This window comes from Protomyctophum bolini (assembly GCF_963924005.1).
Source record: "Protomyctophum bolini genome assembly, chromosome: 6".
In the NCBI taxonomy this organism is placed as follows: Eukaryota; Metazoa; Chordata; class Actinopteri; order Myctophiformes; family Myctophidae; genus Protomyctophum; species Protomyctophum bolini.
This window is the reverse complement of record NC_137867.1, coordinates 35,118,196-35,329,710: the sequence shown is the minus strand read 5'-3', so window position 1 is coordinate 35,329,710 and position 211,515 is coordinate 35,118,196. Positions and strand designations below refer to the sequence as shown.

The following is a 211,515-nucleotide window of genomic DNA, read 5'->3' as shown; positions in this document are numbered from 1 at the left end:
GAGAAACTTTGGTCTCTTGACACCCCGATTAGGTTCAGGGTTTTTTTTGGTGGAGACTTGCCTTTCATGACATCTTTGCTGCAGCAGTTGATCTCCTTATTGCCAGTGGTGGCACACTCTGGGTCTCTGGGGCATTGTATCTTGGTGGCCTCCTGCCAGTGTTTCTCCATCCTTCTCCTGAGCTCTGTGTTCTGGGGCTCTGTTATAGTCAACTTACATTGTCTTGGCTGGAGATTGCTTTCCTGCAGGGTCCAGCCCAGTCTTGTGCAGATGGCTGCTGGCCCACCTGGAGGCCCCAACCTCACTTGTTCGGTTGGTGTGATTAGGTGGGGTGGTCTTCCCCAATCAGGATGAGGGGTTTGACCCTTTCAAACGGCAGTCTGGCCAAGTGTCTGTATTTAGTTGTGAGTTTAGATACAGGATACGATTGCTCACCCAGCCCCAGGTGACATGAGGTGAAGGCTCCTTTGATTTGGTAACATTGCTTTGGTTGACATGCTGGGGACACAGAGAAAGACACTGATGCCTTCAGTGTCTGCACATCCTGCCTGATGGTCCTGAAGCCAAATCTTCTGTCTTCAGTCTTTCGCTCACTGTTCACTGCTCACTGTTCACCTCACCGAATTTAGCCCAAGGAGTTTGACCCCTAGTTTGGCCATAGACCCCCTAGTTTGGCCATAGCCACTTGCCCAAATGTGCCGACATGTGCTGACCTCATCACATCTGTGATGATGGCTATGGCCGTTTTTAGCCAACGTAGTGTTTTTTGTGCAAAACGAATGCTTGGAATGGATCCAGAATCATGAAAAGCCCCTAGTTTGACATGCTACTTAAAGCATAATGAAATTTAAAACATTTAGCCTTATATTGTTTGTTGATGGTACCCAACTTTCAGCAGCTGTCAAACATGCCCCTAGGGTGGTCAAATAGAAACCAATGTGGGATATGTTAGTAGACACCTTTACAAACATTGGTGAAGAAAATTCTTGGTAAGAAATGTATTCACAGATTTTATATTATTCTGATAATATTCCCTGAGTAAATTGGTAAAATAATAGCAGGTCCACCATTTTTTTAAATGTCTACCATCCATGGTCACAGGATAAATCTAAATAGTACAACTGTATTCCTCACCCTTGAAAATGTATGATTAGTCACCAGAATCAAGATCCTAGGTGGTGTAGAACTTGAGTTATTGGGAAATAACAGAAAGTTGGCGGCCATTTTGAAAAATGTCTACCATGGTCACAGGACAAATCTAAATAGTACCAATGTATCCCACATCCTTGAAAATGTATGATTAGTCACCAGAATCAAGATCCTAGGTGGTGTAGAACTTGAGTTATTGGGAAATAACAGAAAGTTGGCGGCCATTTTGAAAAATGGCTGCCATGTTCACAGGGCAAATCTAAATAGTACCACTGTATTCCTCATCCTTGAAAATGTGGGATTAGTCACCAGAATCAAGATCCTAGGTGGTCTAGAACCTAAATCAGTTAAACTTGTCAACTCCGTCAGATGTTCGTCAACTCCGTCAGACGTTCGTCCCGTGATGTTTTTGTTAATTTCCAAAGAAATAGAAAATTCGCTGTCAAATCTTTTGTGCTTATGTATTGAAACACCAACTGAAATGATACGTAATGATGATTTTTTTTTTTTTTTACATGGTTTTCATGTTATAATATTGAAAATAAAGGTTGAAATGACGGTTTTGAGAAATTGGATATTTCATAATAGTGTGATATTGGAACAAAATAATATTAAAAGATTTGTATTACTTAACTTGATTACTGAAAGCCATTATAAGATAACTGAGGACTTTATATTATTGTTGAAATGATAAAATTCAATTAAAAGGGATTTTAGTGTGTCTGACGGAGTTGACATGAATCAGGTATTAAGTGCATAAATGTCCCATTTTAGAAAGAAATGTTATGCGAAAAACCTGTTCCTTCTCAAGATTGGTAGTTGAGACCTGTGTCTACAAATACATCTATTTGATTTGAATGTATCTTAAAAAAAAAAAAAATCCAGTTTGAAAAAGGTTTTGTCCCTTATCTCAAGAATGGGTGATATGTTAAATATGCATATTCATGTTTAAACAATATTTACATATTTTGCTCAGTGGAATACATGGATGTGAGATTCCTACCAACAAAATTCCGCTTCAATAGTTATTTGGCAATTAATGAATGGCAATATACTGCATTACAGTATGATATCCTTCATACTGTTGAGATATAAGTACTTTGATGCACTGAAACAGTATTATGCATATTACAGTATCTACAGTACAGTTGGCTTACAGAGTAATCTAAAACTGTATATTCATTATTCATGCTCTGTTTTATTTGTGCTTCTTGGCTCCAAGAGTAAAGTTAAAAAAAAGTAAATAATAAATAAATATGTTTTAAGATAAATTGGTTATGTTCTTTGTTTGCAAACCTTCTTTAACTAATAATACTACACGTACCCCTGGGTCTCATTACTCCCTCTTGTTATTTACCCCTTATCTCTTCCTATCTCCAGCCACCTAACACATCCAGCGACCACCTATAAAAGCAGTGTTTTTTGTGCTAGCTCTGTAGCCCACCCTGTCACCATGAACATCACTTACCATCTGTCCCTGCTGCTTTTCACTGGTAAGACTGACATGAACAACTTGTACTTTAAAGAGTCCTTTTAACCACTTAAGTCCTATTTTATACTTTTCAAAATGAGCTAAAATAACAAATGTACAAGCTCATGATGTGTCTCAGGCATTATGTTATGTGTTAAAAACAAATTAACATTTGAATTTTATTTTTTACTTAAAATGTCTTTCACAACAATCAATTCTTCACCCCAAAAAACAAATACTGACTGTGGCAAATTAACTTCTCTATACTTCATGAGGTGGCTTGTTAAATTATGAGTAGGCCTATTCTTTTTTTGCTTCTTTTTACAACAGGCTATAATACATTTGATTAAAAAAATATATATCTTTAAAGTCAAACGATACATTGATTATTTGAAAAGTATTGAAAGTATTTGAGAAGACCTGCAGCTGTTGTATTGAACTATAAAGTCATAATATACTGATTGCCTCATGTCTCCTTGCTAGCCTGCATGGCCAGTGGCGCATTACTGCCAAAGGCCTTGTGGCAATTTGGAGGCATGATCCAGTGTGCCCAGCCAGGGGCCAACCCTTTGACTTACAATGACTATGGCTGCTGGTGTGGATTTGGTGGGAAAGGTGCCCCTCTTGATGAACTGGATGCGTAAGACATTTTATTTGTTAAATGCCACCGGTGCTTAGACTAGGTGATGTAGATCCTACACAGACTGGAGAGCTGACAGCATTGCATGTCTAAAATAGATGACATTTTAATTTACAGAATTAAAATATTCTCCAAAGTTTGACTTTTCACTCATACTTTCAGGTGCTGTAAAATCCATGATAATTGCTATTATGCTGCCAGAAGGGCTCCAGGTTGCACAGCCATTGCCGACCTTCCATATGTCCTGCTTTATGACTATACCTGCACCAACCAACAAGTCACGTGTACAGGTATAACACTAATTGAATGAATGGTGCTTTTTTTGTTTAAAATAAAACAAAATGTAATTTACAGCAGTGTGTTGGTGTAATGTTGAATTGAATAACATGGAATTATTCCAGACTATATTTCTGGCTCATGAAATGCCAGTAACAGCACAGAGTTAGAGGTTTGATTTCAAATGGGGAGAGCCGGGAGACCCATGCTAAAATCTTTGGGATATGTATTATGCATTAATAACTTGGTAAGAAGTATCCATCAAATGTACATTATATGGAATTAATTCACTCATGTACAGTCTGTTTCTATATTTAAGCTCAAGCTCAATATATTTTAAATAAACTGTGTATGATTGATATAACAATATCATGGCTGGCATATGATAATAAGTATAACCCTTAGTACTCCCTGACTAAATCTGTGTCCGCAGATACCAATGACAAGTGCCAGGCTGCTGTGTGTGAGTGTGATCGAGTGGCAGCCCACTGCTTTGCCCAGAATACATACAACCCAGAAAACAAGAACATAGACCAATCACTTCACTGTGTCGAATAAACATACAAAATCCAATTGCTCACATGGAAATTAAAGGTATTTAACATAATTTGTTGCCCTCATTAATTCTGTGACATCCTTGGTTATTTAGGGTACGCCATTGACAATGAAGGGAACATTTACGTCATCTTGTCCCTAACAAACATTAAATGCCATTAACAATAAAGAGAATTCAATGTTTGTGTTGGAACCGTTTGCCACCTAATTAACATGAGTTAGACTTTAATATAATTAGCGACCCTCACTTCACACTTTTCCCCCTCACTTTATATGTTTCTTTTCCCTTTTTACCTCCTTTATGATGAATTCCTGTTCTGTTTGTCTATATAGAAGTGTCTGTTTGTATGTCTCTAAATGTTTTGATGAATTGAACATGGTGGACCCTCTTGTAAACAATTGTAATGCTTAATTGGGTCGTCCACTCACAGTTAACAGTCTTTGTATTGATTTTGTGCTTGAAATGTACTGTAATTCTGCAAACTGTTAATAAATATTTAAATCAATCAATCAAACACGGGTGTGATTTTTGAGTGGTGCAACCACTCCTACAACTAGCAATGTCCGTGTACACCCATGTACGTGTATGTCATGAGCACCAGTATATGACTATTAGTACCAGTAGGGGGCGCCAGAAACATAAATATTCCAATTAACCATTCATAATAGCAACTGTGTTTGTCCCAAGATTAATGATCCAAATATTAATGTTTACAAATCAAGATAAAAAAGAAATACAGAATAGACATTAGACACGCAACTCTTTGTTGCCACTTTCACCCCATGGCATCCCAATTTGTCAGTTAAGCAGAAATGTTTAGAAATTTTATAAAATGTTCAGAATTATTCACAACTTTTCTAAAATGATCAACAAGTGAGCTAACTTTGAGTGAATGTGAATAATTCACATGTGCAAAAGGGGGAGCTGTATATGTTCCATCCATTCACATTCATAGTAAAGGTCCTTACAGACTGGACACGGAAAAACGCTGCTAAAAATTCGAAAAACGCAGCAGTGTGCAAGGACCTTAGTCTTGAATGGATTATCACACGAGTCCTGTAGACACAGAATTCGGTCGTCAGATTGTTCCAGTTAGTTTTACTGTGGACTCAAATTAATACAATCCTACAGGTTCTTAGCTGTTAGAGTTTCTTTGTCACCTTCCTTGACCTTAATGGCACTCTTGGGGAGAGTGAGCCGGGAATGTTATGTATTTATTTATGCCTGGACTGATGGAGAACTGATGCCTAATTCATGCTTCCGAAAGGAAACATAAATAAATACTACTAATAATCATAACAATAATAAATAAAAGTGTCACATTTTCAAATGGAATAAGGGAAATACGCCATTTTGTTATAAGCAACTAATCGCACAGCACCTTTAACCCCACAAGCATAACTTAGGTTCAAGATTCAAGAATGTATTTGTTACAACCCGTAAAATTACACAAAAATAAAATAATATAGTCCTCAGATTAAGCACTTAAACACTATATACTTGGTTGGCTCCATTTTTCTATGTACATTAAATCTCTTAACCAAAAACTGCCAATCTACAAGCTCACGATGTGGTCTTAAAAATCCCAAGAACTCTTCTTCTTAAATCTCTTTGGATCAGGTCACAATTCTAACGACCTCCTTTCAAAGTCATTATTCCCCACATGCGTGTTTAAAAGAGTATATTTCAAGAACATATCCAAAAAGTGCAAGTGAAATTGTGAATGTTTGTGTACTCCTGTACATTTATTCTTGTTTGTTAACATAAAACAGCCAGTGCACGTCACATCTGTGTGAAAATGTGTGGGAACCTGCACACATGTTATGACAGCAACCTGGTGAAACCTGAACTTTCATTTAAACAAAGAAAAGCAAGAAACGTGTGATATCAAGGGAATAAAAAGGAAAATATTAATATTAATAATATTAAAGGACAAGATTATTTTAGCAGATTTTGTGGCATTAGTATTCCAAAGGACAACAGTGGTAAGAAAACAACTATGTTGTAATGATTACATATCAATGGGCAAGGGAATACATATCCCACAATACTTTATGCAAGCGAGATTCCTACCTACAAATAAATTAAGGTATTTGATTTGAATTACTTTTAATGTCAATATAAATATTCAATTATAATTATAGTGTGGTATCCTTTATACTTTTGCGAGTATTTCTCATTTCAAGCATATAACCCACATACGACAGTATATACACATAGTCTAAAGCTGTCTTTGTCTCACTAATGCTTGTTTGCTCAATCCAAGAGTAAATAATTAATTTTAACATTATTAATAACTACACTATAGTAACTTATTGGACAAATACCGTGGAGTGAAAGCACAAAACGATCTAAAACAACAAAAGCTCAACTTCAAAGCTACGGTACTTGAGTTAAGTATTTTATTACCCAATACCCCGTGTGATATAATGCCAATTGCCAACCCTGTTATTTACCCCTTATCTCTCAATATTTCCACCTCCTAACGCATCATATAAAAGGTCTGGCCAATGTGTTTCTTTCTGCTGGCTCTATAGCTCACCCTGTCACCATGAACACCACCTACCATCTGTCTCTGCTGCTTTTCACTGGTAAGACTGATGTAAACAACTAGTACTTTAACAAATAACAAATAATGGTTTGTGAGCTTGTAGATCTGCTATTTATTTAGTTTTGATTGAAATATTTGTAAAACGCCTGTAATGACATGCTCAAAATAGGGACTCCGGGGTTTAGATGGTTAAACTCTCTGGATTTTAACAATCTATAATATCTTATATAATATTTCTACCCAAATAAGTTTGTAATAATAAAAAAAGGAAAAAAACGACTTAAGTAAATGTATATTTTAACTTACTACATTAATAATACATTTTATTAAAGTGCCTATCATTATCTTCATAAGATTCACATGCTCCCCCCCTTTTATAACTTTGTATGTCTTTAAATGTTCTGATCAATTGAAAACGGTGGACCCTTACGTAAACAAGTCTTAGTGCTTTTTCTGGTTTTATCCTCGTAGCAGTTTTTGTATTGACCTGTACTTTCGCTGAAATGTACCCATTCTACATAATGTGAATAGAATTTTCAATCAATACAAATTGATGCCTTGAGGAGACCTGCAACTGTTGTATTGAACTATATGTTATACTGATTGCTTCATGTCTCCTTGCTAGCCTGCATGGCCAGTGGTGCATTACTGCCAAAGGCCCTGTGGCAGTTTGGGCGTATGATCCAGTGTCTCCAGCCCGGGGCCAACCCTTTGGCTTACAACGACTATGGCTGCTGGTGTGGATATGGTGGGAAAGGTGCCCCTCTTGATGAGGTGGACAAGTAAGACATTACTTTTGATTTGTTAAATGCCACTGCTGTGCTATATTGTGCTTAGACGTGCACAGGCTGGAGCTGAAAAAGCATTCAGTCTAAAATAGAAAAAAATCATATTTTGAAGTTTAGTGCCATCCCATTCTTTGGAATAAACACATCCCATTTGGCCAGTTTGGGGGGTATGTGTGTGTGTGTGTGTGTGTGTGTGTAATCAGCCATAAAAATGCCATATCGGTATCGGATCAGTCCTAAAAAAAATGATAAAAAAAAGAAAATCCTAAAAATAAGTTGTGAAAACAGACACTTGGAAAAAAGGCTATTTATTGATTGATTGATTGAATACTTTATTAACAGACTTTGGGTCAAGCCCCTAGGCCTAGGGGCTTGTCTTGTTTCCATTGTGGTCCTCTATATCAGGGGTTCTCAACCCGTGGAATTAGTATCCATTTATGATATCTTTTCTCTAATATTAAGGTTGTATTGGGGGTGGGAAGGGGGGGGGGGGGGGGGTCGCGAGACATGGCCAAAGCATTCCCGGGGGTCCCCAGCCAAAAACGTTGAGAACCCCTCTATATAATATTGGAATCGGTAGATATGACCCTGCAAATAATCGGCGATTGGATATCGGTCATAATTTCATAATGGTGCAGACGTGCACACCTTATATATATATTATACAGAGGATATGGAGCATTAAAAAAAAATCCACCCAAGTTTGACTTCCCCCCCCCCCCCCCCCCCCCCACCCCATAACTTTCAGGTGCTGTAAAACCCATGATGACTGCTACTATGCAGCCAGAACTACACCTGGTTGCACAGCCATTATCAACCTTCCATATGTTCTGACTTATGACTATACCTGCACCAACCAACAAGTCAGCTGTACAGGTAACATTATATTGAGCGATTGGTACTTTGATATGATTTAAATAAAATGCAATTCACAATAGAGTTGGTGTAATGTTGAATTGAATATTCTTTTATTTATATTTAAGGTGAAGCTCATACTATTATATTATATAAACAGTGTATCGAATAACAATTTCATTACTGGCATATGCTAAACCTTACTACTCCCTGACCAAATCTGTGTCTGCAGATACCAATGAGAAGTGCCAGGCTGCGGTGTGCGAGTGTGATCGAGCAGCAACCAACTGCTTTGCCAAGGCTACATACAACCCCGAAAACAAGAACGTAGACCAATCACTTTGTGAAAATTGAGCAAAATCATGCCCAACAAAATCAAATTACTTATTAAAGGTATTTGACATAATCAGATAATAGAGAATTCTGTTTATTTTCTTTTGTCATTTGTCAAACAAAATATTAACCTTGGAAAAAAAAAAAAAAATGTAGCAGTCCAAATAAAAACACCCGTGACATGCAAGGTTTCAAGCTATCTGTGATACTAACTATTACAGCTTGAAATGTAATGTACTGTAAATGGGGCCACGTCACTTTAGTTGAGTTTATGAAACTTAACAGATTGACAACACTGTAACCCTTTGTAAACACTGTAAACCCTGTAAAAAAAGAAAAGATGAAGCGCTACGGTCCTTTATATGTAGAGAAAACTGTAGACAGGTGCTCTTTGGAGATGTTTAAAACAAGACAATTAAAGCCTTTTTTATTTTAAGGGTGCAGGCAAATAACATGACGTTTTGATATCAATACATCTTCATCATGTTGACCCTGTAAAGTCTTTAATTGTCTGAATTTGCTCCAGTGCCTCCCTTCTTCTTACACGTCACAATGCAACGTGTAAAAATGCAGATCTACAAGCTCACAACAAATTGGGGAGCAACTTGTTCCAGAGCTTGTAGATCTTTTTAAGGGCCCCATTGCCCCCACCGGCGGGGGCAGCGGCTGTCCACCTCTGAACAGCGCTCAGCAAGTCAATGGAGACCCAATTGGTCTATTCCGTTGCGGATTTACCCTGGGTGAATTGAGTGAGTGTGAATGAGTTTAAGAATGTATTGGAATAGAAAAGCCTTTTACTATTTATGTTTCCAATAACTTCATTAACAACAATAAAAAGTTTGGTTTCAAAATGACAGATTCACCTTTTGAAAGTGACACAGATTTATTGGCATCAAAGTAAAAGTCACGGAATGCATACTGTATAAAAGTGAATATTATTCAAGGTATTATCACACTTGAGTCCTTAGACACAGTATATGGTCATCTTGGATTTCACTATTTTCTATGTTGAATAATAAACACTAGGTTACAGTTATAACATGAATATACAGCATTTTGAAACAGAAAGCTTATATTTTTGTTTTGGTTTTCATTAAATCTTTCTGTACAATTTTAAATCATTCTTCCCTGTGAACACTCAGGATGAGTGAATTACATACAGTATGGAAAGACACTGGACTGGAAAATGATTTGTTCTAGCATTGGAAAACCAATATACTGCTAATAATCTTCCATTTTGCAAAAGCACACCATTTCCGTCTGTGATGTTGATAGAGTACAACTGCATCACTTAGTACACAGATGAACTATCGTGTTCTACTCTATAGAGTATTTAAAACAGAAATATACAGCATGTGGAATTTAATTATAGCTTTCAAAGAGGCACAGTCATTGACGGAGTACAACTCAATCACCAGGTACATATGAACTGTCGAGTTCTACTCCATAGGCATAGAGTATTTAAAACAAAAAAATATAGAAATGTATAAATTTGTAAAATATAACAATGTAAAAATGCAATGCAATGCATTTAATTTAAAATGTAATAATATATGGAATATTGGAATTCCTCATTATATTGGTTTGTACAAGAGTGTCGTAACATACTTCTTTTTGTAGCGGTGTGTTGCACTGAGAACCATCACCCCATCCTAAAATACAAACGAATGCAGTGTTTAGGTTGGTACAGCATACCATTTAAAAATAATTTTAGATATGAGCATCAGAAAAATGCTTCAGAATGCCATGCAGGCCAGGATAGCGTTCTTTAGATGCCCTGTATACAGGTTAACATTGCATGTTGTTTTAGCTTGTTTTGGTCAGTGACATTCTAGCGTCCTTCTCCAAGCTCCAAGATCTACAAGCTCACAGATTAGGGTTGTCCCGATCCGATCAAGTGATCGGAAATCAGGGTTGATCACGTCATTTTCAAATGATCGGAAGAATAAAATGTAATCCCTAGTTATATCCATATCATGATATTAGACTGGATATTGTCTGTGATTTTGGATATTGTACTGTGATATGGCATAAGTGATATTGCATGAAATTATATTATTGGCAGATACTCGAAATTAAATGATCGGAATCGGATCGGAAGCAAAAACACGTGATCGGGACATCCCTATCACAGATGCATGTCTACATTGTATGATTAAGTATAAATTAAGCTTGGTAGGCTTTGTACTACCACACATGACTTTTATGGTGTATGCTATGCAGTTGACTTCTGAAATCTGTAGCTTACCTTGATGGAAAGAGCATAAAGGTGATTGAGCATCACATGGTTGGGCTCTGGAAGCAGGGTGGGGTCACACTAGGATACAGGAAGGAGGAAGGGAAAGGAAGGAAGGATATGGAAGGGAAAATATGGCCAAATCATTAACCAATATGTTTGCAACTCAGGTGTTTGATCACTTAGTAGGGTGCATACCACATGGGCGTATTTTCTGAATGTTTAAAAAAAAAGAAAAGAAAAAAAGGATGCTCGAGAAGGATGCTTCTCAAAAAGAGAACTTAAAAAAAAAAAAAAAGATTAATCTTCAAAAACATAACTTTTTACTATTACTTTACAAACAAAGACCTTAAGCTTAGCTCCAGTGCCGCCGCCAGGCACAGTAGACACTGTGCACAAACATTACTCCCACTCCCGTTGACTTTTCATTCCCGTCCCAATCCCGGGTATAATACAAATTTGAATCCCATCCCGTGGGAATCGCACAGGACCCACAGGAATCTCGAATCCCCTGTTCTCTGTCCACATTTCCCCCATCTCTTTGTCTTTGCTGTATCCGTCTGGATAATGCATACAGTACTTTTTTTGTTTACTCCATATTCTGGCATTAGGATGACTTGTAACTTGCAATAGTAACCCTAAAAACTGTTACATTTCCAAAAGTATGGTAGTAATTTTTTTGTTGATGGATATTTCATTTTAGAGTGTGTTCCAGCAGAAAATGCACACTTACAGAAATGCCTGTGTCCTTGTTTAGCAGTACTTGGAGCAAGTGAGGTGGTAAGATAGGAGGACTCTTAACCTTGTCCTCTGTCTTCATTATATATGCATCCTGGTGGTAGGGGCCGGGAGGGGAACTGGACAGGTCTGGAAAAGTACAATCACTTCAACAACAATAGTATACAACACAGCACTTCAAATCATTGAACTTTAATAGGTTAGCAAAGTTCTTTGAATAAAGAAATAACAGTATTGATGGATTCTAATCTTCTTAGAGGGGGTCTTTCTTCGAAGACCCCCTCTAAAACGAGATGATGCATCTCAAGGGGCTATTCTTTAAATTAAATAAATGTAATATATTATGGATTGGCACTCCTTGTTGCCAATAAATTTACTATTGGATTCGCAATAATTACTATTACAATTATTATTGTTTGATGCTTTTGCATTCTCATAATATGTACATTAGATGCTATTATGTTACAATACATAATATGATTGTATTTTTAGATATTGATAACAAACACAGGAGACGAATGTCTAAAGAAGCAAAACAAAGAGTGTCCAAGTTGCTCCTTTACACCTGACAGGGGGGGGGGGGGGGGGAGACATAGCGCGTGAAAGGAACACGTTATTCCAACCAGTTCCTTTCCCCTCCATCAGGCCAGGGGGAGGCAGTTTAGAGACCAGGATTACTGCATGTTTTTTGTGAGGGTATACGGGGAGAACATGCAAACTCCACACAGAAAGGCCCTTTCGCCAACCCCGCCTCGGGTATGGGCACTGATGACGCGGAGGAGGAAACACGCCGCCAGCACCCACAGAGTCTGTAGGTGCCACCGTGCCCCCGGAATTAAACTTTTAAAGGCTGCATTACACTGAAGTGACACTCACCTTAACTGACTGTTCTACCCATTTTATTATATAGACATTACTGATGATTGATTATTCATGAAGTCTCATTTTGTAAATATTTTGTAGCGCCATTATTCAGTCCCACAATGATGTATTTGGTAAAAAAGAAAAGAAAAAAAGACTGATATTTGCAGCATACGCAAACACATATGTGATTGTGCCTGTACCTGAAATATCTGCAGTTTCCTGTGAGTCAAGCCTGAGGGCATCAAAAACTTCAAAGTCTGTTCTCTTCACCTGGATTGTATTATTGACTGTTCCAGTTTTGCTAGTCATAACAGCCTAGAATGGAGATCAAATGTTGATATTAAGTGACTAAAAATGCAAACTCAAGTTGGAGATCTAGCATGTGTAAAGGCATGAAACTTTCAACTACAATGTCAAAATCTTAAATTCTATTTATATATTCTATTGGTATGACTGTGACAGTTTTGTAGCAAGGAGTTGCGACTAGCATTGGTGTTTGTTCAGTGGTTTGGGCCAGAGACAAATGATAGTAGTAGTAGTGGCAGGCAGTCAGAAAACTTTCCACTCACCCCATTGGGATCCAAGGTCCACTGTCCATCCACACATAATTTATACTGGTGCTCCCCCTCTGGTAAGTCAACGATAGCCACAAAGTTGTTCTGACTGTAGACATCACATAAAAAAAATGGGGGGGGGGGGGGGGGGGGGGGTGTATCAAATGCCATAATTCAGATTATTCTTGACATATCATCGCTGTCAGTAATAAACCTTGTATCTCCATAATTTATCTTATTTTCCCCCCATAAATGAATGCCCAATTTTACACTTCATATGACAGTGTTGCTCAAAAGTAGCTAAAAAGTCTCCTTTACTTGGAAATCTGTTATTTTCGCTAGTGTTTAAATAACACATTACAATCTTAGCCTATAACTATAACTGCACTCTGCCGAGTGCATACTTGCTTGTGCACACTAGTAGGCCATAAAGTTATAATAAACATAAAGGCCAATTAGTGCGCAAGCAGAGCGCGCAAGTACTTTCGACCGCTGTAAACTGTCACACCTAGTATCTCTGTGAAGGAACGTTTGAAATGTATAATCATTAGGTGTAACTATTTGCTACTAGTGCGCAATTTGATGCGTATGCAAAAAAAACAGCAAATCTGTGTCTGGTTTGCTGGGACCAGATTACACAAATGACCATATTTCTTACGTCATCATTGAGAGCTAGTCATACATATACACACCACATACTCTGGTCCCAGCAGATCAGGCACAATTTGCTATTTTATTTTTACTGATTATGTGTATAGTATACGTATGACTAGCTCTAAATGATGACGTAAGACATATGGTCATTTGTGTAGTCTGGTCCCAGCAAACCAGGCACAGATTTGCTGTTTTCTTTGCATACCCATCAAATGGTTGACGGCTGTCACGTTGAAGAGACCGGGCGAAATTATTACTTGCACGCTCTGCTTGGACACAAAATTGAAAGTGATTCACTTAAGTATTAACAGATATTGTGTCTATAATAACTACATTGGATCACATTTTCTTAACAGTAATTGACAAGGTTTACGCTCGATAGCGACGATATATAGCATCTTGGCTAAATAATTCTGTTATCTCTCTACCCACTACCTTTTATTTAGTGGGATCTTGGTAGCCCAGTTGTTAAAAGAACCAGACACAAAGACTTCTTTGGCACCCCCTGTCCATCTGAAAACAGTGGGCCTAGCTTGTGTTGAACATTTAGTGTCACTCTCCAAGTCCTGTTGCCAGGCCAGAAACTCTTGGATTTCCTGTGGAGCCTGGACAAGATCAAAGCATATTTTTTGAGTTGGTAGAACCAATATGTGTGTAATATTGGAAATTAAAACAGATAGGTTCCAGGTCAGTTTGGAAATTCTCTCACTGTTCTCAGGATAAACACAGGACAAACACATACGATACAGTACAACCCAATATCCATATTAGTCCGGCAGTCGACAGGCTTCTTTTGTTTAAAGTGGGAAATTTGGTATAGTCTTTTTTATTGGCCTAAAATATTGTCTATATATAGACAATATTTTAGGCCAATAAAAAATACTATATACCAAATTTCCCACCCGTCAACCCCGGTGGGAAAGTCCCCAGGACGTCTTTGTGTTATCCTTTTAGCCTAAATGTCTGACTGTACCTCGTGCTGTTTACATTTTTCTGACTAATCAAGTATTCAAACAATGAATCATTATATTAATTAACAAAACGCACGTAAAATCAGACGTATTTCACAACATTACACCAAACATCAGCAAGGGCGAAGTGAACCAGTGGGATAAAATGTCTTTCATTATTACTCATAAATACTTTTGCATCTTCTCTTTGGAAAAGATCTGGATCGTCTGTGCTGTCTATCAGGATGTTGGAGCGTGGCTCTTTAGCACCATGCCCATCTCGATATGCCTTTTCTCCCTGGCCACCTCGGTCACTGCTGCTGTTCCCCATCGTCTCTCTGTGGCATCAACAGTCAACAACCACTGCAACACACACAACACATCAACCCTTCATTACAACACATAAACCCTTCATTAACACCAAACATCACCACATCATTCACAACAATCCTCCAATGACACAGTACTTACTTACAGTAGTTTACACCACAACCTAGCCCTAGCATGGTTGATATGATACATGCATTGGATTCTATACACAGACAAATAGAACACTCAATGCATTTTTCATGGCGGGTGTCACTATCATCTGATAGATGGCATTGTTGTTTTGGGGTGAGCCTTCCGCTTTTGATGTGCTCTGTGTATAGCCTACCGTACTCACTCACCCAGTAATTAATTGCTGTAATGGGGGTCATATTTTGTCAGATATAGTAGCCCAAACCAAAAGTAAACCCACATACTAAAGTTCTGATAGAACATGTGCGAGCAATGTACTAAAATATGTCCACGTTTCCACGATGAGATCAATCACACAGACTAGCCGCAATTTGCAACTCTAGATTTTTTTACAATGGGCTGAATCCAGAGTTGCAATACCCTCCATCAACTTCCTATGCATGTTTTTTGGTTTGTGATCTCCTGGTCTTAAATGACGTTAAACTCACCAACTTTGCAGCTGCAGTCCAAGCTTGAATTATCCTCTTTCAATCTGGTGTCGCTTGTTTATCATAAAAATCCCCCGTAGACATGTTATGAGCTACCACAACTATTATTCCGAGCCGCCATCTTGGGTTTGTTCAACGTGCCATAAAACAAGACGTGAGGGGGAGCGCTTGTTTAATAGCGTCCCTCCCTCCCTAGGGTGTCGACCTCTTCTTTGGGTGTCTTACCTCAGGTAAGATTCTATTAAACAAGCGCTCCCCCTCACGTCTTGTTTTATGGCACGTTGAAAAAATCCAAGATGGCGGCTCGGAATAATAGTTGTGGAATATCTTGGACAGAAAGTAGCTCATAACATGTCTACGGGGGATTTTTATGATAAACAAGCGACACCAGATTGAAAGAGGATAATTCAAGCTTGGACTGCAGCTGCAAAGTTGGTGAGTTTAACGTCATTTAAGACCAGGAGATCACAAACCAAAAAACATGCATAGGAAGTTGATGGAGGGTATTGCAACTCTGGATTCAGCCCATTGTAAAAAAATCTAGAGTTGCAAATTGCGGCTACACACAGACCACATTCTGTGTGACTGTCACTGACTGGGTGGCATTCACACCACAACAGCTGAAATGTTGAAATACACTTCAATTAGGCATACAGTTGGTGGCCAATTTGTGTGTCATACTCGTCGTCATCATACTGCAAATGTCACTGGGAATCTCGTGGGGTAGAGGTACATAGACTAGTCAGTCTTCTGTTATAGTCGCCACACAAGACTGGCACAGTGGCACATCAAGTTATATACCTTACGGCCGTGTCAACATTCACTACTATAACTCAACGTGACTCACAGTAATTTTCCTCCTGAAGCTGTGCACCACTTAGTAAGAAAATAACCACAAGTAAACAAAAAATAATTTAACATTTAAAACAAACCAGTTTTGCATTGTTTCCGTGTTATGTGTCTCGTCTCCGGATTCATAATTTACAAAACCAAACGTCATGGACGTGCGTATTAAAAGGTTTAAATGTCCCCAGATGAGAGGTCGTAGTTTTTACGTTTGTCTTACCTTTAATTTTAACGATTGCTTGGGGAAATGCTTCAAACCTCGTCGTGTAAAAAACGTACTGTCTTGTGTCTGTGCGCTGCTGACTGCTGTTTGTTGACGCAGTTTAAAGCACACCCCTTCCGCCTCCTGTTTCACGTGTAATTTATTCCGTAGTACGAGTCTGACAGTGACAGTGTCAACAACAACAACAAATCCGGTATTTAACTACAAACTTAAAAGTAAAAATGCCTGCTTCAATAAGGGGCACATTTTAAATGTAGGACATTAAAACGTGTTGCATCCGGTACTTTAACTACAATAAAACTTAAAACTGCCTGATATGTTCAATAATCCTAGCCTTTACTGCTTCTATGATTCTGCCCTGCAGTAAGGCTGATTGATTGATTGATTGAAATCTTTATTAACAGTTTGCAGAATTACAGTACATTTCAAGCACAAACTCAATACAAAGACTGTTAACTGTGAGTGGACGACCCAATTAAGCCTTACACTTGTTTACAACAGGGTCCACATTGTTCAATTCATCAAAACATTTAGAGACAAACAAATAGACACTTCTATGTAGTTAAGAACAGAACAGGAATTCATCATATAGGAAGCGAAAAGGGAAAAAAATATATATACAGTGAGGGGAACAGGGGGATAAAAGAAAACGAAAGACAGAGTGTAGGGCGCCTGCACATGGACCAGAGCTAATGTAGGCCTATGTAAAAAATATCAAGAAATGTTTTAACTGCCTACTATAACCTACTCCAAAACATCTATAGTTTTAGCACATGTTAAGATGTTACACAATTGATTGATTGATTGATTGATTGATTGATTGAAAATCGTATTAACATATTGCAGAATGGGTACAGTCCCAGGAAGGTACAGGTCAATACAAAAGCTGCTAAGAGGATAAAACCAGAAAAAGAACTAAGACGTGTTTACATCAGGGTCCTCCATTTTCAATTAATCAAAACATTTAAAGACAAGAATTACAAATTTACACATCTATGCAATTATTTTTTAAGAAATCATCAAATACACAGTTACAAAGGGGAATACATGAACAGTACCTAGAAAAGGGGCCAGCTTCGAATTGCAGCAGCCCTAACTTCTCTTTGAGAGTGGCTTTGAAGGAGGCTAGGGATTTACATTTCTTAATGGCTGTTGGTAGGGCACATTTTAGTGGCATAGGAGAGAAATGAATAAACCCCTTGTTTGAGCCGAATCTGGTTGAACGTGGTTTGTTGAACTCCCCCTGGTGTTGTGATCGTGGCCTACATAAGTAGACGGTTTAGACTAGAGGAGGGTATAGGGGTGGTAAATTAAAGGATAAAGGGTGGGGTGAGGTGGATCTTTGGAGAGTGTATGGGGGTGTATTCGGTTTCGGGGCCTACAGTAGGATACACCTATGTTTCCTCGACCTTAGCCCCAGCCAACCACCAACCAGCAGCATAAGGCTATTTCATCTTCTGGATGAACATCATAAGTCTTTACTCTTTAATTTCCTATGGCAGTAATTTTGGTCTGAATACACCACTCCGAATTCAATGAGTGGTGGATCAGAAATTGTATATACTCAAATGCATAGTGTGAAGGAAAACATATAGCACTTGAGGCAATCAGATGAAAAACACAATTATTTATGAATCAGGAAAGTTGTGAATCAGTTAGACTTGATCCAAAAACGGATGAGCTCTAGGGTTAAGACCATTAAAAGTCTGAATGACATGCATCTGTGCTTTCATTTTTCCATAACTGGCATTGAAAGCTCAGCAACAATGTATTGTGCTATCACTGTATCTGTATCACACCTACAGTATGTAACTTCCCAGGCTCAGGCTCTCACGGCTCTCCGGTTTCACTGTTAGAGGCATGTTCAGAGAAGTTAACTGTCTATTGCATTTCAACATCTAGGAACGCTGACTCCTTTCTCTGGTTTGGGACTAGATAAATAAATTACATTTATAAAGTTCCCACCCCTGCTCGTCTATAGAATGTAGCCTATCTATCATCAATGTGCTCACAAGCTGAATACGACACTTTTTACAAATCTTGGAATCCTGGATCCAATGACAAAGAATCAAGAATAAAGAAAGTTTTATTTGACACTCACATTCACTCACACTCATACATACAGGTTCAAGTATAGCAAAGTGTTGTTGCGGCATCAGCATTTCTGCATTACTGTGCAACAACAGCATAATATACAAAGTAGCCTATAGGTTTCAAAGAAACAAAAATAACAACAAAAACAAGACAAGATAAAAGATAGAAATAGACTAGTATAGGCAAGACCAAGACCACTCCAAACCTTCTTTTAAAAAGTAACTCTAGCAGCAAATTAACAATTAACATAATATTTAACACCGACTCACCCCAAATAGGCTATTTAACAGACAAGCCATGGCATTTTCGTGGACAAATAAAGGATCCATTTCAGCGTGGTGGTATACTATGCCCTATATCACCATGTGTCATCAACAATATGTCTTCTAATTTTAGCCTTTTAATGGTATTAATATTATAGACTCTTTCAGACTTATCAGATTACAGTGGGTGTGAAGTATAAGTGGGAACTGAGCCCAGGCAATATGAGGAGTCAGCTCCATAGGAGCCATAATATTTATTTGACCCAAACAGGGTTAACTGCATACATGCTTGTCCATGACCTTACAGGTGTAAGGCTCAACTTATGTAACTTAGATAGCATTTTATGTAGAGAGCACTAAATAATATAGGCCTATATGCATTATACATGGGACCCTCACCTACTGGAACAGAGTGCCTTGGATCCTCTTCTTTAATGTTACTAAATAATATATATGCATTATATTCATTTATTATATAGATATTCCACTGTTAGGTTCTTAGCATGTATGATCCATGATGACTAATTTATGTATTTGATGTATTACCATGTATTTTGTTCCTGCTTAACTGTAAATCTCTATGGATTAAGAGCGTACTGCTAAATACCTAAATTGTAAATTGTCTCTGTGTGAATTCGGTTTCATTAATTGCCTTCTTAATTAATTTCATCTTCCTTTTGAAGACATCACACCGTCTTCTGTGGAGTTGAGAGGAAAACATATTTAGCATTAGCTTTCTGCACAAATACAGCATTCATTCTCAATTCTCACTGCATGTCATTAGTGTGTATAGAGTATGTGATATGATTATACCGTATTAAAGTGCACAATGCAGAAGGTGGCAATGACGAGGAGGCCGGTGATAAAAGAGACAATCCCCAAATGGAGAGCTTTCAGACCTAATCGAACCAGAACTAAAGTACTGGTGGATAACAGTTACAGTTTGAGTATTGCATAACATAACATTACATAACAGTATTGTAAGCCAGGAAAGCACTGGCACTAGGAACATGAATTTGTCATTTAATACTATAAGTAAACTTGATCTGAGCACACATCCAGCATATATTTACGTGTGTGACACGATGGGGCGATACTGGTACTTTTTACACTTAAAGATCACAGAGCTGCTTCATACTCATCTCTTAGACAGTGATATATAAATTATAGCTAATGTTTTCTCTGAGAGATTTCTCACATATAACATCACAGTCAACATATTTGTCAACACAGATGTCATATTTTACTCAGAAATATATTTTGTGATTTATACCCGATGTGCATGCACATTTGTGAATGGTTTTAATGTATTCACTTGAAACATTTTAACACATTTTTAAAGTAGGCCTATATCTAGCATTATCATGTCAATTTTACTTTTAAGTTCAAACATGCATACAAATTCAGTAAAATCATCACTTACAAACACAGAGAGAACCAGAGCCACTATATTGATGGGCCACGCAGGGCAGAAACAGGTGAACATGGTGAACAAGAGGTAGTTCCGCAAAGGGGGAATGCCCTGAGAGGCCCAGGTGGTCCTTACTCCCAACCATGAAGCCTTTGGTGCTCAGGTCTGGCGGTGTACAGTCCAAATGGAGAAGGGACACAGGCAAAGTGTATGTCCTAATGAAAGTTAAACATCCGCTAGTTAGGATAGACAAGAGAGTGACTGAGACTGGCTGCTGTAAAGGCAGAGTAGCCAGGGACTAGAGTCACACAGATGGGAGTGAAATTTTAATTTCAGAAAGTGAACTCATCGACTGACATCTCAATGGCCTGAGGGTCAGAACAAGTTACGGTTATTCAGTCTTGAGTAGTGGAATGTGATGTACAGTAAGTAGTTAGTGTATGGGGGGGGTGGTAACTTATAGCCCATGTTTTTTGAAATTTTGGAAAAAAAAAGTTAGCCTCGTTTCTCATCATTTTGGACCGTGGGCTATAGCCCATATCGTACGGCATACTATGGCACGCCGTTTTTCATCATTTTTGAGGATTTGAAAAAAATGAAAAAAACGATGGGTTATAGCCCATGTTTTTTTTAATTTTGGAGAAAAAAAAATCCAGGCCCATGAATTAGAGGATAAAGCTCACATGTTACCCAAATAGTTGAATACACAAAAGCTAAGGCACTGGTGTCGTACTTCTGGTTTACCGGAACGGGGTTCAACTCCCTGCAGTGCCCTGCTCAATGTGTTGTATTTACCGGAAAAATTGAGTGTTGCGGAGGATGAGAAACAATTTCCGCAATTTCCAATTTCCGCAATTTCCAATTTCAGATTTCCGCAATTTCCGATTTCCGCAATTTCCAATTTCCGCAATTTCCACAATTTCCAATTTCCGCAATTTTCAATTTCCGCAATTTCATGGCACGCCATTTGAAAAAAAAATGAAAAAATGAAAAAAACGAGGTTTCAATAGGAAGGCAGCCAAAAGCACTGTTATGTGTGACTGAGTTCCATTCCTTCAACGAACATGGCTAGAACCGGTATTGGGGACATGGAAAAAAACACAAATGTTGAGACAGAAGTGGAATGTTTTAAAATAATTTATTAGGAATTTTAAAAAGTTTTTTTGTTTTTGTTCAAGGAAGAAATACAAAAAAAAAAAATCTGAATAGGTTACAGTGTTGACACGATTGTTATTTTTCAGTGAAAACAGCATTGAGTGTACTACCATGGTAGTCTGCAGCAGAGTGAGAAACTTATCAAAATCTAGAGTGCTTTGTTCTCAAACTAACATTAGAAGGAAACACATTTATCATGATCTGCCAGTGCAACATCCTAGTAACTCGTAACAAAATGACACTGTGACGTCGCTACAGTGGGTGTCATCCAGTGGATATGCAGCGTATCAGTCGTGTATTGTGTATGGGGGCTGGGATTACAGGTAAACAGAGGATAAAAGATGATGCTCCCTTATTGGAAAAGCCACATTTCGGAGAGACCGTTATCCACTCACACACAGACAAAGATGTTAATGTAACAAACAAAAAAAGACAAGGTTAAAATTTCACATTTGCAACTGAAATACCCATCCCCCAAAACAGTACATGGCACACATGGAAACCAATACATCATGTAATAACCACATAAAGCCCACACACAATCTGCAGAACAATCCAGTTGTAACCATACATCGGTAACTTTTCATTGGCCGCGATTGGTTCTGCACATTAGTCCTTCATGTTTTCTTTAACAATCACCATTATGTTAAAAATTACATTTAAAAAAAAACATTGACATGATAAAGTAAGAAAACAGCATGTATTTTTCCTCTCCCGGTGAATGAGCATTTTTATACTCATAGATCCCCATGGTGAAGTAGTGTCTCAAAAGCCAAACCCTGATATTGTCTTGGGTTCATTCACAGCTGAAGGATAAATCGTTTCACTTTAATGGGTCTGAGGCAGTTGAACTTAAAATTACATTTAGAAAAAGCATCAGTTAAAAAAAAACCCAAATGAAAAAAACATGACACTGTTAAAAGTAGAATATGGCTGGTCTAATTATAACGTACGGAGAAAAGGATGACAATCGTGATCGAATCTACGGTATAGTATGTAACAGTCGAAGATGTTTTGATGCCTTTCAGGATAAATGAAACAAAGTCTGTAGAATAAAATACAAATTATCTCACACATCTCCTACCTCCCAGACCCCAGCTTTAGTGAAACCCCTGTAACACAGAGTTGTATTTACAATATTTTACAAAATCGTACGGCTCATGATTTATGTGGCCGTAGCCGGGATTGTGATAATAACAATAACGATCGTTATCATTTGGTCATTATCAGCATAAGTTCTTGTTAAAAACCTACCAAGATATACATTTTGTGACACATTTTCCAAAAATAGTATTAATCAGAAATGTTCTGTTAAAATTCAGTACGAACTAGTGACAAATATACACATATTTGGAACAAATTAAAGTTCCTTCCACCAGTTCAGAATCAGGTTCAAACAGGAAGTCAAATAAACCAACCAAATAGTCAAAACATACACGGAACAACACAATAACCACAAAACAATAAGGTAACATAACAGGAGGGGAAAACACACAACTAAGAAATACAGCATCTGTATGAGTTTCAATTAGAAGTACATAGCCTTAAAATATTTTCAAATGTCTTGCTCCTGCAGGTCAACTAAAATCTCAGCTTTGTTTTCTGACAGGAGGTGGAGTTTAGTCAGGAGTTGGGCTTCCCCAGACATAAGCGGTCATCAGCAGGGTGCAGGTTGGTTTGGGGTCAGGGGTCATGCTACAGCTGCCACAGCCAGACAGGTGGACCAGACAGAGGCAGGCCAGATCAGCTCCAAGTAGCTTCAACTCTTCCCAGCTCTCAGTCAGTGGCATCTGCAATTACACGTCGTACTGGGATTAATCACGTGTCTTTCATAATGGAGCAATGGCATAATGCCATTGTTTAAAACTCTGATTTGAAAAACTGTTTTGACTTACTCTCTCAATGGTAGCCATTAGTGAAAGCTGTAGCAATCAAAGGCCCCTGTAGGAACAAACACATAGATTCAAGGTTACTGCCTCATAGGGCTGCAACTATGCATTGCTTCTTAGCCATTATTATACAACAGGTCGTTTGAGGGAGCAATCTGATTGGTTGAAACAGCTTTATAGCCGTGCTTAAACAACAGTATAGGAATGCCTAATCAAAACAAAGAAATCACCTGCTCTGTGTGCAGCAGACTGGGTTCCTAGGCTAGCTAGTTTCTTGGGACATTAAGTGGTCATAGTGGCTACATCAATTATCATTTTTCTGCGAGATTTAAGGGTGTTGTATAATTGCAATATTACACTCGAGGGTGTTCTTTATCGTCATTAATGCACTTCTGCGCTGCATTTCGGAGCATCGCAGGCGTGCATTAATGACGATAAAGAACACCCTCGAGTGTAATATTGCTTAATTGATTAGATCGATTACATTTTCGATTAATCGAAACACACACACACACACACACACACACAGTGATATTGTTTATTTATGTTGTTGGTGTCTTATAATCCCGTAAGGGATGGGTCTTAATGACAAGACACGAAAATAAAAATTCATTCATTCACACACACACACACACACACACACACACACACACACACACACACACACACACACACACACACACACACACACACACACACACACACACACACACACACACACACACACACACACACACACACACACACACACACACACACACACACACACACACACACACACACACACACACACACACACACACACACACACACAGGTCTCGTGAACTTATAGATTATCAGAAGTCCCAGTATCCCTTGGGTACCTCAAACACCATCATCATCAACAACAACAACACAGCCTACACCACTTTAGGAACAAATATGCTGCATGAATACATAAGCAACAAGGGATGTAAAGTGATCAGGGTCTTACCCCCAAACTATGACCGAATCCAGCGTTTGGGGAGGGGCTTGCAGCACTGAGGTAACTGCTCACAGCAGACTCCTGACTGGCGGCTCCATATAGGTCTGCCATTGTTGGCCCAGGGCTGCTAGTACCCAGGAACCCAGAACGGGAGGGGGCGTTGCCTTAAAAGTGAAGAAAGAAAGAAAGAAAATAAATTGGATTTGGATATTATATAATATACACAATAAAATCCAGTGTTCATTTAACTCTGAAGGAGTAAAGTCCGCGTCTTGTCAGTGAGAATGATTATGTGAGGGCATTTTCAAAACACAAAGACTGCTGGATGGAAAACATTACCAAACTATGTAATGCAAGGGAAAATAGAAACCACATAATATGACATACAGTAGAAAAATGATGGACTAACCATGGCAAACAGTATATAGACATAGGACTATTAAACCATGACATACATTATGATAGACATAGGACTAACCATAGGGCATACCTCTAGCTACTGCTGCTGCTGCTGCAGCGGCTGCCATTGGTCCGTAGGCTGTGAGAGGAATGGCTGAGGAGACGAGGAGGAGGCCCAGGTTAAACAGCTCATGTATTTTCAATCCAATTTGTATTGATACCTACATGCATCTGAGCAGACCACTTCATTTTTTCATTTATGCCAGACTATCTCTTCCACAATCTTAATACTACAAACAGTCATTCCATGATTCCAGCGGGTCACAGTTGAGAACAGAACTGCCATGCTCTTCAGACAGGACGGTTATTTGACCAATCACAACACATCGTTCATGATTTAGAAATTTCAAATATCTTAATAAGCATCTAGCTAGATAGGCTTCAACTAATTTGGTATGCAGATTTACACGACTGCACAGGCGAAATGGAAGTGGGGAAATGGCATGACATTGTTATTTTCTACTCTTGCTTAGAGCTTTCTAATTACAGTACGGGTGATAGCATTTGAAAATTGTTGGAGACAACACTTCTATCTTGAAAGACTACAGTACAGGAGGAGGGTACTGGTGCAAAGCAGTCAGGCTAACATGTGGGTCTGTATTTGCATCAAGGGGGCAAAGAGGACATTACAGGAGGAGGCCTTTAAACAAGAGTGAAATGATCGTGGATACTGTCAGTCATCATGTCATCAGATTCATGTATCCATCCAACACAAACATACAAACCAAGGCCTATGAAGTGAGTGCTGTGAGTGCGTATTGATGGACTGTATAGCCTGATTTATAGTGTGTTAATATGTGTGTGTGTGTGTGTGTGTGTGTGTGTGTGTGTGTGTGTGTGTGTGTGTGTGTGTGTGTGTGTGTGTGTGTGTGTGTGCTGAACATGGTGTGTGGCAGATGGAAAACGACGGACGGACGGACGGACTGACTGACCTGTGAGTTCAGGGGGGTGGGGTGATGTCAGAAGGGGAGTCCTCTCTAAGTGGAATTCTAGAACAGAAACATCAGAGTGCTGCATGGTCACCACCAACATGGATAAGGAGGAAGCAAGTAAGCAGGAGCGTGCATGCATGCACGCAGTTTATCATGTGCTGTACTTGACAAAAGACTTCACTTAACTCTCAACAACTCTCTCTCTCCCTCTATTTCCCACAGACTCACACGCATGTACATACGAAAAATGCTTTCTCTCTCATACATACATACATACATGCATGCACGCACGCACGCACGCACGCACGCACGCACGCACACACGCACGCACGCACTTTAACACAGGCATGCATTACACACACACATAGATTTGCCCAAAGATAATTAAGCAGATTCAATTCCACTGTTACAAGCAGCCAATGCCACTCAGACCAGAGTTATACTTGGTTGCATGCTGTGTCGCTCACCGAAACTCTACAAGCTCAGTCACAAGGCATGTTGTGAACTTATTTTCGGTGCACGACACCAGTGCGCAACCAAGTATAAATCACCCTTAAGGGGTCGTTCATGTGCTTCCATGGCAACATATTTGTATTGCGTGTAAGCAATTCCCAACCAGAATGGAGACTCACAGAGGAACAAAGGAGGGAATAGTTTTGTTCATTTTAGTATCACCTATTCCGTCCACCAAGGCTTGCTAACTCGGATGGCATGCTCTTCGACAGACACGAAAGACAACCAACCACTGCACACAACCAACACTTGCTGTGTTGATGTGCCTGCCTTGTTGTCAGGTGATTTGAAAAGTCATGCATTTAATGTAAAACATCATGACATGACATGACGATGAGAGGACCAAAACGAGCGCTCATGAACTCAACTGATGGCGTAAATTGCTTACAAGCGCATATGTTTGTGACAGAGGGGCTTTTAGCTGTCAGTTCAACATGCCACCTAAAACAGTACAGGGCTAACAGCTCAAAGGTCATCCATTGTATGGTAAAAGTCTAGACCCGTGATTAGTGTGATGTGAGAGAACCCCTTCCCTGCCATAATGGCTTTACACTCGCCTCTCGTCTCTTGCAAAACTTGTCAAGAAATGAGCACCTTATGAGAGTCCAGGCTATGGCCAACAATGATTGTCATTCCTGTTCACACGATTAAAGCAATACAGTGCATCAACTGCAAACTATTATGCCTTTCCAGAGTGATAAAACTTACCAGGGAAATTACCAGGGAACTGGTAGGTATATCCAGGGGTGAGGCCGGCGTAGCTTCGGCTAGTGTGGTAGGTGGTTGTCTGGAACCCTGGATAACCTGTGGGGACAAAGTCAGAATCAGAATCCCAGGAACAAGAATTTGAGAAAGAATTAGCTGAAAGGACATTTGGAACGTTTCACAGTGTGCTTACTGACACACACGTGATGAAAGGATAACAGGATACCCTTGTATTCAGTGCAATGGAGACACTTGACTAACTTGTGTAGCTTGTGGTTTGTACAGAACAATGCTGCCCCTATCTGTGAACAGTAGTACCGTCCACAAGATGCAGGTGAGCGATACTCTACACCTGGATGTATTCACAAAGACAGCACTGAGCTGTCTTTGTGTCCGAGAGTTTAGTCTCACTTTCCTGTCTCCAGGCTTATCTGTTGACTTTCCTTATTCCCTCCTTCACTCTCCGCCTTGGGAGGATACGTGTCAATGCAGATCATGCTACAAAGCTAATTGTTAACATGTCACGGAGCAACTGGCTTCCAGGAAAAACAAGCTTAGGTGACATTCTGAAGGATAACAACACTACGGTCCAGTGCCACCGCCTAGAGGTAAGAAAAAATGATTTTTTTTTTGCAGAAGGCTAGCCTTATATGCTGAACTCTTTTTGTGGCTTTTATTTTATTTTATATTTTTTATAGAGGGAAAGACAGTAGTCTGACAGGAAATGGGGAGCGAGATGGGGAAAGACATGCAGTAAAGGCTGTCGGGATCGGGAGTCGAACCCGCGGCACACTGCCAGACTGGATTACCAGCCAAGGTGCCTGGACCACTGAGCCATGGCCCAGGCCTGAACTTCAGTATTGACCCCTGTCCAACTTGCAGTTCTTAGATTGAACAGTAGGTGGTGGTACTGTCATGGTAATAATTGGTTCAGATCCAGACACAGATGCATATAGAACAAGCTTGTACTTTATACAGGGGGAAATTATTAATGAGAATGAATGAATGAATGACACACACACACACACACACACACACACACACACACACACACACACACACACACACACACACAAAAGAAGCTTGTTGGCAACTCAAATTATAAAAAACAAAATACGGTAGTCATGTTTCGACAGCATTGGGTCATCAGCTATGCATTTTAAAAGCTCATAGCCACATTGATGTCCCGGATTATGTCCCGGTGTATAACAATTGACAAATATGTTCACATTGCTCCAGTCCAAAGGACTCATTACTGTACGTTATTATTGTATTCGGTAGACCGTGCCAGTCCTGACCCTCCAGCGTTCTAACAATCAAGGTTCACATGAACGTTGGAGGGCTTCCAAAAGGTGGGAGGAGACTGACCCGTCCAGCGGCTAGTCAAGTGGTAAAGTGCTCTCCACATGAGCTAGTGGTACCACGTGACCTTTTAAGGTTGCCAGGATGGCTTGTCTGATTGCCACGGTATAAGGTGTCATTAAGAGGAGGAAAAGGTAACACAGGGTCACATCCTTGTTTGTCCCGATGATCAACGTAAACTTACCCAGCATGCCGATGCCAAGCATGAAGGCATCCATTCCATAAGGCATCACCCGGGAGCGCCCCCTAGCCGAACCCGTGGGCGACATGACTTCCTTGGGCTGAGCCTTCTTACACTCCACCTGTTACACCAGATGCAGACATTTGGAAGAGACAGGAATCAGATGCTGGTCGTTGTTCTCCGTGATCTTTACACAAATCAATTTGTAACTCTGATGCTATACTAAATGTGTGTTTGTAGTTGTACACCCTCAGGGTTAAGCTATTAAAACCTGAGGCCGATTTTTTTTTAAGTCAGTGGTTCTCAAACATCTTCATGTCAAGGAGCCCCACAATTATATATATTTGGCCGCCGACCTCCATCTCAGACTATTTTGTTCCAGGGACCCCCAGAGGCAAAGATTTTTCAAAAATAGCAGATCAAGCCTGTGTGTAGGGACTTTATTTTTTTATTTTTACGTTAACCACTTGAACCCTCGCATCCCTATGCTGGGGGGAACATTAGCAAAAAATAAACAGATCTGCGGCACACTGTGAGATCGACCATTTTCGGCGAAGAGGTATGGTGTGCAGGGAAAAAAGAGCAGACCAAAAGAGCAGGTCAAGTATTAGTGATTGAGATATAAGGGTTTAAGTCTGTCTGAAAATACACATTTAACATCAATCCGATATGTAGTGAGCGACGGGGGTTCCTGGCCCTGCTTCATCTCTCTCTCAGACTCGGACTTGGCATGAAAAACGTTGAAGACCTCTAGTGTAGGAAACAAGTGTAGAGAGAGCTCACCATCTTATTGTTGATCTCGTGGAAGTGAATCTCACAGACTTTCTCTACCACGTCCTCATTCTCAAACGTCACAAAGCCAAAGCCTGGAGAGAAGGAAGACACTTGATAAGACACTTGATGTAGCTGATATATAGTTAATTTGACCTGACCCGGTTTAGGGTTATGACCTTTTATTTAACCACTTGAACGCTAGCATCCCTATACTTGTCATAATAGGTGAACATTATTTGGTGAAAAGACGTAATGACGTAATCATGTATAGAAATGCTTTTGAAAGTCTGTATACAGTATATACTGTACATGTCCATTCATATATTCATTTGCAATAGATGCATAGTTTAATTGTACATGTATGCTATTTATTCATAGAATATACATATGTTAATTGTTAAATTAGTCTCTACTCTCTTAACTCTCTACTTTTGCCTGTACCTATCCTGTGCTTCACACATCACTTACTGCTGTTTCATGCTATATGACACTGGGATTTCCCCACAGGAATCAATGTTATCTAAAAGAAAATCACACTCGTGTGAAGTGAGAGGCGCTCTTATCATCATACAGTATTCCGTGCTCAGCCAATCAAATCATCACAAATATCATTCCGGCCAATCACTTTTGGCGTCTTCACTTTTCTGCCCTTACTTTTATCTTCAATATGTATTTTGCTTAGCCAATCTTGTAAACTGTAAACTAAACTTTCAACCACAAGTTTCCATTAATTTGTCAAATGAGTTCATACTAGTAATTCATAGTGAGTACACACATACGCATATATTATAAGAAACACTTTAAATTAGAGCTATAAGACACACAGCAGGCCTTATGTGTTGCAGCAATACTACAACCTCTAGTAAATGCTACATGAATAACCGCTTATCACATAATAACCACCCCTCCCGCCTCCATTCAACGCAACTATTATGCACTCATCCCTCCCTCCCTGCCTGCCAGAAGGCCAAGGCAAAGCCAGTAGGCTGTCATAATCGATCAGCCCTGTGGTGGAGGCACTTACAGAGGCTTTGCCCTTATCCCGATTAACGGACTGGCTAATTAGCCTAGCCTTGTTCTGTTCCTCTCCCTCCAGCTCAGCTCACAGGAAGGAGGAGGCCCAGGGGGTAGGGATCAATAGGGAGCCAGGCAGGACCCGGAGGTGAGGAAGAGGAGAGAGGAGAGGCAACGGGAGGAGAAGAGGCAGAGTACAGATGAAGAGGCACTGGGGCAGAAACGGGAGAGGGAGCGGTCAGTCGGTCTCACCTCGGTGTCTGTTGGTGGTCTTGTCGAACATGAGCATGGCGTCGTCGACCTGAGGGAGACAAACGAGACAGTTTTACCCAGTGTTTTCTCTCTCTCTCTCCCACTATGCGCCATATTGCCTGACCTCACCCCCTTCTCAAGTTCTGCAGGGAGGCTGAGCAACAGATGGACAGAAGGGGGTGTGTGGGGAGAATGGAGGTGGGGGGGTTACAGAAAGGGGAAGACAGTGAGTTGGATGGGCGTAAAGAGACAAAACCAATAATGCAGAAAGGCGAGAAGTTGTGGTATGTGTACAGGTTATAGTAACACACAAAATGGCCACAGAGTAGTCAAATTTGTGTTTGCTGCTAAGCTGCCTGGTTACAATCCCTCTCAGACAGAGCTCATAATCCCCCATGACCCCCCCCCCCTCAGTTTTCCAAAGTTTGACATTCCCATGGCAACTGTACAAAAAGTTGTTCAAAAAGAGAGATCGCTTGAGCCAACGTCAAATATCATTGATGAATAGTCGGAGAGCTCCAGTCTGGGACAAAGCGGCAAGTGAGAGCGAAAGAGAGATTGATAGAGACAGAGAGACAGAAAGAGAGATTGAGAGAGACAGAAAGAGAGAGAGAGAGAAATAAAGAGAAAATCACACGGTCACAAGCAAGAATCCTGTGTGGGCAGGTGTATGTATTCTGGATAAGAGGAGTGACAGGTGGCGAAGCGATATGGAGAGACAGAGCACAGTGGAACCACTGAGTACTGTAAAAAAAAAAAAAAAAAAAAAAAGAAGAAGGGGGGAGAGAGAGAGAGAGAGAGAGAGAGAGAGAGAGAGAGAGAGAGAGAGAGAAGGGGGGGGGTTGAATGGAGCTAAAGAGGTGTACACAAAAAGAGTGAGGCAAAGTGGGAAGGGAGGAGAACGAAGAGACAAAAGAAGAGAGAGGGAGAACAAAGAGACCTGGAGGCTTTTGTTTGCTGGCACAGTCAGCCATAATTCCTCCACCTCCTCCTCTCGCTGCGACCTCTGTCTCTGTCCCTTCCTCCATTTATAGAGCAAAGACACAGGTGTCTGTCCAACACTGTAAATCCTTGCTGTTATTTTAACTACAAATGTGACAAAATGGATCCAGAAAACTCGATTTGTAAACTCGAAGTTACAAATGAACACTGAGGATTTCACTGTGTAATACACAGACACCCGTAGTTACACATGTAAACATCAACCAACTCCTGTTCAGACAGACAGACAGACATCGCCACGTAGACAAGTAAGCGGTCCAAATAAACATTTGGTAAGTTCATCTTTGCTCTCAGTCTATAATAAGGTCATTGGCAACGAGAATAGACACCGCCGTCGTCAACAGCACTTTTCTTTGCCACTGTCACATACGCACATTTGATTCTGTCCTGTTATGTCACACCATATGCATGTTTTGTCTTTGACGTGTGTGTACGTATGCGTGTGTGTGTGTGTGTGTGTGTGTGTGTGTGTGTGTGTGTGTGTGTGTGTGTGTGGGTGTGTGTGTGTGTGTGTGTGTGTGTGTGTGTGTGTGTGTGTGTGTGTGTGTGTGTGTGACTGTGACTGTGTGTCTGTGTGTGTGTGTGTGTGTGTGTGTGTGTGTGTGTGTGTGTGTGTGTGTGTGTGTGTGTGTGTGTGCGCGCGCACACGCATAAGAGGTTGTGTGCGCTTGTAGACCCCCAAGGGCAGTTTGTCTACAGAAAGGTCAAGGGTGAGGCAGAAGGGCCTCCAGCCAGGGTGAAAGGGGACCTGGCTGTTGGTTGAAGGCCTCTCAAATCACCCACTTCCACCCTGACATTTACGTAGCTCCAAGCCCGTCCTCTAGTCATCAATCTCCCATTTTATAATTTAACACAGTGGTTCTCAATGTGGGGTCCAGGTGGGGTTCCAGGGTGTCCCCGGTTAAATGATTGATCAAGTTAATCATCACCATTATTCATGTACAGTAAATACAACAAGAGAACGTTCACGAATGTATCTCAGAGTTTCTCTGTTTTATCTCAACCATAAGTGCATAGATAGTAAAGGAATTCTGGACCAAATGACAGACCATCTTGGGCCAAATCATGTCCAATAATATCTTCAAATCAAATCAAATCAATGTCTGTGGCCGAATGCATATCAAATGAAGTGTATCAGCACATTAACATTTTAGGCATTGATTTACCAAATGTGGGTATGAGCTGACACAAAATTCTTAATGGCAGGTGTAACCAAAACAACAATAACAAAGGTTATGGACAGTTAATTGCATATTTAACGCTCGATATTTCAAACAGTCGTAATTTTAATGGCGTACAGCTGGACAATATTCCCTCTTCTCCCCTTTTCCCCTTCTCATCTTCTCTGTTATTCTCTCCCCAACACTCTCTCCATCCCTTTGTCCTCAACAGGACAAGGCACAAAAGGTCCACTGAGGCAATCTAATCAGGAACGTCCATGGATGGCTGGAGCCTGCATTTCAACGTCCATCCCTTTATATATAGTATCTCTCTCTCTCCAAAATTCATCCGCAACTTATGACTGGGAGAGGTATGCTATAGTGAGTTGCAGCAAAAATGTACATCGCTGCTAATACAGTTGGAAATATCTAACTGGGAACTTCACAGTAAATAGGAAAATGTTCCCCAAGTTCAACTTGTGCTTGCTACAGTATGTGGACCAGCCCACCTGTAACTTACTGCTTGCATTTCATGCTTTTGAATGTCATGCTCAGTATACTACACTACACTACACTACACTACACTACACTACACTACACTACACTACACTACACTACACTACACTACACTACACTACACTACACTACACTGTAACATTCTGAGTGCCTGCACACTCTCAAAGTTAAAATTTGATAAGTCAACACTGGGGCCCTTACAGTGTAACACATAAGGTCCAGTAAACAATATTGTTTTTGTCACGGGACGTTTTTTTCCACAGTGAAAGACATACTTAGGAGATGAGCAATCCTCAGAACTCCAGTATGCAAATAGCTGCTGTATAAACTAACAAAATATTTGTCTAGCTTTGTACAATGGCATAATAGCCCGAGTGAATCCCCCATCTTTGCCCCAGTTCCCTCTCTTACGCTTGCACTGCCCTGCTCTCTCTCTCTCTCTCTCTCTCTCGCTCTCTCTCTCTCTCTCTCTCTCCTCGCTCTCCCACTCTCCCCCATGCCTTTTGTCGGCCCATCATCTATTCTCTCCTCGTGCCTTTCAAAGTCCTTCAGTATCTTCGGCGGGGAGTCCAAACATTTGGGCATACAACATCTATTGATATAATTTCAGAACAAACTTCCTTTAGTTGAGAAAATGGCCAACTATTAGATATGCAGTATCTCTGCAGTGTCACGGCAGTATGAAACACAGGCCAGATACAGAAAAAAGGACATACAACTAAGAATAAAGCTGACTAGTATTACAGGACTATTGGTCAACTACTTTAGTTTACTTTTTATTTTACATTGTTACTCAACTTATGAGTTGACCATCTACCCCCCCCCCCCCCCACCCTACTGCCCCACACACCCCCTCACCCCCCACAGCCTTCCTTCTTCAACACAAAACCCCTTACCCGCTGAATTACTTAGGGACAATGGGCAGGCCAGGTCACCACGGTAACAGGCCAGAAGGGGGTTGGGGGTAGGAGCAGCTGTTACATCAGATTAATTCAAATTCTGATAATCCCCCCCCCCCCCCTTCCTCACCACCGCCATACACTCACTACAAAACTTTTCTCCCCTCCCCAAGGTCCCTAACGTCGCAGGCTGCTCCAGCGCCGCGGTCCGCACCTCTACGAACCTCTCAGTCTCATTATTTCTCCCCTTCATACGCTCTCTCTACCTCCTCTTCTCTCCCTCTTTTTCCCGGCTTTCTCCAAGTAACTACTTAGTTCCCAGGCCGCTCCCGAAGTTCTTCTTGAAAGGGATAATACGCCGTGAATCAACTACATTGGCATCTGAATGAGAATCATTTTGCTCACCAAGTAAAATAAAATGCATGGGAATTTTGTCTCGGTGCATAGCGGACAACATGGCGTCACTGTCAACCCAGCGTTTCACTGCACATACTGACTTGTGTGATAAAAGGGCAGTGAACACAATGTAATGTGACAGTTTAAGACAATACAATGCAACAGACGGTATGCAGTATGCATCACTACATACACTGCAACAACCATGCATGCACTGTACGTTCAAGCTACGAAACCACACAGTATGATCAGATACACTCCAAATACATATCACACGTTTCCTCTAGTCACCTTCGTTCAGAGACAAAAGCAAAAACAGCCCCAGGAAGCTACTTATGAATCCCCAGGCTGATTTTATAGTTCAGGTTAAAAACTGCAGAAGATTAACAGACATGCCGCAGGCTGGTACATAACACAGCTGTAGCTAATCAAATTAATAATGGGTTTGTTCGATTTGGGTGTGCCTTTGTGCAAGGATACAGTAGTCAACAGTATTGTCAGTGCACATTGACACACATTATTAATCTGATTAGGGCGATGGCCTTTGGAAATGCATGGCCCCCTGGTTATGCAATACCCATTGTACTCACTGTACCTGTTGTCAGAGTACTTAGTGCAGTACTCTTTATTAGTACTTAGAGGCCAGCCTATGACGTTATATTGGTGCATTTGGTGGCATCAGGGATCTCCATAGACCCCTCATCAGACAACGTCACACTGATAAGAGCCAGTATGTAGGCGCAGGCTGGATTCAAAAGAATGGTCACTGCACCCGTGTGTAAAAATGGCTTGCTATCAAACTTTCAGGTGGTGTTTTCCTCCCCAGTGTGGAGGGGGCAGCCTTAGGTTGTTTACTGTGATCACTCCCTCTTGAAATAATTTATATACTCCTTGGTTAATGGTTAAAACCCCGTCTCCAGTCGCTGTCATTACCCGTGAGATGCACAGAGGTAGCCCTCCTCATGACCAGGGAGCCTGCCAGCTTGCTCAGATGCAGGCAATAGAGCCAAATTTTACAGTATGCATTGTCATTGTCACACATTGAGAACGGCCGAGATTAGCAGTCGCATCCTCAACGCGCTGTGAGCTTGTACATCAGCAATTCTCGGCACGACAAAGTATATGTCCAAAATAGGGGCGGCCATGTTGAAAATGGTTAACACTTCTATAGTTAAATATAGTTTTACACTCACCTTTCCAAACTGGTCAAAGTACTGCTTGACATCCTCTATGGTTGTGGTCACTGACAGACCTCCCACAAAGATCTTCTTAGTTCGAGTCACTAACTGAAAAAAGATCAATTCACGTGTGAACTTCACCTCTTGTATTTATCATAAGGTAATAAAGTAACCACTTGAACCCTATTTACTTAGTTGATCGGAGTCCCCCAGTAGATCCTCTAATATTCCGCCCACCAAATCTCTTCTCCGAAAATAGACAATCTACAAGCTCACAAGGTGTCGCAACACGCAGTGTTGTGAGCTTGTACAGATCTGCTATTTTCACCAAATGTTCACCCCCAGAATATCAACGAAAGGATTCAAGCGGTTGGGCTGTTTATTTGTTAGGATCCCCATTAGCTGTGCCCTAAAAGCTGTGCCCACAGCTAGTTTTCCTGGGGTCCACATATAAAAACAATATACATTTAAAAACATACAAAACATGAGCAAATGTGTGTATGTTACGTTTCTAATTGTGCTCAAGTATTCACCCTGCATAATGTTATTAGCTTGTGCACCAGTTATTTTTGGCAAGTCACTGTCGTACTACATAGTATAAACTAGGCTTAACTCTGTGACTTGCAAACAAAAATACCAAATAAATCTTAAACTTAGTTTGCAGATTATCTATAAACAAAAGTGGAAACCAGAGTGGGAATCTACTGAGATTGCATGTGTTGTGCGTGTTTGTGAAACCCCACTCATTTCCAGTATTTCTTCTTCACATATCCTTGGCTTTATATCTATGTATCTATACAGTTGTGAAGGTTTATGTTATACACATAACAATGTAGTGATGTCAGGGGCAGTCACGTTCATCAGATTACAAGGTTTTAGCCCAGATAGAATGTGAGCTGTTGCACAGAAAGAGACTGACCTGCACCGCTGAGAAACCGACAGAACTTACATCAACCCTGTTTCACTCACCTTGGGCTGGGCTCTACGAGGGAACGCAACTTTTGGATCAATCTACAGGACAGAATACAAAGACAGGAAAAAGTCAGTTTAGTCACATGTCTTGGTACCAATGAATTATCAACATTGTGTCTTCCATCTGTGTCCTTTCCAGACCTGAGTAAAACTGTAAAAAAAAAAAGGAAAATGTTTTTCTTGTTTTAACCTGCATGGAGTCCTATGTGGGTGATATTTGTCACAGTAAATATTTTTAAATGAACAAATTCACTTGAATTTAGTAATAATGCATTTCTGTGATGATTTTAGACTTTTGAATTGTCCCGATGTAATGTGTAAATATCACTAGTCTGGCACTCCACACAGGCTAAAACAATTATTTACAAAAACACATTGACATACCGGTAGTTTACATATCATGTTTTTTCACAGCCCGTCTGTGAAGGCGTAAAATAATGACATAACACTGCACACTTGATCAACAGTAAATGTATAGTAAAGGTATATCACATATTATACTTGCTGGATAATTCACATCATAGCCTACCTTTACCACTTGACAGACATAACTTAATTGTCATTACAATATAAGTCAATTCATCATTATAAATCATAAATCATTTAGAAAATGACAATGGCCTGATGCCAGATCAGAAATGAAAACCTCATATCATGATCACCTGGTCCAAGTGCCAGGCTGAGACTCCTGACCACCAGACCCAGTCTACTCATCTGTTTTGGACAGTGTGTTTGTGTATATACTGTATGTCTGCATGTGGTCTCATGTGAGTTTGTTTGCTTGCATGCGCGTGTGTGTGCAAGTTTGCGTGTACCACCGCACTACATGTGCGGAGCACCATCTGTGTGCATGTATGTCCATATGGGCCGGCGTGCATGTGTGCCAGTGTGCAGGTGGAATGTCTGGGAATGTCTGCGGATCACCCCGCGACCTGCCCCTCGTCACTAAACCATGTGACATGTGATCTCCTGGAATCTCACACAGGCACTACAGTCACAAACGCATCTCACCTCCGCAACGAAAGACAGAGAGAGAGAGAGAGAGAGAGAGAGAGAGAGAGAGGACGAGTAGCGACAGAGAGGGACGGCACAGAGCGTAAAGGAGACAAGGACGCAGACAGAGGAGTGAGAGCTGTCAATCACACACACACACTGACGGCAGGTCAAGGTCGTTTTGTTTGTTTGTGTTTGTTTGTTTTTGCCCTCCTCTCCTCAGCGCTTGACGACATAAATGAAAATAAAGTTCAGGTGAAATATTGAGTGACTGATGATGCTTCATCACACTCGTGTTTTCAGCGGATCCTCTGCTCTGGAACATTTCCGTTTAGAACCGCAAAGAAACAAGGTTTAGTTCTAAAAATACGATTTGTAATTGCCACACTACTAGTGCTACTTCATTGTTCATACGGTAAATAATCTGTTATGCAGTTTGATACACAATGGCCTAAAGAACCATTGCATCCATATGCACTACTGAGCCCAGAAATTCAGATTGGACAGAGAATGACACCATGCCATGAAGATGCATACATAGACAGGCTAAAGAACTGGAATTCATAGACCTCTATATTAGTCTATGCTGTTCTAATAGAGCTAGAGAACATCTAGACTACTCCATACTGTACTGCTGTACATAATTATTATTACCACGCTAATAGATGGTGAGACAGTACAGTGCTAATATGATTAGTCCGTAACCGTAAAAGGGTAGAGTAGAACTAGAATAGAGAAGCTATAGAACCTCTATGGTAAAACGCATGCGTTTACCAGAGTAGGGTACAGTGTTCTACTTGAATAAAAGAGTTGACGTCACTGCAGGTTTTCTAGAGAGCAGAGTGAGAAGACTAGGCTAGACTGGAGTATCAGATGCAGTTCTACTTGTTTAGTTTCTATGTTTGGCTAGACTACTCTGATAGTCACCTCCATGTCACCAACCCTCTTGACGTCCAACACTCCTGTGCACATTCAAAAACAAACAAACAAGACACACAAACAAAATCAACATGCGGCAACACACATCCGTGGGGGGAGGAAATTGTGGACATTAAACACACAAAGTGGAGGTGGTGAATCAAAACGGTTTTGTGGAAAGACAAGTTTTATCAACCAAAATGGTGAATAGGCTGAGAGACTTCAACTCTATATAATGTAAAGGCAGATTGGTCAAAAGGCACACATTGTGTGACTTTACAGGTAAATATGCTACTAGCCTTTCTTTCATATTGAATTACACTTATTACAATGGAGAGAAACAACAAGTTTAACAACATTTAGAGAGGTCAGAGGTTCTGTTTTAGGGAGAGGCCGCGACTCAAGCCAAGGGCCAACTCCTCTGTGTTCAGAGGGAAGGTAACAGAGAGCCTGAACTTAATACCAAGAAGGGTTTATCAAATCAGGGCAATCCCCGTTGACCAATTACAGAGTAGCAACACAACAGTTGGTGAGGTGCACTGCCTGTCACCGCCCTGGCTAGGAACACACTTATTCCGACACTGATTGGTTGGGACTTAGGCTGGCACACACTCCAAGTAACATATCTGTGACTCAGAAGAACGACCCAAGCTCGTTTCCTCCAATCCTATTAGCTTTCAGATCCATACTAATCACAGATGGGGGGGGGTTATCTTTCCTGCTGTCCATCCCTCCTCCTCCTCCTCCTCAATGGCCCGCATGATGGCCCTGACAGCAGCAAAATGGTTAACGGAGGCAGGGACGACGCAGCCACAGGCTTCCCTGATGTTCCTCTGCATTATGCAACTCAGCGCAGAGGGAACAGAGATCTTTAGTGTGACTTCAAAAGGTTTGAATAGAAACATGATTCCACAAACCTGCACTTTGATTCAACCTCCTGTGCCCCCCCCCCCACCACAACCACCAATTTCAACAGGAAGCTAGGAGTTGTGAACAGAGAAAGACACCCTGTGGGGTAACTAAGAACAAGCACTTGCCTAAATCCCTGTAAAACTTGCCTTCCCATGCAAAGCCAAGGGACAGACAAACTCAGGACTTGTTTGTATTAACCTTTTACCTTAATGTTTGACTGTACCACATGCTGTTTACATTTTTGACTAATAAAGTATTAAAAAACTATCTTTATCTGCAGACACAGACACAATACATATCAATGTATTTATCTAGATTACTGTATTTTCCCTTCAGTCTCTCCATAGAGAAAAGCTCTCATAATTCTCTTGCCGGAGAAGTTCACTCAGTCGCAGCATGGCACATTCTTTCTGTTGCCACTGGAGAACTTTTCTCTCCCCACTAACAGGATAACCTGTCTGTGAGAGAGGGGGCAGGGAGTGCACTCTGTAAAAGGCCTACTCTAGTCTACTCACCACCCAACCCCTGTGGCTGATCACTGAGCTCTCTCCATGCCAAACACACACTTTCTAAGGCCACCACAGCCCCCGCCCGCACCACAGACACGCCCTAATGCCAGCCACAAGGGGCCCTGCCACGGCTGACAACCCAGCATTGGCCCACGGGCTGATAAAATGCGTAAGTGATCAAATAAAATAAAAATTAAGGTAGAGGAGCACTTATCTACTTTCTTAAAGAACCCTATCTTGTGATTTAGTTGTCTCTTTCATGACATCCACTTTTGGCAACAGTGATTGTTAATGCTAATATTTCGTTTATAAAATATTGTAAATGATGTGCATTGTTATCGTCTCTTTGCCTTTGTTTCAGAGCCATTCTCCAGGAATTGTGTGAGTATGTGTGTGTGTGTGTGTGTGTGTGCATGTATGTGTGTGTGTGGGAGGGGAGGGGGGGGTCACTATGGAAACAAACCCCATGGTGAGTTAGTGCCGCCAAACCATGATGGCCCTACTTGTCATGGCTGTTGTGCCTGCAAGTGACACTGGCAGTGGGTCGTTAGAGGAAGACAAATTTAGAATTTCAGATTTCTCTATCACTTCTACACCATTTATTTCTGACCTCCAAGTCAAGTTACAGCAATGTAACAAAACGAAAAAATATATATAAAAGATTCCTGGTTTTTCATTTTGTTATAATTTAACATAACTAATTTTCTTTTCTTCTACCGTTTCCTACGTCTTCTCCAGTACTTCCACATGGGCCTAGAAGTGACAAGGTGTGCTGTTAAAAAACATAAAAGGATGAAGAAAAGGCCTCTGCACATTTCAGTACAGTGAGTAACCCACAGCCATCACCACTCCCACCGAGAATTGGGGGGAACACAGTGGTCCCTATGGTGACCACGGGCCACATTGTTCCCAGACCAGCCCACATTCATTACTGACAAAAGACACATACACTCGCACTTTAAAATGCAGAGATTTTAAAGCACATACAACGAATACACTCTCAACACTCAAGTACAGTAGTTTCATGCAGGTAAAAGAGAAGCAAAATGTTTGCCGCTTTGAGGTTTGTTCGTTTGTCATGGGATAAATATACTGGGTGAAATCCAACATGACGATGACGGAGAATTGGTTTGTGACTCACTGCTTTTACATCTTGATGGTTTCAAGTTGCAAATGTCCTCATATTGTTCCATGAAAAACTAGTTTTTTTGGGGTCATAGACCTGGGACAAATAACTTTCCAGGAGGAAAGTTGGAATCCACTTCAATGAAACCAAATCAAAGATTGGTAGTGAGCACAACCCTGCACGGGTCCCCTTGTTTCTATGGAAATTGACACTGAGGCTCCAGCGAAACACTTTGTGGCCTGTTCGGCCACAGAGCGAAGTGAAGTGAAGTGAAGGAGAGCAGTCTCTGTTGTGTCTCACACTGTCGACTATTTTCAACTGTACTGATAAATGGCCAACAACACAAAACACACAGGATAAATAAACTATGATCACAATATGGTGTTTGTTTGGTCAAATAGAGACCCCCCCAAAACCAAATATATATAAATTTAAAATAAAATAGTGGGGGGGGCATAGTGGAAATGTTGCAATGTTTACACTTATGCAATGGATTATTCCATCAAATTGCTGTTCAACCAGATGCGTACAACATTGAGCTATAGGACTGGGTGGTGGAGGTGGGAAGTAAACACAGAGAACTCACTGTTTTTGAATCCAGCTCATGCCTGGTTTGGGCCAAAACTTTATCCACACCAGCCTGGTCAACAAAAGTGACAAATCCGAACCCCCTGTAAACATATAAGAGGAAGGAATCAATGACAGGAGGTGTTGGGGACGGGGTGGTGGTGATGACAACGACGAGTAATGATATCATATGAGCAGTGTGGAAACATGTTGGACAGATATACTTTCGGTTACGGATGGCTGAGAAGCCACCAGGCCTGATGGGCGCACAACTCCCTTACCTCGAGCGCTTAGTAACTGGATCCCGCATCACCATGCACTCCTTCACCTCACCATACTTGCAGAAATACTCTTTCAGGCCCTCTGGAAAAAACAAGGAGATAGGGTAAATATATTAACTACCATAAAATTAAAATAAATCATGGAGAACTTATCACTTCAGAATAATAATGACACTCTTTATCGCATGGGTTTCGTTTTTTGTCAGGGTATTGGTCAGATTTAGTTTAAATTGGCAGCTTAACACATTTTAAAAATGGCAGTGTTAAAGGACAAAAAGACCAGCTGTTAGGAAAAACACCTTGCAACTCTACAACTATATAACTGTCTTATTACATTGTTAATTTATCTGGGGTCCTTTTTATTTGAATTTAGCCTTCTAATACTGTTGTATTACATCCTGTTACATAAAATCAGGAGGAAGCACAGAAGCACTGAATGAGAACATTTCATTTTAAACTGGTTTAATATTGAAAAGTAATCGAAGGAGACAAAACAACTAAAATAGAGGCACACATATAGCCTACACAAGCAAATAAATAAGGAGTAGTCAAAAACTTTGCAAGGTGATGTGACTGTGAGTGAGTGACTATAAAAAAACACCAACCAAAGTTCGCATTTATTCATTTCAACGAGAGGATAAAAAGCCTTACCTTGTGTTGTTTGCCAGCTGAGTCCACCTATGAACATTTTGCTGTAAGTAAAGATTACAGGGAAAGAACATTAACATTTAGACTATTCATAGAGCCGCAGTTTGAATCACTTGTACAATTTTCAATCCGCTGATTACATTTAAACTTAACAACTTTTGGGCAGGCTAAAAACTCCCACGTTTTCGAACTGACTATTATTTGACAATCCACATGAGGCGATTAAAGAACGGTCTCTATCCGAAGGTGTGCACTGCAGTGCGTCCCTGACTCCGTATATGCAGCAACGTAGGCTACCCAAAAAAGTGTCAACCTGACTGCAGAATCACTACTGTCCCTGTCCTCGGCAACTGGGGACTTCTCGCGACTCCCAGGTTTGTTTCTGGGCTGTATCCGAAGTAGCCTACCTAGTTGGTATAGCCAGGGTAGATACGCAAGAAAGTTTTACCAGGGGTCGTGAGGGGAGTCCGCGGAGGACAGGCTACTCTGGCTCCCTTCCGTCTCCATTCCGTGCCCGAATGTCGTGTGTTCCGTTCGGCTTTTTTCCGTGCCGTGCGGGGAAAACAGCGGAGAGTAGTGAATGATGGGGCGAGGGGGGTGGGGGGGTGTTGGCCAAGGGTTAGATGCAGAGACTCCACCTCCTCCTCTCATCCTACTTCCACCTCCATCCTAAAGTCTAAAGAAGTTCACATTGTGGTGTACTCTCTTTTTTTTCTATGTATAAACCCTGTAGGTTTTAGGCATAGGTCTACTGTAGGCTACAATTAAATTAAGTACATTTAATTTATGATCAATTTCACAGAAATGAAAAAAGAAAACTAAAATAAAGCAAAGCATGTTAGGGAGAAGTCAATAAATACTGATTACATTAGGTTATCCATTCTTTATTTGTAACATATGCCGTTAGAGATTTTATTTTAATATAATTTCCTTAATGTACTGTCGACAATCCTATCACTGCCATCAATAAGTAGGCTAGCCTATACAGTGAGGAGGTGCATTTCTGTCTTAATTCAACTTCCATACTGCAAAACCAACTTATGCAATGTGAATGTGTGGCATTGCAGGAGGTTAGTGTACTGCACTCAGACATTGCTGGGTCTTAAGTATTCAATTAGTACCAAAGCCAGCTCTAGCTAATCTCCTTCTCAACACTGCAACCCAACATGTGACCTGTTAACCGATGTAAGGCCGATCAATGTGTAGCTCCAGTAATTTGAAGAAGACAATGACAATTTGGACTTAAAGTGGGTGTACAGTATATGCTCTCCCTAATAGGTCAGACCTTTGTCCAAAAATTTTAACCACAGTTTTTACATGTCACACTTTTTACATGTCACACTAGACCACCATGGGTTCACATTATGCAGTGGGTATTTTACAGTTTTATAAAAGTTATTTTCTGTTCACCATTAATTTAACAACAATCACAACAAGCATCAGAATCCTTAAGCATAAAACATTTGTTCTTTTGCCGATTTGAATCTGAATGAGACTCTTTGTACTTCAGGTTCACTGCTGGTGGTGTGATATTGATAACTTTTTAAATTCCAAATAAACAACAGCTTTTCTAAAAAAAAGTTTTTAATTCAAGCGGCATACAACGGGTGTAAAAACAGCATAATATTCCCAGATTGCCAACAATACAACCAGCCAACAGTGGAACAGTAGAAGGACCAAAGCCACATAGACACCTGCTGTGTTTTGCCTGCCACACTCTCTTCCCTCAGCAGATGAACAGATGAGGCTCCGAAAGTGGGACAGGGGCTATTTGGACAGGAATTAAGGGGTGTGTTAAATTTCTGCATGCATGATCAATGGGGTTGAATGGCGGGGTTGAGAGGGGTAGTGGGCGGTGGGGTGCACACTAGGCTGAGGCGAGGAGAGAGAGAGAGAGAGAGAGAGAGAGAGAGAGAGAGAGAGAGAGAGAGAGAGAGAGAGAGAGAGAGAGAGAACCTTCACTAATGAGACTGCTGGAGAGACAGCAGGCAGAGAACAATCTCTGTTCTGTCTAATTACCAATCAACATAGCTTTTGAATTCTTTCCTGAATTAAAAAAAAACAGTGAAAAAAAAGCAAGCAGCCTACTTTTGTATCCCACGTGTGGTCCTTTTCTAATGACAGACCCAGCTTGTACAGTTGTGCATTAGTCAGAACAGTGTGTGAACAGTTTAAAATCCATACACTGCCCCCTGGCCCTCTTGGTGAGGATTGTCTCCTGAATAGTACAATGGGACTTAATTACAGGTCAGTGGTATGTCTCAGGGAGATAGAGGGAGCACTGTTTCCCTTCCAAATACAGTACAATGCCATCTTCCCAAGGGTAGGGTGGGTAACAAGAGCTCCACACAAAAAGGTGGTGATAGGCTGAACCTGAGAATGCGACAAGGTGATCCATAGAGCGAGAGAGAGAGAGAGAGAGAGAGAGAGAGAGAGAGAGAGAGAGAGAGAGAGAGAGAATGAATGAGAGCAGATTCTAGAGTGGGAGATATAGACAGAGAGAGAGGAAGATAGAGAAAGAGACATGTGTTAAGTCTCAAAGGCTTTCCTCCATTCATGCTGCCCTCTTTCATTTCCACTCGTACAACTTATCGTCCCCACCAACTCTCTTTTGTCAGAGACAAGAAGAATAGACACAAAGCAAGTCTTTGGGAGATAATCTTGAAATTGCAGTGGGAAAATAATGCAATTTCAGCACAAAAAACAGGTACTGTAGGATTACAGTAACTACACTATAGCCATTACCCAGCCTAATGCTTTCTATAGGAAAAATCATAATGGGTTCCGTTCAAGCTGGTTCATAGTTATACAGTACCTGTGTTTACATAGACTAGTGTAAAAGGTCAGTGAGCCTCTAAATGACATATTGCTAGAAAGTAATTGGTCTTGTATTAAAAGTAGTATAATGTAGTTGAACATTAATAGCAGTAGTTTCCAGTTAGATGTTTGGTACCGCAGGGAAAGAATGTCAACAGGTGGACAGATGCACAGTAAAATCAACATACATTTTAAAGATGTGTGCGAAGATAGACATTTATAGGTCCTTTTTATACAGGTCCTTTTACATTAACAACTTAAACACTAGCATCCGTATTCTGGGGCAAACATTCACCGAAAACATTCGGCAAAGAGGTGTAAGGAAAAACCGAGCTAACCAAGTACAGAACCAAAGGTCAAGTTTACTATGGGTGTGTTCGGATATATAACGCACTGCGCTCCTGGTGTGCATATCCGAACACACCCTATAAGTATTGAGGGTATAAGTGGTTAAAAGGCAATGTGTAAACAAACAAAAAACATGAATTTACACAACACTGATGATAGTGCTGCCAACAAGTCTATAAAGCCATCTATGGAATGTATGAAAAGGTTTATTCTGCAACACAATTGTATACAATATGTAGTAGCTTTACAATAAATCTCTAAATGAGAATACCAGCACTCACAGAACAATTCTCAAAGGTAGCCCACCATTGCTTTACACACACCTGCACAGCACTCCACACTGTAAAATCAATGAATTTACCTAGAGTGCACAAATGTGACTACGGTAAATGAACACTTTTACTGTGAAATGCCACTTATATACAGCAATAAACAATAGAACTCAACAATGTGTACACAAAAGGCTTGCAGCAGTCTATAAGTTCAATCAAAAGATACACACATCCTAAAATCTATTTAGAAAACATGCTGCTCAACAAGTTTATACAACAGCACTCTCTAGTGGTAACTGGTAACACATTTGTTTTCTCTGAATCACTTTCCTGTATTCATAAGGCCTACTATACTTTGGCGGTTTGGCCTATATTTGATTCTTTCATGCATGGAGGCAGGCCTCCATGCTTGGATATGAATGTGATCAACTCAGTCAATGAATGTGCCTTTGGAGAAGTATTTTTTTAATCAGTATTCATGTTTACAGCTCTGCCAGTAGTATCAGTAACTATGTTTGCTTTAATTCAACTTCCATATTGCAAAGTAAAGTACTTGCATGCAATGGGGGTAAAGCTGGATGTTTGGGCACTCTGCTCATGTATTGTTGAGATTTGATTGGAATGTTCTGTATTCAAACAGAAATAATACAACATCCCTGATATATGCCAAACCTTGTGTCACTGTGAAACCACAGTACATAGACGCAATAAAATGAATTTCACAACAGATAGAGCAACAGACCTGTCCACCACCCCACCCTTTAAAACAAAAACAGCCTGGTTGGTACATATGTTTGTTTTCAGAGATAAACTGGTAGATATATGACTCTGCATGTTGTTTTAATTTCACTTGTTGTTTTTGATGCACTTTGTTCACTGTTAGGCACTGAGAAAGCGAGGACAAAGTTCACAGGACACATGTAAGGGGGGTGGGGGTGAAGAGAAAAAAATTGACCTTTGAAAGCAAAACAGCAGGTGGAGAGCTAAAACCAGGCGGCTCCGAACATATCGCAAGGAAAGTCAAACAGAGAAAATGAAAGCATACCATCTCTTACTCTTGAGCTGAAGAGGGATTACAAATAACAATAAAAAAGACCATATGCTGTGTATGGTAGGAGTTTATCTATGGTAGTGCACATGAAAGAGAGCAGTGTGTGTCTGTGTGTGTGCATGTGTGTGTTTTGTTTGTGCGGCAGTAAGCAGTAAGGAAGACATCAGTGTAATGGAGGGAGAGGAGAGGACCGGGGAAGGCTATAGGCCCAGCCGGCTGTCTGCTCTTCAAGAGCAGCTGGTCTGGGCCCTACTAGACTCCGGACTGTCCCGGGACGTCCTGGTCCAAGCCCTGGGTGAGCTGGAGGGAGAGCGGGTAGCCGGTGGAGCAGAGAAGCCAGAGAAGGGCGATGGAGAGAGTTCTGAGGAAGGAGAAATGGATTTTCCACCCCCAATATTCCGGGAATTGGAGCAGCTTCCGCCAGAGGAGGCAGCTAGACAGAGGGCTGAAGTGGACCAGCTACTGCAGTACGTAGATCACATTCCATACGGTCACTCGCTTCTGGAAACGCTTTTGTAGCAGTGCAATAATCGTGTCCGTATTCTTTTAAAGCGGTGTAATTTTGTGCTCGTAATAACAGGAGGACATCTTCAGGCAAGCATAATTTTTACGATTTATACAAAGGCTGAACAAGATAGTCATCACCCCTCTGACTTGATTCCCACACTTCTACCTGTAACTTACTCCTCACAGAATCAAACAGAGATTTGAAAACAACTGTTAATTTACCTGATGTCATAATTTTTTATGTTTTATTCCTCAAAATTGTCGCCCCCCCGGCCTCTCTCGTGCTCCTCCTCCCTCCTTCTCTCGCTCTCTGTCTCTCTTTCTGCGATCTCTCCTGGCCTCTGAGGTGAATTTAAAGGAGGGTACCTCCTTTCCTAGTTACTAATTACCCCACCCCATCATTATTCTCTGGCCATTTCTTAATAAAAAGCTACATGCTTGGGTTAAGATTAATGGAGCAGGGGTTGGACATTTGAGACAGTGTTTACTCAAAGTGGGTTTCTTTTTCGAACATAAAACTTTCTTATATTAGGAAGGTACTATGTATCCTTGTATTACAATAAAAGCTTTGTTGCATTTAAAGAGGATTGAATCATTAACAGGGAAATAAAAAGTAGAGAACAGGTGTTCTTTGACAAACAAAACTCCTACAATTCCTAGATTTTTGTTTGGTAATGTTAAACACACTCTGGATGTATAGATGCGCATTTAGTTTATACTTGCCTGAAAGTTTAAACATGTTTAAACTTAAAGTTTAAACATGTTTAAACTTAAAGTTTAAACATTAGACTTCATAAAGCTGACAGAAGGGTTGTATTTTACTCAGCCGAGATCTGAGTGTGTTGGACTTTGACCTGCTGTATTCACCCTTATCTCTCTGTCAATAAGCCTCTCTCTACTCAAAAAAATCCTCAGAGTTCATTTAACCGTGAGCGTAACAGTGGATCCTTATGGGTCAATTCTTACGCTCTCATAGTTAAACTAACACAAACATTTTACTGTGTACTTCCTCCACAGCAGCAATTAGTTTTGTCCGTACCACAAGCACTATGATTGATATAGTGATATTACAATGATAATAAGCACAGTTTTTACAATGATTTTCTGAGTTATACGTATACAATTGTAGCCTATTGTAGCCTATTATATCAAGATTTAATAAAGGTAAGGAATATTATATTATTGCTGCTACAATGGCTGAGGAAGTTTTACTCTTATGTACTCGTACACAAGATAACGATAAAGAAACCTTGAAATTGAAATCGACATCTGAGAAATCATTTAAAAAAGTAGTTTAGACACTTGTTTCTGTTACCACCACTTTCTGCCCACTCTTATATGTTATCCTAATAAACTGTTCAACAAATCATAAAGAGAAGGGTTGCACTAGGAAATAAAAGATTTTTCTTTTCTATAATAAAAGTATTTTACCCTTTTAAGTCCTATATATATATATACACTTTGTTGTACAACAAATAGCGTAAATAGTTGTTCTACAAGCTAAAATGCATCACAATGTGTTATAGATCAGCTATTTTCACTGTTTATCTGAAAAACCTTTTTTGTGTGTGTAGAAATTTGTGGAAATATCACCTATGATGACATGCCCAAAATAATGATAATAATATTATTATTATACAGAATAATAATAGTTAATATGGTTAAAAGTAGACACCTCAGTTGTGCATTATTTAGAATAGATTAAATACCAAGACAATTGTTTGACTGTCTATGTACGTATCTATAACAGGGAGGACCCATGGCGTGTTGCGAAGCTGGTCAAGAGTTACATGCAGCAACACAACCTCCCCCAGAGGGAGGTGGTAGAGTCCACAGGACTGAACCAGTCACACCTCTCCCAGCACCTGAACAAGGGCACGCCCATGAAGAACCAGAAAAGGGCTTCTCTGTACAGCTGGTACATCAAGAAGAAATGTGAGATTAGCCAGCGTGAGTATCCAGCCAGCCGTGGAGCTGCTAACCCTCGTAGAAACATGTATGCTCTCATTTCAGAATAACTAAAAGTTGCACACTTGCACAATATTATTTCCAGATTATTTCCAAATTTGTTCAGAGATTCCATGCCTCTGCTTTTGATATTACCCCTGGTCATTCATTTTTATGACCAGTAGGGATATGTTTCATCACTGTCAAACTTAAATAAAAATGCTATATGGATTTCCTTTAGGGAAATGTAGACAATCTGATATGTTTGATATTATTTTTGGTATCAAAACATTAACCTAACATCCTTATTTTGGATCAAAATGTGTCAAAATTAATTCAACCTGTTACTTTTATATTGAAAGACGATCTACGCATCATATCATGTCACATTGTAAGCGGTTGGATTGGCTTTTTGAGTGGTGCAACCACTCCTACAACCAGCAATGTCTGTGTACCTGTGTACCTGTTTACGTGTGGGAGCACGAGTATGTGACTTATTTATACCAGTAGGGGGCGCCAGAAACAGAGAGAGGGGTAGTGCTGTGTCTCTAATGAGAGAGAGAGAGAGAGAGGGGGGGGGGGGGGGGGGTATTGCACCACTCAGTTCACACGTGTGTGATTTTCTCCCCTCACCGAGCAAACAGGCGTGGTCTATTGAATCAGATATACATTTGAAAACTTTTAATCCCTGGTAGCAGATTAAAGTTAAAGATTTCAGCTTTAACATACTGTGTACTGTACAGTACATGTTTATGATAATAAAGAGAAGTCACTCAATAAAACCCCCATTATAGAGAATCAGCCTTATAAAGGTCAGTTCTTCAACCTTGTAAAAATCTTTGAAAAGATTTACTCACCGACTGTCCCATCCAGAATTCACCAATGCCAGACACGGCCTTACATCTGCGGAGGACCAAGTTGATGAGACCAAGAAAGGACGGCGAAACAGGTTCAAATGGGGACCCGCATCCCAGCAGATCCTCTTCCATGCCTACGAACGGCAGAAGAACCCCAGCAAAGAAGAGAGAGAGGGATTGGTGGACGAGTGCAACAGGTGAGATATACAATAGGAAATGGACCAAAGAGCAATATTGTCATTCATGTACTAGCGACAGTGAAATCTGCAAAATCCCCATCCAGAGCTTGGGGACAGCCAGACCAGTCTGCAGAAGACACATGCTAACCTTTTCCATCTCCTACAAAAACTTGTTTCCCATTACTTTGGTATTAAGCATCTTCTTATAACTTTCATTTCACTATAATCTTTTGAACGTGTTTTCGTCCAATAGAGCAGAGTGCATCCAGAGAGGTGTGTCTCCATCCCAGCTCGCTGGTCTGGGTTCTAACCTAGTCACAGAGGTCCGAGTGTATAACTGGTTCGCCAACCGTCGTAAGGAGGAGGCCTTCAGACACAAAATCGCTTGTGACACACCTTATACACCCATCCAATCAGCAATTATCTCTCACCACACCCTCCCACCAAGTCCTGTGCAAAGTAAGTAACTATGAACCTATGAACCTTTTATGTACGCAGTAAAATCCTCAGTATTCATTTATCAATTTGTGATTTGGAGAGTGCACAAATGTAACCAAATGGATCCATAAATAATAAATATAACCAAGTTGGTTGATTTGCTTAAATCTATACACTCTTTAGAGTTAAATTAATAATTATTCTTGTTTTTTTCTCAGGTATGAAATACAGTCATCAAATGTCATGTGACAATCTGTCTGGCACAGTCAGAGGTGTCAGTGAGGACAGAGGTTTAGGAGGACGCCTTCTGGCCAGTCCTGTCCACCTGGAGCCCAGTCACACACTTCTGGAGATACATCCTAAATCAGTGAGGACACATCATGGTCTCTCACAATAATTAAATCACGACCAATGCCAGATTTTTGGCTCCGATACCAACAACTCAACGGGTGGTCAGCTTGTAAATCTGCTTAAAGTCATCGGGATTCAGGACACACTGTTGCTCTCCTACAGACATGATTGTAATGGAAAACCAAAGGAAACTATTAAACATAGTTGTGCCTACTTCAGGAAATTAATGGTTATAGGACTTTTCATAGATTAGCAACATATAGACCAATCATTATTAATTATTTTCTTTGTCATTCCCAGGTATCCAGTGGAGGTCCCCTGCCTCCAGTCAGCACTCTGACATCACTGCGCAGTCTGTCTGCATCGCCTGCTCCTCCCCATGGCCTCATCATGGCCTCCCTACCCAGTATCATGAGTCTGGGAGAATCCTCCCTTCTTATAGGTAACGATACCGATGCGTATACCTGCTCAGGTCAGGCTTTCCTTGTAGTGTAATACTAATGACATGACATGTCAGACACAGACAGCAAGGGATGGTGTAGCCTACAGCATGCCTTGTTGTAGTATTTAGGAAGAAGAGCAAACGGCTGGAAGGCACTGAAGGCAGGGCTGTCAGATTTCCCATTACTATTATCATTTTTACACTGCCTGAAAGTAATTCTACAGAAGTGTCATCTAAATGCAAAACAATAATAATATTGACGCTATGAATTATGATGAAAATAACAATGTATTTGCCTATATATATATATATATACATAGCCTATATATTTATTTATATATTTATATTTTTGTTTTTAATCCACAGGTCTGACCTCTACTCAATCTCAGACAGTCATAAACAATGTGGGGGGCAGTTTTACCACTCTCCAGCCAATCTCATTCCAGCAGCAGCTTCACACCGCATCCCAGCCATCAATAACACAACAGCTCTCAGGTCACATGGGCCACAGTCCATTCATGGCAACTATGGCACAACTTCCATGTCACAGTAAGGCTGTAGGACTAGTAAAAAGAGAAATATTAATTTAAATCTGGTGCATTTCACAACATTATCATTTCAAGACTCTCCACTTTACACTCAAAGAAATACATGTATAGTACAAAATACTATTGTACGACAAAGTATGCATCAGGCTATAATGGTGACAAGTAATTCACACATCAATGGCATGAATTTGTTGAGATGACGTCATGTGTTTCTTATTGCAGTGTACAGCAACTTAAAGTCTGAAATACCACAATACGCTTCATCCAGCCTACTGTCTCAAGCCATGGTCATCGCTGATGGCAGCAGCATTGGAACATTGACCAGCCTGGCTGCAGTCAGACAGGTACTGGTGTGTTTTAGGAGGGGCTAGGAGAGGGGTCAAGGAACTACATAAAGATAGAAACATTTTACAAAATTCACTCATAGGCCAAATACCCTTTTATTGAGCAAAATGGCCAGCATGCATCTGATCAACTATAGTTGTTCAGATCTACCTTTTATAGTTGCTCGGTACATAATACTGTACCGGTACTTGATAACATTGCCATTATCTGTAGATTACTATCACAACTCACAAGACTAGGTAAATATGTTGACTGTATCACAGTATGTGCGATTATTCCATCACAACCTTTTGAAAATACATACATGTCTGTCTTATTTACCTTTGTCTGTAATAGATTCTAACATCAGATACAGAGGAACAGACAGACCCACCCCTCCAGGAAGACTCTCTTCATCTGCAGCCTACCACACCTGGACCAGGTAGAACACCTACAGAAGCACACCAGATCTGCATGGTACTACTGGATCACTAGTACAGCAATAGTGACAGATATGGTTAATGACTTGACCCGTTTTCTGATTTGCAGTGTCTTCTGGGAGCCTGGAGCTGTATCCAGCTCCTCAGTCCACTGACAGTCATCAATCTCACCTCCTCTCGCCTTCACCAACGGACATAAACTCCTACATTCCTACACAGATGGTCTCTACCGCACAGTAGTCATGCTCGTGTTCTTGTAAAGCGTACAAATCCTCTCAACATGGACAGCTACTGTACCTCTCCAAGACATGTCTAACAAAGACATGACCATCTACAGATTAAGACTTCTGGATTCTACCATGTCATTTTGAGTGATCCTGGACACTCTTTGGAGCTGAACAGTTAACCCTATATGAACATTGATAGGGATGATTGAATGAGGACTGATGCAATTATCTCTAAATCAATACAAAACTGTATCTTTATTATGAAAATAGCACATTTGTAAAGCATATTCATAAATTGTACAGCACAAACTTTGTGTAAATTGTTTCTATGCAATCTATGGACAGACTCAGGGTCAAACTACAACTTCTATAAAGAAATATAGTGGAGAAAGTCTTATAACTATTTCAACAATATTCTTACCAAATAATAATAAATCCTGTGATCATTTCAAGTTTTACAACAACATGGCATTAAGGCAATTTACTGCTCTCTACTGAGATACACAGCTCCACATCATCAACCCAAGAACGTTTTGTTCTGATTTGTTTTAAAATCTTTAACAAACAAAGACCAAATAGAGTGGAGTCAACTTAATTAACATTTTGTTAATACAACCATATGTTTCCCATCTTTTATCATTCCAACCTGAACATGTATGACAAGCAAGATGGCAATGCTGAACAATCCAATAACTTTACAAACAGACCAGTCCAGAACATGATGTTAGCGCAACGCCTCAACCTCTGTGTTTCCATGGGCGGCTTTTAGTTTCTTTCTATCTTTCCGTTTTACTTTGGGTGGTTCGTTGTCCTCAACTGGGTTACTTTGACAATTCTGAGAAGTACTCACAGTGTCTAGTTGCCTCAATACTTGTTCATTCTCTCCGTGATTTGCTTCCATTTTCTTCTTTTTCTTTCGAAAATGTGCCTCCTCTTCCTTTTTGTTTGCTTGACTTTCATTTGTTTTAGTCTCTACCACCTCCTCACTCTCTTCTCGATGCAATTTTTTTTTCTTCTTTTTCTTACGAACACGAGTCTCATCTCCTTCTTCTTCTGCCCTTCCATTTTCTTTCTTGTTTCTGACTTTCTCTGGATGCTGAACCTCTGTCACTGAAGATGTTGGCATGTTGTTTTGGGATGATGACATGGGTATGAGGTCTTTAATTGACACTGCTGCTTCCTTCAGCCTCCTCTCCATTTCACTGTCACTGTCGCTATAAGCATCGGCGAAATACAAGAGTTAGATTAATTGGAATAATTACATAAAGAAATATATAACCGCAAAGGCATCAAATGTTTAAAAGGCCATGTCATCAACTAAGAAGGCAGATAACCTTGAGCTGGGAACTGGTCGACGTCTCACAGGAGGTGGCGGTTCGGTGACAACCTGCCCAGGGACTGATGTCGTAAACAGACGAAATCCTGGCAGGAAAATAATTGAGACGAATCCAGAACTTGTAGTGGTTACACAAACAGTGTATTTGTACTATACTACTGTAAAAGGCATTACCCAAACACAGACCCCTAGTAGCCTACTGTACCTTCATCATCATCACATTTTGGTAATTCTGCACACAACGTTCCAGCTGGGATCTCTGAAATGCAACTAATGATCAAATTGCAGGTTATAAACATTGTTCACCTTAAATAGTAAGACATTTTCGTTGAAATGAATACTTAAATTTTTCACCCGTCAAGAAAATGTCCCAACTTCTTGGCAACATGTACACGGAACTCTGGGGTCACTTGGAGCTCGTTGCCATCGTGGTCATGGTCAGATACCGTTACGCTGTTTTGAGATGGACAGAACTGTATTTTGGCGTTATGCTTCCAAATTTTCTAACAATTAAATTAAGTGAGATAATTTTCATATGCTACTATAGTACGTTTTAAATGAAAATTGTGCATGATGAATGAACTTACCGTTGAGACTGTTTACCATTGATCTCCCCATCTATAAAAAAGAAAAGTGGAGACTGTGAAGTATCCTTGTGCTTTTTGCAGGTAGGCCTATCCCCCGAATCAAGACCACAGTCTATGATCAAGACCCAACTGAAGGTTTATAACTTTCTATTGACATTCTGATAGTGAGCGCCACCACCGCCTGTTATTTCAAAAGACAACACCCAATAATCCAATTGTACTTTCCCACTACCATACAGTGTTTCATTGCATCATTTGAACCAGAGCCTTAGATATAGACAGAGTTACGCAAACTGCGTTCACTTCATGTGGCCAGTCTCTCCTACATAGAATTGAGAATGGGGACAATTAACTGGGACAAGTCCTGGACCGGAGGCAACACAGCCACTCTCGGAACCCTCCGTAAAGCTTTTCTGAAATTTGGATGTTACTTTACGTAGGGTCCCTGTGCATTTCCTCCACGCACTATGGTAGGCAGATGTTCGGACCGTGCTGCGGCCTGGTGGTGGTCGTGGTATGTTTCAAAAGATGCATAAAACTGCTATGGAGACAACGGAAACGTGAGAGAATTTTCATTTGGCGTTTGTTTGACCGCTTTGGCTTCACCTGTGCCGCGTCGCTGCGCACCCGGTGTGTGATGGGCTTGAGACAGAGCAGATCAGAGGCAGGAACGCGCAGCTAGCCACTCTCTGTGCGGGAGGCGCTACAATGGGAAGTCAATAAGGAAGTCAAGGAAGGAAGAAAGAGCCAAAACGGGGGGGGAAAGCCAAATGAAAATTCTCTCATGTTTCTGTTGTCTCCTATAGGAGTTTTATGCATCTTTTGAAACATCTCACCACCACCACCAGGCCACAGCACGGCCGAACGGAGGGTCTTTATATCTGCCTACCATAGCGCATGAAAGAAATGCACAGGGACCCTACGTAAAGTGACATCCAAATTTCAGAAAAGCTTTACGGAGGCTTCCGAGAGGGGCTAGCAACAGCCCAGCTTTAATGATCTTAAATCCCTTTATTTTAGATTGTTTTGAAGTAATAGTACAACATAAACATTAAAAGGACTTTAGTTGTTACTGTACAATGCTTTAAAACAGTTGTCATGTTGCACACATGCTTAAAATAGCTCTCATTTGCGCCGCCCTCGTTGAAAACAATGTATTTCCAACTCCAGCTTGTCTCAGTTCAAGCTGCCCTCTAGCCCTTAAGCAGAACCCAATGGTACTGAAGTTTCTGACATTTCATAAAAGCTTTATGGAGGGTTCCGAGAGGGGCTAGCTGCCCTCGGTTTCTGCCCCCAACATAGCCTTAGAACCAGACTCGTAGATGTATACCACTGCCAACATCGATAAAAAAAAAATACATAGGCCTAGTCTTGATCTAAGGCTAATTAGTATGAACAGGTTAAGAGGCAGTAGGCTACATTGTTGTTAGCCTGTCGCTGTAGTTTAAACATTTTAATGTAAAACTTAGCTACCTTTCATTTTAGCAGCTTGTGTGTTCCAAACAGCTTCCTTAAATTTGTCAAGATCTTCATCTTCACTACTACTGGATTCCACTGAAACAGCAACAAATTTAGCAGCGGAGGCCGCCATGATGGATACATGTGCTGTGCTGTCTGCTGTTGTTGTTTCCTTTGTGAGTGAAGGATTGTGGGAAATGAAGTTAATGGAGCCCATTTGTCTGGTTCTGCACCTGGTGGCAGAACCCCATGGTTGGTGTAGGGTAGGTAGGTAGATAATAATAATAATAATAATAATAATAATAATAATAATAATAATAATAATAATAATAATAATAATAATAATAATAAAATATATATACAACTATATAGCACCAGTTTCTTGACATGAAATGCAGCTCAAAGTGCTTTAAAAGCTCAACTAAAAGCAAGATAGAAGTAAGGTGTGCTGAGCTGTGCTGAGCATTTGCACAGGTAGGTAGATAGGGGGGTGTGTGTGTGTGTGTGTGTGTGTGTGTGTGTGTGTGTGTGTGTGTGTGTGTGTGTGTTTAACAAAGAGGTCCTCCTCTTGATATATTTGAACAGCATATTATGTGCACTTTAGTCATTTGTACAGTATACTGTATTTGCACACAAATAAACAGCAGTCATTTATTGAAAGTGAGTTTGTTTCCTGGCCGGCCCATGGCCATGACTCAGCCTTGGACACTGGACAGTACCACCTGTCATGATGGGCAAGTACAATTATATTCAGTAGAATACACATAAGGGAGTGCAATATGTTTTACTAATGATGATATGATCATCACAATCAGACACACACACACACACACACACACACACACACACACACAATTATATATATATATATATATATATATATATATATATATATATATATATATATATATATATATATATATATATATATATACCTATATATATTACCTGTAGGCTGTTGCATGGTAGAGTCTCACACTGATTGACACAGGTGAGTATAAAAGACTGAAAGCCCAGAAACAAACAGCCTTAGTGATTCCTAGGACTTGGTGAGCTGCATGCTGCCACCACTATGCCAACTGCTGCTTATACCATTTTGCCATTCCTGTAAACCTTTGGTGAATAAACCTCTGAGTGCCGATTTCCAGCCACGACTTGAACATATGTGCATTTCGTGAACATTTATTTGTGCGTGAGCAGACGACCATGATGTGGAGAACATGGCATAGCTACAGTGCGTGGGCCTGACAGTGGGAGCTTCATTTGCTATTTCAGTGGTAGGACATTCTTTGTATTTGTAGTTGTACTAATAGTTCTAATTACTAGACTATTATTTGTTTTACAATAAAAGTTGTATAGTCATCTTCATGGCGTGCTGACATGTATTTTAATGTAACCTCTTCACTTACACTACATTTCTATATAATTCTTAATTGGTTTCTTTTTTAACAGCAACACACACACACACACACACACACACACACACACACACACACACACACACACACACACACACACACACACAGAGATGAAGAGAGGTACAGGTGTCATGCATAGACTGTGTCATGGTACATCTTCATTGTCCAAAAATGGTATGGAACGGAGACGGGGAGTAGAGTGCAAAGTGATTACACAACTTTTGCAGTGGGTTAAAGTGTAATAGTTTCTTTAACCATTAGTTATTGACCAGGTCCAGGTAGTATCCAAATCTGCGCCAGCATAGAGCCACAGAGAGACTGGATATCGCTGACAAGAAGTGATTCATAATGTCAGCATCAGAGTTTGAATGCTTGGAGAAGACTTTGGAGACACATATACCCAAGGATGAGCTGAGAGAGGTCAAACGGATCTTATTTGGAAAGGAACCTATGTAAGTTATGTTCAGCATTAGCTTGCATTCCTTACTTACTTGCCGTGTTATCATGGGAAAGCTTAGTCAAGTTACATACATTGTTTTAATCAAGTAAAATCAAGTAATTTAAGTCAAAATTGTTTAATCATATAGTGAACTCGGCCTATTTATCCCCTTGAAAATGTTTGAGTGAGTTATGCAGAAGTGGACAAAGTCCACTTCTGCACTGAGAGCACTCTGCACAGAGCTGTTAGCTCACAAGTAAAAACAAATAAAGCAAATTGGAAGAACACTAGTAGTAAATATCTTTGAAATGAGAATCTTACTTTGATTTCACCATTTGAAGTGGCCCCACATAAGTATACACAGTCTTGATTCTCGGACAGCAACAGTGAAGTGTATCATAGTCTAAATGTAGTTGGAATAAATTAAGCTAAAGTTCTGATTATCACTGCAGACAACTTCAGCTTCAACATGTGCATGCCTATAGATACATTTGGTCACATAGTCTGCTTCCAACAGAGATAGTTAGTCCTGTCCCCTATAGTCATACAATATGTAATGAGAGATCACTTTTTCTGTGATCTCTCATTGGTCTGTGATCTCTCATTGGTCTGATCTTTGTCTCACATCCGATGATGAGCTTGCCTACCAATGATATGAATAAATGGGATATGAATGAACTCATTGCACACAGTCGGCACTAAAGCAGCTTTTGAACTGTCTTTGCTCTCCTATAGGAAGTTGGATGTCCCACAATGTGCAGTGGAGGCAGCCTCAGAGCGGGAGTTTGAGCTGCAGGGTTACGTGTTTGAGGCTGCCCAGGAACAGCTCAGACCGTCCAGGAAGATCCGAATCGGGCTAATTCAGAACCACATAGTTCTGCCCACTGATGCTCCTGTGCTAGATCAGGTCAGAGAGGAAGTGGTGCCATATATTTTATTATACACTTTATTGCATAACACTGAAAAACGAGAAACTGTATTCACAAACTACTCATAATTGGGAAGGTAATGTTCTTAACTTCTTGTTGATCTTGGTGCAGAGCCCGAGACATAGCCTTCATGTACAAACAATTCACAGACCTCCACGGTACATATTGACACTCCTGTTGCCAGGACACCAAGCCATACAGTGGAGAGGGGAAGTGGAAGACGAAAAACACATCGATATCGATGTTACACAGGTGTGCAATAACTCTGTGTCTGCTGTGTCTCATTCTCACATACAGATCAATGCTATGCATAGCAGGATTGGTGAGCTGGTAGAGGTAGCAGCCATGTGTGGTGTCAACATTGTCTGCTTTCAGGAGACCTGGAGTGAGTAGTGGCATACAAATACAAGACTCACAACAAGGTCATCATACCAACCTATTGCCCTGCTTGAAGTTAAACAATAAATGCACTATCCAAGCTGAGTTATTGACAGTGATGTTGGCATCCACAGCCATGCCCTTTGCTTTCTGCACCCGTGAGAAAGAACCATGGACAGAGTTTGCGGAGTCTGCTGAGGAAGGAAACACCACACGCTTTTGCCAAAAGGTGGGAGTATAGAAATGACCTTTACCATACCATTATAGTCCTTCCAAGTTCCAACTCATTCAGCTTCCTATTAGTCCATTACCATAGACATAGACCTTCACCATAGAGTCATTTCCCATACTATTTTACCATAGACTATAACCATACACATCTTTACTATAGTTATTATAGTAATACCAGTGAAGAAAGTAAGTAACTCATGTGAAACATCCATTCATATCATTAGCTTGCCAAGAAATACAACATGGTGATCGTGTCCCCCATTTTGGAGCGTGACGAGTTGCACCACACTCTGTGGAACACTGCTGTAGTGATCTCCAACACAGGGAGTGTGCTTGGCAAAAGCAGGAAATACCATATTCCACGGATTGGAGATTTCAATGAGGTTAGTGTGTGTGGTATCCTGTAGTAACTGTGTACAGGTCGGGACGTATGTGCATATTATTAGTACTGTGATATAACTGCCTAACAACGTTGATTTGTGATCAGTGCTGAATGCTGATCAGCACATAATGTGAGTACACACAAACAGGTATATCTCCCTATATGGGATTGTGATGCAGCCATTGCTTCACTTCTTCACTGCAATCGACCGTGTTGGGATTAGTGTTGTCATTGGGCATGTACATACAGTATTTGGCTATTTGCCATGACAACAAAGTAACCGAAAGATAGCCCCTGATCTTTAACGTTCAAATAAGAAACAACTCTCAAGAAAACCCCCTTGATGGGAAAACTAGAGGAATAAACCTCATGAAGGATCTGACAATTGCTGTCACACTCGATAAAATGAATCTGATAGTTTTGATCCAAGGCAAATTGAGATTCCAAAAAACGCTACCAGAGCATCAAATCTCGTACCACTCGTCTCAGTAACAGTTTCTACCCCCAGGCAGTCAGGCTGCTGAACAGCTGACCTTGAACTGTATTGCACTGTTTTGTCACTTCACTTGCACTTTTCTTTTCCTGTTTGTCTTTTTCTTGCACTATAGATGTTGTTTACGTCCTGTGTATGTAAGACTGAGAGTACTCTGAGCAAAATAATTTTCATTGTATTTATACTCTGTATCAATTCACATGACAAATAAACCTGAACCTGAGATACAAGATCTCGTTTGCAATAGATCTTGTATCTTCCACTTGTAGTAATCTCTAAAAGAGCTGTAGCAATTTATTGCGAGGGTCGACTCTTATACTGTATAAATCATACATTTGTCATTTAATTTCTGTACATAACCCACATAAACTAAACAACATCAAAGTATTTAGCCTTTTCACTTTTGTTTAGTCTACATATTACATGGAAGGAGACACTGGCCATACAGTGTTCCAGACCCAGTTTGGAAAGATAGCTGTGAACATCTGTTATGGACGTCATCATCCTCTCAACTGGTTCATGTACAGTATGAATGGAGCAGAGATCATCTTCAACCCATCAGCTACTGTTGGAGCACTCAGGTGTGTCATTATGCACCCCTTCATTTTCCTATGACAGGCCATTGTTTTTAATATTACCCTGTGTCTTCTGCACCCTCTTTTTATTTTATGCCTTGTTTTGTTTGTCATGGTTTTGTGGTGGTGTTAATTTCTGTCAAGTGCAGTTAAAAAAGTGTATTTGTATTTTAATATAGTGAGCCAATGTGGCCTATTGAGGCCAGGAATGCAGCCATTGCAAACCATTGCTTCACTTGTGCAATCAACCGTGTTGGTACGGTAAGTACACTATATCAGAGATAATGCTTTGAACAAGTTTCAGGTAAATTAAATCGTTGAAGGGATTTAGCTATAACAGGCCATTGTCATTTATATGTTCTATTCTCAGAAACTCAGTTGTGTAGTTGTATGTAGATCTGATAAGCTTCATAAAACAGTGGTACAATTACTCAGTTTTAGCTTCACTTGTTTTGTTTTATGCAGGAACACTTCAAAAATGAGTTCACGTCTGGAGATGGAAAAAAAGGTAAGACAATTATTGTCTAAGTTTATAAGTTACTGTTGTGGGGGATGATATGCTTTAAATGTCCCACCACACTGCAACAGGGACCCCTCTTGAGCAGTCCATTACTAGCCTCGGTCCCAGCCTTACTCTGCGAAGAGAAAATATGTCCGATTGCATGATAAACATGGAGTCTTGGCTAAGGAATGATGCAAGAATGAGTATAGGTCTTTTGAAAGTGGTCAAAATTCATGGAATCATGGGTAACCTTTGGAGTGCAATATAATTTATATTGATTTCTGCATTTACAATAATGATATCATTATATATATATATATATTAAAGTATGTTATTGTTTCATCCAGCTCATCAAGATTTTGGACAATTCTATGGGTCAAGCTATGTGGCTGCTCCAGATGGCAGCCGCACACCTGGGCTCTCCAGAACACGGGATGGTCTCCTGGTAGCAGAACTGGACATCAACCTGAACAGACAAATTAGTGACAAGTGGAGTTTTAAGGTGCATTTAACATAGTTCCACATGCATGCACGCGCACACATTTTATCTGTAAATAGGAGATGCAATGTGTGTGTAATCTTTGGGTGAGGTTCACGCACACACACCAGAATGGTGTTGCGACTGAGGGTATGTTAATGATAGGGGAATGAAGGGATGATCATGTAAAGTTGATGTAAATAAACTATGCATCTGTATTGTTCATAAACTTTCAGGATGGACTGCATTAACAATCTACATCCTCTGTTGCATTTGCAGATGACTGGGAGATATACAGAGTATGCCGAGGAGCTCACAGAGGCTGTCAAACATGACTTCAGACCTAAAATAGTTAAGGAGTAGACAGTTGTTCTCTACACCAGGGGTGTAAAAAAGAAAATCACAAAGATTTGTAGTAACTGCGGACCCCATATTAAAGACCTCTGCTCTATTCACTTCTCAGTAAACACAGATGGAAAAACACATGGAGCATGCATTCAGAATGCTTTAATTACAGAACATAAATGCTATTGTACATTTCATGAAAAATAAAGTTTGCTGCTTCAAATGTTCCATTTGTTCATACCAAAAATGCACAACCAGGAATAAATCAGGCGTAGTTCTAGTTCTAGAGCCAGAAGTTATTCCATGGGCACCCCATTTCCACTTCTTGCAGCAGGCCCAGGCTTGAATCCAACATGGAACCCTTTGCTGTACATCATCCCGCCTTACCCATTTCTCTCACGGTCACCATAAAAAAGCAGAAATGCTTTAAAAGCCATTTCATGATCAAATCGATAATTTAAACACTAAATTATATCTGGTACGAAAACCATAGTGCAACTTCATCCATGATACCAATGTAAAAAATAAACTGAGTGAGTTAAGTATTCAAGCCACACTTTTCCACCCCCACACGAGACATCTGTCCAGTGGCTTAACCACTACATTTCACTATGTCAGACTCAAATTCATACAACCTCTTAAAGTCTGGTTAACTGCCAAGGTGGCAGGTAGAGTACACAAACTTATCAGCCAAAAACTCCCCATCAGGCTGACAGTCGCTTGGTGCCCTTACCACGTTTGTGCCTACAAGGCATCACTCTATGCACAACAGTGAGTCACTCACATGAGCTTTCTCCATCCAATGTTTAGCCTTAGTTTAGCTGATCCACCAATCGTGTGAATTAAAGGATGACGAACTAACATTTGCATGTTGTCCACTTGTCCTCGATCTGTCGAAAGATAGTTGATGGTACCACCCGCCAGGCAGAGGTGGTTCCATTGACAGGCCATGGTGTATTGCATTAGCATTTGACAAGCGTTTGTCAATTCATACAAACATCAAATTAGGCATATACATTCATACATAACATTATACTTCAAGGACAATTCATTTCCTGAGTCTTTTCAAAAATATTTTCTCCCTCTATTCCCTGTTGATATAATATGTAGGACATCTACAAAGTGTCAAAGTACTTTTACAGAAAATAAAAGGCAATTGAGGGTGCACGTTTGCAACTATAGATAAGCTTCTAAGACATGTGTAAAACAAAACTCTAGGTAAAGCACATAGCAAAATCCAGAATGTTTTGTTACGTTCACTGCCAGGTATTAATTCTCTAAGACCCTTATTATGAAGGCCGACCCGCGATGTGAAGCATCTTATTTCACCCAGAATAGATTTTTTAACCGCGATCAATGGTTCTTTAGTTATGGGTCGTTGAACAAAGCTAGTTTTGACCAAAAAACTATAATAATCAGAGATAAATGCATTCTTCTAAATCTGATAACATGGAAGCGGATGGCAGGCGAAATGTTCACTTCCGGTTAATTTCTAGTTGTATCTGTTGCTTACCTACGAACCTAGAACCAGTCATACGTAAGTGAAGAGCACGATCTATCATAAACCACTGAAAGAACACATGACAGGGATCTCCGTCATCGGTGGTGAAGCGAGGGAATGTGTCAAGACTCTGGATTTTACTGTGTAATAATACGCAGTTGCCATCAGCCCTTATTTGTGTGGTACATTTACTCCACTACATTGCATCCACAGCAAATGTCTGAAATGTCTGCTCACAATTTTTAAAGTTAAATCAACTCTACAAATAACTACGCTAAATTTGAGCAAAAGACAGCGTAGAATTCATCCAAAGTATCTGCTCACCTCTGTCAAAGGAAAAATAAAGTTTCCAGCCTTCACAGGTTGAGTGGAAATGGCTCTGTGTGAAGGGGAGCAAATTCATTCACAATTAATTGTGAATGGTGTAACTGTAGCGGTGTTACTTCTGTGAGCAGCCAGACATCTTAGCACCAAAGAGGACAGCCTGGGGAAATGATCGACAATGCTTGGCTAAAGCTGGGACCAATGATCCCAGACTGGGGCGGAGGGTCTGCAGCACTGCAATGTCACTACAACTTTGATAAGTATCCATATATGCATCAACAACATTGTCTTTCAGGGCTCCTTAAATATAAACAGGATGTCCTCGTCTGTTCCGTAGCTCCGCCGAGCCTCTTCAAAGTTACTGATGCTGGTACAACATACTCCTGAAATAATAAACACACACGTTGAGGTTCGTTGCCAAGGTGGATAGCATGTGCCAATCATGTGACAGTTATGTTGCATTATTTGCTAATTAAATGTGACTTTTCCAGTTGTCTGCATCTAATGAAAGTGTCACAGGTATATTTTAATAACAAACAAAAGGTATGTCTGTGCGCACTTCCAATACACTAGTCAAAATTTCCAGTAACTGCCTGTGTCTCGTTTGTCTAGATTAAAAATGAATACATTGATTTAAAAAGAAAAATGCAGCCACTGTTTGATTTTTTTGGGGGGCTTTTATGCCTTTATTTATAGTTAAGTACACACTGACAGGAAATGTGGAGAGAGATGTGGAGTGACACACAGCAAAGGTCGTCGGGATCGGGATACAAACCAGCGACACACATCCTAGGTGCCCGGACCACTCTATGCCAGCGGCCCTGGCTAGAAAATGTACCACATAGTCTCTGAACCCGGGTTTGACTCCCCGTTTCCTGTCTCTCTACACTGTGAAACTATCAATAAAGGCAAGAAAACCCTGAAAAATAACTTTTATAACAACAAAATGTAGAAACATTATGAACGAGTCAGAACGACCAATGTCTCTGTAACTATAAAAATACTAAAATTGCTAAAATGCTCAAAATTTATGGTCATAAATAAATAATTGATTTCATGAAAGGTTCTATTTTTAGATTTCTGTTGTTGCTGCTGTGTGTTAGCCTGGCTCCAGCCCTGAATCGCTACCATTAAAAAAATATTTCCTGAAACGAAATGAAAATTCAGACCGAGTGTCAGGCTAGCTGTGTGTGGTGGACACGCTAAACTGCGTATTTCTACATGTCATTGTATTTTCATTTACCGGTATGTATGTTTAAATGTACTGTGCACGTTTTTTATTGTCGTTTATCATCCTTTGTGTGAACATAGTTATCATGGAGGGATGAAGAAAGCCTGAAGCAATAAAATGCCTGTTTATAAAGAATATGTGAAGTTGCCATTTAATATGCTGGACAAATTTTACTTAGATTACCTGCTGATATGGCATTTTAGACCAGCGCCAGCACGACATCTGATACGGTAGGCCAGCAGCTTCTACTGTGTTCTTGTGTTTCTGAGGCTGAGCCTCTTATAATGTGATACTCACGGTCAGAATATGCAGGGTTGTTATAGAAGATGCAACCAGTACTCCTGTTGAAGCCACATATGACCACAAAGTGACCCTGGTATTCTGGCTTCCTGCAGAAACACTTCTGGCCCACAGGAAGGAAGCAGCAGTATTTGACAGGTGAAGAGCAGAGGTCACATGTCAAAACCACAGCATTGACCAACACTATGGCAACATGGCCCTGATCAAGATGGGCCTGGATCTCCTGAATCGTCACAGAGCTAAAGGATGACATTCAAGAAGACATTTACAGGTGTTAAGTCTTGCTACTGTGAATCAACAGATCTGTTGTTTACAGATTAATAAGATAACTCACCATTTTTTCACCACCACACCTTTGCTCTCTGCATTGAGGAAGAGCTCATTAACTCGGTCTTCCTCTGTATCGAAATGCTTTTTATAAAATGACTGCAATCCCGACAGAGAGAGAGATAAGAAAGTGCTTTAATACATTATTTTTAAGTCAATACCAAGTTTAGGGATGGGACGATATGAAAATTAAATGATTCATGAAAATTGAAATTACACTTTTGTTAACCACTTGAACCACCAGCATCGCTATTCTGGGAGGAACATTCGCCAAAAATAGTCGATCTACAAGCTCACATGTTCCAACGTGTTGTGAGCTTGTAGATCTGACATTTTTGGTGAATCGATTTGTTTTGTGTAGTGAAATGAGCACCCAAATGCACTCTTTACAAGTCTGTTCTATCAAGTATAGAGTATAAGTGGTACTGAATTTGCAGCTCAACAAAAGCAAAATTATCCTCAGAGATCAGATGGGGACACTAAAGGGGACCCATAAGAAGATGCCGGCCAAATGTTGAGGTTGCCTAATACAGTCATGAGGCTGATAGAGGCGGGCCACCCAGGATAAGTTAATTATGATTGGATTGCTGACTAGCCATGGTTCACATGACAGTCATGTTTCAGGGCTGCTGACATGCGTGTTCTTGTTATCAGGTACCTGGGCTGACCACCATTTTTACAGCAGCACCCGACTTTGAACTCTGACAGAATCAGTGACTCTAAAGGTTGAGGAAAATGTCACGATAAATAAAAATCTATGCAATACGATTATTGTGATAAGGATCATCATCCACTCCCATCCCTAATCAAGTCACACATAATTGAACTCAGCCCCGACAAAAATGACTGACTTGGTTGAGACAGTACCTGGTTCTTAAAACCCTTGTCGACACCCAGAGTCTGGGTGCAAAAGCGGTGTTTGATACCCAGCTGGCACATGAGGTAAGCCAAGTCAATCGTCCACACGCTTTCTGTCAACTTCAGCTCCCAACAAGCATTTTGAAACTCTTCATCACTGACAGGATGGAGGTATCTGTAAGTTCATAAAGCTCATTATAACTGCTTATTACGTTATTGTCCTCTGGATACTATACACGTCCAGGTACAATGGAGGACACAAGTGTATTATGTGTATAAGGCTTCAATGTTATGAATGATTAATGAGTGAACTTACTTCAAAACCATTCTTGAACAGGCTAACCCACAATCCCAGTGGTAAAGCTGCCGAATGACAGGGACATTCAATAGAACTACACCATCTGTGGGAGGACAAAAAAATAACCATTATAGCTAGATAACTCTAACAACATTGTTTTAACGTAACAAAAATACTAAACTTAAGCTAAGCTAGGTTGGCTAGCCTGTAACTAATAATACATTTATATGGCTTACCTGTCATTCTGGGGGTTGCGTCCAAGTTAGATAGGTAGCCAAGTACCTAACTAACTGGTAGAGACTGAATCCAACTTAGTTTACTGTAGATCCAGTAACCCAGGGTTGAACTGCCTCATTAATGCTACCTAAAAGAAACAAGATAAACTAGCCTGTTTGTTAGCTTAGCCTTCGCTTGGTTACTAGCCCCGCTGTACGTAGGGTTCCGAGCGGGGCTAGCTTGGTTACCAGAGTACTAGCTCAATGCTAGCTAGAGTAACGTTAATGTTGGCCCACCATTAACTGACACCATAGCGACAGCTATACTAAGTTAACTAACTTTATAATGAATGTTGGACAGCTAGAATGAAGCCAGGTCTCTAAAAACACTGCCCTGCTCCTCTTTTGTTTGCTACCTTGTTAGCTTACATGCTACTACGATGCTCAGCTCGCTTTACCATGACGTGCGCTGACTGCGCTCAGCTGAGAAGAGAAACTACTTAGACTGAAACGATGCTGCCCCCAGGTGGAGTATGGTGGAAGTGTAGCATCCACATTTTAGCCTATGTCTATGAGGCTTGAATTGTATTAAATTTAGGGTACTACTGATAGTGATGATAGCTAAGGAAAATATCGAGTCTGAAACACTTAATAAGTTGCCATGACAGGGCCAAATATGAGAAGAGAATATCTACAGAGTTCAACAAATTGGTTTATTCAGAGAATTCATTTTGAAACAGAGTAAAGCAACAGTTTGCATAGTCATTTTAAGTCACTCCCCTCAAGGGACAGACAACTCCCCAGACAACTGACCTATAAACTATATTTACCAAATAAATGAGGAATAATTACAAATTGGTTTGTATATAAAGCAAATGAATACAAATAAATGATGCATACTTAAATACATGCACATGCACTCATAATTGCATGGTTACACAAATGACTTATTCACATCAATGTAATTCAATTATTATTATTCAGCACAAAACACAACTAAACCCAACCAGATTAAAACAAAATTATAATTAATTTAAATTAATACATTTTCTACAACTCTGCCATTTTTAATAATGTTGATGGGCAGAAACCTCATATTTTACAAATGTTTGTTTATTTTGTCAATTAATGTAGTCTGGCAGCCAACAGGCTTCTTTTGTTTAAAGTGCAACATTTGGTATATAGTCTTTTTTTATTGGCCTAAAATATTGTCTATATACATACATTCACAAATCCACTTGCTGACCCTATACCATTAACATCCATTATAAGGAGAAAATTATGTCAAACTTTCCTTATGCTTTAAGTAGCATGTGACATGTCAAACTAGGGGGTTTTCATGATTCTGAATCCATTCCAAGCATTAGTTTTGCACAAAAAACACTCCTTGGACTAAAAAACGGCCATAGCCGTCATCACAAATGTGAAGAGGTCAGAACATTTTGGGTACATTTGGTCAAGTGGCTGTGGCCGTTTTTAGCCCAAGGAGTGTTTTTTGTGCAAAACTAATGCTTGGAATGGATTCAGAATCATGAAACCCCCCTAGTTTGACATTGATTGATTGATTGAAATATTTATTAACAGTTTGTAGAATTACAGTACATTTCAAGCACAAACTCAATACAGAGACTGTTAACTGTGAGTGGACGACCCAATTAAGCATTACACTTGTTTACAACAGGGTCCACATTGTTCAATTCATCAAAACATTTAGAGACATACAAATAGACACTTCTATGTAGAACAGAACAGGAATTCATCATATAGGAAGCAAAAAGGGAAAAGATACATATACAGTGAGGGAAAAGGGGGGTGGGGGGGGGATTCAGATTTTACAGAGGCCAGTTTCGAATTGCAGCCATCCGTAGGTGCCCTTTGAGAGCGGTTTTGAAGGAGTCAAGGGATTCACATGTCTTAATGACTGTTGGTAGGGCGTTCCACATTTTGGTGGCATAGGAGCGAAAATAATTTTGTCCCTTGTTTGAGCCGAATCTGGGTTGTACATTGCACTCCCTCTGGTGTTGTGGGTGTGGACTTCGTTTACATTAAGGAAGTATTTAGACATGGGTATCTTAGTGGTGTATCGAATCTTGTGGACCAGACCCATTGCAAGATGCTGTACTCTGTCGTCGACCCTAAGCCATCCCAGCCTGTCAAAGTGGGCAGGGGTGAGGTGGGTTCGGGGGGTGAGGCCAAGTAGGAGCCTGACCAGTTTGTTTTGGGAGGTCTGGAGCCTTGTTTTAAGGGCCTTTGAGGTGCTGTGGTACCAAGAGGTGGATGCATAGTCAAAGAAACCTTGTACGAGGGCTCCTGTTAAGGTCTTCAAGGTGTTTTTGTTGACCAGTGAAGAGATCCTGTAAAGGAATCTTGTTTTTTGATTGACTTTTTTGATTACATTGGTGGCCATTTTATCACCGGAAAGATTGGCCTCCAGGATGGAACCTAGGTAGGTAATTTCATCTTTTCGTGTGATAATGTTGTCACCCACATGCCAGTTAAAGCATAAGGAAAGTTTGACATTTTTGCCTGATGTTTTTTTTAATCAAAGTTTCTTTATTCATTTTTCAAGTCACATATGAGTCAAAAAGAGCATAAAGAAATTGTTGCGTTTTCTTTTACCCCTCCCTCCCCCCAGAGTTCCCACTCTGAAAGAGCCATAACCCCAGTATCTTGTACCATTAACAATGAAATAAAAGGCACATACAAATATACATATTATTGTGTCACACAAAATATAAAAAACATATAATAAAATAATAATAAAAAGGAAATATGAGGTTTCCACACGGCAGCAACAATAACAACATAATCATGTATTAATTAATTCAAAAAATAAAAGTGTTTTATGGCAGCTTTCTAGAATGGGATATCCAAAGAAATGCTCCCTGTTGCAGTGTCATTGTTATGAGGTTCCATAGTTGGTGCTCATGGTGGACACCTGCATCTTAAAGAATGTGTGGAGAAGCAGTCTTATCAAGTTATGAATGACCCAGGTAGAACAAAAATTACCCAACACATGTCTTAACAATGAACCTTCCAGAGCTAAAACGTATCAAAAAGTAAACATAGGCCTTTTTATACTTTAATATAATAATCAAAGGAAGTTAGGAACTTACTTGTTCACTATCAAGTTCATTGCTCAGGTGTGTGACTTTGTGTTTACTGTAAAGATCTTTTCTTTTTGTACAAGTCAACAGGAACCAGTCGGCAACTACAGGTATCTGAGGAAAATCATTGAAAGAGCATCTTTATCCATTCTTGTCAAGTAGCATGATGAATAGAGATGGGGAAAAGGGGCCAGACAGAGAGCAAAGAGAGGATCCATGTCATGAGCTGGATTAAAACTATTGATTAAAAAAGAAAAAAACATTTTCTCTCAATTCTGGACGTTAACACATTCTTTAAAGAAAATGCATTTTCATCATATTTTCTCTTTGCTTCAAGAGAGAAAGGCCTACTTACTAAACTGAGGAATGAAAGCGCAGCACCCAAGTTCACCAGTGTTGGTACAATGCTAAATTTACCTGCCTGAAAGTAAAAAAAAAAAAAGGATTTGTATCACTATGATTTATATTAAGACAGAAACAGGATATATATATTTTTACTCCACCCTTACCGTGCCAAACAGTAAACACAACAACTTCAAACCGAATTCCATATGCTTTGATTAGTGTTCTTGTCTCACCATCAGGGGTTTTGTAGTATTCTGCAAACCTGTATATGCAAACATTTTGTAAAGAGTTTAATTTTCCACCTTACCGTCCACTGTCCAAAGCAACACACACACACACACACACACACACACACACACACACACACACACACACACACACACACACACACACACACACACACACACACACACACACACACACACACACACACACAATACTGTATAATAATCTAACCTGAAGTTGAATCCAGGTGCCACATTATTGCCAGGATCTGTGCTGTCTAACCTTTGAAAGCTGTACTTTGGTTTACATTTGCTTGCCCACAAGTCCAAGTCACAGCTCCAGTCAATGAGGACACCGATGATGCCACCCTTAACAATCATAAACATTGCTCAATTAAAGATGATTCATTTGTACGTGTGTGACGTATTTACTACCTTGTGATAGGTAGGCCGAACCTGATTGCTAATTGCCAGGGGCGGAGAACCTAATCTTAAATCGGCAACATACAAAATTTGCTAATGTATTTTACCAGGAACTCATGGGCTTACCTTGACAGCCATGGTTTGAAAATCCTGCCCAGCTTCTGAAACTATGTATTTGAGACGGAATATTGGGCAGTCAGGGTCCATTATATGATGGAATTCACATTTCTTCAAGTACGACGAGTTAATGTGTGGCAGAATGTTTCTCCTGGAGGGGGAGAAGAGAAGTTACAGTACCGCCCTGTAGTATCTCTGATAAGTTATGTCTTTTATTACGAGAAAAGTCAACTCTAACCTGTGAAAGTTAAACTTGGGGTACGTTGCAGTGTTTTTAATCAATACTGTAAAGTCCACATATTTTACAATGAATATATATATATTTGCATAGGATGGCTAATAAAAGATTGTAAATATTCTTGGAGATGCATAGGCCATACTCTCCGAAAACCAGCCTCAAACACCACAAGGCAGTCCCTCAAGTGGAATCCCCAAGGGAAAAGAAAGAGAGGTCGGCCACGGAACACCTGGCGCAGAGACTTGGAGGCAGATGCAAAAGCTATGGGCCACACTTGGGGACAGCTGGAAGTGTTGGCTGAGGACCGGGATGCTTGGCGAACTCTTGTCGGCGGCCTAAACCCCAGAAGGGGTAATAGGCGTAAGTAAGTAAGTAAGTAAATATTCTTACTCGGGTAGAGTAGTATCTATTTCAAGGGGACACCAAGATAATACTTCACAGGTCTTGACTGTATCGGAATAGTTGACACACAGTCCTGTCTGGATACCTGAGTAAGAGTCAACTTTTAGTCACGATATCAGCTATTCCATTGCATTGATAAATTATATGGCAAGAGGAAACATAAACAATGAAAACCTTAGTGTTCGTTTATCCATTTCTAACTATAGAGTTGAATTAACTAATGATTTTACAGTGTACAGACCTTATGAGAAGTGTCCTATAGTAGAGGGTATGCACGTGACATCATCATCATACCCGGAAGTTATGAGGGAACGCCTACTGAGTGGCAAAAAACTACTTTCTGGCCTTGACAGTCCATCCATTCATTATGTTCTAGTGTGGTAGCCTTACCACTGCCTCGTGGATCATTCTTTCCCTCAGTGCAGTCGTAGTCATCAGTGCAAATGGTAGATGGATTTGGAAACTGGAAGAGAGAGATTATATATATGTCGGGTATAACTACATTTTTGAGTTTCTTTTTTTTTGTGCATACACCAGTGCTATTGAACTCTTAACTCCATTGGACCCTCAAACTGGTAAAGCAGCTAACTCCACCCCTCTCCCCCGCTCATGCAAGTAATTGATGAGGCAGTATTGCTTTGTTTTCAAAATAAGGTTTTCTTAATTTCCTGACAAATGTATATTTTTCGTTTCCTGAAAATTTTACATTTTGGAGTTAGTTGTTTTCTTATACAGCAGATATATATAGTAGGCCTATCCATAATTATGTAATTACATTTAAAGCAATGCATTACTAATGATAACTATTGTTACATCACCTTTTAACAAGTGAGTCAGGAAGAGAGATCAACAACAGACACTCACATCAGGGCAGGCTGCCTGGGTTTGATTGGCAGTGAAAATGGCATTTGTCAGCACAAAGAATGATTGATCGGCCTTTATACAAAACAAAAGAACATTGTTCATTCACGTCTTTTAGGTCAGGTTATTTAGCGAGCCATAGGAATAACCCGTGACAACACAGAAATGAAAATACCTTGCAGGCATAATCATAAATCATCATTCTGCAATATGATAGGTGTATGTTATGCTTTATATTGCTTGAAAAGCATGTATGGATTACCGCTGCAGCCTATTTCTGGAGGCTGGGGGTATACTCTATATTCATGTCTGTGTCTATATGTGCACTGTGCAGGAGTAGCTTTGTGAAAATATCAAGTTAAAATACCTGAGGAGGAATAATATAATCAGCCACATCCCAAAACCAGGGCCTCATGCCAGATGAATTGGACAGGGCATATCCTTTCACTTTAGTAGTGACAGTACTAATGACAGTGTCTGTGTCCTGGTAGGCCTTCTGAACTACACAGACGTACCTGTTGACAGCACATATAGTAAGTATAGTGGACAGATACATTTCACATGAAAAGCAAACATCACATGGCATGTGACATGATTTAGTTGTTGATTCAAATTGACTGTATTACAGGTCAAGATATACTTAGTTTGGACCTATTAAACCTATACATTGTTGGTGTTTTTTCTTTTTAATCGACATAGGTTTAAATGGGTTAATGGCAGCATAGTGTTCCTAGTCTACCAAAGTCACATCATCAACTCTTTGGATCACTCACAACCCAGTTTGAGAAAACAAGAGGAATAAAGCAGTAACTTTACTACAAGACAGAAAACATGTCAACACAACCTTTGTCTTATTCATCAGTATACTTGACCTATTTGAAAATTGAAACGATGCAAGCCAGGCACAATGCAAATTGGGAATGAATGCCCATTTATTGTAAGATAAAGCCTTACTTACCCGACCACATAAAGGGTAACCAACAGCTGCGTGAATCTGAAGACACATCCTACACTTTTGCTTTCAATAACCAATGTTTTGGGTGTTTCATAATCAAAGAAACAGTGCAGAAGGTCTTGGCAGCATCCTGTACCCTTACCCATGACTGTACTGAGTACAACAATGAGATGAGCTCTGCAATAATATGCAGCAAAGTAGGCTTATCTATTCAGGATATAATATCACCAGGGATGTACAGTACAGTCCAACACCTGCACATGTTTGGATGTGTACTGTACCTTGGTATATGCCTATACATTTCTTTGTATCATCTATTCTTTTCTCTAATCATGTAAATAACCAAAAATTCTAATCATGTTCTTGTTGTGTTTTTGTTTTATATACTGCAATCATGTCTGGATATTCTATTTCCCATGTACAATGTTTCATTATAATCTATAGGTAGAGGCCTCGTATAAGCCCCTTGGGCTTTTTTGCCTCAGCCTAGCACCCTACCCTTCTCATATTTATATGTTCAGTGTTGTTTTTATACTGTGCTAAATAAAATAATAATTAGTTATTTATGCTTATTTTGTAGTGCAGTGGTAGTGCTATAGCCCACCACCATGGAGGTTGTAAATTCTAATCCACTGTGGTGTAACCGGTTTCTAACCAGCCATTTAGATCCATATTAATTCCATGACAAGAAACAAATACTGTATGTATGCTATGGGTTAACATATATCTTATAAATCTCTTATGTGGGTCCTTGGCAATATATTTTCTAATGGGGGTCCGCAGGCTAATGAGTGTTAATTTTGAGGTCATTGACATGAAAAGGTTTGGGAACCAGTGCCTTATAGCTCCTACTCTATGCAACATAGTTCAAAGAGTTAATGTCTTTTCTCACACATACATTATTGGTTTATCCAAGTCCTTGCCATAGACGCTTAAGAACAGAAAGCCAAGGCCAATGTTACCAAAACCTCACCAGTCTTCCATTGTTTATTTTTCACCTTTTCAAAAACAAAAACACGAATTCAGCTCCGCATTGAAAGTCTTTCCTGTTTTGTAGAAAATGGAGAGAGACAAAGTTGCCTTGTACAAACATTTAAAAATGACGTAAATGACGAAAGAAAGGCGTGAAAGAAATAAAAGCTGTACAGAATTAGTAAAGAATACAAAGGGACATCCAATTTCTCTAGAGATAGACAGACAAACAAGTGGAGGAATGTCTCCAGACTCCTGTCTTTCTGTTCCATGATCTTGCCCGTAATTTTTGCATTTCTTGCTTATCTTATTGTACAGTACGATATATCAAACAATCCTTTACAGGTTACATTGTCCCTTTATCTGTACAGTGAGGGCCACGGGGGGAGGAGTGTGCACAGGTGGAGGGAGGGGAGAGACCATAATGCCAGTTAGGTAAAATGCACCCAACTGTAACGTGGAATCAATTTAGTTTTGAAAGTTTACATGATTAGTTAATATTTTCATGATTCGGTGTCTCCCCCCACAAAAAAACAAAGCAATCATCCCAGTTAAGTGATCAGAGGCAGTGGACGTGAACGGTTAGGAGGATCATAATCTCATCTTTACAGCCTTTACTCAGCTCTGACATGTCCTGGGGGTAGCACCAATTATTCTATGTACAAAATAAGTAAATAAGTTTTTACAAAATATGTAAAAAAAACAAAATAACAGGGGACTAGACAGAAAAAAACAACCTTGACCTAAAAAGGGAAGTGATTTTTCCAGGTTTCATTCAGGATTTTTGGACAATCTATAAGATTGTGATGGATTTACAGTTAATCAGTTCAAATAAATATATCTAGCCATCACCCACCCATGTTGGCAAAGTGTAGCACTATGTGATCAAGTCAACAGAGCAGGCTGAAGAGTGTGATGTGTGATGATGGATGTAAGAGAAAGAACTCTATTCCAAAATGTCATAACCATTTTTGAAAGGGCGATCATTAGCTGAAGGTACAAGAATCCCCCCCATCTCTGTCAACCAGGACAGTAGATTATCATCCAAGGAAATCATCATTGCCCGATGTTGGTCAAGTCTACGATGTTGTTTATCACATACCAATAGCCTTATTTAGTCACACAGACCAGGAGAAAATAGCATTTGATCAACCTTTTTCCCCCCTGGTGGCCTCCCTGCTCACTTTGTCAAAACATGCAAATAACATTGTGTTTTATCAGTATGTAAAGGAACCGAAATACTATCAGTATGTAAAGGAACCGAAATACTATATCATTGTATTCAAGTGGTAGGCAGTTCATTTTTTACCTTTACTAAGATTGTGTTTTATCCCTATGCAAAGGAACCAAAATACTTATTGCTGTATTCAAGTGGGAGGAAGTTAATGTTGTTGAATCATGGCCAGCGGGGACCAGGCAATCATATTTGGGAACAGTTTGAATCAAACAGACTCAGTGTGACTCTGCCCTATTTTATTGTATTTGTAAAATATAAATAAATCGGTTGGAGGGTTCAGGAAATGTTGAATGCTTGGGATGATAACCTAAATATTTTCTTTACTTTGTGCCATCAATCATTGTGTAAGAACAGGTGTCAACTTTTCAAATCGTGAACATCTCATTTTGGAACATACTACCTCAAATATGTATTTTCATACAGCTTTTAATATCTGCAGCCTGAGATCTGCTCGATTGAATTATTATACAGACTTTGTTCAGCCACAAAAAGGGTCAACAAAATCTATCTATTAAGAAAGGAAACAAGACAAGCGCTCTTCAAGTGTTTTTTCAATATTTGAGACAAGTTACTCTGATCTTAAAATGCTTTGAAGAGCAGTGTGAAAACTTCATGTAGATAAGTGATTATGACATAGAAAACGAAGGAGTGTAACCACTTTCTGATATTTCTCCAAAGATTTGTGCTTCGTATCGTCTCATCCACAAGCCAATCATAAAACAGCTAATGCAGACTCAAATCCTTGAAGACATTCTGAAATATTTGAGCTGCTTGAAGTGCACTTTTAACTCGTGCAATTTCTTTAAAGAGTAAAAGTCACCTGTAAATGTAACCAAAATCAAGCGCTTCATTGCCCCCTTCAAATATTTGAAATCTCTTGCAACATTAGTTTTCACAGGTCCCATCCCAGAGAATACACTTGTCAATTCTCATTTTTACATTTCAAGGCATCACTTTGGTTCAAACATATTGCTTCTATACATTAATATAAGTATGACAAATGCATGATTAAGGGGCAGTCCAGAAGTGCTTCGTTCAGTATACAGTAGCAGTATATTTGCAGGGAAATGAAAACTCCAGTTGGGACACAGTTCTGTTGTGTGACTCTTCATCCAAACTATGGATGAAAATAAAGATTGCCTTGTCCACTTTTCCCACTCGTGGCAAATGGCCCTTTGTGTCTGTTCTGTTCATTCAAATACAAGTGTACTGACCATGATTAACATTTTCAATTCATAATATATAATGGTGGCTTTGTGGCTGGCCAGACAAAAAAACCTTTCCGCATGTACCCAGTTAGACAGTTGGGACTGATTTCAGAGTTAAACCAGTCTGAACCAAGCCAGTCTGTGTGTGTGTGTGTGTGTGTGTGTGTGTGTGTGTGTGTGTGTGTGTGTGTGTGTGTGTCTCTACAGCTTTTATTTCTGGCGAAGGAGTTCCAGTTGGTCCTGGTATTCTGTGAACAGTCTCTGGAATCTAAGGTTCTGACCGATGACTGGCAGCACCTCCCGAAGCAGCTCACGCTTACGTAAACCCTACATGCACGCGCACACACACACACACACACACACACACACACACACACACACACACACACACACACACACACACACAAACAACAACATGCGCCTTTATTTTTCTATTTGCCGTTTGGTTTAGCAGGGGTGAAAACTTTTTCATTGAAGGAAACATTTATGAAAAAACACTCTCTCACCATGCCTTCGGCCTGTTGGAGACAATAAAGAGCTACTGTACAGAGGACAGATTTTCTGGTCTGATCATGGTATGAGTGTGATAATCAACTCTGTTCTTACCAGAGTGAGAGGTTCCCAGGAAGTAGCAACAGACTTATGAACCGGCCCCAGCAGGTCCTTACACAACTCTCTGAGACGATACTCTGAGCCTGAGGGAGAGAAATCATAATAAGCAAAACAAACAAAAGAAGATATGCTGCATTACTTTTCTCTCAATTGATTTAAAATAAATTAAAGTGTAAAACCTGATAAAATAAGTCAGGGATTTACTTTCTTGGCCTACTGGCACTGTGCACAAGGAATCTGGTGCTGATCAGTCCAGTGATTTGTAAGATTAGGTGCACACACACTCACCCCCACTGGAGCCACTACCTAAAAGAGAATGGTTTTCCGTACCTTCATTGACGAGGAAGCGAGCGTAGATGAGCAACCAGTAGCGGTACTCTTGGGCGGAGAGCAGAGTTAGAGCGGAGGCCAGCTGGTTCTCCAGGAAGGCCAAGGTCATGCTCTGCTGGAGCTGGTGGGGGGTGGAGGAGAGACGGGACGCCAGACGGCCAGCGCTGGGAGGACACAAGAGAGAAATATAGTTTTTAATTATTAATGAAATGATGACATAATTAGGGGTGCAACAGTTGATCAATTCCATTCAATAAGAAAATATATTTTATCGATAATCTAAGGATAATCTCACTACAACATTTTGAGCTTGTAGATCTGATGATTTCACTATTTTTGTATGACACTGTTGTGCAACACACACACACACACACACACACACACACACACACACACACATATGTGTGTATGTATATAAGGTCACACACACATAAAAGTACGCACTATGGGAAGAAGGAAATTGCGGGAGTTGACTCCACATGTAGTAACGGATGGGTTATTAGTTATTATTATAGCACAATGACAATGATAACGTGCTGTTGTAGATTGTGAGAAAGGGATGTCAGAAAGCCAAGCGTTGTCAGTTTACTCACAGCACAGCACCGTCACTCCTGTCAGTTATTTCGTCCTGTATTGGTAGCCTATATTAGCCCAATATTGGCGTTACGCATTTCACTTGAATAATGTTGTGTGCGCATGTGAGCGTGCGGAGAAAGACAGTTATTTAATGAAACTGAAAATTATAACGTGCTGTCTCGCCGCCGTATAGCCTGCATGCCTATTCCTGTGTGTGTGTGTGCAAGGCAGGCGTGCGTGTGTGTGCAGGCGTGTGTACTCGGCTGTCGGCTGGCAGGCGAAAATAGCCAATGTGATCGTTGTAATGGTAAGATTTAGGCAGGAACCAAGTTCGTGCAAAGAACAATGTTGATGTAACTAAGGGATTAGTTAAATACAGAGATTTAGAAGGAATAAGCGAAATCGCGAGCCTAGAATTCCTCTTCCTTGTTTTTGTCTTCTCCTGCGAGAGCCGAGAGAACAGTCAGATTCTGAATTTCTGAGAGCTGTGAGCCTATTAGAAGACAGGGCAGTGTTGCCAGGTTTGCGAATTGTAAGCGAGTTGTAGTGTATGTAAGTAGCGTGGTTAAAGGCCTTGTTTCTGGACCTGTTGGGGCAACAGCATAGGCAGCAGTGGTTAGTGTTCCGTGTAGGGAAGCCTCGGGGGTGTGGGTGATTGGGGCGATAATGTTTGTATTAAACAAATGCATTGCCGGCGTGAGTGTGGAAGGGAGGCAGTGTTAGTGCCAGTGCAAAGACTATTGTTTGACGGCTGGTGTTCAGCGTTGGCGAGGGCCGCCTTAGTAGGAGATAGGTCCCGAACACTGCGAAGGGTAAGTGTGTGACGTCACTGCCCGTGTGAGTGTGTGTGAGTGTAGTGTGTAAGATGGTGTTGTGGGCGTTGCAGTAGCGACGTAGCGTTCGTGGCTTTGGGTTTCTTTCAACTTTTGGGTACCACTTTACAAATATATAATAGATATATATACACACACACATATATATATATATATATATATATATAAAAACATTGCTTCTCAAATATTCTATTAATCGAAAAAGGTAATGGGTAGAATAATTGCTAGAAAACATTATCGATAGTTATCATAGTATCATCCTGGCGACATTACTACTCCTGAGTTGAGACTGGTCATTTATGCTGCTGGGGTTTGGGACATAAAGATCAAAAATCCTGATTTGTAATTAGTTGCGCACCGAAAATAGCCAACATCTCTACAAGCTCGCAACACATTGCAGCATGACATGTTGTGAGATTGTAGATCGGCAATTTTCGGTGCACAACACTGCATGAAACAGTGTTGAAAAGCATTTGTGTACACAGCACAGCAGTGCGCTGTATAAGTAGGTGTGTAAGTATAATAATAATAATGAATTGCATTTTTATAGCGCTTTTCCAAGTGCTCCAATGGTTCATTCATTGATTCATACATTAATATAACATATAGTACTTGAGGTTGCGTCCCTGCATGATGGCCAGTGGTCCTGATGACACAGGAGCATCTTGGGTAGGCAGACAGCTCCTGAAGTCTGCACACTGGACCAAAGAGTCTGCTTTATCTGCTATCAGAGTCCTGACAGAGAGAAAATAATGATGCTTTTAATGATTTATCACATAGCCAGCCTGAATTTGAGTCGTAAAATGATAGAGGGCGATAAACCATACCAGCCCTAGTGCTGATAATAATGATCAGTAACCAGAAGCAGAATCAAGCAACACAAGCCCAAAGTGCCATACACAGTCACTCCGAGTGAGAGTGGTAGAATTCATGAAAGGAGAGGAAGTACTGGATCTTATCCTGGATTCCCAGTCCAAACAAACTAAAAACAGAATGAAAAAGAGCAACCGCAGAACCTAGACATTTACAAAATGACTGCATACTGAAAAAGGGTTGATAATACAAAGGTCCGATAGGAGCACCTGCCATGTTCTTAGCCAACTGCCTCACTTGTTGGAAAATCCCTGCAGGACTATATTGTTTGCTGGTAAATGACATACATGTTATTCCATTTGTAAAGCTAAAGTGTTGATTAGATTACTATTTTCTAATCTTTGTGAATAATTATGGCTATGGATACAGTTAGTATGTGATGTGAACTTGAGTGAATGCTCACAATAATGATCCGTCTATACCGGTAGATCTTTATAAACAGGGCTGCACATAACTATTTTGGGCTAGTTCTCAAAGGAGCACCTGGAGATGTAGCTTGGGGGGTGTTATACTGTGTTCACACGGGCAGCTGCAAAAGATACAAAAATGCAAAGCTACAGTATATTTGTAGCTGTTGTATGTCAAGGAGCAGGAGGACGATTGTTGGCAGCTCAGCCACTGAAACATTCCAACACAGATACAATGAATTACTCACTTAACCCATTCTGACCCGATATCAGATTCATACGAGGTTTCCACTGGACACACACTGGTCTGATTAACCCATTCTGACCTGAGATCAGATTCTAAAAATGTCAGTCGTTCTTTGATTTTTCAAAAATAGCAGACCTACAAGCTCGTAGCGCGCCACTCGGTGGCGCGCTATGAGCTTGTAGATCTGCTATTTTTCAATAGCTAAAGCATGACATAGTGCTAACACCAAAATGGGTTCCCGCCCAGAATGGGTTAATGGTGCAGGTTCCATGTTTAAGTATTTCCAAAGTGTGCACATTGTTTAACACATATGTGCCCTTTCATTCTTTCAAAATGACGAAGTTCTGACAGACGTTCTGGGCACTACATGCGGTACATCCTAGGACGTCTGTGGACGTCTTGGGCACAAATTGTGTTTGACAACGCATGCGCACTGGCGCACGTGTTGTGTGGCGGCAACATGGGTGAAATTGATTGATAGGTGTGGTATAATATGAAATTGAATGACTTTGCACATAAGTTTCCCCAAGTTCAAACAAAATGGGCAGCCTTGCTGTGGCCTGACAGCCAAGGACAAACGCTTTCCTCAAAACAACATATTTAGAAGCAATACAAACTCTGGTATTACATTAGAGAAATAATGCAATGCAACAGCCTTGTGTGTCTAATAGAGAGTCAAAGGCAGTTTCATGATGTCACGTCTCAATTGGATTCAAGCTGTGACCATTTCATAGTCTTACCATATCTCCATGGAGGCGTTAAAGCTGTAGGACTTCCCGTTGGACAGGCCAATGACTGGGACACCCTGCTGAGTCAGCAGAGACTGAGACACTGAAATGTCTGAACCTACAGTAGGTACAAGGGACGGGAGGAGGAGAAAGAAGAAGAGTGATAAGATCACCAGGAAGCAGACAGGTGAGAGGGAGACAGGGACTATGGAATAGGGAACTCCCCGTTTCCCAGGTGTTTCACCTTGAGTGCGTCTAAACTAAACCCTATCATTTAACTTCATTAAAACTATGCCTAATCCTAACTTCACAAACACTATGTTTAACCATAACCTAACCTTTTTCTCCAACAAGGGGTTAAATTAATCTCTCTCATATACATATATACATATATATATATATATATATATATATATATTTGTACGTCTTTAAATGTTCTGATGAATTGAAAATGGAGGATCATCATGTAAACAAGTCTTAGTGCTTTTTCTAGTTTTATCCTCGTAGCAGTTTTTGTATTGTCCTGTACTTCCATTGAAATGTATCCATTTCTACATACTTTGATTTTTTTTTTTTTTTTAATCAATCAATCAAACAAACAAACCATAAACTCACAGAAATAGTGCCTTATACTAAACTCTGGGCAAACCACCTGGGAAAGGGTGAGTCCCTATGGAATAATAGAGCACTGGTCCTCAATCTCAACCTGTCGGCCATATTTGCAAAGGAATTGCAAGTAGGCCTCCAAATGATTGGCAAAACATGGGTGCTTTGCTTTCAAGATTTTCAAGTGGGCCCTGATCCAGAAAAGGTTGCGAACCACTGGAATAGAGTAGGACAGAATTATATTCCCAATTTTATTTTCTGATGGTTCATTATCAGCATTATAAGCATTCTATATACCAGTTAGAATGGTGTGTAGAGATTCATTCTTCACCAGCGCCGTCTGCTTCTGGATATCCCTAAAGAAGAGAAACAATTATTGGATAGAGTATAAAACACATACAAATGTATCTGAATACATGGTTATGCCTTATTGCACATCATTCTGGAGATCTAGACACTAAGCCGTTTTGTTGCCACAGTATTTGCGGCCCTTAACACACCTGCATTTACCCTTTTGATTCTACAAAGAATTCCACATTTTTGTGCATCTGTCTCTATGTGCATGTTTTTGTATGTGTTGTGTTGTCTAACCAGACAGATAGCGTAGCTCCAGCGGTTATGGCCATGACGTAGAAACCAGAACACTGCAGGGCAGACATGGGTGTGGCCATCTGGATGGCAGGAAGCAGCCGCCGTCCACAGGAAGAGAACACCGACAACAACCTGTCCTCGCACGCCACCGCGATGACGTCACTTGTGGAGAGCAGATGGGATGGTTCAATGAATATGTGAATAAAAAGTGATTGATGCATATTACAAAAGTACATAATGTTTTGGGACAATCTAGAAATTACACCCAAACTAAAGGAGGAGGAGGCCCTTAATGACTGATAGTTAGGAATCAAATGGACCCGTAACTAGGTCTGTAACTCAGAGTGTACAAATGGAAGCAATTCCATTTGAGTTATTCTGGGTCAGTGGCCTACTGTTTACCAAACCGGGGGTCCTTGAAATTCTAAAGTTTGAGGTCCACTGATATAAACAATGCTTTTGACACACAACCAAGCCATTCTGCAGTGTCCTACCTGCTCCCAGCAGCAGTAATGACAGAGCTGGGTAGGAGGGTGTCCCAATCGCGGCCGTCTCTGCTGCACCGCAGCTGGCTGAGTTTAGTGTGAGCCACCTGGGACACCTCGTTCTCCACCTCCAGGAAAACAGAAGGCTCCATGCTCACCTGTACACACACATAACATGGAAGGTACTGAGCTGACGCTCCTACACTGAGTAAAGTATTACTTACACACACACACACACACACACATTTTATGAATGCCATTTTTATATCGTTTTTGTGATTTTTAACTCTAGCTCTAAAGCCGAAAATATCAAAACTAGTAAAATCTTTGGCTTGTAGATTGGCTATTTTTGGTGCATGACACAGCCACGCAACCAAGTACTAATTGGGCATAACTCCTAATTGTAAGCCTAATTCTAAAAGAATAACAATATAAACAATTATATCTCCTCTTGTGAGGACCAGGAAAATGGTCCTCATAATGTCTACTACTCAAATTCTTCTATACAAGTATAATACTACACATGCACACACACTTTTTTTTACCTGCAAGCTGAAGGACTTCTTTGTGCTGGGTATGGGTAGTTTGAGAACTACATGAGCTACAGGAGGTGCTACTCTGACAGGCTCCCTGTCTGATGGAAAGGTCACCTGCTAAAGAGATGGAAACACGACACGTTATTTGCCCGTCCTTGTAGTGATCTCTCCTTCCATCCATCCTTCTATCCTTCACTGGTGAAATGAAGGTGTTTCCTACCTGAGGAAAGTGTTGTGTCATGGAATTGACCATCTTGTCTTTCCGTGGCCTGCCCTTCTTCCTCTTCTCCACCACCTCTGCACACTCCATCAGGTCTGCTTTCCTCTTGTTGAACGACAGGTTCTTGTTGATGGTTGCCATTTTGTCCTCACTGTCGCTGCTGGTGTCGTCTTTTAATCTGACGTCTTTTAGGACAGAAGTGGCATCTTTTGCCCTGGAATAATATATATATATATATATATATATATATGATGATTATTATAATTTTTTCATTGTATTTTCTTTTCTTTTTTTTTACACTAACGTAGCCTCCAAGATACCATTGCTCATAGATACATTTTACCCATAATACTTCAGCTCTTGAAAGACTGTAGAGAGCGATTAGATGTTTGTATTGGAATTCTAAAATTCAAAAGACAACTTCACCCATTTAATATAATTTCAGAGAATTGGTCCTCACTAATGCTCGTGATATAACGGTGCGATTTCTTTGTTCTGTGTCTCATAAGAGGGCTGTGGACACCTACAAGTAACATCATCGTTAGGCAGTTTTTTGCTTTGTTCTTTTCAAACAAATTTTCATTTTGATTTGTATTAACTGGAGAACAATGGCTTCCATGCCAACTTTACACAAATAGAAAGCCTGCCGTTTCTATTAGCCAAGATTTCCCATCGATGATGTGACTGGTAGATGGGTTTCTGAACTGTCCACAGCCCTCCTCTGAGATACAGACGGAGTAGACAAATATGGTACCATATTATAATGAGCATTAGTGAGGACCAATTAGATGAAGATAGGTTGAAAATGGGTGAAGTCGTCCTATAATGTGCATCTTTAGAAGGACATTTACACTGTGAATTTTAAGTGATCAGGGTCTAAGCGTCCTCCAAATGATAAAAGAAAATTCAGAATAAATTCGAGCTCACTTACTCAATGGAAGAATTCTTTAATATCTCTGAATCTGAATGCTGTTGCTAAGCAACTTAAGCAAATAAGTGTTTGTAGCTAAATACGTCATCCAACATTGTTAGCCCACCAGGAGAGGACTCTTACTCTACACTTACTGAGATCGTATACTCTCAGAGTTAAATTAACACTGAGGCTTTTATAACGCAGATATGGGTTCCAGAGTGAGAGATTAAAAAAACTATCAAATGGGGGTCTGTGGTGTAGTGCATATCTAACTGGGCAGTCTCTGAAATAGATAAAAAAATATTGAGAATCACAGTGTTAGCCAATCACCTGTCTAGTGGTGTGAGACCTGCAGCGGAGGAGATGGCAGCAGTGACCCCCGACGTGGCCTTTGACCTTTCCGTGAACCTCGAGTCAAGAGCTTTCATTGGCTCAATTTTAGAGGCAGAGGTCAACAACAGATTGGGCTTCACTCTGCAAGATGGAGAGAAATGTGTAAAGTAAACCATTAAAAAGCTAAACAAAAGGAGAAATCAGAGACCATAGATGCGTAGGACATGAATAGGCGGCAATGGTCTCTAGAGAAAACACAAAGTGCCGTTGCGTTCTCACTTTTTAGTCTGCGTTTAGACGGCGGCGCAACAGTAATTGAAAACGCTGTAGTGTGCATGCCAGGTGGCGCTGACGCACTGCCAGATGCATAGAACCACTCCCGTCCTACTTCCTATCACAGCCGTTTGTTTACATACACCCATAGATATAAAAAAAGATATATAGATGCCCGATTGGTCACTGCACTTCCGTTGGAGATAGGGAGGAGGAAGTCAAGCGGAACCTTGGAAGGCAAGTGCTGCTGGGAATGAGGGAGTGACGCCTCCGATTGGCCTACCGAACGTCCCCTTCCGTTCGTCCGTTTTGCTTTCGCTATGCTTCGCAAGGAATCTCAAAACAGCTTGCCAATGCAATCCAATCATGCATCGCCATTGCCTCCATGTTGCCTTCCGTTGAGATACAGTCGCCCCAGAGCCGGAAAAGGTGTCTACCTTTATATGTCTATGCATACACCAATGCAGCGTGGTTCTGTGGCTCGTGACATCACACGTTTTGTTGATTCCCCCGTGTTGCCTGTTTACATGGAGACGTGAGGCGGACCGTTTTAAAGGATTTCTACTCTGGAAGGTGGTTTCACTTTGGTGTGTTTTCAGCCCCATAACGCTGGTGCCATCTAAACAGACGGCACATCAGATTTTTCTCTAGAGACCGTTGTCTTCTAAACTTCTGGGCCTTAGTTAGACATTGAGAGAGAAAGAGAGGACAGTACTACTGACAGTAGTCGGAGAACAAACCAAAAACAGGATACAATACATAGTTAGCTGCTAGCTGTTATTTAGTTTGTAAACTAAAGATTTTTAATATATAAAACCTACCCATTATTGTTGTCTTCCAGGCCCTTGGCTGTGCTGTTAGGTGGAGGTGAAGTCAGGAGGGACTCATGACTGGGCCTCAAACCCAGAGAGCCACCTTGTCCTTGGCTAGAGTCAGAGCTGAGCTGTGGGGTCAGGTGGCTGGGCATTGAGGAACCAGGTAGGATGGGTACACTGTTGAACAGTGCTGGAGAGAAATCACTGGAAAGACAAGAGTAGTGTCAATACTGATTCCATCTGTATTCGTGATCATGTTTGTGGGTGTTTGTAGCCTCACTTGCCCCCCATCCCCCCTCTCCTTTCTTTCTCTTTCTGGAAACAATCAAAAACGATGGAGCTTGCACAAAAAACAAATATTCTTGCACAAAAAACAAATATTCATGTTGTATACATATAGGGCTTAAGCGGTCCATGTGTGAATTCTCAACAGAGGAATAAATAGAGTGTGTAATCTGTGTATTATACGTGTTCTATACCGACCCAGTATCTAGCTGAGCGATACAGAGTGGTGTGATTCGTCTCCGGCCGTCGGGCGTTCTCGTTTCAACTTGCTTCTTCAGAAGGTTCTGTGATAAACAGGATTTAACATCATAAAATGTAAAACCGTTAACATTCTATATTTATATACACAAAACGTCTCAGGAGTCCACAGGCATGTGGATCCTGAGTTCCACATTATGCCCAGCTTTGTGTCCGTGTGTACCATGGAATGTGATGATTTGATTGGCTGAGCGCGGAATGTGATGTATGATCTATGATGAGAAGAGCGCCCTTCACTTCACATGAGTGTGAATAGCTGGATGCCACGTAGCGATCAGAGCACCAAGTCACGCAAACTCGCAAAGCTTGACCAATCCAATCCGGAGGATTAGGTTTTGTGACATTTCATATAACGTCCCCGCACATGCCAATTTTAAACACCTTTTGTGCTAAGGACGTCTTTTCTAATCAAACCGCAGGGGGGACTATGACGTGTAGAGGCGTCTTTAGGTCCTTTTTAATGATATCAAACGGGATAGCGGAATATATATTTTTCCTTTTTGCCATGCCTTCTTAAGCGATCCTAGACGTGTTTCGCACTTGGGCACTGCCGTTCACTTCCTTGTTTACGGCCCGAAGTGTTAATATACGATTATAAGCTTTTTTTCTTTCTCCATTTATTCAGACAGGAGAAAGATATGACATGGGCTAGGGAGGGAAAGACATACAAGGTCCAGGTAATTTAACTCAACATCCCTTCGCCTACCTTTCTGATGTCTTCCAGGGACTCTCCATTCATCAGGGTGGTCAGTTTTGGTGATGCGTTCTCTGGGCCATTGCCACCCATCCCGGAATTGGCCTGTGCAGAGTTCTGACGCTCCTGCTGATATTTGAGCATCTCTGGGTTCTCTATGATGGTGGTGGACAACTGGACCTCTGTGTTGGTTATAGCTAGGCTCTTGCCATAGATGTTCTGGTGAATGGTGTTCTGCAGGACAGGACAGAGATGGAGAAGCAAGAGAGTTTAATTAACTGGGCGTTCTCAGTACAAGGAAAGAAAAGAAAGGAAGAACCAAATGAAGAAAAACTCCGGTTTTGATGATAGATGGCTATAAGAGGGTGGACCGAGGGGAAGAGTAACATAGTAACAAGAGGAGAGGGATGATAGATGGCAACTATAAAAGCCTGTGTGTGTGTGTGTGTGTGTGTGTGTGTGTGTGTGTGTGTGTGTGTGTGTGCGTGTGTGTGCGTGTGTATAGATGACCTAACCTTCTCCTCCTCATTGAGTGGGTCTCCCAGCTCATCCAATGAAAAGTCCAGGTAGGCTACTGTACCATCCATAGAGCACACCAAGATACCCAAGCCGTTTAGAGTCCTACCACACACACACACACACACACACACACACACACACACACACAGTTGACCTATTAGAATTTGTACACCTGTCCCTTAAGCCCGCTTTTATGTAAAGCCTTTATGAAGTTTCAACTGTATATGAAGCTCTCACCAGGAAATGTCCATGATGGACTTATCAAACAGATCATGGATCACCACCAACGGTCGTTTCAGAGAGGTCAGCTAGACAGCAGAGACAGACAGACAGACAGGTTCAACATTGTTCCCATGGGAATATAAGTATGTCTAGCTATAATGTTTGCAATGGAAAAAGTTGTGAACGAGTTACAACTTACCCAGACAGAGAGGGAGCGATCTTTGCTGCCTACAGCACAGCAGCAGTAGGGACAATTGGGCTTTGGAGAGCTCCCATTCTTCTGTTTCTTTTTAAAAATCTTTGGGTTAAATTTCTGGAGAGACAGGGAGAGATATTGTATTAGACACGTATCCGTGGCCATTACATTTAAAGAGCTACAAATTGACAGAAACATATTTCGATTATGTGCAATATTCAAATAATTCATGACAATAACATAGTTTTCATTGACTGATTTGAGTGATTCTTCCTTTTCTTTCTGCAAGTGAATCTGAGTATTATTATCATACCGGGCAATTACAAATGTACACAAAAACACACAGCTTTACCACTACAGTAACGGCTTTGCGATGTCCAACAAAATCCATGTTGGTCTTCCAGCCGTCTCTCTCTACGATCTGAGCTGTGGGACCAGAGTTGTTCATGGCGTGGGCCGAGACCAGGTACTGGCCATCTGGGGACCAAGACAGACGTAGGACATGGGTGGTCCCGCCACACTGACAGAGAAAGAGAAAGGCATGGGAGGGAAGGAGTAGGTAGGAAAAAGGAAGACAGTGACAAGAAAGAGACAAATAAAAATATATTTTTCCAAATCCGTCTAAGACCGAGTTTGTACATGACAGTTTACAGAAAATAAATCATGACATACTGTAGGTATAAAGCCCAAACCACACCAAACGGTCGAGACGGGACAAGATGGTTTTAGCGTTCGTCCCAGCAGTGTGATATGTCCTGTTGCACATCAACCCAAGTGATTCAACTGGTTCAATTCAATGGCCCCAACCACACCAATGGGTCGCCATGCAACTCCTTGCAACCAAGGTGTGGTTTGGGCTTTACATCTGCAACAGTTCAACAGTAATGGATTCTCTCATTTGAAATCAATCAACTTGTATCTAGAGGACAACACATGCTTTATGTCTGGTAAACTAGTTTATACCTCATTAAATGGTTTGGTAATGTTGGTTTCTAGCTGCCAGTCCATGGTTCTCCAGACTTTGAGGCTGTGGTCGTCTGCCTGTGAGGCGATGTATTTCCCCACTGGATCCCAGGTTAGGCCTTTAACGAGCCCTGTGTGACCCCTTAGGCAGGTTACCATCTCTGGAAGAGCAGAGCAAAGTTAAGAACAAAAAATTAGAGTTTGGATCGAGAGAGAAATAGTCTCAGACATTGTCTTTGTGGTGTGATTACAGTACAGTGAGTGACACCATCGGTCAGAACATAGTTTGTCTTTCGGGTTAGAGCACAAATTAAATTCTAGTTTGCCTGTAAACACTGTAACGGAAACTTTCTACTCATATTACAAAATTAAAGGAAGGCCATATGAATGAATAATAAAGTGTAAAACTAAGGCATACATGGTGCAATCTCAGTCAGCATTGGTAATGATACTAGCATCATTACCTAGAGGCAATAAACTTTCATGGTATAGTCAAAGACTCACTTCATGTATTTTCCATGGTAGACACAATAGCGTTGTCATCATCTGTCTAATGCTTAACTTAATGTACAAGTTGATTTGATGTGAGAATCTGTCTATGCTTATTAGTATGTAGTGGGGCTGAACTGGGGAATTTTTTTTTACTTTTTTCAAGTCAAGCTTCAACTGTGACGGTTTACTGTTAACAGTATAACTACCACAACAATGCTGAAATTAATGGAAACCAATGGCTTCCTGGCATATCAAGAAAACTGGAAATTGTGTATATGACTTAACATGACAAAACCTGATGGTCCTTTTAGTACACATTTGCGGGTGAAATTATTATTAGATTGGATTCATTGACCAAATATTACCTAAAACACAAAAACACAAAAAGTCAGTTTTGAACTCCCCTCTCTATTATTGCGGCATCTTCAATCTGGAAATTGCAGCAGTTCATAGTGTGATTTTTATACTTTTTCGACTAACTGTTCATACCTTGTGTCAAGGAGGTTAAGGTGTGTTGGTTTCATTGTCTGGTCAGTCTCCTACCTGGGAATTTACGTGCATTCCAGATGACAATGGTGTTGTCCACACTGCAGGAGGCTAGCCAAACATCATGAGGAGACCACGCTACATCCATTACATCTAAAACACAAAATACATGTACATTACTTGACAGAGTACGCCCACCATGTCAATAAAGCAACGAGCCATGGTGGTCCTCCTACCTCCACTATGGTTCCTCAGGATGGTGACACATCTCCACTGCTCCACATTAGCCATCTTACTGCTAGAGCCAAACACTGTGCTGGGTCCGATTAAGCTACATTAACAGGGAGTCAGGGACACACAATATAAAACCGAAGACATAAGCATGAAAATGTGTTTGTGTGCATGTTAATGCATGTTTGTGTGCGACAGTATGACAGTGGAAAAAAAGGGAAAGTAAAAGAGTGATTAATAAGAGTGAGTGTGTAGAGTGACCGACGTATGAATGTTTGTTTGATGGTGGTTATTGGTGCGTGTGTGTGTGCTACATACGCGGCTCTCTTCCACACCATGACCAGTTTATCGTCACCTCCTGAGGCCAGGTACAGGCCATTATTGGACCAGCGGACACAGTTGACACAAGCTGCAGACAATACCAACATTATTCATTCATAAATGTTTCTGCATTTTTAGCCATGTTTTTATAGGCAATTATCACTTAATTGCCAATGAGAAAAGTGATTGCTAACTGATAATTATTTATTTTTTGACGAGATACAGTGAGACACTTATGAAGCACCGACTGTAATGGACACTTTGTTTTTACTTCCACATACCGTTGCTCTGTATTGTCTTTTTGCCTTGTACTGCAACAGTACCTTTTTCTTTTCCTTGCTATGTTGATTAGCTAAAATGAACGCTAAAATCTAAAATGACACAGATGCTTTCTCGGTTTTAATGGGTTAACATTATCTTACTGTACTATGCAGATTGGTTTTATTCATTAAATAAGTTCTGGATTGCAGCTTTAACAAATTAATAAATACTATATTAAAAAAACATCCATCTATTCATCATAGTATGTTGAAAGGCATGAATGATAAGTACTGGCATCAATCACCTAGATGATTGTCTAACTGGCAAAGCATCTTGGGAATGTTCTCATTCTTCTCATCCACCTCTCGGAGGACTGGCGCCATGTTCCATATCATCACCTTCCCGGAATCCTCCCCTAAAAAAAACAAAAAAACAAAAAGACATGAAAAAGAAGAAAGAACAGTCAGTAATTTACTGGCTGTGCCGTTTGTCCACTCCTCATACTGAATACAGAATCATGCTGTATCACATGTACGGTAAAATCCTCTGTGTTAATTTGTAACTTTAACTACATTAATCCTGGCATCTCTATCAACAGGTCACGATGCAACACACTGAGCATGTAGATTGGCTGTTTTGTTCATTTGTACTACGACAAATTCTATAAAACAGGGCTTAATTGGTTTAACACTGAGGATTTTACAGTTGTATGGTATTGATTACAGTAGTACAATTGAGCAATTAAACTAATAAACCATCCGTGTGTCCAATTGTGTGTGGCTGTGTACGACACTCACCTTGTCCACCTGTAGCAAACTTTGTTCCATCAGGGTGAATGTCCACTGAAAATATTGGTTTACCTGCAAAAACACATTTAATTAAAACATGCATGTAAAGGGGAAAGAGACAACCAAAGAGAAATATATTGCTCATTAAAGGGACATTTCACCGCTAGAAGAAACTGCTGTCACTCAATGTTATTAATAGTATTTGTAGTAGAGAACAGTAGCACAATTTGAAATTTGCACCCTATGGCCAGAAAAAGAATGAAGTCTGTGTGTTTGACTATGACTATGACTATTATGCTTTGCTGCACTGCCCCTCTTTGTGGAGAGGGGGAGGCTGTGTGGAGGTGTGACTTGTAGTCCAGGAAGGAAGTGAGACCACATTTTCATGACAAATTGTGGTCATGAACATGGCATCATGACTAAAATATCTAAAAACACATTACACACATAAAACCCCAGGAAAGTGCATCTTGTGTCCTAAACATCATTAAAATAAGTTCTGGTTGCAAAAGGGGTGACATGGCCCTTTAAGCAACATATTACTTCTGAAGGGCAAACCAATTACTGTATATCCAATTTGTACTACTGAACGAAAATACATCGCATGGATGCAACTGGGACGTATCCTCAGTGATGTATCCCAAGGTCATTGGGGTTTCGGGTCTCGTGATCATCATAACCCTCACTCAGGTGACCCAGCCGGGGTGATCAAGTCCCGACTTACCTCCCAGTAGCTACCCTCGAATCAGACCGACTAGGGAAAGACCAGGGCCACACAATCCGTTGGAACCACTCCGGAACTACTATGCCAGGACTGAGAGGTACAATTCTGGCATGTGGAGGGACTAGGCTCTGTGGGTTGCCTCCTGTCCGGGCCCCTCCTACGTCTCACCAGGTCCACTCCTGCTCTCACCAGGAGTACAGCGAGGACCTGTGCGTTGCACCAGACTCCCAGCACCAGACACTTCATTCAGGAGTGATGGATTCTTGAGCCGAATGGTTCTGCAGGCCACACCTGGGCAACGGTAGCACTGCTACCATTGTGGCTCGAATGGCCCTCCTAAAGGCCTCATCGAAGGTTTTTGGGCTTCCTCCTCACGGAGGATGCAGGCTGGGGCACCAACCCATACTGCTCCCGGGGTGCAGTCTACATTCCGGCTGTCACCCGTCTCTCCGGTGGTCACCAGACTATACCTGGTTGTCACATACCGTAGTAGTCTATTCCCATCAGTCACTATAAATAGAATACCTCAGAACGATAATACATCGCATGGATGCAACCGGGACGTATCCTCACTCCTCAGTGATGTATCCAACTATATAATATGTACAATACCTTGTGCTATATTATTATTGCTATATTTATTGTCCAATAGATGATACAGCTTGTCTCATCATAGCATTAAGTCTAATTCTGCTCGCATAACCATTCTATTCCTAACGTTACTCTTATACTTACAGTATATTATTAACTTTTTTGTACATCACTATATATTTTATACTTAATTCTGTCATCTGCTGTATGTATTTTTTCTTCTGTGACTGAGAGCTATGCACCATGAGTCAGAATTCAATGCATGTCAACATAGTTGACAAGATTCTGAACAATAAATTGCAGGACCGAATTCGCCAACTGTATGTTATGATAGATGAAAATATAATTACAAGTGAGTTGATTATATTGTGTGGTTTAAGTATTAAACTAGAAACCATCATCACTTTGCTGAATTAAAGTAGCTATAGCTTATTTGGTAAAATTGTCAAAAAAAGACTAATATTTCAACCTTTGATATTAATTAGAAACCTTCAATGTATTTGAAGGTTTTACACTGACACTAAAGATTATGACCAATAATATAGTACATACAATCTGTTTTAATATATCCATTTTGTAACTCTAGAGTGTACAGTGAAGGTTCACTCTTACAGGGTTCATGTATTATGTGCTTTGTTATTTTACAATGTTGGCTAAAATGGATGCTGCACTGTCAAGAATCCAGATGCCACTTGCAACTTCAAAAGGATAATCCAATGAATGACAGCCACTTAACGCTTACTAACATTTCAATGTATCCATTACCAATGTATAAATGTGCAACTCTGAGAGTGTACAACAATGTAAGCAAAATGGAGCCGTACACATTCGGAGTTAAATTAAACACATAAAATGGATGTTGCACTGTCAAACATGCAGAGATGCCACTTGCAACTTCAAAATGGGTCACGTACTGTGACTGTAGGGCGGTTTGACAGTGAAAGCCAGCTGGAGCTAACTAGCTAACGTTAGCTCCAAAATGCAATCTGTGTATACAAATAATATGTTCCAAAACACAACCACATTGCACTGTTCTTTCAACTTTATGCAGTGTTCCCTGAAGCGAATAGTAAATATGCATTGACACAAAGATGCTGTCTTGTTGCACTAGTGGTCATTATGTGACAAACAAGTGGCGACCATCGCAGACCACCATCATGCCTTCCTTCCACTCATCTCACCCCCCATCAATAAAAGCCCAACTTGGTCCAAGACAGATTCCTGCACAACCCGCAGTTCAAATCCTTACCATTGTGGCTGACCCAACTCGGCTTCAGCAGCTTCATTTCTAATATTAACGTGTATTTAGTGTACGATGAAGGTCCCCCGGTGATCAGCTCCGGTGTGATCGGTCGAGAAGAGAACGACCCCCTCCCTTTGTCTCAAACTCCGTCCGTTACTTTGTTTTTTAATTCAACTCCATTTCTGCAGCCGCCGCTCTCATCCCCAAAAAGAAGCATCCAGGCCGGACGCCATCTGTGGTGACACAGGAAGTGCGCAGGATATTTGGGACCGACTAGCAGCAGCAGCGTGTGCAGTAGATCTGACTTGTGAGTTCCGCAGATAAAGGCTTTCACGTTCTTACCGACAGCGACAGAACGCTGGCGTATTTATTAGGGAACTTATTGTTTTCTGTTCCTAATATGCATAATGTTTATGATTATTGATTAAGTGGTTGGATTTAACGCGTAAATAACGCGGCGTGGCACCGTTTGTATTTGTATGTATCACCTCAGCGCTGCCTAACTAACTGGGTAACCTTTATTTTGAAATGTCATCATGATTAAATAATTCATTTAGCAGATGTACTTTAAATGTATATTATTACATTTCAAAATGAGCATATCCGTATAACCTATAAAAAGGTAATAAAAGGTCTTAGTTTTTGATGATGATGTGATGTATGTTGTCATGATAGCACAAACAAAGGAATCTCATACAGTAGGCAAATTAAATTACAAAGTGTCTGTGCTCAGAGTGACCTGCAACAAAGGAATAGCCTATGGCATGATGTTTTTTTTTCTCAAGGAACACCTATCCTGTATTTTACAAACACCCCTGTTCTTATATCCTCCTATGGCTCAATGCGGCTCAAAACCAGGAATTTAGACAGGATAGTACATCCCATTATACAAAATAAAGACACATAATTGAAGAACAAGCCACATTTATTCACTTATAATATAACTTATTCACATATATTCATTTTGTTTTATTAATTATACATTGACAAGGAAACAAAACAAAATATTAACAATTATGAGAGGTGGTTATGAACGTTGCCAGTGGCGGTAAAAAAGGACAACATCTCTTCAGCTGAATGGACTAGCAGCTTGTACAGTATTGGATTGGACAGACACACATCGTATATAAAAAAATGATATCAAACTGACCAAAGTAAAATCTGTGATGTTTATAATTAAATTAACCACTTTATTATGGAGTACAAAATTCTCCTTAAAAGCACAATTGGAGCTGAAGAGCATAAATAAAGCTCTTTTTATTCTTTTCAGAGAGGATACAATATCCACTGTCCTATTTTATATGACTCCCCAGAATTATGTTCTTCCATGTCTATAAAAAGTTATATTTTATAAAATTAGCATTTAATTGATTTGAACTATCTACTGAAATTCACCTGCTTTACATTCAGAATATTAAGATTCACAACACAATTATTTAAAGATTCATTTCAAACACCTGAATATGGTTGATTGTTCCAGGTATGCCCAAGTTTAAGGCAAAACCAATATAATTAAATTAATTTACACACTATTAAGGATTTTCTTTTCAGTGAAGACAATATGGCACTTTTACTAGATCCCAACAATCACAGAATGAATGATGTTTGATATCAATTTGTTTTACAATAAAATGTGTAAAACATAAATAAGCGTAGATTGTTATTATGCAGCTTATGTGAACGGTGTACCCCCAACTGGAAAAGGCCTGCATCTTAGAGATGGCACCATGACTAAACTGTGCGGTATATGAGAATGGCAGTGATAGATACCACTTATAGCCATGTAAAGTCCCTAAATCTGTAAAGTGAATCATAATTGATCTGTGAGCTCCCAAACTAATGAAACACAGAGAAACTGTGCATAGACAAAACATTTTCACAATGTTTAGAAAAGAAATTAAACATGCACATGGATTCATAAATACCATGTACAGTCCGAAATACTATAGTATAGAAAAACTTAGCTGCTTGTGTCAACAAAGAGAATCAAATAACTCTGTACAAATAACAGTTATCCCATTGCCACATACAGCAGTATGTGGGAGAAGTAAGCTTAATATCATAGGGCCACTAGTACAAATCCAGAGAGACGCTGGGATATACAGGAAGGGGTGTGGGGGTGAAGGAGACATGCTGTCGCATCCCTCAATAGTGTAAAGAGCAAATGCACCAGTTAAAATTACACAGTGGCAGTACAAAGGCTGTGGATTAAGGGGTGCATAGTGGTCAACTTGACATATTTAAGAAGTGTTCAAAATGCCCATACTGTAGCCCGCTACAACAGTCAGTCAATACATTTTATCTTAATTTGAGAACTTTCTATACTTCCTTTTTGTGCATGTGACTTTGACAGCCAAAATCACAGCCAAAGTTAGGCTTTGGTGAGTGGTTAAGCCTGATTTATACTTTGTCTTATGACGGTGTCCCGCACCACAAATAGCCCACAAGGCTCTACAATGCGGTTCAACGTCTTGTGAACTTGCAGATCAGCTATTTTCGGCACAGGACACTGTCGTACAACAGAGTATAAATTAGGCATTTGTTTATAGTGCTGGTGTCCCTCTAAAATTGGCTTCAATTTGCTCTAGTGTTTTGCCTTTGGTTTCTGGGACAAAGAAGATGGTAAAGACTACATTAAGAGCACACATCCCAGAAAACAGCCAGAAGGTCCCAGCGCTGGTTATGAGGTCCTAGAAGATATGAAGGTAGAAACATGGTTTGTGCATTTTGATTTATGACATTTGACCTTTCAAGGACTTTACAACAATGTTTCATGACACAAGATTCCATAGAAATAGGGCAAGGGCTGGATTTAAGTGCAATATATTGTGTGGTATCTCATATATGATTTCATTCTCTTAGATGTGTATCCAGATGTGCGAAGAAGAATATTTCAGGATATTGGCACAGAATATGGGGAATCATTTTGATTATCACGATTACACTTTTGAAAGAAATTACCGATATGATGATCGATATATTGTGCATCTCTAAAATGTGATGTTGAGTATTCACACTAATGACTAAGTGACTTCATGACATTCTTCTGCATATTGGAGAACGGCGGTTTAGGGCGTATATTTTATGAATTGTCACTGATATTTGTCACTGATATTTTCATTAATCTCTCCAGGACAGATTCAGAGCTGCGCTACTGAATATGTTGGCAGAGGCATACATTGTTGTTAGTGGGTATGAAAACATAGGCGCCCACTGGAAGAGGAGGCCTGAGGGCGGACCAAACAAGCCAACATCCTGTTATCCACATTCTATTGGGCAGCTCCCCCAGAGGCAAATTAAAATGGAAACATACGTGAAATTTGTCCTCTACATTTTATCAATCCTAGGAGCAGTGAGCAGTCATTGATGTGATTCGCTCAGGGAACAGTTAGGGCCCCCCCTCTCCAACTGCTCCGTGGGCGGTCTGCGCATTAGTCTGACATCCCGTTAGTCCGACATACGTGGCGGTTATGGTTATTAATGTCGGAATAACGAGCCGTCAGACTATGGGTTTCTTGTCTTGCTGAATTTGACAAATTGCATTCAGCTACACAATTCACAATTCCAAGAATATGACTGACACTTTGATAAGATGGCTCACAGTTTTTTTGGACAAGAATCAAATTTCATCTGTTAGTTTTGTTTCAAATGATCATCCTGCTGAGTACTACTTACCATCAGGTCTTTGAATGTTTTGGTGATGATGAAAGCAGTGCCCCAGTTGGAGAGGACACAGGCTGCACTGGCAAAGCCCCTCACTTTGGTGGGGAAAATCTCAGACATCACCAGCCATGGAATGGGACCCCAACCCAGGGCAAAAGCTAAAGAGTGAAGTGAATTTAAAAGGTGTCAATATTTTTGGGGCATTGTGATCGGAGGACATAATACATTCATTACTATTGCACAAACTTTCATTTTGGATCTGTCTGAGAATCATGACCTGAGTTGTACTTGTTTCCGGACCGGGAGCTGAAAATAGCCCATCTACTGTAAAAACACTTACAGACGTCATTTTAGTTACTCATTACACAAAGATCCATAAAATAACAAGATATACAGTCAAAAAGGGTATTTCCAAATTCCAATGTCAGCTCTGGTTCTTCAGGTTTGCTACCTGGAATAGTACTGAAAATGCCCATGTGACAACCACATGGGTGCTTGGCAAGACAGAGTTGTCATGTGCTGCAGGGATTGTATACGTTATAGGACACGACTAGGATGTTGTCCAAGTTTATATGAGGTCATTGAAAAACCTTTTACAGTACACAGCTGTTTTCCTACAAGATTTGTCACTCTTCACATTGGTGTACATATTGAGCAGGATAGGCTGTGAATACCCCCTGCCCCTGGTAGTCTAGGGTGTCCCGTTCACAGTGAGACAGTTCCACTTTTTGCTTGGGCAATGTATATTTTCTCATGCCAATGAAACCCTTTGAATTGAATTGAATTGAAATTGAGACACCAATCGATTGAAAAATAGGAATTTCACAACAATAATTCTGCAAATAAGAAATAATGAATGAATGAATGGTTTATGTTCGGTCTTTGTCTAAATAAAATCAAATAAATCAAAGAGATTAAGTATTTGTAAGTGAGAGACTGAGAGACCCCTGTTATTGAACAAACACTATAGCAAGGATTATAGAGCTTTAACTTTTTCATAAAGCTTTTATTTTAACCAAAAAATATAACTTTAACTTTAATAAATAGCTCACCTGTGATGAAGACACCCATACTAGCAAGGGCCAGCCAGGCAAAGTCAACCTGAGGGTTCAGGTCTGCCGACACTAGGGTGGGTAATGAGCCATTGCCCGGCTGACCACTTGTGAGGTGGAAATAAACTCCAAACACTGCTGTGCTGATGGTCATACCAACTCCTTGGTTAAGAGAGTGAACAAAAACCATACGTATTCATATTAATACAAGGTAAAAATACATCAACAAACAATGAGCTACAGTATAATAATGGAGATATTTGCAGTGTTGGCTCTATTAAGGTTTACAAGTTGTTATGCATGGTCTCAGCAAAATTCAGAAATCAGTGGGAAACTAAGACATAATGCGACTCCAATTCCCACGTTTCACATTTTCCTGACGAGTGCAGTCTCTATGTACAGTATGGTCATTGGTTAGTAGTCGTGTACTTTGTGGAAAAGATATCATTCTTAACACATTTCTCAACCCTACATTAATGTAGCAGTCACACATAAATACCTGATATGAGTAGAAGGACCTTCCTCCCAGCCTTGTCCATGATTACAGCTGCTACTGCTGTAAATATGACCTGTATCAACGCCACTATCACTGAAGCAAAGTCACTGTCCTGAAAAATAAACAATGGAAATGTACACATTTTTTGTTTTTCTGATCATATCCCGGACCCTACAATCAAACATGATATCTAATTGACTCAAGCTAGACACAACTGAAGCTTCCTTACCTTAAAATTAGCTTCTTCAAATATGGTTTCAGCATAGAACATGATAGCATTGATCCCAGTCCACTGCTGGAAGAGCATCATCATTACGCCAATAAATAAAGGCTTGTAGACGCCTGGGTCCTTCAGGTCAGCCAGCGAAAGACTAGAGCCCTGAGGTTGACAGAGGCGAGACAACAATCATCCAACTACTTTTCATTCAGAGGTTTGATGTAAGAACTAAATAATCTTTAGAGCAACTTAAAAATGTGTCAACTGATTAAAGATGCCCAGATAAGACTCATAATATAAGTGTTTGTACCCATGACACAATTATCCATACTCTCAATCATGGTATAACGTCTGTCTTTGTTTGGTCTTTGACCTGAATCACATTTGACCTCAAACATAATGTTGGTTTGAGCATACATAATTTAAGCTTTTGATTTGATAAAAAATAATAAATTGCAAAGATGTGACTCTACACAACAAGTTAAATCCCCAAAACAGCAATTGTTTTCACTGCTAATGTTATACTGTCGTCTCCCCTGTGCACTGATCCCTCCTGTGGGAAAATGATGTCCTCTGGGGGATACGCGAGGAAAGTTAGTTACAATGTGCATTGTACAGAAATGCAAGTGCTTTAATAATACATGTCTTTATCCATGTCTTCAGGAACTAAAGCAAAAACAAATATCATGAGAATTACAAATCATCTTTTGTCAGGCCAAGTCCCGATTTGTGATTCGTGAAAGGAGTCCTCCACATTACCATTGTGTTGTATGTTTAGGTATTATCATTCTGAACCTATATTCCTGCTGTACATACAGCAAAGCAGCTGAAGAAATTGCAGATTGAGGTTTGAACCTTTGCTTCCAAGAAATATCCGAGACCATTAGGGCTTTTATGAACGATGCTTCTGAACATGTATTCTATTTCTATTACTCTTTAATGTTATACAATTTACTAAAATCAGTTGTGACGACTGAGAACTTTAATGCATGTGTCTTACAAGCTGTAAGTAATTTACAAGCCAAATTACATCCAATCACCTGCTCATCGCAAGCATCCTCGATACGGGCGCACTCCCACTCAACGGGGGCGTCCGAGCCTCGCAGGAAGCGCAGTGCCTCCTCGGCCTCCCGCCTCTTACCCTGGGAAAGGAGGAACCTGGGTGTCTCAGGCATGAAACACATGAGGAACAGCATCAGTGTTGGTGGAATGGAGCTGCAGATAGCCAACCAGCGCCAGTCCAGGAATAACCCTGTAAAAGTGGTCAGACATGTGGGTTAGAAAAACCCCATCAGTAACCAGCTGTAGTACCCTGCAGCATGTGTGGACATTTAAAATGTACTTGCTATAATATGGTAATACAATGATTATTATGCATGTCATGTTGTTGTTGTCTGCTAAGTCATGCCTGAAAATTACACTTTTGTTTTCATTCAGCTTACTAAATCAAACTCTGGTTAAAAGATATTGCACAGAGAGGGCATCAGAAGGTCTGAGACAACAATCTAGTGTCTAGACCATATAATCTGGAAAGTATCAATTCTCCACACACCAAAGCATCTTCTAGAGCAAACAAGACAGCCCACCTAGCTTGACATAATAGACTCTATTGAGCCATTTAATGTACAAACATGTGTGGCATGCCGCTAACAAGATTAGGAATAGCCACTGAGAAACATATCGGTTAGGAGGGAGGAATTTTTAACGCGGCCTAAGATGATGATATCACATGATTGTCACTGTTCGGCTTTGTTTTACCTGGACGTTTGACTAACACCTTTTAACAAAGCCTCGAATCATACATTTGTAATACCTCCCAAGACAAATTTCCCCAAGCATTTTGTATCTATAACATAAAAAAAAGTGTGAAATATAGCTTAATGCTACACAGAATAAACACATTAAAGCTTTTAAATTGTGATGCTATGGTTTGTAGTCTGTAGCACATGATTGCTCTTGTAAGAGCTATATAGGTTATATAAAACAGCTTCCCAGATGATTTACAAGTTATAAAACTCCGGGTGAAATATAGTAATGTCAGTTTTGGTGCCATCTTTGAGGAACAAATGCCTCTATAGAATAACTTAGTTATTGTTAGTTATATGTTAGATGCAGAAATGTAGATATTATGACATTCATGAGTCAAGTATTTCTTCTGAACAGATGAATGAATCTGTAGCTTAATATCAGATTAAAATATAACATTGGGTGTCAAAACAAAACTCACAGCTAGTACATACCTACGAGATATGCTCCCATGATGCCTAACACCACCATGACCTGAACACAGGAGCCCATTGTACCACGAACTCGCTCATGTGCCATCTCCGAAATATACAGCTGCCCAAGGAGGAAATTAGATAACATCACCATTAGCTTAAAAAAATAAAAAGAATGCAATCATCTCACGTGCACAAATCTACTGTCATGACTTCTGAAACAGTATACCCATGTTCTTCAAGTTCCAAATAAGGGAATTTGTACCAAATACGCTATAGTCTACTGTAATAAGTAAATGCAAACATTTTAACATTATACCTAGCCTGAACAATAACATTATATGTAATGTGTCTGGAAGTACAATAGGGCCATAGGACAACAACATGTAGCCCTGTATTTCCTGTACTTCTGGTTAGACACTTTTCTGCAGTGGTTCTTCTCCAATATTTATCTCCTCCTGAGCTCACGATAAAACTGGGAACAATGTTACTTTATAAGCGAATTTAAGTAATCCCTGCTTGGACTCTGGTTGTTTGATTGATTGATTGATTGAATACCTAAAAAATTGCAACACAGTGGTATGATGATGCGGTATGATGCACATTGCACAATGCATTGTGGGCAATCTGGGTATCATGGTGCTGGTTCAGGAGCCACTACCAAAACATTATTATATTATTAATAAAAGGTTAATGACACTGTAGGTGGAGTGTAGATCAGCCACCATGACTGTCTTTGCATTTCCTGGACAAAAGTAAAAAATTGCAGTTTACTCACTGGAACCACAAGTGAGGTAACTCCACTTGCCAGGCCGGTGAGGGCCCTACCGAGGTACAGCATCCATACATTCTGTGCTGCAATAATGACAGTGAAACCAAACACAAACGGCAGAGAGCAGAACATGAGACTCAGCTTCCTGCCAATCTTATCCACCATCCAGCCTCCCAGAAGACCTCCGATAGCTGCACCTATAGTCACAATGGACTGAAAAGCACAAACAAAATCAGAACCGTCATGTACATGTACATATACTGGTCGAATGTCGAATGGCACTGGACGGAAGAAGTCTGAAGGTAACAGCTAATTAGTTGTTGAGATGTTAAAAAGTACATACTGTCACATGTGCTACTGTATTTCACTTCCTCTTCAAATATGACGAGTACAAAACAAAGACTGCAGACTACGTATACATTTACATCAACCTACACAAATCTGTCAATACAACCATTCTTTTAACATGTGACAAACTGAGGTATGATACCTCATCATAAAGCTAAATATAAGCTCTAAAATGCCAGCACAGTTTGTCATGAGTGTCTATGCTGTCATACCCCAAACCATGATGCCTGGTCAGCATCTAGCCGTAACCGTGGGTCTGTGTCCATGCTCTTTAGTTCAGGGATGGCAGGGGAGCTGTAGCCCAAAACGAAGCCAAAACTCATAGGACCAAGGACGGCTACAAATGTAGCCAGGTACATCTTTCCATTCTTCACCCTGCTGTTAAAAACAATAATATGGGAAAAATATAAACACAGGATAAAAGGTTAAATGTGTGTAAAGGTGTGTTAAACCTCAAACTTGTGGGTAGGCTACATAAGGAGTGCATGGGGTATTTTGGGTTGGCAAGAGAATTACTACCCACCTAAAAAAATTTTTTTTACCCTTTTCATGCATCAAAATTATATTTAGATTAGATGATAATACATTCACATATTCACCAAGTTCCTTATACCAAGGATCAAGCGTGAAAGGAGAACTACTAAAAACAACAATGTTGACTAAAAAAGCAGTTCAATCTTTAAATAAAGAATAGAGACAGAAATTATATATATATATATATATATATGGTTGTGTCAAAGTTCATTGTGCCAAACACCTGGAATACTTACAAATCATCAGTCTTTACTGATGATTTGTCTTTACTGTAGCCTAGCCCTAGTAGCCCCAGGTTAGGTCTACTTACTCAAGGTATGCATCCTGCTCCGACCTCACTCCAGTGGGCGACTCGTCATCTGCATCCTCTTCATCAAGCAGTCGTCTTCTTTCGTTTTGGATATCCATATTGAACCCCTTTGTTCACTGCCACTTGTCATAAATCATAAATAAATAGATAAAATAGATCATCGGTAACGAATGATGATCTGACTGGCTGGACTGGAGTGAACCAGCAGCAGCAGCTGAGCAGCAGCAGCTGCACAATCTCACTGACACGGTTATAGACGTGTTACAGCACGGTTATACCAAATAGACGTACAACTATGCAGTACATGCATTTTAACTAAAATCCCATAAATATTTAACGGCTATAATAATTGTCGGAATCATTTCCGTCTCGGACACTGCGCCTGTACTCCTCCAATCGACTGGGGTCACGAAACCTGCAGTAATAAACCCACAATAACATGCGTGGTCAACATTTAGGTCAGCTGATGATAAGGGGCATGCGTGCTATTTCCTGCCCCTGCCTACCTTAGTTTCAAAATAAAAGTATACGTTCAGTCACGGTTCAGAAAAATAAATGTATTGAAGACTCGTTTCCTTGGTTACGTCAAGATTTCTCAACACAGAAAGTTTCTTGTGAGCAGAACAGAGAGAAAGAATGCCAGTTAATGCATGTAAACAACCCACAATGCATTCTTCTCTAAAGAAGAAGGACCAGCAGGTAAAACTAGTTTGTTTGATAATGAGACTGAGAGTAGGCAGGCCTATGTATAAAACAAAAGGAAAAATAATAGTTAAATCAGGTAGGCCTATTATGTAGGCCTACCTCTACAAAAACAAAGCATTAAATATCATTACTCAGATATTGTATATTGTATTTGTCTCCATGACAATTTCGTATCTATTTGTAAGTAAACTAGGGCTAGGCCAGCTATTATATAACCTATAGCAGCCTAAAGTAGGCTTAATATGCATTTTAATGATGAATATCTACAAATCAGGTTGACGACAGCCTGTTCCCCACTGCTGTATTAGAGCAGGATTTGGAAGAGGCCATGTATAAAAGTGTTCAGCTAAAACAACTTTTTGGACCGAGCAAGCTGACCACACCTGGGCACAACTATTCTGACAGACCAGACCTACAGGCGGATTTCATTATAAGGAACAAGGCTTTTGAGCAGTGAGCTTCATTAATCATTTCCATTACTGTTGTTGTTGGTCACTCACAAACAAGGTAGTCTATCTGTAAAATAATAGGCCTATTCTTTTTAAGGAATTAATAACTTAAGGCATACATTTTCTGATTTTTCTCATTGACAATTTATTCTAAAGGGATTCAACAGGTTGGTTAAGGGAGCACTTCAATGCTTTTTAACCATATCTTCATATAATTGGTCCAATGATTACCATTTCTGTCTTTGTCTCACTCTCATCGGTGGGCTGTGGACAGTTCAGAAACCTGCCTATCAATGACATTATCTGGGGATTCCAATAATGGAAACTACATCCTTTCTCTTCCTGGAAACTTTGCATGGAAAAATATAATCCAGTGATGACCAAATGACCAAACTTGCTGTTTACAATTATGTAAAATGGTAGGCAAGTTTCTGAACTGACCACAGCCCTCCCCTACAGTAGACAGAAATTGTGCCATCTCATAATGAGCATTAGTGAGGACCACTTTTATATGAAGATAGGTTGAAAAGTTCAACCAAGAACTCATGTGAGGTTGTCGACTTTGCAGTTATTCAAAGGGAGAAGAGGCAATGAGACAATTCCAGTTTGAGAAGGCTGTAATCTGCTACTCCAAAGCCATGACTCTACAGCCAAATCAGGTATTGTTTGTACGGTTCTGTAACAGATACACCTGACTGTTTCCATTGACAATAGACATAACCAACTAACTCCAAGTTGAGCTTCATGCTTGGATGCTCATGACTCATACAGGAATAATGAAGAGGTTATTGGGTCCTAAATATTAGGTACAGCGATCTTTTTAATTTCTATTGCATAATCTACCCTCACCCCAACCTCAAAACATTGCTACCTTTTATAGTTCTGGTGCACATTGCAATGACAACATTAGTGGTTCTCAAAGAGGGGTCCAGGAACCTACAGCGTTCCTCGAGGGGTTCCAAATGTATGATTTCAAGTCTGTAACTCTGCAAGTGTACAAATGTAACCAAATTAACCCGTAAGGGTCCATTTGGTTCTACACTCTCAGAGTTACGGAGGTACTTGAAATAAAAAGGTTTGAGAACTGCTGTTGCTATTGTCCTGCATTGTAGAGCCAGTTCTATGTGCGACAGGCAGAGGCATATCTACAGCTGTGTGACTTCCAGTCGGCAGCAGCTGGTTACAAGCATGCCAGCGTCCTGGAGCCTGGGGATTTCCACATTCGCATGGCCTTTATCTATTACTTACAGGTCAGTCTGCTTGGATATTTCTTAACTCCTCTCCTTCAAACATCTAATTCTCTGTTGCAATTCTGAATTGTATTTTATGTGTATTCTATTATCCAGAGCCTCTTTCAATGACTGCAAGAACAGAATAAGATTAGATTAATAAGATTATAGATAAAACTGCTTAGCTTCAGTCAGCTAATCAGGCTAGGATAAGATTAGACCTTTATTTATCCCCAGGGATACATTCAGGTATCATAACAGTGGTTTCTGCAAGATTGAAAGACAGGAGTAAAGTTAATGTGAAGTAAAATAAACATGATAAATTTACACCCCTTGACCAGCAACATTATGAGAAACAAGAGCAAGGATTGAAGGGTGCATGGAAGCCACAGTGGCTAATGCTCTTCTATGGAGTTAATTTAGTGTCTTTACTTTTCTCCTGCATTGTTATATTGATTATTTAGAAATGTTGCAACCATTCAGTGCTACTAGACATAAGAAAATCATGCTATGCAGCTAAACTGCTAAAGAAAATGTAAAAAACAAACAAAAACAAAACAATAATATGATATAATGTTGATTTGATTATCTTCCAATTTGTCCTCAGGGTCAGTGTTTGTTCGACCGGGGTTTGTTCCTGCAGGCTTTAGAGTCTTTTTCCAAGGCTGCTGAGTTGAAGCCCCACTGCAGAGCCTATCAGATGAGACGGTGATGGTCTTCTGTGCCTTAATTGTCTGATTTGTCTCTCTTGCCAACAATTGTTCCAAGTACTCCTCCAGTACCTCCACATTAGGCCGTTGCATTGCGATCTTGTCTTGATCAATCTTCGTTAGCAACCTGGTCGTGGCACTTCGAACTGCTCCCCGTAATCTTTTGTTTCTTTGTATGTCCACCATGGCTGGTGTCTGTGTATTCGCTTCTTCATTCATAGATAGATCTTGTTTAGATCTCTCTCCCGGGTTTCGGCACCAAAACTTGTAGCGGTGCAAATACCATCAGACGGGACAACTTCTTGCTTGCAATTAAGATTTCATTTTATTTCCTATACGGTTTAACAATACTAAAAACAGGGGAAAGGGGAGGTGGAACAATGTTGGCATCAAGTTCAAGGTCAACAAATCTCAATCGAATCTGAAGGCAGAGTGTCACTTCCTGCCTATAAGCACTCACAGCATGGGCTCAATCCTACTGATTAGGGATGACACTAGGTGTGAATGGTCATTGTCCTATTGTCTTAATTCTTTAAAGTGCTGTAAACAGTGCAATTCAATTAAGCTATATCACAGACAATATTCAACACCGGTCAGCGCCATTTTCATATAGCAGAAACATGTCAAGGACTTATATGAAACTTATATGTTAGACATATATGTGGCATATGAAATTGGACCCCCTGAACATATATGTGCATATGCACTTATATTATGAACATATAGATAAGCTCCAGTGGGGGCTCCAGGTCACCAAGGCTTCTCTTGGGCACCACTCTGATGTCATCCCCGAATCTGATTTGATAAAAAAAAAGAGGCATCATTAGTTCAGATTTCAGAAGCAAGCTACAATGCACATCACAATTTGCGTCATGTAATCATGACGTAGCCTACAATACACTATAACGTATCATTCTCCATTCATTGTCAATCTGAATTTAATGTTTGTGTAGTGGACAGACATTAAAGCTGGATAGGAGGGGCTGTATCAACAGCTTTATTTCATTTAAATAATATCATTATTACTTTTTTGTCTACTTGTGGGACCGCCTCAGCTCCGTCAGCTTCCCATTCACTGCTGCTCCCAGCATGCCTTCATTCTGCCTTTGGTGGCTTGGGAAAACTTCTTTGATGTGGCTTCTACATATAATCAAGGAAAAGGCGATAATGAGAAGACAGTGGACCCGATCTATAATTTAGGCATTTAGCAATGTAAATCGCAATCGCTCTTAATCCAGAGCGATTTACATTTAAGCAAGAACAAAACATGGCAATACAAAAAAAATACATGCTCGAAGTCAACTAGAATTCAAGCAGTCCAATTATCTCAGTGGAAGCACACTAGCCCAGAATATAGAATATATTGGAAGTAGCTGCGATGAAGAAGTGAGCAAATTAAGTTAGGCTTTTATAATTACCAGGTGCTATACGCAGTGCAGATTTCTGCAATGGGTGTCATCACTTACCTGATGTTTTCTGAGGCTGATTTGAAAACTGTCAAGTGGCTTGGGAAGCCGTGCAACTAGTCCTTCATTCAGTCTCTCCATTTTTCCTGTGACCATTTTCCAATATTGGTCTCCGCCAATATACCCTCCATTCTTTTTAACTTATCCTCTCGCTTTTACTTTTCTTAATGCTCTTCTTGATTGTGTGCATATTTTCATATGATGCTATAGTATTGTGTTGTCTTGTTTCATGTTATCTACTAAACATAGACACAGACAAAGTTGTTTGTCTATTAAGCAATCATCCAGCAATCAATGGATGCTTTTAGTTTTGTCTTCAGCCAGCAGGTGGAGCTACAGACACACATATTCATAACAGCACCATGACAACATTTCAGTTAATGACATTAACTTACTTAACTACTTCAACTGAAATAATCCTTTCTCACACACGCACGCGCGCGCGCGCGCGCGCACACACACACACACACACACACACACACACACACACACACACACACACACACACACACACACACTCTCTCTCTCTCTCTCTCTCTCTCTCTCTCTCTTTCTTGTCATTTATGTTGCAGCCTTGCCTGTCTGACAGCGCTAGGCCGCTACAGTGACTGTCTGCAACTGGTGACTGATTGGATTGAGTCTGACTCCCAGACTGCAGACCTTTACATCTTCAGAGCCCGGCTGTACCTGAAACTCAACCAGGTCAGCCAACAGTCTCACCAAATAAACATCTTCAGTTTACATCTGATCATATCTTGCCTTTATTGATAGTCCACAGTGTAGAGAGACAGGGAATGAGAGTGAGGGGAGTCCACTGTGATAGCACATTTCTAGTTGTCTTACTGTAATGTGGCTGTTGAAATACAGGTCTGAGTCCATTACTACACCAATATTTCTGGATTGATTTATGATTAGTACTGATTAAAGACGAGCGCTGACTTTAAATATTTTTTCCTTAGCTGAACATCAGTATTTTCTACAAAATTCTGACACATGCAACCGTTGATTTGTTCAATGCACTTACCCCAGTACTTGTATTAGACTATAGCCTGGTGATAGGGTTATGCAAATCTGTTTGTCGTCTAGAGGCTACACATAATTGAACATTTAGTTTTTCATTATCTCTGCGACAATTTATCCTCTATCCAGGTAACCCAGTGCTACCATGATGCAAAATCAGCCCTGGCGTTGAACCCAACATGTCCAGAAACCATCGCTCTGCTGTCTCAGCTGGAGGAGAGCAGTGAAGAGGTCAGGCAGGAGGCAGTCAGCAAAGCCCTCTCTGGGAGGCTCCCAGAAGCTCTGTCCAAGATCAACACAGCCCTGCAACACCTGCCTGAGAATGAACGTTACTACCTCTTCAGGTGATCCTGTCCATGCATGCACTGCTAGCTATTGTATTGTCCACATACAATTCATGTCTTCAATGATTGCATTTTCCTATATAGAGGGATTCTTTATCGCCGTTTGAAAGACTTCACAGCGTCCATTGAGGATCTGGTCCTGGCCATAGAGTTGAGTGAGCAGAAGGTTGGACACAGCCTCCTGCAGGAAGAGCCAAGAGCCGTGCAGGAGGAGGCCCGGGCCCAGCTGGTGCTCACCTACAACGACTTTGCCGTGCAGTGTTCCTCCAGAGGGTTCCACCCCGAGGCGACACTGCTCCTCAACAAGGCCATCCAGGAGGAGAAGAGGGAGAGAGGCCTCTACATGAACCGAGGAGGTGAGAAGAAGGGTGGATGATGGAGGGTAGGGCATTTGGCAGTATAACAAGAGATGTTTATGATAGATTTATGATACATCGCATGATGTGTCCCATCAAATTGTGGTCGAAGAAGGTGACACAGACTACCTGCTGCTCACAAATTTTGTTTATCTGAGAGCATCTGCTAATATTAGTACTGTTGCTATTACTATTCTCAATTAATATGATCAAATTTTACCCTCAGTTATTTATTATTATTTTCGATTCTCATTTTCATGTGTGTGTGTGTGTGTGTGTGTGTGTGTGTGTGTGTGGTCTAGATTGTTTCTTTAAGCAGGAGGAGTGGAGCTTTGCGCTGGCTGACTACCAGCAGGCAGAGGAGATGAGTCCTAACGACCCGGCCATCTGGGCCAGACTTGCTGTTCTCCATAACACCATGGGCTCACACAGCTTCCAGGAGAGGTCAGACACGCACACACACTGACGCACGCACATGCATGTATATGCATAGACATCCACACATATAGCCTACAGACATGCAATATACGTGCTACATTATGCACGCACGCACGCACGCACGCACGCACGCACGCACGCACGCACGCACGCACGCACGCACGCACGCACGCACGCACGCACGCACGCACGCACGCACGCACGCACGCACACACACACACACACACACACACACACACACACACACGCACGCACGCACACACACACACACACACACACACACACACACACACACACAGAATAGTGCATTTAGGTAAAAGTCCAGCACGTTTCAACAGAAGGTGCAGTAGTGGAAGGGCTCGTTGGTGCTCAACAGGGACAACTTATATCAGATATAGAATAATACCTAGGCACTTCAGGAGAGACTACCCAAGTAAAACACCCGTTTGACTCTGAGGAAGATGCAAGTCGAAATGTCATTCATCATCCCCGTATAGTAAATACGTGCAGATCAGTTGAGTGTTCCTGTGTTTTATTTGGGTAGTGCCCAGGTATTAGTAATAAGTGCATTAGGAATATGTGCACACGGGGCATCCGGGTGGTAAAGTTACTGCCCACAACTGAGGTTCAATTACTCCACAGTGCCCGGGCGCTCCAACAAACACAATTAGCTGTGTTTGTGGGTGAGTAGCTGGTGATCATTGTCACATTCATTAGTGACTCCTACATATTGAAACTCCTACTCGTAGGGAGAGTAACTAGTAATTGCGTGTTTCCAGCTTATATGCGTTATCCCTTCAAACTCGTCACTGTCAGGTGAAGAGGAGGAGACATGTGCTTGTCCACACCCTCCCAAGACTGAGCAATTACTGAAATGGGAACAAAAAAGGAATTTCAAATACTGGAATTATGAAAATATGTAATTTCAAGCAGTACATCTTTCTCTTGCAACTCGCGTCTTGTATTCATATACATAGGCGGTTCCAGGAAGCAGCGGACAGGTTTTCGTTGGCCATCAAGTACAATCCATGTGTCTGTCGCTACTATGAGAACAGAGCCAAGGCCTTCCACAAAGTACTCAACCTGCAGGGGACAATGAAGGATACCATCAGCACACTAATATTGGATCCCGCCAATGATGAGGTACCGAGACCTTTCAAAAAGTTATGGTCAACCGTTATCCATAGTCGGATCGCGGGGGCAACCCTCCACCAGAGAGCTCCAGACTTCCCTCTCCACAGCAACATTAGTAACTTCGTTGATCCTAGTGATCCACATGATTTATTTGTGTCTACATGTGTGCATGTAGTTTGATTCTGTGAATTTGTATTCACACGTGTGCACAACTGCACATGTATGTATGTTTTTGTGTGTGTAGGCGCTCACTCTGCTCATGAGTCTGTCACCAGGATGCACTGTGTCAGACATACTGTCTAGTGAAACAGGACAGACAGTCAGACGTCAGTTAATGGAAAAAATCCAGCCCTGCCACTCTCCAGGTTTTACCACGTCAGGATCAGATGCTGGCAGGTAGGTTGTTAGGAATTAACTTTAAAAAATGAATTTAAAAATGGTATACATCTTTTCAAATAGTTCCTTGCGATTGTCTTCTAGGTTTATTATAGTGGCTAAAATCCAGAGCAATAACGCTCTTTTATTATTCACTCATTTGTCCATAGACTGTGCAGTGTTCTTGAAAGGATGGCAGTGGCCAATGAAGACACAGAGTCAGTCAGTCTGACTGCCAATCAGAAGGTCATCTGAGTCAGGGGAGGAGACCAAGCCATGTGTGAGACAACCTAGAGCCAACAGGAGTTGCACAGGCAGGTGAAGAGCATTTTTCCACAAGAGTAGAGGGACATTCTTATACAGTCCTAGAAGTGGACAAAGATGACCTATATTAAATAAAGTAATTTCTTCAGCTCAAGATGTTATTTATTAAATAGGTCTGTGTGTCTCTCTCTCTGTGTGTGTGTGTGTGTGTGTGTGTGTGTGTGTGTGTGTGTGTGTGTGTGTGTGTGTGTGTGTGTGTGTGTGTGTGTGTGTGTGTGTGTGTGCGCGTGTGTGTGCGTGTGTGTGTGTGCCTGTCTGTCGTTCGCTTATCTCAAGAAAAGGGGTGCAGTGTTGAGTGTAAAGCGCTTTTTCAAAAGCAATACATGCAAAGTCGATGAAAAGATACAAATCCATGCAAATAAAGTCATAAATGAGAGTGGGTTAACACAAAAACAAAAAAATAATTTCTAAAATACATCCGTAAGCCGCAATGTCCAAGCACAGAAGAAGATAAGATGATAATGATCTTCCGCTGAAAACCCACCTTTTCAGACTCCATCATGGCCCGTAGCACTTGCCCTAGCCCCTTAGATAGCACTTTATGTAGACTTAGATAGCATGTTATACAGACTTATAGCATGTTACGTAGACAGCACTAGAATTGCATTTTATGTAGTCATAGCACTTTATAGTACATGTATAGTATAATATAGTATAGTTTATATATAGTTTCATTATATAGATACTCCACTGTTACGTTCTTAGCTTACGCATGTTTCATGATAACTACTTTTTATGTTTGTGATGTATGCCGCATAATTCTTGTTATTGCTTAATGTAAATCGCTCTGGATTAAGAGCGTCTGCTAAATTTTAAATTGTAAATTGAAGATGAAGATGATGAAAAAGCATACAAAATCGACAATTTGGTTGCTCACAGTGAGATTTGCACTCCTTACAACACCTAGCATCGGCCATGTTATTTTGTGGCTGAATAGGCTCTCTATAGCTCTCTCTCCCCCTCTCTCCCTTGGACCCATAAAAAGAAGAATCTACATGTATTAATAATTCTTATTTTATTGTCCAGCAAGTGGCAGTAGAGACCCAAATTTACTATGTTGATACTTGGTAATAGAAAGTGAATGGTTTGTAAATGTGATATCCACCATGAAAAGAAAGTTGCACTACTAGAAGGTTAGGCGTGTAGAAATGTAAACTGTTATATGACCAGTGGGTTAACCAAGTCTGATTGTCTAAATGACAAAGATTGGTAGGACTAGGAATGGATGGATGACCAGGCAGTCATATTGTTAATTTGTTTTTTGGAACGCTGTAAATCAGGCTGGAACCCAGGCTACTCATTTCCCAAAACAGAGGTAAATTCTAAACCACATTTTAACCAGTTTCAACCTGGAGTCACTATTTCAAGTATATAGGTGAACATATTAAATGTAATGCATTTTGTTTCCCACAATCTTTTTTATGTGGTATGTTGTGAGCTTGTACTGTACATTTTCACTAAATATGCATGTACTTTGAGACTTGCCCATATGCATTGCCCAAAAGTTTGAAAATCACTACCATCCATAATCTAGTCCCCATAAACAGCTGTGTACGCCTTGCGGAGCCATGAGGCCCCTAGGGCAGGAGTCTCCTGTTCCTGTAGTGTGAGGCCCCTAAGGCAGGAGCCTATCTATGTATTTTAAGGCTCTATATTTTAATCAATGTGAAAACTGAAAAGAGGGTGGAGGGGACAAAGGAAGGCATCACAGTGTCAATTATAAATCAAATGAATTAATCAACCCATACAATATAATAAACCAGTAAATTACTACAGTGCATAATGCACTGCAATAAACCTCAGGAAATAAAATCAAACAATAAAAAATAACCAACCACGATCAGTACAAGTTTGACAATAAAACAACAGTCACCTTGTTCCCCTTCCAGCTTGGTGCTATAGGTTTGTGTGACCTAGCATGTCCATCAGTTAATTGAAAACAATACAAAACCATTAAAATAACATTCCACCAAAATGCATTGTAGAGTTGTGTTTTCTGGTGATCAATGGCAACTCACCTTGTCCTTCCAATCCTTGTCCTTACCAACTGAGGAAGTCAGGCAGAGATAAAACCACAGCTGAACTTGATTCCAATCAATCTGATGCTCAGCAGCTGGCACAATTCTGTCTCTGCATTGGTAACACTGTGAATATACATAAAAAAAATCACACCTGTGTGAAGTTAGTGGTGCAACTCCGTGTGGGGGTTCCTGGGGGGCACACAGGAACGCACCCAGGGTGCCGGCCCGGTTCCGGCGAGCTGCCCCGCGTCCGAAACGGTAGAGAAATGGCTACTCAATAAAAGCATTAACTGCGGGTCCATTACACTGAGTCTTTGCTATGACCCAGCCGGGGATCAAACCTCCCAGTCTCTCAGGGCGGACAATCTAACCACAAGTCCACCGAGCTGGTTTTTAACAGCTGTACTGTACTGTATATAAGCATACAATCTACCTTAGAAACAGTAATATGTTTGTAAAATGTAATAACTATTACATATTGTTTAAGTAATAACAATTTAAGTTCTACTTAAGGTTTAGTACTGGTTGTTGTTGTTATTGTCAATGAAAATTTGCTATCAGATCATCTCTACTTGGTGGTATATACTGTAGGAGAGTGTTTTCTAAAAGTCAGCTGACCCTTCTATGTATACTGACAACAACTGTGGCAACAGCTGATAGAGAGAAAGGAGTTGTACAGCACTCACAGATCTCTTGCCATAGAACGTACCCAAACTAAATACTGCAGCGCAAACATTCCCAGCATACCATGCATATATTTTTGTTGTAATTACTACCGTGTAATGGTTTCTTTCTGTTTAATTGAGTCTAATGAAAGCTGATCTTCTTAACTCGGTCTGCTGCTGTTTTCAGTAGCCTGTGAAAGGCATGCCAAATATGGAATACTGGAGCAAGTTCTCTTCCACTGGTAACGAAAGTCATTTTTTTTTATTTGTTCAGATGTATTTCTTTATTATATTTAGATACCCACCAAGATTCCATTCAGCCGTGGAATGTAGGTGCAGACGACCACGAGGAGACGACCACGCTCAGAATGTTGTCAATCACCTTGTGTTGACACTGCTGTTCTGCAGTGTGGCTGGGCCGGACTGGGCCGGGCCGGCCCCTGTTTCAGATCCCTCAAACTGTGTGTATCTGCTGTGCGTGCGTGCGTGCATGTGTGTGTGTGGGCCTCGGACCCTCAACAAAGTGGTGTGGGACAGACAGTGGTCGTAAAGGAGCTGAAAAGTGTTTCACACTTGTGCAATAAAAGGCTCGGGTTACCGTCCTGTCAGGGATGGAGAGGCGCAGCCAGCCAGGACGCCCAGTGGCCCGCCAGGTTTCTCAGCCCAGACAAAAACACCTTTCTCTGGGCACAGGAGCTGGTGGCTTGGCCTCGGCTCAAAACATTCCCGGTGGATGGGAGTTTCATTCACATATTGGCCTTAGACTGTTTTGTCTATAAGACGCGCAGAGCACGTTTGTAGTCTTTGGGTAGTGTTCGGGCAGGTGACGTGCGGCAAACGCACACCCTACGTCCTGCTGAGGTGAAAGTGGAATATGGGATACCCGGGATTGGAATTGGATTAGTGTTGCTAGACGGGGCCAAGCAGAGATTTTGTCAATGGCAAACTTCTGCTGAGTCCGTATCACTGGACTGTATTATTATAATGACTGTACAGTATGTAGTCATTTTAGCCCTATTTACTGTATGTAACCAATTTGAAGCATGAATAAGTTTACACCAACAATACAATTATTTTATTTTCAAACTGTGAACAAATGTTCACCAAACCAGCCCAGTTAAAAATAGCCCTCGCAATATATACCAATAAATAAGCAATATATACATAAAGATTTTAGCAAAAACAATATAGAATCTCAGTATTGGAAAGTATGTGGAAGGAGAACAGTGCTAAAGTTGCTTGGTCAGTGAACAGGTATTAATAGACAACTGTACACCTGTTGCCTCGGAAACATTGTCAAGGTGTAGGTCCGTTTACCGGCCAATATCTAGAGCAATTTCTACACGGGTCAAACACCTGATGCACCAGATGACATGTTTGGCACCTCAGGGATACATGAAGAGAGCGAAATGAGATTTTTACAGTCTCGTAATTCTCCCAACCGCATAGTTCCTCTCTCTGAGAGAGGGAGAGATTGAAAGAGGAAAAGCGGAGACGGGAACAGAGAGAGAAAAGGGAGCAGACGAAGGGTCTCTCTTGAGGAACATTTCAAAATACAATTTATATATTTTGGAGAGATAAACCATCTGTTGGTTTGTGCTACTCACAAATTTTCCAGTCAGTTTTACTGGCTTGACTCTAAAAGAAAAAGTCCTTCTCACTGTGTTCTTAGGTAGGTTCTTAGTGTCCTGATGTCTGCACAGGCAATTTAGATAGACATCTATGTCCTTATAGGGTCCTCTGATGGCACGGGAGTCTGATTTGACCCTTGTTCTTGCCTATAGGTTCTATAGCCAACGGCAGAAACCAAGTTTGTTTTCGCCCACTGGCCACAATAGCTGGCGGAGTCCAAAATTCACCAGCCACCGTCATTATCTTATACCAGCCAAATATGATTTTTGGAATATACATAAAGAAACCTCCAAATGACAGTAGATTGTCTGCCAAAGTGTAAAGTAGACTCACCAGCCACAGCAAAGATTTACCCACATTTGGCTGATGACTGTTAAATCCTCTTGTCTCTTTGCGTCTTTAGAATGACGTCTTTCTACGTTTGACCAGCCAATATGTGTGACCTTAAGTTTAGAAGTCCACTTGTGACCCTGAGGGGTCACTTCCAGCCATTCAACTCCTTGAGCTTTCTTATGGTGTTTCCTTTGATAGGTGTAGATGGAGGGTCGTATAGAGGTAGAGTCGGGGTGCTGCTGCAGGTTCGGAGCGTGGGAAATGTCCAAATGGTCCGGGTCTTTTTTGTCTTTTTCATCTGCTTGTTCTTCTCTTCCTTTGAAGAGCCGGGGGACATAGACTGGTAGTATGCAAAAGAAAATAAAGTAAGTCATATTTGATCATACTACAGTTATAAGTTAAGTTCAATCCTGAAAAGTCATAGTTTGGCGCACCCGACATAAACGTTATAATAACTGTGGTCCTGCTCTCTGTTGCACAGTGGGTAAAGCCTGCCAGTGTTAGCACTTCCGTTCCCCACATGGCACTAACATATACCAATGGTAAGGGTTTCTATTAACATTCGAGTGCTACATGTATAGGGCGGTGATGATGTCAATTTACATTTTACCACATTAACTCTGGCGTCCCCATTTTAATTTGAGGCATATGTCATAAAGAACATTTCAACATTTCTTGAAAATCTACAAGCTACAACATCTACAAGGTGATTTTCGAATAGCTAAGTATAAAATAAGTTGTTAAGTGGTACAATATTTTCCAGAGTAAAAATAAATAAAAGTGCAACTGGCACTATTGATCTCAGTGTTATTTTCTGCAGTTTAGCCCTGCTCTGAACTGCATGGATCACTGCTGATCCTACTAACACGTCGAGAGTGATCGAGAGATTAAAAAAGGCATCACATACACAGCAGCAGAGTGTGTAGCAGCTGAGCTTGGCTGCGTTTCGTTCCGTCCCAGCGTAACGATTCTTTTTGGGTAGCAGCAGCACGAAGGACACAGCCAGCGACAGATGATAGAAACTGTGGACATAGGCATAGTCCCATTCCTGTATTGAGGAGAGTGACAATTTGGCGAATCAGTGGACAATGCACTCCATAAAAAAGCATTTTAAGGCTTTCACAACTGGTGCCAGATCTTAAGATATCTATACACACTTAAATGGTCAACCTTCTCAGTAAGAAGTTTTAAATTCGATTTACTGGCAACGTTATATTGTAGCTGGTAAGCTCTTTGGAAATAATGTTCCTGTAAATCCTGTCCCTGATTTACTTGAATTCTATGTAAGGATTAGCTCTGATGTGAGGAATGGGTCGATAGATACAGACATGCAGTACACACTTACCTCAAAGTAGAAACGCAGCATTAGAGCCAGAGCTCCAAAACAGCATCCTGGCCCCACCTGCTGTGTGTACACACTCTTCTCTGGATACACAGCCTTAATCTCCTTCATCTTCTGGAGCTGCAATAACAGACAACAGTTGCTGTGTGGCCTGTTGTTCCTGTACAAATGCAACCAAATGATTCATTTGGTTACATCTGTACACTGAGTTATACATGTAAACGTTTAATTGAGGATTTCACTGGAAACCATGGAATAGATATTCCCAAATGGTCCTCCTCACCCATTTGATGGTTATGATGAAGACGGCTGAACCAATTGGTCCAGCATATATTCCATAGCCCCAGCGGTCCTGGTATATCCTCACAGCAATGGACAACACTCCAAACATGGTTATACTGGAACGCTTTGGCTCATCAAAGTCTCCGAGAGCTGGGACATGGGCCACAACAAAGGATAGATTAATACAATAGGATAGACACAGTGTATAAATGATGACATTAAAATGTCAGACCTTTCTTTTGAAAGGAAAATGTGGTCTCTGAGACCATGAGCATAAGATAAACACAAACAGTTCCTTTGAGACGTGAGGTGAAGTGTGTGTGTGTGTGTGTGTGTGTGTGTGTGTGTGTGTGTGTGTGTGTGTGTGTGTGTGTGTGTGTGTGTGTGTGTGTGTGCGTGCGCGTGCACGTGCGCACGCGGGTATGTGCGTGCATGCAGTGTGGGTGTGCTTATGTATGAAAGCCTGATTAAAAAGCACCTCTGAACATATGTGAGAGACTGTGCAGACACGACACATGCTAGTATCAACAACTGCTCAGTCACACTGCACACAGTTTAAAGAGAATGCAAGAACCACAGCAACAACTGTGCAATCCTCAGCCTTAATTTAACTCTTCAGAGTGAACAAATATGGTTCCATTTGTACACTAAATTAACTTTGAGATTTTACAGTAGGATTTTACTGTCTCACCGAAGAAGAGGTACTAGTATGACACATTGGATGAACACTGTTTGTTGAAAGGATCAGACCTGTTTCAGTTACTTAAGAGTCCCTTTTGACAACTTGCCCACTTACAACACAGCATACATAGTCATATTGTTGTTATGTGCCATTCTGTATGTTTCTACTCACCTATGAGAGTGACCCACATAGAGAGAGCAGTGCCATATACACTGAAGTATTCCATAATGTCATACTGCATGAAGCACAGGAGGGAGAGGCCTGGACTGTCACATGCATGGTAAATCTGTTGCACAACAGAAAGCTTCAGGAAAAAGTGGCATATACTGTAGGTAGAGCACTGCAGCAGCATAATAATATCAGGGTTTTATGTAATTGCAAAATGTGGGACAACACCTCAAAAACTCAATCATAAAGTTTGTAAAGTAGTTTTGACAAATTGCAAAAAACTAACAAATAAACAAACTATTATATATTGGCAAAAATAATAATAAAATGAGACATTAGCTTTGATACACTCTTACAACATTTTTGCCCTCAACTTCTTGTTTATAACCCAAAATGACTGGAGATACAGGTTTTGTAGCAATTGTAGAAATAATAGATCTTAATTGTCAAATGTTTAAGCGTGTTCTAATCATATTATATATAGTGCCTACTCTTCCTCATGCCCACCTATATCCTGTTACCATCTCATTGACACAGTGACAGTGTTCTCTCCCTTTCCATATGCTGGTGGGGCTTACCGCCGTGAAGAACATTGTGAAGAAGTAAACCATGGCCTCCATGTGGAACCCTCTCTTGGCTGCCACGCTGGCTGCAGGCAGAAACACCAGGCTACTGATGGTAGGAAGCAGCAACTTAGCGATAAACGCACCCATGCTGGACGGCTGGCAAATACAACAAGTCTTATTATTATGTGAATCTCTGCAGGTGGGAAGATATTAGTAACCAATAACCAATAAGTTATAGGACGATTATTAACAGCTGAAGATTTGTAGTACAGCAGATATCCTCAGGTTTTCAAGTCCTTGTGAATGTGAAGTGAGTTTAGAATGAGACTGCGTGGACGGCACATGTGCACTCTTGCATGTGATGAACACACGGTCAGCTGTCTTTGTAGGCCCCTTTAAAGTTTAAATGTCCCCCAGCTAATCACACAGGCATGGTCCAGTCCCAGTGAGGCCTGTGCATCATCGCTGGACAGCTGTCTGCATAACATGAGAGGGGAGAGAGAGACTGGGAGAGCTAGTGCTCACACATATTTGCAGTGGTGAAAGAAGTACTCAGATTTTTCACTCAAGTAAAAGTAAAAGTTAGTTACTTTCTACCACTGTATATTTGTGGAGTCTTACTCTCAAATGCCTAGGTCAAATTATGTAGTTCCCATAATTATACTTCTTAATGTGTTTTATCCTGTTTGTACCAAATGGGTGGTTTTCAGTGGCATCAAGACAAGACAAAACCGATAGTGTTAGATAGATTGTCACCCATAGAAATGTTATAATTCAATCCAATGTTTGCCACAACTCTTATTGCAAACACCAACAATCTAGTCCCTGAGAGGGTTGCATAAAATGTATTATTTTGCAAATGCTATTCATAGGGAAACAAGACCGCTATCCCTTTTAAACAAAGTGTTTGACTGTAATCTGTTGCTGTTTTACATTTCCTGCTAATAAACTATTCAATCAAACAATCAATCAGTAGGTTTACGGACACTTTGCAAGTCAATAGGACTCTTGCAGAGGTGGAATTATACACAGATTTCTGTTTCTTGTGGCAGTATAATGTCGTAGTCACATTAAAGTGAAGGAATTCTCCCAAAGATTAGTTTAATGATAGATGGTAAATATTTTTGGTGTGGAAATATGCCCTTCTCTAGCTCCATTGGAGCAGTAAGTGGTGTGAGTGGGTAAAATCATAGAGTTGAAACCACCAAAAAATGCCACTTCTTCCCATTCGATATTTTATCTCTCAATGAATCACCCAAACAAAATATTTCTGGTTTGTGGGCGATACAAACATCCGTACATGCAATTTAGCACTTAACTGATAGATTGATCATTTGTATTCTTGCCTCAGGAGTGCAATTATACTACAGCTTGATATGTTGCAAGTTATAATAAGGAGTACACAGCTATCTGTACTGTACAGTACTGTATAATTGTATATCATATATGAGTGCACTTTTTCCCAACTCCTTGTTATTCTTATGAAGAAGTCACAGAATAAAATCATTCCATGTTAGTACAGTTTTGACAGTGTAAAATGGACCCAATTGGACAAGGGTCATTTTTAGACTTTTAATTCAATTAAGGATGGGGATTTTTACTGTGTACTGTACATTGGCGTCTCGGGAGGGACAGCAGTTGGCCTCTATAGCCCTGCCCTCAGCTGTTTGTTGCACCTGCCCCGGCCTTGAGGCATGGGACAACACAAAGGCAACAGTGTCATGGAGGGAGGATGCCCCCACCACGCCTTGTTGAATGAGTGAATGTGTAACCTGAGCAGACCGTGGACATCACTCTCTCTCGGGCCCGGCCCAGGGGAAACCCTGCGGGCAAAACCTGCCCTCTGCCGGTGACGCTGCACCTTTATGCCATCTGTACTCCGTTGTTTTGCGGTGTCATGCCCCGAAAAGAGCAGATCCACAAACTCACAACACGTAACAGATGCGATAAGTTGTGAGCTTGTAGATCAGCTGTTTTCGGCAGGTGTCACTGGGTTGTACAGTTTTCTCAATTTTGAATACAGAGTCGTTTGTTTGTTTGCGCATGCAGCAGGGGAGGGAATGTGGTGATCCCCGCATCCATTCCAACACATTCTAAATGTGGGCCATACCAAATAGGAATGGGAAGCACTTACGGTATCCATCCATCCAAAATTAACTGTGTGTCTGTCAATGGAATAGCAAAACATGCTTGCTCATGCATGCAAGAGCGAATACTGGATTATTGCCATAGCCAAGGGTGGAAACCGATTGGAATGAATGGGGAGTGGGCTGACCCAACCCCTGCCACTGTCCCCCAACCACATCCGTTCCAATAACTGTTGGGCAACAAGGCATCAGGACTTGGGTTTTGGAGTGTACTAATTACCCCAAAAGTATTTAAACACATATTTATATTCCTGCTTATGAACCAAAATAGCTATCTTAACAAATTTGTATATTGTGTTTTTGTTTGTGTGTATTCTCCATGTGTGTGTGTGTGTGTGTGTGTGTGTGTGGCACGTGCATGTATATATGTGTATAGAGGAGGGTATGCACGTGACATCATCATCATACCCGGAAGTTATGAAGTTATGTGTGAATGCCTACTGAGTGGCAAAAAAAATAATACTTTCTGGCCTTCACAGCCCATACATCCAAACAGAAAAGTCCTATCTGATTGTATTAATCAATGTTAAACGACGTTAAACTCACTTTGCCACTCGATTTGCCATTGACTTTATGCATGCGGGAATCCTGATATCTGTTACACATACCCTTTATTATTTAGGGCCTGTTGTATATCTCTGTATTATGTATTGTACGGTATATGCCTAAGAACCTACGCCTGATTTACACTTAGTTGCGTCACGTTGTGAGCTTGTAGATCGGCTATTTTCGGTGTGTGACATCACATGCAACTAAATATAATGCAGGCTTAAATGACTTCCACAGGGAGTACAGCAACATCTTTCTACAGAGTGCAGAAAAATGTTCTGTAGTTCCTTTCACCTCAGGACCCTTCAGTGTAAACATGGGTGTGCTAGTGTGGGAATGCAGACCGGGCTTCCTGAATGCATCTGAATAAACACTGGGCTTCCTTTTGATTCAGTAATAAATAGCCATGTCCTCTGCCCCCTGGGCCTGCTTTTACAAATAATTCGAGGGCAGTGCTCAAGTTTCAGCCCAGCCAATCACTCAGGACAAGAGGTGGGATCGGAGAGGGGTGGGTGAGGCGTGGATGGTTGTATATAGTCTAAGATGAAGTTGAGATATATAATAATTGATTCCCTCTAAAGAGTCTTGTTTAGCTTTAAACCTTTACAGTCTGTATCACAATTTGTTCTTCAGTGTATATAGGCCTACATATGATATAACTTTTAGATAAACCGGAAATCACCAATTATGCAAAGTATTCTAGACATCTCAAGATGTGTAGCAGTGCACACACACACACACACACACACACACACACACACACACACACACACACACACACACACACACACACACACACACACACACACACACACACACACACACACACACACACACACACACACACACACACACACACACACACACACACACACACACAGAAAATACTTTTGCTAAGGAGGAAAACAGGTTGCATATCGGTGGATTTTTGTTTGTCTGGTCATCTGTCTGTTGATGTGTCTGCCAAACAGTCTACAGCCTCCCTCCCTCCCTCCAGAGAAGAGTACCAGCCTGGATGAAGCCGGGCAAAGAGCCAAGAGGATGTCAGTTTTATGATGCTATCTGCTCTCCCCAGCTGAAGACGACCGTCCGCTAGTCACTCGAGACACGTGATCCATCAACAGACAAAAATAATCTATCGCTACTGGGCTGCACTCAGCTGAACCTGAAGTTTTTATTTGTCAAATGTGATGTTTGTCAAACTTAACATTAATGTATTTGTATAGCCTATATCATAATGACCTATCAAGGACAGGCTTGATATTTACTGTATATTGGTAAAATCCTATTAACCAGACAAATGCAAGCCAAGTGATTTTAGTTTCACACGCTCTTTAGAGGGAGTGAAAATGGATAATGGTTTTCTTTAATTGCGGTTCTTGTCTGTGTGTACCAGCCCTGTGTTTCCAGACTTGTTTGGCACACCGCAATTGCGCACAGGCGCGCGGATCGACACTCAGTCACATACACACACACTTCTCTAGTATTGTTAAGACCTCTGCGACACATTTCCCTGGTATTTTGGGGGCCTTTTATTGGTGGCGCTGGAAGAGAGGGGAGCCCATACCTCTCGTCTGGCAGACTGTGTAGTTTTCCCCTCTGAACTATGTCTATCAGCATATAAATCTGGTGATGGCGCGGAGCGTGGGTCTGGAGCACGGCAGCGTAGCGGAGCTAATGCAGGGAGCAGACGCACAGGCAGCGGAGCGGAGAACATGTGGCTGGTGGGGGCAGAGCAAGCAAGCAGGAGGGAGGGAGGGGGGTGAAGCAAGGAGACAGAGAGAAGCAAAGGGGGAGAGGCAGACGACGTGGTGGGCAGGCACGGTGGTCTTCAGGCGTTCGTCTGTTCTCTGCTCTACTCTGCCCATAGGTTGCTCTGAGTCTGAAGATGGAAGATGCGACTCATACTCGAGCCAGAACCCTCAACCTCATCTCATGTATTATTCTCGTTCCTCTTTTAAAGTTGCTTATATCAATCAGACCCATAAAATTGTATGCCTGAGTTTTATTAGAGAACTAAAAGAAATAAAGAGTCCACCTGCGTCATGCAGTAATTCTTTATAGACTGCTGTAACCAAATTGTATTGCAGACCAAAAAGAAAACACGAAACTGTTGCCTTTGAAATTAAATTGCAATATCTTTATCTGACTTAAACTTGATCAAACAAAAAATATAATTCAATTAAATAATCAATACACTTCAAAATACAAATGTTACTGTTCAAACTCTGAGTTTTTCCTGCAACACAAAGTTCCTTTAAATGTCTCCAATGAGTCACGTATCAAAAAAGTAATCCAAAGTAAAATTGTAGATCTTCTATTTTCCCAAAAAATCTATTAATCCATAATTCATTAAATAAATTCCTCACCCAACCTTGAAGTCGCAGGTGGCCCCCTTTGTCCAAAAGCTCTGAACTGATTCAGAGCTAAACCCTCAGAAATGTTCCTTATAAGAAGCTTTTCTTCTTCCAGATCTCAACGTTTTGCGGCCCCAATACTCTGTGGCTTATTACTTTCTGATTATGGTTTAGTATTTGCCTTAAAGTCTCTTTTGCAAACCACCACCAAACACTCTTTTTGATAGCCTACCTAAAATGGATCCCCGGCCGCCTCACTTCCTGTATTTTAGCTGTTCCTGGTACCTCACTTCCTGGAACTATTGCTAACATTCCCGGCTGTCCTTTGGCCTATTGTCGTTTTGTGGGATACCTTGATTGTACTATACAACCGTTTTCACTCACCAAGTGTCCATTATATTTTATCATCATCAGCATGTTGACAATTAGGAAGAAAAAATAAAAGCACTTCTGTGATGCAGATATACAGTATACCACTACCAATATCAGTGGGTCCTGCATGCTGATGATGCAATGGATTCAATTACTGTACAGTGCGGGTCAGGACATGTAAAAGACAGTCGAGCATCCAAATCACTCTGCATATACAGATTTTACACTCGATACGATAGGATGTTTGTAGATGTATGTAGATGTCATCCATAATGTGCATGTATGTAGTTTATGGTGCATGCATTTGTATCAAAGCGCTTTACAATACGGGCAATATTCAGCCTGGCCATGGCACACACACGCACGTATGCACGCACACATACGCATGCACGCACGCGCACGCACACACATACACATTACACACAACAAGAAAGGCACTTCATGCAAGTTAGTGTCTTGTATATATAAGTACACTTCAGCACGAAGCCAGGAGGAGCAACCGGGAACCTTGCAATTCCAAGACACCTTCTGAGCTATGTGTCGCCCCTAAATAGTTTGATTGATTGATTGAAGAATGTATTAACAGTTTTGGAGAATTACAGTACATTTCAAGCTTAACTCAATACAAGACTGTTGTGGACAACACCATAAAGCATTACACTTGTTTACAATAGGGTCCACCATGTTCAATTCATCATAACATTTAGAGATGTACAAATATACACTACTATATAGCCAAAAACAGCAAATCAATAGAGGAGGTAAAAACATATACAGTGAGGTGTAAAAGGGGTGGCTGGGGGATTCTGATTTTATGGGGGCCAGTTTCGAATTGCAGACCTTGTAGGTGCCCTTTGAAAGCGGTTTTGAAGGAGTCAAGGGATTTGCATGTCTTAGGTGAGGTCACATTCCCACCTAATACTTCAGTAAACTCGATGTGAATGGGCGGAGAAGTTGGGATTCTTGCATATTTTTGATGGGGTGTACTCGCCTTGACTTCCTCAGGACCAGAGTGAACCCCAGCGCCTCCTCTCTGCCATTGATTGCAAGTCTCAGTGCATGATCCATCACTACAACGAACAGGAAGGGGGCAAGAGTGTCACCCTGTAGGACGCCTGCAAGAATCTCAAATTCTTTGGTGTCACCCTCGCAGGTTTGGACCTTGGCTCGAGTCTGGCTGTAGCTTGACTCTATCATCTGGACCAACTTTTATCAGTGCCAGTATCAGGAATCCCGAGTTGGTGTTGGCTAGACCTCACTGCAGCAACTAACTTGCATATTTAATTTGCTGCGGTTAAAGCGGTTTGCCTTCACACTGTCATCCGCAGCAATTGGAAACGCAGCAGGGGGGACCTTTATCAATGTGTTCCATTCATAAACTAGCCTACACAGTGAAATCTATGGTGATAAAATTATACTCATAACGTGCATGTGTCGTGCCGTCTGGGACTGGACCCCCCCCCACTCCCGGGTCCGCATCAATATTCCGACGGACACCGAACCTTCACAACAATGGACCGTCGGAACACCGACCCTTCGGAACAATGGACCGTCGGAACACCAACCCTTCGGAACAATGGACCGTCGGAATTATGGGTGGACCCCCCCACCCTCTCTCTCTCTCTCACTATACGCACGCAGCCACGCACTGTTCTTTTGGGCATGGAGGCACAGCGCTGAGCGCACTGATATACAGACAGCAGCGCAAAATGTTTACAAGTTTATCGAGATGAAAGTCCCTACTCCCCAGTCCCCACACAGTGACAGCACTCCATGTTTAGTTTGTTTACGGCACGCACAGACAGACAGACAGAATATTCTGTAGGCTATAATACACTCACACTGATTAATGTACTCGTCCTCATTTCGATCAGGGCTTCAGTCTCCTCATTCGACCACGATCCACGTCTATAGTATCCAGTATCCACGGTTGCGCTGCGTAAAATATGCCTTCTCCGTCTCCAACTGTGTTCAGCTCCTCACCCGCCACATTGTTTGCTTCATTTCCTTTATTTACTGCGGATTGCATTCACACCTGCACCGAATCGTAATCAAGTGCGATTGAAAGCGAAGCGTAACCCCCGCTTTTGCTCGGAGTAAAATGCAATGTCTTCAGTGACAATGCGCAGCAGGATTCGTTTTAATCGCAGCAAAGCTTTCTGGTGTGAATGTCACCTTAATGAGTGTTGGTAGGGCGTTCCACATTTTGGTGGCATAGGAGCTAAATGAATTTAGTCCCTTTGTTTGTGCCGAATCTGGGTTGCACATGCATGGTTTGTTGAACTCCCTCTGGTGTGGACTTCGTTGACATTAAGGAAGTATTTAGACAGGTACATGGGTATCTTGGTGGTGTATTGAATCTTGTGGACCGCAGACCAATTGCAAGATGCTGTACTCTGTCGTCTCTCTGTCCAAAGTGGGCAGGGGTGTGGTGGGTTCGGGGAGTGAGGCCAAGTAGTAGCCTGACCAGTTTGTTTTGGGAAGTCTGGAGCCTTGTTTTAAGGGCCTTTGAGGTGCTGTGGTACCAAGATGTGCATGCATAGTCGAAGAAACCTTGTATGAGGGCTCCTGTTAGGGTCTTCATTGTCTTGCGTAGCCAGACAACTATTCCACAATCTCTGAATGCTATATAGAGTATGGAACTACACCTCCCGAAATCCGAGTAAGGAAGCTACCATGCATTTCCGTTCACGAAAATATATTTTAATTTTAATCTTTACATTATATTATTGTATTTCCTTTCTGCTAAACAGAAGGCTATATATGCTTAAATAATTTCTATTTATATTAGGATAAATTTGCGGAATGGAATGGAAGCATTTGGAAACTGCATGCGAGAGGCAACTGTCTGGTAACATGAGACTATAGGGTCTTCAAGGTGTTTTTGTTGAGCAGTGAGGAGAGCTTGTATAGGAATCTTGGTCTTTGGTTGACTTTTTTGATTACGTTGGTGGCCATTTTATCACCGGAAAGATTTGCCTCCAGGATGGAACCATGTAGGTAATTTCATCTTTTCGTCACCTACTCTAACCAACAAGCCATCTGCCTTGCTGAGATTACTATTTGATCCAAATAGAATGGATTCAGTTTTTCCCAGGTGTGAAGATAGTTTGTTATCAGCAAGCCAAGTGCAGATTCTAACGAGTTCAGAGCGGAGGGCCTTTTAAACCTGCAGTTTGTTCCTGTCCGAGACCAGCAGTGCTGAGTCATCTGCGAACAGGAACAAGTTGCAGTCACAAGCTGATGTCATGTCGCATTAATTTTGTTGTGGCAAAATACTTTTCAACCTGTTCATAGACTATTTTATGACTATGTGATGTGATGTGCAGAGGCTGACAGACAGACAGACAGACAGACAGACAGACAGACAGACAGACAGACAGACAGACAGGGCTGAGACAGGGCCCGAGGTGGAGAAAAGAAGAAAGGAGGTTATTTGGGAAGACGAGGAGTGGGATGAAGGGGGGGGGGGGGGGGGGGGGGGGGGGCACTGTGGGAAACAGCGACTTCCTCCCAGTCTGCCTGGGAGGAGGGTGGGGGGTTGGTTGGTTGTTGTTGGTGGTGGTGTATGAAGACGTATAGGGACATGAGAAAGAAAGGGAAACATGGATGGACAAGATCCAGTCTGACTAGTTGCCCAAAGACTGAGAGACTGCAACACACATGACATGGCTCTGTAGCTGCAAGTGATAGACAGACAGACAGTATTATATAATACATTTCATTACAGGAATGGCAGTAAAACCTCTTTGAGTTTACACAAGGAGAAAGAGAGAGAGAGAGAGAGGGAGAGAGAGAGAGAGAGATGGTCAGAGACAAAAAGACAACAGAGAGTGAGTGAGTGAGTGAGTGAGACGGACGGACGGACGGAAAGACAGACAGACAAATAGTGTAGAGTAAAAGCAGCCCGCTAGGGAGCCTCCTGTATTTCTTTTTTCTCCTTTTAGTTCCTTCCCCCTCTCTATTGCTTCTCTTCCTGATCCCTCCACTCCTTCTGGGGAGGAGAGGAGAGGAGGAGGGAGGAGAAGGATGCAGGGCTCACACACCTTACCTCTCTCTCTCCTCTCTTCCTCTCTCTCTCTCTCTCCTCACTGTACGGAGATACATCTCTCTCCACGGCAACGGCAACAGCCTCCACCTCACTACACACACACACACACACACACACACACACACACAAGTGTACATGTGCACCCATACACGCACACAAGCACACACGCACACAAGCACGCACACGCGCGCGCTCGCGCGCACACACACACACACACACACACACACACACACACACACACACACACACACACACACACACACACACACACACACACACCCACCCACCCTCTGTCATACGTACTGTTCGGCATCCTCACACAGACTCAGACGCCCCTGGACTGCTGCAGGAGAGGTGAGTGGGTAAATATTTGCACATGTCTTTTGTGTCTCAGACAGTGTGTTGGACATGTTTGCTTGTTGCGTGTGCATGCCTGTTTGTGTGTAGTGGAGGTGAGGCAATGCACAGGGGTCAATGAGGCTTGTGTCTTGCACCAGACCAAAACAGATTCACACAACGATATTGACTGCCAAGCACCAGTGTGTGTGTGTGTGTTTGTATGGCTGCACACATGTTTGCTTGTGTGCATTTGTGTTTTGGTTGTATTTTGTGTAATTGTGAGTGTGTGCACGTGTATGTGTGTTTGTGTTTGTGCTGTCAAGGTACTGTGGATGGAATTAAGTTGTCAGCTGCTGCTTGTCAAACTGTGGAATTAAGGTTTCTGGCTCTATCCAATTGTTCCATTTCTGACCATCAGAAAGGGCTCTCAGTGTGTCTGTCTGTCATCTTCTTCGTTTGTGTTCTGTCGCTCTCAGCATCATATCCATCACATTTGTTATTTCTTGCTGCAGTGATGGGCAGTGCTGAAATGATTGATGACAAATGTAAATACCGGTAAAAATGTAGTTAATTTGCAGTATGAATAATTATGTCTAGCCTATATCTCATATTGTATGTGTGATTATGTAAACCTTTCTATACCTACATTAGTTTGACCTCTGCATGCTGGAGAACATTCAACAAATGATACGGCTGAATCTACACTTGCAATATCTACAATATAAATAGACCTATTTGGTTCTATTTAGGACTCAATTTCATTGATAAATGTCCGAATTGACTTGTCTTGACGCTTGGAAGTGGGCGAATGCAACTCTTTGATTAGGATACTCGGGTCATCTCCCATTACAGATGTTTTGTCATCCATATGGTATATTGTACTGTATAGTGTATAGGTATCCTGATCTGCCCTTCCATGGCACTGCACTGTACCTGTACTTATAAGACGTTGGATATATAACCTTTGTACTACGCCGGCTGCCTGGGGATGTACAGTAACACTAGTATGCTTATTACAATGATCTGTGTGGACTTTCAGAAGCTTGTCTGATCTGAGCTTAATTGATCAACTGTGGTAAATATAACTTTTTCAACTTACACACCTAGTATATTTATTTGAAAGCATTCCCAATAAGGACTCTATACCCTCCCCCCCCCCCCCCCCCCCCCCCCTGTGTCTTTTTTTCTTCTTCCAAAGTGCCTCAAATTACGCTATGTTTAATGGAGTTATTTTACTAGGATTTGAGCCTTATATGCTCTACCGACTGAACTACACATCAAGATCAAGATATAGGTCAATCCGTCTGAGCTCCAGTCCAGGTGAAATCCACTGACCTCTCAGATAGGTCTGCTGACTCACTGACTCTCTCCTTCAGCGCTCTCTGTCTGTCTGTCTGTCTGTCTGTCTGTCACCGGCTGACACCGAGAAGAAACAGGAGAAGAGGAGCAGCGAATAGGAGAGGAGAAAGGGGAGAGAGGAGAGGAGAGTCTAGCTCAGAGCAAGGACTCTGTCCAGAAAGGATGAGTCTGCCCACTGACAACCAGACATCCCCAGGCTCCCCCCTGCCCTCCCCAACCTCTAGCCCAGCCTCCCAGGGGACATAGTACCGCTGTCTGTCTGCGGAGCTGCCAGCGCAAGAAAAACACTGCGGCAGCACTGAGGGGCCCCCTGGGGGCCACATGGGTGGGGGTGGGGCAAGGGGGCGGGAAGAAGGGATTGAGGACGAGAAGGCCGTGTTTACTTTTGTCCTCCCCGGCCTCTGTGCCCGTCCGCACGCCCGCCTGGGAAGTGACAGAGTGGGAGGAATGGGAGAGGAAGGCCCTGTCTGGCCCTGCCAGGGACAGGCTGGGCTGGAGAGACAGACAGACAGACAGGCAGCGGCGAGAGTCTGCTGTGTGTGTGCGTGCATGTGCGCACGTGTGTGTTTTGTGTGTGCTCCCACTTTTTCTGCACGTGCATGTCTCTATAGGACGTGTGTACGAGAGGGCGTGTGCACCTATACTTGTATGCGTACGCGCAGGTCTGTCTGTGTAAGTGAGTTTCTGCACACTGTGTGTGTGTGCATGTGCGTGCGTGTGTGTGTTTGGCAGCTGGCTGTGCTCCAGCTGTGTCTGGAAGGATAATGAAGTCCAGGTGTTCCCGTGGCTAGTTTAAGACACCTGTCACCAATATTTAGTGCCAGAGAAAGCCAGACTGCAAACAGGGCTAGACGATCTGTTTGCTTATTTTAAGAGGGCTGCCTAACTGGACTCAGACAAGCTGATGGGGAGGAGAAACGCACGGGGACATGGGATGTACACTGGGGCCTTTCCTAGAAACTGGCCATACGTGTGCATGTAGTGCACTGTAGTGTATGTGCATGCATGTGTGTCCAGTCCACACAACTATGCTATGAGTGTGTGTGTGTGTGTGTGTGTGTGTATACATGTGTAAGCCTATGGTATACTGTATATGTATATGCATGTATGTGTGTGCACTGTAGGTGTATGCCCCTGCCTGTCCTGTGTCTGTCTGTCTGTCTGTCTGTCTGTCTGTCTGTCTGCCTGCCTGCCTGTCTGCGTGCGTGGCGTGCACGCGTGTGAATGCCTGTGTCTGGGCGTATATAGGTTTCTACATTACCTTAGCAGTCAGTGTTTGCGGGGCCAGCCGGTGCATTCACACAGCGCACGGCAAGGTAAAACAAAGGCCTACCTGTGTGCAGGCCGGTGAGGGTTTGGTGTGCTAGGAAACTTACCTTGGTCCTTCCAGGCATTTGAGGCTTGTTTAACTTTTACATGGGCCGCGCCGCTGTCCAAGTCGTGTCTCAAACACCTGTGCTCTCTCAACAGCCTGTCTGTGTCACCGGCCGCCTTTCCTGCGTCAGCGTGCGCTGCCAGGCCCGTGGTGGACCTCAGCGTTCTGCAGGCATTATAGGTTGAGGCCCGCGCCCGGGTGCGTCATTAATGCACCATGTGGCGTGGTTATACAGTAGGTTTGTAGCCGACGCTAATGATTGCCTTGTCGTCCTCGTGTCAGCATTGCTGCATGGCTCTGGCGGAGTACTGTCTGAAATATGACATCACCTCTGTGTTTACCTTCTGTGGTGCTGTTGGGGCACTCCACTCATTTCCTCTAAGTTGAGCCTATAATGAGATTCAGACCTAATGCACATACCAATGTTAGTCATAATGATGATGACACTTCACTGTCTTTCATCTTCTATGTTTGTCTGATGTGTCCTAACCTTGAATCAATCTCTCTCTCTCTCTCTCTCTCTCTCTCTCTCTCTCGCTCAGGATGAGAGTGTGGTCATGGGAGCAGTGTGGGGAGACCAGCTTGGTGCTGTTGGGGTTCCTGACCTTGGCCTTGTCTGTGGGTAACCTGTCTTCCAGGAGCCTGCAGGTAGGTTGTTGGGGTTCCTGACCTTGGCCTTGTCTGTGGGTAACCTGTCTTCCAGGAGCCTGCAGGTAGGTTGTTGGGGTTCCTGACCTTGGCCTTGTCTGTGGGTAACCTGTCTTCCAGGAGCCTGCAGGTAGGTTGTTGGGGTTCCTGACCTTGGCCTTGTCTGTGGGTAACCTGTCTTCCAGGAGCCTGCAGGTAGGTTGTTGGGGTTCCTGACCTTGGCCTTGTCTGTGGGTAACCTGTCTTCCAGGAGCCTGCAGGTAGGTTGTTGGGGTTCCTGACCTTGGCCTTGTCTGTGGGTAACCTGTCTTCCAGGAGCCTGCAGGTAGGTTGTTGGGGTTCCTGACCTTGGCCTTGTCTGTGGGTAACCTGTCTTCCAGGAGCCTGCAGGTAGGTTGTGCCGTTGGATGAATAATAACTCTCATCTGAGTCTCGTCTTATCAGTTTTTGCGTTTTATTTTCTTTCAGGCCAGCAGACAGTGCAGGTGAACAATCTCAATCTGTGAGGTCAAGTCTACTGCATAAGCAAGTTAGTTAGTCTAATATGCTCTATGCACACAGAGAAAAACTCGTCCCACTTCCGGGCCCCTTAATTCATGTCCTTGAGTGGGTTCCAAATGGCCCCGGGTGTGGCATACGGGTGTGTAACTCTGTGTACAAATGGATTTTTGTAAACTCTCAGTCAGATTTATATGGGGGTTCTTCAAATTAACAAGTTTGAGAACCACTGTACAGTAAATGGAACAGAGCCTTAATCGAGGGTATGCGCATGCATAAAGTGAATGGAAGATCGAGTGACAAAGTTAATTTAATGTCGTTTAACACAAATAGGACTTTTCTGTTTGGATTGTATGGGCTGTCAGAAAGTAGTTTTAGCCACTCAGTAGGCATTCCCTCATAACTTCCAGGTATGATGATGATGATACGCGCATACCCTCTATCATCGGTCGGTCAGTCAGTCAGTCAGTCCGTCAGTCAGCCTACCTACTCAGTCAGTCAGTCCGTCAGTCAGCCAGGTACTCAGTCAGTCAGTCCGTCCGTCAGTCAGCCAGGTACTCAGTCAGTCAGTCCGTCCGTCAGTCCATCAGTCAGCCAGGTACTCAGTCAGTCAGTCTGTCAGTCCATCAGTCAGCCAGGTACTCAGTCAGTCAGTCAGTCAGTCCGTCAGTCAGCCAGGTACTCAGTCAGTCAGTCCATCAGTCAGCCAGGTACTCAGTCAGTCAGTCAGTCTGTCAGTCAGCCAGGTACTCAGTCAGTCAGTCAGTCAGTCAGTCCGTCAGTCAGCCAGGTACTCAGTCAGTCAGTCAGTCAGTCAGTCAGTCCGTCAGTCAGCCAGGTACTCAGTCCGTCAGTCTGTCAGTCAGCCAGGTACTCAGTCAGTCAGTCAGTCCGTCAGTCAGCCAGGTACTCAGTCAGTCAGTCAGTCCGTCAGTCAGCCAGGTACTCAGTCAGTCAGTCAGTCAGTCCGTCAGTCAGCCAGGTACTCAGTCCGTCAGTCTGTCAGTCAGTCAGGTACTCAGTCCGTCAGTCCGTCAGCCAGCCAGGTACTCAGTCCGTCAGTCAGTCCGTCAGCCAGCCAGTCAGTCAGTCAGTCAGTCAGTCAGTCAATAAAGTAAATTACCGGTAATAATAAAGGAACATTACATAGTGAACAACTCAATTAAAACAGGTACAGTTGATATTTACCAACGTTGATATATCAAGTTGAAAGCGATATAGAGAAGGAAGAGAGCTGTACTTTAGTGAAGTATGTAAGGTGTTCCAAGTGTGTGGGGCAGAGACAGAGAGACTCTGTCTCTCCCAGTCTCACTTGTTGCACTCTTTCCACCATTCTCTTCCTCCATACCTATCTATCTGTCTTTATATCTCTCCCTCTCTATCTCTCCCTTGCTTACGCTCTCAGTCTGGTATTTCCAGATTCTCTCACACAGCTGCTCTGTCTCACACCTTCACAGGGAGCTCGCTGCACATACCAGTGGTCACTTTGATAAATCTGTGTCTGTGAATGAGACTATGTGATCTGGGAGAATTAGAGACAGTTTTTTTTAACGCATTTGGAATACATACAAGCTGATCCATTGGTGACTTCCAAGCACCGTGGTCGGTAACAAGATGACTCGCCCCGTTTCTGTTTTCCTCCCAGAATTTCCCCCAGTGAGGGGTGGGAGAGGCTGGACAGCAGACGGCTGGACTTTGAATTTCTCTAACTATAAACTTTCATGACAGCAGACAGCCTAAGTACAAATATAATTTATGAAAAGCCACTACATTGAAGTCTGTTCACAGAAGTTGTTGTAGGCTATGTGGGGATTATCTGACGAGGTACCATTTGAGTGTGCAAAACCTTACATATACTAAATAGTTTATAGGGTCAATATAAGTAAAATAATACAGCCTTTCTACAGGAGTATCTTTTTATATTTTTCCAAAAATAATACAAACAGCCAATAGCATATTACAAAGTTATCCCCCTCACTGGTGACAATTCCGGGAGGAAAAACGGGCAAGCACCGGGGCGAGTTATCCAGTATTCCCGTGGTCAGTGACAGTTATTTATTGTTCATTTGTTCTCTGTTTTGTCTGTCCATGCTGTGAACGGCCTCCCATGCTGCGCCTATTGTAGTGCTAAAATGACCACTGTGGCTTCAATGAGTTATTATTACTACCACTAATAGAAATAAAATAATTAATACAATTTAATTTATTTTTGCATTTGATCCTTGATTCCAGATAGGAATATATAGTGTGTAGAGAGACTGGAGAATCTTGCGAGACAAGACCGCAGTTCGATCCAAACTCAAGTACACATACTCACATGGAGCATGATCTGTGTGTGTGTGTGTGTGTGTGTGTGTGTGTGTCTGTGTGTGTGCAGGAGGAGGGGGGTGTAGCATCCAACAGTCTGGAGGATGAGCTGGAGGTGACAACCTACTGGTGGGGTGAGTGGGCCAAATGGACCGCCTGCACGCGCACCTGTGGAGGGGGAGTCATGAACCAGGAGAGACACTGCCTCAAACAGAGGTCAGCCTCCCACGCACTCACGCACACAGCATGTGTCTATATACTGCATATATATGGATATATATATATAAATTGTCCCTTAAAGTGATGTTGAAGCGACAGATAAAGATGATCGACAGTATTATTTTTGTATGTCTTTCATGTCCAAAGAAAGAAAGTAGCTGCAGGCGGGAAAGACAACATGACCTGTACAGGCTCTCCAAAAAAATATCACCTTTGCAATACCAAGGTGAGCTCAGATCACTTTTACATACAAGCTATTGATTCTGTCTGAGAGCAAAGACGCTATTATAAAAAACGGCGTAAAACATGACGTTGCCTCATATGTCAAATACAAATTGGTATTGTTCCTGTATTGCAGGAGTGTCCTACGTCTGGGAGGAGCTTCAGAGAGGAGCAGTGCTGGTCTTTCAACTCCCAGCTTTACAATGGCAGGAACTACCACTGGAAGCCCTTGTATCCGGGTAAAAGGCTAATAAAATGCCCTCTCACTTTCTCTCCTGTGGCCCTTTAAATTAAAGTTTAAACAAACTAGAGGTGATTGGGTCCTTTGCTGTTCAGACTCCTTGGCTCTGAAACGAGCATGCACCGTGTCGTGTCTTGTTTTGTCTTTTTTACTACCTGTGAAATTAATCCAATACAATTCAAAATGGTTTCAAATAGCAGATCTACAAGTTCACAACGTGGAACCTTTATAGATCTGCCTATGAGTTTTAATTGATTGATTGAATAGTTTATTAGACAGAAAAATAAATAGTGTACATGCAGTCAAACACTTAGTCGAAAGGGGATAGCACCAAAAAAAAGTCCATGTGGTCATGTTTCCATTTAGGCCCTATATCAATTCATGATATCTCCAAAACTTTATCTCCAAAACATCTGACATGTGCTGTCCCTCTGATGTACTCGTTCCTGATCCTATCCATCCTTGTTACTCCCAGTCCCAGAGAGAACATTTTAGTCTCCTCTACCTCCAGCTCTGCTTCCTGTCTTTTCCTCAGTGCGACTGTCTCTAAACCATACAACATAGAACCTGAACCTGAACCTGATTCTTGCTATCCTATCACACATCACACCTGATACTTTTCTCCACCCATTCCAACTTGCTTGCACTTGTTTCTTCACCTCTTTTCCACACTCTCCATTGCTCTGAAATGTTGACTTAAAGTCCTGCACCTTCTTCACGTCTACTCCCTGTAACCTCACTGTTCCACTTGGGTTCCTCTCTTTCACACACTCTATACTTCTACTTTAGTTAGCTCCATGTTGCCAGATGGTCAGAAATCTCCCCCTACAAATACATCTGGTGACAGCTACACCTACTGCTTTGATAACTAATCTTGATACTATCCCAATATGAAGGACCAGCCTAAAGTCTCCAAATATTTTTAATTCAGTTTCAGTGACAAGGGCTGTTTGAGTCTCACCAGCCTCTAGTTGAGTGAAGCATTTAGACAAGAGATCGGTTTGTGAGTCTACCCAATAGCAGTAGTGGTTTGACCTTTGCCCATATCCCCAGATGACTACGTGCACATCTCCAGTAACCCCTGCGACCTCCATTGCACCACGGCCGATGGACAGCGGCAGCTCATGGTGATGGCTCGGGATGGCACCTCCTGCAAGTATAGCAGCTACCGCGGTGTCTGTGTGGACGGTAAGTGTGAGGTGAGTCAAGTTGCTTCTTTTCTTTTTCTTTTAATCTGTCTTTGTCATCCTTTTTTGACAAAACTGGAAAATCACACAGAGATCAGCATATTTTGAGAAAGAGTCCTGACTCCTACTTGGGAAAGTACTGTATGGCATTCCAAAGATTCAAACCATGTAACATTGAACACAATTAACCCCTTAAGCTAAAATAAATTCTCCGTCGTATGATGGTGTCACACAGACCTACATGTACGTACAAGCTGACAACGCGTGGCATCATGACTCGTTGCCTTATAATGACACCAAAATAGGGATGCCTGGTTGAAAGTGGTTAAACATGACACAGCATTAACACAGAACTGTTATGTTGGCTTGCCACTCAGCCAATCGGATGTGACGGAGTGCTCTTCTCCTCCAACACTCTGGATAAGTGTGGCGTGTGCCAAGGGGATGGAAGCAGCTGTAGCAGAGTTACTGGAAACTTCCGCCGCGGTGCCACTACATTAGGTAAATGACTGGCTTCATAATATCTCCTCATTCAGTAGCACTGCTCTAGTTGCTTGAGGAGGTTACATTATCTGTGAAATATGCAGTACAATCACGTGGAAGCTTACCGTAACCACTTTTATACTTCATCGTGCAATGGTGATCTGCTATTTTGATGCCAGGTTGAATGTGTTTAAGGCTTGGAGAAGCAGGTTTCTGTCCAGATGTTTTTAGTTGGAAGGTCTAGGTAGGGGAAAGTGAGTGAGCTACAGTACACTCTTTTAACAAGGCACTCGACCACTGGCACTGGTGGTTGAGTGCCGTTGCACGATGTGCTGGCCAGCTGCCAGGTGTAAATGAATATGTGTAAGAATGTGAATTGCTGAAAAAAGAGCACTAGTTTTCAACAAAATCTTAGCAAAAAATTAAATAAATAGCGATGAAATATACTTGATTGATTAATTAAATGCATTTCTAGAAAATGTTGATCATTCCTAACAGTGGATGTAATGAAAGGGAGTAATGGTGTTGTATTTTTTTGTCAGCCAGCAATAACTAAAGGTCAAGGCAGAAACCGGGAGGTCAGTAATCACTGGTAACGTAAAAAGGTAATGTTTTCCTGTTTCCTGTCACCAAGGTTACTCCTTTATCACCCAAATCCCTGAAGGATCTTGGGATATCCAAATCATTGAGAGAAAGAAGTCAGCTGACGTTCTAGGTGCGTACTTCCTCCTTTCCTGCTCATCATGGCATGCACGTACTGTACACACGTGCACATATTGTATGCACGCGAGCATGTGCATCCAGTAGTCTACTACTGTACCTAAAGGAAGGTAGACTACTCAAGAAAGTTCTTTCCTGGTACATATTTCTTCTTTTCTCACTTAAGATTATTAGGGTCGGTCTGGTCCATGCTTCATGGTGAGTCCACTGATCCTTTCATTGACAGTGTTTATCAAAACTCATTATATAGCTAGCACTTGTTTGGGCAATGTATAAAAACTTATGCACATGAGACTTCAACCGAAATCCGAAGTTTTGATTAATTATGGACAGATTACTGAGTGGGTGGCGTCTGGCAGTTCTGAAGTAGTATAAAACACATTTGTCCTCTACAAACTTTCTTTATTTTGGGTAAACAGAGAAAAAAAGGATCTGGTTTGGTTGTGAAGAATGTATAGTAGCCATCTTTAGAGGCATAGCCTAGTCAGCGTCAGTCAATCTATAATTTGAAAACCTGTAAAGGGATTCTTGCTATACGTCAGTACACTGTAATTGACACAATACACACCACTGACTATCTCTCTTACAAATTGCCCACACATATACTGGATTTGTGTTTCTTGTTTTTACTTAAAGCAGTATATGAATTTTGTGTGTTTAAAAATAATCATAAAGAGTTGATTTGTAGAGATTAGATTGTCAAAACAAAACAATCTAATCTAACAAAACTCAGTTAAATCTACCTTTGGATTTGGAATTCTGAGTTAGGGCACGGTCACACTGCACTTTCATTATACCTATGCGGGTCGGATTCTGCCAAATCATTTCAATGGGAATGGAGCGTTTTGCTGCCATTTGCATATTTCTGTAAAAATGCATTGGCAAAATCCTAGAATAAAATAAAAGTGCAGTGTGAACGTGCCCTTAGGACACAAAAACATGTCAGTACAGTACAGTGACATTCTGTACCCACTAGTGTAGACCTACTGAGCCTACTCGTAAGGATAACTCAGGATCATTTGGTTTTACGCTGCAATATTGGATTTGGCTTTCATGTCCCAAATGCAATGACCACATTCCTGATGGAGGGGAAAGGAACTGGTTGGAATAACGTGTTCCTTCCACGCGCTACGTCCAACCAGGGAAACTCCCCCCTGTCAGGTGTAAAAGGAGCAACTTGGACACTCAGGCATGAAGGAAGCATGAGTTCAAGTCCGTTGCTCTCCCCTTGTCCCCCATATATGGGGACTAGGTTGGTGGAGGGTGTGTAGAGCCCAGGATCACATTAGATGATTGACACAGGGGTGAAAAATGGGTTACAAAATCGTGGGATAAAAAAAATATTAAAAACATTTAAAAGTGTGCCATTTGTTGTGTTTAGTTGTGCAATACCTGTAGAGAGCGAAACGGATATAGAGAGAGATAGTAAAAGAGAGACACACGCACACACACACACACACACACACACACACACACACACAAGCCCTTTCCACTAAGCTCAAAACGCCCCACAGCCGCAGACAGAAGAAGCTGTGTGCAGGTTTTTAGACAGCTGGTGGATGGAAATTAAGCTCCACCTCCGCGGACGACTGGCGCGGAGGAGAGCGTTTCCGGGAATCTGGCCGTCGCGCAAGTCGTCCGTGGAAGTGGAGCTTCTTTTCCATCCACCAGCTGTCTAAAAACCCGGAAAAAGAAGCTGTGCACAGCCAGAGAACGTGCGCGGCTCTTTAGATAGTGTGGCAGCACCTACACACACACACACACACACACACACACACACACACACACATTTACAGAGTTCACCCCTGAAGATCACTTTGTGAGGAAGTATTGAGTTTGGCCTGTGCAAACTTTAATACATTTATGCCTATAGATGTGCTGTGTTTCCCCGTTTGGTTTATTATACTTATCTCCTCCCTAGCTGTGACCGATCAGGCGGGTAATTTCTTCTTCAACGGGGCCTACAAGGTCGACACCCCCCAGAACTTTCACGCTGCAGGCACTGTATTCAAGTACCGACGGCCCATGGATGTGTACGAGACTGGAATTGAATACATCGTAGCCAAAGGCCCAATTGACCAGGCAATCAATATACTGGTATATAAATATATTATTTCTATATTTATATCTATATTTATTTTAATTGTACATATTTAATCGGGATGATGCAGTTTAACATATAGTTCCAATACAGAATATGTATAATACATAATATGTGAATATGTGTAGATGTGGTACACAGAGTTTGTACAGTAGGTACAAGGTTAAAATATACAGCTTTCAATATAAAAATATATAAAAGCCTAATTTATACTGTAGAAAAGTGCCTCGTTTTCTCTTTGAGCTTTCCGAAGTATTATGAGGGTTTAAGTGGTGAGAATTCCTAGAGTAAAACATGGCATGTTTCTGTTGGTTTGTTTGCCTATTGGCAAAATAACTTGAGGAAGGGAGTAGTAGGCTGCCCCGAAGAGATGATTAACTTTTCAGTTGAAAATGTCAAAGGTCAAATCAAATACCCTGAAGAAGGCAACCTGCTTGCCGAAACGTTGGTTTAAAAAGTTTATAGCATCGTGACTACGAGCTGTGCGGCCTCTTTTCTCATGTCAAAGTTTTATCTCCCGTGGTCAGCACCTCGCCACTACTGGTGTGCGCTCCTTTCCGTTTGTTCAAAAGGTCAAATTACAATCATGGTCAATATCCAGAGCAGATTTTCATGAAAGTTGGTGGGAGTGATCGGTAGGCTGCCATGAAAAGAAGATTTTCCACCCTTTTTTTCTACTACAGTATCTGCATAGTTCTTTTGACCCTAGTTGTCTTTATACTTTGACTTGCATAGACCTAATTATAACCTTATTGGTTGACCATTGCACTCATCGAACTTTGCAAGCGCTGACGCACTTTCAATGTAAATGTGGTGGGGGGAAGTTGCTGTGTTTGAATGAGTACAGAGTACAGACCTTGTACTCTGACAGTAGCCATATATTGAACACAGCACTAGGCATGAGTCAGCTGATAGATTTCTATACAGGAAAAAGGAATGAGACAATATGACTCTCTTGCTTGTTTCACATCTTGTCTCTACTCATACAAGGCTTTCATCATCTTACGAGTCTCCAAGAATCGATACTGTTCCCAAATACTTATCGTGAACTTTGCTGCACATCGAAACAATACAAAAATAAATACATCAGCAGAAATAGGAAAATATGGTATGTGAAAGACAATACAACGATAATTTGAATTCTGATCCTCTCTCATCAAAGCCGCATGGAGCTGCTTGAGCACACAGTCCCAAGACCAGCGCCAAATCTGGACTTCTATGGGCATGCTTCTATAGTCATAGACAACAGTCTGTTTAAACTCACATTGTCACAGCCTCAGCCACTGCTGTTGCTCTATACGTTTATTTGGGATGCACACGCAGATTAGACCAATGGACTGACATGTGGAAACAACGGTCTGACATGCGCTACTCCGTGCTTGCAGTTAGGGTTAGGTTAGGGTTTGAGGTAGGTTGTCGGTCTAATGACAGTCGGACCAATAGTATATCTAAACTAAAGCCTGTACCCGTTTATTCACACATTTACTGAAATGGAAAAAGCTTGACCATTATCTCCATCAATTATCCATGTATTATACTCAGTCAAATGAAGAACTATAAGCCTACACCTACAGTAATTGGAATGCAATAATGTGACATTTACATGTAGAGTAGCAGTAACTTAATACTTCCTTGTGCCCCCCCCCCCCCCAGGTTTGGAACCAGAATGGCCGGATCCCTTACATCACCTATGAGTACACGGTCCTCCGTGAGTCCCTACCGCCTGTCCCTCCTCCGCCTGTTTACACCGGCTCTGACAGCTCAGGTGGAGGACTCTCTGTTGAAGTGGGTGGTCTGCTGGCTGCTAACAGCAGCGTTTATGACAAGGGGCCTCCTGTGAGCCAACAGAACCAGGTGCTGATGGAACCAGGTGCCCCGAGTGGGGCCGAGGGCCAGAAGGGCCAAGAGACCAATGAGGTGTACGAGGAAACAGCGCCTATAGACTGTGACCAGGATACATCGGCATCACAGCAGCATACAGGTAGGCGCCCCTGTTTATGTGTATGTAAATGAAACTGGAATACTTGTAGATGGGAGAATATATATTACATGCAATACGCGATAACATCCCAGTAGGGGGCATGATAGTCTCGACTCTTGACGCACACAAGACCATCCTAAAAAAATAGCCTACATTTTTCATTCCTTATTGAACTCTCCCAGGATAACCACTTAAGCCCCTTATACGAATAGAGAAAAAAGCCCATCTACAAGCGCATGATTGTTTTGAGCATATAGGAATTTCACATTAACCTAAAAACAAGCAGATCTATAAGCTCACAACACATTGGCTATTTTTGCAATTCGTCATACGGCGAATTATATAGTGTTTAAGTGGTTAACTGGAGCCTCTCTGTGTGTCGGCCCTTTGGATGTGTATATTATTCATAAGAAAGATACATAAAGGCGAGCCAGAGAAGATAAAAAATGGAGTGGTTCATGGTGTATTCTCCTCCTTAAAAATGGCTGCATGAAATACATGAGTGGTAATGGTCTTTATCCATGCTCTTAGCTGGCTGTGTATGACTGTTGTGTTGAGGGCAGGCCATTATACCATCAATGTGGGTGCTGGGTGAGATGAAGGGAGGCCCCACTGGCCCCACAGTGGTTGAAATTCTTCCCGTTATGCTACGGTCTAGGCGAAACTTATGGCGCAACAAAAAAGTGGGATTCACCTCTTTCCAACTCCCAAGACCCACCAGCAACAAGGCTTGTTAAGCCTTTTTATGTGTTTTATTAAAAAGTCAGTGACTTCAGACTGGGCCTACAGTCAAAACAATAAACAAAAGGAACTAAACATAAACCTAAAAATAAACCACAAGACAAATCACTATCCTAACACCTATTACCAGTAAGACACCCGAGGACGAGAAGCGACCTGCACGCATCCGCCTGGGTGACAGCAGAATGCTGGGCAAGCGCTGGCCCTTTGTCATGGGGGGGATCAGATCTCCATCCCTGATGATGTCACGAGACTTGGGCACCATATGTATACTGTATGGGGGCTTTCCCATGTATGGGAATTTTGAGTGATACTGACTGACGGACAAAAATGTACGATTTCATAATAAATGCGATCTGCAGTCGCAATCAAACACAGGAGAAAATAAGGCCAACGAAAAGACTACCCAGCCACACCAACCCACCCAATCCTAAAGATTAACACTCACTGTATGCAGTGGAGTCAAAAGTACAAATAGCCAAATAAAGTACATTAGTACATTAGTACAAAAGTACTTTACTGGTTGTGTTGTCCTCCATCAGAGGGAAACAGCAGTCATACAGGCAGCCCCTCCCTCCCTGCTCCTGCCACTGGACCTCTGGAGGCTGGACCAGACTCCAACCCAAACCTCATCTGGAGGGTCCTGTTGGGCGACCGGATTGGACCGGATGAACTGCTCATCAACATCTCCACCAATCAGCTTCTGACCGAGGGGGAGGGGCTGTTCTCCTCCGAGGTTGGACCTGTAGATTTGGACATGAGCGGGCCGTTCCCTCTCAACAGGACCCTTGAGTTCACTTTGGGCCGCAAACGAAACGACAGTGGGGATGTTTTCTACAACAACAGAACCGTGGTGCCAGGCTCAAGGAATGCGAGCCGCGCCAACAGAACCAGGTAATGATTCAGTTCAGAGTAAAAAGTTACCATGTTTTGAATAACTAAGATAATATGCAGCAAACACAAGAACCGCCCCACCGAGTGGTCGGCGTGAGGTTGGCGGATTGGTGGATAAAAACGAGGGCGAGCCGCGAGCGTTTTATAACGAGCATTCCGGATACCACCCAGGCAGTCTACTTTGGCACCACAATCGGGGGCATCCACACATTTGCGTCAAGCGGCTTCAAGTCCCATCCAATTATACTTCAAAACCGGAAATAAAGTTGAAATCCCCGGAAGTGACGCCTGGGCTGGCGTTTTGCTCACACGAAAATAATCTTATGTGTGGTTGCATCCACACAAGATTCCTTAGGTGCGAGCAAAAAGCGAACCCAGTCGTCACTTTAAGCAGCTGGTTGCTGCATTTTCACACTAGTGAGCTGCTTCAACTTGTAGCTTGAGGACCGGTTTTCCCCTTATAATGGGAGTGGATGGGACTTGAAGCCGCTTGACGCAAATGTGTGGATGAACCCATTATGTGTTGAAGTGAGCACAACACACACACACTCGATAGATCACAGTAGGTAGACAGGAAACGGGGAGAGAGATGGGGGAAGACACACAGCAAAGTTCATCGGGAACGGGACTTGAACCCACGACACACCGTCATGCTGGATTACCAGCCATGGTGCCCATTTTGAATGTTATTTAAACATTTTAACACAAATCTTGTATGGGGTCCCTGGCACAAAATATTTTCAGATGGATGTCCGCGAACATCCATATGTGGGACAAACAGTTGAATAACTCTATGACAGTCACAGAAGGACAAACGGGTGAATAACTATGACAGTCACAGAGGGACAAACAGGTGAATAACTATGACAGCCACAGAGGGACAAACAGGTGAATAACTCTATGACAGCCACAGAGGGACAAACAGGTGAATAACTCTATGACAGTCACAGAGGGACAAACAGGTAAATAACTATGACAGACAGTCACAGAGGGACAAACTAGATCGTGTCCGTGGCTATATGGAAAGCCAAATAGGAAAGGCATGCAGTGATTGCATCCACACTGTTATGTTATGTAATGACGATACTGTTTTGATACGATCAACATCGGTTAATATTATATATATATTTTTTTTAAAGGGAAAAAATGGGTGGATACGCCCCTGGAGCTCATGCCCTACTCGCTCAGTGGTGAGGATCTGACCTTAGTGGTGAATCTGCCCGTAGACTCCTATAGAGCTCCGAAGTCCTGACGTAACTCGCTCATCCCGACGATTCCCCTGGTTCGCGGAAGTAATTTCTCTATGGAGAATAACATGGGGTGATCTTAATATCGTCTACTATAAGCGTTGTGGTCCAAAAATAAACAAGCTGTCTCGGCGTTATTGTTAGGGAGGTGTCTCTGTATCGTTTGCAACAGTCAGTCACTCATATGATACATTTTCGCTAGAAGCAGACTAACTAATTCAGCAGCAGTAACATTAGCGTTTTACTCTCAGTCAGTTGATTCTTCATATCCATATGAGTGAAGCGGCCGGGGTATTTTTCAAACACAGTTGTTATATGAGGCGATCTAAAATCACCTCAATGGGGATTTCAATGCAACTAAACAAATACATGAACCTGGGGACTGACGCCCTCTACTGAAAGTGACGTCAGACTTCGGTGCTCTATAGAAGACTCTGGTCAACTGAAGATTAATTGATTTTATTAGGATTCAGACGACCTCCCATTTCATGAGGCAATAAAGAAAAATGCTTATTTTTGATTGAAAACTTTATTTCAGACACAATGGGTCCATATACAAACAGGGAAAAACAAGACACCTTATAAAAGCATTGTTTAAAGCATTGTTTAAAATGTTTTAGTTATTAGGTAGTTCATAGTGGTTTGTGTAAAACTAACACAAAGTATAATTAAATCCCTCATTCCCTCTAATAATTATAAAAACCAATTTGCGTAAGAATATAATTAAATATAGAGTTTAAGTGGTTCCTTAATAGACAGCCTCGAGTCTAGACCTATAGGTTCACTACCTCTTGGACTCTTTTGTTGGTCTACAAGAGACATTGAAACTCCCTCCAAGCACAGACAGACACAACTGCCCAGCTAACATTTCCCCGCTAGCTACCGCCTCCCGCTGTCGCCTTCACAGCGTAGCACGCCCGGGCTGGCTTGGACTTCCCCCCGCTGTCCGCGCGTCAAACGAACGCGATCAGTTACTTTTTAATGCCTCGTGAATTTACAGCGATTTACAGTCCCTCCTCACGCTGACGTAAGGCTTGCCTCCCCCGCCCGTCTCTCTCTCTCTCTCAGACAAGGATGTGCATGTATAAAATACATCATTTTTTAACTATTGAATATAATTAAGTGGATTCTTCTTCTACTTCTTCTTCTTGCGGTTATATTTATTATTATTATTATTGTTGTTGTTATTAATAATAATAATATTAATATGTACCTGCAGACTAGTAATTGTAACTTTAGTTCAGGCTAGCCTACCTAGCCTGGAGCCGAGGCTTTACCCGGCATGCATTGCAGTGTTGTTGTTTTTGTTGAATCGACGTACGGGGGTGGAGGCAGTCGCAGAAGACAAGACTCTCCAACAAATGCTTATATTAGTTCTTACACAGTTTTTCTCCGGAGAAATTCAGTTGAAAGGTCAGTGTATTTTTATATCCGATATCTACCGTGTGTAGTGTAATTGCACGTGTTCGAATCGTTTCGATCTTTATCTGTGTATGTTTCCCTCTAGCTAGCTAGCCTAGCTACCTGGGCAATCTATTGTTTGGACGAGGGGATAAGGTTAGCATTAGCAAACGTATAACTCATGCTATTTTAACAGGTAACTTCTTATTGTGTTGATAAGTCCTTAAACACAATTATTCGAATTAGATAAGATTTGATACGTTGCTTGTGTAGACTACATAAACAGCATTTAGCTGTAAATCACATTTTTTGTCATTCTTTGTTTAAGAACTTCTCCTATGGTACCACATCAATACAGCATGGGGTCTGTGTGTATGTGGGGTCTGCAAGGCTAAATCTTCGTCAAATGTCTGTCTTGCAAATGTAAAAAATATCACATAGTAGGCTAATGTTTAAAACAGACTTTCTGTTGTCTCCTCTAAAGGAACTTTGCTAGGCCACAATTGCAAATAAAGATTTGTCTAATTACAACACATTTTGATTTAATTTTTGTCATTTTAGTCATTTTGTTGTTTTATTCTAAGCCTGATTTCTACACTTGGTTGCATGCTGAATATAGCTGGTCTACAAGCTCGCAGCACATTGTGTGCTTGTAGATCTTCTGTTTTCATCAAATTGATTTTTATGTACATACAATGTTTACCATTTTGTTGTTACTGTGATTTCAGACACAGGACTTGGATCTGTTGGGCGTACAAACGGTAAGAACATTTCTACCACTGAATTAAGGTTGCATGCTACAAGCTCTCTTGCCTCAAGTTTGCTGTTACATTTGAAAGAAATTTGACTTGAATTTGATTTCATTTTACAGACAAGGTGACATGCTGTACAGAGCTGAGACATCGTTCTTTAATTTAAGGTAATTGTTCATTTTACCAAGGACAGAAAATTGGCACCCAACAATGTGTAACTGTGTACCATTGTTACCATCATAACATTTTAAATGACTGAGGTGTATTATGATGAGTACTGTGGCACTCTGTGCCACACTATGAGCTTGTAGATCTGCTATTTTTCAACAGATAACCGCTTTTAAAATAATGTTTAAAACCTATGAGGCGACACAGATGCGTCCTCAGGTCTAAATGGGTTAAGGCAGTGGTTCTCACAGCCATCAAATGTTATCCCACATTTCACAGCAGTGATGGTAGGTAGGCCTATGATTAAGGTGAAAATAATTTATTTAATTAATTCTGTGATTTCAGACGAACTTTCGCTGGAGGAAGACCTATCGACTTCAAATGCAACCTCTGCTGGAAAGGCTACCACCAGTCGGGTTTCCCTGACCCTCTACTATACGCAACATCCAGACCTCAAGGAACGCACCCAGCTTTCCGTGCTCGGACATACAGACATGGGGACATACATACATTGCTACGCTCAGAAACTCCTGACTCCACTCAGAAGAGAATTGGTGTTTTAAAGACTTAAGCACTTACACTTGAGAACTGATGTCTTCTAAATCCTCACAGATTTTAGTTAAAACATTTGCTGCAAAATAATATATATTTACAGATTTGTGCCACATTTTCACGATGTTTCAAAATTAGCAAATCTACAAACTCGTTTTCAACAGCTTACAGCTTTTTAAATAATGGTTAAAGTGGCTAAAACCAGGGGATCTTGGACTTCAGTGACAGGGACCTGGGGTCTGAGAGCCGGAGACGTTGGACAGGGTGCATTTTGGAACTTCTGCTGGCGGCCACCACCAGTCAGGCTTCATAAAGGAAGGAAACGGACAGGCACGGCAGGCAGCTCATCAAATGGTGGTCCGTGGCTCAAATGCTGAATAACTTTGGCATGAAAAGGGTTCAAACCCACCGCTATAGGGGTTTCCAAATGGACTCTTGAATGTATGCTGCACGATTTCTTGCTCAAAAGGTGAATCTCGATTGTGTGTTCTGTTTATTGCTGTGTAACTGTTATTGCAACATTACTGGGCCTACATAACTAACTCCACACAGAATAGACTTGGTGTTTTATAGAAATTAAACTTGAACTGATTCCACAAAATGTCTTCTAAATCCTCGCAGATTTTAGTTAAAACGTTCACTGTGTTTGGGCCACATTTTAGTATTAGCAAATCTACAAGCTTGTGAGCTTGTAAATCTGCCAACAATCTAACAGCTTTTAAAATTATGGTTAAAGTGTTTGAATGGTATGACTGTTTTCTGAAAAGCCTAGATGTTTCTGTATCATTGGTGTTCAAACGATTTACTCCAATCTGAAAATATGTTGTTCCAGGGACCGCGCTACGAGCTTGTAGGTCTGCTATTTAGTTTTATCCTGAAAATGTGCAAATCTTTGAATATATATTGTTTCAGAGCAAACGTTTTTAAACTCATCTTTGCTTCTGGGTAGTCCCTGGAACAACATATTTTCAGATACTGTAGGTGTCTGCGGCCAATTTCATAATATTTCTGGGGTCCTTGACATAACATAATTTGAGAACCACTAATATAGAAACATAGGTTTTTCAGAAAACTGTGGAAATGTGGACACAATCTTATCCAACATGTTCTGGTGGTTTCAGGAAAGTTGGTGTTTTATAGATTTTAGAAGCCAGTGGTTCTCAGAGTGGTCTTAAAGTGCATTCTCAGCAAAATGACATAAAAATCAACCACTTGTATTCTAAACTTGGTTGTTTACATATTTTTTCTATGTGCCTAAATGATTTCATTGTAACCTTTTTTTTTCCTAATAAAGAAACAAAATTAAGTATACATTTGCTGCTTTATTATGTTTCTATAAATATGTGGGAGGGAGGTGAGCATGGGGGAGGATCGAGGGGTGCGGGGTCGCAAATCGCAATATATATGGGGGGGGGGGGGGGGGGGGGGGTGTCATAAAGCTCCGTTCACATTGAAGAAGCTGCTTTAAAAAGCAGAAGCAGAACTCAGAAAGACGCAGCTTTTTTTTGAGAAAGTGGGCGTGTACAAGGTACCTGTCACTCAAGCTGCCTGGACTGGCTGTCTGGCTTTGAGACGAGAGACGGGCAGTTTGAGCAGATGCGCATTTGAAAGTCTAAAACGTAAAATAGCGACTGTAGAGGAGAAATAATGATATATTTAGTTACATCATAACCTATGTATGGATGAATAAAGAATATAATCTTGGTAAACTTGTTTGTAAATAACCGAACGGACGGGATCTCAATCCTCCCCGTCTTCAGCGCTCATGTCTCCCCCCCCACTCCGCTCTCGTCTCCCCCAGGCCACGAGCGAAACCCTCCGGGCATTTTTTTAAATGGCGGCTCTGTATGTAATGTTAATGTTGATTTAGAAAGAGCATACCGTAGAAATACAATTGTATATATCCAGCACGTCGTAAAAGCAATTAAAACAGCTTATGTTTACGTGCGATTTCCGGACATTCAGTCCCAAGTCTCCCGTGGAAGGGAGCCCCCATCTCGGCGCTGTCTGTCTGTCACTGACCTCGGCTGGCTATATGTGGCAGTATAGAGTCAGACCGCTCCTCCACCACCCCCACGGCACGGACCCTCACCGTTTACACTACAGCATCATTACATTTAAAGTTTGCTTTTAATTAGCAGATGATGTGAAACATTGTGCCAACTAGTAGTAGGCTATGCATACTTTAATTACTTAATTAATAATCAATATCACGGTGATATTATCACCGGAACGGAGTCCAGTGCAACGGACCTGTGCACATGCATATCATACAACTGATATAAACTTTATATCAGTTGTATGATATGCATGTGCATAGAGAGATCAATAATTAATAGCCTTTATAATAAAGGCTATTAATTATTGATCTCTCTCGCGCACACACACACACGCGGTGCATACGACGCGCTGGGGACTCTGGACTTTAGTTCTTTGTCTATAGACTATATATATATATATATGCTCATTTATAAACCGTGTGTGTGTTTAGTCCACGGTCAGAGACAGCTACGGGGTTCAGTTGTTCACCTCGGTGGGAACCGGGAGGGGGTAATTACTGCAGGGGCACTGAGAGAGAACTGGCTCGCAAGTGAGCCCCGTGTCGGCTCCTCCACGGTGCTCAATATCACACACACACACACACACACACACACACACACACACACACACACACACACACACACACACACACACACGTGTTCTATCTATCTATAAATATAGGCTAGTATCTACTATCTTTCAACTTTTGGTTCATCGATAGGCCTACATGAACGCAATAGACCAATTGAAATGATTCCCTCAAATAAATCTTATATGCGATTGGTTTATCGATTCAGAACGCAGCAAACCAATCACAAAACATGGGCAACATATTGCATAAATAGAGGGGGTACATACAACTGATATAAAGGCTATTAATTATTTTTTAAAGGTATGATCAAGGCCCCACTCCTGTAGTACATTACTACAGGAGTATGTGGTACAGCGCCACGGTGATAGTGCCTCGGGTGACCTGCGGCCAGACCCCGTCGTCGAGGAGAAACCTCGAGCTTTCCCCTCGAGCGAAAGTGGACCGACTTCTGGACCCTGTGGCCCGGCCCGCGGAGGACCCCCTAAGTTGAGACTGGGTGTCGAGGAGCGTAAACCAGTGATCAACCCCCTGTGCTCAGGGCGAGGTCCCGCGACAAGGGCAATTAATTTTAGTGCGATGAAACGTCCCGCAAATCGTCTCCGAGCACACACGAGGACCGGCACAGAAACGCGCTGAGAGCGGGCTCTTCTCGGGGAAGGTTTTGGGGAAAACTCCGACACAACTACGGTATATTGTTTAGTTGTTTGTCTATCTATCTATATCTGCAAATTTATCAACCGTGTGTGTGTGCACTGTTTAGTCCACAATCAGCGTCAGCGACGGATAGCGTTCTGGAGAGTTCAGTTCCGTAGTCCATCCATAGCTTCGATGAGAACCGGAGGGGGGGGTGAATGCACGATGACTTGTCCCCAGAAACGTGACACTCGCGACGGCACACGGAACACAACCTGTTTTCACCGCTTCGACAACTTGTTTCTCATATAAACTTTAATTTCTATCACAAAATATGCTATGGTCTTGCCAAATATCCATTCATATTTCATATACAGCCCATATTCAAAAAGTTTATTTTTTAATGCGGACAATTGGGTCGGACAGCTTTCCAGAGGGTTTTCGGTTTTGTAAAATGAGCTCAACTCCGCCTCCTCAAACCACGCTGTGCTCTGATTGGCTACACGCAGATTTTTAAAGCTCCAGCTTTTAAAAGCTGCTTTAAAGTTAAGGTCCGGTGAGAAAAAAAAAACGCAAAAACAAAAAAAAGCTGTGTTTCCAGCTTTTAAACGCAGAAGCTGTTCTGCATAGAGATAACATGGGACGAAGAAGCAGAAGCTAGCTTCTGCTTCTTCAATGTGAACGGAGCAAGACAGCTCCACGCTGTCCTGCTGCTGCCTTCGGTAGCTGACGTTCGAGTCGCGGCAGAGAAGCGGGGCGCCGGCTACACGCGCGTCGGCGCGCACGGCACACGCTGATCAAGAACGACGCGGCCACATCGTGCGACGCGCCCGGCGGAGGACACGATCGGCGGCGCGCGGCGACCGCCTACCGCAGGCGGCGCGCCATAACTTGCTAGCTGGGTGGCTCTACTGATTTATTTGAAGGTGTCTTCAAATCCTCCAAACCCACCGTGAAAACTAAACATACGGTAAATAATAAAACAAGGATGTTACAATTAACACAAGATGTAGATGCAAACATTTCACATAAGTAAAATACAGACATAAAACAAACAACAAATACCTCTTTGGCTGCGTGCAAAACAAAGAGGGAATCTCTTCAGTCTTCAGGTCCTTATTATAACCTTTACATATAAACTTTAGAGTCTCTTGTAAGTTGTGATACTTCTTTGTGACCAGTGTACACAGAGCTGCTGCACCTTACTGCTTCTAGCTAGCCAGACTCAATGTTTTTCTTGCCAACGGCTGATTCGGTCTGGCTCATTAGCCAGGCTAGCTTAGCTGCTTGTGGCTTGATTGCTTATACAAAAGTCCCGTGTAACCAATTGACATGAGAGCAGACCAAACGAGACACAGAAAATGACTTTGACTCTTCAAAATAAAAGCATTACAACAACTTGACACAAAACATAAATGAAATAAACTATGAACTTCTTAATTACGCACTTCACTTGTACTTTTAGAAAATAATAAACAATCATGAACTTATTTTAGCCTTCTTATGAACTTTGTCTTAGAGAAATAAACAAATTATATTACTCTATAGTGGCAACAGTTACAGACATCCTTCATGAAAAAGGCACAAGGCAAGGCAGGTGGAAAGACAAGCAGGAAGGCAGCACAAGCAAGCTTCCAGGCAGCTGGACAGACAGGCAGCAGGGCAGACAGCCAGTAAATCAGACAACAATAACAACAAAAGGTATGGCAGCCATGGACAGACAGGCAGGTCCACCTGGCTAGGATTGCATTCTATCATATTTATAATTCATGGTGGCTTCCCTCTACTGTGTCCAACTCCAAAGTACAAACACGGCTTCAGCTCTCCTGCCAGCACCTATAAAACACATCACATGACACACCCTGTTCCCTGGTCCAGGAGAGGGGGGGGGAGACATACAGGGAGGTGGAGAGTGGAGAGATAGATAGAAGGAGAAGAATGAGATACAAAGAGCAAGCCAGAGGGAGAGGGAAAAAACAGTGGATTGGAAAGAGAGGGAGAAAAAGAGAAGTGGAGAAAGAGAAGGAGGGATATGTCCACACTTAAAAGCAAATAATTTAAGGTATTTACAGAAAAGGCCTTCATAAATAAGGAATACGACAAGAAGGAGGAAAAAGCTGCTGTCAGAGTCAGACTGTAGTCACCTCTGGGGAGAAATGTGAGGGAATTAGTCTCAGTTATTCAGAGAGACGTCGGCAAGGTTTAATGCCTGATTTCTACTTGGGTGTGCGCCGTGTCGCACACCGAGAATAGTATAAATCAGGCTTAAGTCAAAGTTCCTGTGATTTTCTAATAAATGTCTGGACTGGCCATGGCTCTGGCCGCCAATATGACAACCAGTGACTTTTATGCGATCTGATGAAAAAGTGCCTGTGTGTCTATTCTGATATCCAGGTTGAATGTCTTACATACGTAGGCCTGCAGTACCGGTATGTCTCACGTGTGTGTGTGTGTGTGTGTGTGTGTGTGTGTGTGTGTGTGTGTGTGTGTGTGTGTGTGTGTGTGTGTGTGTGTGTGCGTGCGTGCTTACGTGTGCGTGTGCGTGACCGTGCAACATGCATGTGTGACAGGGGAAACCAGAGGCTGCTTCAAAAGAACCTGAAGATGAGTGCTGCTGACATGTACCGCTGGAAACTCTCTTCTCAGGAACCCTGCAGCGTTACCTGTTCAATAGGTGGAGACACACGTGAATCACGCACGCACGCACACACGCACGCGCGCACAAACACACACACACACACACACACACACACACACACACACACACACACACACACACACACACACACACACACAAACACACACACACACACACACACACACACACACACACACCAGTCGTCAGACAGGTTCTCAAACATTTTAAATTATTTTGTGCCAGGGAAGAGTTTTGTAAAAAAATCTTTCAAAATTAGCTGATCTACAATCTGAATTTGTAGATTCGGAATAAGGGATTTAAGTGTTTGAAAAGTTTGAGTATGCTTCTGTAAGATCACAAGCCCTTTTCTTCTATGTCTCCTTGTGTGTTTGTGTCTATAAGGAGTGTCTAGGTCGTTTGCCATGTGTGTGCGTTATGACGGTGTGGAGGTTGATGACATATACTGTGATGCTCTGACCAGGCCTGAGCCAGTCCACGACTTCTGCATCGGCAGAGAATGTCCGCCCAGGTAGGAGGACATACTGTGCACTTGCAGCAGTGGTTCTCAAACCTCTTCATGTCGTCAAAATGAAGTTGTTACAGTTATTTAAATTTTCATGTCACATAGGCGATACCTTTCAAAAATGTTCAACAATGTTCAAAGATTTTGAGATCTGCAAGCTCATAACATGTCTCAGTGCGACATTTGGTTTGTAAATTGGTAGAAGTATAGGCTAAGTATTGGATAAGTTGTTAATGACGAATATCAGAAGTTAAGTTAATGAGTCCCTCGATGTTTTGAATGTTTGGCAAGTGCCAGCAAGGACCACAAACCAAAGCAAACAAAGATTGAGATGACACATTCAGAAATTACTGTAATTTATAACAGGCCTTGTAGAGGTACATTTTGTATTAACATATACTGTAGGTATCCCGCAACTACCATACATATCTGCCACTCAACCAAAGATGAATCCCCCTTGGCCTCCATTGCCAGTGTATAGTGTGTAGATAAACCAGATAGACTCCACCTCATGTCAAAAGGTCTTTGGACTTTTTCTGTGCATCATCAAAAGTGTCCCTTTTGGGTCAATAAAACCTCAAGCTTTGAGCATGCCATGTGAAAACAGCCTTTTCACTTAATTTCTTGTCTTCCATCCAGATGGGAGGCGAGCAGCTGGAGTGAGTGTTCCAGGACCTGTGGAGAGGGCTTCCAGTTCCGGCTGGTGCGCTGTTGGAAGATGCTGTCCCCTGGCCTGGACAGCTCTGTCTACAGTGACCTCTGCACCATGGCCGAGCTGGAGAGACCTCCGGAGAGACGGCCCTGCAAGAGCCCTACCTGTGGACCCCAGTGGGAGGTGGCCGAGTGGGCTGAGGTAGGGGAGAGGGGAAAGAGAGAGAGAGAGAGAGAGAGAGAGAGAGAGAGAGAGAGAGAGAGAGAGAGAAAGAAAAATAACGTTTCAGAAGGCTCTAAGATGAAGTGTCACCGGCAGGGATAGCTACCTTAAAAATGTGTTGTTATGGCCTTCGTTCAATAAAGTACTTCATGATCAGGTTTGTTAGAATCATCTTACATCATATTGTGAATGACTCTGCCGTCTTGCTTCTCCTCTGTACAGTGTTTAATGGTCATATTGTGAATGACTCTGCACTCTTGCTTCTCCTCTGTACAGTGTCCAGCCAAGTGCGGCCGAAAATCCCAGGTGATGCGTGAGGTCAGGTGTTCAGATGACACCAGATCATGTGATCTAGTGACTAAACCTCCTCACACCAAGAACTGTACTGGCCCTCCCTGTGAACGCCATTGGACTTTATCAGAGTGGGGGCCTGTGAGTGTATTATCTTACAATACATATACTTTATAAACACACCCCAGACTAATTATAATTGTGAAATATCAAACATATACATTGCATGACAAATGATCCTCAACATAAAATATATTGCACATAGCCAGCCCATAGTAGGGGATCAGTGAAATGTAGTCCAAATGTAATGTTGAGTGTTTCATTATAGTTCAGAGGTCTGGTGGCTTGGGGAAAGAAACCTTTACAAAATTCCTCTGTTTGGAACCGGATGTTTATTCATCACCATTGGACTTTTGTCTGTTTCGACCTCTGCCAGTGCTCAGGGTCGTGCGGCCATGGAAAGATGGTGCGTCATGTCTACTGTAAGACCCCAGAGGGACGCGTGGTTCCTGAGTCACAGTGCTCTGCAGAGAACAAGCCCCTGGCCATCCACCCCTGTGGGGAGAGAGACTGCAGTCCACACTGGATAAGTCAGGACTGGGAAAGGGTAAGGTCACTGGATGCTATCCTTTAATTAAATCATAGTGAGCACTGGGCAGTCAAGCATCTTTAGTGTTTCCTTAGTGGGACGGAACAGGGAAACTATGATGGAGACAGCATGAAGGAGGCTGCCAGCCTGGGATATAAGTGCATGGAATGTATTAACCACTAGACTTGGCAAGAGAAAACAAAAAGAATGGCTGGATAAATAAACAGAATAATAGCTGACTTAAATTCAGTAAAATACAAGTTTGATAATACACTAACCTTATTTGTCTGTCTCTAGTGTAACACAACATGTGGACGCGGTGTCAAGCGGAGGATCGTGCTCTGTGCCGGCATCACCGGTGGAAAATTCCAGACCTTTGATGATGAGGCCTGTGGTGGAGGCGAGAAACCTGAAGAGGAGAACACCTGCTTTGAGAGGCCGTGCTTCAAGTGGTACACTACACCATGGTCAGAGGTGAGCATAGTAGTGTCAAAGACCACACCCTTGTCTCAGTGACAGTGACACAATGGCACCTTTGGTCCTGTGGAACTCACCTACTATAGGACAGGAAGGACTAACATGGTAGAGTTTCGTATCCCTCTGTACAGTAGCTCAGTGGCTCCAACGTGGCATTGACTGGCCAGGGTTTTGAGTTCCCTTCCCTGCATAGACCAATAGAGCATAAGTTAGAAGCTTCATTCCCAATACTGAAAATGCCACCCGTACTAAAAATGCCACCAGTAATGTACAATGTTTTTGATGAGCTAGCCACACAATGGCAATGGCATCTTTGCTTTATGGTAGCATTTGGAAATATATCTGCCCAAACTAACCAAATTATTTCAGAGACATTTGCCTTTCCTATTGCAGGAATCTAAAGAATGAGACGAGGATTTGGTTTTAACTGCCTACTGTCACAATAACAGCAGACAAAGTTATATCAAAATGACATGGGTCATAAATTGAGATAATAAAATTTGCACATTTAGTGTATTTAGTACCGTTGCAGCTAACCACTCTAAGCTGAGCTGTACCCTACTGTGCTGGCTTAGTACCACATCCTGATTGCTGGAACTAGGCTTGGAAAGGGAAAAGGAACATCTTCGATTTGCCAGTGGCCTGAATTGGCCTACAGTGTAATGTGAACCTCTGTGTCTTGAGCTTAAGCCCTCAATGACAACAGTGTATACCAGTACGCAATATTAGACTAATTTGCACTCTCTAGGACAAACCTTATAGGATACCATATTATGCCTATGGCATAGTGTGTGACATTTTAAAGTAAAATAAATAAATAAATAGAACATTGTTGGAAAATGAGGGTATGTCCCCTTTAACACATTTGTTGCTATTGACAGATGTACTGTCCTATAAATCAATTACGTGAGGTGCTCATGACGAGTAGGCTCGTCTTAAGGCGTTTGATATCGCTATAAGAAAGCTTTGCTGTGTTTCATTTTTGGAATCGCTCCGGTGCCTAGACACGGCTGCTAGGAGGGCCCCGTCCGCACTGTTTCTGTTTATCCATAGCCATTAGCTTCTGTATTAGCCGCTGCCTTTGCATGCTCTTTTCTCGGAAACAACGCGCTGTCCGTAGTTTTGAACAGATCGGCGATGTTCAGAGGAGATTATCCAGTGATTGCGATTGGAACATTAGGGTTTTCTGGAGCAAGAATGGACGTTGTCTTAGCTCGCTAGCATTGGCGCTATTACTGTTCCAAGATGGCGACAAACAGGACGACTTCAGCAGAAAAATGCCCTTGATCACCCAAGCGCTACCTATTTTGTCCACCAGGTGGCACTCAAAGTAAGGAGTCTGCATGGGTGAATGGGATTTGGTTGGCCCAAAGAGGGATGCTGGGGAAGAGACGGGTGGAGTGTATATTGTATTATTTTGAGGAAGTGATGTGAACTTGAAATAAATGTGTCTGATGTTGCTGAAGAAGTTCTAATAAACTAACGGTGGCTGAGAAAAGAGACTGTTCATTCACCATTGTGCAATGGGAAAATAAAGTTAATAGGCAGTGACCGACGCAAGTATTAACTTCGGACGTGGAATTGAACTTGATTCAGTTCCTGTGTCTGCCGGTTTTGATAAATCCGGGGACGAAGACAGGAAAAGTGACAACATACACATCCATTCACTGGTGCAGGTGCAGATCGAACAGAACGCTAGTCCCTCACACTGCTATAATGCTCCCAGAGGTGTTCAACAAAATAAACTGTTTCCATCCACACAAGGTCTTCTTCAGGGTGATCCATGATGATCATGTTTCATGCAAGCCTATTCATTATATTCAATATAATTACAGTACCTCATAGACCAGTTGCTCTGCAGCCAGTATTGACTGTTGAATGTTGTTGTCGATTTGCAGTGCACCAATGCCACAAAGACAAATGTATGTTAATTTATTATGCTTAGCAACATAATTAATGGTCATTCTGATTATGATTCAAAAATAAAAACCTGTCAGTCAGTCAGTCATTCATTCATTCATTATGCTGACCTTTTCCACAGTGCACTAAGACATGTGGTGTTGGTGTGAGGATGAGAGATGTGAAGTGTTACCAGAACAGGGAGCTTGTCCGTGGCTGTGACCCCCTCACTAAGCCTGTAGCCAAACAGACCTGTGCTCTACAGCCCTGCCCCACTGAGCCACCAGGTAAGATGAACAACCAGTATAAATTAATTTAGAGATGACTGTCAGACTGGGAACTGTGTTTGTGGGACACTTTGAAGTATGGAGACATTATTTCTTCCTTGGCCTAGTGGGAATGTGCGATTGTGCGTGCAAACAAAGTTTCATGGCAATCAGACGATGCGTTGATGATTTGAGGCATTTTGTTAAAAACTGGCCACTCCTGCAAACTTTGGATGCCAATCTTAGACAATCAGGATGGAATATAAAAAATCTGCTCTGGCCTCCAGCCATGTATGACAAAATAAGTTACTACTTCATAGTAGAATTGTAGGACTATTGACCATTATTCATACTGACACTCCAGAGAGAGCACAACGTATAAAAAGCAAGAGTACTTGAATTTGCCTGACTTTGCTTAATTGTCCTTTCCCAGATGAGAGCTGCCAGGACCGCCCCACCACTAACTGTTCCTTAGCGCTGAAGGTTAACCTGTGCAGCCATTGGTACTACAGTAAGGCCTGCTGCCATTCCTGCCGGGTGATACGAGCCTCCTCATCCTAGTCTTAGGAGAGATTACACCTCGCCTCATTCATTCTCTCTAGTATGACGGCGTCACTTGAGCAGTTATTTTTGGGAAGTGACGCCCACGTGCTGGATTATGCTGTATCGATTACGCTTAACCCAACCAATCACTTTAAAGGAGAGCATGTCAGTTTGCTAATTGAAAAACAAAATGTAGAAAGTTGTAATTGAATTCATCTCCTTACGGATTCATTATTATAGCAATCAGTTTTGCTACTGTATGAGCTTGCCTCAATTCATTATTTTGGAGGCAAAAAAGGTTCCAAAAGGTTCAAAATACAGTCAGCCTTTAACAGAGCCAGTGAATGACAAATCCTCAGCAAATAAATACAAATGTAGAAAACAAACCATAGAATTATTGAACCATAAAAAGCATAATCACCTCTATGAGAACAGTTTCAGCTTGCCTCCTACTCAGTGGTGTTTTGTTTCATGTACACCCCTGTTGAATATTGTCATTTACAAGAATTAGATCAAACCCCTAATCCATTCTAACTGTCACACACCCACAAAGCTTGATCTTTGACCTCCGACAAGTCCAATTCTCTATGAACCATCTTCCTTCCTCCTCATTGTCATCGCAAAGTGTCTTTGACCTCAAGCACCCCCCCCCCCCCCCCCCCCCCCCCATCTCCCCGTCCACCGTCCACCGGGCCTAATGTTACCAAGACCCAGATTCTCCACAGAGGTCCAGTGTATAGTACAATGTTTGTGATGATCGCCTAAGGGTGGAGCTACAGAAAACAAGAGGAGATGAAGATGTGTCTGTGAAATAATGTCACTTGCTAGTTGCTACTAGGACAGAACGAGAATCACCTTATTCACCAAGTAGCAAGTACAATAAATGCACAGGAATGTGTCTTGGTGAAATTGGTGTACAGATGTCATGATGACAAGCATAATAAGCAGTGTTCACTGCTGTTATTAAATTATTTTTCAGCTGACCATACTGCATGTCTAGAATATTTAAATACAGATATTGTTTATGAATATTATTTAAGTCTATTTCAAATTAGTGTCTGGCACAGAAAATCATGGCTCATCATTAAGCTGACGATTCCAATCTTGGATTGTAAAGCCTGCCTTTTGGGGTGTCCATTGGCATCTATGTAAAGCTTGGCCAGCTGCTTGCAGGGCATATATTATATTTATTATTCATAACACATTTTCATTAATCATGACGTTCCTGATGCCAACCAATGCATATTAATCATGTTATTTAATGCCAGTTTTTGGTTTGTGGATGACCTTAGAGAAGTATTTAATCTAAACAAGCAGGAATGTATGGGATATAGACTGAAGTTATTCCATTCAGAGACAGAGAGATTCCTGAGACTTGAAATGGTTGAAATGTATTCAATAGTGTATGTGTCATTTTTGTCAATATAACTATCATGTACTGTGTTTCTATACCTGATACCTCTTTGTACAAAAGTATTGAAATTTTGTACTGTTGATGATAACTGAAATCCTCAATGTATTGACTTGTATTTCCATTAAAAAGGTTACAAATTCTGACAATTGTCTTTGTATTAATAAATTAAATCACCACTGGAACTCTAGCATCCCTATAATGGCACGACAATTTGTCAATAGCAGTCCCAATGCGATGTGTTGTAAGCTTGTAGATTGGCTATTTTTGGGGGAAAGAGATTTGGTATAGATACTATAGAGAGGGAAATATAATAGGATCTAATATAGACTATACTGCCCTGGGGGGTATCCCGGATGGTCAACCAGGTATTGCCAGTGTTTATCAACCTTTTTGGGTCAGTTCCCCCTATACAATATACAGGTCCCTTGTTGCCTTTGTGTGTATGAGCACGAAATGTGCTCAGCTGATTAGCTGAGCACAGAATGATGATGTATGACGATAAGAGCACCCCTCACTTCACACAAGTGTTTTTTTTAATTGTGTATTGTGATGTTTATATAATTTAGAAAACCCATCAAATTCCTTTGAGAAACACTAACACAGGATTTAAATCACTAGTCTAACTTAATAAGATAAGAAGATCAGTTTATTTCTACATTGCACTTTCTCTGCACCACTCTTACATGGTCAACCTTTTTTATAACTTTTTGGGGCATTTTGCCTTTTATTGATAGATTTTACAGTAGTTAGACAGGAAAGGGGAGAGAGATGGGGGGAAGACACGCAGCAAAGGTCATCGGGATCAGGACTCGAACCCGCAACACGCTGTCAGGCTGGATTACCAGCCTAGGTGCCTGGATCGCTCGGACGGCCTAGGACATGGTCAACCTTTTTAGAGAAGATGTTACACAAACACCAGCACGTTTCCCCATAACTTTATTGGTACAGTAAATTGAAAAATGTTAAATAGTAACTGGTAACACTAGGAACAGAAATGCAAATGCATTAAACAGGGTGTGATGCCATCTGCTGGCCCCTGTGACAACTACTGAAATAAAACCACCAAACCCTACCATAGGATATGTTATGTTATGTATGCTAGTTTCACCTTCAAAGAAACAGAATGCTTTTATGCTGGATATGTTATGTTATGTATGCTAGTTTCACCTTCAAAGAAACAGAATGCTTTTATGCTAACAGTAGTAGTAATAATAATAATAATAATAGCCTAATAATAATAATAAGCTGGGTTAACCACTTTAGCCCTATATACTTCATTGTAAGACGATTAGCAAAAATAGACAAGTTCACACAAATACTGTGATTCGACGGGTTGTGAGCTCGTCGATCAGCTACGTAAACTATGTTTAAACATTAGGGTGGGGCCAACATTGTTTTTATATTCACCTATAATGACAATGACATGGCCAAATAGGGATACCATGAGGGTAAAGTGGTAAAGTGTAATGCAAGCCAATTAAAAGCATGAAACCCACAGCACTGTACTCCAAAACGCCTTAGATTTTGTGATGCTCTATTGACCTAACTGCCCTTCATCTGGTCAGAGTGAGCCTGAGAGCAAAGCAAACACGCCCTTGAAAGAATTTGTGTTCTGCACATGTCTTAGGCACACTCACAGACATTATGAACTAAATGAACAAATCACAACTTCTCTCTGTCTTCCTCCTACACAGGAAACAAGAACACACTTTTACTACGGCTTTGTGGAACTGATAGAATTGGGTCTATTATTATTATTATATTATCCAAATAATATGTTTTCATATAGCTGTAGTGTAAATATCGTTTTACCCTGTACAACACAGCATTTGATCACAAACTTTTATATTTACTATTTGAAAAGATTGACACATCCTCTTAAAAAATTGTTAGTTAGGCCTACACAACACTGAAACAACTTATAGTACCTTTTAAAGGACAATATGTAATACTTTCACAGAATGGGTCCTCTATATTTTGGAGATATTAGATTGAGGTAAACAGACCTTGAATATCATATCTGTATACCCATAGCCTTATTCTTTCATGACAACAATGAGAAAATAGCATTTGATCAACACATGACTTTTTGGTGAACAAAATGGTAGTCTCCCTGGGATTCTTTTACAAGTGGAGGGAGGGAGTTGGTTGAAAACACAGGTGCTGCTGGCTGCCAGCCTCCAGGGTCTCCTCATCAACTGCAGATTTTACATCATCCGACCGCAGCAACCGTGTTGGGTGGACGAATGTAGTCCATGTACTGTACATGACACATTGAGTTCCTTAAGCAGTGAGGGTGCTTGTGGCTGGCAGCAAGGTGCCTTGTTCAGCAGGTGGTGCCACTTTGACTGCATTGATTGGTCAGCTGTCATACAGTATATTCTCAAGGAAAGATAATGCAGCTAACAATGCAGTTCACTGGCCTTGGAACGTCTCGGAATCCCCCAGGAGGAAGTCACTAATGTTGCTCTGGAGAGGGAAGTCTGGAGCACTCTGGTGGAGCTGTTGCCCCCGCGACCCGACTATGGATAAGCGGTTGAAGATGGATGGATGGACAATGCAATTCAAGCTCATCACCCTCTCAGTGTTTTTTATCACTCACCTCACATCAGTATATACAATAGGTCTATAGTGTGTGTGTGTGTGTGTGTGTGTGTGTGTGTGTGTGTGTGTGTGTGTGTGAGAATGTGTGTGTGTGTGTGTGTGTGTGTGTGTGTGTGTGTGTGTGTGTGTGTGTGTGTGTGTGTGTGTGTGTGTGCTCTTTTATAGGATATTAATGAAATCACAGTTGTTAATTGAAAGCCTTTTAAGAGCCCTTGGTTTTTATAATTCGTATTCTGTGCTACTGTGCACCACAGCATACCGTAACACAAACAGTCGTTCCCATGTTAAAGTGAGCACTCACATACTCACAGTACCCTTGCTTTGTTGGCACTGTGAATCATGTAATATTTCAGTGCGTTGTACTTCAAAGGAAACCAAGTGTTAACAAAGTTCACACAGTGGTAGGTGAATGAAAGACACAAAAGACAAAGACACAACAACGGTGAATTCATGAGTGGGTGGGTGTACTTATGCTGTACAGTGTCACACTACTCTCCAATAACCTCTCCTCCAGCTGAGGGTCTGTGTGTGCAATTCCATCCACTTTACAATTTTACTGCTGCATCAGTGCACCATGATTTACAGGGCCACTGAATGGTTTCTGGTACGGAAGGTCACCAATTAGATCCTCGGCACACCTAGTCAACATGTTGAAGTGTCCCTGAGCGAACCCATAAGTGAACACCACCCCCCCCCCCCCACACACACACACACACACACACACACACACACACACACACACACACTTCCTTTTCTCACAACCCAGTTCAGTACGGTATTATTTACCAAATACGTGTAATACTGGTCCACTTTCTGATGGGAATAAAATTATTACATGGGGCAGTACACATAACCAAAAGGTTCTCAATTCCCCATGTGCACCTTAGGCCCAATATGGAGGCAGCAAAGTCCAACGAAATACCTCTTACTTTGTGTGGTTGCATATAGAATCTACCTACACTCACTGTAATCTGGAAATTAACATTGCCTCTCCTCACCATTCAGTGTTCCACGTTAAGGCTTAATTTATACTTTGTCGCATGGCCATGCCATCCAAAATACCTAATTCTTGAGGGACGCCATCGTGCGACGAAATGCGACAGAGCCCTAACCTACAGCACCGGCCCTCTTGCCTCTAGACATCAGTGCTGACGCTGTGGGTGACCACCTCCCTCATGGTGACGGAGCGGATGAGGTTGAGCTTCTGGTAGAAGCTGGCCATGTCCGTCGGCAGGTCCAGCTCCTGCTGCTGAACAGTCCTGTAGCTGATCCTGCGGCCGCCATTGCACAGTCTCTCCGCCGGGTGCTGCAGGTAGTACGGCAGGGAGTGTCGGGCGCACGAGGGGCAGAAGGTGTGGGACCTCTGCATCCCGTGGTGGACCAGCGGAGGTGGGGGCGGAGGAGGGGAGTAGCCAGCAGGCCCGTTGGCCTCCGTGAGGAAAGTGGGTGGGTAGCTGTCGGATTCGTCGCTGTAGCGCTCAGGCAAGGGGGGCGACGGAGCCATGGGTGGTGGCATGGTGGGAGCCAGTGGCAGGGTGCAGCGGGACGGTGACATGGTGGGGAGTGCTGGTTCCGCCTCCTCCCCCTTCTCAGACTCCTCCCTCTTACAGCAGTAATACTGTTGGTAATGGAAAGGTGGGGGGGGGGGGCATATAGGAAATATGATACGAGCAAAACTGTGCATTGATTGTTTCAAGGTCAGTCATACTGAAGCTTGCTGATACAATATGAGGGGTATGTCTTTGTGTTTTAGAAGCCGACCTTGAAAGTTATCAGGCACATTATTTCATCATCATCAACATTGTCTGATTCCACAGTATTCCCAAATACTGTGTTTGTCTGGAAGAGGTGTAGCCAACAGGTATGACATACCTGCAATCTACATAAGCACAGCACAGCTACAATGGTCAGTAGGATGACTGTAGCCAGAATTCCACCTGCGATAACCACGGTACCGGCTGACATTCGAATGCCTCTCCATCAACAGTCTGCAGAGAGAGAGAGAGAGAGAGAGAGAGAGAGACCGGGGGGCAGGAGACATGAGGAGAGAAGGGATCCGAGAAAGAAGAATAAATCAGGGTGACTTTAAGGAGAGGAAAGATTTGAGGTATTGAGATATTGAGAGATATATTGAGACATATGATTCATGAATGTTATTGAAGTCTGGTGCCTCTTAAAGCACAAACCACATCAAAGGGTCGAGACGGGAAGAGACGGTTTTAGCGTTCGTCCCAGCGGTGTGATATGTCCTATATATAGATATGGTATCGACCCAAGTCGACCCAAGTGATTCAACTGGTTCAATTCAATGGCCCCAACCACACCAAATGGTCGCAAGGACTTGCATGGCCACACACACACACACACGCACGCACGCACACACACACACACACACACACACACACACACACACACACACACACACACACACACACACACACACACACACACACAGTGACACACACACACACACACACACACACACAGTGACACACACACACACACACACACACACACACACACACACACACACACACACACACACACACACAGCAGCAGAAACCATGCAAAGCACCAACATCCAGCCACTCTATCCCTGAGCCCCCGGTGGCATCCTACTGGACCTAAATATAATAGGCCTACAATACATTGTGTGAAAACGCTAACATCAGAATAGCTACATTGTTGTGATTTCAATGTGCTTAACATTACATTTTGAGAGGCATTAGCCGTCATGAATAGGTCAATATCTCAATAACTGAAGCAGGTTGAGGAATGAAATCCTATCAAGTCAGAGTAGTCCGGCAGCCGACAGGCTTCTTTTGTTTAAAGTGGGAAATTTGGTATATAGTCTTTTTTATTGGCCTAAAATAGTGTCTATATACACACATTCATGAATCCACTTGCTGACCGGCTGTCAGTATTGAGCAATTTTTATAGGGGTTTCTTGTGACCCTACCATTAACATCCTATGGCAGGCAAAATTGTCAAAAACTTTCCTTATGCTTTAAGTAGTATGTGACATGTCAAACTAGGGGGTTTTCATGATTCTGAATCCATTCCAAGCATTAGTTTTGCACAAAAAACACTCCTTGGGCTAAAAACGGCCATAGCCGTCATGACAAATGTGATGAGGTCAGCACATTTTGAGAACATTTGGGCAAGTGGCTATGGCTGCTTTTAGCCCAAGGAGTGTATTTTGTGCAAACCGAATGCTTCATTCATTGATTCATTCATTGAAATTTAAACAAGCAATGAGAGGGATTCTTAGTTGGAGAATGCAGACTAGAACAGTGGCTCTCGTCTGGTCAGCGGTCCAAATGGATGCTTACGAGACTAACTCAGAAGAGGGTAGAAAAGGAACCAAAAGGACCTTCATGGGTCCATTTGGTTCCATTTGCACACCCTCAGAGTTAAATAAGCAGTGAGGATTTTACAGTGTAGATTGGAGTTCCAGTATACGGTAGTTTAGTTCAGTTATTCTCAACCTATTTAATTACAAGGATACCCAGTTTGATATTGTTATGGTTCCCCAATGTTTAGACAGAGATGATAGACGGAGTCAATAGGTCTAAGTGAATAGGTTTATTGAATAGAAGAGTTATTACAAAGAGTGAAATATCATGCGTAGCAGAGATCGATCTCGAGAGCCAACCCATACAGCTATATACTCTCCCCCGATCGGGCGTTCACCAAGTCTGCCCTTCGGCAACCCCTCCTCGAGCCAGTCCCCACCCACACACCGGACTGGCCGATCGACGGGAGGGCCTAACCAGAGTTGGTGATCGCCACAAACAACACGTCCAGGAAACCAAGGGCCGTTGGCAACCTACTTGTTATTGACATTTCTGAGGGCCGTTGGCAACCTGCGGACTTTCCCAACTTGTTATTTGACCTTTCTGATCACATTTCTGATCATATCTCTACGCCAGAGTTCATAATAAGTCTCATCTCGGTGCCCGAGGCGTTTGCACAACATCCAGTTAAGGTCATCGTTGTTTGGTTACAGCAACCCCGGAACACGGGACAGAATCATGAGTCATGTATACATCACACAACTCTTACCAATATGAATAGTATGAATGGTTCATACACAGGAAAATATAATTGACACAAGTGAGTTTATTCATAACCAGTATAATATGAGCTAATATACTTTTCTTCCCCCAACAATATGCATTAGGCCACGGATACTAATATATTTTTCTCTGGGACCCCAATCTACACTGTAAAATGCTCAGTGATAATCTAGCCCTGAAAGTTTACTCACACACACCATCTTGGTCCCTGCATACTAATGTTGAGAAACAGTGGACTAAACCATATTAAAATTCCACGTCCATAATTATGCTGTCTCATTTAATCTACATGCTGTGTGTGCCTGATGAGGGGGCTCACATGGTAGAGAACAGAAGTGCATGTCACATTGCAGGACCATCACGCAATAATACATGCAAAGTTGTACAGCTGAGAAAGGCATTCTGACCAAAATAGCCAATGGCTGTGACAGGGAAAGGCTCTCTGTGAATTTCAACAATCCACCCCGTGAGATGTTATAGCACTATACCTGGATTCTCAGAACATGATCGTGTTTCTGAGAAAGGGTGAGACAAAGGCAGAAAGAGAACAAAGCGATAAAGTGACAAAGATGACAATGTGCACAAAGCACAAGATTAATTCATTTCTATCGTGATTCATGAGAAACTGTACATTAAAAATGTAATGATAGTATGAATTGTTACAGTAGACGTGTGCGTGCGTGCTTGCGTATATGTGTGTGTGTGTGTGTGTGTGTGTGTGTGTGTTAAAATGTGTGTGCATGGCGTGCGTGCGTGTGCTCGTGTGTGTGCACGTGTGTGCGTGTGTTTGGTGATGTGCTATAGGGTCACATGCCTCTTCACCTCCAATCCTGCAATGCTATCCATCATATCATATAAAGCCAAACTAAAGCAAACGCACAGGCAAGAATGAAATGTCACAGCCCTATAGGGAGAACCAAACCGTGCACATCACCTCAATGACAAAAACTTGGGGAGATGTTCTTCTTAATTTCATTTTAAATACGACAACATTGCTTGGGCAATAGAAGCATAGCATTGGCAATCTTTAAAAATTCTTACCAGGACATAACAGAAACATGTCTGTCTCTCAGATGTGAATCTATACTATCACAAGCTGATGCTCACTCAGAGGCCCTGTCGTAATCAGCACCTTAAGCATCCAACATATCACGATAGCGTTTTGTATTGTTTCCATGGTGACAATGACAGGGACATCACTATCCCGGGTCCATGGAGTCATTTACATGCTAGTATACACAGTCATCGTCTGCAGCCAGTCAGCATCATTTAGCCACACAAATCACCAGACAGACACACACTCAGAGGTCAATGTCCTCAGATGAGGGCATGTCGATTTTTAAAGAGAGAACGTTAACGCATGCATTCTTAACCACGTTCGGTGCCTCTAAGCAAAGTTGTATGAAATGTTATATATTTTTTAAATGTCCAGTTCAGTCTGTTCTGTAAATTATTGCCTATGGTGTACACACACACGCGCGCGCACGCACACACACACACACACACACACACACACACACACAGTCACACACACACACACACACACACACACACTGTAGTGATGAAGTACAACGGCATATTTGTGGATTCTTGAATGCTTTAAACTTGAAGTCCACATTGAAATACAATACAAGTCATTACAATGGGGCTACTAGGATAACACAATATGTCTCTAAGCTACAAGGCATTTTTGTTGTTCTTTTTAACTTCCTCATAAGCTACAAACAGACAAACACACGTGTACTCCTATAAGGTCCAGGGTCCAGGCTCAACAGAAAGGGAGGTAACAGGCTAACCTAACGGCTCACACTACTCAGATTTCAGGCGTGCATGCGGATGCTTTATAAATCAGCACCATGGACAGCTGTTCATTTCGCCGAGAATGCAATTTCAGCGAAGATATTGATAGACCCCATGCAGTGACAGAATTTAAAGACTATAAATTAGATCAGATTATTTATTTTTCCCACACAATTCCCCCTATACTATAACCATATTCTATACACGTTTGGCTATGCGCGTTGTTGGCAAGCAAGCACACGTGGAGGCAACTGTAACTTAAGACAGCAACAAAAGGCAATTTCTCACAAAATGACATGATCTTCTTACCTATAACAAGTATTTGAAGACTCCCATCACTACAGCTCCTGCGCATGGGGCACTCGTGTGGCAGCGTGCCTGCATGGGGAAGTGGGGATCAATCGGAAGGTAGAGTTTCATGTGGGGGAAGGCTAACGCGGGGAGAGGAACATCACATGTATCCTCCTGATTCCTGAATCAATAACAAAAAGATTATTCAAAGCTGCGGGTTGTCTTCATTCGCGCGTCAGCAAGAGACGTATAGCCTGATATTTGCAATCACATCTCGTTCCAAAGTTGCGCGCCGTTCCACAGCTGCAAGAAGTTTCAAAACGCCATTGATAGCCAAACGTTTGTGGAAAAGACAAAAGTTGGGGCGCCGACAGGAAACTCGGCAATTGTGCTTTATGTCAACTTGTCCGCGACTTTCGTTTTCCAGAGTAGGCCTATATATCCTGTACTAGCCTACTGTCTTTTTGATATATTACCGAGAGTCCGAGACAAAAGCGATGGCAGTTTCTAAATCCACGAAAATGTCGCCTACGTTCCGTCCAGGTTTCCCTTTCATTGCCTAACAAAAAAAACTTGAGGCCACTAGATCCAAACTGATAGCAAAACAAAGAGGACTGGCTGGCACTTTCGGTTGTAATTAATTGGTGGAATGTTCCGAGCACCGCATTCATCCGGTCCCATCATCAGCGACAGCGTTGCAGCGGAGCGCAGCCTGTGCCCACAGACAGCAGCATCGGCGCGCGCATTCATTTCCATTGATGTCAATGATGTGCATGTGGGCATGTGGCCATGCGTCAAAACAACGCGGTGTGCCTTGCTTGGTTAACCTTGATGCACTTTCAACCGGGGGCGCGGGCATGGTCGGGTGACCTAACCTCCATCACAGGGTGACTACTATGTGTCTGTAGCCTACTTGCCGCACACGGTGTCACGCCTGTCGTCCTGTAGGCCAAAGCAGTTCTGGAAATGAAATAAACCTTTTAATTGGGTTTTCTTGACTATAGCCTGTAATATGGGCCCCGCGGTTTGCCAGCCTCATTATTTGATATTGGAGCTGCAGCTCCAATTAAAATGTACACTATTTATTTTTAACCCCTGACCCATTTTACCCTGTTCTCTTCCTCATAATAATGACCAGTTGCACCAAGGCAATATAGTTTGATACAAAAAAGGAGACATTTTTTAAGGCATGCATTATTTAAAGGTTAAAGGAGGTTGAGATTCTACTGTATTGTAGAGACAAGGGTTTGTAATATTGATGAGAGGAGATGCAGAGGTTATTTCCTCCTGCTGTGTCTTCCATTCAAGGCCACTTCCACTATATTCAGTCAGTCCCTCAGGAACCTCTCAGTTTGAAGATGCAGCCCAAAGCTGGACTCATACTATGACACTGCATGCCTATACTGCAGAACCAGGAACTAAATGTTGCACAGCAGTGTTCTGCATGTCTCCTGCCTCTGACAACAGATTTATTTAACAATTGTATTATTAAGTGAGTGCTGACATAACGTTTGACGACTGCAACTCAAAAACATTTTGACAATTTGATCTGATGAGTTGTCAAGACTCTATTTTTCGACCAGCACACCAGTGCCACAAAAGCCTTATGGGTAGCCTATCACTTTCTCTTTGCCAGATAGTGTTGCAAGTTAAGGCTAGCGTCATGTCCAGGGGGTATACTTGTACATGATAAGCTGCCTCACTCTACAGAAACAGGAGATAGGCTCCATGGGCCTCATGGCTCGGCAAGGCTACTTACTTTTACTTAAGGCAATTAAGAATCAAACTGTGTAAATGGGTTCTGCTCCTGAACAGAATCAAACTGTCATTTTATTGATAGTCTATTCATCATTCATCATCCTCCAGTAGTCTATACTGAAGCCTTGTTCAAATAAAGTTGATTAATGGATGGGTTTTACATGAGACAATAGTTTAGTCACCGAATTGTCGAGGCCAGCTCCAGTGCCTAGATAGACCAAGGTAGAAGTACAGATTCATGACAGACTGGCAGGAAATAGGGCAGAGGATTCATTTCAGGATCATACACAATCAGAAGTGAAACATTTGACGAACACTGAAGGGACAGACAGCTATGTTATACACAGTATAGGCTACGTGTGAGAAACCAATACATGACATTTTGCAGAGTTTGGCCAATAATAAAGTTCAATGCCAGTCCAGGAGTGTGTGGTGGGAGTGGCTGGGAGAGAGAAACAGACAGACAGACACAGAGAAACAGTGAAAGACAAAGAGACAGAAACAGTTAAAGAAAAGGGAGAGAGATAGAGACAGACCACGTTTGAAAATAATTCGGTCTCGAGGAGTACTTTCCAAATTCCAAAAAGTATATTCTATGCCAGATCTTAACTGAGCAGTTCCCCCACATTTCTTTTCATGTCCATTCTCAACTGTCATTACACACCAATTAGCCTCACAGACCCTGGCGTTTTGTATTCACATTCCAATAGACCCTGACTTCACACTTTCACACAACCTTTTAGACCTCCCATTTGCCTACCCCCCCTCTTATTAGCCATTCTTTCTGCTCCTCGTATAATACATTTTTAATCAACTTTTTACCCCAAGAAGGGTATTATATTGTTCTTTAATTACTCTTTTATTTATTGGGCCTACATTTAAAATGGACCTTTTTACAATTTTTATGGAATTGTTTAAACCCTGTAGCACTTTGTGAATTGTAAATGTAAAGTGTGTATATTATTATAATTATCCTATGGTCAGTCCAATAACATTGGCACAGACTGTTCAATATTAGACTAACACGGTCCCAACATTGATTCCCACTCAAAGGAGTGTTGGTCTTGTACATCTGGCAAGGTCAGATACTGCAGTAGGTTAAGCATATTATCTGCTCCATTGAGGTACAATGTAGCAGATTAATCATTGAATTACTCATGGAATCAGACTCCATGAATGTATTTGAATGTCATTTCACAATATAGAAAAGCTGTACATGATATTTAGTTTTAGTGATTGTAACAGGATCCATCCATCCATCTGTCGGTCTCTATCTGCCTTCTGTCATTGCTTTCTTTGCTAATGAGTAAGTTTTTCCTTCTGTCAGAGGGCTTGATCCAGGCACATTCCTGTCGCTCCAGTAAAGTATGCATGACTGCGCTCACTGACTGGGAGCGAAAAGGCGAGACACCCAAGGCACAAAGAAGGTGCGGAATTCTTAATGTGACATGACACGATACCTATTTCCCCTCCTGCTTTGTATCTTTATACTGACAAATCCCCTTTTTTAAAATGCTGCGTTCACAAGAAGCCGTCGGAAACGTTGATGCTAGATGCTATGATTCATGTCACTATATGGTAGGTTTCTTGACAAATGTATACTGTTTACTTCTAACTCACTTTGAGCTTGGATTCACTGCAAACAGCTTCTGTCTTGAAAAGACAGAAGCTGTTATTCTTCTCAAAACAAGGAAAAAGGAAAAACAGGTTGATATAATTTTGACTCTTTCCAATCAAAATCTATATAAGAAGACTAAACCCCAATCAGACACAAGTAAGATGATCAATACATTTCTTCACATATTTTCAGAAATATATTTTTCAGTCGGTAAACGTTGTTTAAATGACGGTGGGTTTCTTTCCCATAATTATAGCAATAACCATTTATGCATGATCCATCATGAGAGATAGCTGTAGAAAAACAGGAGCTCAATATGCCTTGATAGACCACTGTGCTATCTGGCCAGGGTGACTATTGATTTGCTGTGCTGCAGTGCTGAGGCGGTGGACACTAGGGAGCTATAAAACTTCCCTTGGCCCTTCGGTATGGCCCATTTGATCACTCAGGCCAAATGAAGGGAGGCTCAACGTCTCCATATGGGCCAACTTGAATCTAAAAGTGATCAGCTCTGCTACCGATACTGACAGTCCTGTCAATCTTCCAGGCCTATTTAAAGTATCATTATAGTGAAAAAGAGCTAGATTTGAGAGGATGAAAAGTTTTTGTGCAAAAAGTGACTTTCCCACCATTAGGGAAATAGTGTTTCTGCTTTTATCAAAAGACACATTGTTTGAAATCAACTATGAAACGGATCTCTCCGGTACTGTAACTTCCACAGAACAACTCTGGGCCATTTCTATAGCCACCTGAAAATTATAAATAGGAATTATGAGAAATGTGGATTGTTAATTTTTCAAAAATAATAGACTGTGATGCAATGTACTGTAGCCTACTATTTGTTCTGTCATAGTCATCTTCTCAGCAAAGGTCTTTCTGCTCATTTATTGTATGTCAAAAGGCCAAGATGAGTCGTTTGGCTTTCAGCTTCATTTTGAGTCTGCTCTGACAAACTGGCCTGGATGCTAGTTTCCCTAGATCAGACCGCAGTTCATCTTGAACTGCCAAGTCATAGGAGCAAGTTTGTCCAATGTAATCCTTCTCTGCCCTCATACTGTCAGCGTTCCTTAAGCAATACCTTTGATGACGAGTGCAACTGTTGAGGAAATTCAGGAATGCCTTACAAAATCTGATATACACATGAACCACATCTTTCCCATTTGTGAATTAGGACCTCAACTTTGGCATGGCTGATATCCTCCAGGAATAAGACACAAGGTGTATTTTATTTAATCTTCTCTATAATGTTTGAGAGTGCCTGTGCTCTGCTCTGAGCAAAGTTCTAAGGGAGTGAGGTTTTGGCCCATGGCAGTCTTATTATGGTTTCAACTGAGTACCCAAATTGTCTGACAGTGAGAGGTCAAATAACTGGCTAGACATCCACACTGTGGTGTAAAGACCCTTCAGTGTTGTGCAGAGGGAACAAGGCTTAGCCTGAAATCCACTGAAAGTGCTGCGGGCGAGAGAAATGTGATTTTAGCCTGATCCAGCACATTAGCCCATTGAGTCTGTTCTCCACTGTGCCTCAGAACTGCCCTGCCCGATGAAAACCCCCAATGTTTATAAAATATATAGAGCTAGCCTCATGTTACGGCGAGTGATGTCAGTGGGCATGAGAGGCTGCCACTTAGCACCCTCTTCCTGCGTCATGGTTGAGTCTGGATATGAGAGGTCAGAGTCTGGATTCATTCAAACATCCCTCTGTTCACTAATGTTGGGGAAACCAGGACTCTCCTTCAGACAAAACAGAGGAAATGACCTGCCTTCCACTTGTCCTCAAAGACTGAGGTACGAGCTCCTGCTCTTGCTCTTTTTGTTTGTTTCCAGTAAGTATTTCACAGCAACATTCTGTTCATTTGAATCTAAAGGTGTAACATTTGACTCTTCTGCTAAACATTTACACTCTGAGTTAAATTAATTAACACTCATTTTGCAGTGCTCTAAAATATTGATACAATTCTGTCACTGGCCTTTCTCTGTTCTCCCCTTGGTAATTTAATATTTTAAAGTTTTTTGGTTACATTCAGTAACTTACAGTAGGCTATGTGCCCTCTGTCTTAACATTAGCATGTCTGAGAGGTCATTTTGCCGTTTTTTTTTTTTTTTTTTTTTTTAAGTTGATTATCTTTGCCCATGAAGCTTTCAGAACGTTCCCCTTCCATGACCATCATCATCCATGACCATTCTATCATCTCAGAAATTTGACATCTGAAAAAAATTATAAATGTGAATTTAACCCATTTTGGACGGGAACCCCTTTTGGTGTTTTAAACATTATGTTATAATTTAGCTATTGAAAAATAGCAGATCTACAAGCTCATAGCGCTCCACCGAGTGGCCACGAGCTTGTAGGTCTGCTATTTCTGAAAAATCGTGAAAATATTTATTTCAGAAAACTGGAGGATTTAGAATCTTTAAAAATTTCGAGGTCAGGCCTAAATGGGTTGTTAAGCACATGCTACTTGTGTCTGTCAAGTTGTATTAATTTAAAGTGCAAAATCACAATTAGGGATGTCCCGTTCGCTCCCGATCCCAATTTCTGTGTTAGCCGATAGATAGGCCTACCGAATACAAATACCATGTGTTGTGATCTTGTGTTGTGTTATAGCTATCTACCTATATATCTCATGCTGTGTTTACAGTGTTCATATTTGTGCCCTTGCAGTTTGGGCAACTCGAAAGCAAACTCCACTATATGAAAAATAAGGGCCAACATAAAAACAATAATAAAATCAAAATTTAAAAACGGAACAGTCAAATATTAAATCGTGGTCACAAACCGAGATTATGATTGGTCATAGTAAACAGAGATTTTTTTTTTAATAAAGTATATTTATTGGTTTTAACAAAATTAAGGACAATACACACAGACATTACACAACAAGAACATAATAACAAACAAGAAAAGAAAAGAAAGAAAAACAGCTAAGGCACAACACTATTGTAAATAAAAAGATGGAATATACAAAGACATGGCAAGAACAAGGAACCTTAATGGCAATAAGTGGCTATTGATAGACTCCCATTCAGGAAATGCATACATACTGTATATATATTAAACCGCCGCCCCAAGAAGCGACCCCGACGCAACACATCGGGACCCCTGCCCAAGCGACCCCCCCATACCCAAAGGGGGAACAAGCCCCCACCCCAAAGCAGAGCACCCACTAGGGAAGAATGCTGGCATATAAGAAATCTAAGGTTGGCACGGAAAACCTCCAAGTACTGTGACAGACAATGTAGGTCCAATATGATCTAAATAGGGATCCCAAATTTTGTAGAAAGTGTCCAATTTAGAATGCAACATATATGTAATGTATTCACAAGGCATACAGTCCATTATAATGTTATGCCAAGATTTCTTTGATGGAGCAACATCCTTGATCCAAAACAAAATAATATTATTCCTAGCAGCAAATGTTAAGTTGAATAACCTTATGTTTGACATCAATAACATGATCATCTCGGAGACCAAGTAAAAGACACAATGGGTTTAAATCGATTAGAACACCAAAAATAACAGAGTTCCGATACAATGTCATACCAATAGTTCTGAAGCTTCACACAGGACCAAAGACAGTGAACGTAATTACCAATCTCTGTCTTGCATTTAAAGCAAAATGGGGACGCACTGACATCCGTTTTATTCTTGAGAGCAAGAGTTATATATACAATGTAGTATTCTGAACTGGATGGATTTAGTTCGGTTACAAACTGAAATCTGTTTTGCATAGGCCCACATATCTGCCCAGTCCTCATCATGAATAGAGACGTCCAGGTCTTTTCCCCAGGAAAATATATGTTTTTACTAGTCAAATGAATGAATCTGGCATCTCTTACAGAGTTAGGTTCCAAAGATAAGGAGAATGATGAGCGAATTAAGGCAGATCTTTCAAGTCTGATCGGACTCTACAGATCAGCCGACGCAGGGAAGCTGAAGGTACATTCGCTAAAAAAAACTGGGACAATGCTCCACACGTCCCAAACTCTTCTCCCTTCTATCTCCAAAACTATGGAATGCACTTCCCATTGCATTAACTCTGAGAGTGTACAAATGGACACTGTTCCAAACTATCATTTAGGTGGGGACCCCCTGGAACTGCCTCAAGGACCCCTGGGGGTCCCCGGACCCCACTTTGGGAACCACTGAAGACCATCTTGGTCTACTTGACAATATTCAGAGGAAGGCCCTCAAAATAATTGGAGTTGACAAGGACACTGCCAAACTCTATATCACCAGCCTTAGCCACAGAAGACACGTTGCTGCCGCTACAGTATACAAAATGCACACCCCGAGTGTCCTAGGCCACTGTAGGCCAGGGACCCCTTTTAGAGGCTTGTATGCAAGCCATCAAAACACTATGTCACTTCAAAATAAAGGAACAAAACCAAAGTAAAACCATAACTAACGTAGTATACTTTAAGTTCCTGTGTGTGTGCGTGTGTGTGTGTGTGTTCATACTGTGTTAGGTAGGGATAGGTCGAGCCTGGCTCATGGACTATTCACATCACCATGGTGCATCGGCAAGAATGTGTAGACAAGGAGATTTCCATTTAACCCATTTAGGCCTGACGTCGAAAAAAAAAAAAACGTTCTGAAACGAAATATACCTATTCAAAGATTTGTGCCGCATTTTTACAATTTTTCAAAAATAGCAGACCTACAAGTTCTACAAGCTATGAGCTTGTAGATCTGCTATTTTTCAATAGCTAACGTATAACAAAATGGGTTAAAGTGTAATGTCACTTATTTTGCTTTAACACTGAAAAACAAATGAACTGAGAGAAAAATGAACATGTCTTATAAAATTAAACAAATTGCCTGTAAATGAGCTTATAATGGCAATATATACAAGTTAGAAAAAAATAAATCTTGATGAAAAACAAAAACAGGTATGTTTAAAGAACATTGGTAGTAAAAGTATATCCATAAAAAAGAGGGATGTCATTAAGGGAGTAAGGGAGGTGGTCAAATGGAGTTGTTTTGGAGTTGTAAAAACTGTTAAATGCCCGGATGCAAACTGTAACCCAGATGAAACCATAGAGAACCTGCTAGTGGACTGTCAGAGGTCAAGAGATGTATGGGGAATGCCACAGATCGGTTTTTAACATTAACGTTACTTATATAATGCAGTATTGTATGGAGTCTTTGATGAAAAACATGTCTGCTATGGAACAAGACTTTTATTGGGCTGTGGTTTGCACTGTGGTCAATAAGATCTGGAACACCAGGAGTGATCAGGAGGGCCATCTCTGGAGAGGTGGTCTTCATACAAATAGTAACTGAACTGAAAAGACAGAGAACCCTGGACTCAAGACAGAAAAACTGATACCAACACTCTGTGTGTGTATTGCAATTCCTTACTACTATACTGCCAAACTCAATGTAATATAGGAGTGCCATGAATAATTTAAATAAAGCATATTTAAAAAGGAAAGCAGGGTTTAAAATGTATTTCGAAACTTAATTGTTGTATTAAATATTGTAGGATGGCATTTTGTATTGCCGCTATTTTTTGTATGTTATTTTCTATTCCTCAGGTACCCACACTTTCTCTCCATAATAAGGACACACACTCTTACACCAAATGGTAGGGCTGCAACGATTACAAATATAAGTTTATGATTAATTGTCACACATAATTGGGTGCTTGGACATCACGCAGGCGTCACGCATCACTAACATGTCCTACACATACAAGACAAAGGAAGTGTCCCTCTCTCACACAGCAGTCATCAGTGCTGCTGTACGGTACCTTCTGTATGAGGCTGAGACATGGACACACAGGACAAGGGCCCTGGATGGAGTCAGTCTGCACAAGAATGTACTAGCTAGGTGTCACATGGACGGACCACACCAGAAATGTAAACCTCAGTCTACTCTACAGGGACCTACAGTATACCAGGGGTCGGGTCACAGACACAGACACAGACACAGACAGACAGAGAGAGAGAAGGATGAGGCTACATGCAGAGAGAGAGAGGCCTACATTGACAGATGTGTTGACACAAGCCAGTGTCATATGAACCAACCAGAGAGAGAGCGAGAGCAAGAAAAGAAAGAAAGAAAGAAAGAATTATGGCCACGGCGGGCCATGAGGAATTGACCAGTACATAGAGATAAGTTTTACCATCAAGCCAGTCATTAAACAATAGCCGTCACAACACACATTCTTCAACACACCCACAACACAGCAGCCGCACACTTAGTAACAATAACTAACTATCTACTAACTGAGTGTAGATGAATCGGTCTTAATTTTTAAATGATGGCTGTCGTCATGTGAAAGCCCAAAACCTCTAGCTTGAACTTAAAAGGCTAATTGAAGTGGCCAAGATCCACATGATAATACTATTCTCTGTTACAACAACTCAGTTTGTTCAGTGGCAAACACAACACAACACAGACTGCAGCATCCACCCAATCCCAGAGCAGACACAACACAGACTGCAGCATCCACCCAATCCCAGAGCAGACACAACACATACTGCAGCATCCACCCAATCCCAGAGCAGACACAACACAGACTGCAGCATCCACCCAATCCCAGAGCAGACACAACACAGACTGCAGCATCCACCCAATCCCAGAGCAGACACAACACAGACTGCAGCATCCACCCAATCCCAGAGCAGACACAACACATACTGCAGCATCCACCACCCTGGGCAAGACCTAAGCTGAAAAGACTATCAGCGGATGTTGCAGGATTTTAGCGGAAGTTAAATAGTTGATGCTTTACAAATCAGTTTACATTCTCTGCGAATGAAACAAGTGTTGTGATTGGTCGGGAAAATATCGTATCCGGGGGAAATACATTTGACGGCTGTTCCGTAGGATAGAACCGCCGATAGCTTCTCTGCCTTAGGTTGTGACCAGGCTTTTCTTTTCGCAGATAAGTAAGCCTGGGACCGAGGCTAAGCATCCACCCAATCCCAGAGCAGACACAACACAGACTGCAGCATCCACCCAACCCCAGAGCAGACACAACACAGACTGCAGCATCCACCCAATCCCAGAGCAGACACAACACAGACTGCAGCATCCACGAAATCCCAGAGCAGACACAACACAGACTGCAGCGTCCAATCCCAGAGCAGAAACACAACACAACACAGACTGCAGCATCCAATCCCAGAGACACAAACAGTCACTGACTGAACATGTTTCATTAATTGCCACCCAATCATTGCGTCCTAAAATCACAGCAACAGCTTGCAGTGTACACACAGCTTAATTTGCTTACAACACAAGCAGCAGCAGCAAAGATGGGGAAAAGGGTTCGTACCTTGAGCTGTCTTCTACTTCAGTTGTAGAAGAAGGGATGGCGGCCAGCAGGGTCAAAGTTTGGAACCCACCAATGGATAGAGAGAGATGGAGCAGTCCTCTTTTAGTTCGTCCTTAGATGAGCCCTCCAGCGGGGTCTCCAGTCCTCTCCATCCTCCATACATCCCGACTGTGGCGACTGTGGTTCAGGAGGTAGAGCAGGTCCTTGGGTAGCCCCGCAAGCAGAACCCGAATGTAGTAAAGTTTCTGATACTTTTATGACTTTACTGCATTGGGTCCTGCTTCACGCTGGGCTGTCGCCAGTTACGCACAAACAAATACAATGTAAACACGCCATGAGACGGACTTCTGCGCGCTTTTACCATGTTTATTCATGTATTGACTTACGAATGTGCGAACTATAAGTACCTTACATACCATACCGACACATCTCCTGTGTCGCGGAAGCCGTTAAGTATTTTTAATCCATGATTGATTAAAAATGTCGCTTCTTCCTACCTTGTTTATTGACACCTCATTGTACCGCCTATCTGGCTAGCTAGTGGTGCTACAGCTATGACGGAGCAGATCAAAGGCAGGGACGTAGCCCGCAAAGCCAACCGCACATCGGGAGGCGGTACAATAAACGGTAAATAAACAAGAAGAAATCAAAGCGACATTTTTAATCAAACATGGATTAAAAATACTTAACGGCTTCCGCGACACAGGAGATTTTATCAGAGGTATGTAAGGTACTTATAGTTCGCACATCCGTAATCAAACAATACAAAGCGCGGTAATAGCGAGCAGATCGAAGAAAGGTTGAGTTTTTTATATCCGCGTTCCAACAATCGCATTGGAAAATCTTAGCATGACCAGGGACCCTACGGGTCAGCCCGGTTCGGTTCGGATTGGGCTGACCCAGGGGGTTCCGAGAGGGGCTAGTCCTTGGGCAAAATTGCTCCCGATGTGCAGGTTGGTACCTTGCATGGCTTCCGCCGCAATCAGTGTATGAATGTGTGTGTGTGTGTGTGTGTGTGTGTATGTGTGTGAGAATGTAATGCATATGTAAAGCGCCTTGGATAAAGGCGCTATATAAATGGCACCGTTTACCATTTAATCCCAGTGTCAATGGCACCGACCAGCCTCATTCTCCTGGAGGCCATCTTCTCTCACCCACCCTCGGTATCACTCCATACAGATGCATGTTGGTAACGTGTTCAATTCATCCTGGTTGATGTTTAGCACTGCACGTAGCATTCTGGTGTAGCACAGTGGGGCCAGGGACGATAGAGCAGGCTTCAGGGTCCAGCATTCACAGCTATAGGAGAGCGGACATCATGAATGGTAAATGGTGCATTTATATAGCGCCTTTATCCAAGGCGCCTTACATAGATTGTGCATTACTGTACATTCACCCATTCACACATACATTCATACACAGATGGTGGCGGAAACCATGCAAGGCACCAACTTGAATAATAATTAATTAATTCCATTTTCTCCAGAAACTGGCTGTATCAAATATTAATGATCATCATTAACGACACACAGCCACACCCCCCCCCCCCCCCCCCCTCCTAACAGAAAGGCCGGGGTGGTCGGTTTATTTTTCAAACATAGTTTATTAGTTCTTATATGAAGCGATCTAAAATCCCCATATGGCGATTTCAATGCAACTAAAAAAATACATGAACCTGGGGACTGACGCCCTCTACTGAAAATGACGTCAGACTTCGGTGCTCTATAAGCTTCAAGGCAAGCAAGTAGCTGTAATAATCATTATCTCCATCACAAACTCAATAAAGTAGCCTACAACATATGCATTCATGAATTTAACTGAACTCACTTCAGTGACACATAACCGTGGCCTGCTGAGACTCCAGAGCAGAGGGCTCTCAGCTGGTTGCTGCTGCTGCTGCCAAACAGGGACTGAGGGAACAGGCAGCATTATATACCAGGCCACCAATGAGTTGAGTGAGGACAGCGGTTATTGGTGATTGGCGAGTACGAGCAGGTGAGGGGGGTGGATCCCATCCATGAGAAAAGGGGAAGGGTTGCTGACTAGGAATTTCCAGGTATTTCATTCAGTGGACATTACATAATTGTCAACAAAACAGATATTAGTAATTTTCTAATATAGTATATTAATTTTAGATACATTGTGGTGATCCGACTGAAAACCGCTACAACATTCAACACGTGATCTTAACACCAAATCTAGGGTTTAGACTTTTGAGTTTGTGTCCCTTAAAAACCCGCACTGACTCTGACTGGGTTTGTTTGATTAAATTCCTTCAACATCCCTCACCAAACAGAACAGAACAGACCACCCGTAGGATATGAATAATGAAACAAAATGATTTCTATTTGATGGTCTGGTCTTCTCTGTGTGACCCCACTTTTAGAAAAGCCTTTTTCAAAGAAGATTACAGCCTGTATCCATTGAAGCGAATGGGAAAGCATCTCTCTTGGATGTACGAGGATGCTATTATGGGATAGAGAGCCTATAAGAGCACCTACGTTTGTATGCTTTCCACTGCCTCCCTGTCAGTCTGGAATGAAGAGAATCAATAATCCAATGTCAAATTCAATAAGATTCTTTTTCATATTGGTACAGAGACATAAATGTCAAGCCTGATTTATGCCTATCAGTCTTAAAAAATAGCCGATCGACAAGTGTTGTGAGCTTCTACATGCTATTTTCGGCATGCAAGTAAAATGAACAGAAAGTGCAAGGGCACACTGCAAAGTATACATGTATCAATTTGAACATGTATGCTGATGTTGTATTGTGCAAGCAAGCTGAACTAAACTGTAAAGCTGATCCTACTTATCCTACTTTACCAATCGTCCCATTTGTCATGAATATCAGTGTTTTTATATTCTCCCTATTACCTGTATAACAATCACTGTTTTAATATCGTTTCTGCTCTGGTGCTTATTGTAGAGGCATTTGAGCTGCACTCTATATCGAATATGAAAGCTACAGGTGTAGTATACACATACTGGATACTACAGGTTTATTGTTCAACATTCAGTGACTTCAGGCACACAGTGTGGTGACTGCATACAGAATGCTTGCAGCTACAGAATAGGTTATGAGTTATTCAATTAAACTTGAAGAATTTTAGAAAACAATTATTGTTGACAGGCGGGTTGCATTCTGTCTTAATTTAAACCATTGTATCCCAATATGCCACCTAAGCAAAGCTATACACATAATCATTTTTACAAATGAATATCCTTTGTCTAGCATGAAGTTAATTTAACTTTGTTATAATTGCGGTTGAGCTGTTCTAAATCATTCATGCAGAGCCCTGACAGGCTGTTCTGGATGGGGAAAGTGAATTAATTATACTTTCCCGTGTCTGTTCTGAGGTGCCCCTAGAACAAGGCATCAAGCTGTTCCATTGGAGTTGCTTCTTTATGAAGAAAGACAGTGTTTGGTTATACTGAGCGTTCAAGCGTTATTACCGTATTTGAAAAGTTTAGCTGAAAACCTTTCTTCATTATTCAACTCGTCTCACATGTCCAAATTAAACTGGTATTCAATTATAAGTCACAATGCATGCAATTATAAGTCACAATGAGTTGTCTTGCCTTTGGACACTGCATATTTACTAAATAAATCAAAACAATTGTTCTAGGACGGTGGTTATCAAAGTGGGGTCCGGGGACCCCCCAGGGGTCTTGGCGGCTTCCAGGGGGTCCCCAGCAAAATGAGTTAATATAGCATAAAATCGGCAAATTGGCAAATAAAATAGCGGATTTATTTTTTTGTTTATAGACAAAAGGTATCTTTCCTCCAAGTTGTACTGCTTGTCAAAGGTGTATAGTTGCAGACTTGAAAAGAAAAAAGGAATCCAAGGCACTCTGTCTTTGGTGAAAAATAGTTCAAATAATGTATTGATGAGCAAGTCAAATAAATAACAGGACCTACCCATTTCGATTTTTTTGTTTGTTTTATGGTAGTGCCTTTAATTTATAGCTTTCAAAATGTTTGCAGATGGGCTGGCCTGGGCCGGCCTAGTGATCCAGGCACCTATGCTGGTAATGTGTCTTGCCCCCTATCTCTCTCCCGTTTCCTGTCAACTTACTGTGTCGATCAATAAAAAAGCAAAAAATAAAACATTTTCAGATGGGGGTCCGCTACACATCACATAGGATACTAAAAATTGTATTAACAGTTTGTAGAATGGGTACAGTTCAATGAAAGTACAGGTCAATACAAAATCTGAGGAGAGGATAAAACCAGAAAAACTTCTATGCAAAAAAAAGGGAAATCATCATATACACTGTTAGGGGGGGGGGGGGCATAAAGTTTGTCCGTTTCTAACACAGTCACCCAGACCAAAAGTTTAGATATAACCTTCCCCAATCATCCTCCAACTGTTCCAATAAACTGTATGAATATTCATTGATTTTCATTAGCATATCGTCCCAGCAGGTGGCATCATGCAGAGTTGTCAGGGAAACAGATGAATCAAAGGACATGGAGACACAGCATAGGCAGATCGGCCCTCAAGAGCACCACAGGTCAGCATTCATTACATGCTTCATCTGGACATGCCACAGAAAAAAAGAAGATGCTGGTGAACAGGGCAGGACGTTTACAGTTACTGTGACTTTTGTCCACGGACACACGCACGCACGCACGCACAGAGAGCACCAAATAGCCATGCAGAGGCATGAGTTCTGAAAAGACAGTGTGAGTGTGTGACAGTTAGCCTGGCCCGGCCACCGTGATTTCTGGTAAAGAGGGCCGGGTGCCACCGGGAGCAATGCGCTGGATCATATTGGTTCACCAGAATAAACACTGGGCTTTATACTGTTTGCAATGATACTTGCTGTGTTCTTCAAGGTTTTCTCTGAGTGGTGCTTAAATGTCTCTAGGCATTTAGCAGGAGCTCTTAATCGAGAGCGACTTACAGTAAGCAAGAACAACACATGGTGATACATCAAATACATGAAACAATTGTCTAACAGTGGAATATCTATATAATGAAACTATGCATAAAATGCTATCTAAATTACATAAGTTGAGCCTGTAAATGGTAAATGGTGCATTTATATAGCGCCTTTATCCAAGGCGCTTCACATAGATTGTGTGATTCACCCACACATTCATACACCGATGTCGGCGGAAACCATGCAAGGCACCAACCAGCACATCAGGAGAAATGAGGGGTTCAGTGTCTTGCTCAAGGACACTTCGACACCAACACTGGGGGAGCCCGGGTTCGAGCTGGCAACTCTACGCCTGAGCCACAGACACCCCTGGCTGAAGGTGGGTTTTCAAACTATGGTGGAAGATTGGGAGTGAGTCTGCAGTTCTGATTGCAATGTCAAGTGTGTTCCATAGTTTTGGAGCTAGAAGGGCGAAGAGTTTGGGACGTGTGGAGCATTGTCCCGGCGTTTTTAGTGAATGTTCTGCGGGAGGGTTTGTATAGGATCCAATCAGACTTTGAAGGTATGGGGGTGCCATACCTTTGGTTGCTTTGAAAACCAGCATCAGAATTTTGTAGTAGAAACCGGGAGCCAATGGAGGGAGCGGCGAAGGGGGGAGACATGTGTGAATTTTGACTGTTGAAGACCAAGTGAGCTGCGGCATTCTGGATCAATTGGAGAGTATTAAGTGCGCATGTATGCCAGTAGGCCAGTAGGAGAGAGTTACTATAGAGGGTATGCGTGCGACATCGTCATCAAACCAGGAAGTTATGCAGGAACGCCTACTGAGTGGCCAAAAACTACTTCCTGGCCTCGACAGCCCATACATCCACACAGAAAAGTCACATCTGATTGCATTAAACAACATTAAACAATGTTAAACTCACTTTGCCTGTTACTTTGCCACTCGATGTGCCATTCACTTTAAGCATGCGCATACCCTCTATAGTCATATTTTGATATGACTGATGTCTGGATAAGGAGCTGGGCTGACTCCTGGGTGAGGAAGGGTCTAATTCGTCTCACTCACACACACTCACACACACACACACACACACACACACACACACACACACACACACACACACACACACACACACACACACACACACACACACACACACACACACACACACACACACACACACACACACACACACACACACACACACACACACACACACACACACACACACACACGATGTCACTGGTATTTGGGTTTTTTTTTTGCTTATGCCTCTGTGACAAAAAGGTATAATTCACGTCAGTGCACAGATGCCCTACTACGTTCTCATCCGTGCACTACTGAAGTTACCACTACCATGGATGAATCATTCATAATCAATCAGTCAAAGAAACCTGAATCTTCTTACATTGTTTCTGTCACTGAAGAAACGGTTTTCTGGGAAAATGGGGAGCTATTGCTAGTCGTTAAAAAAATGATAGTTTGAGTCATAGTGAGCATTCCACTTGCTCCCGTCACGCTCAGTGTGCAGGCATCTGTCTAGTCACCCAAACAGAACAGCTCACTCACCCGCAATGCAGAGTTTTAGGATCAAGAGTGCATACTGTACCCAGTAAAATCCACAGTGTTAATGTCGCTCTGATAAATGTACAGATGCAGGACCTGTACAAGCCCATTGAAGAAATGTGAGCTCAGAGTTTATCATTTGTTACATTGATGACATTTTGTTAACCCGATTCTTATATGAGTCAGTTTCTTGTAGATACTTTACATACCAATTCCTAGCGCTGTTCAATATAGATATTTGGGATGATAGACTATTGATAATACAACCTAACACTACAGTAAGCCTAGGGGTATACTATGTATATGACATCATTTGTATCACTCTGTGGATGCTTTCAGAGCTCACATGGTGGGCAGCTGGGGAGAGGCTGCTGTGCTGGCCCCCAATGAGGAGAACGGTTGGAGAGTCATAGACCCAGAGCACACCTTGACCATTATTCCACATGACGGAGGAGTCACTGGAGCATCTCAACTCAACCGTGCTAGAAAGAGAAAGGGAGGCTGAATGAGGGAGAGCCGGAGAGAGGGGCAAGGAACGATGAGAGAGCGAGTAAAAAGGGGGTAGATAGACACTGTGTTGACGTGAACATAAAACTGTGCGCTAAAGGCAGAGAGATAGAGAAACAGAGAGAGAGAGAGAGAGATATTGGTACCCAGAGAGGGTACAATATTTTATTTATCTGTTGTAAGAGCAGAAACATGGGGCCACTATGCTGAGTGTAGTTTAACCAAAACAGAACTCCTACCATGCCTTGGGCCTAGTGGTTATACTGCAGCTATCCAGTAGGTCATGGATGTTCAATGAAGTGTATTTATTGCCTGTACATTTACACATACCCACAGTTGTCCCCCAGTGGGATTACAATCCAGGACGATGAGGCAACAGTGCTGTAACTGCTCCTAAACCATCTTCATCTGGTGCAGAAATAAGACAACGTCCCAACTGATATCACAAGGGCCTTTTATTTATCCCAAGCGACAACGTGAAAAACTGCAAAGAAATCACATATTTTTTAACCACAATGAATTATAAACACATGAAATATGAATGTCCTTTTTAAATGTCCATGAATTGTCCATATTCTCACAATGAAATGTCCACATGTCAAACAAACAAATACACGATAGAATGACACTAGAACTTTTACAGAAACAAAACAAAAGACTTTTAGGAGTTAAGTTCTTGTTCTATTTTATATTATTTTCTTTCTTATCTTTTGTGGAGACTCTCTGACATGAAAGAGCTACTCGCCCAAACCCAACAGGTGATTGAAATGAGGTGATTAGCTGCTTAGGTGAGCCTAATTCAACCTGCCAGTGCCCATGAAACAGATCACAAATGCAGAGCACAGTAGATGGCACTATCTCACCATACTGTACACCATACAAATACCAAAATATACAGTTTGTTGCCCAAAACAAAAATACAATTTACAATATGCATTTTCAGAAAAATAAGCAAAAGAAATATTAAAGCATACCCATAACTGGGACAGCTACAAGTGCTAAGTAACCACCCAATCCCTCCAACCCTCATCAGCCATGTCATCTATATCAAAGTGGCGTGGGTTTAATTATGTCAATAAAACACATGCAGGCATGTTATTCATTGTAAAACATAAATGTAAGGTAAATGTAATCTCCAAAACAGCCAATTAACAGCTATAGTCTATAAAACAAAAGATATGCTTGTCGAGGAAGAGGTAGGCCTATAGTTCCATTAATTATTTTGTTTTTACACACATATGTACACACAACAGTAAAAAACTGTTTCTGTGAGTACAGTAGGTTACTGTAACTGTAATTGATCTGATCACATCCTATCAGTTCTCTGCATCAATACATTGCTCAAGGTCAAGTTTTCTTTTTCTAAGAGTGTGTTGAACTTGATACAGCCCTGCAGGAGTAATTATTCATGGGCGGGATTCAATCTTACCCAAACCAGACAGTATAGGCTACAACTGTTGATGTCCCTGGTCAGCACTGGTTGGCTGCACCTGGTCGGCAGGACACTGCCTTCCCTGTTGGCTGGGTGTGGCTGTTGCTGTAGGCTAGTTGCACCTCGGTGATGGCTGTGCCCGGGGCGCCCCTCTGTGGATTCGTCTATAGCTGGAAGCCTGGATGAGAGGGGCAGTGCATGATTTGGCCAATCACTGCTGACCCACCAACTGGTAACTCGAGAGTGTAGTGATTGAGGGTTGAAATAGTACTCTAAGAAGGTTGGAGACCACCTGATGACCTCTCTTCCAGGTCAAGTGTTTATCCATTAGGAATGGATTATAATCGCATCTTTGATGTATTTACAAACTACTATGCTTCCCTTCACTCCACAACATCCTCAATACGCCCACAGGAAGAGAGACCAAAGCAGTCCAACTGCATTCTGATGATCCTGCTCGAGGTGATGGCATGTGGCAACATGCAGATGCTTGACAGGGTTGGATTCACTGATATAAGGCATGCCATTGCCAGGCACACAATTTTACAGTGACAAAATAAAGATGTACATTCCTGTATTGTATACATTGATTTAAAGTGCAAAGTGCAAAGTGTTTATGTATTTGTGTGTGGGAAAGGGAATGATATTTATGATGCTGATATATGACAGTGCTCGACTCTGCAGTTTCTATTGAACATCTTCATCATATTCCCAGCAAAGCAAAGGACAAAGCTGAATAGTGAATAAGTGATTTACCATGGTCTTCCCTCACTGAGCGTTTCAGTCAAGCAGTTGCTGCCCCCTTCTGTAATTTTATTGTAAATGCATGAACAATAAAGAAATGTTATGTTTTCTTCTTTTTTTTGCCATGGAGAACATGGGACGCTATTCTATTGGACATTGTACTTGGAGCAGGCTGGAACTTGGAACACATGGTGGTTAGTCCTCTGGGTCTTTAAGGACCACTTGCTCAACACTAATGCTCATAAAATGGCACCATTTCTGCCTATGATAATCCCCCCAATGAGATGCAGACTAGTGAGTAGATGGGATTGTGCCATAATATGATGGCATGTGTGAGATATATGGCTGATTATTATCATTTTGACCTAGCCCTGGTCCATAGCATTAGAAGAACTCTATGGAAGAACGCTATGGACCAGAGCAAATTTTGACCTTGATGGTGACCTTAATATTTCAACCAAAACGTTAAGCATCTCTCCGGGGCAGCATGGGATCATTCCCACAAAGGTTCATGCCAATACCCAATCGTTCTTGTCTTATTTTGTTCAAACACACTTTCAACACCCCCCCCCCCCCCCCCTCCCCACACACACACACGCAAAACGTATAACAATCAGAACCATAAAATTGTATGTCTGAGTGAGTTTAAAGAACTAAAAGTGCTGTCCGTGCATCAGTAATTGCGACTGTAGGTCGCAGATTACTAGGAAAACCTGCTAAACCTGTCCGTTGCTCTGTCACACCTCCATATATGGTTGTCAGTCCATCACGCCTCATAACATGTCACGCCACCATATATGGCCGTCAGTCCATCATGCCTCATGACATGCTCCATATATGGCAGTCTCCATACGTATATGATCACAACACTGACCTCATCAAACCCTGGAGAGCCATATATGGAGAGGACTGGATCATCACCTAGATCTGCATAGCCGGCCAGCAACTCTACATCTGACCTCAAACCTCAAACCCTTAGATCTCCATATGGAGTTGACCTGTTCTGACATGTTGATTCTTCCCCACCCGTCCTTCCTATTCGATGTCTTCCTTTTGACTTATCGCCCAGTATGTTATGATTCATTTTCTTTCAATACCAGGACAGGAAATACACATTTATGTAGTCTCGCGTAGCCAGACAACTATTCCACAATCTCCGAATGCTATATACTGTAGAAGCATTTGGAAATTGCGAGAGTCAACAGTCTGGTAACACGAGACTAACATTTATGTGTCAGACCAACACACACACACACGCACGCACGCACGCACGCACGCACGCACGCACGCACGCACGCGCACACACACACACACACACACACACACACACACACACACACACACACACACACACACACACACACACACACGTTTTAAGTTCCACCGTATTTCAAATGAATGGTTGGTAGTGGTACTGTAGCTGGGTCCTGCAGAATATGAATTGGTTCTTTATTGATAGTAGGCTACCATTGCTTATCACTCTTTTATTATCTTGTTTTCTTTACCCTGTTAATAATCCCAAATCTTATCTTTCATTTTGGCACTGGTTTATCACAGGTGGAGAAATTAGCACAAAGGCAATCTTCAGTCCTGGTCATTCTTATGGAATAAGGAGTTTGCAAATAGCCAAATATTGTTTATGAACTGTGGGAACTTGTTTATTCTTTCTTGTATTAAGGAAGAGGCCATAATATAGCATAGGGTTAGGATCACATAACAAAACCCTTTATTCTATGCAAATCATTTATTTTGATAGAGATACCATGTTTGTTGTTTTGAATTAGTGGAAACTATGTGAACAAGTAATCACTGATCCAATCCTGAGAGGCATCAACATGAACAATCTTTCATGACCATCATGATCTATACAAATGCACTGTAGCCTATGTTTATTGGTCCACCTCAGAACAGAGAGTGAGAGTTGTATGCTGTGATTTATGAGTTGGCCATAAAGCAACTATATAAACCTGCTGGTGACAAGAGTTAGACTCACTAGGGGACCGCTGTAACGGTGAGTGCACTGTCTGTACAATGTATTTTTAGCCAGGGTTGTGTGTATTAGGCCCATGAGAGAGACAGTGTATATGATAATGGAATTCTATAACTCTGTGATTAAAATGGTATGTGCTTGGTGTACTAGAGATAGGAACCGAGAAATATGACTTAAAAGTGTTCAATATTTATGGATGCCACAAGTCAATATTCAGTATGAGTCAATATTGTTACATTTCTCTGTAATAACTTATTTACGCAGTGTAACTGGGATAGACAGATCTTCCCTTACACTAGTAGTTTATGATAAAATATAAAGTAAGAATGTTCATAATATTGCAATACTAAATATCATTCTTAAAAATAACATCTATATGATGGCATCATAATGATGGCATCCTATAATGGCAAATTCAATATATAGTATTGCCAAGATGGATTTCTACCATTTGACATTTGACAAACAACTTCCTAACATTGGTATTCTGGTTAGCTTCCTTAATCTACGTGTGTGTATTGCAAGACTATGGAAAAATAATATAATCAAAACTGATTTTCTCACTCTGCCTGTCCATAGATGAAGCCTTCAGCATTGGTGCTCTTAGCCATGTTGGGGCTGGCCTCTGCCAGCCTGCAGGACATTGTGAGGCGGAGCTCACAGTACAGAAGAGGTAAATGACCCTCTAATGCAGGGACCCCTTAGCTGAGAGAGAGAGAGAGAGAGAGAGAGAGAGAGAGAGAGAGAGAGAGAGAGAGAGAGATGACCAGGGACAGGGCAGGGACCCCCATTACATATTGTATAGAATTGTGTGTGTGGGGGCTCGACTCTGTCCCCAGATGGCTAATGGCTAATGTTCCCCTCACTCCTCTCAGGATCCTATCACACTAAAGTTTGGAGGACCTCAGTAACTCTGAGGACCCCTTGGAGTCCTGGACCCCCTGTTCAAGACCCCTGCTAATGCATTATGATATTTGGTAATGATATTGCTAAATGATATTGCTAAATTGTCTTTTATTCCAACATTGAAACACCCTGCCATGTCGTCTCTGTCTAGTGTCCCTGCTGAACCCAGAATTGCAGGGGAGGGTTCCCCCAGTGGGTGGTAACACACTGGTTCCAGGCCCCCTGAATCCCACTGAGTTTGAGGATCAGCAGGATCAAGAGATGGAGCACACCTCCTTCATGTTTGCAGACAATGTAAATCTGGAGTGGCTGACTTGGACCGGCTCCCTCCCCAACGGTGCTGTTGCCATTTACAACGGCTACACTGAGCGCACTGACTACGTCTGTAAATACCGGTGTGAGGCTGGGTTCTACAGCCCAAGCCTTGGTCCTTACTGCCGCTACCCTTATGGAGACAGCGAGTACTATGCGCCCGAATTCGAGATCCTGACCAACAAGGACAACTTTGAGTTCCTGGAGTGGAAGGAAGATTCCCATGGTTCGGTGCCTACACACTCCGCCAAGACCTGCCCTGGAGGAGGCATCTATGTGGGGAAAAACAAATATGGACTTGGTAAGGTGGTACCTCAGTATGAGGCCTTTTTCCTCCCCTGGGAGGGTGATGAGTACTGGTATAAATCATATCAGGTACTGACCATTAACAGGGATGCCTATAGTCAGCATATCTCTGATGTCAAGTACTTCATTGATGAGGTTGAGATCTTTCAGTACCCACCGGAGACTATGCGCATTTCTGGGGTGACTAACAATGAGTGCCAGAATGTGGTGAAGACCGTGACCATCTCCAAGACAACTGAGGTGGAGACCACCTGGAACATCGGCCGCACCACCATGCTGGGTGTCACCGGTGGCATCACCGCCAAGATCCCCCTCATCGGCTCCGCGGGTATCGAGCTCACGGGGGAGAAGACCCTGCAGTTTAACAGAGGCACCACTATGGTGGAGGCCCTGAGCCACTCTGTGTCCGTGCAAATGACCGTCCCACCTAACCACTCCTGTACTGTCCGCATGGAGGGTCGCAAGATCACGGCTGACATCCCCTACACGGCCCGCCTCAGTCGGACCTACCGCAATGGGGAGACCCAGTGGACCTCCATTGCGGGCACGTACGATGGGGTGCAGATTGGAGAGGTTCGGGCAGTTATTGACCGCTGTGAGCCTGTGGCCGATGCCAAGCCATGCCCTCAAGACACTGATCTGTAAAAAGACTGTTGGGTAATGTACAGTACTCAGTATGAGTGAGTTGCAAAAGCAGATTTTGCTCGCCACCGTGATATATATTGCAATAAATGTATGGAATAATAAAATTATGTTTACTATTTCTTTATATTGCACATTTCACACAAAGCAATCTCAATGTGCTTCTCATTAAAAGACAACAACAAAAACCATGGTACATTCATGACTCATAGCCTATACGCCACCCTCACAACAACACATTATAAATGGTAGGTCATTGTAAAAGAAGATACAGATGTATCTGTATGAAATATGAATGGTTGGGAAAATACCCAGTCCCCTTTAGTTAACTCAGAGCAGAGAGAGTTGGAATTAGACCATTTAATACCTTGTATGCAATAATTACAATCTATAAATATATAAACATAACACAAGTAACATGGTCTCTTCTCTAAAAGGTCTAGCTGTTGTATATTGAACCAGCTATAGGCTACAGGTGGTTGCATTTTTTTCTTCCTTTTTTGGGGTGGAATATAAGTAGGCCTACTGTAATTATTGTAAGTAAGTTACAGTAATTATTTGAGACAAGTTGAAATACAGGCATGAACATATTTTTCTCTATGTCAAGGAGAAAATTACTTAATTTCTTAACTGTCAAAATAATTAACAAATAATTCCTTGTAGGCCTTTGACTGATTGATTGATTGAATCGTTTATCACACATAAATGTAAAAACAGCAATAGAGTACAGTCAAATACTTATTCCAAAAGGGATAGCACCAAAACAAAGTCCTTGCTGTCTTGATTCAGGTAATCCCTATGCCTAATTAGTATAGGTGCCAATATGGTGATTTTGGGGGCCCACATAAAAGCACTTTCATTGAGATGGAGAAATCTTTTTTTCTTCTTTTTTTCCAATGTATTGTTATTGAGGCTCTGAAATTTCACAGCTGAACAATCGCCATTCAATGTATATAGAACCACACATTTTTCTTTTATAAACACAACATATGAAAACAACCACAATACGGACATTACAATACACTACACAGACAAAAAACTAAATACAAAACAAGACAAGACAAAACGAGTACACCACAGTCTTGACATGATTGTACATTACAGGTCACCAGAGTCTTTGTTATTAACTACCGTTCAATAAGGTACATTGAAGCGCAGTCTAGAAGGGTCCACTGTATCTAAGACTGGTTCCCATACCTTCGTGACGTGAACCCTTCCATGTTATCACGGAGGAGATAAGTCTGTTTCTCCAGAGGAACCACAGTCATTACCTCCTTGTACCAATCATCCAGTGTAGGAACGTCTCTATGAATCCAAAGCTTGGGTCTTTCTCGCTATGTATAAGAGTACCGGTATTCCAACCAATTTGGCGTTTTGTCTGGTCCTTGCACTGGATACCTTATCTGCTAGTAGTACACACTGGAGAGCGGAGAGGTGACAAGTTCAAATTATATCCAAGCAAGGTGTCCAGCTCATTCTTCACCTCATTCCAAAACACATGTATCTTTGTACATTTCCAAAGCATATGTGTATAATGTATATGTACCAACTTCTGTGTCACATGTATTACAGTTAGGAGAGGAGAAAACTTTTTTTCAGCAAACTATTAATGCACCTCACCAGATCTTACTCTACGTACAGTTACTGTAAGGGACAAGTGTCCTATATCTGAGAAGTCAGATTTTTTTTTCTTTTGTTACAAATACTTTTTGTAACAAAAATAATTTTCAAACACTGGCATTGTGTTGTGTGAGACAACAGCACAGTTGACAAAATAGTTAATTTATAATTATTATACAATTATTATACTATGAATTATATTATAAATAAGTAGCTTCAGCAATGAAAGTCTAAAAAGGTTCATATACCGGTATGTGCTTTCCTACAAATAAAGTTGGAACTTACATTTTGTCTTCTACAATAAACAACCTCTGAGACAACAAATCTTTGAGCTTGCAGGATAGTGTGTATTTATAATGCTCTACTATAAGATGAAATTTCCTTCTATGTATAATGATTATATTCATCTATTCATTGTAAACAGCAGAGACCAGATGATGGCCACTGAATGGCCCTAAATCCCTGCTTGTTCACATTCAGCGCCTGCACTCAATGTACAGACAAATATCACACTGACATTGAATGGCTAAAAGCTATTCACAGTCAGCTGAATGTGAATGTGCAAGGGTGTAAGCGCTAATGACATAACTATGACAGAGATGAGAGAGACTATCAATGTAAAAGACCTCTATATAAATTCCAACACAGAGTTCACATTCATGCATCAACAAACTGATAATTCCTATCTGTCACAAAGACGTCCTCAGCTGGCCTTGACATCAGTGCTTATCTATGATAGGTCTGTCCATAGAGAACAATGGTAGTTTCAAAAGCGATCCCCACAATGAGACCTGGTATTATCAATGCAGTGGCAGTGGTTATGTAAGATCTCAGCTAATGACTAATAATGAATGACTCACTGATAAGAGCAGATGCAGTTAACCTCTCAGTCAGACCATTTTTTATCACTTTATTACTATTCATGTAATCGTCTATTTGTAACATTTGTTTTTTTGTGTTCTTGAATTTCTGTTGTTTATGTAAAGCACTTTGTAAGATAATAATAATAATAATAATACTGCGGGAAATGTGTTTAATTATATTTCTGAATATGAATATAATGATTATTATCTTAATTTTAATAATGCTATATAATAATTGCTATCTTGGATTTGTGTCCTAATATCGTATCGGTCTCACCCCCTCAACAACATAAAAATGGCAGAACTTTGGACATTAACGTGTCTTGTAATAGATTTGCCAATTTTTTAGATTTGCCAATTCGCATCCAGAAAATGCATCTAAAATGTTTTTTATTTTATTTACCAGTATTTGTATTTATGTATTTATTTACAAACTGATTTATTGGGTTCTGGGGATACACAGCTTACTTAGCATATACAATGTATATGTGTAATTCAATGTCTACTTGGAAAGTGTTTTTTATGCTGTTAATGATGTGAAATACTACAGAATACTACAGACAGCCCATTCAGAATTGCATTTCCTTTTTATGGTGGAAAAGGTATAACAATACCACAATAGTTAGATATAGCAATAATTGTGACAGGACTCTATTCATAACAAGCAGCAGGACAGTCCAAGAGGCACCTAGAGCTAGATGTTTATTGTGGGCAATAAACAGGTTTAAAACTCTGTGCACGTTGCAAGACATCTCACTGGAGGAGGAACCTATCAAGGTAAAGCACCTTCTTTACACTTGGATATTGAATGAAGTGGTGGCTATTACGATTCACTCTGCAGTATGATTCTATATATGTGGTTATGTCAAGTCTTGATTGATAATCTAAATTGGGCTGGATCTGAAAACATCACCATAAAACATTCTTAAAGCTTGACTTTGACTGAAAAACATAATGGCCTGTTTCTGGCTAGAACTGATACAAAATCAATAAAACTACTGACTTGATTATGTATAAAGCCATCTAATTTGGCACCATGCGTTGTAGGCAAGGTTAATGGTATTCTTGTGTCATTGTGTTTAGAGACTCTTACTGTGGAGGTTGAAAAATATGTTCCTGCATCAAAGCCACCAATATAAAATACCACTGTACATCTGTTGTACTTCACTTGTGTCAGTGGTGATGACCTAATATACTGTAGGACTCTTGTAATGGGAACATGCAGTATATAACTACTGTATGTAGAAAAACTCATTAACCAATTTCTTACATTTATTTTTTATTGTAATAGCCTATATTATATATACAAATTCCATTTTCTTCCCCTTCTCAGTTACAGATGTAGGCAAAAGGTCTCCAATCATGTAGACAAAGTACTCAACATCAAAGTATAGATCAAATATTATTCAAAGTTGCTCAGTCAAATTTCTACTTCAGTAAAAGTGGAATTATTCAAAGGTACAAATTACAAAGTACATTTATTTTAATATCTTGCTTTGTGAAAATCTATACATTTTTCAAAATGGTCTGTTGTGAGCTTGTATATCTGTTATTTTCACAATATTTCAAATAACAGAACTATAGTGGTATGTACCTTCTCCCTTCCTAGAAATGTAGTGGTAGTACATACATACATAAATGTAGTGTGAAAATAATAAATATACATACAAATACTAGCTAGTAGAATTAGATACATTTAAAATGTTAAAGTGTGGTACGCGAGTAAATGTACTTTGTTACAGTCCACCACGGCATGTAGGCCTATACAGTACTAGTATATAGATATTTATTTTGATGGAAATATGTTTGGCTTTACAGTAGTTGATTATTACAAGGTGACAAAGTATAAATGAGTGTGTTCCCCATCCATGTGTCCAGATGAGGTGGTGTGTCTCCGTCCTCTTGGCAGTCCTGCAGCTCTGCAGTCCAGCTTTGCTCTCTGACCCTCTGCTCTACATCTCACAGCTGGAGGGAGATGAGCAAACCCTCAACAGTAAGTCAAACAAAGGATATAGAAGTGTTGATATCTTAATTAACCACTTGTACACCAGAATCCATATTCTTGTGTGTGTGTGTGTGTGTGTGTGTGTGTGTGTGTGTGTGACTATACGTATGTCTTTGTCGTATATGTCTTTGTCTGCCCGTCCGTCTGTCCATCCTTTGTTATAAAATACCACTATTTAAAGTTAGATGTTTTCTCTCTTGTCATATAGAGCCCTGGCTTAACCCCCAGTTAGAAGATGTTGCTCCGTCTCTGGATAGAAGTAAACCAGCCAAATTGAGAGAGATGGACTCAGATTCCTTATCCTTCCCCATGTTTGGTGAGAACGAAAACCTTAAATGGGTCAAATGGGAAGGCTCTCTTCCAAAAGGCGCCGTTTCCATCTTCAATGGCTACACCGAGCGCACTGACTATGTGTGCAAAGTCAACTGTGAGGCTGGCTTCTACACTCCCAGGAACGGTGACTTCTGTCAGTACCCCTTCGCTGATCATGAATACAAGTCCTCCAAGTTTGAGGTGCTGGTCAATGTGGACCAGTTTGAGTTCCTTGAGTGGGTTGAAGATTCATATGGGTCTGTCCCCAGATTTGCAGTCAGAACGTGTCCTGATGTGGATATCTTCGTGGGCAAAAACAAGTACGGTCTTGGCAAAGTCGTGACCAAACATGAGGCCTTCTTCCTCCCCTGGGAGGGCGATGAGTACTGGTATAAAAGCTACCGGGTCCTGGCCATGAACAGGGACAGCTACAGCCAGCACATCTCTCACGTGGAGTACGGTATCGATCAGATGGAGGTCTTCCACCACCCTCCAGAGACCCTGCAGCTGGCCAGGGTCACCAACCTGGAGTGCATCAGCGTAGAGAAGAAGGTCAGTCTGGAGAAGACCAGCACCGTGGAGAAGACCTGGGACATCGGGAGGGCAACCCGAAACGGCTCCGTGAGCACCATGAATGCCAAGGTGCCCATCCTGGGACCAGGGGTTGTGGACTTCTCAAAGGAGCAGACCGTGACCTTCAAAGAGGGGACAACCATGGTGGAATCCATCAGCCACTCGCTCTCAGTGGAGCTTCTCGTTCCACCCAACCACTCCTGCGCCGTGAGGATGGATGGGAGGAAAATGATGGCGGACATCCCCTTCACTGGCAGGCTGAGCCGCACCAACCACAACAGTGACACCCGCTGGACCACTGTCACGGGAACGTACGATGGTGTGAGAGTCGGGGAGATCAACGCGGTGGTGGAGCGATGTCAGCCGGTCACTGATGCTGTTCCATGCTACCCCAGTGATGACTGAGGCAGAAATTCACTGAAAGAACCATGAACTTAAAATGTCCATTTTAGAGTAACACCAAGCATAAACCTCATAAATAAATGTGTCACAGCAGAATTGTTCATTCGTCGTTTTATTTTATTTTATCCAATCCAACTTATATAGCACATTTTACAAATGCTGATCAGATTGTTTTTTTAAGGCCAATTTAGAAAGAAACCACTGGTGCCAGTCACACTGAGTGAGCACTTTAACTATAAAGATTCCTATAACTATATCGTTCACCATTGTATTATTTTCGCTATACCTTTATAGGATCAATATAAATGAAATTTATGTCTGGTTACTACTGGATCTTGCCACAGTGGAACAGTAATTTCATGCTTGGTTAACATTTAGTTTCATCCACTCTACTCTACTACACTGAACAGAAATGGTGGGGTTAGTACTGACTGAGTCCAACTGCAGTTTTACACCTCCAAGCCAGATGTCGCTGTTATGTAAAAGTAGTGGGAGATCGGCCATATGTACTCTCTGCAATGTACTCGTTGACTTTTAATGGAAAGGTCGGTGTTGTTGGCTAGCTGGTATTTTGTTTTTTTACTAACTTGAAACCATTTATATCCGATAGTGCCATTTATCAAAACAAATTTTAGCCACATTATACCGTACGTTAATTGGGATGGCTTGTTGATGATGAGCTGTTCCTAGATATCAATGGTATGGTACAGTTACAGTAAACTAGCTATATATGGTGCTACAAATTACAATCAGGCTACAATACAGATTGCAGAGACATTACTCTTTACAGTTAGAATGGGCATGGCCGTGGGAACTCTGTGAATGTCGTTATGACAACCAAAACCACAACTTTTAGTCAACTTTGCATCTGTATATCACACTTTTTCAAGAAGCTGTTGAACTTTGCCACAATGAGGCGACTTTTATCAAGAGTGATAAACCGAGCTTTGCTGAGTGCATCGTTCACTCCAGTGATGGGCTGCGAAGCAGAAATACACTCTCGGAGGAGACTGGTAAGTGACACTTTGTACACACTACTTTAGCCCAAACATTTAGACTCTCGTTGTGGGTTTTTTTAACCTCTACGAGAGTCTAAATGTTTGGGCATTGGGCTAACACTACTACAGCTAGCTAGCCCCATATGTGCCCTCTCCCTACGCTCATTCTGTAGAGCTGAGGGAACATACTACAGCACGGTAGGCACCACTGTAGTACTAGACGGTCTGTGTGACTGTACTGTGCGTTAACAACCTATGGGTCGGGACCCCCATGGGGGTTCTAACCTGTGGTTCGGGAGTCGGGACCCCCGGTGTGGGTCCCCAGATGACAGTGAAGCGACAAGGACTTTTAAGACCTTTTAATTATAGGCCTAATTATAAGGGGGAAAATAATAGTATACAAAGAATACAAAAAGTCCATTACTGCATAAAAATAATCACACGTTTGGGTGGTGCAGTGGTAAAGTCCCAGCCCTGTACCCAGAAGCCAGAGTTTGTGGGTTCGAATGGTGCATCCGGCTACTAGGGAAGGTGTGATATTGGGCTGGGGGCCTGGGACTGCACCTGTTAGGAGTGGGACAAAGGCCCTACGTCCTCCCGGTTGGGGCTCCTCACTGGCAGGTGAGTCAGTAGCATACAACAGCAGTGATAATGATGTGGGGAGATGATGAAGGCTTTAACGAGTTATACTGATTGGACATGTAACTTTAAATTGTGTTATGCCACACCCATTTTCATTTAAGTGTAGGGTAAAGGCTCATTCAGAGTCTGGATTTTCGGTGGTGAGGTGACCACCAGAGCTGAAATAACGTTGAGCGGTGGTGAGTAAAAACAGAGAGAAGGGCGGTGGTTTGCTCTTCACCACGGCTCGTGACGTCATGTTGTAGTTCGGTGGTCACCTCACCACCGAAAATCCAGACTATGAATGAGCCTTTAGGCTTGCCCCCAAACACAGTCGCCCACATTTATTTCACGGACCGCTCGCTCCCAATGGTTCTTGTATTCGTATGTTTGTTTTACTGAGGTTAAGGTTAGGAATAAGTTTAGGGTTAGGCATAGTTTTACTGAGGTTAAGTTTAGGAATAATAAATATTCTGTGCTGGTTATTTGTGGACTATGAGCTGACCACCCAAGTTTCTCCGGTCAGAGAGAGGGTATGTGACAGTGACACCAAGGTATATTTCAGCAGAATAGTAGTTTATTGTCTTCGGTGAGCCATGGTTTCTACAAGCAAGATATAAGGAATAGAATACACATTAGCTATAGCGTGACAATAAAGGACCATATGAATAACAAGTAGATCAAATATACACTAGAACATAAACATATGTGAACAATCATAGTATTATGGCAGAGTGATCAACATAGCATAGAATATGTCAAGTCAATACAGAGACAGGGGAACAAGGCTTACGTTTGTCATGGCTGCAAGGAAGTGAGTGGTTGTGTGTGGAGTACTCAGTGAGCGCAGGTTCTGCATGTTGCCTGTGAGGAGTGTGGAATGAGTGAGGGTTATATGTGGCACACCTAGACTGTGATTGGCTAGTGAGTTGAGTGGTGTAATGGCAAACACATGTGTGATTGTGGATGCAGGGAATGGGGAATGTCCACCAGAGGCTGCCAGTCAGACAGCATGAGATAATTCACAACAGTTAGATTTATGCATAGTTTTACTGAGGTTACATTTAAGAATAAGGTTAGGTTTAGGCATAGTTTTACTGAGGTTACATTTAGGAATAAGGTTAGGTTAAGTGCAAGGCATAGTTTTACTGGGGTTCCAGCAACTTCACTATATGGACCTGCAAAAGAAAAAGCACTATGAAATATGTTCCTCTACTGTGTGTTGTCCTGTAATCTGTTTTGGCAGGTTGTAGGATTGGGTAACACTGGCATGGAAGGTTCCCGGCACAGCGTGGGCATGGCTGTACTTGGTGCGCTCGCTGCCAGGCTCGGGGTGGCTGACTGTTGGCATCGTGACAAGCACGTGTCTGGTGAGGTCATTGTTTCAGATATCCAGGATACCCAAGTGGTGCTGCTTCGTCCTAAGCTGCTGATGAATGTCAATGGAGTGTCAGTGACCAAAGCAGGTGAGGTCAGAGGCTGACGTAGTTGCAGCTGTGTGCAATGATGGTCAGTTGTCTGCTGCCTGATCGCAAATAAGAGTGAAAAATCACCCGTGTGAAGTGAGGGGTGCTCTTGTCATCGTACATCATCATGTATCATTTCATACTGGCCAATCAGAATGCCTGTTGCCACAAATGTATCTCCTTTCATTGTCGATGGCAAATATGAGAAGTGTGGGGACAAGATTACGTATATTTTCCCTTCATTGTCAATGGCGTTTAATGTTTGTGTTGCGGACATTTTACAAAAGCTAAATAAATAATTAGAGGTGGGGGGTTAAAAAAACCTAATTTGGTTTAAAATCAATTAAATGGAGTGGAATTTGAATTTCCCCTAAACTAACCAAGTTTACTCTACATTGCAGCAGGGAAATACAGAATCAAGCCAGAGGACATACTGCTCATCCATGATGATCTGGACAAACCTCTTGGGAAGATAGCTTTCAAAAATGGAGGAAGCGCCGGGTGTGTTTCTTAACAAATTTATGTCCTTACCTCAATTGTCTGCATAATCATTATTCTGACCTCAAGATGTCTCTTTCTGCAGGGGCCATAACGGCGTTCGATCCTGCTTGGACTGTCTTCAGACAGATGTAAGAAGCCCCTCCACTATTGATATAATTATTGTTGCCTTATATGTCTGTCCAAGTGTCAATGATGCTCAATGTGAATTTGTTTGTGAGTAGTTTACTCACGTGTGAGTATATGCATATTCAACAGGGTTGTGCATTGATGATTGTGCAGGAATCTTAACTGTGTACATTTCTGTATTATATGTATATGCCTTGCCGAGCCATGTGGCCCATAGGTCTGTAGCATGAGGCAGCTTGATGTACAAGTACACCCCCCTGGCTGGACATAATGCTAGTATGTCACAGGGACTTACCCTCAATGCAACCCTTGATGCTGAGGGAGGCATTGTTGCGAGTCTTTGGTATGACTTGACCGGGGATCTAACCCCACCTCCCAGTCTCTAACTAACGACACGGCCACTGAGCTGGTTATATGCTGTATTATATTCCTGTCTACACAAACTGTAGTAATTATTAAAATGATAAAAAATGACGTTTGTTGAATGCCGTAAACTACAAAGACTACAGCTTTTCTCCTCTCTAGGTGATGCCCAGATTGCGAGTGGGAATTGGCAGACCATCCAGTAAAACACCAGTAGACCGCTATGTTCTGGGTCGGTTCTCCCATGAGGAGCAGAAGGTCCTGAGTGGAGTTTTGGAACAAAGTGTTGACCTTCTCCTCTCCAGGCTCGTGGAAGTAGACATGCAATCCCCTTCTTCACCACCAGGTGGAGGACAAGCAGCACAGAAGAAAAGGAAAACAAGGGAAAACTCAGCCTCTCCAGACAAGGAAGCAACCCTAGTTCAAAGCTGAGATTTAAATAGACACTAGACTTTGGGACTATTAAAACATAACTGCCTCAACAAAACATGTAAAGTGATTGTTATTTATGTGCTATATGCTCCAATTTGAAGTCTTTCTGACAATGGACACTGGAGTATAAATGTATGATGAGAATTGATTGTTTGAATCCATCTTTTAGACTTACATTTAATACTCTGCACGAAGAGTCAATTTTCACACTCACTCTGAGGGGCCTGTCACTCTTTTACACACCTGATTTTACTGTATTTGAGGTGTAAAATGTGAGTTGAAGTATGATGCATAGTTATTCATATTTCCTGAAGTGGATTTTTTTCCCTATCTAGCAAGGGCGCTATGTATTTTCTATAAGGGGATGGTTTTGGTTTTATAATCTGTGAACTTCTCCCTGATATACATTTAAGATGTCTAACAAAGAGTATAGCAAAGTCCATAATGTGTTCTAAGGAAGGAAATAGGAGTCATGATGCATCACAATGTCGCCACCATTCTCCCAAGGTGCTTGAATGAAGAAGCAAGCCAGACAAAAACAGCTGCTCTTGCTTGCATAGTAGGTGATTTTTTTTCTTTTCATCGACTAAAAGTCAATAACAAGCCTGCGCCTTCCTTCCATTTTGTTGTCACTGCTACATAGGGTTCTCCTTAGATGCCACTCTCTTAGCCTTGTCCTCAGTGATGTGTTCTTTGGCAAAAACATATTGATCTCACCCTCTGATTGTCACACTAATTACACTCTTCATCAATTAAGTGTCTTTAATGAGTTGCATCCAGTCAAGAAGTGTAAAGCGTTCTCACACTGCAGTGAATACAAGGGCAAACAAAAACTGAGAAAAGAGCATATAAAACTACAGATAGAGGCTGGCCCAGAGAAAGGGAAAATCAATACAAAGGAGCCAGTAGATTGCGATGGAGGAGTGGGATAAAGGGAGGACAGAAACAAAAGGGACCAAACATTGTTAAGAACTGGTTTGTTTGAAGCCTTCTGTCTTGCTGTAGCTCAGAGTCACAATGGCGACAGGAACACACTTGTGGACGTGGGGAGAGAGCTAGGCTCAAAGGGAGTTTCTCCACTTTGACAGACCCCCCACCCCTGCCTAGAACCTCTGGCTTTCTCTGCTATGACCCCCTTGAGCAAACCTTTTGCCCCATTGGGGAACTTTCCCAGCCCTCGCTGACTGGTCAGCCTAGGAGGATTCACTAGGACCTTCAATAACTTCTCTCTAGAGGGGTCAAAGGTGAGCAATGGGGCTGGACACCAGGCTTATAGTGAAGGCCCTAAATTTATTCAGGAATGGCCTGGGTAACCCCCCCCAACCCCTTCCCACTCATCCACCCCAGTATAGCTCATGCACTAACATGGACCCAGTGGGGGGTCTTCCCGAAAGCTCACAGATGTGCTAACTCCATGAACACACAATGAAGGCCCCACGGACTTCAATGAGGGTGACCGGTTAGAATAGTAATAGCCTATCATCAGTGGACACAAACATGCATGCACACATTTAAGATTTCTTAAATATGAATTTTGAAAGTCACCAGTCTGAATAGGCTATACCCTCACCCACTGACCCCATCCCCAGTAATTCAAGATTATTATTTTCAGACAGTATAGAGCCATGAACATGTTGTATTGTAGGAGGTGGTGGAACTGCAAGATCATTGCTCGAGTCTTGCTGTCACCAAACCGCTATAGGCTACCTAGCAACCTCGCTGCATGTGTTAACAAGGTACCTACCCTGTTTTGTGTTGTAGCCTGCGAGATAAGGTTAAACCCACAATGTGTGACACAGTGACAGATGTAAGTGCGCAGAAACAAGTACCTTGCTATACAAACGACATCAGGTCAGACGTGACATCCTGCATCGAGCTATATGGAGACGGAGACCTATTTTGTCAATCGATGTTGAGCCGCTGTGATTCGTTCCATCTCAAGTTTACTGAGATCAGGCGCACGACGTTGTAAAGATTGCATAAGTAAATGTTGCAAAAAATATTTAAAGACATTGTATGTGATGTTACGTCCTCACTCTTCATTTTCTCCAATAACAAATATAGGCCTATAGTTTAGTATTTTTTGCATGCCACACCACAGAGTAGGGTATGCTATGCCCATAAGTTAACAGTGAATCAAGTCCCCTGGGAATCCGTTCTCATTCGCTTTTCCGATGACTAAGCATTAATAACGCGTCCTTTCCCTTTTCATAGCCATAATCTCTGGTGATCGTGGGCCTCCCGCACTAAATTATTCTTCCAGGGCCATGAAAAGGCAGCAGCGGGCAGGCCCTTTAAGAGGCAAATGAGCATCCAACGTGAGAAGATGCTCCCAGCAACGGAAATGTTAACTCACTTCTCACTATACCATTGAGTGCAGCAGTGGAGGGGATCACTGAACCATTTAAAATGGAAAGAGCCTATAGACCTGAAAATGTCTTTTCTTTTAACCCTTAAAATGAGTCCGACTGCCATGTTCCCCGTTAATAATATTGCATATTATTATATAACCAGGCCTATTGACAGTGTGCATATAGCCTTTTAAAGGGGTTTGGGGTGTGGTGGTGGTGGGGTTGAGGGTATATATCCAAATAATGTTTTTGTGCTAAATTCGTGCATAGCTGTAGAAGTAGCCTATACAGGCCTAAAACGCAACTAAGATGGGAGTTGAAAACTTGAGCGGTTTCCTCGTGGGGTGGGAGTGGGAATGGGTTGGTTATGAGCCACGAGATGACCCTTAATCATGGCCTTGGCTTGTAGTGTATTTTCAGATTATAAATTCTTGATATAGCCTACATTTCGTTTGGTTATTATAAAGTTAATGAAATCATGCTGGCCTCTATAAGTGATTGTCAGCCTTCTGTAATAATAATAATAATGATAATGATAATGATAATGATAATGATAATGATAATGATAATGATAATGATAATAATAATAATAATAATAATAATAATAATAATAATAATAATAAAGTAAAAAAATAAAATAATGTATTTCTATTAGGTCCTATTTCCTGTTTTGAAATAGGCCTACTTGAATCTAGCTATACATGATATAAGTATAAGCTATACATATACTTGACTTGAACTATAGACCTATTTGTTTTAAGTTTGTTAACATTAAGCCTATAATGCATAGCCTAATTGTCTCTTCGTCCTGCCCCCCCTAGTATAGCACAACAGAAAAGGAAAACGACGTTTAGTGTGGACAATACGTTTTTTGGAAGGTTAACAGTGTTTTGATTGTAATTGCCTGCGAGAGGAAAATAAGACTGTTGTGTCTTTAAGAGGGTTGCTGGTCCTTCATTCGCAGCTGCTGGCTTGTGTGTGTGTGTGTGTGTGTGTGTGTGTGTGTGTGCTGCTATCAGAGACAGTGCAGATTCATTACTTCTTCAGCACAATGGGCATTTATCACCCCGTGGTGTTATTCAAATTCTGTACCAAGAGAAGACCGTCCCCACTCCCTCTCGCCGTCCATCTCGGTAACACCGTTATTGTTAGCGGAGCCCAAGAAAAGCCCTTTGGCTGGGGAATAGTAAGCCAGTGGCCATTCCCATGTAGTCTACCGTCCTATCAATAACCAGTCGAGGAGGGGAGCCACGACTTCTCTCGGTTTTTGCCTTTTTTTGGTTGCGCGTCTTATCCCTTTTTCTGCTACAAGCTGGAGTACAAGAGGGATTTTTTTGCCGGGGAACTATGGAGGAGCAGGTGCATCATGATGCGTTTTAACCGTTTTCCTAAAGGGCTTGCCTGGCGTCATCATCAGCGTGGAAGATGTTCTCCTTTTGCAGTGTGCGAACATTTGAATGTGAAGACTAAACACAACTGAGGGGTGATAGTTTGTGTTATTAGGGGGATTTAAACTCTAGTTTGAATGTCCTCTACGTGGCCGTTGATACGGTGGAAACTACAAGAAGATGCGTCTTACAGGTGCAGATGGCGAAACGCAGGAGGAAAGGAGTTTGATGAGCATCGTTTGAAAGTGTATTCCTTGTATTCCTGCGCAGATGCGAGAGAAAGTATAGCCTGGACCATTCTAATGTCAAACATTATACTTCTGAATAACGAAAAAGTTATGTAGTTATTTTAGGTTTGTAGGCATATTTAAAAATAGACAATCAGGCTACACATAAAGCTACTTGATCTAAATGTTTCGATTAATGTTGTTGAGATTAGAATGTACACACATTGGTGACTAGAATTGACGAATATTCTACGACTAATATCATCTGATGTGAACAGAAGAGTCTAGACAATTGTTTAACATAAAGTTGACTTCAGCTTGGCACCATTGATCCAGGGAAATTTTAAGTGTAGGCTATAGCATATACTGCAAGTCTGCATGATGGAGAAAATGGGCAACGAGCTCTAGGCTTCTCTAAAGAAGATAAATGTAAACGTGATACATTTTTCCGATCTTTTGAGCCCTCGCAGCTGATTGTCCAAACGCAATTCTTGTGAAATTTCAAACACTAACCGAGAATTGTGCCTGGACATCTGTTGCTGGACGTTCCTTGACTTCTGCACTATAGCTTGTGTTGATTGATGTCTTTTGCATGTTAATCATTACATTTTTATTTTTCGATTCCCACCGCCGTACAAACACATTTTATGTAAATGTACCGCATATACCATTGATTTTGATTTCTGTAGGTGTCCCTTCAGGCTGTGCAGGCTAATTTACAGGCCTTTCCTGGACCAAATTTTTGGTTAAGGGAGTCAAAGAACCACTTTTGGGGAAAGAAATACAAATAGTGTATAAGCCTATAGACAGGAGGCCATATCAAAGCATGATAATTAAGTATCTTAGAAGCTACACTTTTCTAAATTGTTGAAGTGAAACTAATATTTGCCAAAGTAGGCCCAATCCAACTGCAATCTGTAACGTTCTCTTTTTCATCCCACTTTCGATTGCCCCTCGGCAAGGATGGGTTTATTGTCGCTACACTGGTGCTGCTTTTGTTGGCGCCTTTTGTGATGTTTTAGGATTATAATTTGCATAATTCTTAAGGAATGTATCATTTTAATTTTGTTTAACAAACCGTGACATTTTCACCCACTTTATCCTTTGATAAAGGATACCATTACAAGCCAATAAAGAGGGAATTCGTTTGTACTTCTTACTCCAGTGTTGATGAATAATAAAGAATTAATGGTCATTATAGAAGCATCATTTTCTGTT

At 41.6% G+C, this 211,515-nt stretch overlaps 18 protein-coding genes across 21 annotated transcripts; 9 read left to right on the top strand and 9 right to left on the bottom strand.

The window, feature by feature from the left end:
- The first annotated feature begins 2,537 nt into the window (after positions 1–2,537).
- Positions 2,538–4,150, top strand: LOC308317131 (phospholipase A2-like). The gene is made up of 4 exons (XM_080765953.1): positions 2,538–2,642; positions 3,104–3,260; positions 3,423–3,550; positions 3,970–4,150. The coding sequence occupies exons 1-4, from the start codon at positions 2,603–2,605 to the stop codon at positions 4,092–4,094; spliced, it is 450 nt and encodes a 149-aa protein (XP_080622079.1). The 5' UTR covers positions 2,538–2,602; the 3' UTR covers positions 4,095–4,150.
- A 2,493-nt stretch (positions 4,151–6,643) lies between these two features.
- LOC308316985 (phospholipase A2-like) lies at positions 6,644–8,663 on the top strand (the record flags this gene model as incomplete). Its single annotated transcript, XM_080765775.1, has 4 exons — positions 6,644–6,683; positions 7,269–7,425; positions 8,180–8,307; positions 8,447–8,663. 4 exons carry the CDS (start codon positions 6,644–6,646, stop codon positions 8,638–8,640), a joined length of 519 nt encoding a protein of 172 aa, XP_080621901.1. The 3' UTR covers positions 8,641–8,663.
- Positions 8,664–9,469: 806 nt separating this feature from the next.
- Positions 9,470–16,721, bottom strand: prkab1b (protein kinase, AMP-activated, beta 1 non-catalytic subunit, b). Its single transcript, XM_080765952.1, has 8 exons — positions 16,629–16,721; positions 14,809–14,978; positions 14,101–14,270; positions 13,027–13,120; positions 12,658–12,772; positions 11,589–11,722; positions 10,868–10,936; positions 9,470–10,271 (listed from the first exon to the last, which is right to left on the bottom strand). The coding sequence occupies exons 2-8, from the start codon at positions 14,944–14,946 to the stop codon at positions 10,194–10,196; spliced, it is 798 nt and encodes a 265-aa protein (XP_080622078.1). The 5' UTR covers positions 14,947–14,978; positions 16,629–16,721; the 3' UTR covers positions 9,470–10,193.
- Positions 16,722–21,518: 4,797 nt separating this feature from the next.
- Positions 21,519–43,247, bottom strand: msi1b (musashi RNA binding protein 1b). Of its 2 annotated transcripts, none has more exons than XM_080765499.1 (15): positions 43,125–43,247; positions 42,680–42,720; positions 42,029–42,110; positions 41,767–41,851; positions 36,720–36,761; positions 35,766–35,858; positions 30,600–30,648; positions 29,343–29,425; positions 28,563–28,680; positions 27,020–27,115; positions 25,799–25,855; positions 24,886–24,960; positions 24,417–24,571; positions 23,450–23,495; positions 21,519–23,344 (listed from the first exon to the last, which is right to left on the bottom strand). In XM_080765499.1, the coding sequence occupies exons 1-14, from the start codon at positions 43,181–43,183 to the stop codon at positions 23,454–23,456; spliced, it is 1,077 nt and encodes a 358-aa protein (XP_080621625.1). In that variant the 5' UTR covers positions 43,184–43,247; the 3' UTR covers positions 21,519–23,344; positions 23,450–23,453. The 2 variants fall into 2 exon arrangements, with proteins under 2 accessions (XP_080621625.1, XP_080621626.1); XM_080765500.1 differs by having other exon boundaries at positions 24,898–24,960.
- Positions 43,248–47,335: 4,088 nt separating this feature from the next.
- Positions 47,336–53,437, top strand: hnf1a (HNF1 homeobox a; the record flags this gene model as incomplete). Its single annotated transcript, XM_080766052.1, has 10 exons — positions 47,336–47,631; positions 49,422–49,621; positions 50,492–50,672; positions 50,908–51,113; positions 51,311–51,459; positions 51,744–51,885; positions 52,252–52,434; positions 52,656–52,777; positions 53,115–53,199; positions 53,307–53,437. The coding sequence occupies 10 exons, from the start codon at positions 47,336–47,338 to the stop codon at positions 53,435–53,437; spliced, it is 1,695 nt and encodes a 564-aa protein (XP_080622178.1).
- Positions 53,438–53,649: 212 nt separating this feature from the next.
- LOC308316372 (uncharacterized protein) lies at positions 53,650–56,955 on the bottom strand. Its single transcript, XM_080764946.1, has 6 exons — positions 56,821–56,955; positions 55,348–55,378; positions 55,115–55,213; positions 54,966–55,030; positions 54,759–54,846; positions 53,650–54,638 (listed from the first exon to the last, which is right to left on the bottom strand). The coding sequence occupies exons 1-6, from the start codon at positions 56,936–56,938 to the stop codon at positions 54,149–54,151; spliced, it is 891 nt and encodes a 296-aa protein (XP_080621072.1). The 5' UTR covers positions 56,939–56,955; the 3' UTR covers positions 53,650–54,148.
- A 1,616-nt stretch (positions 56,956–58,571) lies between these two features.
- Positions 58,572–63,035, top strand: upb1 (ureidopropionase, beta; the record flags this gene model as incomplete). Its single annotated transcript, XM_080766612.1, has 10 exons — positions 58,572–58,675; positions 59,398–59,569; positions 59,889–59,976; positions 60,104–60,198; positions 60,425–60,583; positions 61,487–61,656; positions 61,830–61,911; positions 62,116–62,158; positions 62,500–62,654; positions 62,910–63,035. The coding sequence occupies 10 exons, from the start codon at positions 58,572–58,574 to the stop codon at positions 62,991–62,993; spliced, it is 1,152 nt and encodes a 383-aa protein (XP_080622738.1). The 3' UTR covers positions 62,994–63,035.
- Positions 63,036–63,128: 93 nt separating this feature from the next.
- Positions 63,129–68,490, bottom strand: gucd1 (guanylyl cyclase domain containing 1). The gene is made up of 6 exons (XM_080766613.1): positions 68,051–68,490; positions 67,833–67,917; positions 67,526–67,691; positions 66,666–66,757; positions 66,329–66,570; positions 63,129–65,183 (listed from the first exon to the last, which is right to left on the bottom strand). Exons 1-6 carry the CDS (start codon positions 68,055–68,057, stop codon positions 65,092–65,094), a joined length of 684 nt encoding a protein of 227 aa, XP_080622739.1. The 5' UTR covers positions 68,058–68,490; the 3' UTR covers positions 63,129–65,091.
- Positions 68,491–69,036: 546 nt separating this feature from the next.
- On the bottom strand, positions 69,037–74,847 carry LOC308316984 (P2X purinoceptor 4a-like; the record flags this gene model as incomplete). The annotated part of the gene is made up of 13 exons (XM_080765774.1): positions 69,037–70,973; positions 71,146–71,250; positions 71,492–71,557; positions 71,635–71,743; positions 71,938–72,074; positions 72,255–72,396; positions 72,484–72,581; positions 72,713–72,818; positions 72,874–72,970; positions 73,276–73,348; positions 73,750–73,821; positions 74,114–74,261; positions 74,705–74,847. The coding sequence occupies 13 exons, from the start codon at positions 74,845–74,847 to the stop codon at positions 70,932–70,934; spliced, it is 1,338 nt and encodes a 445-aa protein (XP_080621900.1). The 3' UTR covers positions 69,037–70,931.
- An 823-nt stretch (positions 74,848–75,670) lies between these two features.
- On the bottom strand, positions 75,671–95,979 carry hira (histone cell cycle regulator a). 2 transcript variants are annotated; one of them, XM_080765074.1, is made up of 25 exons: positions 95,777–95,979; positions 93,222–93,284; positions 92,729–92,839; positions 92,161–92,251; positions 91,848–91,942; positions 91,669–91,764; positions 90,634–90,794; positions 90,023–90,190; positions 89,674–89,787; positions 89,490–89,560; positions 89,249–89,354; positions 88,746–88,967; positions 87,980–88,065; positions 87,503–87,700; positions 86,406–86,549; positions 85,163–85,376; positions 84,952–85,059; positions 84,416–84,564; positions 83,922–84,083; positions 83,628–83,686; positions 82,737–82,842; positions 81,082–81,204; positions 79,061–79,224; positions 78,725–78,813; positions 75,671–78,445 (listed from the first exon to the last, which is right to left on the bottom strand). In XM_080765074.1, exons 1-25 carry the CDS (start codon positions 95,811–95,813, stop codon positions 78,329–78,331), a joined length of 3,054 nt encoding a protein of 1,017 aa, XP_080621200.1. In that variant the 5' UTR covers positions 95,814–95,979; the 3' UTR covers positions 75,671–78,328. The 2 variants fall into 2 exon arrangements, with proteins under 2 accessions (XP_080621200.1, XP_080621201.1); XM_080765075.1 differs by having other exon boundaries at positions 84,952–85,056.
- Positions 95,980–96,677: 698 nt separating this feature from the next.
- On the bottom strand, positions 96,678–105,862 carry slc2a8 (solute carrier family 2 member 8). The gene is made up of 10 exons (XM_080765105.1): positions 105,382–105,862; positions 104,750–104,915; positions 104,196–104,402; positions 103,439–103,538; positions 102,239–102,450; positions 101,211–101,360; positions 100,985–101,093; positions 100,486–100,647; positions 99,446–99,591; positions 96,678–98,460 (listed from the first exon to the last, which is right to left on the bottom strand). Exons 1-10 carry the CDS (start codon positions 105,477–105,479, stop codon positions 98,314–98,316), a joined length of 1,497 nt encoding a protein of 498 aa, XP_080621231.1. The 5' UTR covers positions 105,480–105,862; the 3' UTR covers positions 96,678–98,313.
- A 596-nt stretch (positions 105,863–106,458) lies between these two features.
- Positions 106,459–113,862, top strand: LOC308316983 (tetratricopeptide repeat protein 16-like; the record flags this gene model as incomplete). The annotated part of the gene is made up of 11 exons (XM_080765773.1): positions 106,459–106,539; positions 107,104–107,194; positions 107,648–107,785; positions 108,372–108,472; positions 110,513–110,642; positions 111,090–111,304; positions 111,389–111,660; positions 111,963–112,104; positions 113,076–113,241; positions 113,477–113,628; positions 113,778–113,862. Exons 2-11 carry the CDS (start codon positions 107,126–107,128, stop codon positions 113,860–113,862), a joined length of 1,470 nt encoding a protein of 489 aa, XP_080621899.1. The 5' UTR covers positions 106,459–106,539; positions 107,104–107,125.
- Positions 113,863–117,817: 3,955 nt separating this feature from the next.
- mymk (myomaker, myoblast fusion factor) lies at positions 117,818–122,217 on the bottom strand. The gene is made up of 6 exons (XM_080766022.1): positions 121,635–122,217; positions 121,060–121,174; positions 120,208–120,356; positions 119,928–120,044; positions 119,490–119,630; positions 117,818–118,922 (listed from the first exon to the last, which is right to left on the bottom strand). The coding sequence occupies exons 1-6, from the start codon at positions 121,767–121,769 to the stop codon at positions 118,728–118,730; spliced, it is 852 nt and encodes a 283-aa protein (XP_080622148.1). The 5' UTR covers positions 121,770–122,217; the 3' UTR covers positions 117,818–118,727.
- Positions 122,218–131,387: 9,170 nt separating this feature from the next.
- LOC308317174 (ADAMTS-like protein 2) lies at positions 131,388–162,375 on the top strand. 2 transcript variants are annotated; one of them, XM_080766020.1, is made up of 19 exons: positions 131,388–131,452; positions 134,714–134,819; positions 137,695–137,840; positions 137,991–138,069; positions 138,202–138,304; positions 139,360–139,505; positions 139,871–139,994; positions 140,611–140,691; positions 142,618–142,793; positions 144,451–144,778; positions 146,062–146,413; positions 156,369–156,472; positions 156,839–156,965; positions 157,599–157,812; positions 158,110–158,265; positions 158,561–158,731; positions 159,011–159,187; positions 161,232–161,376; positions 161,789–162,375. In XM_080766020.1, the coding sequence occupies exons 2-19, from the start codon at positions 134,715–134,717 to the stop codon at positions 161,914–161,916; spliced, it is 2,862 nt and encodes a 953-aa protein (XP_080622146.1). In that variant the 5' UTR covers positions 131,388–131,452; position 134,714; the 3' UTR covers positions 161,917–162,375. The 2 variants fall into 2 exon arrangements, with proteins under 2 accessions (XP_080622146.1, XP_080622147.1); XM_080766021.1 differs by lacking the exon at positions 131,388–131,452 and adding an exon at positions 134,336–134,405.
- Positions 162,376–167,051: 4,676 nt separating this feature from the next.
- On the bottom strand, positions 167,052–167,881 carry fam163b (family with sequence similarity 163 member B; the record flags this gene model as incomplete). Its single annotated transcript, XM_080765399.1, has 2 exons — positions 167,052–167,534; positions 167,789–167,881. 2 exons carry the CDS (start codon positions 167,879–167,881, stop codon positions 167,052–167,054), a joined length of 576 nt encoding a protein of 191 aa, XP_080621525.1.
- A 26,581-nt stretch (positions 167,882–194,462) lies between these two features.
- LOC308316982 (natterin-3-like) lies at positions 194,463–196,052 on the top strand (the record flags this gene model as incomplete). Its single annotated transcript, XM_080765772.1, has 2 exons — positions 194,463–194,556; positions 194,941–196,052. 2 exons carry the CDS (start codon positions 194,463–194,465, stop codon positions 196,050–196,052), a joined length of 1,206 nt encoding a protein of 401 aa, XP_080621898.1.
- Positions 196,053–200,410: 4,358 nt separating this feature from the next.
- LOC308317247 (natterin-3-like) lies at positions 200,411–201,827 on the top strand (the record flags this gene model as incomplete). The annotated part of the gene is made up of 2 exons (XM_080766106.1): positions 200,411–200,525; positions 200,746–201,827. 2 exons carry the CDS (start codon positions 200,411–200,413, stop codon positions 201,825–201,827), a joined length of 1,197 nt encoding a protein of 398 aa, XP_080622232.1.
- A 542-nt stretch (positions 201,828–202,369) lies between these two features.
- ptrh1 (peptidyl-tRNA hydrolase 1 homolog) lies at positions 202,370–206,386 on the top strand. Its single transcript, XM_080766365.1, has 5 exons — positions 202,370–202,837; positions 204,690–204,909; positions 205,311–205,410; positions 205,493–205,538; positions 206,062–206,386. Exons 1-5 carry the CDS (start codon positions 202,655–202,657, stop codon positions 206,329–206,331), a joined length of 819 nt encoding a protein of 272 aa, XP_080622491.1. The 5' UTR covers positions 202,370–202,654; the 3' UTR covers positions 206,332–206,386.
- Positions 206,387–211,515: the final 5,129 nt, after the last annotated feature.

What these genes read in the sequence shown, in the direction of transcription:
- LOC308317131 (XM_080765953.1), top strand. Translation starts at nt 2,603, where the DNA reads ATGAACATCACTTACCATCTGTCCCTGCTGCTTTTCACTG. An exon ending in GTCCCTGCTGCTTTTCACTG is followed by an intron (nt 2,643 to 3,103) that starts GTAAGACTGACA and finishes TCTCCTTGCTAG; the next exon opens with CCTGCATGGCCAGTGGCGCA. An exon ending in CCTCTTGATGAACTGGATGC is followed by an intron (nt 3,261 to 3,422) that starts GTAAGACATTTT and finishes TCATACTTTCAG; the next exon opens with GTGCTGTAAAATCCATGATA.
- hira (XM_080765074.1), bottom strand. Translation starts at nt 95,813, where the DNA reads ATGAAGCTGCTGAAGCCGAGTTGGGTCAGCCACAATG. An exon ending in CCTGAGGAACCATAGTGGAG is followed by an intron (nt 91,765 to 91,847) that starts GTAGGAGGACCA and finishes TTTGTGTTTTAG; the next exon opens with ATGTAATGGATGTAGCGTGG. An exon ending in GAATGCACGTAAATTCCCAG is followed by an intron (nt 90,795 to 91,668) that starts GTAGGAGACTGA and finishes CTGCTCTTCCAG; the next exon opens with AGATGGTAACCTGCCTAAGG.
- mymk (XM_080766022.1), bottom strand. Translation starts at nt 121,769, where the DNA reads ATGGGTGCGTTTATCGCTAAGTTGCTGCTTCCTACCATCAGTAGCCTG. An exon ending in TCACAATGTTCTTCACGGCG is followed by an intron (nt 121,175 to 121,634) that starts GTAAGCCCCACC and finishes GTTGTGCAACAG; the next exon opens with ATTTACCATGCATGTGACAG. An exon ending in TGCTGCGTTTCTACTTTGAG is followed by an intron (nt 119,631 to 119,927) that starts GTAAGTGTGTAC and finishes TCCTCAATACAG; the next exon opens with GAATGGGACTATGCCTATGT.
- LOC308317174 (XM_080766020.1), top strand. Translation starts at nt 134,715, where the DNA reads ATGAGAGTGTGGTCATGGGAGCAGTGTGGGGAGACCAGCTTGGTGCTG. An exon ending in TGTCTTCCAGGAGCCTGCAG is followed by an intron (nt 134,820 to 137,694) that starts GTAGGTTGTTGG and finishes GTGTGTGTGCAG; the next exon opens with GAGGAGGGGGGTGTAGCATC. An exon ending in GGCAGAGAATGTCCGCCCAG is followed by an intron (nt 156,966 to 157,598) that starts GTAGGAGGACAT and finishes TCTTCCATCCAG; the next exon opens with ATGGGAGGCGAGCAGCTGGA.
- msi1b (XM_080765499.1), bottom strand. Translation starts at nt 43,183, where the DNA reads ATGGAGACGGAAGGGAGCCAGAGTAGCCTGTCCTCCGCGGACTCCCCT. An exon ending in GTTCCCTGGTAATTTCCCTG is followed by an intron (nt 25,856 to 27,019) that starts GTAAGTTTTATC and finishes TTTCTGTTCTAG; the next exon opens with AATTCCACTTAGAGAGGACT. An exon ending in AGCTAGAGGTATGCCCTATG is followed by an intron (nt 24,572 to 24,885) that starts GTTAGTCCTATG and finishes TTCACTTTTAAG; the next exon opens with GCAACGCCCCCTCCCGTTCT.
- gucd1 (XM_080766613.1), bottom strand. An exon ending in ACAAGGGTTTTAAGAACCAG is followed by an intron (nt 66,758 to 67,525) that starts GTACTGTCTCAA and finishes TCGGGATTGCAG; the next exon opens with TCATTTTATAAAAAGCATTT. An exon ending in GGTGTGGTGGTGAAAAAATG is followed by an intron (nt 66,571 to 66,665) that starts GTGAGTTATCTT and finishes GTCATCCTTTAG; the next exon opens with CTCTGTGACGATTCAGGAGA.
- ptrh1 (XM_080766365.1), top strand. Translation starts at nt 202,655, where the DNA reads ATGACAACCAAAACCACAACTTTTAGTCAACTTTGCATCTGTATATCA. An exon ending in TACACTCTCGGAGGAGACTG is followed by an intron (nt 202,838 to 204,689) that starts GTAAGTGACACT and finishes CTGTTTTGGCAG; the next exon opens with GTTGTAGGATTGGGTAACAC. An exon ending in TGGACTGTCTTCAGACAGAT is followed by an intron (nt 205,539 to 206,061) that starts GTAAGAAGCCCC and finishes TCTCCTCTCTAG; the next exon opens with GTGATGCCCAGATTGCGAGT.
- prkab1b (XM_080765952.1), bottom strand. Translation starts at nt 14,946, where the DNA reads ATGGGGAACAGCAGCAGTGACCGAGGTGGCCAGGGAGAAAAGGCATAT. An exon ending in AAGATCCCACTAAATAAAAG is followed by an intron (nt 13,121 to 14,100) that starts GTAGTGGGTAGA and finishes TGATGTCTACAG; the next exon opens with TCAGAACAACTTTGTGGCTA. An exon ending in TTTATGCTCTTTCCATCAAG is followed by an intron (nt 10,272 to 10,867) that starts GTAAGCTACAGA and finishes TTTGTATTTTAG; the next exon opens with GATGGGGTGATGGTTCTCAG.
- LOC308316372 (XM_080764946.1), bottom strand. Translation starts at nt 56,938, where the DNA reads ATGGCGGCCTCCGCTGCTAAATTTGTTGCTGTTTCAGTGGAATCCAGT. An exon ending in AATGGTAAACAGTCTCAACG is followed by an intron (nt 55,214 to 55,347) that starts GTAAGTTCATTC and finishes ATCTCAAAACAG; the next exon opens with CGTAACGGTATCTGACCATG. An exon ending in CGACCAGTTCCCAGCTCAAG is followed by an intron (nt 54,639 to 54,758) that starts GTTATCTGCCTT and finishes CGATGCTTATAG; the next exon opens with CGACAGTGACAGTGAAATGG.
- slc2a8 (XM_080765105.1), bottom strand. Translation starts at nt 105,479, where the DNA reads ATGGATATCCAAAACGAAAGAAGACGACTGCTTGATGAAGAGGATGCA. An exon ending in AGGATGCTTGCGATGAGCAG is followed by an intron (nt 101,361 to 102,238) that starts GTGATTGGATGT and finishes TGTCAACCTCAG; the next exon opens with GGCTCTAGTCTTTCGCTGGC. An exon ending in TATGGGTGTCTTCATCACAG is followed by an intron (nt 99,592 to 100,485) that starts GTGAGCTATTTA and finishes TTCACTCTTTAG; the next exon opens with CTTTTGCCCTGGGTTGGGGT.